The sequence below is a fragment of the Hyperoodon ampullatus genome, assembly GCF_949752795.1.
Source record: "Hyperoodon ampullatus genome assembly, chromosome: 18".
Classification (NCBI taxonomy): Eukaryota; Metazoa; Chordata; class Mammalia; order Artiodactyla; family Ziphiidae; genus Hyperoodon; species Hyperoodon ampullatus.
Window position 1 is genome coordinate 58,865,090 of NC_136931.1, and position 214,101 is coordinate 59,079,190.

At 50.3% G+C, this 214,101-nt stretch overlaps 13 protein-coding genes and 1 pseudogene across 20 annotated transcripts; 6 read left to right on the forward strand and 8 right to left on the reverse strand.

The window, feature by feature from the left end:
* Nucleotides 1-9,252: 9,252 nt before the first annotated feature.
* VSTM1 (V-set and transmembrane domain containing 1) lies at nucleotides 9,253-28,564 on the reverse strand (the record flags this gene model as incomplete). Its single annotated transcript, XM_079724140.1, has 8 exons — nucleotides 9,253-9,372; nucleotides 10,470-10,507; nucleotides 10,794-10,886; nucleotides 15,074-15,272; nucleotides 17,987-18,034; nucleotides 21,688-21,944; nucleotides 22,079-22,114; nucleotides 28,531-28,564. The coding sequence occupies 8 exons, from the start codon at nucleotides 28,562-28,564 to the stop codon at nucleotides 9,253-9,255; spliced, it is 825 nt and encodes a 274-aa protein (XP_079580266.1).
* Nucleotides 28,565-40,238: 11,674 nt separating this feature from the next.
* On the reverse strand, nucleotides 40,239-68,084 carry OSCAR (osteoclast associated Ig-like receptor; the record flags this gene model as incomplete). Its single annotated transcript, XM_079724141.1, is given in 7 exon segments — nucleotides 40,239-40,503; nucleotides 63,373-63,425; nucleotides 63,427-63,545; nucleotides 63,912-64,193; nucleotides 65,056-65,355; nucleotides 67,374-67,406; nucleotides 68,048-68,084. Coding segments are annotated over 7 exon segments (1,089 nt in total).
* A 774-nt stretch (nucleotides 68,085-68,858) lies between these two features.
* NDUFA3 (NADH:ubiquinone oxidoreductase subunit A3) lies at nucleotides 68,859-72,120 on the forward strand. 2 transcript variants are annotated; one of them, XM_079723296.1, is made up of 4 exons: nucleotides 68,859-69,051; nucleotides 69,271-69,345; nucleotides 71,359-71,436; nucleotides 71,965-72,120. In XM_079723296.1, exons 1-4 carry the CDS (start codon nucleotides 68,934-68,936, stop codon nucleotides 72,054-72,056), a joined length of 363 nt encoding a protein of 120 aa, XP_079579422.1. In that variant the 5' UTR covers nucleotides 68,859-68,933; the 3' UTR covers nucleotides 72,057-72,120. The 2 variants fall into 2 exon arrangements, with proteins under 2 accessions (XP_079579422.1, XP_079579423.1); XM_079723297.1 differs by lacking the exon at nucleotides 68,859-69,051 and adding an exon at nucleotides 69,068-69,111.
* Nucleotides 72,121-72,187: 67 nt separating this feature from the next.
* TFPT (TCF3 fusion partner) lies at nucleotides 72,188-78,566 on the reverse strand. Of its 2 annotated transcripts, none has more exons than XM_079723554.1 (6): nucleotides 78,484-78,566; nucleotides 77,725-77,983; nucleotides 74,587-74,657; nucleotides 73,005-73,074; nucleotides 72,702-72,920; nucleotides 72,188-72,331 (listed from the first exon to the last, which is right to left on the reverse strand). In XM_079723554.1, the coding sequence occupies exons 1-6, from the start codon at nucleotides 78,504-78,506 to the stop codon at nucleotides 72,212-72,214; spliced, it is 762 nt and encodes a 253-aa protein (XP_079579680.1). In that variant the 5' UTR covers nucleotides 78,507-78,566; the 3' UTR covers nucleotides 72,188-72,211. The 2 variants fall into 2 exon arrangements, with proteins under 2 accessions (XP_079579680.1, XP_079579681.1); XM_079723555.1 differs by lacking the exon at nucleotides 78,484-78,566 and adding an exon at nucleotides 78,277-78,353.
* A 3,431-nt stretch (nucleotides 78,567-81,997) lies between these two features.
* On the forward strand, nucleotides 81,998-95,764 carry PRPF31 (pre-mRNA processing factor 31; the record flags this gene model as incomplete). Of its 2 annotated transcripts, XM_079723699.1 has the most annotated exons (14): nucleotides 81,998-82,174; nucleotides 82,263-82,323; nucleotides 85,349-85,432; nucleotides 86,037-86,134; nucleotides 86,728-86,834; nucleotides 87,538-87,707; nucleotides 89,958-90,115; nucleotides 91,368-91,457; nucleotides 93,026-93,153; nucleotides 93,241-93,313; nucleotides 93,906-94,034; nucleotides 94,134-94,232; nucleotides 95,356-95,452; nucleotides 95,716-95,764. In XM_079723699.1, the coding sequence occupies 14 exons, from the start codon at nucleotides 81,998-82,000 to the stop codon at nucleotides 95,736-95,738; spliced, it is 1,494 nt and encodes a 497-aa protein (XP_079579825.1). In that variant the 3' UTR covers nucleotides 95,739-95,764. The 2 variants fall into 2 exon arrangements, with proteins under 2 accessions (XP_079579825.1, XP_079579824.1); XM_079723698.1 differs by having other exon boundaries at nucleotides 95,356-95,764.
* Nucleotides 95,765-104,835: 9,071 nt separating this feature from the next.
* CNOT3 (CCR4-NOT transcription complex subunit 3) lies at nucleotides 104,836-116,528 on the forward strand (the record flags this gene model as incomplete). Its single annotated transcript, XM_079724249.1, has 16 exons — nucleotides 104,836-104,860; nucleotides 104,977-105,044; nucleotides 105,295-105,369; nucleotides 105,484-105,573; nucleotides 105,788-105,916; nucleotides 106,013-106,108; nucleotides 107,301-107,520; nucleotides 107,612-107,745; nucleotides 108,309-108,365; nucleotides 109,743-110,275; nucleotides 111,177-111,375; nucleotides 113,258-113,357; nucleotides 113,448-113,646; nucleotides 113,848-113,980; nucleotides 114,649-114,774; nucleotides 116,152-116,528. The coding sequence occupies 16 exons, from the start codon at nucleotides 104,836-104,838 to the stop codon at nucleotides 116,248-116,250; spliced, it is 2,283 nt and encodes a 760-aa protein (XP_079580375.1). The 3' UTR covers nucleotides 116,251-116,528.
* LENG1 (leukocyte receptor cluster member 1) lies at nucleotides 116,525-119,784 on the reverse strand. Its single transcript, XM_079724250.1, has 4 exons — nucleotides 119,505-119,784; nucleotides 118,359-118,535; nucleotides 117,444-117,703; nucleotides 116,525-116,780 (listed from the first exon to the last, which is right to left on the reverse strand). The coding sequence occupies exons 1-4, from the start codon at nucleotides 119,634-119,636 to the stop codon at nucleotides 116,567-116,569; spliced, it is 783 nt and encodes a 260-aa protein (XP_079580376.1). The 5' UTR covers nucleotides 119,637-119,784; the 3' UTR covers nucleotides 116,525-116,566.
* Nucleotides 119,785-120,115: 331 nt separating this feature from the next.
* On the reverse strand, nucleotides 120,116-134,471 carry TMC4 (transmembrane channel like 4; the record flags this gene model as incomplete). The annotated part of the gene is made up of 15 exons (XM_079724143.1): nucleotides 120,116-120,302; nucleotides 120,409-120,487; nucleotides 120,726-120,881; nucleotides 120,985-121,115; nucleotides 121,487-121,670; nucleotides 121,998-122,095; nucleotides 122,370-122,496; nucleotides 122,759-122,922; nucleotides 123,154-123,321; nucleotides 123,850-123,997; nucleotides 130,591-130,712; nucleotides 130,851-131,083; nucleotides 131,291-131,436; nucleotides 133,375-133,588; nucleotides 134,120-134,471. 15 exons carry the CDS (start codon nucleotides 134,469-134,471, stop codon nucleotides 120,234-120,236), a joined length of 2,391 nt encoding a protein of 796 aa, XP_079580269.1. The 3' UTR covers nucleotides 120,116-120,233.
* On the forward strand, nucleotides 129,216-129,890 carry LOC307066206 (large ribosomal subunit protein uL22-like; annotated as a pseudogene). Its single transcript has 2 exons — nucleotides 129,216-129,384; nucleotides 129,498-129,890. The product of its transcript is annotated as a large ribosomal subunit protein uL22-like (transcript).
* Nucleotides 134,472-134,495: 24 nt separating the features above from the next.
* Nucleotides 134,496-145,546, reverse strand: MBOAT7 (membrane bound acylglycerophosphatidylinositol O-acyltransferase MBOAT7; the record flags this gene model as incomplete). 2 transcript variants are annotated; one of them, XM_079723939.1, is made up of 7 exons in its annotated part: nucleotides 134,496-135,487; nucleotides 138,779-138,955; nucleotides 140,736-141,096; nucleotides 142,421-142,580; nucleotides 144,485-144,611; nucleotides 145,239-145,368; nucleotides 145,471-145,546. In XM_079723939.1, 7 exons carry the CDS (start codon nucleotides 145,544-145,546, stop codon nucleotides 135,100-135,102), a joined length of 1,419 nt encoding a protein of 472 aa, XP_079580065.1. In that variant the 3' UTR covers nucleotides 134,496-135,099. The 2 variants fall into 2 exon arrangements, with proteins under 2 accessions (XP_079580065.1, XP_079580066.1); XM_079723940.1 differs by lacking the exons at nucleotides 144,485-144,611; nucleotides 145,471-145,546 and having other exon boundaries at nucleotides 145,239-145,352.
* Nucleotides 145,547-148,150: 2,604 nt separating this feature from the next.
* On the forward strand, nucleotides 148,151-153,343 carry TSEN34 (tRNA splicing endonuclease subunit 34; the record flags this gene model as incomplete). 3 transcript variants are annotated; one of them, XM_079723030.1, is made up of 4 exons in its annotated part: nucleotides 148,151-148,393; nucleotides 148,663-148,912; nucleotides 149,060-149,314; nucleotides 152,859-153,343. In XM_079723030.1, 4 exons carry the CDS (start codon nucleotides 148,151-148,153, stop codon nucleotides 153,044-153,046), a joined length of 936 nt encoding a protein of 311 aa, XP_079579156.1. In that variant the 3' UTR covers nucleotides 153,047-153,343. The 3 variants fall into 3 exon arrangements, with proteins under 3 accessions (XP_079579156.1, XP_079579157.1, XP_079579158.1); XM_079723031.1 differs by having other exon boundaries at nucleotides 148,663-148,906; XM_079723032.1 differs by lacking the exon at nucleotides 152,859-153,343 and adding an exon at nucleotides 152,731-152,818.
* Nucleotides 153,344-159,866: 6,523 nt separating this feature from the next.
* RPS9 (ribosomal protein S9) lies at nucleotides 159,867-167,087 on the forward strand. Its single transcript, XM_079723389.1, has 5 exons — nucleotides 159,867-159,891; nucleotides 160,148-160,263; nucleotides 160,480-160,602; nucleotides 165,587-165,773; nucleotides 166,840-167,087. The coding sequence occupies exons 2-5, from the start codon at nucleotides 160,167-160,169 to the stop codon at nucleotides 167,015-167,017; spliced, it is 585 nt and encodes a 194-aa protein (XP_079579515.1). The 5' UTR covers nucleotides 159,867-159,891; nucleotides 160,148-160,166; the 3' UTR covers nucleotides 167,018-167,087.
* An 879-nt stretch (nucleotides 167,088-167,966) lies between these two features.
* On the reverse strand, nucleotides 167,967-190,454 carry LOC307066928 (uncharacterized protein; the record flags this gene model as incomplete). Its single annotated transcript, XM_079724144.1, has 19 exons — nucleotides 190,363-190,454; nucleotides 190,168-190,203; nucleotides 189,697-189,984; nucleotides 189,247-189,549; nucleotides 188,724-189,020; nucleotides 188,160-188,462; nucleotides 187,846-187,871; nucleotides 187,505-187,704; nucleotides 186,728-186,920; nucleotides 175,870-176,024; nucleotides 174,218-174,631; nucleotides 174,037-174,159; nucleotides 172,301-172,371; nucleotides 171,908-172,089; nucleotides 171,492-171,495; nucleotides 171,197-171,340; nucleotides 169,651-169,767; nucleotides 168,641-168,744; nucleotides 167,967-168,110 (listed from the first exon to the last, which is right to left on the reverse strand). The coding sequence occupies exons 1-19, from the start codon at nucleotides 190,394-190,396 to the stop codon at nucleotides 167,967-167,969; spliced, it is 3,138 nt and encodes a 1,045-aa protein (XP_079580270.1). The 5' UTR covers nucleotides 190,397-190,454.
* A 9,954-nt stretch (nucleotides 190,455-200,408) lies between these two features.
* Nucleotides 200,409-206,187, reverse strand: LOC307066345 (leukocyte immunoglobulin-like receptor subfamily B member 3; the record flags this gene model as incomplete). Its single annotated transcript, XM_079723471.1, has 13 exons — nucleotides 206,096-206,187; nucleotides 205,901-205,936; nucleotides 205,430-205,717; nucleotides 204,980-205,282; nucleotides 204,442-204,753; nucleotides 203,894-204,196; nucleotides 203,181-203,231; nucleotides 202,356-202,472; nucleotides 201,967-202,129; nucleotides 201,845-201,882; nucleotides 201,573-201,625; nucleotides 200,625-200,789; nucleotides 200,409-200,552 (listed from the first exon to the last, which is right to left on the reverse strand). The coding sequence occupies exons 1-13, from the start codon at nucleotides 206,127-206,129 to the stop codon at nucleotides 200,409-200,411; spliced, it is 2,007 nt and encodes a 668-aa protein (XP_079579597.1). The 5' UTR covers nucleotides 206,130-206,187.
* Between the last annotated feature and the right edge of the window lie 7,914 nt (nucleotides 206,188-214,101).

The following is a 214,101-nucleotide window of genomic DNA, read 5'->3' on the forward strand; positions in this document are numbered from 1 at the left end:
AGAAACAGTTATCTACTGTGGCTTTGAAGGGATGATTTCATTGGGAATGTCCCTGTGTAGACTGTGTGCATCCAATATTTTGCTGCGAGGGCTGGCTTTGGTATGGGCACCAGCCACACCTTTCCTCAGGATGTGCTGGCCATTGTCCCCTTGATAGGGGATGTTGTTGGTGTTATAGTATCTAGAGCTTGTGCTGGATGTGAGGCGGGGCCTCCTCTTTGCTCTGTGCTTGTCACAGCCCTGTCGGGGGCCGGGTCTGCTCCCCAGTTGTTGGAGTAGCATCCCTGAGGGTCGGTTTCAATCAGGCTGTGTTGCCCTTGAGTGGGTGCCCTGCCCCAGGGGAGGTGATTGGTGAAGCAAGTGAGTCATGTGTGGTCACAGAGGACCTATGCACCACCTGTGTAGATGTTCATGGCTCTGCTCAGAGGCAGCCCAAGGTCGCACCCCTTTCTCTCTTGTGTTCATCCCAGATCTAGTGCAAAGCTATGGTGTAGGGACTTCCCTGGCGGTACAGTGGCTAAAGCTCTGCGCTTCCACTGCAGGGGCTGTGGGTTTGATCCCTGGTCGGGGAACAAAGATCGTGCATGCCACATGGTGAAGTCAAATAAATGAATACATAAATAAGGCTATGATGTAGAGTAGGCTGGGGCTGCTCCTCAGGGCACTGTGGCTGCAGGAATGGAAGTGGCTGCACTGCTGCCTGGGATCTGGGCTGCCTCTGGGGCAGACTTCTCCCAGGACCTGCCCACCCCTGGTCTAGTGCTAAGCTGCACTGTGGAGCAGATGGAGCCCACTTCTGCTGGGAGACAGATGGCTGTGTACTGCTGAGTACACCCGACAGACCATGGCCATCCCACCTGGATCACACCCCAGGGCCTCTGGGCTGTCTCTGTGCAGCTATATGAATCCTCTCTCAGGGCCTTTCTGCCTGAGATTCAGTGCTTAGCTGCTGTGTGCTCCTGTGGTGATAACCTGCACACACTGACAACGTCTGCTCAGCTACACCTGCCACCCGGTGTGCACGCTGACAGTGGCCTTCGCAGCTCTGTCTGGCTCACATCCCCGGTGCCCTTGTCTGTCTCTGCAGAGTTAGACCAAGTCTCTGCCCAGATCTCATGCATGGCTGTGGCGTGGAGTGAGCAGGGCAAGAGTGTTGGCCCCTTTGGATTGGGAAGTGCAGCTAGGCAACAGCTGCCAGTGCAGGGCTCTCTCTGCCCTGATTATCAGCAAGCCAGCACACATGCACACATCGTGAGTAGAGTCCAGGCTTCTCCAGTCCTTCTATCTGTTTCTGCAGATTTCCTGGTAGGCCAGGGGGCTTGTCTCCTCCCTGCAGGACCCCAGGACTGGTGTGCCCAGGTTGTGGTTCAACCTCTCACTTCCCAGGGTGAGGGTCCTCCTGTGTGGACCTTCTCCTCCTTATAGATCCCTCCCAGGGGCACAGATGCTAACCGAAGGCCGTTTTTTTTCCATCCTACCCAGTTACCTGGAGATCTTTCTAGCAGCTTTGGTTGTATAGGAGGTCTTCTGCCAGTTTCCAGTTAGTTTTCCATGAGAATTGTTCCACATGTAGATGTATTTTTTAGTTTTATTTTTTGGGCTTCATCCCGCATGGCTTGCAGGATCTTAGTTCCCTGACCAGGGACAGAACCTGGACCCCCTACAGTGGAAGCGCGGAGTCCTAACCACTGGACCGCCAGGGAAGTCCCCTTAAATGTCTATTTGAAGTGTTTGTGGCAGGGAGGTGAGCTTCACGTCCTCCTACTCTGCCATCTTCATCCACCTCCGGAGCCCTGGAGATTTTACAGAGATCTTCCCAAGTTCACGTAACCCCAAGCTTGTATCCAACCCTGTCTGAAAACAAAGGACTGTCCTGTTTCCACAGTTCTTAGTTGCTTCTCTGGCATATCCCACGTGGAAGACATAAGTTAAGAAAACAAAACTGGACTACACTTGCTACCGCATTTGTGATTTTAGAAAATAAAAGGTCAGGAATCACTCCATTAACATTAAAGACTTACTATAGTACTTTAAGGAGGAGAAATACCAGAGCGGATGTCCATAAAAGGTATCGATTAGGGTCATTGATTTTAATAATATTCGTCAAGATGCTTTGATCAGAACAAAATCCCTTCTTAGACTAGCTTAGACGCAAAGGAATTTCTGGGTTGTTTGGGGTTTTTTTGTTTTGGCTTTGGCTCAGAAGGTTCCCAGAATGATTGAACAAGAAAGCTGTAAGAAGGGAAGAAATGCTGAGTTTTGGAAGCAATCAGAAGCCAAAAATCAAAGCTGAAGGCACGATCCCTCCGTCTCCTTTTTCCGATGCTCTCTGAGTCATCTTCGTGTTTCTCAGTAAAGACGAGTTTCCTCCACATGGTGAGACAGATGGTCCCTGAGAGCTCCCAAGTTTTAAAGAGAATGACTTCTAGGGCAAGAGGAACAGAGAGACACTCCCCCGCTTCCCCATCCTGATCTCCCCAACCTGACAAGATGCTGTGACTTAAGCACCTTGTCAACCAGGCTGGGTGGCTCGGTGGGGAGGGGAGCAAAGCGAATTCTCCTTCAGATGCACCATCCCTAGAGAATATGATCTCGGATGGCCTTGGCCTGCAGAGGCTTGAAGCAGGATTTCAGTTCCCGGCCAGAGATTGAGGTCAGACCGCAGCAGTGAGGGCGCTGAATCCTGACCACTAGACCAGTGGCCAGTGACAAGGCTCCTGGCCCTTTGGCTTTGTAGAAATGAATTCCCACAAAGACAGAAAGTAGTGAAGCAAGTAAAGTGTTTATTAGGAGGAAAAAGAGTATGTGTGAATAGGCACACACGGGTGGGCTCAGAGAGAGAGTCGTGCCCTTGTGGTAGTTTGAATCACTTATATGGGGAATTTCTTCCGGGTTTCCTCTGGCCAATCATCTTGCTTTGCCTGGTTCTGAGTCCGTACTTGGTTTATCTCAGGGTCCTCCCCTGTGTGCATGTGCATCTCTCAGCCAAGGTGGATTCTTGCGAAGAGGCCTATGGGTAGGTTGACATCACTCCCTTTTTGACCTCCAAGGAGCCTTTCTGCACATGTGTAGTTGGGAAGGTCTCCTTGACCTTGAGAATGAGAAATATGTGGTGTCTTATCTGGGTAGTGCTCAGCTCCTTCTCTTCATCTTGGAGTATCTGTCCACAGGGGACAAACTCCAGCTGTTCCGCCTGGGGCCCATCTATCTCCTGCCTCAGCTTCTGGTTGAAGCTGGGATGAAGGCAGGGCCAGCTTCAAGGGCGTGCAACCGGGGCAAAGGGGACCTCACATTCAGAAGGAGACCCACGCTTGGGTTCTAATGCTCTGCGGTCACCATCGTGAAGTTCTTAATCGTGCATCTTTGTGTTTTGTTGGTGAATTCCAATGGGACAATGGAGCATATGCTGAGAGCTTGGAGGCGAGGCTCCTGCTTCTCCTGGCATTCCTGCTGCCTCCCTACTTTCCTGTATTAATCTGTTCAGGCTGCTTTAACAGAATACCACAGACTGGGTGGCTGAAACCACCAAAATCTGTTCTCTCACAGTTCTGGAGGACAGAAGTCCAAAGTCAAGTTGTGCTCAGGGTTGGTTCCTTGCGTTCCACACCGCTCTTCTGGTGTCTGGTGGGTCTCTGGGGAAGCTTTGGTGTTTCTTGGCTTGTAGACATATCATCCCGACCTCTGCCTTCATCTTCACGTGGTGCTCTCCCTGTGTCCAAATTTCCCCTTTTTACAAGGATACAATCATATTGGTTGAGGACTCACCCTATTCCAATATGACCTCATCCTTTTAATTAATCTGCAGTGACCCCTCTGCAAATAAGGCAACATTCTGAGGTACTGGGGGTTTAGGACTTAAAGATGTGGATTTCGGGGGTAGACAAAATTCAGCCCATAGGAGTGTGTGCTGGTGTGTGACTGTGTATGTGTAGAGGCTCTGTGTAGCTCGCTCTGTGGATGTCTGTATAGAACAGTGTGTGTGTGTGTGTGTGTGTGTGTGTGTGTGTGTGTGTGTGTGTCTTATGGACCAAATGTTTGTGCCCCCGCCCCGTGAAATTCATTGTGTTGAATCTCTAAACTCCAGTCCAGTTGTATTTGGAAATGGGGCCTCTAAGGAAGTAATTAAAGGTTAAATTAGGTCATAAGGGTGGGGCCTTCATCAATAGGATTAGTATCAAGGGGAGGAAAGGTCACATGAGGACACAGTGAGAAGGTGTCCCTCCGCAAGCCAGGAAGAGGGCTCTCAGCAGAAACTGAATTGATCAACACCTTGAACTTGGTCTTCCAGCCTCCAGAACTGAGAAAACAAATGTCTGTTGTTTAAATCATCCAATCTATGGTATTTTATTGTGGCAGGTGGAGGAGACTAGTATAGTCTGTGTGTGTGTGTGTGTGTGTGTGTGTGTGTGTGTGTGTGTGTGTGTGAGACAGACAGAGAGAGTCTGTATAGCAGAGCCCCCCACCCCTATTTATTGTTCGCCTTCCATGTAAATCCAGAGTGTGTCTTCTCTTTCCTTGCCTCCAAGCATCCTGACCCCTCACTCTCCTCCACCTTCTGTATTCTCCTTGAGCCTCCCCCAACACATACACACATACACGTGTGCATGCACACACATGCATGCACGCACATACATACATATATGGACACATAAACCCACACACGGCATGAGAGCAGAGAGACAGACACACCCTAGGGAGAAACAAAGGAGGTGGGGGAATCAGGGATAGGCCAGGGACCCGAGAGTCGAGAGTCGGGAGGCCTCTCTGCTCTTGGCCCTCTTTCCCCCCTGCTCCACCCACTTTTCTTCACTGTATTTTACAGTCAGCAATGGCAAAGGTGCAAACAACAAAGCTTCCTAGGAAACTGGCCCCATCCAAGTTGCAGAACAGCTGGGACTCTCTTCCAAAGAGATGCTGGCTGGGTCCCCTCCCTTGGACAAACCCACGGCCACTGTAGGATATATGGCCCCAGAGACTTAGCACATCAAAGATGGAAAGGACTTCAGAAACCATCCTATCCTGCTTGTCTCTCACTTTTAAAGATCTGAAAACTGAGAAAGGGGTTTAAAAAATGTCTTTCCTTGCACATTAGAATACGCCTTTCCTGGCTTAATTCAGTTCTTCTGATGATTCATTCAGATTTCAGAAAGCATGGGTCTAGGACAGGGGTTGGCAAACTATGGCCCACAACTTAGGTTTATAAATAAAGGTTTATTAGAACACAGCCGCCCCTGTTTGTGTATCATCTATGGCTGCCTTCATGCTGCAACAGCAGAGAAGCATAGTCTCAACAGAGGTCCTATGGCCCACAGATGCTGAAAATATTGCCCTCTGGTCCTTTTCAGAAAGTTTGCTGACCTCTGGCCTGGATTTTAGATGAGATCTGCCACTTCTTTCAGTACTTCTTTGAAAAAAATAAATCCCTTTGATTCTGACCATCTGAGGTCCCTTCTGCTTTGTCTCTGGATGTTCTGTCTATCATGTAGATACAGTTTCTGGAGGAAAAGACACTAACTAGACCCTCTGTTGTTATTCCTGATAACGTGGGCGTGCATTAACCAAAGATAAGACTTGGAGGTTTTCTTCTTTGCCTATTAGTTGTAGTACTTGTATGAGTAGAAACTTGGCTTATTCATTTATTTGGTTGTCCTGAGGTACAGGTTATAAATGAAAGGCAGGAGAAACACTTGATTTCTTTCCTCTGCGTTTTAAACTTTTGTGCGTTGTGTTTCTAGCATCTTCCGAAGGTAGCCAATAATATCTTTTTCTAAATTGATCCAGTAAGTAGGAGGCCCCCCCTTACCTCTTTGGATGAAAGTCTGTGAGGCTGTGAGCCTAGACTTGTCACTATCAGTTCCAGACTCATAGGGACAGCTGGTCTGAATAATAATGATAACACAGAAATAGAAATAGGCGAGAGACATAAAGAAAAAAGGCATTGGAGTATGTGGATGTATTGACTGTTATCTGAGGCTATCTCTAGCTGTCTTTTCCTTTGTCTGGTTACATGATTCAGTTTCTTCTTCCCTCCCACCCTCCCTTCCTTCCTTTCTTCCTTCTTTCCTTCTTTCCTTACTGTTTTTTTGTTTTGTTTTGTTTGGCTGCGTTTGTCTTCCTTGCTGTGCGCGGGCTTTCTGTAGTTGCAGCAAGCGGGGGCTACTCTTTGTTGCGGTGCGTGGGCTTCTCATTGCAGTGGCTTCCCTTGCTGTGGAGCACGGGCTCTAGGTGCGCGGGCTTCAGTAGCTGTGACACGCGGGCTCAGTAGTTGTGGTACACGGGCTAAGTTGTTCTGCAGCATGTGGGATCTTCCCGGACCAGGGATCGAACCCATGACCCCTGTGTTGGCAGGCAGATTCTTAACCACTGTGCCACCAGGGAAGTCCCTCTTTATTCTTTTAAAGTCTTTTCAAGTTAAGTTTTTCCTTTTGTCATTTCCATCCAAGTGTCTGAACTATGCTGGCAATGGAAGGTGGTGCAGGTGAAATAGAAATGATCATATTTCATCAAATTGAAGGCACGACTCAAATGAAAAAGAACAAGCTTTTCAATAAGGGGCACTGGGACAATCGATTATCCAAATGGAAAAATTAGATCTTTACCTCAGTCCTTGACAAAAGTTAATTTCAGATGGATTAAATATGAAAAACAAATTAAAAAAAATTTTTTTAAAAACAAAATTTAAAAAATTTTAAGTTTCAAAGAACATATAGGAGAGTCTATTTCTCATGGTAAGCTTCCAGACACAAAGAAATCTCTCAAAATAGAAATAGAAAGATGAATTACTTAGAGTAGCTAATATTAAAAGATACAAAGAAGAATGAAAATATGAGTCACAGGTTTACTGGAGATATTTGCAACATAGAGCTTACAAAGGAAAGGTGTGCCTACTATATAATTATGCCCTTTAAATCAGTACAGAAAATACCAACAATTCAACAGAAAAGTGAACAATGGCTAGAAACCATCAATTCTCAGAAAATAAACCCCGAATGGTCAATACTCCTCATTCATAATCAGGAAAATGCAAATTAAAGCAACAATGAGGTATCTTTATATAAGCAGCTTAAAACAGGTTATGAGTTCACATAGTTTGTCAGCAAAAATTACAAAGTTTAATACACTTATGAATTGGTAAGGATGCAGGGAATTGGAAACATACATCCTTGGTGGGAGAATAAATAAGGGAAACTACCTTAGTTATCAATTTGCCTCTTCTAGTGGGTTAAAAGGTGTGGACATCATAGAAGACGGATTTTACTTCTAAATATAAACCGTCAAGAGATCACACATGTGAGCGAGAAGGTAGCTCCAAGGATATTTATTGCAGCATTTTGCTGACAGCATAGCATTGGAAACAACCCAAACATCTAGCAGTCCAGGAAAGAACAAAGAGAAACCATGGTTTGTGCATACAACCAAGTCCTTTTAAAAATTTTCTTTTATTGAGATATAATTCACATGCCATAAAATCTGTGCTTCTGAAGTGTACAATTCAATGGTCTTTAGTTTATTCACAAGGTTGTGCAACCATCACCACTGTCTAATTCTACAACATTGTCATCACCCCAAAAAGACACCCCATGCCTGTTTGCAGTCACTCCAAATTCCTCCCCTCCCCTAGCCCCTGGCGACCAGTAATCTGCTTTCCATCTCTAAGGATTTGTCCATTCTGGATATTTCCTATACATGGAATCCTACAATATGAAGCTTTTTGTGCCAGGCTCCTTTCACCTAGCATAATGTTTCCAGGGCTCATCCAGGTTGTGGCATGTAGAAGTGCTTCATTCTTTTTTGTGGCTGAATAATATTCCATGGTATGGTTAACAACTGAATTCTGTACAGCAGGCAATGAGATAGAGACACAAAAGTCACCTAGGTGAATTTCAAAAGCATAATGTCGATGGCAATAAAAAAGGTGACGGAACTGTAGTAATGATTCCATATATATGTATAATGTTGTAATAACACACAAAATATTACCATATATTGACTATTGATAGATGCCTGAGGAGTAAAAGTATGAAAAACATGCATCGGTATAATATATACTACTTTGGGTAATGTTGACCTCTTAGGAAGAGAGGAAGGAAAATGGATTGGGAGTGCTAGAATGAAAACACAGCAAAGTGTTAATGTTTTGAAAATAAGGTCAGTGTGCATATTTCCACTTATATTATTGGGTGTTTTTCTCTATGATAGAATTGTTTCATAATTAAAAACTTTAATAAGGTTATCCAGGGAATTCCCTGGTGATCCAGTGGTTAGGACTCCCTGCTCTGACTGCCGAGGGTCTGGGTTCAATCCCTGGTTGGGGAACTGAGATCCTACAAGCTGCACGGCACGGCCAAAAAAAAAAAAAAGTTATCCAGCATATGCTACTGAGTTAAGAATATTTATATATACGTTCCAAATATTTACACTTCATTCATATATTGTAGAATGGCTTTGAAACCTGATTGAGTGACATAACTTTGGAAGCAAAGCTCATATATTTGTACTTGTATCAATATATAAGTGGTCAGTACCACTGTCACATACACAAAAAAGTCCACACTCAGAAAAATCCTTACAATGCTGTATTAACATGAGTTAAGTTATGGGCACCAAGTGACAAAATCCACATAGATTCTGTAAGTCTCACTTTATTGCAGCCTTTGACTTTAATAATAAGAAAGAAAGAATATGAACAGAAATATGATGGCAGTAAGAAAACTCTTTCGTTCATGTCAAAGAGGAAACTGGTCTTGACTTGAGGGCTGCCCAGCACGGCCTGAAAGAATCATGAACCAAATACTTTTAGCCTTTTAGCTGCTTACCTCGGTGCATGCTACTTAGGAATTTGTTAATTCACAGCTGAGTGTCTCCCTTCATGGCTTGTATTTTTTGTGCTCCTTTTTGAAATCTCTGCGTCTGTGGGATGACTCACCAGAGACCAATCACATAGTCTTCTCGAGGAACCATTTTCTATTTACATGGTAGCGTCCTGAACTCCCTAGGTAACTATTATGAGGACCACCAGCCCATAGATACAATACGTATTCTTAGCCCATGTTTTAAGTCGAACCATACAAAGGTTACGCTCCGGTTTTGTGAAAACCCACCCAGTAATTGTTGAGAGGAGAGGAAGCAAGAAGGGAACATATTGTATTATTATGGATCATGAACCAAAGACACAGAGTCACCTGGGCTTTCACAAGTTCCGTCATCTCAATCCGTTCTCTCCTTCCCGGGGAAGAAGCTCTTCCTTCAGTTCTATACCTTCAGTGTTGCGTAGTCACACGACCCTGGGGGCTCCTCGGTGGGGACAGAAGCTGCCTCAGACAGTGCGTTGATGTTTAGCTGTTCATAGGTCACTCCCTGGGATTCTTCAGGCTTTGAGGAAAAGAGACGTGCATGGGGAGCTAAGATACCAAATACAGTAGCCACGAGCCACGCACGGTTACTTAAATTCAAACGAATTTAAATTAAATTAAAAACTGAGGTCCTCAGGCTCACCAGATGCATTTCAGACGTGCAACTGCTCTGAGGTGTTATAATGCTCGTTAATGTTAAATCGCAAATAAGCAGTATTTTAAATAGAAAAAATGGATGGATGTACATTGGTTAATATTTGTTAAATGATGCTTTCCTGCCATCCATCGGACCCTTAAAATTCGCCAGAAGCTCCAATAAACCCTTTATGTTTATGACATCACTAGACTCTCACAAGCCTTTTAGATGGGGATTTTGATTCCCCTTAGATATGGAAGGAAAGGAAGGTTCCGAATCATGGGGGTTTTGTGATTTGTCTCAGACCACACTGGTGATAAATTGTAGACATTGGGAGCTGGAATCCAGCTACTCTGGAATTCAAAGCATGTGGGGTTTTTTGTTTGTTTGAGATATAATTGACATATAACATTGTGCAAGTTTAAGGTGTACACGTGTCGATGTGATACATTGATATATGGCACTATGGCTATCACATTGCTAACACCTCCACCCTGTCACATAATGATCATTTCTTTTTGTGGTGAGAACAATTATGATTTAGCCTCCTAGCAACTCTGAAGTGTATGATACAGTGTTGTTGACTATAATCCCCATGCTGTGCATTAGATTCCCACGACTTATTCCTGTACAAGTTGCAAGTTCGTTCCCTTAAATGTCATATCCCCCCCCACCCAGCCCCTGGTAACCACCATTCTAATCTCTTTTTACGAGTTCCATCAAAGTACATGTTTTTCAACTCCATATTAATTGGCCTCATCTATATAACCAGCGTATGAGCTAGACAGACCCGCCTGTGGTGGAAGTGAGCTCTTGGGTTATTCCAAAGGGGAGAACTCACTGATTCAGATATTCTTTCCAGTTTGGATACACCTGCATGTGAGTAAAAGAAAAAACAAAAATCAGTTCTCAGATTGCAGGAGTCCGGTCTTCGTCTTTCTGACCCAAGATTCCTTATGGTTTCTTCCCTGATCACTTACCTGCAGCTCCCTGCTTGGGACATTTGGAATGGCTGGTTCTGAGAGAGAGAAACATATGAAAGTATGGGATCTGAAGATGTGGGGGAGAAGATAGGGCTGCAAGTAGCGGGGCTGGGCATACGAGTCACTGATGTACAAATGGGGTCTCTGAAGAAAGGAGTGGGAGTTAGGGCATGAGATCTGTCAAGTATATCTACCTCTTGGTGGATTCTTCATGTGATGAATCTATTAAAAAAAAAATACAGGGAGGAATTTATCTCCTGAAAGAATCTTTCACTTTACTCCCTTCCTCAGAGTTTTAAACGTGTGCGTCTCTGAACTTACCGTGCTGAGTGCATCTGTAGATGAAGAAGATGGCAATGAAGAGGAGAAAGAGAGAGAGGCAGCTGAAGGTGGCGACAAAGATGACTTTGGTGTCTGGTGGGAGAAGGGTGGGTTAGAGAGTAAGACTGGCTCCTGAAACATGCTGTTCAGCTTTAGCTGAACAGTTTCAAGGAGTCAGACAGCCTGGCTTCAAAACTTGGAGTGGCCACTTCAGAGCTGTAACATCCAATTGTGCTTTAGGGAAATTCTTCATCTCCCTGAGCTTTTGTTTTCCCATTCAAAGTGAGGATAGCGGGACTTCCCTGGTGGTGCAGTGGTTAAGAATCCGCCTACCAATGCAGGGGACACGGGTTCGACCTCTGGTCCGGGAAGATCCCACATGCTGCGGAGCAACTAAGCCCGTGCGCCACAACTACTGAGCCTGCGCTCTAGAGCCCGCGAGCCACAACTACTGAGCCCGCGAGCCACAACTACTGTGCCCCCACGCCTAGACCTGGTGCTCCACAACGAGAGAAGCCACCGCAAGGAGAAGCCCGCGCACCGCAACAAAGAGTAGCCCCTTGTGGGGGCAGCCAAAAATAAATAAATAAATAAAGTTATACAAAGTGAGGATAGCAATTGTGGCTACTTTACTGGATGGTAGGGAGCTTGAGTGGTCAGTACATACAGAGAGGGCTAGCACAGTGCCTTGCAGATGGGAAATACCCAGTAAGTGGTTCATCCCAGGAATAATATTTATTTACTGTGAGCCACTTAGCACTCATGTGCATTCTTTCTCATCTTTTCTTTTTTTTTTTTTTTTTTTTGCCACTCGGCTTGCAGGATCTTGGTTCCCCAACCAGCATTTGAACCCGGGCCCTCGCCAGTGAAAACCCAGAGTCCTAACCACTGGACTGCCAGGGGATTCCCTGTTCTTTATCATCTTGACAGTAAGCACGCAAGATAGGTTTACAGGGCTTCCCTGGTGGCGCAGTGGTTGAGAGTCCGCCTGCCGATGCAGGGGACGCGGGTTCGTGCCCCGGTCTGGGAGGATCCCACATGCCGCGGAGCGGCTGGGCCCGTGAGCCGTGGCCGCTGAGCCTGTGCTCCGGAGCCTGTGCTCCGCAAGGGGAGAGGCCACAACAGTGAGAGGCCCGCCTACCGCAAAAAAAAAAAAAAAAAAAAAAAAAAAAAAAAGATAGGTTTACAGTCCCCATTTTGTTCATACGTAAATCAAGTACCAGAAAGTAAATCGAGTTCCCCAAAGTCACAAGGACAGGATGGGCTTTGGACTCTGGTATGTCTAACCATTTTAGGCCAGTCTGCCACAAGGTCAGGGTTGTTCTGTGCTGACCACTGGGTGTGGACATTCAAGAGAAGTGATATTCTGGGCTTCCCTGGTGGCGCAGTGGTTGAGAGTCCGCCTGCCGATGCAGGGGACGCAGGTTCGTGCCCCAGTCCGGGAAGATCCCACATGCCGTGGAGCGGCTGGGCCCGTGAGCCATGGCCGCTGAGCCTGCGCGTCTGGAGCCCGTGCTCCACAACGGGAGAGGCCACAACAGTGAGAGGCCCGCGTACCGCAAAAAAAAAAAAAAAAAAGAGAAGTGGTATTCTGAACCTGTTCCAGAGAATTCAAAATCTGGTGAGAAACACATTTTCCCAAACTAACTGTGTTCCTATAGAAATGATGACAAGTCTAACAACAGACGAATCAAAGTCCAAGAATCATTTTCTAAAGATATTGAAGCAACCTAAGTGTCCATCGATAGATGAATAGATAAAGAAGGGAATACTACTCACCGTAAAAAAGGATGCAAAATTGCCATTTGCAACAATGTGGATGGACCTAGAGGGTATTATGCTCAGTGAAATAAGTCAGACAGAGAAAAACAAATACCATATGATTTTACTTATATGTGGAATCTGAAAAACAAAACAAATGAACAAACAAACTGAAAACAGACTCATAGATACAGAGAGCAAACTGGTGGTTGCCAGAGGAGAGGGGTTGGGGGGAAGGATGAAGTAGGTGAAGGGGATTAAGAGGTGCAAACTCCCAGTCGCAAAATAAATAAGTCGGGCTTCCCTGGTGGCGCAGTGGTTGGGAGTCTGCCTGCCGATACAGGGGACACGGGTTCATGCCCCGGTCCAGGAAGATCCCACATGCTGCAGAGCAGCTGGGCCCGTGAGCCATGACCACTGATCCTGTGCGTGCGGAGCCTGTGCTCCGCAACGGGAGAGGCCACAACAGCGAGAGGCCCGCGTACCGCAAAAAAAAAAAAAAAAAAAAAAAGTCATGGGGAATGTAATATACACATAGGGAATATAATCAATAGTATTCTAGTAACTTTGTATGGTGACAGATGGTTACTAGACTTATTGTGGTGACCATTTTGTCATGTATAAAAAATATTGAGTCACTGTGTTGTACACCTGAAATTAATATTGTATGTCAACTCTATTTCAATAAAAAAATACCCCCCAAAAAAGGATGGTGAATAACCTTGGGGCATTCTAAACAAAAAAGAAAGAGAAGAAGAATTTTCCGTGTGGTGTATATATACAACGGAATGTTATTCAGCCAAGAGAAAGAAGGACATCCTGCCCTGTGCAATAATATGGATGAACCTTGAGGGTATTATGCAAGTGAGATAAGTCAGACAAAGACAGATACTGCATGGTATCACTTATATGTGGAATCTCAAAAATAAACTCATAGAAACAGAGAGTGGAACCGTGGTTGCTAGGGGCTTGGGGGTGGGGGAAGTGGGGAGAGGTTGGTCAAAGAGTACAAACTGTCAGTTTCAGAGGAATAAGGTCTGAGGATCTAACAGACCGCATGAACCGTAGTTGATGGCACTGTATCATATAATGGAAATTTACTAAGAGAGTAGATCTTAAGCATGCTGAACCAAAAAAAAAAAAAAAGTAAATCTATGAGATGAGTTGAGGGATGTGTTAATTAACTCTATGGGGAGAATCTTTCTACAATGTATATACATGTATCAAATCATCAGCGTGTTGTACACTTTAAATATCTTACCGCTTTATTGGTCAATTATACCTCCAGGAAGCGGCGGGAAAGGAGGTGGGGGAAAAGGAGGTAAGAATACCTCACTTGGGACTTCCCTGGAGGTCCAGTGGTTAAGACTCTGTGCTCCCACTGCAGGGGGCTCGGGTTTGACCCCTGGTTGGGGAAGATCCCACATGCCTTCTGGCATGCCCCCACCCTCCAAAAAAAAATGAATACCTCACTTGAAGAGAGAGGTGATGATGAAAAATACTGGCTCTAAAGCACTCAGTCTAGAATCTGACTCAATGTGGAAGATAATGAAATTGCAGTGATCATGATTATTTTCCCACCCACTATTCTACCCACACCTATCTCCCTCTGTAACAGATGCTGTCAACGTTCCTCCACCCGTGTTCCCCCAGATTCCTTTGCCATTTTTATGCGTGCTAGATCATGGCTTTTTCCCCTTTCCAATGTGAGCACTTTGATGTCTTTGTTGGGGGGTTGCCTGGGAGGATGCCTTGGGATTTATGTGGCCCAGAGCACCCCTTTACCAACTGCTGCCATTTGTGGGAGCAGTGCATCCCCATGGACATGTAAAAATGGGACAGGAACAGCTGTTCCTGGTTAAAAGCACAGAAACATCAGCCTTGCCTTATGCTTTCAACCCTCCCCTTGACTACCCTACAGTTTCTCTCACATAGCAGTTCACTAGAAATGAGAAGTAAATTATTGCAAAATTGGGGCTTCCCTGGTGGCGCAGTGGTTGAGAGTCCGCCTGCCGATGCAGGGGACATGGGTTCGTGCCCCGGTCCGGGAGGATCCCACATGCCGCGGAGCGGCTGGGCCCGTGAGCCATGGCCACTGAGCCTGCGCGTCCGGAGCCTGTGCTCTGCAACGGGAGGGGCCACGCAGTGAGAGGCCCAAGTATCGCAAAAAAAAAAAAAAAAAAAAAAATTATTGCAAAATTGTCCACCGCCCACTAAACTGGGTTTACCCTGAGATGTCCACATATCCTGGTTAGACTTCGCATCACTATTTACAAATTACAAAAATAAATTTGCAGAAGGTCTATGTTATTGGTCTAAGGCATCTGACAGAGCAAAGGGATACAGCTTGATACAGGGCATAAATGAAGTCACAGGCACCAGAAAGAAAGCCTGGATTTGTGGCAAAGTTAGGTGATGAAATTGATCATTGGTCTCTGCACAGAACTGGAGTAGAGGGTCCCTTTCTAGTACCTTGGAGGCATGTGTATACGGGCTGGGGACAGCGTATCTGTGCATACAGGCTGGGGACAGCATATCCGTGCATACGGGCTGGGGACGGCGTATCCGTGCATACGGGCTGGGGACGGCGTATCCGTGCATACGGGCTGGGGACGGCGTATCCGTGCATACGGGCTGGGGACGGCGTATCCGTGCATACGGGCTGGGGACGGCGTATCCGTGCATACGGGCTGGGGACGGCGTATCCGTGCATACGGGCTGGGGACGGCGTATCCGTGCATACGGGCTGGGGACGGCGTATCTGTGTATACGGGCTGTGCATACAGGCTGGGGATGGCGTATCTGTGCATACAGGCCGGGGACGGCATATCTGTGCATACAGGCCGGGGACAGCATATGTGTGCATACAGGCCGGGGACAGCATATGTGTGCATACAGGCCGGGGACAGCGTATGTGTGCATACAGGCCGGGGACAGCGTATGTGTGCATACAGGCCGGGGACAGCGTATGTGTGCATGCAGGCCGGGGACAGCGTATGTGTGCATGCAGGCCGGGGACAGCGTATCTGTGCATGCAGGCCGGGGACAGCGTATCTGTGCATGCAGGCCGGGGACAGCGTATCTGTGCATACAGGCTGGGGACAGCATATCTGTGCATACAGATATTTTACTCTGTTTAGAATTGTGGTGGTGTAAATGTGAACTCGGGGACTTCCCTTGTGGCATAGTGGTTAAGAATCCACCTGCCAATGCAGGGGACATGGGTTCGAGCCCTGGTCCGGGAAGATCCCCCATGTCGTGGAGCAGCTAAGCCCGTGAACCACAGCTACTGAGCCCCCGCGCCTAGAGCCTGTGCTCCACAACAAGAGAAGCCCGCGCACCACAGTGAAGAGTAGCCCCCGCTTGCCTCAACTAGAGAAAGCCTGCGTGCAGCAACAAAGACCCAATGCAGCCTAAAAATAAATAAATTTAAAAAAAAATGTGAACTCTGAAAGTACATTTTAAGAAGTGATATACATACCCACTAGGTTGGCTATAATAAAATTAAAAGAAAGAAAAACAAGTGTTGGAAAGGATGTGGAGATATTGAAACCCACATAAATTACAAGTGGGCAGGTAAGAGGGTACAGTCACATTGAAAAACAATTTGACAGTTGCTCAAAAAGTTAAACATAGTGTTACCATGTGTCCCAGCAGTTCTACTCCTAGGTAGATACATAATGGAAAGCAGGGACTCAGGTACACCTAAATTCACAACAGCATTACTTGCAATAGCCAAAAGGTACAAACAACTCAAATGTCCATCCACTGATGAGTGGATAAACAAAATGTGGTCTATCCATATGATGGAATATTATTCAGCCATGAAAAGGAATGAAGTACTGATACCTGCTACAACATGGCTGAACCTTGAAGACATTATGCCAAGTGAAAGGAGCCAGTCTCAAAAGGCCACATATTTTGTGAATGCATTTACATGAAATGTCCAGAAAAGGCAAAACCATAGAGTCAGAAAGCAGATTAATGGTTGACAGGGCCTGTCAGGAGAGGGGGGAATGAAGAGTGACTGCTTAATGGGACTTCATTTGGGGAATTATAGTGGTGATGATTGCACAACCTTGTGAATATACCAAAGGCCACTGCCTTGTCCACTTTAAAAGGGTGAATTTGGGCCTCCCTGGTGGCGCAGTGGTTGAGAGTCCGCCTGCTGATGCAGGGGATACGGGTTCGTGCCCCGGTCTGGGAGGATCCCATATGCCGCGGAGCGGCTGGGCCCGTGAGCCATGGACGCTGAGCCTGCGCATCCAGAGCCTGTGCTCCGCAACGGGAGAGGCCACAACAGTGAGAGGCCCGCGTACCGCAAAAAAAAAAAAAAAAAAAAAAAAAAAAATAAAAGGGTGAATTTATGGAATGGGAGTGATATATCAATAAAAAAAGAAAGAAAATAAATTATAGAAGAGCTAAAAATGTGAAAGCTTTGACTTTCCATCTCACTTCTGATACTTTCAAGTTCTTTGACTCCACCGGATAGAGTAGCAGTCATTTTGGATGGTGTAGCAGTCATTTTCCCAAGCCTGCTAATACTGAATAAGAACATTTTGAAAGAGGAATACAATGGAGGATATCTTTTTTTCTTGGCCATGCCAGGGATATGTGGGGTGGGGTGGCATGTGGGATCTTAATTCCCCTACCAGGGATCCAACCCATGCTCCCTGCAGTAGAAGCACAGAATCCTAACCACTGGACCACCAGGGAAGTCCCAAGGATATCTTTTAAAAAAAATTCTATTATACTAATGACAACCTTGAACAATTTTGGCTCATTGGAGTAGATTACAGGAAGGTTATGAGTTGCTGAAAGAAAAAACGATTAAGCATCTATGTAAATTACCCCGTGGTCCCCATGGTTAGGACTCCTTGCTCCCACTGCCAGGGGCCCAGGTTTGATCCCTGGTCAGGGAACTAAGATCCCACAAGCCGCAGGGCATGGCAAAAATAAATCCTTTTATGGATAAGCCCATTTCAGTCTAAATCTGAAGAAAGCCCTAGTTTTTATGAATCTCTGAGGGTAGAATCTTAGTTCTTCACGGAAAAGCAATATCAAAAAAAAAATTTTAATATTCACCATTTTTTGAGAACTTTAAAGTTTTAACAAGTCTTTGATCATATATATTCCCAAAGTACCTGGACTCCACAGATCCCAGTCCCATTCCCCAAACCAGTCACACTAACTCACCCTCATTCTTCACAAAACTCCACTGTAGTTTTTCATTATGTAAAATGGCAGATGATGCATCTTGTGCTGTTTTATTCACCAGTGTTTTCTGAACCTGGGAGTGCCTTAGAGAGCATCTTCCCAACTTGGAGAGAGGGGGCATTAAGATTCTCCTTGTGCCTTTTAATCAGAAGGGGATCCTCTGCCTCATGAGGTGGATACAACTGGGAAAAACAGGTCCTCTCTAATTATATTACCTGTTTTTGCAGGGTCAGGTCCACTTTCACCTTCACCTTCATCTTCACCTAGAAAACAGGATGCAAGAAAAGGAATCACGATGTTTATATGGGAACCTTGGGGACATAAATCCTCAAGTTCTGTCTATGGACTCTATGCCCTCTTTGGGGAGCAGGGAAGAGAATGTCTTTTTCCATTCTCCAGATGCTCACTAGGTTCCCAAACCAGGGCCAGAGCACTAGACTACTCTTCTTAATACTGCTGAAGTTTGCTATTATTTTAAGAAGAAAAATATTTATGAATGACACTACTTCCAATCCTAACCCCACCTTCCAATCCTATCCCAGGAAAGAGCACCAACAGTTTGCAAGTATTTTCTCCCATTTGGTGGGTTGCCTTTTCATTTCATTGATTGTTTCTTTTGCTGTGCAGCTTTTTAGTTTGATGTAGTCCCACTTATTTATTTTTGCTTTTGTTTCTTGTACTTTTGGTGTCATATCCCAAAAAGTTGTTGCCAAGAACAGTGTCAAGGATCTTCTTCCCTTTGTGTTCTTCTAGGAGATTTATTGTTTGTAGTCTTGTTTAAGTCTTTTATCCATTTCAAGTTAAATTTTTGTAAGTGGTTGAAGGTAGAGGTCCCATTTCATTCTTGTGCAAGTGGTTGTCTAGTTTTTCCAACACAATTTATTGAAGAGACTATCTTTTCCCCATTGAGCATTCTTGGCTTCCCTGTCAAATTTAGTTGATTGTATATACAAGGGTTTATTTCTGGGTTCCCAGTTCTGTTCCATTGATCTGTGTGTCTATTTTTATTCCAGTTTCATACTGTTTTGATTACTATAGCTTTGCAGTATAGTTTGAAATCAAGACGTGTGATGCCTATGGCTTTGTTCTTCTTTCTCGGGATTGTTTTGGCTATTTGGAGTCTTTTGTGGTTCCCTACAAATTTTAGGATTGTTTGTTCTATTTCTGTGAAAAATGCCATTGGAATTTTGATAGAGATTTGCATCAAATCTATGTAAGGTTTTGGGTAATATGGACATTTTAACAATATTAATTCTTCTGATCTGTGAACATGGGATAGTTTTCTGTTTCCATTGTCTTCTTCAATTTCTTTCATCAGAGTCCTGTACTTTTCAGCATACAGATCTTTCACTTCCTTGGTTATATTTATTCCTAAGTATTGATATTTTATTGGTTTTGATGCTATCATGAATAAGATTTTTCCTTTATTCTTTTCAAGATATTGTGCTGTTAGTATATAGAAACAGAACTGATTTTTGTGTGTTGATTTTATATCCTGCAACTTTACTGAATTTGTTGATTAGTTTAATGGTTTTGGGGTTGAGTCTTTAGGGTTTTCTATATATAAGATCATGTCATCTGCAGATGAAGACAATTTTTCTTCTTCCTTTCCAATTTGGGTGCTTTTTTTTTTTTTTTTTTTTTTTGTCTTGTCTGATTGCTCTAGCTAGGACTTCCAGTATTATGTTGAATTGAAGTGGTGAGAGTGGGTATTCTTATTCCTGATATTAGAGGAAAAGCTTTCAACCTTTCATCATTGAGTATGACCTTGGTTGTGGGCTTGTTGGCCTTTATTGTGTTGAAGTTCGTTCCTTCCACACCCAGTTTATTAAGAGTTTTTATCTTGATGTTGTACTTTGTCAAAGGTTTTTCCTGCATCTATTGAGATAATCGTGTGATTTTTATCCTTCTTTCTATTAATGTATGTATCACATTTATTGATTTGTCTATGTTAAACCATCCTTGCATTCAAGGGATAAATCTTGCTTGATCATGGTGTATGAGGTTTTAATGCACTTTTAAAATTGGTTTGCTAACATTTTTGCATCTATATTCATCAGAGATATTGGTCTGTAGTTTTCTCTTCTTTTAGTGTCCTTATCTGGTTTCGATATCAAGGTAATGCAGGCCTTGTAAAATGAGCATGGGAGTGTTCCTTCCTCTGAAATTTTTTGGAAGAGTTTGGGAATGATTGGTGTTATTTCCTCTTTAAATGTTTGGTAGAATTCACCAGTGAAACCATCTGGTCCTGGGCTTTTCTTCATTGGGAGGTTTTTGATTACTGATTCAATCTGTTTATCCATTATTGGTCTGTTCCAGTTTTCTATTTCTTCATTATTCAGTCTTGGTTTGTAAACTTCACAAAGGTTCTCTCATCTATAGGTAACTACCCATGTCCATGTTCTCCCAGACCATGATCAAGAGGGGCTGGAATCAGGTCACAGTCTCCTGCAGGTTCCACAGCTGGTACTGAGGTGTGTCTGCCTATTACCCAATGCATAGGTGGGTGAGATTCCTCCTGGTATATGGTGCTGGATCCCACAACTCCCATAGAGGCACTTTTGTTCATGGATGGATGCTATATTTTAGTTGTTGAAATGGAGATACAAAAACAAGGGATGCCTTATGCTGCCATGATGCTCAGTTTGGTCTTTTCCTACTTTCTCAACTTGTAATCATTCTGAGATCCCCAGTTTCAGCAGAGCAAGAATACTACATTCTATTCTGTTGTGAGGAATCAGACATAAGAGTGTCATACTGTGACCTGGAGTCATCTCAGGGCCTATGTTGGCTGAGAGGGAAGGTTGTAGGACGAATCCTGAAGAGGACAAGGCATTGGGGGTGAAGGGAAGGGCCAGGGTTTCCCATTTTCCACTGCACCTGGGGGCATTCTCACCCATCTCTCTGTATTAACCATGTCTTTTATTTTCTGCATTTGATGCTTTGACATCTTGGGACCTTGCTGACCCTAGAGGGATTCTCCTCCCATGGTTATCCAATTTCTAGGGATAGGAAAAAACTTTCTCTCAAGCACACCTCTCAAATGCAAACCAACCTATCCAGAGCCCACACTTCCAGCCACCTCGCTTATTGTTCTCTTATACTCAGGGACACTGTTTCTCTGCCCTAATCACCTCAGGCCCAGGTCCCAGACAACCAGGGACAGTGTCTATACCCCAGATCCAATCCTCAGCCTGTTATTTCCCACAGAAACCACAGTAAAGGCTCTTGCCAACATGCCTCCCCTTGTCTCCACGTCCTGACTGGGTGCTTCCCCATGTGGTCCTGCATGGCGTGGCCTGACATGTCCCCTTTTCTTAGGAACTGTAACAAGCTATCTTTTCAGTGACCATCGTATCCGTATCTTTGGCCTTACTGTACCTCAAATTTTCTATTAATACCTTGTTAAAAAGCAAACCACAGGCCCCAAATGGAATCATTTATGTAGACCATGCTGGGGCTTACTACCTAACCTAACTGAAGCTTCAAACCCTCATCCCTCCCACCCCGCCCCCAAAAATGTTGTCTTAGGTGGTCAGTCGGGAATTTTCTGGTCACACCAATGAGGTCATCACAGGGACCTCCTCCATCCCCCAGAGGACCATGAGGTAATCTGCCACATAGATCTCTTCTGTACTCCATAGGTAGGTTAACCTAAAGCTGAAATGATCTTTTTTATTTATGACTTCTATGTCTGTTTTTAAAAAACCTCTCCTTTTCTATAGCCCTGTGGAACTCCTCTCTACTTGCTAGAAGGGATGCTTCCTCCTTCATGAATTATTTGAGAAAGCCAATTAGATCTTTAACATGTACTCAGTTGAATTTTGTTTTTTTAACAAACTCTATTCTAAAACACTCACCCACGTTCACATCCTTGAGACCCACTCAGAATCCCTGATAAGAGCCTTATTCTCACACTGAGTTCCCATTTCTCTACAGCCACTGTCTTGTAGGTACAAAAGTACTGTCCAGCATCTTTAGGCTTCAGGTCAGTGACGAGGAATTTAGTGTCCTGTCCTGTTGAGTTGCATTCTTGCTTGTACCCAGAGTCCTGCAACTTCCCCAGCATGAATGTCACATTCTGGACATCAGACTGGCACTTGAGGGTCACATTGCTGCTGTGTTCAACCTCTGAGCTGGGCAAGGCATGGAGGAGGGATTTGGAAAATTTCTCTGGAAAGAATTTGGAGTTAGTTTGACTCTTCATCTTGGTGATCACCAAAACCCTCCTAGAATTCAGAGGATGAAAGAGAAAAGGTCATGAAACTTGGGGCGCAGGAACAGAGTCTAAGTGGGAGAAAACTTACCATTATTTTTCTCATCTTCATTGCCCAGACAAAGCCCTGGAAGAGAAACTCTCATGAGAGATGAATTATATGTTTGTCTTTTTTTTTTTTATTGAAGTAGAGTTTTGATTTACAATGTTGTGTTAGTTTCAGGTGTACAGCAAAGTGATTCAGTTATATAATATTCTTTTTCAGATTCTTTTCCCTTATAGGTCATTACAAAGTATTGAGTATAGTTCTCTGTGCTATATAATAGGTCCTTGTTGGTTATCTATTTTGTACATAGTAGTGTGTATATGTTAATCCCAAACTCCTAATTTATCCCTCCCCGCCCTTTCCCCTTTGGTAGCCATAAGTTTTTTTTCTATGTCTGTGATTCTATTTATGTTTTGTAAATAATTTCTTTCCTATCGTTTTTTAGATTCCACATATAAGTGATATCATATGATATTTGTCTTTCTCTGACTTACTTCACTGAGTATGATAATCTCTATATGCTTGTCTTTGAGTAAAAATCAGGCAGAGACTGTGTGACTCATCTGTTAAAGATCTGCCTTATTCCTTGCAGGTACTTCCCTGGGTTTATTTTTTCACCTTTTACTTTTGTCCCATTGTTTGTCATTCGGAAGTTATGTTTACAGCGGTGATCATTGTGTAATGTATAAAAATACCGAGTCACTATGTTGTACACCTGAAACTAATATAACATTGTAAGTCAATTATACTTCAATTAAAAATAAATAAGTACATAAAAGTTATTTCCCAGGCACCATCTCAAAAAACAAAGATATGTTTATGTACAAAATGCCAGCAACTTTTTCTGATATATCGCATTCCTTTCATCATTAGTCCTTCTTTTACCATCCGGAAATCACTGAACATTTACCTGTATTTTCTGTGACTGCAATTTTTATGCTTTCCATTTAAAGAATGCAATAGTTATTTACTGTGGAGTGTCCATGAGGGTTTCCACCCACATTTAAATGGGGAGAATTTGCTCTCCATGATGGGGTCATTCTTTTTTTTTTTTTTTTTTTGCTGTACGCGGGCCTCTCACTGTTGTGGCCTCTCCTGTTGCGGAGCACAGGCTCCGGACGCGCAGGCTCAGCGGCCATGGCTCATGGGCCCAGCCGCTCCGCGGCATGTGGGATCTTCCCAGACCGGGGCACGAATGGGGTCATTCTTTTCACAAAGAATTGAAGATGTTTTCTGGTCCCAAATGCTCCCCTTACTTGCAGCTTTGATCTTTACGTACTTTAGCCCCTATCTCTTCTGTGCTCTATTCTTTATATTTCATTCTGGGATGGGGACGTTAACCCATGGATGGAAATAAGGGACCCCAGTCCCATATTGTGGGGGAAATGGATGCCAGTCTTGGGCCTCTGTTAATGGGTGAAGCTAGAATTTCTGTAGACATGAGAGAGTGACTCAGGGCATCTGACCCTTGTTTCCACTCAGGGATGGACTCAAAACACAAGCCCCCAAGCTTCACCAGGAAGCAGGGAGGTGGGAGAGTGACAGTGGACCGAGGCTGCATTAGCAGTGAGAATGGCTACACTGATAGGTAGGAAATCGGCTTCTGGGTGGTCCAGGGGGTCCCAGGTCTCATGGTCTCTGTTTAGGCCCTCTGCATTGTTCTGCTTTTAGTCTCACGTCACCTCAGCTGTGTTATCAGCCAGTCTGCTGCTCAAATGGTGATTCCCATTCTTCCCTTTTTTTTTTGTTTTTTTAATAAGCACACAATTGCCTTAGGTTCACTTTACATCAAGAAACCCTACTAAGGAGTAGGTAAACATTGGGAGAGGGGTTCTCTGTTTTTGACAAATAAAACTGTAATGTATTCAAAGTGTACAACGTGATGATTTGATGTACGTATACATTGTAAAATGATCACATTCAAGCTAGTTAACACATCTCTCACCTCAGAAAGTTACCTTTTTTGTGTGTGTGAGAATGTTTATGACCCATTCTCTTAGCCAATTTCGATATTATTAACTATAGTCACTATGCTGTTCATTAGATCCTCAGAACTTATTTTTTTCTTTAATTTATTTTTGTCTGTGTTGGGTCTTTGTTGCTGGCTTTCTCTAGTTGCGGCGAGCGGGGGCTACTCTTTGTTGTGGTGCATGGGCTTCTCATTGCGGTGGCTTCTCTTGTTGTGGAGCACAGGCTCTAGGTGCATGGGCTCAGTAGTTGTGGCCCGTGGGCTCAGTAGTTGTGACCCGTGGGCTCTAGAGTGCGCGGGCTTCAGTAGTTGTGGCGCATGGGCTTAGTTGCTCCGCGGCATGTGGGATCTTCCCAGACCAGGGATCAAACCCGTGTCCCCTGCATTGGCAGGCGGATTCTTACCACTGCACCACCAGGGAAGTCCTTATTTCTTTCTTAATAAAGGACCACAGCTGACTTAGGCAGAGAACTGGCTGCAATGAAGACACTTGTTACTAAGGGGAAGAGACCCACTGGCATGTAGGGTAGCTTGAAAAAGCAAAGAATAAAGGGATAGCTCCGGGCTTCCCTGGTGGCGCAGTGGTTGAGAGTCCGCCTGCCGATGCAGGGGACACGGGTTCGTGCCCCGGTCTGGGAAGATCCCACATGCCGCGGAGCAGCTGGGCCCGTGAGCCATGGCCACTGAGCCTGCACGTCTGGAGCCTGTGTTCCGCAACGGGAGAGGCCACAGCAGTGAGAGGCCCACGTACCACCAAAAAAAAAAAAAAAAAAAAGGGATAGCTCCTTGGAGTTTAGTAGAATTCTGAGGTAGGGAGCAGTGGGCAACATAAATAAGCATATTTCACTGGAAATAATTACAATAAATAACTACCAATCAGCGAGTATTTATCATTTGGTAGACTCTTTACATACATCAACCATTTACATACTTACATTATTTAGCAGGTCCTTTACAGATAACTGTCTTTTACCATACAGCCACCCTCTCTGCCTGACTCAGCCACACATCACACATTTAACATTTAGTATGGTCTTTACATACACCACATGGAGAGCTGTACAATTTCCATGCTAGAAAGGGAGGAGAGGGTGACACTAGAAACCATAGCTCTCTAGAGAAGGGGAAAATTACTATGATGTTGTGACTTATAACAAGAAACATAGGGACTTCCCTGGTGGTCCAGTGATAAAGAATCTGCCTTCCAATGCAGGGGACACGGGTTCGATCCCTGGTCGGGGAACTAAGATCCCACGTGCCACGGGCAACATGCCGGCAACCTGGAGCCTGCGCGCCACAACTAGAGAGAGAAACCCCGCACGCCACAACTAGAGAGAAGCCCACGCGCCTCAATGAAAGATCCCACATGCCTCAACGAATATCCCGCCTGCCGCAACTAAGACCCGACACAGCCAAAAACAGAAACAAAACAAAAAGAAAGAAAGAAAAAGAAACACATATTGGGTCTTTGTCCCTGGTCCTGGCACAGAGCTCCTAAAACCCTTGGAATTCCCTAAGTGTTGAGAGACGTAAAGGTGTCTTTTCCTATGTTAATGTAACTTTTGGAAAGTCTCTCTGTAGCCTAAGGATGGGAGCTGGTTGCCACAGAAACAACCATGTGATTAAAGGGTTGGAACCCTCAGTCTCACCCTCCCCCACCCCCTGACCTCTGGGGAGGTCATCAATTGCCAAGGCTTTAATCAATCATGCCTATGTAGTGAAGCCTTCATAAAAACCCAAAAGGATGGGTGGGGTTCAGAGAGCTTCTTTGTTGGACATGTGGAGATCTTTTGAGTGTGGCGCGCTCAGAAGGTCTTTCCTCATACCTTGCCCTGTGCATCTCTTCCATGTGGCCGTTCCTGAGTTCAATTCTTCTATAGTAAATCAGTAATCTAGTGAGTCAAATGTTTCTCTGAGTTCTGTGTTCTAGCAAATTTGAGTTCTAGCAAATTAATGGAACCCAAGGAGGGGGTTTTTGGAACCTTCAATCTATACCCAGTTGGACAGAAACACAGGTGGCCACCAGGGCTTGTGAGTGGCATCTGAAGTGGGAGGGAGGTCATCTTTTAGGACAGAGCCCTTAATCTGTGGGATCGGACAGTATCTCCAGGCAGATAGTGTCACAATGGAGTTGAATTGTGGGACACCCAACTGGTGTCAGAGAGTTGCTCAGTGCTGGGGGAGACAATGCCCCCAACATGCACACACTGGAATTGGATGCAGAATCCTAACTGAAGTCTGAGAAATAAAATATTCCCTGCCATATCAGTAAACAAAGGATGTCACAGTCATTAGCGATTATAGCCACCAGTGAGCTGGTGAGCCCTGAGGGAACTCAGGAAGGAAACAAAGAATACCCGCCGGGCTTCCCTGGTGGCGCAGTGGTTGAGAGTCCGCCTGCCGATGCAGGGGACACGGGTTCGTGCCCCGGTCCGGGAAGATCCCACATGCCGCGGAGCGGCTGGGCCCGTGAGCCATGGCCGCTGAGCCTGCGCGTCCGGAGCCTGTGCTCCGCAATGGGAGAGGCCACAACAGTGAGAGGCCCGCGTACTGCAAAATCCCTCAGGATGAGAAAACACAGGATACTAACCCCAGATAGCCGAGGTGCCTGTCAAAGGAATGGTTTCAGTGAGCCCAGACTCTTGCATCTTCCCATATACAGAAAAGCGCTAAATGCCTTAACTTGAGATATCTGGTTTTCTTTCATTAACAATAATCTTTTGACATTCAAAGTACCTGCCCTTTGTTGCAAAACTTCTACATATCCTGCAGGGTTACTTGAGATGCTGTCTCCTGGGTTAGAAGTCCTAAGAATATCCACTGAATAAAACATAACTCTCTGCTTTTAAGTTGTGGGATTCATTTTTCAGTCAACAGTTCACATGAGGTCATACTGGAATAGGCGGAGACCCTAACCCAACAGGAGACAGAACACACGGAGGGAAGATGGCCATGTGACCACGTGAGGCTTTGGAGCAATGCGTCTACACACCAAGGGATGCCAAGGGTTGCCAGCCATCTCCCAACCAGAATCGAGGAGGGAGGCATGGAATAGACTCTCCCTCAGAGCACCCCCCTCCCCCCCGAGAAGGAATCAACACTGCTGACACCTTGATTTTGGACTTCTGGCCTCCAGAACGGTGAGAGAATAGATGTCTGTTGTTTTAAGCCACCCGATTGGCGGTAATTCGTTACGGCAGCCCCAGGAAATAAATGTGAGGAGGACGAGGTCGGTGACCGCCCCGTTTATTCTGCCCTGCAGCTGGAGGTTTGGGATATGGTGACTGGCCTCTCAAGCTCAAATGTGTGCGTGGCAGAAGCATGACCTCAAAGGGAAGGGCTGAACCCAGAAGAAGGAAGAAGGAACTAGAGCAGATAATGAGTCCTAATGTCCCCCACCCCACCCCACCCCCTGCCGCCCCACTCACGAAGGAGGAACCAGGCACTCAGTCTAGTGGAACTCCTGTTTCAAATTCTGGGGCTCCCGTGAGACCAAGCCAAGATTATATTCCAGGTCTTCCATCCTAGAAGCTGAGGTCTGTTTGATCACCTTATGTTCAAGTTGAGGATGGTTGAAATCAGGCTAAGGATAGGGCTGGTCAGAAAATGTTCTTCGTATCCACTGTTCCCTGCCTTAGGGTCATAGGGAAGAACAAATCTGACTCCATATTGGATCTGTTTCTTTTACTTTAACCTTTGTATTCTATTGCTTTTGCTACAAGTAAATCACTAAAGGGATGTTGCCTATAAACTTAAAGTAGACATAATGGCCTATTTCTAGGAACCTTGCCTCCCATGCCTGAGCCCTAAGCTAAAATACCTTTGTTCAGCTCACAGGAAACATCCTGACCAGGCCCACCCATGAATGGCTGCAGGAATGAAGAAGTTAATGTACCCCCTCCAATGTCTGGCGGGAACAAGGAAATATTTGTAACAACTTGTTGCCTTCTTTTTTACTTTACCTCCTCACCTCTCCCTCTTGGTTCTATAAAAGAAACTAGCATCCAGACCCCCGGCAAGATGTTTTTTTGGGGACACTAGTCCACCATCTTCTTGGTCTGCTGGCACTATTCCTTGCCCCAACAACTTGTCTCTCTTGAATTATTGGTCTGTCATGCAGCAAGCAGTACAAGTTTGGACTCGGTAACAGTAGGTCTTTTCTGTATTCCTCGTTCATAACCAAACTCACAGCTTTTCACACCCTGTAGACCCTGCCCTCCTATATGCCAGTGGAACGTTCAAGGCAAGACGGTGGTACGTAGATGATACACACATGGAGGTCCCATCGGAGCTGTGCATATCTCAGCCAATTAAACCAAGGGTATTACCACACGTCTCTGCATCTCTGCTCCCTCATCTCTTATGTGTGAGCCCCAAACGAGGGCATGTGGGTACCACAGCTGGTAGATTGTACCCAACACACAGAAGCCATAATTTCTGTACTTGTCACATCCCCCATGTTAGCCCCCACTCCACTGTGAATGCTCTCACCCATCCAAACCCATCTGTCCCCATCCTGGAGACTCACCAAGGTAAAGCAGGGACAGGAATTCTGTGATCATAGCGTCCCTTCTGCCCGGACCAAGATGCCGTGTTCAGTCTTACAGTTCAAAGGAAGAAACTGGACTGGGCAATTGCAACTCCCTCCTGCCCTCTTTGTCCAGAGGATGTGGGGCGAGAGGTTTTGCTCTGACACTTTGCCTCTCCATTACCTGGGGTACAGCTTCCTTCTCACAACTGACTCAGGAAACTAGAAGCCACCAATGACAACATCTTCCTCATAAATCTGGTGTATGCTGCTCCACCCACCCTGAGATCTCTCCTGTCTCATCTGAAGTCCTGCCCAAGACATTTTCTTTAAAAATAATTTGTCTTTTAAATAGTCTTATGTTTATTTTTAAAATTTATTTATTTATTTATGGCTGCATTCGGTCTTCGTTGCTGCATGTGGGTTTTCTCTAGTTGCGATGAGCAGGGGCTACTCTTCATTGTGGTGCGTGGACTTCTTATTGCGGTGGCTTCTCTTGTTGCGGAGCATGGGCTCTAGGCACGCAGGCTTCAGGAGTTGTGGCACGCTGGCTCAGTAGTTGTGGCTCAAGGGCTCTAGAGAGCAGGCTCAGTAGTTGTTTAAAGTGTGTTAATTTCTGCTGTACAACAAATAGAATCCGCCGTACGTATACATCTATCCCCATATCTCCTCCCTCTTGCATCTCCCTCCCACCCTCCCTATCCCATCCCTCTATGTCGTCACAACGCACCGAGCTGATCTCCCTGTGCTATGCAGCTGCTTCCCACTAGACATCCATTTTACATTGGTAGTGTATATAAGTCAATGCTACTCTCTCACTTCATCCCAGCTTCCCCTTCCCCCCTGTGTCCTCAAGTCCGTTCTCTACGTCTGCATCTTTATTCCTGCCCTGCCACTAGGTTCATCAGTACCGCTTTTTTAGATTCCACATACATGCGTTAGCATATGGTATTTGCTTTTCTCTTTCTTTTTTTTTTTTTTTTTGCGGTTCTCGGGCCTCTCACTGCTGTGGCCTCTCCCGTTGCGGAGCACAGGCTCCAGACACGCAGGCTCAGCGGCCATGGCTCACGGGCCCAGCCGCTCCGTGGCGTGTGGGATCTTCCCAGACCGGGGCACGAACCCGTGTCCCCTGCATCGGCAGGCGGACTCTCAACAACTGCGCCACCAGGGAAGCCCTGCTTTTCTCTTTCTGACTTACTTCACTCTGTATGACATACTCTAAGTCCATCCACATCACTACAAATAACTCAGTTTCATTCCTCTTTATGACTGAGTAATATTCCATTGTATAAATGTGCCACATCTTCCTTATACATTCATCTGTTGATGGACATTTAGGTTGCTTCCATGTCCTGGCTATTGTGGTACATGTATCTTTTTGAATTATGGTTTTCTCAGGGTATATGCCCAGTAGTGGGATTGCTGGGTCATATGCTAGTTCTATATATATAGTTGTTTAAGGAACCTCCCTACTGTTCTCCATAGTGGCTGTATCAATTTACACTCCCACCAACAGTGCAGGAGGGTTCCGTTTTCTCCACACCCTCTCCAGGATTTATTGTTTCTAGATTTTTTGATCATGGCCATTCTGACCAGTGTGAGTTGATACCTCATTGTGGTTTTGATTTGCATGTCTCTGATAATTAGTGATGTTGAGCATCTTCATGTTTTTGTTGGCAATCTGAATGTCTTCTTTGGAGAAATGTCTATTTACTGCTTCTGCCCATTTTTGGGTTGGGTTGTTTGGGGTTTTCTTGATATTGAGCTGCATGAACTGCTTGTACATTTTGGAGATTAATCCTTTGTCAGTTTCTTCGTTTGCAAATATTTTCTCCCATTCTGAGTGTTGTCTTTTTGTCTAAATTTTGGTTTCCTTTGCTATGCAAAAGCTTTTAAGTTTCATTAGGTCCCATTAGTTTATTTTTTTTTACTTCCATTTCTCTAGCAGGTGGGTCAAAAAGGATCTTGCTGTGATTCATGTCACAGAGTGTTCTGCCTATGTTTTCCTCTAAGAGTTTTATATTGTCTGGCCTTACATTTAGGTCTTTAATCCATTTTGAGTTTATTTTTGTGTGTGGTGTTAGGGAGTGTTCAAATTTCATTCTTTTACATGCAGTTGTCCAGTTTTCCCAGCACCACTTATTGAAGAGGCTGTCTTTTCTCCATTGTATATTCTTGCCTCATTTGTCAAAGATAAGGTGACCATATGTGCGTGGGTTTATCTCTGGGCTTTCTATCCTGTTCCATTGATCTATATTTCTGTTTTTGTGCCAGTACCATACTGCCTTGATTACTGTAGCTTTGTAATATAGTCTGAAGCCAGGGAGCCTGATTCCTCCAGCTCCGTTTTTCTTTCTCAAGATTGCTTTGGCTATTCGGGGTCTTTTGTGTTTCCATGCAGATTGTAAAATTTCTTGTTCTAGTTCTGTGGAAAATGCCATTGGTAATTTGATAGCGATTGCATTGAACCTGTAGATTGCTTTGGGTAGAATAGTCATTTTCACTATATTGATTCTTCCAATCCAGGAGCATGGTATATCTATCCATCTGTTTATGTCATCTTTGATTTCTTTCATCAGTGTTTTATAGTTTTCTGAGTACAGGTCTTTTGCTTCCTTAGGTAGGTTTATTCCTAGGTATTTTATTCTTTTTGTTGCAATGGTAAATGGGATTGTTTCCTTAATTTCTCTTTCTGATCTTTTGTTGTTAGTGTATAGGAATGCAAGAGATTTCTATGCATTAATTTTGTATCCTGAAAACTTACAAAATTCATTGATTAGTTCTAGTAGTTTTCTGGTGGCATCTCTAGGATTTTCTATGTATAGTATCATGTCATCAGCAAACAGTGACAGTTTTACTTCTTCTTTTCCAATTTGTATTCCTTTTATTTCTTTTTCTTCTCTGATTGCTGTGGCTAGGACTTCCAATACTATGTTGAATAATAGTGGCAAGAGTGGACATCCTTGTCTTGTTCCTGATCTTAGAAGAAATGCTTTCAGTTTTTCACCATTGAGAATGATGTTTGCTGTGAGTTTGTCATGTATGGCTTTTATTATGTTGAGGTAGTTTCCCTCTATGCCCACTTTCTGGAGAGTTTTTATCATAAATGGGTGTTGAATTTTGTCAAAAGCTTTTTCTGCAACTATTGAGATGATCATATGGTTTTTCTTCAATTTGTTAATATGGTGTACACATTGATTGTTTTATGTATATTGAAGAATCCTTGCATCCCTGGGATAAATCCCACTTGATCATGGTGTATGATCTTTTTAATGTGTTGTTGGATTCTGTTTGCTAGTATTTTGTTGACGATTTTTACGTCTATGTTCATCAGTGATATTGGTCTGTAATTTTCTTTTTTTGTGATATCTTTGTCTGGTTTTGGTATCAGGGTGATGGTGGCTCCATAGAATGGGTTTGGGAGTGTTCCTCCCTCTGCAATGTTTTGGAAGAGTTTGAGAAGGATAGGTGTTAACTCTTCTCTAAATATCTGATAGAATTCACCTGTGAAGCCATCTGGTCCTGGACTTTTGTTTGTTGGAAGATTTTTTTTTTAACATCTTTATTGGAGTATAATTGCTTTACAATGGTGTGTTAGTTTCTGCTTTATAACAAAGTGAATCAGCTATACATATACATATATCCCCATATCTCTTCCCTCTTGCATCTCCCTCCCTCCCACCCTCCCTATCCCACCCCTCTAGGTGGTCACAAAGCACCGAGCTGATCTCCCTGTGCTATGTGGCTGCTTCCCACTAGCTATCGATTTTACAGTTGGTAGTGTATATATGTCCATGCCACTCTCTCACTTTGTCCCAGCTTACCCTTCCCCCTCCCGTTAGAAGATTTTTGTTTGTTTGTTTTTTGTTTTTTTTTTTGCGGTATGTGGGCCTCTCACTGTTGTGGCCTCTCCCATTGCGGAGCACAGGCTCCGGACACGCAGGCTCAGCGGCCATGGCTCACAGGCCTAGCCGCTATGCAGCATGTGGGATCTTCCGGGACTGGGGCACGAACCCGTGTCCCCTGCATCGGCAGGCGGACTCTCAACCACTGCGCCACCAGGGAAGCCCCTGGCAGGTAGATTCTTAACCACTGGGCCACCAGGGAAGTCCTGCTTATCTTTTTTTTAAAAAATAAATGTATGTATGTATGTATTTATTTATTTTTGGCTGAGTTGGGTCTTTGTTGCTGCACGCAGGCTTTCTCTAGTTGTGGTGAGGAGGGCTACTACTCGTTGCGGTGAGTGGGCTTCTCACTGCGGTTGCTTCTCTTGTTGTGGAGCATGGGCTCTAGGCGTGCAGGCTTCAGTAGTTGCGGCACATGGGCTCAGTAGTTGTGGCTTACGGGCTCTAGAGCACAGGCTCAGTAGTTGTGGTGCATGGGCTTAGTTGCTCTGCGGCATGTGGGATCTTCCCAGAGCAGGGCTTGAACCTATGTCCCCTGCATTGGCAGGCGGATTCTTAACCACTGCACCACAAGGGAAGCCCTATCTATTTTATACACAGTAGTTTGTATCTGTTAATTCCCCACCCCGATGTTGCCCCTCCCCGCTTCCCTCTCCCCACTGGTAACCACTAGTTTGTTTTCTCTATCGGTGAGTCTGTTTTGCTATACACATTCGTTTGTATTATTTTTCAGACTCCACATATAAGTGATATCATACAGTATTAGTCTTTCTCTGTCTTAAATATTGATAGCTTTAGAGTCACAAAAAAATAGTACAGAGTTCTCAGTACCCCATCAGTCAGCTTCTCTGATGGTGATATAACTATAGTACATTATCAAAACCAGGAAATCGGCATTAACAAAATACACTGGCTGGGCAAGCACATACTAACACCTAAAATGTAGCGATCTCCGGTGATAGCTGGACACTCACTGGCCCTGAGAGCAGGCAGGTCAACAAGAAAACAGAAATGGATGTTTCTGCCTTTGAGACAGAGTAAACTTGTTCCCTAGTAAGCCTTGACAAATGGGTCATGCAACAGTCAGGTTTTTTTTTTTTTTTTTGCGGTACGTGGGCTTCTCACTGTTGTGGCCTCTCCTGTTGCAGAGCACAGGCTCCGGACGCGCAGGCTCAGCGGCCATGGCTCACGGGCCCAGCCGCTCCGCGGCACGTGGGATCTTCCCGGACCGGGGCACGAACCCGTGTCCCCTGCATCGGCAGGCGGACTCTCAACCACTGCACCACCAGGGAAGCCCTCAGGTTTTTAATTTATGTTTTTTATTGAAGTATAGTTGATTTTCAGTGTTGTGTTAGTTTCAGGTGTACAGCAAAGTGATTCAGATATATATGTATATTATATATATAATTTTTCATGTTGCTTTATTACAAGATACTGAATACAGTTCTCTGTGCTGTACAGTAGGACCTTATTGTTTATCTATTTTATATAGTCTGTCTCTGCTAACCCCAAACTCCTCATTTATCCCTCCCCCCTCCCCCCTTTGGTAACTATAAGTTTGTTTTCTATGTCTGTGAGTCTGTTCTGTTTGGTAAATAAGTTGATTTGTATTATTTTTTAGATTCCACATATAAGAGATATCATAATATTTGTCTTTGTCTGACTTACTTCACTTAGTGTGATCATCTCTAGGTCCATCCATGTTGCTGCAAATGGCATTATTTCATTCTTTTTTATGCCTGAGTAGTATTCCATTGTGTATATACATACCACACATATATGTATACCACATATTCTTTATCCATTCATCTGTCGATGGACATTTAGGTTGCTTCCATGTCTTGGTTATTGTAAATAGCGCAGGCTCAGCGGCCATGGCTCACGGGCCCAGCCGCTCCGCGGCAGGTGGGATCTTCCAGGACCGGGGCATGAACCCATGTCCCCTGCATCGGCAGGCAGACTCTCAACCACTGCGCCACCAGGGAAGCCCAACAGTTAGGTTTTTAATGTGCTTTCTTTTACAGAAGAGAAAGTAATCAAGGGAAATTGGAAAGTGTCCATTCAATTATTTTCCCAAATGGGAAGAGCATAATCCCATTTCCTACGAGCTAAGGAGGAAACATTAATGAATTAAAGGAGTTGATTCCTCTCTAAGACTATATCCATTTGTCTTTCCTCCCAGCTATTCACTGCTTCCACAAAAGTCATGAGTGGGCAATGTAGATTTTTGTCCACTATGTGACAGGGGAGATAGAGGAGTTTCATATCACACACCCACTGCTGATTTCCCTTCTCTTTTTCCCAGTGCGGTGCACATGTTTCTGGTTTCCTTGATGTCATTCATCTAGATTCTTTTTTTTTAAATCCCCACCCTAAATTTCTTAACTCAGTTTTATGCAGAACAATTCAGATTATCTAGCAATTGACTCCTTAACGTTTATACCCAAGCCCACCACTGTGCTCAGCAAAACAAAGGGTCTTCATTTTAAAAGACTCACCGTTAGGGGCCTCCCTGGTGGCGCAGTGGTTGAGAGTCCGCCTGCCGATGCAGGGGATACGGGTTCGTGCCCCGGTCTGGGAGGATCCCATATGCCGCGGAGCGGCTGGGCCCGTGAGCCATGGCTGCTGAGCCTGCGCATCCGGAGCCTGTGCTCCGCAACGGGAGAGGCCACAACAGTGAGAGGCCCGCATACCACAAAAAAAAAAAAAAAAAAAAAAAAAAAAAAAAAAAAAAAAAAAAAAGACTCACCGTTGGGCTTCCCTGGTGGCTCAGTGGTTAAGAATCCACCTGCCAGGGCTTCCCTGGTGGCGCAGTGGTTAAGAAGCCACATGCCAATGCAGGAGACATGGGTTTGAGGCCTGGTCCGGGAAGATCCCACATGCTGCAGAGCAACTAAGCCCGTGCACCACAACTACTGAGCCTGCGCTCTAGAGCCCGTGGGCCACAACTACTGAGGCCGTGGGCCACAATTACTGAAGCCCACATGCCTAAAAGCCCATGCCCTGCAACAAGAGAAGCCACCTCAGTGAGAAGCCCATGAAGAGTAGCCCCTGCTCACCATAACTAGAGAAAGCTCACACGTAGCAACGAAGACCAACACAGCCAAAAAAAAAGGGCTTACCTTCTTTAGAAATATTTGGGAGTGATAAGGAAAAAAATTCCCAAGAAATATCTATATCTATATCTCCTAAACTGTTATCTTATTTTGTCATAAACCTATAAAACTTAAAGTGTTTCATGCCAATGAATGCTTCCCCACGCATGGTTATAAGTTGCTTCCACAACATGATTTAATTTTTATTTTGGTTCTTTTATTAGTTTATACATTATCATATCTTCTTGGAACATTGAAATTTTATTTTTATGTTCCATAACATGATTTAAATTGCTGAATCGTCCTCCACTCTATAAAAGTAAAAACTTGTAACTAACCAACCTCCTACTCCTGTACATTTATATTACTTCCAACTCATTTGCTACTATAATCATAATAAAAATTAACAACTTGTAATTCTTTTGGACAGCCTTAATTATTCCTTAGGGTAAACCACTGGGATTTAAATTCTCAGGTGGAAGGCTATAAATGTTGGGGGACGGGGATGAGCTTCATAACCCAGTTGCCCTTAGTAACTAGTATTGCTTTATCATTCTAAAAACTGATGATGTGTCATTTTTCCAAATTCTATGTAACATTAGATTTTAGCATTAAAAACTGTCAAATTAATAATGCAAAATGACATTTTATTTACTTTTTCCGGGTTTGATTTCTTGGAATAGCAAATGTCTTTCTTTTCTTTCTTTATTTTTTTGGGGGGGGGACTTTTTCATGTGCAATGCAGTTAATGAGAGAGGCATGTCAAAATACAAAATATGATTATAGGCTTAGCTTCTTTAATACTGTCAACAATTCTTTTATAGATTTTGTATCTATATTATTGGATTTTGTATCTATGAGGTGCCTACAGAGTTGGGGTTATTACATAATTTTCTTGACCTATTTTATCATTAGGAAACGTTCCCCTTCATATCTAAATACTATTTCTTGCCTCAAAATCTACTTTATGTGATGTTAATATAGCCATACCACCTTTGTTTTGATGGTGTTTGCATAGTATATCTTTTTGTATCTTTTTGCTTTCAAGGCACCTCTGTATATATCAATACTTAAGTGTTTCTCTTGAAAAAAAAAAAACCCGGCATTTATTTAGGCCTTTTTATAAACATCCATTAGATCTTTTCATTGAATTTCAGGGCCAATTGATGTTCTATGTAATTACTTATTTATAGGATGAAAGTTTATAATCTTCTAATCTTTCTATTTGCCCATCTCTTTTATGTTTCCTCATTTCCAATTTCTTTGTTTTAAAAATTATTTTTTACTGTGCTATTTTAATTTTTTTCAGCTTCACCAATAATATGCCATTTTAAATCTTCAACTTTCTTTACCTCTACATTACTTTTTTTTTTTTCAGGGGGTTGCTTGTCTCTTTATTTTATTTTTAACGTTTCTATCTACGTTACTTTTTGTGCAATTCTTTTCGAGATTATTGATCACAACAACATACGCTTGACTTACTAATGGCTATGTCACATTTTCTCACTTAAAACTTGACACTAGTGTAACTTCAGACTGAATAGTTTTAAATTAATTAATTAATTCTTTTTTGGCTGCATCGGGTCTTTGTTGCTGCGTGCAGGCTTTCTCTAGTTGTGGTGAGCAGGGGCTACTCTTGGTTGCAGTGAGCAGGCTTCTCATTGCAGTGGCTTCTCTTGTTGTGGAGCATGGGCTCTAGGCGCACGGGCTTCAGTAGTTGTGGCCCGTGGGCTCTAGAGCACAGGCTCAGTCGTTGTGGCACACAGGCTCAGTTGCTCCGTGGCATGTGGGATCTTCCCGGACTGGGGCTTGAACACATGTCCCCTGCTTTGGCAGGTGGATTCCTAACCACTGCGCCACCAGGGAAGTCCTGAATTTGTTTTTAAATGCATGAACCATGGTCTTGCTCCTTCTCTGCACATGGACCTCAAATCACAGTCATTCAAAAATGTTCACTAACATTGACCCCTTCACTCGGTTCTAAGGTCCAGCATCTTTCCTATTGGCCAGGAAATTCTCTACTTCTCTGTATCAACTTTTTCCATCTCCCCAACAGCATCCCGGCTTTCAGCATTCCTGGCTTATCTAGATGTGTTAGAATTTGAGGTCTGAATTTGACTGTGTTCAGACATAGATTTTGCACCAAGAGTGGTTCAGGTAGAAAGAGAAAATAAGAGGATTGGTGGAATTTTTGTGGAAACGAGAAAGGCCCTGGAGCCTTGGGAGGTGACAGCAGCACATGTCCACCTTCGTGGGACATGGTGGAGGAGCTGAGAGCAGAGCAGGAGCCAGAGTCCAGCGTGGGGAAGTGAGAGCTCCCACACGTATGAGCCCTGAGACGGCCCCTCAGGGACCAGGAGGTGAGGACACGGGCTCCATGCAGGTGCCTGTGTCTCAGGGACGATTCTTTGCAGGGCTGTGTGTTGCCCAAGGAGACATAAGAAGAGATGGTGAGTGTTTCTTCATAAACCCTCCTTGACCCTTCACCCCCACAAAGGTCCCACTTTCCCCTCTCCCTTCTTTAAATGGGCTTCCTGAGAGCAGGTGAGTGGATCACATCCAGTCCTGAGATCTACTTCCTTCCAGGCACTTCTGAAACCCTCCCTCAGTGCCTGGCCCAGCTCAGTGGTACCTGCCCAGAGAAACGTGACCCTGCGATGCTGGACTCCCACCAAGGATGTAAAATTTGCTCTCAGAACGGGAGGAGAAATCTTGTAGTTCTTGCAATCACCTGACTCTACAGAGGGCCTGGCTGAACTTCATCTGACTCATCTAAAATCCAGTCATGCTGGAGAGTACACCGTGAATGCTACAGAAAAGGCCACCCCCCACATAGGTTCATAGCTCAGTGATGTCCTGCTTCTACTGGTGACAGGCGAGGAGGGGGTGCCTCAGAATGACAAACGGTCTCCCTAGGGACAGGGAATGAGGGAGGAACCAGAGGAAGGAGGGGAGGGGAGCTCCTCTCCAGTGTAGTTGGGGAGGGGGAGATGGAGAAAGACAGGGACAGAATTGATACCTTGGTTTTATCCAGGGCCTGTAGGAGGCAAAATCTCCTTCCTGGAATCAGAGAAGAAAGCGGGTGAGATCAGGTATCTGTCATTCCCACACCCCATGAGAACCCCCTGCCAGGAGAACAGGGGGAGTGGGGGACCCAAGGCTTCTCCCCGTGACCTCAAAGCCCTCCCTTCTCTTACAGATTTACCTAAACAGGAGCCATGAAGTCCGGAAACACACAAGTAAATCCCGTGATGGTGTTTTTATTTAAGCCTATAAGCGCCCGTAGTTATAAGTCTCCACTGCAGAGGAACTCAAAACGGAGGCCCTTTCTGAAAGCATCCACTTCCCCAACTGAGCCCTGCTCACCACTCTCCCCTTTAAGCCTTCCAGATAACCAGATCAAACTCTCCTTTATACCCCCTGCCACCTCCATCCTCTGGTTTTTGCAATTTCTGCCTAACCTAGATCGGTACAGGTTTCAAAGCCTGATTGAAACCCCACATCTTCCAGGAAGTTCTTTCTGACCCTGGCCCTTCCGGGACCGCCAACAGCACTATAATTCGTAATTTTTCGTCATTACATTGTACTTCGCAAGTTCACCTTTTTTTTTTTTTTTTTTTTTAAATTATTATTATTTTTTTTTATATTTATTTATTTATTGGCTGCTTTGGGTCTTCGTTGCTGTGCGCGGGCTTTCTCTAGTTGCGGCGAGCGGGGGCTACTCTTTTTTTTTTTTTTTTTTTTTTTTTTTTTGTGGTATGTGGGCCTCTCACTGTTGTGGCCTCTCCCGTTGCGGAGCACAGGCTCCGGACGCACAGGCCCAGCGGCCATGGCTCACGGGCCCAGCCGCTCCGCGGCATGTGGGATCTTCCCAGACCGGGGCACGAACCCGTTTCCCCTGCATCGGCAGGCGGACTCTCAACCACTGCGCCACCAGGGAAGCCCGCAAGTTCACCTTTCTGCTTAACCTAATGTGAGGACGAGAGCTGGGGCATGAACTCATCTACTGCCCACCAATCCTAGCAAGGTGTGCAGTACACCGTAGGCCCTCGTTAAATCATACGGACACGGATTTGATGCATATCAAGCACGGCTAATTCCCAAAGGAGTTGCACAGTGGGTGGGCCAGGCCCTGAGGACTACAAGTCCCAGCGACCCGTGCGGGTCTGGCCCTGGTTACCGGGAGCTGGGGGGGGGTGGGGGTGGGGGTGGGGGTGGGGGTGGGGAGGGACACGGAGCTGGGTTTTTCCATTGAGCAGAGCTCCCACCAGACAAATACTGGAGTATTTAACAGGGATGGTCGGCGGGTGGCGGGGTGGGGGGTACTCTAACGGGCAGTATGACGTTCATCTGGGTGGACAGTGCACTTTTGCTCTCTCTGGGCAGCGAATGCAGGACGCACCATCTGCCGCGGACTAGGAGAGGTCACCAACCCAGCCTCACCGCTCCCTACGCGCCCACCCAACACCCGCAGCCTCACGCCCTCAGCCTCGGCTTGCTCTTCAGGGCGCGCCAGGCAGGGCGGCCTTGGAGCATGCGCCGTGCACCCTTCCGCCGCCTGGTTCGAGCGCGCGCAACGCGTGCGCCTTCGGTAACCTGTGAGCACGTCTGCGCACCAGCTTCCCGCGTGTGCACGCCCGCGGCCGCAGCTGATCCGCTGTATGTTCTAGAAGAAGCCTAAGAGTGGGATTCCTGGGGAGTAGGAGCTTCACACCTCTCGCATCATGGTGAGGAAGAACAGTATCCCCAACGGGTGAGTATCCGCCGCGAGCTCCCTGGTGACAACCGGAGTCGCTAGATGAGCGGCCGTTCCCGGGGAGGGGGCGGGATGCTCTCGAGACCCGCCGTCGGAAGCGGCCGCGCGCGCCCTCGAGGTGCACCCCGTCGCCTCTGTCGGGCCTGGGCGCGGAGGGGCGAGCAGGTGGCATTGGCGGGGGGCCCAGCAGGTGGGGCTGGCGGCGCCCGTCACGGCGCTGGGGGTGGGGGAGGGCCAGGAGACATGCCTTCCCTCTTCCACTGCCTCCGGCTTGCCCGGAGGAGAGGGGGTTCTTTGATTTCAGGTGCTTTGGGTGTGGCATCCCAAAGAGCTCCCTAAATATGCAAGGGGTTCTTTTTCTCTCGAGAGGTCGCTGTTACTGTAGCCAATTTGATACTTTTAAAAGTCTTAAAATAGGACATGCTAGGCGTGCTCACTCCCATGTTAATTTTTTTAAATGAATAAATTTCGCATGTGATATTGTGTAAATTTAAGGTGTACAGCTGTTACTTTGATACATTTATATATGTTGTAACAATATTTATCACATGACATAATTATACGATAGTGTTACTATTTATGTTCGTTTTACTGTGCATTAGATCTCTATGGGTACAAATGTGTACCCTTAAACACCATCAATCTTAGCCCCCAGCCCCTGGTAACACAGTTTTACTCTCTATTTTCTACAGGTTTGACTTTTTTTAGATTCCACTCATAAGTGAGTGATTTCATAGAGTACTTACTTTCTCTGTCTGACTTATCTCACTTAGCTTAATGAGTTCACGGTCCACCCATGTTGTCGCAAATGGCAGTATGTCCTCCTTTCTCATGGCTGCATAGTATTCCATTGTGTATATATACCACATCTTTTTACCCATTCACCTGTTGTTGATCAATTTGGGTTGTTTCCATTATGTTGGCTATTGTGAATAATGCTGTGATAAACATGGGAGTGCAGATATCTCCTCAAAATCCTGTTTTTGTTTCCTTTGGGTATATACCCAGGAGTGGAATTGCTGGATCATATGGTAGGTCTATTTTTGCGTGTGTGTGTGTGTGTGGTACGCGGGCCTCTCACTGCTGTGGCCTCTCCCATTGCAGAGCACAGGCTCCGGACACGCAGGCTCAGCGGCCATGGCTCACGGGCCCAGCTGCTCTGCGGCATGTGGGATCTTCCCGGACCAGGGCACAAACCCGTGTCCCCTGCATCGGCAGGCGGACTCTCAACCACTGCACCACCAGGGAAGCCCTGGTAGGTCTATTTTTAATTTGGGAGGAAACCTCCATATTGTTTTCCATAGTGGTTGGACCAATTTAGATCCCCTACAACACTGTATAGGGTTCCCTTTTCACCACATCCTCACCAGCACCTGTTGTCTCCTGTCTTCGTGATGATAGCAGTTCTAACAGGTGTGAGGTGATAGCTCATTGTGGTTTGAATTTGCATTTCTCTAATAATGATGTTGAGCATCTTTTCATGTGCCCGTTGGCTATTTGGATGTCCTCTTTGGAAAAATGTATTTCTGTGGTATCCATTGTAATTTCTCTTCTTTAGTTTCTGATTTTATTTATGAGCCCTCTCTCTTTTTTTCTTAGTGCGTCTGGCTAAAGGTTTGTCAGTTTTGTGTATCTTTTTAAAGAACCAGCTCTTAGTTTCATTGGTCTTTTCTATTGTCTTTTTAGTTTCTATTTAATTTCTCTCTTTTCTTATCTTTATTATTTCCTTCCTTCTACTGACTTTGGGCTTTGTTCGTTCTTTTTTAAATTACTTTAAGTGTAAAGTTAGATTGTTTTTTGAGATTTTTCTTGTTTCTTGAGGTAATCCTGTATTGCTATAAATTTCACTTTTAGAAGTTTAGCTTTTGCTGCATCTCATAGATTTTTGTATGTTATATTTTCATTTTCATTTATCTTCAGGTATTTTAAATTTTCTCCTTTGGTTTCTTTACTGACCCAATAGTTGTTCAGTAGCATGTTGTTCAGTCTCCATATATTTGTGATTTTTCCAGCTTTCTTCTTTAGTTGATTCCTAGCTACATACCACTGTGGTCGGAAAAGATGCTTGATATGATTTCAATCTTCTTAAATTTATTGAGATTTGTCTTGTGTCCCAACCTATGGTCTATGCTTGAGAATGTTCCATGTTCACTTGAGAAGAATGTGTATTCTGCTGCATTTGAATGGAATGTTCTGTACAGATCTGTCAAATTCATTTGTTCTAATATTTTGTTTAAGGCTATAGTTTCCTTGTTGACTTTCTGTCTGGATGATCGATCCATTGACGTAAGTGGGGTGTTAACGTCCCCTACTATTAATGTGTTGCTGTCATGTACTCCCTTTAGGTCTGTTAATAATTGCTTTATTAAAAAAATAATTGGGACTTCCTCGGTGGCAGAGTAGTTAAGCATCCACCTGCCAAAGCAGGGGACGCGGGTTCGAGCCCTGGTCCGGGAAGATCCCACACGCCACGGAGCAACTAAGCCCCGTGCGCCACAACTACTGAGCTTGCACCCTAGAGTCCGCGAGCCACAACTACTGAGCTCATGTACCACAACTACTGAGCCTGTGCACCTAGAGCCTGTGCTCCGCAGCAAGAGAAGCCACCGCAATGAGAAGCCCACGCACCACAACGAAGAGTAGCCCCCACTCGCTGCAACTAGAGAAAGCCCATGTGCAGCAGCAAAGACCCAACACAGCCAAAAAATAAAAAAATAAATAAATTTATTTATTAAAAAAAAATAATTGCTTTATATATTTTGGTCCTCCTATGTTAGGTGCATTTGTATTGATAACTGTTATGTTTTCTTGATGAATTGTTCCCTTTGTGATTATATAATGTCCATTATTGTCTCTTGTTACCTTTTTTGGCTTGAAGTCTATTTTGTCTGATATGAGTATGGCTACACCCACTTTCTTCTGGCTGACGTTTGCTTGGAGTATCATCTTTCATCCCTTACTTTGAGCCAGCATTTGTTTTTAGAAACCCAGAGATGAGTCTCTTGGAGAAAGCATATAGTTGGGTCTTGGGTTTTTGTTTAATACATCCAGCCACTCTGTGTCTTTTGATAGGTGAATTCAATTCATTTACATTTAGGGTAATTATTGATAGAGGAGGACTTAGTCCTGCCACTTTATCTTTTGTTTCCTGGTTGCTCTGTATCTCTATTGTTTATTTTTGTGTGGGTTTCTAACTACCATTTTAGTTTAGTGCTTTTCTATGATATTTTTCTTAGTTTCCTCTTTTTTTTATATTTCATGTCTCTGCTCTAGATTTATGTGCTGTGGTTCCCATGAGGCTTGTATAAAACACCCCATAGATGAAATAGTCCTTTTTCTGCTGATACCATCTTATCTTCATTTGCCTATATGGGTTCTATCCTTTTCCTCTTTCCCTTTTCTGTTTTTGTTGTCTTCAAATTATCCCTTTTTATGTTATGAGCTTGTTGCCAAGTTGAAGTGGCTACAGTTATTTGTACTACTTTTTCCTTTTTAACCTTTATGCTGTAATTAAGTGTTTAAAAACCTATTGTGATATAGAGTTGCAATTTTCTGATATATCCATCTGTTTATCACCTTCCTCAACATTTTGTGTACTTTTGCCTTTTTGTTTCAAGTAGAAGAGCTCCTTTCAACATTTTTTGTAAGGAAGGTCTGGTGTTGAACTCTGTCAGCTTTTGTCTGTCTGGGAAAGGCTTCTTTCTTTTTTTTTTTTGACAGGAAGAATAGCTTTATTGCTTTGCCAAGCAAAGGGGGCCACAGTGGGCTAGTGCCCTCAAAACTCTGTGTCCCCCCTTTACTTCTGATTCATATTGGAAAGATAACTCTGCTGGATAGAGTATTCTTGGGCACATTTGACACATTTTTTAATCTTTCAGTATTTTGAGACTGTCATTCCACTGTCTCCTGGCCTGTAACTTCTGCTACAGATAGCCTAGTTCCTTTGTAGATTACCATCCTTATTCCCTGACTGCCTTTAAAATTCTTTGTCATTGACTTTTGACAGTTTTAATATAATGGAGGTCTTTTTTTTTCTTCTAATTTTTGGCTGCATTGGGTCTTCATTGCTGCATGCAGGCTTTTCTCTAGTTGTGGCAAGCCAGGGCTGCTCTTCGTTGAGGTGCTTGGGCTGCTCATTGTGGTGGCTTCTCTTGTTGTGGAGCATAGGCTCTAGGTGCACGGGCTTCAGTAGTTGTGGCACGTGGGCTCAGTAGTTGTGGCTCTTGGGCTCTAGAGCACAGGCTCAGTAGTTGTGGTGCACGGCCTTAGTTGCTCCGTGGCATGTGGGATCTTCCCAGACCAGGGCTCGAACCCCTGTCCCCTGCATTGGCAGGCAGATTCTTAACCACTGCGCCACCAGGGAAGCCCCCCTTGGGGAAGGTCTTTTTACGTTGAGTTAATAAGGTGTTCTCTTAGCTTCAAGGACATACAGTCCCTTCCCCAAATCTGGGAAGTTCTCAGCTATTATTTCTTTAAATAAACTCTTTGTTCCGTTCTCCCTCTCTTCTTCTGGGATACCCATTATCCTAATGTTGCCCTTCATAATGAAGTCAGATAGCTATTGTAGAATTTCCTCATTTTTTAAGATCTTAGTTCTTTCTCCTCTTCTACCTGTATCATTTCTAGATTTCTTTGATCTCGCTAATTCTGTCTTCCATATAGTCTGATCAATTTCTAGTGCTTTCTAATGCATTTTTCATCTCATTTATTGAGTGTTTCAGCTCCAGAATTTGTTTGGTTCTTTTTTAGTGTTTTAATCTCTTTGATAAAGTATTCCTTCTGGGGACTTCCCTGGTGGCGTAGTGGTTAATTCTCTGTGCTCCCAATGCAGGAGGCCCGGGTTCGATCCCTGGTCAGGGAACTAGATCCCACATGCATGCCGCAACTAAGAGTTTGCATGCCACAAGTAAGGAGCCGGCAAGCCTCAACTAAGACCCAGTGCAACCAAATAAAAATAAATATTAAAATAAAAGTATTCCTTCTGTTCATTATTTTAATTTTTATTTTTTTTGCCAGCACTTAGTACTCAGTCTTTTTTCTTTTATTATTATTGGAGTGTAGATGATTTACAATGTTGTGTTAGTTTCAGGTGTACAACAAAGCAGTTCAGTTATACATATATATGTATGTATTCTTCTTCAGATTTTTTTCCCATATAGGTCATTAAGAGTATTGAGTAGATTTCCCTATGCTGTAGAGTAGGTCCTTGTTGGTTATCTATTTTGTACATAGTGGTGTGTATATGTTCATCCCAAACTCCTAATTTATCCCTCACCCCCTTACCCCTTTGGTAACCATGAGTTTATTTTCTAAGTCTGTGAGTCTGTTTCTGTTTTGTAAATAAGTTCATTTGTTTTTATTCCTGAGCTCATTGAACTGCCTTTCTGAGTTTTCTTGTAGCTTGTTAAGTTTCTTCATGACAGCTATTTTGAATTCTCTATCAGTTAGATCACAATATTCCATGACTTTAAGTTTGTTTCTGGAGAATTGTCATTTTCTTTTTGTAATACTGTTTTACTGTGGTTTTTCATGTTGCTTGATGAGTTGGTCCTCTGCTGGTGCATTTGAAGTAGCAAACACCTTTCTTTTTTAGGTAAAGCTTTTTTTTTTTTTTTTTTTTACTTGATTCTAACGATTCAACAGGTTAGTAATTAGAGGACTTTCTTTTTTCGGTAGGTGGTGCTCTAGTGCAAGTTTTTTGTTTGTCTTACTTGAGCTGCCTCTGGCTATATTTGAGAATCGCCCCCCAGCAGCCTTTGCCAGAGGTGTTGCCTGGTGCCCTTGTTGTCACTGCTTGTGCCTACGTGGTCACTGGTGCCTTGATGCTGCAGATGTCACGGCTGTCACTGGCATCACGCCCTGGGATGTTGGGATAGCAGGGGCCTCTGCTGTGTCCAGGGTCACCTGGATTGTGGGCACCACCTCCACTGTTCACCTGGTTTCACCTCTTCTACATCTTCCATTCCCCCCACCTTTAGATAGACAGATGTGTGAAACTCTCCAGCATCCTGGTGTGTTAAGCAGAGGAACCCTTATTGAGTTACGGATGTTTTACTGGTTGAGGTTGAAGGGGAGAGACAAAGGGAGCATCTCACACCACCATGATGCTGACGTCACCTCCAAGACTTTGTTTACTTTGAGTCTAACAGTTCAAGAGATTGATATTTGGGAGCCTTTCTTTCATTTTCCAGAAGGTGGCGCTGTAGCACAAGTTTTTGGTTTCTCTTAGAGCTGACCTGCTGCTAAGGTTGGGAGCGTGTGCATAAAAAAAAGTTGGCAGGGGCTTCCCTGGTGGCGCAGTGGTTGAGAGTCCGCCTGCCGATGCAGGGGACACGGGTTCGTGCCCTGGTCCGAGAAGATCCCACATGCCGCGGAGCGGCTAGGCCCGTGAGCCATGGCCGCTGAGCCTGCGTGTCCGGAGCCTGTGCTCCGCAACGGGAGAGGCCACAACAGTGAGAGGCCCGCGTACCGCAAAAAAAAAAAAAAAAAAGTTGGCAGAGGGGAAAAAAAGGTGAGGGGATGGCAGCAGAGTGGGGTAGGAGTATGCTTAGCACTTAAGCCTTTGGGGGTTCCCACAGCCCAGTAAGGGGAATCCTCAAGTGGGGATCCACTTTAATTTTTTTTAAAAATCCAATGGAAAAGGGAAAACACACATTCCTCCCCTGTCCCATGTACAGCTGCATTTGTATGTGTCTTTGTCAGCTCAGGTTGCTCTAAAAGAATGCCGTAGACAGGGTGGCTTGACCAACAAATATTTATTTCTCACAGTTAAGAACTCCAGTGCACAGAATCGACAAATCCAGCCCCAAGGATTTCTTTTTGCAGAGTCTTTTTTTTTTTAATTTTATTTATTTATCTTTGGCTGCGTTGGGTCTTCATTGCTGCTTGCAGGCTTTTCTCTAGCTGCGGCAAGCGGGCTTCTCATCGCAGTGGCTTCTCTTGTTATGGAGCACGGGCTCTAGGCGCACAGACTTAAGTAGTTGCGGCTCATGGGCTCAGTAGTTGTGGCTTGTGAGCTCTAGAGGGCAGGCTCAGTAGTTGTGGCGCATGGGCTTAGTTGCTCTGTGGCATGTGGGATCTTCCTGGACCAGGGCTCAAACCCATGTCCCCTGCATTGGCAGGTGGATTCTTATCCACTGTGTCACTGGGGAAGTCCCTATTGAAGTCTAGTTGGTTTACAATGTTATGCCAATCTCTGCTGTGCAGGAAAGTGACTCAGTTATATACCTATATACATTGTTTTTTTTTTTTTTTTTTTTTTTTTTTTTTTGCGGTACGTGGGCCTCTCGCTGTTGTGGCCTCTCCCGTTGCGGAGCACAGGCTCCGGATGTGCAGGCTCAGCGGCCATGGCTCACAGTCCCAGCCACTCTGCGGCATGTGGGATCCTCCCGGACCGGGGCACGAACCCATGTCCCCTGCATCGGCAGGCAGACTCTCAACCACTGCGCCACCAGGGAAGCCCCACATTGTTTTTTTATATTCTTTTCCATTATGGTTTATCACAAGATGTGGAATATAGTTCCCTAGAAATGTTCTAATCTCATTATCTTACATGTAGCTGTCCAGTTTTCCCAGCACCACTTATTGAAGAAACTGTCTTTTTTCTGTTGTATATGGCCTCCTTTGTCATAAATTAATTGACCATAAATGTGCAGGTTTATTTCTGGGCTCTCTATTCTGTTACATTAATCTATGTGTCTGTTTTTGTGCAGGTACCATGCTCTTTTGATTACTGTTGCTTTGTCATATAGTCTGAAGTCTGCAAGGGTTTGTTCTTTTTTCTCCAGCTTAGTTCTTTTTTTTCAAGCTTGCTTTACAAATTCGGGGTCTTTTGTGGTTCCATATGAATTTTAGGGGTGTTTGTTCTAGATCCTGAGAAATGTCATGGGTATTTTGATAGGGATTGCATTAAATCTGTAGATTGCTTTGGGTAGTATGGCCATTTCGACTACTAATACTTCTAATCCAAGAGCATGTGATATCTTTCCATTCTTTCGAAGCATCTTCAGTTTCCTTCATCAGCGTTTTATAGTTTTCAGAGTATAGGTCTTTCACCTCTTTGGCTAATTCATTGATTATTTCACCTCTTTGGCTAATTCATTGATTCTTTCACCTCTTTGGTGAATTCATTTATTAGTTCTAATAGTTTTTGTGTGGAGTCTTTAGGGTTTTCTATATAGAGTATCATGTCATCTGCCTAACATCAACTTCTTGGATTTTTTATTGTTATGGGTTAATAATGGACCATTAAGTATCTGAACTATTTTTTCCAGCTTCCTGTGAATCTATAATGATTTCAAATACATGTTAAAAGGGGGATATAATTGAAGAGAAAAAAATGCAATCTAAAATAGACATGGGGGGACTTCCATGGTGGCTCAGTGGTTAAGAATCCGCCTGCCACTGCAGGGGACATGGGTTCAAGCCCTGCTCCAGGAAGATCCCACATGCTGTGGAGCAACTAAGCCTGTGCACCACAACTACTGAGCCTGCACTCTAGAGCCCACGAGCCACAACTGCTGAGCACGTGCGCCTACAGCCCGTGCTCTGCAACAAGAGAAGCCACCGCAGTGAGAAGCCTGTGCACTGCAACGAAGAGTAGCCCCTGCTCACTGCAACTAGGGAAAGCCCGCGCGCAGCAACGAAGACCCAATGCAGCCAAAAATAAATAAAATAAATAAATTTATATGTTAAAAAAAGGAGTAGAAAGTTAAGAAAGCAAAGATGTTAAAAGGAGGAGATAGTGCAAGTGATGTAGAAATGCGAGTCGGGATGACTAGTCAATCACATAAAAAAAAAAAAAAGTCCTCAAATCATGCAAAACCTTGCCCGCCACCCAAATCTCAAGGTGATCACTGGGTTGTGAGGCCAAGAAGGGGGCTCTTGTCTGGTAGTACACACAGTGCAATGCCCCTGGATGTTGAATGGTCCTGCCGTTTTGCCCCAGAACCCACCCATTTCTCCCCACCACCCATCTTTATCCATCTTATTCTTCTATACTATCCTGTGATGTCATCTCTAGATTTCATGGTCGGGGAGAGGACAAGAGACACTAGACTTCACTCCTGATCTTCTTTGTCACCCAAGTGTGTCACCCAGGGTGTGTCCTGAGTGTGTCAACACAGTAGAAAGTATAGTTCCCCTCCCCTCCCCTGGTGCCATGGCTTCTAGAGACATCAGTGATGACAAAAACCACTTGGTTGGGGAAAAAGCCCTTAGGGTTTGATGGCACCTATTATTCCTGATGCTCTTGAAATCATAAGATATCTGGAGCCACTCCTGGGCACACACCCAGGGAAAACCAGAATTCCAAAAGACGCATCACCCCAGTGTCCACTGCAGCACTGTTTACAAACCGGAATTCCAAAAGATGCATCACCCCAGTGTTCACTGCAGTATTATTTACAATAGCCAGGACATGGAAGCAACCTAAGTGTCCATCAACAGAGGAATGGATAAAGAAGATGTGGTACATATATGCAATGGAATATTACTCAGCCATAAGAAGGAATGAAATCATGCCATTTGCAGAGACATGGATGGACCTAGAGACTGTCATGCAGAGTGAAGTAAGTCAGAAAGAGAAAAACAAATATATTAACACATATAGGTGGTATCTAGAAAAATGGTACAGATGAACCTATTTGCAAAGTAAAAATAGAGACACAGACGTAGAGAACAAATGTATGGACACCAAGGGGAGAAGGAGGGTGGTGGGATGAATTGGGAGATTGGAATTCACCTGTATACACTACTATGTATAAAATAGAGAACTAATGAGAAACTACTGTATAGCACAGAGAACTCTACTCAATACTCTGTGGTGACCTAAATGGGAAGGAAATCCAAAAAGGAGGGGATATGTACACATACAGCTGATTCACTTTGCTGAACAGCAGAAACTAACAACATTATAAAGCAACTATTCTCCAATTAAAAAAAAGATATCTGGAGTCTGGAAATTAAGCCCCTTGAGGGCAGGGACTACATCCTCAGTGTTTAGAAAGTGCCTAGATTTTGGCAAATGTTCAGTAAATACGTGTTGACTGACTGAGTTGAAGCCGTATGTGAAGAGAGTCGTTTGCAAAGATTATTGAAGCTCCAGGAATCACAGTGATTCCCCCAATTCCTTGCCATGTGTTGCAGTCTCCTTCCAAGACCATAACTACCCACATCAACTGAAGAGTGGGGGAAAGAGGTGGGGAGACCCTCACCCTGTGAAAGGGCATCTAGCTGCTGTAAATGTAGTCTTCTGCCCTGAGATATTTCTTTCTGCTCTCATAGGATGGTCTAAATGTATCTCTGACATTACAACTGGCCAGGAGTAATCTCCTTGGTGCCCCAAAGTAAATCTCAAAAATCTAAAATTGAAATTACTATTTACAATAGCCAGGACATGGACGCAACCTAAACGTCCATCAACAGAGGAATGGATAAAGAAGGTGTGGTACATACATACAATGGAATATTACTCAGCCATAAAAGGAACAAAACCGGGTTATTTGTAGAGACGTGGATGGACCTAGAGAGTGTCATACAGAGAAAGAGAAAAACAAATATCATATATTAACACATGTATATGGAATCTAGAAAAATGGTATAGATGACTTTATTTGCAAAGCAGAAATAGATACACAGACATAGAGAACAAATGTATGGATACCAAGGGGGGAAGGTGTGGGGTGGGAGGAATTGGGAGACTGGGATTGACACATATACACTATTGAAGCCAGAAGTAGGGTTGACACATACAAGCCCAGAAGTAGGGTTGCTGGATCCTATGGTGGTTCTAGTTTTAATTTTCTGAGGAACCTCCATACTGTTTCTGATAACAGTTGCCCCAGTTTACATGCCCACCAGCGGTGCATGAGGGTTCCCTTTTCTGCACCTCCACCAACACTATATCTCTTATCTTTGTGTTTTTTTTTTTTTTTTTTTGCCACACTGCTTGGCTTGAGGGATCTTAGTTCCCCAACCAGGGATGGAACCCATGCCCACTGCCCCCTGCCCCCTGCCCCCTGCAGTGGAAGCTCGGAGCCCTAACCACTGTACCACCAGGGAATTCCCCTCTCATGTCTTTCTGATGCCCCTCCACCTCACCCGCCCTCCCAATTCTAACAGGCGTTGAGAAGTTGCAACAGAGACCCTGTGGCCCGCTGAGCCTCTCTGACTTTCTGGCCCTTTACGTAAAAAGATTGCCAACACCTACGAAGATCACTGGATTCACTGTTCACTTATCTTCTTGAGGTTTTCCCAACCCCTACACCCTTCATTCACACTCCACACTTTTCTACCCCAAACTAAGACCTTTTAAATTTCCTAGTATGGCTCAGTGGAAAATCAGGGTCTTGGGAAGCGCACAGACCAGAATTTGAATTCCGCTTCTCCACTGAGTAGCTGAGTGGGCTTGGCGCGTCATGTCAGCTGTCCATCTCAGGCTCCTCAAATGCAGAACGAGGACAAGAACTACTTCTGCAGGATTTTTCTAAGAGATGGAAAATGACTTTAGGTTCGTACAGTGACATGAGATTAGAAACCTTGAATCTGTATCCCTGACCAGTTATGGCATGCGGGTTCAGTAGTTGTGGCGCACAGGCTTAGTTGCTCCGTGGCATGTGGGATCTTCCTAGACCAGGGCTCGAACCCGTGTCCCCTGCATTGGCAGATGGATTCTCAACCACTGCACCACCAGGGAAGCCTCTGACCAGTGTTTTATTCCTTCCTTCTTTACCATAAATTGACAACCATAGATCTCCTGATAATGGAGAAAAGACAGGGGTGTAGACTTTGAATGATTGGGGACCTCAAACTAAAACCCCAAAAGTGTCTGGGAAAATGATCCCAGATCCAGTTTTGCAGCTTTATGTTCAGAAATGGACCAAGCTGTGGTTGCCTTCAAGGGTGGAGGGACGTGGACCAGGATTGTGCTTATGCCTGATATGCTATAATTATAATAGTAGTTATTAAAGTAATAGGTAAATTTTATTGAGTGATTTTTCTTGTGAACTCATCCTTTTTTCTTTTTCCTCCAGTGGAAGAGCTTTTTTTTTTTTTTAAACTCATCTTTTTAATCCCAAAATATTTTAGTACATAGATGTCTTTATTAGATGAGAATCTTTTTAGAAAATATATAACCACCACAGCAGTATCCCACTAGGAAAACCAACAGTACTTCCTTGATACTATCTGGTATTCAGATAGTATTCAAATTTCCCCAATGATCTCAGAAATGTCCAGTTTTTTAAAAAAATCAGGATCCAAGTCTTTAAACTACAAGTTTACAAACTACATTTGATAGATATGCTAATTTAAATAAAAAGAAATTCTCAATCTTTTGTTAAAATGAGAAACCAAGCAAATCACAGGTTTTTATTGTTTTTTCCATCCTTCTTTTGGAAGAAGAGCAAAAATAGTCCTGAGGCTCTGTTGTCTTGATAGGTCTTACTTGTCTTACCATTTAGGAACATAGAAAAATCAACAAGGCAACAAATTATCAAGGAGGAAAACCAATTATAATTACAGGTGTTTCTTGGAAAGTTATTTTCAAAAGATGTGGCAATGATTTTTTTAAGTCTTGAGATTCTTAAGAGACCCTTTTGTTCAAATACCACTTCTGTGTGTGAACTTATTTCAACAGAGAAGAGGACAATTTGGTAAGAGTTATGAATACTCATGTAATTCTCCATATTCCACCAGAAAACAAGATTAATGTTCTTGGGAATGCTTTCAACTTGGCATTTTATCTAACCAGATTCCTTAAATCAGTTTTATGACTCAGAAAGATCTTCATCCTTTGTTTAGGGGTTTTTATGAAGGTTCCATTACATAGACATGATTGATTAAACTATTGGCCATTGGTGATTAACTCAATCTCCAGCCCCTCTCCCCTCTCTGGAAGTTGGGGGTGGTGATGAAAGTTCCACACTTCTAATCAAGACTTGGTCTTTCTGATGACCAGCCCCTAGAGACCCACCAAGAGTGACCTCATGAGAACACAAGGCACTCCCACCACCCTCACTCAGGAAATTACAAGGGTTGTAGGAGCTCTGTGCCAGCAGCCAGGAACAAAGACCAAACAAAGACCTTTTTAGTATAGTATAAGAGTCAAATCTAGACTACAGCTAAGCACTTTTATATTCTGCAGCTCCAATCTGAGGGGGACTGGGCAGAAAGACACCTCATCAGAACCCAGGAAGCAATGAGAAACTGTCTCATGAAAGACTCCAGGGAAGATAAAAAGGTGAGTAGGAGGGAGTTCCCTGGTGGCCTAGTGGTTAGGATTCTGGGCTTTCACTGCTGTGGCCTGCGTCAATCCCTGGTTGGGGAACTGAGCCACGCGGTGCAGCCAAAAAAAAAAGTGAGTGGGAGATGGGAGATAGCAGCTGCTCACAAGCCTCTCATTTTCTCATGTTCCAGGAGGATCATAAGCTTTGTTGTTTTTTTTTTTTAAGCTTTCTGCCAAGACTCAGATTGGCTACAGTTCAAGCCTCTGACTAAATGAATATGTGAAAAGTTTCCAGGATGCCATAGCAGAACCACCCCCTTACCATGGCGTGAACTTTCCATACTTCTTTAGATATAAGCAATGGATACAAGATCTCCAGAAGCATGCTGTTATGAGGCTGTGTCTACCCCGAATTCTTAAGTTGAAGCCCTAACTCTGGATGTGCTGGTATTGTGGGGCCTTTAGGAGGTAATTAGGATGAGGTCATGAGGGTAGAGCCCCCATGATGGGATTAGTGCCCTTGTAATGAGAGTGGTGAGATCTCTCTCTCTCTCTCTCCCTCTTTCTCTCTCTCCCCCTCTCTGCAGCTGTCTGCAAGCCAGGGGAGGGCTGTCACCAAAACCATTCTTTGCACTCTGGTCTCAGACTTCACAGCCTCCAGACTGTGAGTAATAAGTTTCTGTTGTTCAAGCCACCCAGTCTAGGGTATTTTGTTATAAAAGTCCTAATTGACTGAAACAGGTGCACAAAAAGACGGTAACGTTGGGAATTCCCTAGCGGTCCAGTGCTTACGACTCGGGGATTTCACTGCCATGGCCCGGGTTCAATCCCTAGCCACGCAGCAAGGCAAAAAAAAAAAAAAAAAAAAAAAAAAAAAAAGATGGTAACGTTGATTGGCTCTTAGAAGTGCCTGGAGCCAGGCGGGGCAGGGAGCCAATAGTGGAGTCAGCCGGCAGGGGCCGCTGTTCATTCTCTCGCTCAGGTACCCAGACTGATGGATAGACCAGAATCTCTTCTCAAGCATTGCTGGTCACTGTGTCAGGTGGAACAGAGAGCTGGGAACAGAGTGACACTCGCCACTGCCATCCACGACTCATCGTCCAGGACAGACAATAAAGCCCGCGAGTGCCGTCGTATTGGGCCCCTAATGAGGTCAGGGATTTTGGCGCTGAGCAAGGAAAAAGATATGACCACAAGGTGGCAGTAGCACACAAGGAATTTTCTTTGGAGGCTGTTTTGACAGGTTTGCATGTGAGAAGGGTCCTCGTTGCTTGAAACCTGCGAAAGGCAAAGGGCTGGGGGCTGCTACCCAGAAGGGGAGGTGGGCTAGGGAAGAAGAGGGCTATTGAAGAGGAGGCTTCTGGGTCTAGGCGCTGTTGTTCCCCTGCACAGGCAGGGAGCCTCGGGTCAGAGAGCTCCAGCCCACAGCAGCAGTTTGGGGTCTTGTGGTGGTACAGGGTTTACCTATGGCTAGCAGATGCTGGCTGCAATTTCTTGGGGTATGCAAAGCAGGCAGGCTCTAACTAGTTAAAAATCTGCTTATTGGGTCTATATTTTAAAGAATTGCATGTGTAAAAATTTGAGTTTGGCGCCAATGGGCTTTTGAGCTAACGGATCTCAGCCTGCTGTGAGGAAGTACACGCATATACAGAGGCCTTCTTTGGCTCATTTATATACTAGTGCCCCAAATGGGGATCATTTGGAGATCCTTGGTGTTGGGTCAAAAGGCAGGCCACCCCAAAATGTGCTTCAATGGCATATTGATTGTTTTGAATTAAAGTTACTACCCAAGCCCAAACTTTACATTAAATTCCTTACTAATTAAGCATCCACATCTAAGTTTTTTGTCCTGTCAAATCCTCACAAATTTATTGTTTGTGTAAAACTATATAAAAGCTGCCTGCTTTTGTTCACTCTCTGAGCATCATTTTATTTTAATTTTTTAAATTTATTTATTTGGCTACCCGGGGTCTTAGTTGCAGCATGCGGGATCTTCATTGTGGCATGCATGTGGGATCTAGTTCCCTGACCAGGGATCGAACCCGGGCTCCCTGCATTGGGATCGAGGAGTCTTAACCACTGGACCACCAGGGAAGTCCTTGGGTTTTTTTGTTTTTGTTTTTAAGTATAGTTGATTTACAATGTTGTGTTAGTTTCAGGTATACAGCAAAGTGATTCAGTTATACATATACATATATCCATTCTTTTTCCGATTCTCTTCCCATATATGTTGTTACAGAATATTGAGTTCCCTGTGCTATACAGTAGGTCCTGGTTGGTTACCTGTCTTACTGTTAGTCTGTCTTGTGTCAATGTTATAATTAGTCCAGCCACAAGAACTCAAGGGGTAGAGGGGGAAGTTTCCCCCTCCCCAGCACTGGCAAACAACAGAAGTGACTACCACGTTGTCTTTCTAAGAAAGGAGCATGCTGATTTTTTTTTAATTGAAGTATAGTTGATTTATCATGTCGTGTTCATTTCTGCTGTACAGCAAAGTGACTCAGTTATACATATATATACATTCTTTGTCATATTCTTTTCCATTATGGTTTATCATAGGGTATTGAATATAGTTCCCTATGCTATACAGTAGGACCTTGTTGTTTATCCATTCTATATATAATAGTTTGCATCTGCTAATCCCAAACTCCCAGTCTATCCCTCCCCCACCCCCTTCCCCGTGGCAACTGCAAGTCTGTTCTCTATGTCTGTGAACCTGTTTCTGTTTTGTAAATAAGTTCATTTGTATCATATTTTAGATTCCATATAAGTGATATCATAAGGTATTTGTCTTTCTCTTTCTAACTTACTTCACTTAGTATGATAATCTCTAGGTCCATTCATGTTGCTGAAAATGGCATTATTTCATTCTTTTTAATGGCTGAGTAATATGCCATTGTATATATACACCACATCTTCTTTACCCATTCATCTGTTGATGGACATTTAGGTGGCTTCCATGTCCTGGCTACTGTAAATAGTGCTGCTGTGAACATAAGGGAGGGGCATGCTGATTTTAATGGGACTTATTTGGGAAGTGTTCACAATGTTTTATTCCCGTATTTCCCTTGGAGAGAAGGAAAATAAATAAATATTTAATGCATGATAAGGAAGATGCAGGCTTAGAAAGAGAAGTTCATCTAAGAACTTTTCTAGAAAATCCTTCCTAGATTCTAATCTCCCTGACAGCCAGGGCCATGTTTGTCAGATCTCCCTTTGAATAACAAACTTATTATTATAACTTACAAAGTCGAGCATAGGTCAGCTTGACACTCCAGCTTTACCTCTACTACATTTTCTCTCATCCTTATGCTATCTGTTTCAGCCACATTGACCATCTTTCTGGTGCAGCCCTATTATGTGCCTGTAGTGAGTTCAGGGATTTCAGTGCTGAGCAAGGAAAAAGATGTGACCACAAGGTGGCAGTAGGACAGGACTTTCAGTCCCTCACCACACTCACCTGGCTTCCTCCACAGGACCTTTGCACATGCTGTTCCCTCTGCTTAGAACACCCTTCCAGACCCCTAGTTAACATCTGCTCGTCTTTCAGATCTCACATCCCTTCTTCAGAGATCTCAATGATGGGATCAAATCTTCCTTTCGAAACTCCCTCTTCTTTTTGCTATAGTTGTAATGGTGGAGATGGCTAACGGTTTCCCAGCAGCCAAATTTCCCTTCCTCCTTTAAGTAACAGAAACCCCCTCCCATTTTTAGAAGGGCACTCTCTAGAGCCTGTATGCCCCCCCCTCCCCAGACACTTTTGCAGCTAGACCTGGCCTGTAAGTTCTGGTCAGAGACATGTTCAAAATCTGGGTGCTGCTCTTAAAAATAATTGTATGAGCCCTCTCTCTCTCTCTCTCTCTCTCTCTCTCTCTCTCTCTCTCTCTCTCTCTTTCCTTCCCTCCCTCCCTCTTCCTTTCCTGCTGGCTCTGAACCACATATGAAAGCTACATGTTGATAAAAGCAAAGCTGTTGATAAACAGCTCTAGACTGTTCAATTATATACTGTTAAGCGAGAGAGAAAAAAATTATAGGTAGTTTTTTCTTGGGGGTTTGTCACGGCAGCTTAAAGTGCCCCCTAATCAAGACGGTGAGTATAAATTTCTCTGTGAGCTTCAAGAGAGCAGAGTTCATGTCTGCTATTACTCCCCATGTAATTCCAGCACCTAGCACAGTGCCTTGCCCATGGTGGCCATTAGATAAATGTGCAATAAGCAGATGAATGAGATCTTGGGGGAAGCAAGCACGGGGACAAAAGTAGACAAAAGTAGCTAATAGCGTTCATTTTTCTATTGCTGTGGTAACAAACTCTCACAAACTAAGTGGCGTTAAGGCAACATAAATGTTTTATTTTTCCGCTCAGGAGGTCAGAAGTCCAAAACAGGTCGGCAGGCTGTGTTGCTTCTGGAGTCTCTAGCGGAGAATCCAATTCCCTGTCTTTTCCGGCTTCTAGAGGGCCCTGCATCCCCTGGCTTGTGGTCCTGCATCACGCTGACCTCTGCTTCCATCTTCACGTCGCCTTCTCAGACTCTGACCCCCTTGCCTTAAAATGATTGTTGAATCCACCCAAATTATCCAGGATAATCTCCCCATATCATGATTCCTAATTAAATCACACCTGTTAAGTCCCGTTTGCCATGTGTACCATATTCACAGGTTCCGGGAACCGGGATACCAGATGTTTGGGGGACCATTATTCTGCCCACCATAAAAGGGTACACATATGGAGCCTGCTTGTGTAGCCCTCAGCGTGGAGAGTCATCCAGTCAGAACGTGCATGTTTCCTGAGACCGCCTATGTGCCAGGCCCTGGAGATGTGGAGATAAAATGACCTGGTCCCTCTTGGCAGGAGCGTGTGGTCTAGTCTGGGAGAGAGAGTTAATACATAACATGATAAATAATCACGGTATATGGGCTTCCCTGGTGGCGCAGTGGTTGAGAGTCCACCTGCCGATGCAGGGGACACGGGTTCGTGCCCCGGTCCGGGAAGATCCCACATGCCGCGGAGCGGCTGGGCCCGTGAGCCATGGCCGCTGAGCCTGCGCGTCCGGAGCCTGTGCTCCGCAACGGGAGAGGCCACAGCAGTGAGGGGCCCGTGTACCGCAAAAAAAAAAAAAAAAAAGTGAAAGTGGGGAGGAGACTAAGGCCAATAAAATCTAGAAGTCTTTTTTTTTTTTAATTTTATCTATTTTTGGCTGTCTTGGGTCTTCGTTGCTGCGTGCAGATTTTCTCTAGGTGTGGCTACTCTTTGTTGTGGTGCATGGGCTTAGAAGTCTTGACTCAACAAACTGGAAGAGATTGTTGTTGGTTTTAGGAGACAGCCACAGGGGAGGGGGAGGGCAGTCTAACCACAGACTCTGAAGTTCCAGGTTAAACACCTGTATGTGTCTCGGAGGGCTGTTGGTGATGATGAGGAATAACATATGTGGATCATCTGGTAGAAAGAAGTTAATAGTAGAAACGGAAATTAGTGTTGTGACTATTATTCACTCAATAAGCATTTATTATTTTAACTGAAGTATAGTTAATTTACAATGTTGTGTTAGTTTCAGGTGTACAGCAAAGCGATTCAGATATATATATCTGAATACATATATATGTATTCTTTTTCAGATTCTTTTCCCTTATAGGTTATTATTGATATTGAGTATAGTTCCCTGTGCAATACAGTAGGTTCCTGTTGTTTACCTACTTTATATATAGCAGCGCGTATATGTTAATCCCAAACTCCTAATTTATCTCCCCTACTCACCACTGCTGTCCTCTTTGGCAACCATAAGTTTGTCTTCTATGTCTGTGAGTCTATTTCTGTTTTGTAAATAAGTTCATTTGTATCATATTTTAGATTCCACATATAAGTGGTATCATAAATATTTGTCTTTGTCTGACTTATTTCACTTAGTATAATAATCTCTAGGTCCATCTATGTTGCATCAAATGGCATTATTTCATTCTTTTTTATGGCTGAGTAATATTCCATTGTATATATACACCACATCTTCTTGATCCATTCATCTGTCGATGGGCATTTAGGTTGCTTCCATGGCTATTGTAAATAATGGCTATTGGCTGTTGTAAATAATGCTGCTATGAACATTGGGGTGCAAGGATCTTTTCAAATTAGAGTTTTCTCTGGATATATGCCCAGGAGTGGGATTGCAGGATTATATGGTAACTCTATTTTTTAGTTTTTTAAAGGAACCTCCATACCGTTCTCCATAGTGGCTGCACCAATTTACTTTCCCACCAACAGGGTAGGAGGGTTCCCTTTTCTCCACACCCTCTCCAGCATTTATTCTTTGTAGCTTTTTTTGACGATGGCCATTCTGACCAGTGTGAGGCGATACCTCACTGTGGCATTGATTTGCGTTTCTCTAATAATTAGTGATGTTGAACATCTTTTCATGTGCCTGTTGGCCATCTGTATGTCTTCTCTGGAGAAATGTCTATTTAGGTCTCTGCCCTCAATAACCTTTTATTGAATACTTGGTGTCTGTGAAGCCTTGTGCTAGTTGCTGGGTTATCTACTACTTTTGGGTATACTGGATAGATAAATGCATGAGTAGGTTGGTAGATGTGGAGTAAGTAAGTGGGTGAGTAGATTAATAAATTGATTAATGAAGGGAGGAATGAATGAATGGATGTAAGAATGAGTGATGCTAAGGGCAAGTGAAAGAACAGATATGTGCAAACGAGAACCAGTGAACAGAGGATGGAGGAAGAGATGGAAATAAGGATAAGAATCAATGAACGGGGCTTCCCTGGTGGTCCAGTGGCTAAGACTCCACACTCTCAAAGCAGGGGGCCCGGGTTCAATCCCTGGTCAGGGAACTAGATCCCACATGCCACAACTAAGAGTTTGCATGCCGCAACTAAAGATCCCCACATGCCACAACTAAGACCTGGCGCAGCCAAATAAATAAATATTTTTAAAAAAAATTGTATGTGCCATTAGAAAAAGAAAGAATCACTGAACGAATGGATGGATGACAGAGCGAATGCATGAGTAGGTAGATGAATGGTTGGATGAGTGAATTGACGGAGCCCAGTTGAAGAGCAAACTCACCATGAGCCTCCCTGGTGATCCACTGACTCTCCGTATGACTTAGGGGGACCTTCACGTTACCTATATCTATTCCACCTGTTTCCTCTCTGTAAAACGGGCAGATTGGATCTGATGACTCTGCAGCCCCATCGAGGTCTAGTTCTCTCCTTCAAACCTTGATCTCCCACAACCTCGATGCCCCATGTGCCAGGGGGATTGCCCTGGAAGTGTTCTGCTAGGGTTCCACATTGCTACTAAGAACAAACCCAGAAAGTTCCACTCAGAGTCTCTCCTCCTAGCTCTTCAGCAAGTCAATGCATGCAGGCAGCTAATTTGACTTCACAACTCAGTTCTGCTTCATCTCACAGTGAAGTACCCTAATACACCCCCTAAGAGAATTGGGTGTTGAAATAACGCCGTTTTATATTGTTTACCCACAACTTAAATTTCCCAGTCTTTCTACAGGATCTGGTTTAGGTCAGTTTCTGAAACAAAAGAACACATCAAGAAATACTGCTTATGGGCTTCCTTGGTGGCACAGTGGTTAAGAGTCCACCTGCCAATTCAGGGGACATGGGTTTGATCCCGGGTCCGGGAAGATCCCGGACATGCCACGGAGCAACAAAGCCTGTGCACCACAACTACTGAGACTGCGCTCTAGAGCCCGTGAGCCACAACTACTGAGCCCACGTGCCACAATTACTGAAGCCCTCGTGCACAGACCCCGTGCTCCGTAACAAGAGAAGCCACCACAATGAGAAGCCCGCGCACCGCAACGAAGAGTAGCCCCCACTTGCACCAACTAGAGAAAGCCCGCATGCAGCAACAAAGACCCAACGCAGCCAAAAATAAATAAGTAAAATAAATAAATAAATTTTTTAAAAAGATACTTATCTTTCCTCAAATCGTGTGTGTGTGTGTGTGTGTGTGTGTGTGTATGTGTTAGGCATGGGGATCCTTACATCAATGAAGGGAATCATGGCCAGCATTTTTAATAAACTGGGATATGTCAGTGCCTCCATGCAATAGAAGTAAATATTGCTTTGTGGAACTTGAATTTTAGTTTATAGATATAAAAATGGATAAGTGTACAGGGTTGAGATACAAACTGTGCTTCTTAATCTATGTCCTCTCCCCAAAAGGGGGGGATGAGGGGAGTTAAAGCAGCTGATCTGAGGTTTTGCCATCTTTCTCCATGTGTTGGGGACAAGTTATCTCTTTAATTCTCTTTAGAACTGAGATGGTGGATTTTAAAAAAATATTTATTTATTTATTAATTATTTTTGGCTGCATTGGGTCTTAGATGCGGCACGCAGGATCTTTCATTGCGGCGTGCAGGCTCTTCTTCAGCTGTGGTGTGGGCTTAGTGCCCTGGGGCACGTGGGATCTTAGTTCCCTGATCAGGGATCCAACCCGCGCACCCGCCATTGGAAGGAGGATTCTTAATCACTGGACCACCAGGGAAGTCCCAAGATGGTAGATATTTTTAGTTTCTCCTTTGAAAGGTGAAAACTCAGAAGACTCTGTAGGTTGCTCAAGGCTACCCACCTAATGAGTGGTGGGGCTGGGACTGTCCAAAAAAAAAACAAAAACGGAAGTCATCCTCTTCTCCATAAACTGGGAAGAGAGGAAGGAGAAGTTGGAGATTTTAATAAAAACAGAAGAGGATGTGTGCTCCACCAAAATTAGGCATAAATCAAGAACACATGAGTGAGTGGTAAGACTTGCTTAGAGACGGAAAATGTGTGTATGAGCATGAGAAAGGCATCAAGATTAGCCAGATAAAATTAGAAGTTAAACTAATAAATTCAAGAGAAAATTGTGCAAGTAGCCAGGGCTTCCAGAAGGAAGATTTTAGGGTCTAGGTCAAAGGTCTACTGCACACACTCCACTTGCTGTTGCCTTGGCAACAGACCCCCCTTAAAGATAATGGCGGTTCTGGGGCTTCCCTGGTGGCGCAGTGGTTGAGAGTCCGCCTGCCGATGCAGGGGACACGGGTTCGTGCCCCGGTCCGGGAACATCCCACATGCCGCGCGGAGCGGCTGGGCCCGTGAGCCATGGCCGCTGAGCCTGCGCGTCCGGAGTCTGTGCTCCGCAACGGGAGAGGCCACAACAGTGAGAGGCCCCGTGTATCGCAAAAAAAAAAAAAAAAAAAAGATAATGGCGGTTCAAGGAAAACAGCTGTGAGCAAATGAAGCTGTAATTGGAGAAGAAATTCTATGGTGGTCTTATCTTGGTCTGCCTCTGGGGAGGGTCTGAGTAGGAATTCGGAAGAGGTTTGTTTGGCAACCAAGAGTGATGTCATGAAGGGAATGACGGTGAGTTGCGTACAAGGTGAGCTGGAGCATGAACAACTGGAAAACTACAACTAGAATTTCACTTGGGTTCTGTGAGTCGGATAGAAATAGCTTTTATACAGTAGCTAACATTTAATGAACATTTTCTGTGAGCCAGTCATTGTTTTAAACCCTTCGTATGCATTGTCCACTTAACCCTAATGAAGTGGGTATTTCCAGTGCTCCCATCTTACAGCCAGGGCAACCGAGGCTGGGGAAGGGTCGCTTTCCTAATATCCCACAGGGATATTAGGATATTAGCAGCGGCACTGGGATTCCAACTCAGGTCTTGCTGGCGAGGAAGGCTTAACCACACTGATGGTGCCTCCCGCTGATCCGGGAGGTCCTGGAGAAATGACCCCAAAGGAAGATCCAGGGCGTGGTGCAAAGGTTATTGTTACTCGGGAAGCTGGGCTCAGCGAGGAGGGCTGTGGGTCTCCTGGAAGGGCGGTCCAACCCAAGGGATTCCAGCTTCTTCACCATCCTCTCTGGGAAGTCTTCTCTGTCCTCTGAGGCTCAGGCCCAGATGATACCAGGGGCGCGATTCTGGCTGCGCCGGTCGAGAATGACCAGCGTGCCCAGAGACATGAGGACCAGGCCCGCCAGCCCCAGGCGGACGAGGTTGCCCTGGGTGTAGCCCAAGGAGCCCGAGCCTGCGGGGCCAGCAAGGGAGAGAGGCGGTGAGCTTCCGAGCCACAGGTTCGGCCCACCCTCTGGCTCCCTAACCTCCAGAGTGGAGTTGGGACGCAAATCCCGGTCTCAAACTTGAGGGGGGTCGATGGGAGCAGGGGCCCCGGACCGCTGCGTCTGAGGGAGGAGCGGCTGGGGCCCCGGACCCCTGGGTCTGAGGGGGAGGGGCTGGGGGCCTGGATCCCTGGGTCTGAGGGGGGAGGGGTTGGGGGCCTGGACCCCTGGGTCTGAGGGGGGAGGGGCTGGGGGCCTGGAACCCTGGGCCTGAGGGAGGAGGGGCTGGGGGTCTGGACCCCTGCGTCTGGGGGCAGAGGGCTGGGGCCCCTCACCGGCCGCGCTGATGACCAGCGGCTCGCTGCGCTGGGACAGCACGTAGGGGGCGGAGGGCGTGTGGTAGTAGCAGCTGTATGTACCGGGCGCGCGGGCGCCGAGCAGCGGGAAGTCCGCCCAGGGCTGCGCCGAGTCGCGGTACTGCAGCGGGGCCGCCACGCCCTCGCGGTACAGCGCGAAGCTCATGCCCCCCAGGCGGCCGGCGCAGCGCAGGCTCACGTTGGCCCCAGGTGCCACCACCGGCCCGGGCAGCGCCACCAGCGACGGACGCGGCAGCTCGTCTGCGGGGGAGGAGGACCGGGACTGGGGGGCTAGGTTCTCTCACCCCTCCCCGCTCCCCCCAACTCTTCCCGCTTCATCCTCTCTCCCCTCCTCCCCACTCTTCCTACCCCCCGTTTTCTCTCCCCTCCTCCTCCCTCCTTCCTCTTTTCCGCTCTCCTTTCCTGCCTCCCTCTCCCCCGCTCCTAGTCTCTCAGCCTCTGTCTCCCCCTGCACTTCTCTCTCCTCTTGTCCTGGCCAGTGTCTCGACGTCTCTCCCTTCTCTGTGGGTCTCCCTCAGCTTCTCTGTGCCCTTGTGCCTCTGCGTCTCTGTCTCCCTCCCTGTATGTCGCTTTTTCCCACTGTGCCGGTGCCTCACTAAAATTCTCTGTTTTTAACGTCCCACTCGTTAGTGTTTCACTCCCCCGGGTCACAGAGGTTGCGCCTCTCCCAGGGTTTCTCAACCTTAGCACTAGTGACTTTTTATTTTAGATCTTAGTTCCCCGACCAAGGATTGAACCCGCGCCCTTGGCAGTGAAAGCGCGGAGTCCTAACCACTGGACGGCCAGGGAATTTCCACTAGTGACATTTTTGGATAGATCTGGATAATTCTTTGGGCGTGGGGTGTTAGGGGTTGTACTGTCCTGTACACTGTAGGATGGCTACCCATGGGATGGCAGTAGCAAACCCTTCCCCGGTCGTGACAAGCAAAAATGTCTCCAGATGTTGCCAAACTGGGGGTGGGGGTGGGGGAGGTAAAATCGCCCCTGGTTGAGAATCACCGCTGTTTCTCTGGTGTGTTTTTTTTCTCTCTCTCTGTCTCTCCTCCCCCTCCCTCATCCCACCTGTGTCCCTTCTCCACAGCCCCCTCCCCCAGGCTCTCACCTGTCACCAGGAGTTCCAGGGCATCACTGGGGTGGGACCAGACGCCTGGTCCCCAGTCTAGCCTCTGGTAGCAGCAGCGGTAATTGCCCCCCTGGTCTGGGGTCACCTCCTCCAGGAAGAACTCCGCCAGCTCCGCAGATACATCCCGGTACAGCACAGGAGCAACCTCTCCAGACTTGAAGAGTGCAAACCTCCAGGTGGGCTGGGGTGCCCGGCACCTCAAAGTGACGTTGACCCCGGGTGTCACAACTGCAGCTGGCTGAGCCCCCAGCCATGGCTTAGGGTATGAGGCTGGGGGGACTGAACAAACGGGGCTGCCTGGGTCCTCAGGCTTCCTAGGAGCCCAAGGAAATGAGGGGGCAGCTGGGGTAGGAGGAGAATCTCCTTGAGAATCACTGGCCCTTTCTCAGCCTCAGTTCCCTGCTTGTAAAATAGGGGAGACGTTGGACCCCAACCAAGGCTTGTCAAAATTAGCTGCAAATCAGAGGAGCAGGGCATCAACTCCTGACCTTTACTCCATGGTTTTAAACATCACTTCAGGGGATTGGGTCCCAGAACTCTGTGATTTCAAATTGCCCTCCAGAACATTTGTACCATATTTGATATATTTCAATAGTTGCCAAAACTTGCTATCTATTTGGGGGAAAAACTGTTGGATCCCTACCTCACACCATTCCCCAAAACTAATTGCAGATTAATGTAAAGAACTACATGTGTTTAAAAAAAACTATAAAAAGTATTAGCAGAAAATAGGGGAAAATATATTTGTCTTGGGGATAGAGAAGGCTGTCTTAAAATAGAAAATGAAAAACTCAGAATGGACAAGGGTAATTAAGTTGACAGCTTCAACATTTTAAAGCTGTGTATGAGAAAAGACATATAAATGAAGCTAGAAGACAAGTGACAGCACTGGCAGAAATGGCTTATTCATAAATCACATAGGTTATGAGTGTAGAAAGAAATCCTACAGCCAGTTCAACTGAAAGTTGGGCAAAACATATGAATAGGCAATTCACAGAAGAGGAAGTCCAACTGACCAAAACACATTTGGGGGCTATGTGAAAGTTGTCCAACCTTAGTGATATTATTTTTAAAAACTAAAACAATAGTAAGACATTTTTGCCTCTCAGGTTGACAAAAATTTAAATAATGGTTAACATTGTGTTTGGGTGAATATGTAGTAAAAGAGGCACGTAGGTGCACTCAGTTGCACCTTTTGAGAAGTCATTTTGTCAGTTTCTATCAAGACACACAAAGGGCATGACCAACCACCCAATAAGTCCACCCTAGACAAATGCACTTACATGGGCACAAAAAGCTTATACAGAAACGCTCACTGCAGCAATGATTGTGAGGGGAAAAGTTGGAAACAACCTAAATATGCATCAAGAGGACCAAGTAAACTAGAATCCAGCTGTACAATGGCAAATGCTAGAGAGCATTTTTAAAAAAGAGAGAAAAAGGTAGAGCTAGCTATAATGACATGGAAATGTCTCCAAGAGAGATTGCAAAGTGAAAAATGTACGATGCAGAACAATGTGAGTCACGAAATATCAATTTTGCTTTGGGAGAAAAAGAAGTACAAAAATACATGCGTGTGTTTGAAAGCATGGAAATTTTTTCTAAGGATTCAGAGATTATTTAAGGAAGATGAGCCAGGGGAAGAAGGAGGTTGTCATGTCCCTTGATAATAATTTTTAAAACCATGAATATATGTTAGCTTTAACATTTAAAAAATAATTAAAATAAATTGATAGCTAAGGTATTAATGGTTCTCCAGGTGATTCTTATTTGAAGTTGGAGTGTAATGGAGGGAAATTGAGAGGAGGAAGAGGTCTCACCCATCAGAAACCCTGGAAAGAAACCCAGGGCTGGAGGGTTTCTCTCAGGGTGGAGGACCCTACTTTCCAAAGGGGAATAATAGGCATTGCCAGAGATCCTATTTCTTGAGCCCTGCACTTTGCCAAGCTCTGAGCCGAGGGTTTTATGCATGTGATTTTATTAAATCCTCACAACAGCCCATTTTACAGAGAAATAAACTGAGTCTTAGCATTCAGTGGTTTGTTCAAGGTCATAAATGAATACGATGGCGAAACTGGGGTTCCAGCTTAGGTCTCTTTAACTCCAAAGTTCATGATCTTCACTACTTACCTATACTGGTCACTAAAATGAATGAGGAAGGAAGGAGGGAAAGAAATAAAGGAAGGGGGAGGGAAGTAAGGAAATCTGGGGGGAGGGGAGGCACCAAAATAAAATCTGAGTAGTTGGAAATGGGGTGTCAGCAACACACAGGAGAATGGGTGTGGAGTGTGACTCACCAGTTGGAGTGATGTCTGCGTGACACACCAGCCCTATAGAAGGTCGAAGGGGCTTGGTCTTCTCAAAGCCTTCGGCTACTCCCGGCCCCACCTCATTGGGCACCCAGGAATCTAAGTCCCCAGGCCCTCTATCCTCTGGGAAACAGAAATCTTGCCCATACTTCCTCCTCAGTAGCCATAAATTCAGGCTTCCAGTCCCCACTTATTTAAGAGCCCAAAAGTCTGGACCCAAGCCCCTCTTGCCTCTACACCCAAGAGTTCAGGCCCTTGGATTCCACCGTTTCCAGGAGACAATAATCTGAGCCTCCAGTTTCTCCTCTCTGGGCTGCAGGAGTCTGGGCCCCCAGTTTCCTTCTTTCCCAGGTGTCTTGGCTTCTCCATCTCCCTCCCACATCAAGATCTAGAACTATAGGTTCTCTGTCTCCAGGAATTCAGATCTCTAGCCCTCTCCTGCTTCAAGATGTAGAGAATCCTGCCCCCAACTTCCTCCTCTTCCAGGAATTCAGGACCCCTGGGTCCTCTTGCCTTAGGACCCAGGGGTCTGAGCCCCAGTCCTGTTATTCTGGCCTAGGATTCCAAACCCTCAGCTCGGGCCTCCTGATCACCCTGCACCTGCCCTCAGGGAGACCCCAGCCCAGCCAGGGGCCCAGGGAGAAGGGGGTGGGGTGTCTCACAGAGAGTCAGCAGCTGCAGATTCATCACCAGGGCCATGGTGGGCAGTTCTCGGCTGGAGCAGGAACAGGAGCCAGGGCTCGGCTGTGCCCTCTCCCCTACCAGGAAATGAGGCAACATCAGGAAGCCGGAGCCCTATTTAGGGAAGGAAGGAGCGAGGTGGGGGCCCCTGGGTGATTGTGTCACAGCCCCATGGTGCTGTGGAAAAAGTTGGGAGAGGGAGCAGTCATAACTGTTGTGTTCATTAAACTTAAAAAAAAAAAAATTAGCATCTATTATGTGCCAGACCCTGTGCTACACGGTTGGGGGAAAGGGGCACAGAAGGGAGTCAGACCCCATTACTGTGCTCAAGTAGCTCCCAGCGTGATGGAAAGGCAGATTCCGACCAGGTTAGTTAAAACAAAATGATGTACGCTATAATGGAGGTCACATAGAGCACTGTGAGAGTATACAGAAGGCCCCTAACCCTTCTGGGATGAGACTTAGGGCTTGCAGGACGATCTGATTTTAAGCTGAGACCTCAAATTGGTGATTCGTCCTCTCCCAGCCTCCGTTTGTCCATCTGTAAAATGGGCTCTCATGAGTAAACTATAAAGTGAGGACTGATGCATTCCGCCTTAGCTGGGCCGCAGTAGGAGGACTGAAAGTTACTCCTCTGGAACGACTTTCTAGGCGGAGAGAAAAAAAGAGAGCGGCGGCAGGTCCGCCAAGACAAGTTTGCGCTTAAATCTGCAGCACCGCCTCTTTTCCCCGCAGCCGTCGTCTAGGACCGCTGTCCTGCGCCAGTACGCACGCGCGGATTCAGCCCGTGGAGGCTAGCGGGCCAGGACCACAACTCCCAGAGTGCTCCGCACCCCCGCCACCGCCTGGGATTGCTGTTCTGCGCCAATGAGCACGCGCGGACTCCGACTGCGGAGGCCGTGCCCAGGGACCACAACTCCCAGAGTGCTCCGCGCCCTCGCTGCCGGAGCTGCCGCCGCCGTTGCCGAGACCAAGATGGCCGGGAGTAAGTGCGGTTTCCGTCAGCGCGCGGGGATGGTACCGGGAACCCCGGGTGGTGCCAGGGGTAGGACAAGACGGAGCCCCCGTAGAGGCGGTGGGGTCTGGGCCGGAGGGGGACGCAGAGGTCACGAGGTAGCTTCTCCAGGGCGGGGGTGGCGCGAGAGGGGTAGAGGTCACTGGGGGCATCACCTGCAGGGGTGACCCTCCTCGCCCACCCTTCCAGGAATCGCCGCCTTTCTCAGGAATGTCTGGGCCAAGGAGCCGGTGCTAGTGGCATCCTTCACCATCGGGGGTCTCGGTGCGTGAGTGCCCCAGGCGCGAAAGTGCATCACCCCCAATCGGCGTCCCGGCTTTATCTCCTCCACCCCCTAGAGGTCCCACTGCCCCCCACCAGTGCTCCATCGCCCCCCCACCATCGTTCCATCCTGTACCCCCGAGGCCTGACCGGCGCCCTCAACGTTCCGTGTCCCCACTTGTATGCCAACACCCACCCCTAGTATTATGACTCCTCCACCACCCCATCGCTCCCCACCCCGTACGCACCCACCCAAGAGGACCAGAATCCCTTAAAAGAAGAGGTTGTCAACCCTAGCTGTGCATAATAGATTAAAAAAATAATAATAAATGAAAAGTAATGTCCTTATCCTCCCCTTTCACCCTCATCCCCCACCCCCACCCCAGGTTCTGAATTGAATTGGGTGGGGTGGAGGTGGGGCTAGGGAATCTTGTGTCTTGTGAAAATCCCCCAGTGATTCTAATGTGCTTCTGCGATTGAGAACCTCAGCTGTAGAACTGGGCTACTCAGATTTCAAGGTGATGCTGTGGGTCTTGGTGAAATACAGGTTCTGATTCAGTAGGTCTGGGGATGCTGCATTTCTAACACGTTCCCAGGTCTTGTTAATATTGCTGGTTGGCAGGCCACACACTGAGTGAGGTTCTAGAACACAGTTGTCCCACACGGCAGCCACGGGTCACATGGGCCACTGAGCACTTGAAATGGGGCCAATATGAATTGAGATGGTACATGTTACCCTGATGTAAAGCATACACCGGATTTCAAAGACTTTGTATAACAAAGAGTATATAAAATATCAATGTCTTTTATGCCGAGGATATGTTGAAATGTCTTGGGTATACCAGGTTAAATTTATTTTTTAATTTGTATGTTTTAACTTTTCTTTTCTATAAATTTATTTATTTATTTACTTTTGGCTGCCTTGGGTCTTTGTTGCTGCATGCAGCTCTTCTCTAGTTGCGGCGAGCGGGGGCTACTCTTTGTTGTGGTGCATGGGCTTCTCACTGCGGTGGCTTCTCTTGTTGCAGAGCATGGGCTCTAGGCGCACGGGCTTCAGTAGTTACAGCACGAGGGCTCAGTAGTTGTGGCTCGCAGGCTCAGTAGTTGTGGCGCACGGGCTTAGTTGCTCCGCAGCATGTGGGATCTTCCCGGAACAGGGCTCGAACCCGTGTCCCCTGCATTGGCAGGGGGCTTCTTAACCACTGCGCCACCAGGGAAGCCCTGTATGTTTTAACTTTTATGTGGCTATTAGAAAATGTAAAATTACATACATGGCTCTTACATTTATGTCGGACAGCACTGACCCAGAATATTCCTTTACATGCCCTGCCCCACCCACCATGACTCCCTGCTCCTACCCCAGGTGGACTGTAATTTCTCAATGACTGTTCTTTGTACAAAACCTTCTCCTCAGTTTGTAACAGTTCATGATTTCTCTGGAACGTTCCCAAAACACCCCCGACCCACATCCCTTAATATGCTCCATGACTCAAATGCGCTCATTCTGTGACCAACCCTTCCTTCCTGTGTCTTCTAGGTCCCACAGGTCTGTGGATGCTTGGCTTCCACCCTCACTTCCAAAAAAAAAAAGTCTTGGGCTTCCCTGGTGGCGCAGTGGTTGAGAGTCCACCTGCCGATGCAGGGGACACGGGTTCGTGCCCCGGTCTGGGAAGATCCCACATGCCGTGGAGCGGCTGGGCCCGTGAGCCATGGCCGCTGAGCCTGCGAGCCATGGCCGCTGAGCCTGCGCGTCCGGAGCCTGTGCTCCGCAACGGGAAAGGCCACAACAGTGAGGGGCCCGCGTACTGCAAAAAACAAAAACAAACAAACAAACAAAAGTCTTATAAACCCTTCTGCTGATGTACGGGGCTCCCAGGGTGCCCAGGGGCCTCCTGGAGGTGCTGGATCCCCCTCCTCCCCTCCCCGCATGCACTTGACCCCCATCTTGAAAAGGCTCAGCTGCTGTCCCCGCCGCCACCTCCTTCCCCTGGGCCTCACCCCTGTGTCTCTCCGCAGCTATAATCCTGCCTGCACTCAGCCCCTACGCCAAGTACTCCATCATGATCAACGAGGCCACACCCTACAACTACCCAGGTGAGTGGGAGCCGGGGCAGCGGCTGTGGACCGTGCCGAGCGGGGGGTGGGATGACGATGGGCAGGTCTTGCCTCTGCAGGGATCCCAGATTCCGCAGTGCAGTCTGGACTCTCGTTTTTTCCTTCAGTAGATATAATCCACGTGCCGTACAATTCGCTCTGTCTGTTTTTGCACTTTGAGTTTCTGTCATGGTTCCAGATTTCTGTCCTTGTCCGGGTTCCCAATCTCTGTTGCTTTCTGGAGTTTTGTGTTCCTGGGTCTCCACCTGTCCAGGTCTCTGTTCTGCTTCCTTGTATCTGTTGGGTCTTTCTCTGGGTCTCCTTTCAGTATCCATCGTTCTGGTCTCCCATGTCTCTAGGTCTCTATTTCCCCACTTCCCTGCATCTCTGATTTTCTGACCCTTACTCTCTTTCTTATCTCTCCCCGGGGTCCCGTTTCCCTCTTTGAAAGTAAGCTGACAGGCCAGCCCTTCTCTGTGGGCCCCCAGCGATCTGCTCGTCTCAGTGGCCCACCCTCCTGTCCCACAGTGCCCCTCCGAGACGATGGGAACATGCCTGATGTGCCCAGCCACCCCCAGGACCCCCAGGGCCCAAGCTTGGAGTGGCTGAAGAAACTGTGAGCTTCTCCATTGACAGGGAGAGGCCCCCTCCCTGACGGCCCCCAATAAAAATGTGAAAACCACACCCGGTGTCTGAGTGTGTGCGGCTGCAGGTGGAAGCAGTGGACAGCGGCCGAGGCGAGTGTCGGGGTTGGTTTACTGCGGTGGGGGGGGTGTCACTCAAAGGCGGGGCTGGCTAGGGTGGGGTAGGGCAGCAGTTTGTCCGGCCCCCGAGAAACCCAGCTGGAGTCTAGGGCCTCGTCCGCTTCAAAGCCAAAGTCTTCCTCGACCTTGATCTGGGGGAGGTGAGAACAAGGCGTGAGAAGCACCCCGGTCTCCCGGCGGCGTCCTCTGTGCTCCTCACCAGAAGTCCCGGCATCCCCTCCAGCGTCACCGCCCTCCCCCCGCCTCCTCTCCCTCCTCTGCCGACCCTCCCCGGTTATCTTTTCTTCTACCCAGAGCCGCCTCCACATCTTCCTTCTCCACGAAAGCCCCTTGCCTGGCATCTTCCAACTCTTTCTCCTTCCCCGGCCAACGCCAGCCCCGTCCAACCCTTCCAGCCCTCCCCGCCTTGCAGGGCCCAGCCCCACCCCCCCGCAGCGCAGCAGGGAAGCCCAGGAGCCCCAGTCCCACCCGGCGGACCCCTGGACTCCAGGCCGCCCCCACCTGCACCGGGGCCAGTTCTGGAGTCAGCGCAGCTCCCACTCGGCGGCCGTCCCGGGGTGCTCGCCGCCTCTTCCGCCCGCTGGGCCCCTCGCCAGGGGCCGGGCTGCCAGGTTCTGGGGGTGCAGGCGTCCTTCTAGGCGGGGACAGCCCCTCTTTCTCTGGAGGCTCGTTCTCAGCGTTGCCTGGGGTGGGGGCGTCTGTGCCCTGGCTGCCCTCGTCCTGGCAGACAGGGAGGTGGGCACGTGAGGGCTGTGTCCTGGGCCCCCGGTTCCCCCAGCCCACCCGTGACCACGTCGCACTCACCTCCAGCACGATGGTGAACTGGCTGGCGCGGTAGTCATCACCGTAGGAGTCCAGCACCCTCATGAGGAACCTGCGGCCGGAGATAAGCCGCCGGGGGGGGGCAGCTTTACCTTCTGGTGGTTGGGAAGGGGGCCCACGACAGCCCAGCTCTGACTCTGAAGCCAAGGCTGTCCTGGACCCAGAAGGTCTGAGTCACCCGGGTAGCAAGCACTTGAGTAGCCAGTGGGGCTCTGGGCAGGACCAGGTGACCTGCACCTCCACTCCTGCTCTGTAATCTGGAGGTGACAACCCCAACTGGGTGGCCCGCTGACCACGACACTGCAGCTTGACGACAGCTCTGCAGTACTCGGCTTGTAAACAGTCAAACGTAAGTTATTATTTTCATTAATCCCTGGGAGGCGGACCCAGAGCGCTCTCACGGGTGATGCTGCCTTCTCTTCCCCACTCCTGCTTCCAAAAGCTTTCTGGTTTTTTGTTTGTTTTAAGCTCTGATTAGATGGTCCCCATAAGCCAGCGCCTGGGTGGAGCGTTTTACGTGCAGTCTCTTATTCTACAAGTAGGTATCAGGTGTCCTCTCTGTGCCATCCACCACAGAAGCCACCGATCACCTGTCACCATCCTTGAGCGCCTGCCACGTGGCGAGAGTGACTGAGGAATGGAAATTTTAAATTTCGCTTGATTTTAGTTAATTCAGATGAAAATCGGAACCACGTGGCTACCAAGCACATGAAATGAGGCTCGTGCAACTGAGGGAGTGAATTTCCAATTTCACTTCGTCTTAATAAACTGGGGCTGTGACCACTGAGGAACTGAATTTTCAGTTTCATTTGAATGAATTGAAATTTATTTAATGAATGTTAAAATTCAACTTCAGTGTAAAATAAAGTCACCACCTGCAGCTAGCATCCTGGACAGCACAGATGTGGACAAGAGGAGGACCCAGGAGCTGAGCCCTGGCTACTGCAGGTTCAGGGTTTGGGGAAGTGAGAATGAACCAGCAAAGAGGCAAGAATCAGCGGCTGGGAGGAGGGGAAACTGAGACAGGAGAGTGACCTGGCCAAGAAAGTGCTTCAAAGAAGAGGGTGTATCCACTGGGTCAGGTAAGTAGAGGGCTGAGGACTGACCGGGGGTCTCGGCATCATGGAGACTCTGTAATGAGGCCTGTTCTCCACATTTCATGGAGATGGGAACCCAGTGGAGTGGTGGGCTGGCCCCAGAGCTCACTCCCCGTCCTGGTCACGGTGACCCGAGGCGGGAGGCTCAGCTGAGCTCATCTCCTGTGGGCTCCCATTTAATCTTCAGCAGCCTCGTGATCTTAGTGTTAACCCTTAGTTGATGGGGAACTGGGGCTCAGAGAGGGGATGCGGCTTGCCCCGAGTCACACAGCAGAACGGCGCTTGAAGCTGAGTCTGTGACCCTGAGTCTGGTCTCCTGCATTGTGTTACACTCCATTCAAAGGGAGCACACCTCTCCCCCAAGGCCCAGGGCTCGGCTTTCTTCCAAGGCCCAAGGTGGTGGTGACAGGGGTTGGGGGGAACAGAGGCAAGCGATGCAGGCCCAGAGCACGTGTGCAAGGGGTTACCTCCGCTCCTGCTGGAGTCTCCGAGTTATCCTCTGTACCTGATGGAGCCTGTTCAGGACCCGCTCATTCACCTGCGGGGAGGTGGGAGAAAACACAGGTCAGCCGGACTCCGCGTGCTCAACACGTGGTGCACGGGGCCCCGCTGGAGGGCGACTGGCCCAGGGCCATCCCGGGGCCTCCAGGGCCCGCTGTGTCTGCTCCTTCCCCCGCCTCGCTGCCTCTCTTGCTCCTCTCCCTCATCCACGTGGCTCACGCTTGAGTCCCCTGACACTGTCCTGTCCTGAGTGCTTTCCACGTGCTCTTCCCCAGGTGCCTGCCTAGCTCCCTCAAAGGCTGCACTCAAAGGCTACCTGCTCAGACCTCCCATTAATTGCAGCAGCACCCCCCACTTCCCACGCCAGAACGTCCCCCCCTTTCTCAGCTCCACTTTTCCATCGCCTTATAGCCTCTCTCTCTATGCAGTGTCCTCACTCTCCATCTCCCCCACCAGAACAGAAGCCCCAAAGGACCAGGATTTGTGCCTCTGTCCCCAGTGCCTTGAGCAGACCCTGGCAGAGGGGGTGCTCCCTGAATACTGCTAAACAAATGACTTCACCTAGTGATAAAGTGCTTGAAGGACACCAAACTGGTAGATATGCTGGAGATTAGGGCAGGAGGTGGCCGCTTTAGTTAAGGTCATCAGAGGAGACATGTGCCCAAGCGTGAAAGAGTATGTTCTGCTCCTGCGTCAGAAAGACCTGGGTTTGAATCCCAGCCTGCCACTTCTCAGCTCTGTGACCTTGGGCAAGTTACTTAACTTCTCTGAGCCTCAGGTTTCTGCACTGGTAAAACGAGAATAATAACAACTTATTCCTGGCGGGGGACGGGGGAGCTAAGAGCAGAGGCTCAAATGCAACTCCATTTGAGCAAATGGTTGAGTCTCTTTGGACCCCAGCATCCATCTGTTAAACAGGGCTCAGGATACCTGCTGCTTGGGGGGCGCTGAGTTCCCAGATGTCCCTGCGTAAAGCCCCCAGAGCAGGCCTGGCACGCAGTGGGTACTCACAGGTGAGAGGGCTCGCTCTGACAGCACCACCCTTGCTGTCAGACCCTGTGAACACACAGTGACATGAGGAGTCGTGAAATCACGGTGGGGTGGGGGAAGAAGAGAGAGGAGTGGTCGTGGAGAGAAGAGAGGTTGGGGTGAGCTGAAGGATGAAGCGGAGGCAAAAGCTACCTGGTAAAAGATACACGGTATCTGGTTTATGTATATTACGTAAGTTTATATTAACACGTACATAAAACCATATTACAGAGTGCTGCAGGGACTTCCCTGGTGGTCCAGCCGTTAAGACTCTGCGCTTCCACTGCAGGGGACGCAAGTTTGATCCCTGGTTGGGGAACTAAGATCCCACAGGCCACACAAACAAACCAAAAAAAAAAAAAAAAAACAGTACTGCTAGGAACGTCATCAGGTTAACTGTCATCAGGTGTGTGTTTGTATGTATGTCTGCTGGGTACGTAGGGAGGACTGGGACAGCTGGCCACAGGGTATGCGTAGGTTCAGCCTTTGTGCAGCTTCAGGGGAATATACTTTAATACCTGGAGCTGATCCTGCTCCAAGTCCACCGCCCTCAGCCTGGCATTCAAATCCCCTCCCCAGCACCCCCATCAAACCAAACACCTCTCCAATCCTGAGTAAGCCCTATGCCACACAGAGTCCTCAGTGTACCTTTCCCTTGACGTGTTCCTACTTAATCTAAGACTTGATTCAAACCTCACCTCCTTATTAGTTCTCTAAGTCGTCTCTCTCTCTCCCTCTCCTTGACTCCTACCCCAGCTCAAGCCGCCTCCTCTCCTGCCTGGGCCACTACACCAGCCCCCTTCCAGAACTCCCCCAACACCGTCGTTACGGGTTGGATGGTGCCCCCCCCAAAAAGGTGTGCTGGAGTCCTAACTCCCGGTGCCTCAGAATGTGACCGTATTTGGACACAGGGTCTTCACAAAGGTAATCAAGTTAAATGAGGTGATTGACCTTAACCCAATATGACTGGTGGCATCCTTATTAAAAGAAATTGGGGGGCTTCCCTGGTGGCGCAGTGGTTGAGAGTCCGCCTGCCGATGCAGGGGACACGGGTTCGTGCCCCGGTCCGGGAAGATCCCACATGCTGCTGAGCAGCTGGGCCCATGAGCCATGGCCGCTGAGCCTGCGCGTCCGGAGCCTGTGCTCCGCAATGGGAGAGGCCACAACAGTGAGAGGCCCGCGTACCGCAAAAAAAAAAAGAAAAAAAAAAAAAAAGAAATTGGGATACACACACACACACAAGCACGGGAAGATGAAAGCAGAGACCTACAAGCAAGGAACACAAAAGATGTCCAGCAAACCACCAGAAGCTAGGGAGGATGCCTAGAACAGATAACAGATTCTCCCTCGCAGCCCTCAGGATGAACCAACCCTGCTGACACCTTGATCCCAGACTTCTAGTCTCCAGAACCGTGAGGCGGTACATTTCTATTACTTAGCCATCCGTTTGTGGTTCTTGATACAGCGGCCCTAGCAAAAGAGTCCAACCAAATTCAGAGTCTTTCAGACACTGACCCTGTCCCTCCCCTGTTTGAAACCTTTTGATCGCTCCCCATCACTCTCAAAAAAAAAAAAAAAAAAAATCCAAACCTCTGGCTCTGGTGGCCTTTCAAGATCTGGGCCCTGCTTACTGCTCCGTCCTCATTCTCACCAAGGAGGCTAATGCAGTGATTCAGCAGAAAGAACCTGAGGCTGGGCAGAGGCGTGGGGATGGGGGGAGGAGAAGGACCCCAGAGAGATCTGAGAGGCCGAACAGACAGGACATGAGGAGCGAATGATGTCAAGGGTATGGGAGATTTGAAAAGTTTGATCGGTGGGGAGCTAGAGAGGCACCTGTGAAACATCAGTGAGCTGGTCTGGGTTGTCAGGTGATGCTCCTAGAGGAGACATCTCTCCAAGGTGCCTTGCACACTGTCTGACACATAATAGGTGCTAAATAAATTAATAATGAATGAATAAGTGAATGGAAAATTCATTCAGCCGGGCAAGGGAGGCTGGGCATCTAGACAGAGACTGGGAAGGATTGGTAATGGAGGCCAGGGGACCCCAAAACAGGGGAATCCACACTCACCTACCTGCTCGATCTCCCGGCAGCGTCGACCTAGCGCCTGGTACTTCCTGCGGTTTAGTTCCCGCTGGCGCCGCCGCCGGCCCCGGGCTGCCTCTTCCTCTTCATCTCGCTCCCGGAGCCCGGAGCCACCCAGACCCCCAGACACAAACTCCACTTCTGTCTCAAGCTCGCTCTCCAGGATGTGACCACCGAACAAAGGAGGCAGCGCCAACTCTGAGCCTGGCGGCGCTGAGAACTCTTCAAAGCCCACGGATGCCATGGTCCTGTAGAGTCAGTGGGCTCAGGGACCCTGAATACCTAGCCCTTAGTCCCTCCTCCCACAGACCAGGAGCCCAACTCCCAGACTCCTCCTCTCTCTGATGCAGGAGTCCGAGGCCCCCAGCCCACCATTCCCAGGATCCAGAAGAGTTCGAGCCCCGACCCCTTCCTCCCAGGATCCAGGAGTCCAGGGCCCCAGCACCCGCTTCCCAGTATCGAGGAGTCCAGACCCCTTCTTCCCGAGTCCCACGGAGAGTTCGAGTCCCCCAAGCCCTCACTCAGACCCAGGAGTCCTGACCTCCAACCGCCTCGCCTGTCAGATCCAGGAGTCTAGACCCGTAGCCTTTTCCCCCAGGATGCTCGAGTACGGACCCCAGTCCCTACAAGAGTTATAAGCCAAAGGAGTTGTAGGAACTGCAATCCCCGTCAGTCCTCAGCGCAGAAGACCGCTCTTATGCAGCCGCAATGTCTTTTGGGATTCGTAGTTTTCCCCAAAGCCACTCACCCTTCTCTCTGCTCCAGTTCCATCTCTCTCCGACTCCGGGAGCCCCGGGCCTCAGAACTTCCAACCTCGCTAACCTCTAGGTTAAGTCGTTCGCAAAACTACCTTTCCCATCAGGCTTCACGACCCCCAGCATGCGGGACCTTGCCGCTACGCCTTCTGGGAGCTGTAGTTTCCTATTTCCGGCTCCGCTCCCTAACCCCTCCACCTCCACCTCGACTCCCGGCTGAAAGCCTTGCTTTCTCGTCGAACGCCTCCACCAGTGGTCTGAGTTGCCCTCGACTTTATTCTTGTCTTGACACCCTGTCGTCAGACTATGGCGATTCTCGGCTTATCAGGCTCAGTCCACAGCGGGCGTGAGCCGGATAAAGCCCCTCTTCTCTCCGGCTCATCCCTTCTCCGCCTAGCGGCAGGTGCTAATAAAGTTGTTGTTCCAAACGCAGCCAGGAAAGACGCGGTGCAGGGGCCAATCAGAGCGCAGCTTTGCTTCGACGACGGCTCAAGGTTGAAACGTCATCAGTGAGCGTCGACCGCTGTTGGGAAGCTGATTTCCTAGAAACCGTCGTGCGAGAAGAGAAGGGGTGAGTGTGATGGAGACGAGGGAAGGGCGGGAGGTTGGCTTCCTGGGTCTGGGGGAGGAAGTGTGTAAGGAGAAAGGCGGGCCTTCGTAGACCGACTACCCAAAGGTCTCAAATGCTCCTACATTGTTACGGCTCTGGGGATATAGCGGCAGCAAAAAATCGTTCCCGGCCCTGTTAGCGCTTTGCATGGTGCCTTGGGAGACAGGCTTAATCAAGTAATTACTTAAATAATCACAAATGTGTGAAGTGCCTTAGGGTACACACAGGGCGTGCGGGGTGTATATCACCAAGCAATCTATCTACACTAGAGTGGGGTGCGTGGGTCAGGGAGCTGGAATATGAGAACTGAAGGCTGAAGAGGTGTTGAGCTGGTAAAAAGGGAGGGAAGGAAGACCTAAAGTGAGGGGAAGAAGTTGGTAAGCGAAAAAAGTGTGAGAAGGATTCAGGGGCATGGGGGATAGTGGCGGGGGCTGAGGCTGGAGAGGTTGGCTGGCATCAGGCGAGGTCGTGGTACCTACTCCGTGCCACGTGCTGCGCTGGGCGATGGAAATATTGTGCAATGAACAAAATGGACACGGTCCCTCTTTCCTTACAAACTTAAGCTTAATGGGGAAGATGGACATTAAACAAAATGTTAGAAATTTAGAGAATCTCAAGTGTTGAAGTGAACTAAAGGGTTCATAGGATGTATAACAGCAGGATAGCATCTAGTCTCAGGGTCAGAGATAATCCACGCTGCAAGAAATAATGTTTGTGCCCTTACTTTTGGGATGAACAAATAATATATCCAGAGAGCCGGAGAAAGGAAACCATAATGTGGTTGGTATAAGGATTAAATAAAGTTCATTCATTCATTTGCCCAATATTTCTTGAATACCTACAACGTGCTAGAGATTCTGCTAGATGGTGGAGATATAACAGTGAACAGACAGATAACCACCCCTGGTTTTGCTTACAGTTTAGTGGGGAAACAGAGAAGAGAGGATAAGAAGAGATACTTGAGTCTTACGTATGGAGAGCAGATCATGTCCAATAAAGGACGAGTTCCTCTTATTCAGAGAAAGCGAGAGTTTTGGAGAAAGGTGTGTGTGAGGTAACGTGGGTGCGTTTACAAGGAAAAGCTGTGTCTTATAAAGAGAAGTGAGTATAAAGGGGACATTGCATCTTAGGGAGAAAGGAGGGTATGAGGGGAGACTGAGCTCAGAGACAACCGAACATCCAGGGGTCCTAAACCGGCAGCTCAAGGACCAAATCTTTTCTGTAATCGTTTTAGTTTGGCCTGTGCCATGGTGGTCTGTTTAAATTAGCCACTTAAAAAGAAACTTTTCAAACTGGGAGGTTACACATAAAAATTCTGACTCTCTTACTTTTCTTGAAAAAAATTAGAAAACCTGGCAACATGGAGCCTGTGTTCCCACTGGCAGGGCGTGTCTGAAGTGTCGTGTCAGCTGAGCTTTCACATCAGGCATGATTCCCTAGCTCTCCAGACTCCAGTTGCCCAACCCCCAGCCTGCTTCACTCACTTATGTCACCCACTTAGCCTCTGCGGACATGGAAGTTTGCAGCCTCCGTTTGTCTTTCTGTAAATTTTATTTTATTTCTTTATTCTTTTGGCTGCACCACGCAGCTTGCAGGATCTTAATTCCCCAGCAAGGGATTGAACCCAGAGCCACAGTAGTGAAAGCACCAAGTCCTAACCACTGGATCATCAGGGAATTCCCCTGTTTTTAAATTTCTTTTTTAATTTCATTTTTTTATTGAAGTATAGTTGATTTACAATGTTGTGTTAGTTTCAGGTGCACAGCAAAGTGATTCAGTTATACATATACATATATATCTATCTATTCTTTTTCAGACTCTTTTACCTTAGAGGTTATTACAAAATACTGAGTATAGTTTCCTGTGCTGTACAGTAGGTACTTGTTGGTTATGTGTTTTTTATATAGTAGTGTGTACATGTTGCATTTGTCTTTTTTAAAAAAATTTTTATTGGCGTATAGTTGGTCTTCAATGCTGTGTTACTTTCTGCCGTATGGCAAAGTGAATCAGTTATACATATACATATATTCGCTCTTTTTTAGATTGTTTTCCCATATAGGTCCTTACAGAGTATCAGGTAGAGGTCCCTGTGCTCTACAGCAGGTTCTTACTAGTTATCTGTTTTATACATAGTTGTGTGTACATGTCCATCCCAGTCTCACATTTATTCCTCCCCCCTTCCCCCTACATTTGTCTTATTGAACGAGGAGAAGAACAGGAAGAGGGAGCGTTTCTTATTAAAAAAAAGAAAAAGCACCGGGGAGGACAGGGTGGTGGGGATCGTACCTTGTAGAGTTGTGCTTCACAGCCTTCGCAGCCTTTTCCACTGCGTGGGATTCACCGAAAATACTAATATTTGTACAACACCTGGGGTTAGGAGCTGCTCATAGCCCGAGGTGATTGGCCTGGAGGCTCTAGACATTTTAGGCCCCGCCTGGTTGTCCTGATGGCTGAGGAGATCAGGATGTCTGTCACCCATTCGGGGCCCAACAGTTGGTGGGGAGGGGCCTCTGCTGGGGGGGGAAGGAAAGGATGTGAGGAGAGGTCTTTTCAAGGGAGGGGATGTATCTTTTAAGTCTTAGCGAAGTGGTGGTGTGAGGGGTGTGCAGTGTCTTGTCCAGTGAAGTGAAGGTGAGAAGGGTGGGTAGTGTGAGTTATGACTGGAGACCATCTGGTTCTGGGAAGCGGGTTCATGGATTCATTCAGCAGGTGTTTACTGAGCATCTGTTACGTGCCAGGCACAGTCACGAGCTAGAGAGAAAAGCAAAAGAGTGTACCTGTGCTCATGGCGCCTGCATGCTGGTGAGGTTGATGCAGAAGGACCAGCGCCACCGGGCAGGGGAGGCCTGTCCCAGTGGTGAGTGGGAACCCCGCCCGCCCTCCCCGCAGGCCTCGGGATGTCTCTGGCCGACGAGCTGCTAGCTGACCTCGAGGAGGCGGCAGAAGAGGAGGAAGGAGGAAGCTACGGGGAGGAGGAGGAGGAGCCGGCGATCGAGGATGTGCAGGAGGAGACCCAGCTGGATCTTTCCGGAGATTCGGTCAAGAGCATCGCCAAGCTGTGGGACAGCAAGATGGTGAGGGCAGCTCCTGGGGGAGGACACGGGCAGCAGCTCCTTTGCCTGGAGAGTCCCGGGTTCTGACTGTCCGCTCCTCCCCGAACAGTTTGCAGAAATCATGATGAAGATCGAGGAGTATATCAGCAAGCAGGCCAGCGCTTCGGAAGGTACCTTCTCCCCGCCCGGCGCCCTCACCACGCCCACCCCGGCTCGTCTCCGGCCAGGCCCCTTGGCTCTTTCGCTGCTGCTGACTTGGGAAGTTGGCTCTTCCTCTCACCCTTTGCCAGAGCCCTCCTCTTCCCTTCCATCCCAGCCCAGTCCCCTTCTCTCCTAAGAGCGTACTGCATTCTAAAGCTGATCACTTCTTTCGAAGTTTTCTTTTTTCTTTTTTGGCCGCGCTGCACAGCACGCGAGATCTTAATTCCCCGGCCAGGCATCAGACCCGGGCCCCCTGCAGTGGAAGCGCAGAGTCCTACCCACTGGACCGCCAGCGAAGTCCCTAAAGCTGACACTTTTTTTTTTTTTTTTTGCGGTACGCGGGCCTCTCACTGTTGTGGCCTCTCCCGTTGCGGAGCACAGGCTCCGGACGCGCAGGCTCAGCGGCCATGGCGCACGGGCCCGGCCGCTCTGCAGCATGTGGGATGTTCCCGGACCGGGGCACGAACCCGTGTCCCCTGCATCGGCAGGCGGACTCTCAACCACTGTGCCACCAGGGAAGCCCAAGCTGACACTTCTTTAGTCCCTGCTCTGTGCTGAGCGCTGCCTAATTGTGATAGGATTTATCTCAAGGCTTCCCAAACTTTATTGATAACCTGATCAGTTAGAGAGTTTTGCCACACCTGTAAAACACTTATTTCACTTTTTTTTTTTTTTTTTTTTGGCGGTACATGGGCCTCTCACTGTTGCGGTCTCTCCTGTTGCGGAGCACAGGCTCCGGACGCAGAGGCTCAGCAGCCATGGCTCACGGGCCCAGCCGCTCCGCAGCATGTGGGATCTTCCTGGACCGGGGCACGAACCCGGGTCCCCTGCATCGGTAGGCAGACTCTCAACCACTGCGCCACCAGGGAAGCCCTATTTCACGTTTTTAAATCCACATACTTTTTTCCTTCAGTTTTCCCAAGAAGGAAAGATATTGCCACTGTGGATGGAAAACTGGTATCATTTGGTAAATAGAAAGTAACCATGAAAATATAAAAAAGTATCCATAAAAATTATTAAAATCTCTCCTCACTTCTAATTCTGGGCAAAGCTGGGTTGTCTCTTGAGTGTTCAGACCAGCTCTAAGAGGACAATGCTGTCATCACCCCCGTTTTTCTTGGAAAGCTGTGGCTCTCGAGTGGAATTCCTAGGCAGCGGGAAGCCAAGGGAAGCTTTTTGGCACAGGAATGGTGTAGTCAGAGCAGAGTTTCAGGGAGACTCACTTGTTCCATCCTTTCTTTTTTAATTAATTAATTAATTAATTAATTAACTTGGCTGCGTTCGGTCTTCGTTGCTGCGCGCGGGCCTTCTCTCTAGTTGTGGTGGGAGGGCTTCTCATTGTGGTGGCTTCTGTTGTTGTGGAGCACGGGCTCTAGGCCTTCGGGCTTCAGTAGTTGTGGCTTCTGGGCTCAGTAGTTGTAGCTTGTGGGCTTAGCTGCTCCGCGGCATGAGGGATCTTCCCGGACCAGGGCTCGAACCCGTGTCCCCTGCATTGGCAGGCGGATTCTTAACCACTGTACCACCAGGGTTAAACTTTAAACCTTTAAAACTTTTTTTAAAGTTTTCCTGAGGTGCCCTGGGGGCCAGGGCTGTGTGGGCCTCTGCTCTCAGAACGCTCAGGGGCTGGCGGAGCAGTGGCTGGTGGGCGGCGCCTGCTGGGATGGAGGGAGTCCAGGGCACGCGGGAGCGACAGGAGGAGCCGGCTGACCCTGCTGCGGTCAGGGGAGCACTGATGTCTCAGCTGGACTTTGAAGCATGAATACACATGACAGGCCAAGAACGGGGTGGCGGGGGGTGCGCCCAGGGAAAGAGAGCTGCACCTGTGAAACCTTGGACATCCATAGTGGTGGGGAGGCTGGCAAGGCACCAGACCCTGCAGGGTTTCAAATGCCAGGCCAGGGAGTTGTGGGGAGTCATAAAAGTGACATTTCCTGGTGTGGGCCAGGCTCGGGGATTTTAAGTCAGACCCAATCACACCCCATGTCTGGTGGGGAAGGTGGACATGAAACACCTCAAACTGGGTGGTGATGGTGTCTAATGGATGTGGCAGGAGTGTGGCCGGAGCACAGAGGAGACAGCTCACCCCTCCTGAAAGGTGAGGGAGGGATTCTTAAGCGCCTTGTGAGTCTTAAGGACATAGAGGCATTTGAGCATCAGGATTCAGAGCGCAGACTCAGGAGTCAGATCTCAGCTCTGCCATCTGCTGGCTCTGTGACATCAGGCCGTGTCCTTCCGTTTCTTTCTCTGCAACATTGGCCTGATTTAACACCAACCTCCCTGGCTGGTTGTGGATAAAATAAGTTAATGCCCGTAAGGCACTTAGAACAGTGTCGTATGCCCAGTAAGTCCTGTGTGTGTCAGTTGCTGGTGATAATACTGTCATCATTGTCATTATCGTTGTTATTATTAGAGCTTGAAGGGTTTTCCAGAAACAGACACGAGGAAGGGATGTGCCAGGGAGAGGGAACAGCATACTCAAAGGCCACAAGAAGAGTGACGCAGGCCAAGTGTACAGGGCACTGTAATCAGTCCTTTAATGGCTGGAATGAAACAAAGCGGGGGTGTGATGAGAGGATGGGGCCAGGACGGTGCAGAGAGCAGACTGGAGCCACTGAGTCAGCAAGTGTCCCCGGAGCGACTGCAACGGGCCAGGCGCACCGGGGTGCAGCCACAGGAAACAGGCCCCGTGCTTGTCCTCGCAGAGCTCCCAGCCTTTTGGGAGGCCTCAAACATCACTCTGGGTAGCTGCGCTGTTAGTCTAAGGGTGCGGTGAGCCCAGGAGGGTTTAGGTCCAGGGCGAGATGGGGTCAAGTCTAGACCGGCCTGGAGGGAGAGATGGGAGGTTTGCAGATACGCAGACCTGCCCCCCAGTTTCCTCTTCAGCCCCTCCCTGCTCCCCTCCAGCTGCATCCCCAGTCTCCCTGAGCTGTGGGATCTGGGACGGGGTGGGTGCATAGACACACACCCAAACCAGGGTCTTTCTCATCCTCACAGTGATGGGACCGGTGGAGGCGGCCCCCGAGTACCGGGTCATTGTGGATGCCAACAACCTGACGGTGGAGATCGAGAACGAGCTGAGTGAGTGCCAAAAGGGCAAGCAGAGACAGCCCTGCCCGGTGTCCCCCACAGCCTCCTCCCATCCCCAAGGGAGGGGCAGGCAGGTGCGCAGGCCGTCTTCCCTGCTGGCCTTTCCCGGGGTCCTGCCCCCAAGCCCCTGTATTAGCTGGAATCCAGGTTCAGCTGCTGTAACAGGTGGTTACGTGAGAAGGAAGCATATTTTCCTCTCATGTGAAAGTCTGGATGAGGAGTCCAGGCTCTTTCTGTCTCATGGATCTGCCACCTGCTTCATGGTACAAGGTGACTGCCCACCTCCAGCCATCACCTCCACATCCTCGTCAGCAAAAAAAAGGGAGAGAAGAGGAAGGCACATTTTTTTCCTTTGAGGGAGTGGCCTGGAAGTTGCACATGTGACTTCAGCTCACATCTTGTAGATCAGAACTAACTCCCATGGCTGCGTCCAGCCATAAGGGCAGCCGGGAAATGTAGCTTTGTGCTGCGTGTCCGTGAGCCCAGCTATAATTAGGGGTTTTGCTACTGAAGGAGGAAGGGGAAACAGGTACTGGGAGAGCCAGCAGAGTCTGCCTGCCCCTCATCGGGCTCCTCACCACCCTGTCACCCTTAGACATCATCCATAAGTTCATCCGGGATAAGTACTCGAAGCGATTCCCCGAACTGGAGTCTCTGGTCCCCAATGCACTGGATTACATCCGCACCGTCAAGGTAAATGGGAAGAAGGGGGCTCCCCGACTGCCACTAATGGGAAGGGGCGGCGGGCCCTGCTCTCAGACCCCCCAGGTCTAAGGGGAAGGCTCCCCTCGCTCAGCCTTTGGCTGGAGACGGGATGAGGATCGGGGAAGCAGTCCTAAGTGCCAAGAGCCCGAGAGGGCAACAGGCCCTGGAGCATTCAGGGAACGAGAGGCGGCGAGGAGGCGAGCTGCAGAGGCTCTGGGTCTCAAGGGAAAGTGAAGGCGGGCTCACCAGTGCGCAGGGCCCCCCATGAGTCCAGGGGCGGATGGGGCCGGTGGCAGGGGATGCCCACCCAGGGAAGTGATGCGGTCAGACCCGCGCTCTGAGCGGCCATGGGCTGCAGGCCTGTGGCGGCAGCGGGTCTTCCCTGGGTGGCCCGTGTGCTCAGCTCTGCTTCCGGGTCAGCCCACACGGGGCAGACGGTGCGGATCCTTTGAGCAGCGGAGTTGCCGGGAGTGGGGGGAGGCAGGGGAGCGCCCCGGGGACAGGTCGGGTGGGTGCAGGAGCACGAGAGGGTCTAGAGCTTCCTGAGCCCCAGGCCCCTGTCCCGCCCTCTCGCCCCCTAGGAGCTGGGCAACAGCCTGGACAAGTGCAAGAACAACGAGAACCTGCAGCAGATCCTGACCAACGCCACCATCATGGTCGTCAGCGTCACTGCCTCCACCACCCAGGGGTGCGCGCAGGGGCCCCTCTGACGGCGCGCGGCGGTCTGGGCCAGCGGCATGGCTGTCAGTCTCAGGAGGATAGGGCACTTCAGCTCGCAAGCCAGGCACCGTGCTGGGCTCGGGGCTACCCGGGCATGAGAAGCCAGCCTCGCCCGGGGTTTCGAGGGTGAGGCAAGGGGCAGGCCCGTAACTAGAAGTGCCCGTCTCTGGCGTGTCGTCCCCTCGCTAGGGTGCACGCTGGCTCTCCACCTGCCGCTCTGGCGTCCATGCTGCACCTAGGAGAAGGGGACACCTGTCACCCCAGAGCAGAGCTCTGGAACGGTTGATCGCAGCGGTGACCGTGCTCCGAGGGAAGCGGCAGGGTGGTGGGCCGGGGTGGCCCGCGGAGTGTGGGGGGCCTCGGCGGGAGAGCGTTTCAGGAAGAGGGAGCGCCTGCAGAGGCCCGGCTCTGGCATGGCCTGGGCAGGGGCGCCTCCCCCAGGTGGAGACAGGACTGGGCAGGGAGGTGCCACCGAGGACTGGTTCCCGGCAGCCCTGGCTTCCAGGCCTCAGGGCTGGCAGGAGCGGTACCTGTGGTGAGGCTGCACACACGTGTGCGCACACACACACAGCTGGGAGGACGCGGGCTCCTGGGCCGCTCAGATGGGACATGCTGAAGCTCGAAGGTCGGGTCCGTCCCGGCCTCACCCCCACCCCGCCCCCACCCCGCAGGCAGCAGCTGTCAGAGGAGGAGCTGGAACGGCTGGAGGAGGCCTGCGACATGGCGCTGGAGCTCAACGCCTCCAAGCACCGAATCTACGAGTACGTGGAGTCACGCATGTCCTTCATCGCGCCCAACCTTTCCATCATCATCGGGGCGTCCACCGCTGCCAAGATCATGGGTGAGGCCCATCCCCACGCAGTGATGGCCCCGCGGGCCATGTGACCTTGGGGAAGTCTGTTCCTCTTCTGTAAACTGGGGATTTGGCCCTGGGGCCCCAGGACCGTGTGCCCTCGTCCCCACCCTCTCATCTCTCCTGGAGACCACAGAGGTCGGCCAGCTTGCTCTTCACACAGACACGGAGAAAGGATGGGGGCCCTGAGCCTGGTCAGTACCCGCATCCCCGGCAGAGCTGGGGCCAGACAAGCCGCAAAGGGGAGAGGCGGCTTGGCTGGTGGAAATGCTGGGCATCCCAGCAGCTCCCAGCTCTGCCGCGGGCCCACGGGGCCACCTGGTAGTAGTAAAGTCAGCTCTCTGAGCCTCAGTATTCTCCACAAGACGGGGGCACTGGTCCTGGCAGTGGGTCCCTTCGTCCTCGGGGGCTCTCTGCGGCCTCAGAGTGCCCCCTCAGGCTCCTGGCCCCTTCAACCGAGAAACACTTCCCGGGGGAGTTTGATAAAGCAGCCGTATTAGTCAGTTCAGGCTGCTGTAACAAAGTACCATAGACTCGGGGGGTGGGGGGGCTTCGACAACTGAGGTTTATCCTCTCACAGTCTGGAGGCTGGGAGACTGAGATCAGGTGTCAGCAGGGCTGGTTCCTTCTGGGGCCTCTCTCCTTGGTGTGTAGACGGCCACCTTTTCACTGCGTCCTCATGTGGTCTTCCTTCCACGTGTGACTGTGTCCTAGTCTCCTCCTCTCATAAGGGCACCAGTCCTATTGGATTAGGGCCCATCCTGTGACATCATTTCACCTTGATCACCTGTTTGTTTTTTTAATTTGGTCACACTGGGTCTTAGCTGTGGCAGGCGGGCTCCTTAATTGCTGTTTGCCAGCTCCTTAGTTGCGGCTCACCAGCTCCTTATTTGCAGCTCACATGTGGGATCTAGTTCCCTGACCAGGGATCAAACCTGGGTCCCCTGCATTGGGAGCGCTGAGTCTTAACCACTGTGCCACCAGGGAGGTCCCTGATCACCTCTTTAAAGACCCTGTCTCCAAATACAGTCACGTTCTGAGGTGTGGGGATGGGAGGGCTAGGACTTCAGTGTGTGAATTTGGTGGGGGGACACAGTTCAGCGCGTAACACAGTCTTGGGGGCAGGTGTGTGCAGAGTCGCAGGTAGAAGCAGTGGTGTCGGGGAAGGATAAGCTCGGGTGTGGATCCTGCTTCCCCCCTCGCTGGCCTCACGTCTTTGGGCAAATGGTGTCACGTGCCTCAGTTTCCCCAGTGGCGATTGGGGGTTGTGCTAGTTTCCTGTGACTGCTGTAACAAATGACCACGAACCAAGAGGCTTGAATGACGCAGTTTATCATCTGACAGTTGTGGAGGTCAGAAGTCCACCGTGGGCCTCACGGGGCTAAGATGAAAGTGTCGGCAGGGCTGCGGTCCTCTACGGTGGGTCAGGGGAGGAAGCCGTTTCCCTGCCTTTTCCAGTTTCCAGGGGCACCTGCATCCCTTGGCTCGTGGCCCCTTCCTCTGTCTTGAAAGTCTCCTCTCGTGCCACTCTGGCTCTGCTTTTCTCTCCCACTTTTAAGGATCCTCGTGATTACACTGAGCCCACCAGGACCCTTCAGGATAATCTCCCCTCCTCGGGGTCCTTAACTTGCTCGTATCTGCACAGTCCCTTTGACTGCATGTGGCACTGCAGTCGCAGGTTCCGGGGATGGTGCTGTCAAGTGACCATGGGGGCTGTTCTGCTCCCGCACAGGTGTTGGAGGCTTGTTTCAAGGACTCGTGTGTGTGATGAGACCATTTACCTAATCCTTAAAAGCGCCCAGCACAGGGCCCTGCACACAGCAATCCCACCTCAGAGGTAGAACTACTTACAGTGTTTACCTGCAGCTCCTCTTCCCTCCCCCATGCCCGCAGACACGCTCAAGGGAACCCAGAGGTGATTCACACCCGGGCCCTGTTGTCACGAGCCCACAGCGTGGTGAACACCACTCTAAGGCACAGAGCAGGGCCTGTGTGGCTTCGCGGACTTGGGTCAGGTTCCCGTTGGGCCAGTCTGCTTGCTGTGCGCCTTTAGCAAAGTTGCTTCACCTTTCTGAGCCTCCTCCAAACCCCTCTCGGAGGTGGGACACGTCGGCCCTCCTTGGCGGGGCCGCCTCGGGGCTCCAACCAGAAACTCCCGTGAAGGTGCAGCACACAGCGAGCCCCCAGACAAACCTCCTCGCTCCTTCTGAGCCCCTCCCTCCCTCCATCCTGCTGCAGGGGTGGCCGGCGGCCTGACCAACCTCTCCAAGATGCCAGCTTGCAACATCATGCTGCTCGGGGCCCAGCGCAAGACGCTGTCCGGCTTCTCATCCACCTCAGTGCTGCCCCACACCGGCTACATCTACCACAGTGACATCGTGCAGTCCCTGCCCCCGGTGAGTCCCACCCACCCTGGAACCTTATGCTGTGCCCCAAAGGGCACCCCCCGCCCCCTGCTGCGCCTCGGGTCCCAAGGGTCTCTGCTGACGACAAGGGTCAGGACCCTGGAGGATGGGCCACACAGGGTGTACGAACAAGGACACTGGAGCTGATAGGCCAGGTTGGAGTTCGGGCCCCCCCCTCAGGCTCCCCGTCTTTAAGTGGGGTGAACTGAACCTGCTTCATGGGGTCGAGACGAGGACTCACCCGTACGAAACACCTTGACATCAGGCCTCGCACGTAAAAAGCAACGGAAGCGTTAAGCTTATGAGTTCGGGGTTCCCAAGACCACGGTCAGGTTCAGTGGCCGCTAGAAGGACTCACAGAGCTCACCTCGAGCTGATCCACCCAGGGTTACGGTTTATCACAGTGAGGGCACCCAGAGTAACGCTAGCCGAGGGGAAGGCACGAGGGCAGGGTCCAGAAGTCCCGAACGCGGCGCCGCCGGGAAGCCCAGTGGGGCCTCGGGGCTCAGTCTCTGCCGAGGCTCAGGGGCACAGACACGGCTGGGACCCCGTGACTCAGAGACCCCACCCTAGGTCACAGCGCTGTTCTCTGGTTTACCCAGGCCCCTGCCAGTGCAGATCACCACCCAGGAGCCAGGGCCAAGGCCAGACTTCTTAGGACAGGGTTAAATTCTTCTCTACGCCTAGCTGCTGCTGGCTTTCTATGTTATAATTATTACTGTTATTCTTCTCTTTGTTATTATTATGGCCGCCACTACCATTACTACTAGTCACCGAGACCTGGGGCTGTGGGTGTTACAGGTACCGTCTTGGTGTTTCTCAGAACTCGGCCCCTACCTTTCGTGGCACATGACACCATTTTTGGTGATACACGGATGTTGTAAATTTTAATCATAATGTAGGCATTTTCTCCGTATTTGATAATCCTCCATGTGTAGTAATGCAGTTCAGTCTGTAACTGTAATGCGTTATTACAGTAAAGGCGGTGGCGGTGGTAACTTGTTACTGTAACGCGTTATTACAGTAAAGGCGGTGGCGGTGGTAACTTGTTACTGTAACGCGTTATTACAGTAAAGGCGGTGGCGGTGGTAACTTGTTACTGTAACGTGTTATTACAGTAAAGGCAATAGCGGTACAGGTGGAATGCTGACACGCAGAAATGGTGATGGTGGCTAGAGCTGTGGAAACGCTGGGATCTGATTGCATCCTCACACTGACTCTGCCTTCCTGTCCATTGCTCCAGGATCTCCGGCGGAAGGCGGCCCGGCTGGTGGCTGCCAAGTGCACGCTGGCAGCCCGAGTGGACAGTTTCCATGAGAGCACGGAGGGGAAGGTGAGGCGCGGGCGGCGTCTATCCGGGTGGTATGTGGTCTGTCTCAGGGAGAGCTGTCAGTAGAGGACCCTGCACAGCGAGCGCTGTCCTAACGGGGCAGAGGCGGGGGTGTTTGTCGTGGCCCCTACCGAGGTCAGCATCCCCTCCCGCTGCTGTATGAGTTTCCCGTTGCTGCTGCTGTGACAGATTACCGCAAGTTTAGTGGCCTAAAGCAACACGGGGTTACTGTCTTCGAGTTCTGTAGGTCAGAAGACCACGGTGGGTTCCCTGGCCTGAAATCAAGGTGTTGGCAGGGTTCATTCCTTCCGGAGGCTCAAGGGGAGGATGGCTCCGCTGCCTCTTGCAGCTTCCACAGGCCACCCGCGTCCCTTGGCTTGTGGCCCCTTCCTCCATCTTCGAAGCCAGCGTAGCATCTTCCCAGCTCTCTCTGACTCTGCTTCTGTCTTCACATCTCCTCTGACTCTTTTAAGGACCCAGTGATTACACTGGGTCCACACTGATCATCTAAGGCACCTTCTCCCCGTTTCCACATCCTTAACCCAGTCACGTCTGCAAAGTCCCTTTTGTCAGGTAAAGTGACACATTCACAGGGACCAGAGAGCTGGTTGTGGACACCTTTGGGGGAGGGGGAGGTATTTACCTGCCTACTACACCGGGATCTGACCCCTCTGCCAGAGCTGTCGTCGTGCACGTAATTATTCCATCAACCCGTGTGCCTTGGTGGACTTGTTCTGGCAGGGTAGATGTCTTCTGTCTTGTGCGTTATTGTTTTCCAAGCACCCACCCGGGCACCATGGGTTCAGGGGTTCAGCCTCTCTCTGACCCCTGGCCTGGATGCTGGGGGTACAGCAGTGAACCGCACAGACAAAAGCCCTGCCTCCGTGCCATCTCCATTCTGACTGGGGGCGGGCCGAGAAGACACAAGTGGTAGATCTGCGGTGTGTCCAGGGGTGCTGAGTAAAGGCTGGGAAGACAGATGCGGGGCATTGGGGGTGGCGAGGGAGGTGAGACGGATTAACCTGGAACTCAGGGAGGGCTTCTCCGAGGCGGTGAGGGTTTAACATAGACCTGAGTGCAGTTAGCATGCGAGTCCCATGGATGCTGGGGGGAAGGGTGTCTCAAGCAGAGGGAACAGTTGGTGCGCAGGCCCTGAGGCTGGCGGGATGGGGGCAGATCACGTGCAGCCTCTCACACCCTGGGGAGAGCTTGGCCTCAGTGGGAGTGCTGAAAGGGGGCCGATTTGGGGTCCTTCCTGAACGAAGAGCCTGGCGGGATTCTCGGGGTGTGACCGACTCCACGGCATCGCCACTTACTGACCTGAGGAGAGCTGGGGCAGAGGGTGGGGAGCGGGCGCGGAGCTCTGTCTGGGCCGTTGCCTGTGGGGCACAGCGTTGAGAGGAGAGGGCTGAGCCTGCGATACAGTGTGGGAGCATCGCGTGGTAGGTGCAACTTAAACCTGCAGAGCCCAGAGGGTCGAGGTCCTCCAGGGCCGCGTGGGAACTAGGGGGCCGGGCGGACAGGCCAGGCCCGAGGGAGCAGCTGCAGGACCCCCACCCCGTCCTCCCCAGGTGGGCTACGAGCTGAAGGATGAGATCGAGCGCAAGTTCGACAAGTGGCAGGAGCCGCCGCCCGTGAAGCAGGTGAAGCCGCTGCCCGCGCCCCTCGACGGGCAGCGTAAGAAGCGAGGCGGCCGCAGGTGGGGCCCGGGGACCAGTCGGGCCGGGCCGGAACGGGAAGGGAAGAGGCTTGCACCCTCACAGCTGACCCCCTGCCCTGTCCCCAGGTACCGCAAGATGAAGGAGCGGCTGGGGCTGACTGAGATCCGGAAGCAGGCCAACCGCATGAGCTTCGGGGAGGTCAGACCCCACCCCGCTGTGCCCCCGCCCCCTGCTGCATTCCTGCCTCTCCACCTGTGGCCATGTCCCGCCCCCCTCAGATCCGGGACAGCGCCTTAGCCTCCTCCCTGGTCCCCCCGACCCCAGCATCCAGTCTCTCCCTGCCCCATCCACCCAGGCACTGGAGGCTGCTCAGGATCAGAGCCCTGCAGGCCTCCCAGTCTCGTCCCCCACCTCCCCCTCCCCGCCCCGCCCCGCTGCACATGCCCTTCCCCAGGCTCCACCCCTGCCAGGCTCTTGTTACCCGAGCATCACCCTACTGATCCTGCAAGAACTAGCTCAGATGCCCTTTCATCAGTGAAACCCATTTCAGTTCTTACACCACACACATGCACACGCACATGCACACACACGCACACGCACACGCACGGCCCCTCTCGGCTGTGAGCTCAGGGAGCAGTAACGGGACCTGACTTCCTTGCTGGGTCCCCAGCAAGGCTCACTGCACTCGGGGCCCAGTAGGCGCCTGAATAGGGCCGGCCGATGGGGTGGGTGCCTGGGCCTCTGGCTGACTGAGGAGGCTGCTGGCACCGACGCCTTCCCCCCCGACCAGATCGAGGAGGACGCCTACCAGGAGGACCTGGGCTTCAGCCTGGGCCACCTGGGCAAGTCGGGCAGCGGGCGTGTGCGGCAGACACAGGTGAATGAGGCCACCAAGGCCAGGATCTCCAAGACGCTGCAGGTACGGCCGCGGGCGGGGGCGGGGGCTGAGGGTGAGGGGCTGTGGGCTTGGGCGCGTGGGCCCCAGCCACAGTCTGCGCCTCCCCGGCCCTCCCCACAGCGGACCCTGCAGAAGCAGAGCGTGGTGTACGGCGGGAAGTCCACCATCCGCGACCGCTCCTCGGGGACTGCTTCCAGCGTGGCCTTCACCCCGCTCCAGGTACCGGCCCCCCTGGGCTCAGGAGGCCCAGGGAAAACCCCTTCCCCTCCTGGGCTTCAGCTGCCTTGCCTGCGGAATGAGCACATGACAGGGCCCCTCTCAGGGCTGCCGTGGGGGGAGTGGGCACCGATGAAGCCCCTGAAGGGCGTATCTGGGTTCCCTGCACTCGGTGAAGTTACCAGGGACCAGTTGGTCTCTATGACCTTGAGCAGGCTCAGTCCCTCCCCGAGGCTCTGGGTCCCCACCTTCCAAGAGCCGGGTGGCTGGGGCCACCTCAGGGCCCCGCACAGGAAAGGTCCTAGGTAGGTGGGCTGGGCAGTCGGGACCCCAGCCAACCACCAGAGCACAGGATGGAGCCAGGGCAGGTCACTCACCTGTCGGGTCTGTGCCTCGGTTTATTCACCCCCCAAACAGCGCTGGTGTGGCCCTTGGGATCTGAGGAGTACCAGCTCATTCCCTCCATCAGCAGGTGTCTGCTAAATTCCGAGCGCTGTTGCAGGTGCCGGGACAAAGCCACAAAATAGAGACAGGAAGTTTTGCCCTCCCAGAGCTTAGGGGGTGGCAGGGGGACAGATAACTAAGATACATAGTGTGTTGGAAGGTGGAAAGTGCTGGAGACCGAAAGGACTAAGGGAGATGGGGAGCCTCCAGGGGAGGCCTCAGCGAGGAGATGAGAATCGCCGTGTGTAAAACATTCACAACAACGCCTGCCACGCGTCGGGTCCCCAGAGCTGGTCGTTAAATCCTCGGTGGGGTTGGTGCAATTTGTGCTGGGACTGCAGGCAAGCCACTTACTTCTGGGACTCAGTTTCCTTATTCAGGAACCGAACAGGATCAGCTGTTCTCCAACAGTGGTGTTTTTAAAATCTCCTGGGGAACCTGCTAAAAATTCAGATGCCCAGATCCTCCCCTCCTCCCCCACCCCCGGCCCACAGAGTCAGAATCTCCCAAGGTGGGGGAGATTTGGGGGCTGTTTGCCCAGAGCCCAAGGACCACTGGGAAGAGCCCGTGGGCCCCTGACATTTCATGATTCCTTCGCTGGGAGCTGGGGGAGCTGGGCGGGGGGCATTGTTAAGGCCCAGGCCCATCTCCCCACCCCATCCCATCTCCCTCACCTGCCCAGGGCCTGGAGATTGTGAACCCACAAGCAGCGGAGAAGAAGGTGGCTGAGGCCAACCAAAAGTATTTCTCCAGCATGGCCGAGTTCCTCAAGGTCAAGGGTGAGAAGAGCGGCATCATGTCCACCTGAGGGGTGGCGCCCCGGGCCTTCTCCCACTGAAGGGACACAGAGGCCCCACCTCTCTGAAGGGATGGGGGTCAGGATGGGGCTGGGAGGTTCCGGCAAGGAGAGCCGCCCCGGGCCGGCCGGTGCTGGGACTGTCCGGTGAGGCGCGGGAGAAGGCCCGGCCCCGGAGCACAGAGATCGCCGCCCCACTCAAACACACAGCCAGCCTTCATCACGCGTCTTTTTTATTTTAACCAGGAAAGGAAATACCTTTGGAATAAGTGCGATTAAAAGCACGTTATCAGGATCTGTCCTTGGCGAGTGATCGTTTGTCGAACACCTGGGCGATTTGAGGAGTCAGAGCTACAGGGTTTTGGGGGACAGAGCTTGGGCTCCCTGGAATCTGGATCCAACCCCGGGCCTGGCACCTCCTCATCGTGCAGCCCCGTGAAGAGAAGAGCCCTCTCCACCTCCAGGCCCCTTAAGAGAACCCCGGTCGTTCTGACGCCCCAGCTTTCAATACAGGCCGCCCTGGGTGGTCGTGGCATCTCATGCAGTTGGCCTCTGCCGCCTTCCAAGCCTCCACATTTCAACCACCAGGCGCACCCGTGAGGACGTAAGAGATGCCCAGGAAGCACTTAGCACTGGGCTCACCGTCAGGCCCCCACGACGGGGCACTTTTGTTATTCTGTCCAGTGTTTGCTGAGGACTCCCCCTCCCACCCTGGTGTGCCAAGCCCCGGCGGGGTGGAGCAGACAGGTGCCCAGCCCTGGCAGGGACTCAGTGCTATGAAAGTTCCTGCCAGGTAAAGAGAGCGCCGTGCCGCCAGGGGTAGCCGACCCCATGCTGGGAGATGGGCTTCACAGCTGCTCACTTACCTGCACGGTCAGCACTTCTCTTAATTACCCAGGAGGACCAGCCCCCGGGGGAGCGATGCCTCTCTAGCTCGAGCTTTCTCCCTGGGTCTCTTTCTGGCTCACTGGGTCCTATCTGAGATCTCTCTTTCTGTTCCTCTCTCTGGGACTCCCCCATCACCACTAGGGGCTCTGTGTGTGTCTCCGGTCCCCAGTCCCTCCCTCAGTCCAGGGCTCTGTCTCTGGACCTCAGAGGCCCTCTCTGAATCTCTCCCCTCCCTCACATGAAAGAGTCTGCACACCGGGGAGGTTCTTTCCAAAGGCCAGATTACCCCAGGTCACATAACTGTTTCCCCAGATTTATCCCTGAACTTCAGATCATACTTGCTTAAAAGTGATGACCTTTGCTGATCTCTGTCTCTGGGGGTGCCAGGGAAGGGCCGTCTGTCCACCACTCTTCAGAGTCCCCATCTCCCCTGGCCAGACTGAATCGAATGGTGGAGGGGGCAAGGAGGTGTGAATCTCAAGAAGGAATCTGAGTCACCTGGCCCTGCAGTCCCGAGTACTCTTAGAGTTTCTCCAAGTTTCATATGCCTCAGAATTGCCTGGAAGGACTGTTAAAACGGGTTACAGGGCCCAGGTTTCCAATTCAGTTGGTCTACGGTGGGGCTCAAAAACGTGACTTTCTAACAACTTCCCAGGTGGTGTTTATGCTGCTGATGCAGGGACCACACTTTGAAAACCACTGCTCTAGAAAATCCTCTTACCAGATTAGTGGCATGTTGGAATCATCTCAGGAATTTTCATTTCTAATGTCTGGTTCCCATCCTGAGAAACCCTTATTTAATCCGTCTAGGGCAAGGCCTGGGTATCTGGATTTTTTTTAAGCCCCCAGGTGATACTCACGTGCAGTCAAATTTGAGAACCACTGCTCTGGACCCTTGCTACTCAAAGTGTGGACTGTGGACTGTCAGCACCACCTGGTAATCTGTTAGAAAAGCAGGACCTGGGACCTCCTGAACCAGAATCTGCATTTGACAAATCCCCAGGTGATTCCTGAGAAACCTAAAAGGCCTGCTCCATCCAGGGACCACACTTTGTTGTTTTTGTTTGTTTGTTTTAGGTGAAGTATAGTTGATTTACAACAGGGACCACACTTTAAATAACAAGGGTCTTCTGGATCAATATTTCTTAAACTCTAACGAGGGACTTCCCTGGTGGTCCAGTGGATAAGACTCCGTGCTCCCAATGCAGGGGGCCTGAGTCCGATCCCTTGTCAGGGAACTAGATTCCACGTGCCTGCTGCAACTAAGAGTTCACATGCCACAACTAAGCAGCTGGCGAGCCGCAACTAAGGAGACCGCCTGCCGCAACTAAGACCTGGCACAACCAAATAAATAAATATTTTTTTAAAAGACCTCTAATGATCACCCAGGAAGTTTGTAAAAATACAGATCCCTAGGCTTCACTCCCCAGATCTGTGTGGGCCTAAGAGCACTGCGTTTTTATAAGCATTGCCTGACTTGCCACGGGCGACTCTGATGCAGTTCTCACTTGCATTTCCCTTGGATTTATCTTACTTTCCTCCGCCTAGAGGAGATGGGCAGAAACGACTTCCCATCTTGACTGTGTGACCCAGGGCAAATGCCTCCTGGTTTGCCAGAGCACCAGTGCCTAGCAAGTTTTAACCACAAGTCATTCCCCGTATTCACCCAGGTATTCATTCAGCAAACGGTTACTGAGTGCTTCTTGCTGCTAAGCGCTGGGGATGCAAAAATCCGGAGGGGGAGATTCAAATAATTAAGAAAATGACAGTATACGTGCAAAAGTAAATCCGAACGAACAGGGCTCACGTGAGCACTCAGCACAGGAGGTCAGGGAAGTTTTCCCGCTAGAAAAGACCACTGAGCTGAGATCTGAAGGACCAGTAGGCGTTAGGAGGCAGCCGCGGAAAGGGAACAGAGACTCTCATCTGTACCTTCTGCGGCGTCCTCACAACACCAGGGAAATGGAGGCGCAGAGGAGAATTACTGTCCCACGGTCACGTAACCACACAGAAGCAGGACAAATACTCCATGCCTCCATGGCGCTTCCCAACCAATTCAGCTATGCGTGATGCCAGTGACTTGGGGCATCGTCTCCTGCTTCCTTCCTTTTCTCACTTCCTCTGTGTCTCAAAGATATGCCAAATACAGGCACCTGAAGACTGTGTAGCTCACAGACAGGGACCGGCCTGCCCGGCCAGGACCCAAGGGAGGTGGAAGGATGCACCCAGGTTCCAAGCCTGCCTGCTACGCCCCGTTTCACACGCCTTAGGAGCGGTTACCGCCCACTCGCCAAACTATTGGACACTCTGGGAGGAACGATAACAGGGCCAACGAAGAAGAGGGGTGGACCCTCTTTCCCGGCTCCTCCCTACCAGCCCAGGGGCTGTCTTCATTGGCAGGTGACTTCAGCCCGGCCCCCGCTTTGAAGGCACCTGTCTCTCTCCCATTAGGTACGCGGCCTCTATCGCCCACTCTCCATGCCTTCCTCCGCTTTCCCCACCCACTTCCTGGACCAGCCAATGACTTCAGGGCAGAATGTACCCCCACGACCAATTGAAAACGGCTCCAAACTTGACGGACGACTTCCCGCCCCTGATCAGCCTAGCTCCTCCCCCCGACCAATTGGCTTACGAGAAGGGGGCGGGTGTATCCAATCAACACGACACAGGTCTCTGGATTGACGCACGAGTCCTCGCGCTGGCGTGTTGTGCCCCGAGGCGGGAGGAGGTGGAGGAGCGGGGAAGAAAACCTGAGCCAATCCTAGCAGCCCGCGCAGGAGGCCAATCGAACGCCGCGCCTTGGAGACATTGCCCAATCGACGAGAGGGGGCCGGCCGCATCCCCGGCAAGAACCAATAGGGCGCGTACGAGGGGCAAGAGCGACGTGCGGCCGGAGCAATGACAGGCCTATATTCGGGGCTCGGGGGCGGGTCGGCGCCAGAGACGAGAAGAGAGGAGGGGAGGCCTCCTCCGCCGCCGCCATCTTGGACCGGGCCCGGTCAGCTTCCGCGGAGCCATCGGCAGACGCCGCGGCCTCCCTTGAGCCCCGACCCCCGTCGTCAGAACAACCCCGGGCCCACTTCCCCCCACCCCACTTCCGCTTCGCGCCGCTATCGCGATAGCGCCCGGGCCCGGGGCGCGAGAAAAAGGCGGCGGGCGCTCGCCTCCCCCGCCTGTCGCGATACGCTCCTCAGCGGCGGCGCCAGCTCCTGTGGTGAGAGCGTCAGGCTCGACTGGGCCGGACCCCTTCCCTTCCTCCCCCGGCGCCGTCGGCCGCCTTCCCCGCCGCCTCCCGCCCCTGCGACCCCGCCGCCTGTCGCGATATGGCCGCCCCCGGCGCGGCGCCCCCGCCACCGCGCGGCCCCGGTGCTCGCCGTCGGCCCGGCGGTGCGCGGCTCCCCCGCCCCCGCTCCCTCCTCCACGCCCCTCGGCGGCACCCGGGGGTCCTCCCGCGACCCCGGCCCCGCGCGGCGTCCGCGTCGGGCCCCCGTGGGGTGTGAGGGTGCGAGGTGCCCGCCCCTCTCCGCGTCGGTATTGGCTCCTCGCTGGAAGGATGGAGGCGTCTTGGCCGCAGGTGCCCGCCCTCTCGGGGCTCAGGTGCCTGCCCCCCTCGGCAGCAGTCCCTGTGCTGGGGGGCGGTCTCCGGGCGAGGCTGCCCCCTCCGCGTGGGTGTGGGGCTGCGAGTCCCCTGGTTGAGGACCCCCGTGGCGAGAGGGGGTCAGCCTTCCCGGGGCCAGCGCTCCTCTCTCCGCTCCCCTCCAACCGTGGGCGCCACTCTCCTCTTTGGGGATGGGGTGGGGGATGAACTCCCCTGGAGTGAAGATGCCACCTCCAGGAGTTGGAGCCTCAGCCCAAGTTTCCGCCTCTGTGGTGAAAAGTTCCCCAGGTCTAAGGCTTCCACATCCCACAGCCCAGGCCTTACCCCTCGGAGAGTCAGGATTGTCCTCGGCGTTACCCGCTCAGGCCTCAGCTCTTACTCCTTGGGTCTGGGTATCGGCCTCTGGCTTGTTGGATGCGAGCTCTGCCTGGATCCAGACTCTGCCCAACCCCCTCCCGGTGTGGGCTTCCTCTCGATGTCACTCCCGCCTCGGGGTCCTTTTGGTGGGGCTGTTGAGCTCCCCTGGGTCTCAGGTACCTGGTTCTCTCTTGGTGGCACCTCCCAGGTTCCCGCTTTCTCCACGTTGTTAATGATCTCTTGTTGTGGGCAGCGCCAGCACCCTTGTGTCTAAGCAGGACCTGCCTGTTAGCTCAGGGGCTGTCACCTCCCCCGAGGTTGATGCTCGTGTCCTTTCGGTACTGTTTCTTTTTGACACCTTCCGCCACTGCCCTCACCATGTAGGCTGTCGCTTCCCTCAGTCTGAGGCTTCTATCTGCATTCACATCAGTTGCTCCACTGGGGTATCGTCTTTCCAGGGGTCAAGGATCCCACCCCCTCGGTGCTCCTCTAGAGCTCCTCATTGCGGGTGTGTGAGCTTCCCGGCACTGGAGAACCCTCTTGGTGTAACAGTCGTAGAACCAGGGCTCATCCCTACCCATGCCTACCCTGCTAGAACCCCCTAGGAGTGTAAGGCTTCTTAGAGCTGAGGTTCTTGTACTGTGAGGTGTGGGGTTTTGGGGCTGGAGTGGTGCCTTTTTCCAGGACGAGGAGCCTCTCAGTGTTGCCTCCTCCAGGGGTAAGGTTCCTGCCTGTATTGGCCACTCTTGGATTTGAGGTGTCTCTGCCTTTCTGTGTGTCCCCTCCTGTGGGACTAAGGACCCTCTCAGGTGTTGGTGCCCAGGGCTAATGCTTCAGCCCCTGCTTGTGATGTCCCACTGGGTGGGACTAGGCTTCTGCCGTCTCCTGAGGCACAGGTTCCTTGACGTGGGGGTGTGAGGTCCCCGAGACTTGAGGGGGCGACCCCACTGTTGTCACCTTCCCCAGAACTAAAGATTCCTCTGGCGTAACCTTTCCCAGGTGGGATTTCCAGTCCCCCACCCTTGGTACTGGGCCTCGCAGTGGGGAGATAACTCCCTCTGCCCCGGGACCTAATACATCCACCTTCCGGCCTCTCAGATCTCTGTGTGACAGCGTCAGCAGCCTCCCAAGTTCAGGATGGCCTTCCAGCATCACTTCCCAGCAGGCCCGATCTCTCCCCCATGGTACAAGGCTGCTGTGTCTCGGCACGTGACGGCCCCAGGATCGGGGACCGCTTGGCTTGGTTCCCCAGGACTAAGCTTTCTGCTGCTCCTGCCCTACTTCTCATGAGGCCTCTCTGTGTGGCCGTGTCGTCTCCCCTGAGGTGATGTTGGGGGCTCTTGGTTACTTTCAGCCCCTCACTTCATGCTGTTGGCTCTTGCGGCTCTGGCACACTGCTCACCCTGCCCACCCCCTCAGTGTAGGCTCCTGACAGGTGGGGATGTGCCTTCTTCTCGGACAGAGTCTTTTGGTTAAGTCTCCGGGGCCAAGGTTCCCAGATTCCTCGGTGCCGTTTGAGACTCCACGCGGTGAGGACACCAGGTCCGCTCTCCCTGAGCTGCCTGCCTGTCTCAGAGTGGGCCTGCCATGGTCACCTTCCCTGGAGCATCTTGGTGGACCCTCCCAGAGCGGTGGGGCTCCCAGCCCTCCAAGCATGGGACTCTTCTGTGAGGGCATCTCTACTTCAGGACTCAGGCTCCAGCATCCTTTCTGGTCCTTTGCTGGGGATCTAAGGTACAGGCACCCTCTTGCGGTGGGGTTTTTCTGTGGAGGGAGGTTGTTGTCTCTGCCGCTAAGGCCCTTGCGCGCTGCAGTGCCCGGTCTGTCGAGGGGTGCGAGTACCTGGGCCCGGCGTACTTGTCCTCCTCTGGAGGAGCTGCCTTCCTCGGGGCAGGCCTCCCGGTCTCAGCTGTTGCCCACTTTGAGCTTCTGTCTGAAACACCACTCCCCCGGCTGGGGCTCTTGTTCCCTTGGCACCTTGCTTCCGACTCCTTCAGGACTTCCTGCTGCCACCGTCTGTTGCCCCCTCTGGAAGGTATCAACTCCTCAACTGGGCTGGGTGTCCCAGCCCACTCAGTGTGGGGACTTGGAGAAAGCCTCCCCTCCCTAAAGCGTGCAGTGCCTTGTTTGGGGTGTAAACTGGGCGTCCTGTCCCTCTGGGCTGGAGCACCCGGCCATGCCCCCCAGCATTGGGCTCCTGGGACGGAGGCCGGGAGTATAAGCGCCTGTCTTAGCTTCCTGTACCCCCCCACACACCCCTGGGCAGTAAGAGGCTTTTCAGCGTTGGGGTGTTGGAGTGAAGACTCTCCCCTGCACACCTCAGTGTTGGGGTCCAGGCCCCTGTGTGAGCTCCCAGATCAAAGGCGCTTGCCCCACCTCAGTTTGAGTCCCTTCTGTGCAACTGTCTCCTGAATCCTTTTTCTGGCTGCTTCGCCTTCCTGGAGCTGGAATTTCCCGTGTTGGGATTGGACCCCACCTTGGCATGTCAGCCAGCCCTGGGCCAGGGGTGCTGCCATTCCTCTTGCTTGCTCCTTTACGGGGGAGATCCACGCTCCCCCGAGTCAAAGGTCTGCCGTCATGCCAAGTGGGTCCCTGTGGAGGACGCTGCTCTGAGGTTGAGGGCCAGCCCCGTCACATGGGCTTCTGGTTCTAAGGCGTGCTCTCTGATACCCTATCTGTGCCACTGGTAGCTGCTCGCCACGTGTGATTTAAATTTTAACTAGTTAGCAGAAAAATTTTTCATTCCATTCTGTGTTGCACTAGCCACATTTGGAGCTGTCGAGCGTTCAGTGGCACAGATAGAGAATGTTTCTGTCACTGTGGAAGGTTCTGTTGGGCCGGACTCTTCTTTGCGTTCCCTTCCCAGTGGGTGGGGGCCCTCTTGCTGTGACTTCCCTCTGGGTTAAGGCTCTGAGTCCTCCGTGTAGGGCTCTTTCTGCCTGGGCAGTTGGGGCTGCTCTGGGGCACCCTGCCCTAGGCCTGTAGAGTGGGCACTCCCCAGATCTCAGGAAGCCATGCTTTTCAGTAGAGGCCCCCTCGCTGGGAGCGGGGACCTCCTGCAGCACGGCATAGCCTTCCCTCCCCAAGGCTCCCCATCTCTCCTGGTCTTGGTGTCAGGCCCTAAGGTGCCGCTTCCCCCTGGGCGCAAGCTTCTGGTGACTCCCCTTTGACCTCAGTCCCCTCTGGGTTGCATGTAACTTCCTTTAGGATGGAGGTGCCCATGTCTCTAAGTATTGGGTGCTTGTCTGAGGGTTTATGTTTCCCTGAGTCTACATTACCGGTAGTGCACTTGACATGTAATTCCTTCGTGTGTGCCGATAGCTCCCTCACAGTTCAGGTTCCCTTTCATCCTCTCATCTTTGTAAGAGTTCTCTTTTCTCCTCTTCTTTCGAGTGATGCTTTCTGCCCCCAAACCTCTAACCCTTTTTGGTGTCACCCTCTTTGGGTTAGGAGTATTATCTCCTTTGGTTTAAGAATCCTTCTCTGGAATAAACTTGTCAGAGGTCTAAAGCCCTCTTCTACTTGGGAGCCAGCCATGTCTGTGTGGGTGGGTTTAGCTTTCACCGTTGTAGGCATCTTCCATGTCCCCCCACTGCACTTCCCCTTTGTTCCTTACAACTGATACACGTATAAATGGTATCGGGCCCTTCTCCATGGGATGCAAAATTCTTTGTCTCCTGACTTGTCTGAGGAGTAACCTCTCCCTGTGTTAGGATTCTGGTCACCTGTGTGCTTGACTTCTCTATGGGAATTGTGGTCTCCAGGTCTAAGGCCTTTGTCCCTAGCAGGCAGCTGTGTGCTGCATGACATTTTCCTGCTCTAAAAAATCCTTTTGAGTATCATCTAGGGAGAAAGTGCTCCATGCTATAGGAGTTTTCCACTTCCTGGGTCAGAGGCACACAAAAATATATCTTATTTATTTACGTATTTATTTATTTTTGGCCGCGTTGGGTCTTTGTTGCTGTGCGCGGGCTTTTTCTCTAGTTGTGGCAAGCAGGGGCTACTCTTCCTTGTGGTGCGCGGGCTTCTCACTGCGGTGGCTTCTCTTGTTGCAGAGCATGGGCTCTAGGCGCGTGGGCTTCGGTAGTTGTGGCTCGCGGGCTCTAGAGCTCAGGCTCAGTAGTTGTGCGCGGGCTTAGTTGCTCTGCGGCATGTGGGATCTTCCTGGACCAGGGCTCGAACCTGTGTCCCCTGCATTGGCAGGCGGGTTCTCAACCACTGCGTCACCAGGGAAGCCCCAAAAAGTATATCTATTTCCTTCTTTCAGCAAACTTCCAGAGTCCTTTTCTGGACCAGACCCTGTGCTGGGCAGTCAAGGCAGCAAAAGGAGAACTGGGCCCAGTCTCTGTCATCAGATAGTAAATGCATCTTCCCCTTTCTATCCCATGCACCCTATTCCCAACCTCGTTCACGTCTCTGGATTTGGACCAGCCAGGGAGTAAATGTGTATTCCTTCCCAATCTCTCCCAGCAGCGTCCTTCTCCAAGAGAGTATGAAGAGAGTGCGTCTGTAGGGCAGGGAAGATGGCGGACAAGCGCAAACTCCAAGGTACTAGGTCCACTGCCTGCTGCCTGTGTGGCCACGTGCTCATGCTCCTCGGAACTCCTCTTTGGATCCCTGCTGCCTTGGCAGGATGCTAACGGCCTGCCTTCCTCCCTGGCCAGGTGAGATTGATCGCTGCCTCAAGAAGGTGTCCGAGGGCGTGGAGCAGTTTGAAGATATTTGGCAGAAGGTACGGGGGCTGGGCCTGAAGCTCCGGGTGGGCCTCTGGGGAGGAGAGAGCGGGACACAGCTGAGGAGTCCTGAGTGCCAGCCAGGGAGAGGGCCGCATGTCCAGGTGCCAGGGACCTCAGGGAAGCAGCTCTGAGGTGGATGGGTCCTGGGGGGCTTGTCCCCAGAGTCCCCGGCCCGCAGAGAGAGACTGGAGTGGGCAGTAGGGCAGCCAGAACCACACAAACTCCTGGATTCTCTCCATCCCTCAGCTCCACAATGCAGCCAACGCGAACCAGAAAGAAAAGTATGAGGCTGATCTAAAGAAGGAGATTAAGAAGCTTCAAGTGAGGGGGCTGGGGGCCCGCACTCCTGTGTCCTGAGGGCGGGGGGAACAGGGAGAGGAGGGGGCGGGGGCCTCGGCGCCTGGGTCCTGAGTGTCTTGCTGTTCCCACCTCCAGCGGCTGAGGGACCAGATCAAGACTTGGGTAGCATCCAATGAGATCAAAGACAAGAGGCAGCTTATAGACAACCGCAAGCTCATTGAGACGGTAGGAGCCCAGAGTCTGCTACCTGAGAGGTGTGGCGGGGGTCGGATGCCTGGGTCCCCAGAGGTCCCGAGAAGAGTGAGGTCTCTGCACCTGGGGAAGGTGGGAGGCGAAGGGCTGGGAACCTGAGAGTGGGGCTCCGGTTTGAGTGTCCACTGGCCCTGAGTCAGCTGCTCTCCCACCTCCGGGATCGCCCTTCCGACTGTGCTCTCCACAGCAAATGGAGCGGTTCAAAGTTGTGGAGCGAGAGACCAAGACCAAAGCCTACAGCAAGGAGGGCCTGGGCCTGGCACAGAAGGTGGACCCTGCCCAGAAGGAGAAGGAGGAGGTCGGCCAGTGGCTCACGGTGAGTCGGGGGAGAGGAGGAGGTGACCTGGGGCCCGGACCCTGGTGGTAGGAGAGGAGTCTGGCTGACCGCTTGCCTTTCCCCTCCCACCCCCAGAATACCATCGACACCCTAAACATGCAGGTGGACCAGTTTGAGAGTGAAGTGGAGTCGCTGTCGGTGCAAACACGCAAGAAGAAGGGCGACAAGGATGTGAGTGGGGGGCCCCTGTGCCCAGAGAACAGAGATGGGCTGGCGATCAGGAGAGGCCGGCTCTCTGGGCTGCGGGAGTCAGGGCCTGGGCTCCTGAGGCAGACAGGGCCGGCAGCTGGGATTAGGGGGTCAGGGGGTGGGATGGGGAGGGCTTAGCAGCTGACTGGAGGGTGTGGCGTGCAGGGAACAGGTGAGGCAGACTCCAGGGTCCCACCTGGGTGTCTGGGTAAACACTGGGGCAGACAAGAAGAGGAGCCCTTTGGGGGAAGATGCTGAGCTCTGCTTGGGTCACAGAGTAAGTGTGAGACCCGAGGGCCGCCCAGGGTGGGGAGGTCGAGGAGCTGCGGCTGCGGCCTCACAGCACCTAGAGGGCCCGGGTGCTAAGGAGAGGACAGCGGGTGTGGACAAGGCGGGGCATGGAGGAGCGTCTCATTGCGCCTGAGGAGAAGAGTGGTCTGAGCCAAAGCCAGGGCTCAGGACCCAGATTCCAGAAAGCCAGGGTTGTCGGGTCCGAGTGCCTGGGGCTGCAGACTGTCTCTGCGTATTGACCCAGGAAGTACGGGGCACAGAGAGCTGGCTCCTCGGGAAGCCGGGGGCGGCGACGTGCCAGAGTTGGGGGTCTGAGACTGAGGAGTCTGGAAGCGTGGGCTTGGAGGGAGGTCCTTGTAGACAGGAGGGACTTGGAACTGGGGCTAGGATGTCAAATCCTAAAGGGAGGGGGGCCTCGGGAGGGAGCCTAGGAGACAGGCCTCTGAATCTGGGCTTCCTCTTAGGGACAGGTGGATGGGGATGGGGGTCATGGTGGTGACAGATGCTCAGAGTTGTAAACAACAAGCTTCCCCCAAACGGGGATTGCCATTATTACTGTTAGAGCAAGACAGGGGCGGCTGTGCTCCTGTATCCCAGAAGGTGGTCGGAGCTGGTGGGTGGGCTGGATGGTCAGGCGGGGTGCAGATTGGGCCACGTTGTAGGGGAGACACCGGGATCCCTGGCTCCTTCAGCAGTTTTCAGGGATGTTGGGGTGGGAGGAGCTGCGGGATCCCTGAGGGGTCAAGGCGGGCAGACCCCGGAGGGGCTGGAGTGGGGCCTCTGGGTCTCCACCAGGGTCAGGGACTGAGGACGGGTTCTGTGGGGGCAGGAGGGGCAGGGCAGGCCCTGCAGCCCCTGAGCCTGGCCCTGGGCTCGCCAGCAGAAGCAGGACCGGATCGAGGGCCTGAAGCGGCATATCGAGAAGCACCGCTACCACGTGCGCATGCTGGAGACCATCCTGCGCATGCTGGACAACGACTCCATCCTCGTGGATGCCATCCGCAAGATCAAGGACGACGTTGAGTACTACGTGGACTCGTCCCAGGACCCCGACTTCGAGGAGAACGAGTTCCTCTACGACGACCTGGACCTCGAGGACATTCGTGAGGCCCGGGGTTGGCCTGCGGGTGAAGGGTGGTGGAGGCCTGGGGGAAGGCGTCCCCCCCAGCTCACACAGCCTCCACGCCCCCACAGCACAGGCGCTGGTCGCCACCTCCCCGCCCAGCCACAGTCACATGGAGGATGAGATCTTCAACCAGTCAAGCAGCACGCCCACCTCGACCACCTCCAGCTCGCCCATCCCACCCAGCCCAGCCAACTGCACCACGGTGAGGCCTGTGGGTCTGAGTCTCCAAGGAGGACACGGGGGCTGGGGGCTGAGGAAATGTCCTGTAGGAGGGGAACCTCGGTATCCAGGGTCTGGGCCCCAAGGGCTGTAGATTGCCGATAGGGTGGTTAGGGCCACACGTGGGTCCTGGGTGTGGAGGAAGGAGGCTGGTGCCTGGGGTGCCGAGGAGCCTGGGCACTGGACACCTGGGAAGGGTTGTTAGGGCCACACGTGGGTCCTGGGTGTGGAGGAAGGAGGCTGGTGCCTGGGGTGCCGAGGAGCCTGGGCACTGGACACCTGGGAAGGGATGGAGGGTTGGATTCTCAAAGGAGAGCAGGTTCCTGGACCCTTAAGAGCCTGGCACGTGGTGCTGGCCCCCAGAAGACAAGCACCCTAAGGGGCAGGGTTTAGGTAGGTTCCCTAGTGAGATGAAGGTCATAGGGGCTTGAACAGCTCTGGGGCTGGAAGGTAGGTCAGCTGGGTTCAGGTCCAGGGGTTCGGAGATTGGAGTCTCTGTCAGGTTCCTAGAGACACAGGTTTCTGACTGCACCTTTCAAACCTCAGGAAAACTCTGAAGATGACAAGAAAAGGGGACGCTCGACGGATAGTGAAATCAGCCAGGTGGGTCCGATGGGCGTCGGACGTTGATGGGCCCAGCACTCGCTCATTCGCTGGTTTCCAGAGGCTTACTGAGGTCTGAGTATGGCCCCCGTGCTGGGCTTTGGGGACGCGGTGGGTCACGCTGCCCTGAGGGAGGCCTGCAGTACTGATGGGAAGGCAGACAGGTGCGTGGCTGGTGCTGTGGTCGGGAGGAGCTTCTTGGGAAGGGCGTCTGCCCTGGGCATTAGAGGAAGATACACTCCCGTGTGGGGCCGCAGCAGGAGACAGAGGCCAGTCGTGGTGGACGTGGAAGTGTGCAGAGGTGAGCCCAGCCAGGTCCGCTGGGCTGACCGCGAGCGCAGGACCTTAGATTGTCGGGCTGGGGGGCCCACACCAGGTGGCCCAGCTCTGAAAGGGCCCAGCAAGCCCCAGAAGTGATAGGTCAGAAACCACACAGGTTTCTTTTCTTGGGCGTGCTCTGGGCCTTGGCTGTGCAGATGGTGCACATCACAAGTTTCCAAGAGGGGAAGTGCCTCTGAGAGTTTTTTCTCCTTAGTGAGCCTTGTGGATTCTGCTCACGTCTCCCAGGGCAGCAGCACACTTTAGGAAATGCTGCTGCACCAGAATGCTGTCTTTAGGCAGGAGGAAAGTGAGCCTGAAACCCCTCTGTGGGCTCATCGGAGGGCTGGTCCTGAGGGAGACCCTGAGGGCAGAATTGATGAGGCTGGTGTGGGACCCGGGTGACCATGCGTGGTGTTGGGAAGGAGTTGGTTGCAAGTCCTGCTTGGTGCGGAGTGAGCGTGAGGTGCCCGTGGGGCCTCAGGATGGGTCCAGGAAGCGGTGAGGACGGCAGCTGGGTAGGCTTGAGAGAGATGGTCAGCAGCTCAGCCGCGGGCTGTCGTGGGCACGTTACCCCACGTGCTTTGTGGGGTATTGGTCATTAACGGCCCCTTGAGTTGCTTTTGGGACCCTTTAAGTGACATTCAGAATTACTATCCTATTTTTAGCTGTTCTCTCTTCTCCCCTTGGACTTCTGGCTGGGTCCAGCTAACCTCTTAGTGAGGCCATTGATGTGTTTCCCACTACTCCCCTGTCATCAGGCGGATGGGTTTCTCTTACACCCAAGTGGTGTCTCGGATCCCTGTGGGACATCGTGGGGATGTCCAGGCAGGACATGGCAAGCTGGATGCAGGCTAGAAGTGCACGAGTGTTGTGCGCATGAAGGTGGAGGTTGAAGCCATGAGGGCGAATGGGGTGGGGGGGGGTCATCTGGGTCCCCAGGGAGGGGCAGCAAGGCCAGCACCGAGGGTGGAGCCTTGTTCCGGGGAGGGGTGTGCGGGGGGCTGGTGAGACCTGCGGCCCACTGGGTCCTGACCCTCTCCTCCCTCCCACCTGCAGTCTCCAGCCAAAAACGGCTCCAAGCCTGTCCACAGCAGCCAGCACCCTCAGTCCCCAGCTGTGCCGCCAAGCTACCCCTCCGGCCCCCCGCCCGCCGCCTCTGCCCTGAGCACCGCCCCTGGCAACAACGGGGCCCCTGCCCCGGCAGCACCCCCAAGCGCCCTGGGCGCCAAGGCCAGCCCAGCTCCCAGCCACAACTCGGGCACGCCCGCCCCCTACGCCCAGGCTGTGGCCCCGCCAGCTCCCAGTGGGCCCAGCCCCGCGCAGCCCCGGCCCCCCAGCGTGCAGCCCGGCGGAGGCGGAGGCGGAGGCAAGCAGAACGGCGCCACCAGTAAGTGGGAGGCGGCCGGGCGGGGGGGTCCTGGGGTGGCTGCCGCAGGCCCCTCTCAGCCCCTCTTCCTTCCCCCAGGTTACAGCTCAGTAGTGGCAGACAGCCCGGCAGAGGTGGCTCTCAGCAGCGGCGGGGGCAGCAGTGCCAACAGCCAGGCCCTGGGCCCCCCGTCTGGCCCCCACAACCCACCTCCCAGCACCTCGTGAGTGTCCGGCCTCGGGCAGGGCTGGGGACAGGCAGCCTTTGGTGCAAGGAGGCACGGGGCCGCCCTCACAGTCGCCACACGGTGCAGACACGCGCCCTGCCCTTGCCAGTGGGGACCCGCCCAGAGCTCTCTCCCACCCGCTTAGGTGCTGGGTCCCGACTTCTTCCCAGCTGGGGTATCGTATATGTGTGTCCCCCAGCTCTGCCCTAGAACATTCCTCGCCTGAGTGGGATTGTTCTCAGAGCCCCCCGGTGACCCGTTGGAACGCGCTGGCTCTCCCTTTCCTGCAGGAGTCTTGTACCCTTCCGCCTCCTCCCTTTTCTGTGTCCTGCCCCAGGGCCTTCCTCACTCCGTCAGGGGCTCAGTGTCCACTTCTCACAGTGAAGGATCCCAGTCGTCCGTCCTCTCCCCAGCCACCCCTCCAGATTGTAGGTCAGACCATTTCCCAGAAGAGTGGCCCAAGAGAGAGCTCAGCGTCCTGTGTGGGACACGGGGAAGACCTCCCCGGACCCTCCCTTCCTCCTCCTCCCTGGGTGCCTCACCCCTGGGCTCTAGGTGGGCTGCTCTGTTGTGTGGTTGTTTCCCACCCCCTCCTACACGGGCCACTCCGCGTAAGAAGTGGTCCCACCTGCTTCCTAGAGAACGTTTAGCCGTGTGGTCTCTGGGAGCGTCCTGAGAATGCTTGTTCCCACCTCCACAGCCCTTTACTGGGAAGTGATGGCGAGGGGCGGCTCTCCCTTCGCCCAGAGAGCTTCTCTCCTGTCTGCGCCCCTCAGCTGGCCCCATGTTCTGTGCATTCTCCCTTTTTGACTCCTTCCCCCGATCACGCAAGTTTTCCTGTCCGTCCTGCTGTTGGGGACCCTCCTCTGAGCCTCCAACCCTTTGTACCCCTCCCCAGGAAGGAACCCAATGCGACAGCCCCAACGGGGGCTGGGGGCGTGGCCCCAGGCTCAGGGAACAACTCGGGGGGACCCAGTCTCCTGGTGCCACTACCTGTGAACCCTCCCAGCTCCCCGACACCCAGCTTCAGCGAGGCCAAGGCGGCCGGCGCCCTGCTCAATGGACCTCCACAGTTCAGCGCTGCCCCGGAGATCAAGGTGGGCCCCGCACATCCCCGGCGGGCCCCGAGCCTCTCTGTCCTGGCCCTGTGTCTCCACTGCAGATGGTCGCTGTCCCCTGGCTGCAGGTCTCTACCTGCCATCTCCACCTCCAGCCCTCGCTGTGTCGCTCTGGCTTCTCTCCCCTGGCACACCTGCGTGCTCACATCATCTCCGGGCTTCTCTGCCACCCCCCACCTGGGTCTCTGTCCCTCTGGGCACTTTCCTTGCTCCTGGCTTGCTCGGTCCCCGGGTGTCCACTGTCATTGCCCTCCTTCCAGCCCTCGGTCATTTCTCCCCATAAGACATATTACTTCACATGACCCACCATCCAGAGCTCACCGCCCTCTTGCCTTCTACAAAAACATTTAAGTCCAGAAAATACTTGATGTCTGCTCTGAGCCACTTTGTGCTGGGTAAACGTAGCCACTTCCCACCTTCCGTACAGGGAGCAGAGTGGGACTGTATGGCGGGCGTGTCTGGGTGGGGTGGGGGCCGGGGTGCTGTGGACCCACGTGCGTGCATCTGACTTAACCTGGGGAGGCAGTCCAGCAAGGTTTCTGAGGTGGAACCGGGGCCAGGTCGTGTGGGGTCACAGTGGCAGGCGGGGCTGACAGGGAGAAGTGGCTCTCCCGGGCTGGAGTTCTACGAGGGGCTGATGCCAGAGCTGTAGTTAGAAGGCTAGGAAGCAGGGTTCAGCGGAGGCGAGAGGAACGGGGTGCAGGCTGGCTGCAGGGCCAGAGTCTGAAAGGGCAGCAGCAGGATGTGGGGTGACCATCTGGGGCAGTGTGTTTTGGGGTTTATTTGGGGTTTTTTGTTTTTTTGGCCACACCACGTGGCTTGCAGGGTCTTAGTTCCCTGACCAGGGATTGAACCCGGGCCCTCGGCAGTGAAAGTGCGGAGTCCTAACCACTGGACCGCCAGGGAAGTCCCTGGGCCAGTGTGTTTTAACTTCACTTCCACAGGAGGCAGGATGACGAGGGCCCCACTGTCAGGGTCCAAGCCCTGCGTTGCCTCCTGTACCTGCCTTCATCTGGAAAATGGAAGTAATCACAGTCACTCCTCAACTACAATAGGATGCTTGGGAATAGTCCTCATAAGGCTCTCAGGAGAGCTTCTGCCTCAGAGTGAGCACCGAAAGTTTAGAAATACGACAGACAGGAAATTCAGTGTGTGCATTTTTCTGGGGGGAAAAAATGAGCCTTGAGATTCTCAAAACAGGTCCACGACATTTTTTTTTTTTTTTTTTTTTTTTAATTAGTGGGTGAGTGGTGGAAAGGTTTTGAGTAGGAAAATGACAGAGAAGGACATGGCTGGAAAGGTCCCTCGGGGGCCTGTGAGACCAGGACAGTGTGGGGTGTGAAGGTCTGGGCGGCAGAGGATAGGCCCACAGTGCAGGTGCCTCCGAGGGAAGAAAGGCCTCGGTGACTGAAGGGCGTGGGGACTGGGGTGGCGAGAGGAGTGGAAGGCGACTGCCAGTGGCCAGCGGTGGCTGGCGGCCGCGGAGAGGGGCAGGAGGTCTTAGTGACGCACGTGGGGCAGCCGGCAGTGGGCGGGCTCCTCCCAGCGTGTAGGCGTGCAGACAAGTGGGAGCTGCTGCGGGTTCTGTGACGGCGGTGGTGCTCGGGCTCTCCGCTGGTGTGTTACTGTCGCGGGGCTGCACAGCAGGGTCCACACGTGCCAGGCGCCCCTCTGTCGGTGGACACTTGGTCGTGTCCAGGTTTTCTCCCCGCTGTTAGGTGCTGCAGTGGATGTACTCTTACACTAACGGCCTTGGCTTAGGTGAAGCCCCACCAGAGCAGGCGAGGGTGCCGGGGCCCACGAGGACCCAGTGCCAGCCCTCGGCCCTGGACCTCAGGCCAGGCACCTCTTCCCTCCCCAGGCCCCTGAGCCTCTGAGCTCTTTGAAGTCCATGGCAGAGCGGGCAGCCATCAGCTCCGGTATCGAGGACCCCGTCCCCACGCTGCACCTGACTGAGCGAGGTGAGCGTCCGGGGGTGTGGCGGGCCGTCCAGGAGGGGCCGGATGCACCAGCCTCACCGCTTGCCGGCCCCACCTCTGCCCTCCCCGCAGACATCATCCTGAGCAGCACGTCAGCTCCCCCAGCCTCGGCCCAGCCGGCCCTGCAGCTGTCGGAGGTGAACATACCGCTGTCGCTGGGTGTGTGTCCCCTGGGGCCTGTGCCCCTCACCAAGGAGCAGCTCTACCAGCAGGCCATGGAAGAGGCCGCCTGGCACCACATGCCCCACCCCTCAGACTCTGAGCGTATCCGGTGAGGGGCCACGCGGGGTGGGTACGGGCCCCTGTGTCTGAGGGAGCCTTGACCTGGGCTCCCCACAGGACACAGGGACTGAGGCGGTAATGCTGGGTGATGTGGTGCCTGAGATGCTCCCTTTGATCGACGAGAGGAGAGAAGAAGGCAGGGAGGCCGGGGGCTGCCACGCACCAGCACTGACCGTCCGTCCCCCCACAGGCAGTACCTCCCCCGGAACCCCTGCCCGACGCCCCCCTACCACCACCAGATGCCGCCCCCGCACTCGGATACTGTGGAGTTCTACCAGCGGCTGTCGACTGAGACGCTCTTCTTCATCTTCTACTATCTGGAGGTACAGCAGGGCCCCCGGGGCAGCCTCGGGCCCCCCGGCTTCGCCGCCACCGCCGCCGTCCCCCCTCGGGCTGGAGGGGTGAGGTGGGTGCCCCACTGCGGCCACCAGGACCGCACCCCTCCCCTCCCCCAGTCCTGGCCCCCCCCAAACCAGACCCCTCCCTGTCCCCACTCCAGTGCTGAGGTGCCAGGTCAGTTGAGGCTGAGGGCTGGGTTGGTCTAGCGCAGCACCCAGGGAGCCCAGCCCCACGGTGCCTGTCCCAGTGACTCTCACTGTGCCAGCACGCTGCTCGCTGGCACGTACTCGGGCCTCCCTGGGGACCGCTAGGGAACTGTCCAACTTCTGCGTGACCCAGTGAGTCACCGGTGACCCCCTCCCTCATCCAGCCCTGAGAAAGTTTCTAAACTGCCTCCTCTCAGCTCTCATCACGATTAGTTTCTCTTCCTTCTCAAAGCTTCTCTGAAAGCAATTTCCACCTCCTGTCTCATTTTCCTTCTCCTGACCAGCATTGGTACGTTTTGTGCCCCAGCCCATCCGTACTTGGATTGTCCGGCCCAACCTCGGTCTGTGGCGGGGCCTAAGGTCAGCCCTGTCGCCCTGCCCCGTCCACCTGGCCCCCACCCAGTTGCAAGGCCCCCTGATCCCCTGTTCCATCCTTCCTTCCCCAGGGCACTAAGGCACAGTACCTGGCAGCCAAGGCCCTAAAGAAGCAGTCGTGGCGATTCCACACCAAGTATATGATGTGGTTCCAGAGGCACGAGGAGCCCAAGACCATCACTGACGAGTTCGAGCAGGTGAGGGCCCCTCCCTGTGCCCCGTCCACTCTGGTCCCGCTGGCTGAGTCCGGGTAGAGTCCCCACTCCACACGCAGAGTGGCAGCCCTGCTGCCCGCTCCCTTCGCCACCACCTCCAGCCAGCTCGGTCCCTCAGGCCGTCTGCCCTGCCTGGGACGCCATCCTCTTCCTTTCTCACTGGCCAGCTTGCGGTCACCCCAGAGGCCCCAGCCTCCATGTCCTTCCTCAGAGGAGCCTTCCCCAGGCGCACACACAGCCTGTGCCTCTGCCCCTCCTCTGGCACGGTGGGGGGATGTGGTGTCTCCCACCCAAGACCATGGGCTGCACTGCACGGGGACCTTGACAGTCCCCAGCACCCAGCAGAGAGGGACTCGGCAAACACGGATGGGGAAGCTCTTTTGTTGTTCTCATAATTGATTGATTGGGACCTCCCACTTCTTGCAAAACACTGGAGCCAGACTACCTGGTTTGGAACCCAGCTCTAGCTGGTGACCGTGGACAATTCAGTTGAACATCTGTCTCTATTTCCTTATCTGTAAAAACGGGGTAACAGCACCTACCTTTATGCAGTTGTTATGAGGATTAAATGAGTTGATAACGTGTAAGTGCTAAACGGTGCCTGCTACGTAGTGTCACGGGCGTGCTGTACTTTATTTCAACTCTTAGTTGGTATGTTCCACAGAGGTTTTTTTCCACCAAATCTTTACCTGATGCCAAGCACTGAACAAGGGCCTTGTCCTCAGGGAACCCAGTCTCCTCTCCTCCATTCCTTCAGGTTCTTTGAAGCATTTCCACCCTTCATTCAGAACCCGGCCCCATTCCCACCCTGTCTTCTTGGACACTAACTAACTACAGATCCTGTCCCCTCCCGGTTTGGTCCAAAGTAATCCTCTAAGTTAGTGTATTTCCAGGCATCAATCCTTCAGAAGTTCCCACACCACCGCTGTTGCCAGTAAAACGTCTGTCCTGGCAGCGTGCCTGGATGTATGTAGACTCCAAGCCTGTTCCATGGCCTCAGGGGTTTTGTGAAGACTAAACCCACCCTAGGACATACATCACGTACTCAGCACGTGATCAGTGCTCGGAAAGCCACAGCCATCAAGAGAAGCAATACGATGTTTGGCACACGTACCCGGCCGGGGTCGAGGCCGCCTCTGGCACGTGACCTCCCTGCGCCTCCCTCTGCTTCCTCTGAAGCGGGAGGGATAACACTTCCCACCTGAGAAGAGCCTTGTGAGGGTGGAGTGAGACGTGTGCATGCAGGGCAGTTGGCCTGGTGCCTGGCTCCTCCGTGGCCCTGAGACCTGTCCCTCTGTCGGTCTGACCCAGATCCCCGACCACCTCGTCCACTCACTGACCGCCTTCTCCCCCGGCCAGGGCACCTACATCTACTTTGACTACGAGAAGTGGGGCCAGCGGAAGAAGGAAGGCTTCACCTTTGAGTACCGCTACCTGGAGGACCGGGACCTCCAGTGACACCGGCCCCTCCCTCCACCCTTCCCTCCCCCCGCATGCTGATCCCCCTGCCCAGGTGAGGGCCCTGCCCTGGAAGACTGGGGGGAGGCCCCAGGCCATAGGGCAGCCCCCTCCCCCAGGAAGCAGGGAGGGGGCCGGGAGGCTCTCTCTTCCTCTCAGCCCCACCCTGGGGGCCCGGGGGCGAGGGCTGCCCCCTCCTCCCCTCCCCAGTGAGGGACATTTTTTGGTAAACCTATTTTCATTTTGGAAAATATTTATGAATAAATAGTTTTATATGACGGCTGGCAGCAGCAGCCTCTCCTGTACCCCCTCAGAGTCAGTGAGCCAGGGGGTGTTCCTGCTGGCGGGGGCGCCGGGCCAGCTGGGGGTTGAACTGGGAGTTGTACCGCCTCCGCCGATCGTCCACCTCTTCTGGCTGATCCTCCTGGGCTGCCGTGCCTCCAATCCGGGCCAGCAGGGCCTCTGCCCGAGCCCTCTCAGCCGCCTCCCGCTGGAGACGTTCAGCTCGAAGCCGGTCCAGGGATGGGGGTCTGGGAGGAGACGAGAGTTGGTTCAGGAAGCTGGTAGCCCCAGGAGGCCCCGCCCTCCCCCACTGTCCTCTGGGAGGGAGCTGCCACCTGGGAGGGAAGCAGACTGGTGCTGGGACCCTGAAGCTGGCCTCACCACCTCTACAGGTGGGTGCCCCTCCACCACTAAGCGGCTGTATGGCACTGAGCACAGCCTGGCCCTCCGCATTCCCTCATCTGTGGGAGAAAGGAGACGGGTCGGTATACCCGATCTACACTCGGGTCTGCATCCTAGGGACACAAACCTGCTTTTACTCTAGCCCCGTGGTTCTCACACTCTGGTCTCAAAAACTGAACCTCAGAGAGCTTTGTTTCAGTGGATTTTATCTTCTTGCATATAAAAACTGAGAAATCTTAACACAGGCAATGTTCCACCAGCCACATCAGTGGTGTCGTCTCATATCATGTAGCCTCTGGGAACCCCGAGAACGAGTGAAAAATTTAAATGATGTTATGAAAATAGGCTTGACTTCGCAGACCCCGTGAAGGGGTGTCAGGACCCCCGGGGTCCCTGGACCACGTGTTGAGAACGCGTATCTAGACCCCAGAGCCCTCCCGTCCCAACCAGAGAGAGCTTCCATGGTGCCCACGTGGCCATGGCCAACCCCCAAGGCCCAGGCTCCTTACTCTTTGGGTCGTTTCTCAGGTCCCTCCTTTTCCTTTCTGCTGTGACTGCCATCGTCACCACTGTGCTTTCTCTTCTTCCCCAAATGTTTCTGCATCTCCCACAGAGGGTCCAGGCGGTTCTTGACCTTCTCATCTGGTCCTGGACCAGACGGGGGGCCGCCCCGCCTTGGGGGGAGCTGGTACCAAGGGAGCTGAGTCTGGGCTTCCGCTGCACTCTGGCCCAGGTACGTCAGGATGCCCAGAGCCTTCTCTTGCCTCTCCTGAGGAAGACAGAAAATGTGGAAGTGAGACTGTCAAGTGTGTCTCCTCTTGGGGAACCCAGGGACACCCAAGGTTCCTGAGGCAGAACCAGACATTGAGCCAACAGGCCTGTCATGAGCCAACTCTGCCAGGTGCTGGGGACACAACAGACCAGTACGTGTGGGGCTCCTGCTCCGGGGGCACAATGGCAGCTTCAGAAACAAAAAGCACAGGAAGGAGGGGACAGGGTGGAGCTGCTTTAGGTTAGGGTTCAAAGGCAGGCATCTTTGGGGAGACGACTGAAGAAAAACCTGAGAGAAGCAAGGAAGAGGAGTGACCGAGGTGGGGGGAGGAGGCAAGTTCAGAGTTTGATGGGAAATCCCTGAGAGCAGGTGAGTGACAGGATCTGATTTACATTTAAAAGCCCCTTAACACTTCCCAAATATCTATAGGCTCTGGACAGCAAGTTAGAGACCTGAGAGGTCTGTACCTAGCTGCCGGCAATAACCAACACCTCTTAAGTGCTATGTTTTGGTACTGTTCTGAGTTCCCTACATTAGCTTGTTTAGTCCCCACCATATCCCTAAACACTCCTTAGTCACACCCGACGGGCAAGGTGCTCCCCTTCCCCCAGGTCCATCCATGACTCTGACGAAGAGGGCAAGACCGACTTACTTTCTCTCGTCGCTTCTCGTCCTCGTACTCTTTATTGCCTCTGCTCACCCCCTTCCCTTCTTCCAGCAGCTCTCGAAACAGATCCACAGGGCCAGAACTGCTTGGGGCTCCTGCTGTTTCAGCCGCAGGTAGTGAGTTCTGATGCCTGGCTTTCTTCCGTAGGAACTCTGTGCGGGCCTGGGGGAAAAGGAAGGTATAGGCAGACCGTTCAGAACCTAGATGTGACTCCAGGAACTGTGAGCCTGGTGCCGACCCCAGAAAACCGCAGGCCGTGGTGCTGGGGGCTGTAAAGGAAGGGAGCAGGGGCGCTGGGAGCCCGGAAGAGGCACCTATCCCAGCCTGCGGAGAGGGTGGGGGAATGAGGCGACGCCTGGGTTTGTAAGCTACCTTTCGAACAGTAAACCACGGGGGTTCCCAATCTCGAGTGACACAGTAAAAACAGCTACGAAGGCAGCCAATTGGTGTTTCAGGACAGGTGATCTGAATTCCAGGCAGGGCTCCATGTCGCTATCCCCAGTTGATTTGCAATTTCTACTGATAAATGTGAATTTTAAAAACCCTGACTACCTCCCAGCCAGTGTTGACAATCAGATAAGCCAAAGGACAGGAAGCTAGGTGTAAACCAAACAGGTTAGTAGTTATAAAGAGAGCCTCTAGTGTTTGCGTGTGGGCAGCGGTGCAGGCAAAAGGCTCGCCCGACAGAGCGGAACTGGCTTGTTCCACTGTCATTTCGCTGTGTCTTCCTCTCTGAAGCCATCTCACCTGTCTGCACAATGGAAATGACAGCCTCTCTAAGAACGAATAGTGCATAAGAGATTTGGCAAGTCAAGCGCTCTGCACGGGGCGAGCATACAGTAGGCGCTTACTAAATAGGGAGTTTGTGCAGGTAAGCTAAAAAGTGGTCCGAGTTTCCTTGAATTGTCCAGGGCTTCTTTTATTCATGAGCTCCTACTCTAGGAGTGGGGAGAACCAAGACCTGGGAGACCTCGAGGTGGGCCCCGCAAAAGACCGCACACGCTTCCAGGGAGCCCGGCCCCTAATTCCGCACGGTGTGCATTGCGCCTGCGCGCCGCCCCACTTCCGGTCCCTCCTGAGGCGCCTGGGCGCTCCGCCCCAGAGCCTCGCCCGGCCGGACTGGGAGCTTACCTCTTGCTGAGCGAGCAGCACCCTCCGCTCACGCTCTTTCTCCTCCTTCCGGGCTTGGGCCTCGTCACGCCGCACGCGGGCGACATTGTCCTTGTTCCGGACGTGCCAGCTCTTCTTGGGTAAGATATTCATGGCGCCGTAGCTGTCCACGGACTGGCAGGCCCGCCTTCTAGCACTTCAGATTGGCGAGAGGATGGCCCCTCCCTGTCTCGGCCATGGATTGGTCCTGGGCTATTTGGCACGCCCCTCTGGGTCTGTAGCGAAAGTTGATTGGCTGAGACGCCCACCTCCCATCGCCCGGAATTGCGCGTGGGGTCGCCTAGCGACCGCCTCTTATCAAGATTCTGAGTCAATCACAAGTGTCCCCGCCCGGACGCTACTGAACGCGGCCTCTGATTGGCTGGCACTCCCGCCAGGTCCTCTCGCGGATGAGCCCGCCGGGCCGACCCACAGGTACACACATTTGATTGGCTTATGTCCCGCTGATGCCTTGCCCCGCCTTCTGGACGCGAGTTTCAAAAAGTGCTTAGCAGCCTCCGCTGTGTTTATTGGTACTAGAAAGAGGTTCACTGGAGAGTCAGGGACTTAAAAGTGAATCCCAGGGCTGGAAAAACATGGGGTCTTCTCCAGTTCGCTTATTTTCCAAATGATGTGGCCGAGGCTTACAAAGGATCTGAGGGCAGGTCTGGGTCTGAAAGTGGGACGTCACACTGAGCCAGGCTGGACAGGTCAAAGAGCTCTGTTGGCCGAGCTCAGCGCCACAGCGCGCTGTGCCAGGAAGACTTTATTCTGCGCCTCCTGAGGTAAAGGGTAAAGAGAGGTGGAGATGAGACAGATCTTCTCTCCACCCGTGGTCCTTTCCATATTCCCCAGGACCCCTTCCCAGGGACCGGGCCTGGCTCACCGTCTCTCTCTGGCGTTTGAGTTCAGAGATGAGGCGTCCATATGAGTTAGCCAGGGCCACGGTATACGTCATCAGGATGCTAGAAGAGACGGAATGGAAGCTACTCCTCAAACGCCCTTAGAATATCTTCAACGTAGGGCTCTTTAGTAATCAGGAGTCTGGACCTCCTCCTTCAGACTCAAGAAGTCTAGTATCCCAGCCCCCTCCTTTCCTCAGACCCAAGAGTCTGGGCCCCCAGCCCCCTTCTCTCTTGGAAGCAGGCAGCGGGACCCCAGGTCAGACATTCAAACTCAGACCCAGGAGTCTAGGGCTCTCACCTGGAGATCAGCAGAAGGGGCACAGCAAAAGCCTGGGTCCCCAGGAAGAACAGAAATTTCTGGGCAGTCTGAGGGAGCTTGGAAATAGACTTGGGGATCTCGGCCCAGATGGACGACTGCCCCCGGAATGGACCACACAGCTTAGAAGGTGGGATCCTGAAGTCAGAGACAGGCAGAGCTCAAGGATGGCCAAAAGTCAGAACCCTGGAGAAAGGAGGAAGGAGGGAGGGAGAGAGAGGCAGGTGCCTCTCACACTTACAGGAAGATGCTGTAAAGCACAGGAACGGTGGAGATGGCCAGACTCAGGAGAAGGACCAGGGGGAAGAAGAAGTTCACAGTGGAGGCCCGAAAGGTGCGGGAGGCCGGAGAGCAGGTGGAGAAGAGGGTGATCTGGTGGGGGGGATGAGGGAATCTGAGCCCCAGACTCTCCTTCTCCACCATCCAGGAGCCCTGGTCCCTGGCCTCCGCTCCTCAGTCAGGATCCAGGAGCCCCAGTTCTTTTCCACTATCAGACACAGGAGTCCGGGTCCCCCTTCCCTCAGACCTAAAAGTTGGGATGCTCTGGACCCCTCCTTCTCCCACATCCAGGAGTCTGTCCTCCAGAACCATCCTCCGTCAGGATCTAGTAGTCCACGACCCTGGCATCCTTCCCCGCCAGGACCCAGTAGTCACATCCCTCAGTCCCCTTCTCCCCCCAGGACCCAGAAGCCCAAGCCCCAATACCTCCCGCTTCAGACCCAAGGGTGCTCCCCACCCCTCACCTTCTTCAAATAGAAAAGCAGCAGGAACTTGGCCGTGTTGAGCAAAGGCAGTAAAGGGCAGAAAAAACTCCCCACCCAGACCACTGTCTGTGCGTAGATGAGCCGCAGCACTTCGTCAGGCACCCGGAACTCCAGGGTCCCCGCAAAACGACCCAGCGCCCCGGGACAGAGGCCACAGAGCAGCCTGAGGGGCGGGGTGAGGCCGGGCCGAATCAGAGGCAGGCCGGCCACGGGTTTCCCCGCCTTCACCGTCCCGCCCACCAATCGGAAGTGAGCATATCTGGGGGTGGGGCGGAGCCTTCAAGGTTCTGGAGGGGGTGTGTCTAGAGAGCGGGGCTTGAGGCGTAGAGGTAATCATGGCAGTAGGGACAGGGCCACAGGGAAGTGACTACCAAACTCGTGGAGGGGCGGGGTCTGCAGACAGGGCAGCCAGAGGCAGGGCTAGAAAGGGGAGGGGGGAACGAGAAAACTGGGTGCGGGACGGGGCCACAGCAAGGGGCGGGACTCTCACTTCCGAGGAAACTGGATGAGCAGCGTGACTGCCAGGCCGGTCAGGAGATCAAACAGCAGGAGTTTGTACATCTCCTGTCCCAGGCGAGTCTCCCAGCACTGAGGAAGGAAGAACAGGTCATAAAGACCTCAGGACCCAGACACCTGTAGACCCGAACGTCTGAGTCTCCAAACTGCAAGCATATGAGATTCTATCAATACTTTCTCTGGGGGTCTTTAGGTTTTTTTTTTAATCCATAGCCCTGTCCTCAAGGGGGAGGTATTCTAGCACCCCAAGCTCCCCTTTCCTCCCAAGCCAGGGGTCCGGACCCACCAGGCTCCTCCTTTCCTTCAAGGACCCAGGAGTCCGTCCCCCCCCACCCCTCATCCTCACCGGAAGTTCTTTGTAATTGTAGCCACAGGTTTTGCACTCCTCAGCGTCCGCATCTCCCCCGCAAGTGATCTGATTCCAGAGAGAGATGAGCAGGAGCGGCAGGGAGGCCAGGCGGAGAATCATTGTCCTGGCAAGGGGGAGAGAGAGAAAGGGAATCAGCACTGACCGAGTGCCCGACACGTGCCTGGACCGTCCTGTGTGGAGCGTGCTCACAATTCTCCCCATTTCCCAGATGAAGAAAACTGAGGCTCAGTGACAGGAAGAGTCGGGATTTGAATCCAGATCCCACTGGATCCCATATCCTGACGATTTCAGTCTCTTATTTGCTACAACCAATGTCCCCCGACCAGCCCCACCATCATCCCCGGCCCACCCCAGGAGTCCAGAACCTGAACAGGATAAGAACGATCTGGTGGCTCCTGGTGTAGCCCTCCAGTGGGGCAATGAGCTTGAACACCAGTGGCAGCACGAAGTTGACCCCGGAGATGAAGATGGACGGCAGGTAATCCACCAGGAGCTTCAGCAGTGGCATTCTCTGGACATTAGGCTCCTCCTAGGAGGGAGGGTGGACCAAGAGAAGAGGCTCTGGGGTCCTGCAGGAGCCCTGCTTAACATCCTCCCCCAGCCTCTTCCTCCTTCATCACCGTGAAGTCCAAAGTCCAAACATAATCCCCCCCACACACCAACCCCTCCTCTCTGAGATTCCAGGAATCATAGGCCTCAGCCTCCTCCACCCCTGGAAATGTAGGTTCCAGGCCCTTTCCTCCCCCGGGGTCCTCCACACCTGCAGCTTCACAGTGGCCCCTGTAGCCCAGTAGACGCCGTAGCAGGCTGCCCCCAGGAGTGCCAACACCACCACGTGGAACAGCACCCGCACCGACCACACCCTGGCTTGTTGGCCCAGCGTCCGCACCGCAGCCTGGCGCCGCACCGCTGCTTCCTCCAGCTCCACCTAAGGCCGGAAGAGACGTCCACTTGGGTTCCATTACCCTAGGTGCAGCCTGTGGTCCAGAGCCCAGGCTCAACGTGAACCGATGCAGCACCGCCCCTCCAAGAACATCTATAATCCTTATCTCAGCCCATCCAGGGCCCTCCAGGTGACAATTGAGATCTGGCTCCGCCCCCAAGGCCCCGCCCAACACGTCCAGCTCCTCCCAGGACCCGCCCAGCACTCATGCCTGGTGTTTTGGAGTTACAGTTCTACTTTATCAAGCCCTTTCTGGCCACACCCTTCTCTTAACTTTGAACCGAGGAGCTTTAGGTACCGCCCCTTTCCTGCTGCTAGCTTTTTCCTGTACCCTTTGACTTCAGGCATCCCTGTAGTGGCCTTGGCCCCTATCCCCAAGGCCCGCCTCCTTAGAAGAAAGCTCCGCCCAGCATCTCTCTGGAGGCCCGGTCCCTGGTCTAGGCCCCGCCCATTCTCTCAACCCCGCCCCCTCGGGTGACATCTGGTTGTAGGCCCCCCCACCCCTAAGCGCACCTGCAACTCAAATAGGATGTTGCGCTGGCGCAGCCGCACGTGGACCTCCCCGCTGAGGCCAAAGTCCCAGGCAGCGAACACCCGGTGGCTGTAGCTGGTCATGGCCCCTGACTCAGCCAGCAGCGTCTGCTTCAGCCCAGACACCGAGCTAAGAGAGGGGAGATCCGAGAGGCGGGGCGTAGCAGGACAGCCACAAGCAGGGGGGATACCCCTCTCCCCTTCTGGGGCCAACAGGGAAAATGAACTCTAAGACCTTGGGCATTTGGAGAGCTGCTACCTGGTGGAGACACATACAGTCATTGTTGCCAAAGCCCAAGAAAGAGATTCAGAGAGGCCCAGAGGAGGCCAGACACCCAAAAAGAAAAGACAGAAACCTAAGATAAGGACAGCTCTCCAGAGAGAAGAGAACAGAGACCCTGGGGAGAGAGAGATTTAGAGGGAAGACTGAGACCCCCAAAGGGGGGCAGAGATTCCAAGAAAAGGGGTCAAAGACTCAGAGAAAAAGAGATGGAGAAAGGCGGGGGGTGGTGGTCAGAGACTCAGAAAAGGAGGGGGCAGGTACAGAGACTGCAGAGAGGGGGCCAAAGGCCCAGGGAGGGATAGAAAACCGGAGGAAAGGAAAGACACGGACAACTGAGCAGGAAGACTCCACTCCCACCTCCGCCGCCCCGGCGCTGGCCCCCTCACCTCTCACGTGGGCCCAGAGGCCTCCCACCCGCTCTCCCTGCTAACACCTGGGCCCGGTCTCCGCTCCCGAGCTAGTAGAGCCTTCCTTTTATGCGGATCCGATGGCATTCCCACTTAAAACCTATTCCGCAGCTTCTTTTTGTTTTTTGGTTGTTTTTTTTAAGTCTTTCGGCTGTGCCCTGCAGCATGTGGGATCTTAGTTCCCCGGCCAGGGATGGAACCCGCGGCCCCTGCGGTGGAAGCGCAGAGTCTTAACCACTGGACCACTAGGGAAGTCACAGCTTCTCTTTGTTCTTGAGTCCTAGGCTCCTTCATAGCATAGCCCCCCTGATCTGGCCCCCACCTACTTCTCCAAGCTCAAATCCTGTCCCCCCCGCCTGCCTCCTCCTCGCCTTTCATTTCCCAACCTCTTTCCACCACAGGGCCTTTGCACTCACAGTCCCCTCTGTCTGCAATGCTGGTGTCTTGGCTGTTCACCTGGCTGGCTCCCTCCCACCATTCCTGTCTTCCTCTACAGGTCACTTCCTCAGAGAGTTCTTTACTGACCACTCCATCTAATGAGGGTCCCCACCCATTATTCTCTATCACACAGCAAACTATGGCCCTGGGACCAAATCCTGTTTTTGTAAATAAACTTTGATTGGCACACAGCCACACCCACTCATTTTCTTACTGTCCACAGCTGCTTTTGCCCAGCAGACTCTAGTTGAGACAGAGACCACATGGCCTGCAAAGATGAAAATATTTCCTACCTGGCCTTCATTTTTTTTTTTTTTTTTTTTTTGAGGGCCTCTCACTGTTGTGGCCTCTCCCGTTACGGAGCACAGGCTCCGGACGCACAGGCTCAGTGGCCATGGCTCACGGGCCCAGCTGCTCCGCAGCATGTGGGATCTTCCCGGACCGGGGCACGAACCCGTGTCCCCTGCATCGGCAGGCGGACTCTCAACCACTGCGCCACCAGGGAAGCCCTGGCCTTCATTTTTTTTTAACAGAAAAAAAAAATTGTGCTGATCCCTGCTCTACGCTCTATCCCATTTGTTTTCTATATAGTACAGCTCCCAAACTCAAATTGCTGACTTGCTTGTTTATTTAAGTCTTATCTCGAAATTTATCTCCCCTACTCGACTGTAAGCTGTACAAAGGTAGGGGGACCCCCATCTGGTGTTCCTGGGCCCTGTCAAGGTGCCTGGCATTTAGGAAACACTCCTTTTTTTTTTTTTTTTTTTAAGTTCGTGGTTTCTTTCTTGATCCTAGTCCCTTCCCTTGGGGATCTCCCAGGCTTGCCTGAATGCCAGTGAGTCTCAGGTTTGTAACTTCAGTCCAGACTCCTCTGCAGAACCCACGTATGAACTGCCTACTCAATATTCCCTCACCAGTTCAAAAGGCATCCCAGAATCAACTGGTCCAGAACTGCACCCCGGATATTCCCTGACAAAACCTGTTCTTTCTACAGCCCTCCCCATCTCCACCAACAGCAAACACCTGGAGTCATTCTCCATCATTCACCACACCCCACGTGCAATTATTAGAGAATCCTGTGGGCTTTCCTCTCAACATATATACAGTCTCCCTTTATATAAAGAACAAACGGGCCAAAAGCAAGCTATAGTGTCAATAGAAACAATGGTGGTTGGGCAAGGGGGTATGTAGTCAGCTGAAGAGATATTGAGGAACTTCTGGAAGCTAGTCATGTTCTGTTTCTTGATGTGGATGGGAAATGTACCAAGATCTATACTTTGGTTTGTCCATTTTTCTGTGTGTGTGTGTGTGTGTGTGTGTGTGTGTTTTGTCATGCCACGCAGCTTTCAGGATCTTAGTTCCCCAACCAGGGATTGAACCCAGGCCCCAGCAGTGAAAGCACAGCGTCCTAACCACTGGACCACCAAGGAATTCCCTGTGACTTTTTATTTTTAATGAGAAATATATATGGTCAACTAATATTTGACAAGGAAGCCCACATACTCAGTGGGGAAAGGATAGTCTCTTCAGTAAATGGTGTTGGGAAAACTGGATATCCACATGCAGAAGACTGACATTAGACCCCAACCTTAAACCATTCACAAAAATTAACTCTAAACGGATTTAATACTTAAGCATAAGACCTGAAACTGAAAAACTCCTAGAAGAAAACAGAAGAAAGTCTCCTTGACGTTGGTCTGAGCAACGTTCTTTTGGATGTGACACCAAAAGCACAAGTAACCAAAGGAAAAATTAATAAATGGGGCTACTAAAAAGCTTATACACAGCAAAAGAAACAATCCAAAAAAGGGAGAGGCAACCTACAGAATGAGAGAAAATACTTGCATATCATCTATCTGATAAAGGGTTAATATCTAAAATATAGAAAGAATTCATAGAGCTTAATAGCAAAAAAACAAAACAAAACACCAACCAACCAAACAACCCAAAAAACCCAATTAAAAAATGGGCAGAGCAATTGAATAGACATTTTTTCAAAGACAAGCAGATGGCCGACAGGTATATAAAAAGGTGCTCAATGTCACTAATCATCTGGGAAATGCAAATCAAAATCATGAGCTATCACCTCACACCCGACAGAAAGACTGTTGCCGGACTTCCCTGGTGGCACAGTGCTTAAGAATCCGCCTACCAATGCAGGGGACATGGGTTCGAGCCCTGGTCCAGGAAGATCCCATGGAGCAACTAAGCCTGCGCACCACAACTGCTGAGCCCGTGCGCCACAACTACTGAAGCTTGCGTGCCTAGAGCCCGTGCTCCGCAACAAGAGAAACCACCGCAATGAGAAGCCTGCGCACTGCAACGAAAAACAGCCCCCGCTCACCGCAACTAGAGAAAGCCCGCATGCAGCAACGAAGACCCAACGCAACCAAAAATAAAACATTAATTAATTAATTAATTTTTTTTAAAAAAGAAAGAAAGGCTGTCACCAAGAAGGTAAGAGATAGCAGATGTTGGAGAGGATGTGGAAAAACAGGAACCCTTGTGCCCTGTGCACTGATTACGGGAATGTAAATTGATTCAGACACTAAGGAAAACAGTATGGAGTTTCCTCAAAAAAATTAAAAACAACCACCATGTGATTCAGAAATCCCACTTCTGGGTATTTATCCAAAGAGAATGAAAACAGGATCTCAAAGTGATATCTGCCCCTGCACGTTCACTGCAGCATCATTCACAGTAGTCAAGATATGGAACAACCTAAGTGTCTGTCAACAGATGATATATTTTATATATATACATAATGGAATATTACTCAGCCATGAAAAAAGAAGGAAATCTTGCCATTTGAGACAACAGGGATGGACCTGGAGGGCATTATGCTAAGTGAGATAAGTCAGACAGAGAAAGACAAATACTGTATGAGATATCACTTATATGTGGAACCTAAAAAAGCCAAACACATAGAAACAGATTAGAACAGTAGTTACCAGGGCTGGGGCGGGGGGTGCAGGAACTGGGGAGATGTGGGTCAAAGGGTACCAACATCCAGTTATAAAATGAGTAAGTTCTGGGGATCTAATGTACAATATTCTGCCTGTTGTTAACAGTGCTGCATTATATACTTGAAAGTTGCTAAGAAAGTAGATCTTAAGTGTTCTCGCCAAAAAAAGAAATGGTAACTGACTTGATGGAGGTGTTAGCTAACCTATGGTGGTAATCATATTGCAATATATAAAGGCATCAAATCAACACAGTGTATGCCATCAACCTACACAATGTTATGTGTCAATTATATCTCAATAAAGCCGGGGGAAAAAAGAAATTCAATGGAAAAAAAAAAAAAAACTAAACCCCAAACTGACCACTTGTCACCACCCTGGTCCAAGCCACCTCTCTTGGTGATTTTTGCAATTGATTGCAATAATCTCGTAACTATTCTACTTGCTGCTGCCTTGCCCTGAAGCTCTCTCCCTCCCTTTCCCTCTCCCCAGCTCCCCTGTCTTCCATAGCGCCCCAGATTCTTTTCTTTTAAAACCTAAATCAGATCAGGGTGATCCGCTCAGGCACCTGCAATGAGTCCCATCTCAGAAGCAATCCCAAATCTTTGCGGAATGTGGGCCCAGCCCCTACTGCTCCCCGCTCTCTGCTCGCCGCCCCGCCTCTCTCTGATCCAGCCCCACAGGCCTCCTTGTGCACCTTGAAACACGCCAGCCCTGCTGCCTCGCTCCAGCGGTGCCCTCTGCCTGGAATACCTTTCCCCAGGTATCTGAGTGACCAAATCCCTCACTTTCTCAATGTCTTTGCTTAAACACCATGTCCTCAATGAAGCTTCCCAGATGCCCCATTAAAACAGCAGCCTGGGGGCTTCCCTAGTGGTGCAGTGGTTAAGAATCCGCCTGCCAATGCAGGGGACACGGGTTCGAGCCCTGGTCCGGGAAGACCCCACATGCTGCGGAGCAACTAAGCCCGTGCGCCACAACTACTGAGCTCACAAGCCACAACTACTCAGCCCATGAGCCACAACTACTGAAGCCCGCGTGCCTAGAGCCCGTGCTCTGCAACAAGAGAAGCACCGCAATGAGAAGCCTGCGCACAACAACAAAGAGTAGCCCCCGCTCGCCGCAGCTAGAGGGAGCCGGCGCGCAGCAGCGAAGACCCAACGCAGCCAAAAATAAATAAAAACAACAACAAAACACACACAAAAAAAACAGCAGCCTGGCCTTTTTCCGGTAAGTGGCCTGAGGTGACCTCTAAAAATGGTTCGCTATTCACTTGACCCAGAAAACGCCACAAAATCATGCAAGTCAAGAGGTTCAAATCTTTGTGTTCACTTTAAGAACACTCGTGAAACTGCCCAGGCCATTAAGGGTATGCATATCCGAAAAGCCGCCAAGTATCTGAAGGATGTCACTTTAAAGAAGCTATGTGGATTTTTTGATGATGCTGATTCACTTTGTTATACAACAGAAACTAACACAACATTGTAAAGCAATTATACTCCAATAAAGATGTTTAAAGAAAAACACAAAAAAAGCAATGTGTGCCAATCCGTCGTTACAATGGTGGAGTTGGTAGGTGTGCCCAGTCCAAACAGTGGGGCTGGACTCAGGGTCGGTGACCCAAAAAGAGTGCTGAATTTTCACTGCACACGCTCAAAAATGCAGAGAGTAATGCTGAACTTAAGGGCTTAGATGTAGATTCTCTGGTCACTGAGCACATCCAGGTGAACAAAGCCCCCAAGATGCGGCGCAGAACTTACAGAGCTCAGGGTCGGATCAACCCATATATGAGTTCTCCCTGCCACATTGAGATGATCCTTACTGAAAATTGTTCCTAAACCAGAAGAGGAGGTTGCCCAGAAGAAAAAGCTGTCCCAGAAGACACTGAAGAAACAAAAACTTATGGTCTGGAATAAATGCTGCAAAAAATAAACACACAAAAAAGTAAAAACAAAACACCCCCAGCAGCCTGGGGAGTTCCCTGGCGGTCCAGTGGTTAGGACTCAATACTTTCACTGCTGGGGCCCGGGTTCAATCCCTGGTCAGGGAACTAAGATCCCACAAGCTGTGTGGTGCGGGGAAAACAAAACAAAACAAAACAGCAGCAACCTGGCCCGGTATCACTGTCAGTCCCCCTCACCTGCTCTGCTTGTACCAGATTACCCTCTAACAAGCCATGCAATCCACTTATTAGGGCTTATTGCTTATCACTCGTCTCTCCTGTTAACAATGTCAGCTCCCCCAGGACCAGACTCGGTTGGGTTTTTGTTTGTTCGTTCTTTTTTGCCAGCTGCCTAGAACAATGCCCGGCCCATAGTATCTGCTCAATAAATATCTGTTGCATGAGTGAATGAATCACCTCCATTTGTTTAGCATTCTCCCCTCCAGAAAAGATGTAATTAATTTGCTTGCTTAATACCTTACCTTCCCCACTAGACTGTAAGTCACAGGAGGGAGAAACTTCTCATCTTTATCCCTGGCCTGCAGCAATCATGAAGCATTTTAAAATTCGATTGCAACTCAAATGGAGAGAAAGGGACCACAGAGCAAGACTCGGGATTCTGGAGGAGGGGGGTCTATCACTGCTACTCCCCTATGGTGTGGGGGGCCTGGGTGTAGGGGTGTCACTGACCGGTGCAGGATGAGAAGCAGGTAGAGGAGGTAAATGGCAAAGGTGGAGCACAGGTAGGTGATGGCCAGGTGCGGGCGGGGCGGGTAGAACCCATAGAAGAGAGGAGACCATTCTAGAAAACCCTGGGGAAGGAAAGACAGGGCAGGGGTCACCACGGGGCTGGGTAGAGGCAGGGTTCAGGGAGCTGGGCCATCAGGGTCGGGGGTCACCGAGGGCACTAGGGCTCAGAGCAGGGGCTTCCCAGGGACCCAGGCACGCACCTGTCCGGAGAGCAAATTGAAGAGATCGGTGGAGAAGGAGACCAGGCCCTGAGAGATGGGCCTGTAGGAGCCGCAGGGTGAGGAGGCGTTAGGAGCAGGGGGACCAGGGGGAGTCCCTTCCAACCAGGTGGGCAGCAGAATCATGCAGGCTGTAAGCACGGAGGCCAGCACGCTGAGAAGCAGCAGGAAGCGCAGCAGGGAGAAGAAGGACTCGGTGCCAGCGCCAAACTGGCCTGCAGGGGGCAGCAGAGAGGCCGCGGGCTCCCTTCTGGTCCCAGACCCCTCCTCCCTCAGGCCCAGGGGTCCAGCCCGCAGACCCCTCCTCCCTCAGACCCAGAGGTCCAGGCCCTCAGACCCAGGGGTCCAGGCCCCCAGCCCCTCACCTCTCAGACCCAGGAGTCCAGTCCCATCCCAAGATGCCAGACCAAAGCCCACCGTACCCCCAATCCTCTTCAGCGTCCACTCCCAGGGCTGCACGGAGCGCAGGCCTTCCCGCACCTTCTCCTTGGACCTCCGAAGCAGAAGAGTCCAGTGGGCGGCCCTGGACCCCGAGCCCTGAGCCACTTGGTTCCTGGCAAGGCTCTGTCTGGGAGCGAAACAGAGTCAGACACAGAAAAGGAGGGGCCTAGTGGCCCCAAATGGAAACCACCCACATGTAGAAACAACCCAATCCTTGAACCAGGAAGTTAGTTGAAATATATTCCTAACACGGGATACTCCATAGCAATGAAAAGCAACACACCTAATGCTCAGCATAGGAAGACAGACAGAAAATACAGACCGCAGGGTTCGATTTACACAGAGGCACAGAGCAAACACAGTCAAACTCTTCTCTTCAGGGCCACACACACAGGTGGCAAAGCTATGAAGAAAAGCAAGGAATGATCCTCAGTGAAAGTCTGGGAAGAAGAAAGGGGGGTGCCCTAGGTGGCGTTTACCTGGACCCTCACTTTGGGAAAACTCTTTAAGTTTCTACATGATGTTTCATGCACTTTTCTGTCAGCAAATACCATCATAAAGTAAAAAATGAAAAAAAAAAAAAGAAAAAAGGAAGGTAGGTGTGATATTGTGATTTATAATAAGAAATATATATTTGGTAGTGTATGATGATCTCACATGTGGAATCTAAAAAAACCGAACTCAAAAAAATAAATAAAAATTTAAAAAAAAGAAAAAACCAAACTCAAAAGAGCCTAGGATGGTGTTTACCAGGGGCTGGGGGTAGGGAAATGGAGATGTTGGTCAAACTTCCAATTATAAGATGAGTGAATGCCGGGGATTTAAGGTATAGCATGGTGATTGTAGCTCATAATACTGTGTTGTATACTTGAAGCTTGCTAGGAGAGTAGATATTCAATGTTCTGACCACTGCAAAGAAATAGTAATTATGTGACACGATGGAGATGTTAGCTAGCACTACTGGGGTAATCGTTTTGCAATACATCAATGTAAGTATAGGGCTTCCCTGGTGGCGCAGTGGTTGGGCGTCCGCCTGCCAATGCAGGGGACGCGGGTTCGTGCCCTGGTCCAGGAAGATCCCACGTGCCGCGGAGCGGCTGGGCCCGTGAGCCATGGCCGCTGAGCCTGCGCGTCCGGAGCCTGTGCTCCGCAACGGGAGAGGCCACAGCAGTGAGAGGCCCGCGTGCCGCAAAAAAAAAAAAAGTATATCAAATCAACACATTGTACACCTTAAACTTGCACGATGCTGTATGTCAACTGTATCTAAAACTGGAAAAAACTTAAAAAAAAAGAAGTATATATTCGGTCTTTGTCCTGTTTCTGGCACACAGTTCCTAAACCCTCGAATTTCCCAAGTGGTGACAGTGATAAGGGTGCCTTTTTTTATGTTAATGAGGTTATATCTCCAGGTAGATAGCGTCAGAATTGAGTTGAATTGTTGGACACCAAGCTAGTGTCAGAGTGTTGCTTGGTGTGGGGAAAATTCCCCACATATCGGAATCGGTGTCAGGATTATGTAAGGAAAAGGGTCAGTTTTCAAGGGCTCCCTGAAGAGTCACACAGGACCCCGTTCTCGGAAGGGCGTCCCACTTGCTGTGCCGTTTGAATGCTGTGCTGTTGCCGTCTTAAAAGGAGTAATAATTGTTGAACAGCAGACCCAGCATTTCCAGCTTTCACTGGGTACTGTAAATTATGTAGCGGGAGAAAGGCAAGAAAGAAATGAAAGAGTGATAGGCTTTGAAGAGGGGGGGGGCAGAGACAGACAGAAAGCAGAGAGGAAAGAAAACGGACAGATCTCAGACACCCAGAGAAATAGAGGCAGACAGCCTTGGAGGGACAGCAGACACGAGAGACGAGAACTTGGGAGAGAGAGAGAGGAGAAAGAATCCCGGAGACAGGACTCCTCGGAATCAGAGAAGCACAAACACAGACAGGAGAGAAAGGAACCCAGAGGCAGCTCTGAGAGAGGCAGGGACCGACAGGAGGACAGAGTGAGATGCAGACAGAGCCTCCAGCAAGTAGGAGGATGGTCCACACCTGGCTGGGAGTGGGAGGTGGGCCTCACCTGTGTGCGCGTCTGGCCTGCATGGGCCACGGCAGTTCCCGGGAAGGGCCAGGCTCCTGCAGTTCCTTTTGTGTGGCTTCTGCAAGGGACTGGATACTCCTCTGTCCGTCCTCCTCCTCCTCCTCCAGGGCCCCCCAGGGCAGCACCCCAGGGCCTCGGTACCGAAGCGTAGCAGCACTGGGGAGCTCATTAAGCACAGAGGACAGCGATGGACCTGGGGCAGGAGGACAGGCGGCTGGGAGAGTCCAGGCGTCCAGGCCCCCAGCCCACCTTCCTCAGACCCAGGGGTCCGGGCCCCCAGCCCCTCCGCCCTCAGACCCAGGGGTCCAGGCCCCCAGCCCCTCCCCCATCAGATCCGGAAGTTTGGAATCCCCGGTCCCAGACACCAGCCCCATAGCCCTGCCAAGCACCCAAGTGTGGCCCCTCCAGGCCCCTCCTACCCCAGGGCTGAGGAGTCCGCTCCTCAACCTCCTTTTCTGTCTAATTCAGGTTGTGATCCTGGCCCCTCCCATTCCTCAGATATTCCAGCCCCTAGCCCTCTCCTCCTCCAAGACTCCGGGTCTCCAGACTCCTCCCCAGAACCCAGAAGTCCCAGCCTCTGGGTCCCCTCCCCCCCAGAGACCCGGGAGCTGAAGCCCCTCCCCCTTCGGCCCTGGGGTCCCAGGAGGCGGACCTCCGTTCTCCGCCTCCCTCAGGACTTTGCCAACCAGGGGAGTGGGACCTGACCTTCCTCGGGCTCCCCCACCTGTTCTGGCCTCCCGGGGTGCCGGCCATCCCCCAGAGGAGGCCCAGGCCTCCGGTTCCGACATCGGGCTCTCTTCAATGGCCCCAGCCGCGGATCTGTTTCCGTCTCTAGGGCCAGCAGAGCAGGGACTGCCCCAGGTGAGGGAGGAGCCTGAGACAGGGGCATACCTGGCCGCCAGGTGGCCCGGAGGAAATAGCCGGCACTTCCCGTAAACTATCAGAGCCTCTGCTGGGAGCTGAAGTCCACAGATGCCTGCGTGGCTCCCGGGGGGTGGGGTGGGGGGGCTGCGTGGTAGCACATCACAGAGGGATGCAGTGGTACAAGTACCCCCACATTGATCACCCACAGACATTCCCACATAGAGTCTTGGTGTGACACTTTATTAGGAGAGATTTACACATTCTGAGCCTCTTAGGTCAAAGGATGACAAGAGGGTGACAGGAGTGCTGGGACCCTTAGGTGGCTCAGATGGAACCTACGAGAACCATAGTCCAAAGGCCTGCACATCTGCGCCTCAGCTTCTCAGTTCCAGGAGGGTTATACTCCGTACTGGTCTAATGAGACAAGAGTGGAAGCGACCAGAAAGAGGTCCCCCACTCCCAGAGCCTGCCCTGAAGCTCCTAACCCCACACTGTGGAGCCAAAGAAGGGAAATTTGCCCAAGAAGCCATGTCGCCCACTGGCCCCTGCTGTTGGGGGTAAAACGCAGCTCTCTCTGAATACCTGGCGCTGGGCAGGGACAAAGGGAGATTCTTGTCTGGACCATATCTTGATTTTTACAGGAGGGAAAACTGATCATCTGGGGCCCTCAGGGCGGAGGCTTTTCCAGGCACGGTGCTGAGCTGGGGAAGCGGGAATCCTCTCCAGGGCCCTTGCCATATTCAGGACTCTTTCTGGGAAGGGAGACAGCAGCATGCTTCACAGAATTCCCAGGCAAAAGCTTGGTAGCTGGACCGACGGCAGAGGGAGTGTCATGACAGCTTACTCCTCCCGAAGTTTTCCTGAGGCAAGGCTGGTGGCGGGGGACGCTGTCTTCCGCTGGCTGGGGCTGCCCCCACCTAGAGCCAGCCCCAGCCCGAGGGCCACCAGGGCCAGGATGTGGATGCAGAAGTAGATGGAGGCCCAGTAGCGCAGGGTTTCGCCCAGCGAAAGCAGCACAAAGCCCATGCACATGTAGTCATAGGCCCGCATCTTCAGGAACCAGTGCACCCAGTCCCAGGCCTTCTGGCCCCTGGGGCTGAGCCGCCCCCGAAAGGCCGACTCCAACCGGCCCTCAGCTGCCAGGCACAGCGGGATGGTCAGGAAGCTCAGGTAGTAGCCAGGGTGCAGGCCGTGCCAGTAGGCGCTCAGTAACATGGTCCAGGCGCTCCTGGGGGAGGGGCTAGGAATCAGGACCCGGAGTGCAGGCCCCCTGCCCTCTTCCCTGAGACCCGGGGGTCCAGGCCCCCAGCCCCTCTTCCCTCAGACCCGGTACTCTCTACTCTCTTCTCAGAAACCCCCTCCCAACACTATTTTCCCTCAGGACCCAGGAGTCAAGTCCCCAGCCACTTCCTCTTTGAGGATCCAGGAATATAAATCATGATCCACGAAGACTCAGAAATCTCCAGCCATGGTCTCTTCTCCTTAAGGACTCCAAATGCTATCCCTTGAAGACCCACAAATTGAGGCTCTGATCCCCACTTCCACAGAGAACCCACAAATCAGAGCAGGCTTTGCCAAGGACTGTGGCCTGAGTTCCTGCCCATGGGCATCAAGTTTTCCCTCTGGCACATCAGGGTGTTAAAAGTGCAAAGATAACCTAATGACAGAATGACACTGACCACCCTTTCCTGGGGGGGCGGGGGGGAGGGCGGAGGGTGTACGGGTCCATAAAAAGGTGGAATTTTCCCTGTTGCCAACAGGGAAGATCTTTTCCTCCTTCTCTTTTCTTAGGCCATTTCCTTGAAAAACCTGTTTGAGCATCTTTCCGTTATCCTTTGGATACAGATGGAAATCTTTGAAATGGTAAAACAGGCCTCTAGAAAGTGTTACAGTCCAGGAATGTTCTTCTCGAGGGCCTGGGAGCCATCTCTCTGAAGCCTAGGTGTGGAGGGAGATAGAGCCTGTCTCCCTGCAGCTCTGAGGGTTTACCCTAGGTGCCAGCTCCCAGCTGTAAACACCTGCTGGTCATAGAGATAGGAGTTTTATTCTTCCTTTACATAGACACTTAACTAGCACAGGTGGCTACCCCAATCACCAGGTGAACTTGGGATGAACATGAGAGCACGCACAGTGCTTGTGGAGTCCTCCGACGTGAGGACCAGTTATGGTGTCTCTTGAGAACACGCTACGTAAAGGGCTCTAAGTGGCGATGGAGAAGACAAAAAGGGTGAGATTTCCAGACGACTAATAAGGACCTACTGTATAGCATGGGGGAGTCTACTCAGTACTCTGTAATGGCCTATTTGGGAAAAGAAGCTAAAAAAAGAGTGGATATATGTATATGTATAACAGATTCACTTTGCGGTACACCTGAAACTAACACAACATTGTAGATCAATTATACCCCAATTAAAAAAAATAAAAATAAAATGGATGGATGGATGAACTGTTATAAAAAAAAAAAAAGGCTGAGCTTTCTTTCCATCTTGGTAATCTCAGCAGTGGGTTACTGGCGCCACGCCTCGAAATCTGGTTTAATGCTTATTCAATAACTGGGTTTTTTTTTCCTATTTTTTGGCCACGCCGCGAGGCATGCAGGATAATAGTTCCCAGAGCAGGGATCGAACCCACGCCCCCGGCAATGGAAACGCGGAGTCTTCACCACTGGAGCGCTGGGGAAGTCCACAAAACTGTTTTCTTCCTTTTCTACCTCTGGTGGAGAGAGAATGCTCTGGGTCGGCAGAACTGAAAGCAGTTGACGGTAGGACACACATCAGCGCAAGCCCGGCATCTGTAACCTCCACGTGTGCACACCTGAGCTCTTGGCCGTTCCGCCACCTACTCTTCCCTCCCTGCTTCGCTGCCCCCCTGCCCCCCACAGTGAACACTCTCCAAAGAATCGTCTAGGCTCCCCCTTCCGTCCTCTCCTGAAGCCGCTCCAAGCCAGCTCTCACCTCAGCCCTCCACTCTGCTCACTGAAGCTCCTGGCCCCGGAAGACACACAATCCCTTCCTCGCTCCTCCTTGGAACACGTACTTCTCTTGGCTTCCTTCCGGGAATGAATACTTTGCTGATTGTCCTCCTACGTCACTGGCTGCATCTGTGCTGGCTCTTCCTCCTGGTCCCTAGGCTACACCAGGGTTTCTCAATCTTGGCACTACAGACACCTGGGGCAGGATCATTTTTCGGGGTGGGGGGGTGGGGGGAGGTGGAGTGCTGTCCTATGCAGCGCAGATTGTTTAGGAGCATCTCTGGCCTCCACCCACTAGATGCCAGTAGCACATCCCCATTATGACAAAAGCGTCTCCAGACATTGCCAATGCCCCCCGGGGGTGCCGCACAATTGCTCCCCCCCATTGAGAATCCCTGGTCTAAACGTTGGCGCGCTCTGTGCTCTGACCTGATGCTCAGCCCCAGAGCTTTAAGTATCATCCACACCTGCTGACGCTCACGTGTCCACTTCTTACACCAACCCTTGCATTACGCACCAGAATCACACAACTAACTGCCTAGCCAACAACCCCAGCTGGAAATCTAACAGTCACCTCAAGGTCAGGGAGACTAAACCCAAGTCTAGCTTCCTCATCCTTCCCACTCCTGAAACTTCCTTCTGCCCAGTTTCCCCTCCTCAGGAAACAGCCCTTCTGCGCCCGGCCATCACGCACAACCCATCACCTGGGCATCGAGCTGTTTCCCCCCTCCACCTCTCAAATGCATCCACTTCTAGGCCACTGGTCCCCACTCTAGGATACCATCAGCGCCCACCGGGCCAGGCCCTGCTTTATGGCCTGCACCCCTCCCCCACCTTAGCCCATTCCCACACAAGCTCGGGGCAGATCTTTAAATCATGAATCAGATCACACACCCAGGGAAGTCTAGCTCCAGAGGCACCATGATTGACTTCTTCACTATAAGAACGTGTCATGATGTATCCTGACCTCATCTGGTGACACTCGGCAGGTTTTCTAAGATCAGACCTCGGATGCTGGGTCTCTTCATCTTTAAAATGGGGCTGATGAGAGCTCCTACTGCCCAAGGTCGTAAAGGTAAGTTTATCTTATCTTTACAGAAGGCCTCCACTCAAGAAATATCAGATGAGTGAAGGATAATACAAGCCAATCAGGCCTCACACTAAGTGCATTTCACACTTTATCTCATTGATTCCTCACATCAACCTATGAAACAGGTAACAGCATTACCCTCATTTAAGAGTTGAGGAAACAGGGGTCAACTAACTCCTTAAGGTTTCTTAGTAACTGGCAGTGTTAAGATTCCGGAAGGTCTAGGACTCAGTACACTGCGTTTGTGGAGCGGGGCTGACTTTAAGGAGGTAGAAACGGAGGCCCAGTGAGGAGGAAGAATTGACCCCAGAATAACGCAAAACAGCCAGCGCAAGGCTCAAGAAACTACAACTCCCATGACCCTCAGGGGTGGAGGCCCAGCGGGGGAAGCCGAAGGCGGCCCCAGGGGCAGCTGGGAGATGTACTTCCGTGCCGTCCTCCGAGACGGTTGGGCTTACCTGAAGACGTAGGAGCGCGCGGGCGCGCTCTTGTAGATGTACTGCGCCAGCCACCACTGCACCGTCATGTTCCAGTACCGCATGCCATCCCGCACGCGCACGCAGAAGTCTGTGCCATAGCAATCGATGTTGCGGATGGTCTCATAGTCGTACTCCGTGGAAGCCGCTTTCTCCGGACTGGTGGGGGGGGGGGGGTGGAGGATGAGGGTGGGGGACAGACATGCAGCTCAGCCAGGCCCCCTCCTGACTCTGGCTACTGTCCCAGCCCCGGATGCTAAGGAGGGGATCCTGGCCAGGCAACAGTTCTCTGGCTGTCACGTTTGCTAGGGCAACAGGGGAGGGTAGCCCAGACTGAGCATTTTTGGGAAGTGCACAGTTCATCAGCAATAGGGTTCTCCTCTTTGGTAAGGGGCCCTGTAACAGCCAGGAAAAGTCTGGAAGGGCCACGGTTGCTAAGCTATGAGTCCTTAGCAACCTGACCTGCCAATGGTCTCAGATGCTAGGGAAAGGCCATTCCTTAGCAACCAAGCTCAGCATCTTCAGAGAAGCCTCCAAGTAGTCCATTCTAAATTGCTGGACACTTCGGTTGTTACGGAAGCAGCATCCCTAACAATGAGGTGGTCCGTGGTTGCTAGGGAGATGTTTTAGGCCCGCCTGACACCTTGATGGTCTCTGTTGCTATGGAAAGGGCATTCCTTAGCAACAAGGCCTAGGGTGTTTAGAAAAGCTTCCTGAAAGGGCCTTTCCTGGCTCTTGGTCCCCAGGATTGTTCTAAAGGGTCATCTCCAGTAATACAGTGGTTCCTGGGTCACTGGTGCCAACACCACCCCCCAGCAGTGGGGGATATCCTTGGCCCACCTGAACCGTTGGCAGCTTCTGATAATGGAAGGGGGGCATCCATTAGGGGCGGGGTCCAGAGGTTTAGAAAAGCCTTCAATTCCTGCTTGACATCTTCTGGGGGATACCCTCTACTATGGCAGTGGCAAGAAATTTGCAGGGGGGTGCCACTTCCCCCGCAATGGAATGGCAGTTTGTGACTATTAGGGGATTGCCCAACCCTTGTAAGGAGGAGGAGTTCAGAATTTACATCAAAGGGCTGCTTTCCCAGCCCCAGCCTGAAAGCTGACCATGACCGCTGGGGACAGAGGGACAGGCCATTCCTGGTTGCTAGGGGTGCCATTTCCCTAGCAACACAGGAGCAACATATCCTTAGCAACAAGAGAGTCTGTAGTTACTAGCTGTGTGATTTATCTAGTGATGAAGGAGCTAGGGGGCTAGTTTCGCCAGCAACAAGGTTAATTGACAGTTACCAGGGGATTTCCTGGGCAACAGTAGGAAGGCGACATGCGTTGCTAGGAATGGTGTCCCCTCTGCTAGAGGACAGCATGGTCAAGGATGCCATTTCCGTAGAAAAAGAGGGCAACAGCAGGCTGTTATGTGACGACATCCCATGGGGAGGGGCGTGCTCGCTCCCAGCCAACAAAGGGGCAGTTTAGGGGATGCCGTTTCCATAGCAACAAAGAGCAGCTTTCTGGCCGGAAGCAGCAGTGCTGTTGCTAGGGAATGTTCTCCTTAGCAACAAAGGGCTACTCCTCACTGCCCAACGATGGCACCCTGAGCAACCAGGGACAACTGGGTTACTGGGGTGTCGGTTCCACGGCAACAGAGGGACAGCGTGTGATTGCTGTAACACCTTCCTTTTCCTAGCAACAGAGAGCAATTCACCATCCCAAGGGGGGACAAGCGCTAGCAACAGGGGGCAATCCGTACGTATCAGGACTACTGTTTCCTTAGGACAGGGGAAGGCGGGCTGTGGTGGCTGAGGGTGACACTCCGCTGACAACAGGTGGGAGACCTGCCCGCCCCTGCTCCCCGCTATCCTCCCTGCTAGGGGCAGGGCCAGCCCGCGGTGATTGGGCCTGCCGGGTCTTGGGACACCTCCCTCCCGCCGCCTGACCTGCTGGGGGGTGGGCATTGGAGGGTGGGGCCGCCCCCGGCCCGGGCTTTGGCGGCCACGGGGTAGGCCCCGAAGCCGGCGGCAATGCAGCCGCACTCGGCGGCAATCCAGGCCACGTAGAAGCGCATGCGGAAGGCGAAGAAGACGGGGATCATGTAGAAGAGGCGGGCGGGCAGCGGGCGGGCGTAGAAGGCGTCCTCACGCACGGCCTCCAGCGGGAACAGGTGGGAGGAGAGCAGGAAGAGCAGGCCGAAGAGCGGGGCCGGCCAGGCGCGCCGCAGCAGGGGCCGCAGGCTGGGCACGGCCCCGGGGAAGGGCTGCTCCAGCCAGTCCAGGTACGTGCGGTAGCGGAAGAACGGGCCTGCGGCGGGAGGGAGGGTAGCTGGTCAGACTCGGTACACCTGGTGGGGGGGCGAGCTCCAGTCTCGGGGCGGGGTTGGGGGAGGGGGAGATGGACCAGAGATTCGGGAGCTGAGGTGGACCAGGAAGAGAGGAAGGAGAGAGAGAAGAGAGAGGGAAGCAGAGAGGGGAGTGGGGGTATGAAACCCAGAGAGAAAGGGACAAGGAAGCGGAGAAAGGGGAGGACAAGGGACTCGGCAGGAAATAAAGAGGGACAGACACTTACGGAAAGGGACACAGAGCCTGAGAATGAGGGGGATGGAGACACGGAGACAGATGGAGACAGACAGACCGGACCTGGAGGGATGGGGTTGGGGGTGAGCTGGGTATAAAGGAGTGACAGGAAGTGCAGCAGTGCATGTGCAGAGGAAGAGTGGAGTGAGAAGAAATGAGAGGGTGGCAGGGGCGGGACCCCTGGGGGACCTGATGAGGACTTTGAGTTTTGTTCTAAGCGCTAGGAAAGCAGTATAGGCTCGCCCGCCAGGGAAGTGCTGGATTATCGTTTTGCCTTTTCACGAGACCCCTCTGGCCACTGAGCAGGGAGGGGCTGCAGAGGGACAGTGATGGAAAAGAGGAGAATGTTCTTGGCCTAGGGAGGGAGCAGACTGGGGTTAACAGAAGTGTGAAACGTCTTACACGTCACAGAAGGCCACACACTGTATGATTCCACTTATCAATGTTCAGGATAGGCAGATATAGAGAGATAGAAAGTCAATTAGTGGTTTCCAGGGAATGGGGGCAGACGGAGGTTTGGGAGACGACGGCTAAAGGGTGCAGGGTTTCTTTTCGAGGTGACGAAATTACATGGCAGTGACGGTTGCACAACTCTGTGAACAGACTAAAACCCAGCAAGCTGGATGTGGTTACCAGTGGGTGAATATGGTAATCATAGCTCAATACAGCTGCTATGAAAATGAACACCTTCTAAGAGGTCAACATGAGTGAAAAATATTTTCTGAAACTAAAAATGGGATCATAAGCTGTGAATGCTTGTTGCCCGGGCAGCAGAAACGTTAGGGTGATGTAGATCTTTCTCCTTTATCTCCTGTTTGCTCCCCAAAAGTTACAAGGAGTCACTGAGGCTGAGAACAGTCTGTCTCTACTCTGGAGGGGCCCTGGGACCAGGGGGAGAGTCAGACGTGGACTCGGGCATAGATGTTCACCCTCAGAGCAGCAGATGCTGGAATGGAATGTGGGAACATGGAACAGGCACCCAACTCCAGGCAGAGAACGGAGACAGAGGTTGAGGAGCTGCGGAGGCAGGCCTGCGGGGCAGGCATGCTCACCTGTCATGATTCCCACGTAGCAGTAGCTGTAGCTGAGCGTCTCCATCAGAGAGGGAACGTCAGGCAGCAGCCCCAGGCTGGGCCCCTTGCTGAAGCCTGAGGCCATTTCCTTCCTCTGGGCCACGTGCAGGTCCTGTACTTCACTGGCTAGACTCACCAGCTGGGAGGAAGGGGTGCAGGGAAGGACAGGTCAGACACGGGCTTCCTCTCACCCACCTCCCTTTCACTACCTCTCTGGGCAGCCAACAGCTGCTGCAGCCCCGTGCAGCTGGGCGCCGAGTCTCTACTCCACGGGCAGCTCTGGGCATCTAGTCGTGAATAAGAGCTCCTTGGTGACTCTCGCAGGGCTCACTCCTGGGCCCCTCTGTCCTTTTTCTCTGCGTTCCATCTTTCTGGGTTCTCCTGCAGTTCGTGACTTTAGATACCACCCGCAGTGTAACCCGGTGGGACTTCTCCTCCAAGCCCCAAGCCTGTTCATCAAGCTGCCTCTAGGGAATTCCCTGGCGGTCCAGTGGTTAGGACTTGGCGCTTTCACTGCTGGGGCCCAGGTTTGATGATCCCTGGTCGGGGAACTAAGATCCCACAAGCCGTGTGGCGAGATCAAAAAAAAAAAAAAAAAAAGCTACCTTTTGTCATTAATACTTGATATCTTCCAGGCACCTCGAATTGAACACATCCAAGGTGGAACACGGTATTAGCCTCTCCCCAAACTGGGTCGTCTTCTAGTCTCTGCCGTCAGCAAATACCACCACCATCCAATTCATTGCTTAGGCTGGAAACCTTCCTCCCTCCCCGAATCGAATCCCTAAGTCTCTGGAATCTGTCCCTCTCGCTTTGCCTCCACCACTGGGCTGAGTATGTTCGGGCTCCTTCTTCAGATCTGCTCTCTACCCTTCTCCGCACAGACCCCAGGCCGGCTCAACATCCACAGGCCTGTGTCTTCCAGCTTCCCCCTGGGTTTAGTTGGCACAGAGCCCCAGGCAGAGATGGAGGAAGGCAGGAGTGAGGCTTGGGTTTTTATTCCCTTGTATTGATAAGACCACCTTGGGCTGGCCATGACCCTTGATGGTCTTCTTGAACTGGGGGGCTCTACCCAAGTCTTGTTCCTTCCCGGCTGCACTACCCGCCCCTCCTCTCGTGCCCTGGGGCCCAGGACCTCTCCCCATCCCGCCCTCAATTGCTCATAAATGCCGGGCTTCCTGGTGGGGCCCTGACTGACCTCCCCACAGGCCTGCATCAAGCCGCCACTGTTTGTCAGCTGGACTTTGATAAAAGAGTCCCACGTCACCCCATCTTGCCCTTTCTGCTTCAACTCGCTCAGCATCAGGAGGAAGCATGTTTAAACCTGTAAATCTGGTCACACTGCCTCTTCTGGCAACAAATCAAAACACCTCTTGCAGTGGGTCTTGGGCCCCCACAGGAAGAAGTCGGGACCCCCTCACCTTAGCCAACAAGACCCTGCATGGTTTGGCCTGGGCTGCCTGCGCTCTTTTCCTCTCCTGATGGACGGTCCATGTGGCTGGTCCACTGCTGATGGGACTCAGCCGGCTCCCTTCCACACACGCTGGCCCCTATGTCCTGAAAGCCTCTTTCTCCAGCTCCCGCTGGGAACACAGGATGCTGAGGAGACCTCGTTCACCACCTCACATGACCGTTCTGTTCACTGATACATAGCACATAGTAGGAACGCACGACTTTACGTTCCCGGGGGTGGGGCCTGGGAATCTGTTTTCACCCATCTTCCCAGGTCATGGAGAGGCGGACGTGGTGTCCTGGTTTTGTGTCCTTAACTAAGTGCTACCTCCCCAGAGCTGGCTGTCCTCCTTTGCAAAATGGCTTGCTACAAAGATGCACTTTAGCTCAGCCACCACATGGCACCCACAGTTACATAACTTTGGATACTTCTTTACCCCAGGGAAGAGCTGAGAGGTGAAGCCCCGCCCCCGGCGGGGTGTGTGGGAGAGACCAGCCCCCTTCCTCTGCCTCCCACGGGAGTGGCTGGGAGGAGAAGGTAAAGTCTCGGTGGTTAACTGGCACACAGCGAGGGCTGGAGGGGAGTCTGACCTTCAGTGTCAGCAGCAGCTGGACGGCATTGGTGAAGGGTGTGGGAGTGGGCAGGCCCAGCAGGCTGAGCGCTCGGAAGAAGAGCAGGTATGAGAAGGTCCAGGCTAGGGCCAGGGCGTGGCAGGAGCTGGGCAAAGGCAAGAGGCGTGCTGTGCTGGGTGCAGGGGTGCAGGACAGCTTGCCTCAGCCACCCCTAGGTTCCAGCTACAAATCCTTCCCCACCTCCCCACCTTCAGAGACAGAAAATGAGGGGCGGGGGGTATGGAATGAGCACGACTGAAACAGCCACACAGAAATGCACAGCAACAGAGAAGAAAATGAGAAGGGGGTTAAGAGAGGCTTCAGGGTGAAGACCCTTCAATCCTCCATTTTTTCTGGGAGGGAGGGAGGGAGCAGGAAGGGAGAGGGAGAGAGGGGAGGTGGAGGGAGAAAGAGGGAGGGAGAAACAGAGAGAGAGAGAGAGAGAGAGAGAGAGAACCAATACCAACGGTGGCAGGGCCAGCAGACTAGTAATGCCCTCCTCTCTCCTGAATCCACGACATGGATGTAAAGGCCCAGGACAAACACACAGGGACAAAGACCCAGAAAAAGGCAGGAGAGGAAGAAAAACAGACCAGACAAATGACACAGAGAATCTAGAGATAAACAAGAGACATCCGGAGATGGAGACAGAAACAGAAAAAGACCCCAAGAGGAAACAGGTCGCTTCCTCCACCCCCTCCATCTCCCCCTCCTCCCCCCACCAAATCCTCACCAGGGCTGGGCCTGAATGAGCGCCCAGGTCCCAAGGATGGTGATCAGAGAATGCAAAGTGTGGGGGCCGCAGGTGAACAAGGTGAGCCCTAGGCCCACAGCTGCTGCCCCCCATCTCTTCAGCCCAGGTCCTGCAGGGAGAAGGCACAGCATAAGCGTGGAACCTTCCAGGGGTCCCCAGCCCGGGCACACCCCCCCCCTTTATTTTCCACTGGGGAGGGAACCTGACTCACCAGCTTTCTTAAAGAGGAAGCCGATGGGGACAGAGATAAGAAGAACCACTAGATATGTCCATTCTTCGGGTGACATGTTCTGGGGGAGGGGCAGAGGTTCCCAGTGAGAACACAGGAGTCCGGGCCCCCGGCGCCTCCCCCTTAGAGGACTCAAGGATCCACCCCCCCGACCCAGTCCCCAGTTGTCGAGGATCCAGGAGTCCTACCCTCAGCTCCTCTCCTCTGACAACACAGGAATCCCGACCTCCAGGCCCTTCCTCCTTCGAGGACAGAGGAAGCCACCCACAGAACCCCTCTTTTGAGAACGCAGGCCCCCAGCTCTCTTCTCCTTTGAGAACCCAGGAATCCAAACCTCCCGGCCCCCTCCTCCTTCGAGTATCCAGCAATCCAGCTCCTCTCTTCTTATCCCCCAGCCTCTCCCTCTTTGAGAACCCTGCTCTCCAGACCCCCTGCCTTTCTCCGAGAGGGCCTCAGAGGGGCCCAGGCCTCCAGCCTCCACCTCTTTCGGAGCTCCGGTTCCTTCTCCCGTCTGAAACCCAGAGAGCGGGCCCCACTCCTGTTGGGCGCACCAAGAGCGGGTCAGATCCGCTCCGGGCAAAGCCACAGGCGGTTACGCCACCCGGGAGCTCGGCCGCGCTCCCGGCACCGCCCCCGCACCTCATCAGCCCGCCGATCCGCAGCGACCCCACACTGTCCAAACCCCTCCCGATCTCCGGGGCGCCTCCGCACTCCGCGCCCACCACACCCCTGCCCAGGCGTGGCGGACCCACCTGGGCCCGCGGCTACGCGCCGCCCGCAGGGCAGGAAGCAGCCGAGCAGTCCCGGCCCGCGGGCCACCGCGGGTCCGCCACGCCTACCCCGCCCAGCACGCCCCCGCGTCCCCAGCCTCTTCCGGGGGCGCCGGCTGGGCTGCGCGGTCCGGGGCCGGGTTGCAGCGCCCGGCAGGCTCCGGGCTGAGCAGGGAAGGAGCCCAGACTGGGCGCAGGGAGCACGAGTCCACAGCTGGACACGGACTCTGTTCTACCGAGCTGCGAGCACGCAAAAGGGCGGGGCTTCGGGCTCGGAAAGGGGTGGGGCCAGAAGCTTCGGGCACGGAGGGAAGCGACCGAACCTGGGAAAGAGGCGGGGCCTGGAGCTCAGCGTTCGGAATGAGGTGGAGCCTCCGCTTCAGGTTCCTTGGGACAGAGTCGGGAGGTGGTTTGGAGGCGGGGCCACAAGCTTCGGTTTTCTTCGGAGGTAGTCGAGTACTGAAGGTCTCTGTTCGGATGTAGGCGGAGCCAAGAGCTTCGGCCGGATGTGGAGGGGCCACAGCGTCGGTTCCCTTCGGAGGTAGTCGGGTACAAGTGACTCTGGGTGGCTGATAGGCGGAGTCTCATGTTTAGGAGGGAGGCGGAGCCACGGGTTTAGGTAACACGAAAGAGGCGGGGCTCAGGAGTATTCCAAAGGGGCGGGGCAAACAGAGTCCCGGCCTAAAGGGGGCGGGGCCCCGGGCCGTGGTGCCAAGGGGTCGGATCCAGCGTAAGGAGCCTCCCATTTCCAAGTCACGGAACCGAGGAGGGAGGTGCGCTTCGAGGGGCGGGCTCAAGGGGGTTTCACTTCAGGGGGAAGGCAGAGATACGGCCCTGAGGGGCGGGTCCCAGACTTCCCGCTCCGCTGAGGTGGCGGCGTGACGAAATCGACGCAGGGGGTCGGCATGGGGGGGGGGTGGAGGAAGCAGCGCGTGGCGCGCTACGTAAGGGGGTGGCTCCGCCGGGACTGCGAGCTGGTGTTTACGAGGTGACTAGCTGGTTCTATCAGAGGACGGTGCCACATTCTGAAGGGAGAGCTCACGAGTGGGGTGAGCCCGCCCGAGCGGAGAACAGACGGCGGGTGCTCAGGGGACCGGGCTTCCGGCTGTGGGGTTCGAACGTAGGGCAGGAGCTCCAACTCGGGGAGCTCAGGCGGCCAGAGGGGGCGGGGCCTCAGGCTATGTGATTGACGGGAGCCGAGGACGCCCGAACGCTGAACCCCTTATGTTCGGGAGAGGGCGGTGCTGCGGTTCGGCTGAGCCGAGGACTCCCGAACTTACGGACCGGTCACGCTCGGGAGGGGGCGGGGCTTCGTATTCTAGGAGCCCGACTCAGAGCAAGGGGACCTGAGGCCGAACCTCGGGAGTTCGGAAAGGGGAGGAGCCAAGTCCCGAGCAACCCGAAGGGGGCGTGGCCTCAGCGGGGCTTTGGCCTCTGGAGGTCCCGACACCTGACGGGGACACCCGAAGGGCGACGCCGAAATGGATCTTTCGAAGGGGGCGTGGCCCGTGCTGGGGCAGGCTTTGCTCCGAGGCGCGTGGGCCGGCATGGCAGTGTTGGCTCAGACCAGAATGTTGACCGCGGGGTCCGAGACACCCCAGCGGGGCCCCGCGGCTCGGTTCGGGGCGGGGCCTCGTCTCTGTCAGCCCCGGGGCCTGGCGGGATCGCCCGAGGGCGGAGTCTGGCGCCCAGGCGGCGGAGCCTGGCCCTCCCGCTCAGCAGGTGGCGAACGCGGCACTGAGCGAGGCTCCGACCCCCGAGACTCAGGGGCGGGGCTTCGCCGAGACCACCCCCCCCCCAGGCGGTGGGAGGCCTCCCCGCGGCGCGAATCGGGTGGCGAGAGGCGTGCAGGTCTGTGGGTGACTCCTGTGCCCCTGGCCTCCCGCAGGAGGATGCTGGTGGTGGAGGTGGCGAACGGCCGCTCCCTGGTGTGGGGGGCCGAGGCGGTGCAGGCGCTGCGGGAGCGCCTGGGAGTAGGGGGCCGCACGGTGGGCGCCCTGCCCCGCGGACCCCGCCAGAACTCGCGCCTGGGCCTCCCGCTGCTGCTGATGCCCGAAGAGGCGCGGCTGCTGGCAGAGATCGGCGCGGTGACCCTAGTCAGCGCCCCGCGCCCGGATCCCCGCCAACACAGCCTGGTAAGGGGGCAGGTTGGGGGCGCCTGCGGGAGAAGAGGCTGGGGACAACAGGTCCCTGAGGTGGGAGGGTCTGGGAGTCCTGGATTCTGGAATACTGTGAGAGTAGGATACTGGGATCCCCCCCTGGATTCTGGAATACTGTGAGAGTAGGATACTGGGATCCCCGGTTTCGCGCCCCGAGGTTGTGAGGCGCCAGGGAGTCAGGATTCCTAGCTTTCTAAGGCAGGGCATGCCTGAATCCTGAGATTACAGCTATGTTTACTTCTCAGGCATTGGCATCCTTCGAGCGCCAGCAAGAACAGGGCTTCCAGGAGCAAAGTGCTCTGGCAGCTGAGGCCCGTGAGACCCGTCGTCAGGAGCTCCTAGAGAAGATTGCAGAGGGCCAGGCTGCGAAGAAGCAGAAGCTGGAACAGAAATCAGGGACCAGCGGGAGCCAGGATGCCGGTGGGAACCAAGCTGCAGAAGAGAATGAGGCCAGTGCTGGCCAGGCTGCTGGAGAGCATGAGGAAGCAGGTGAAGGTGGGATTTTGGAGTCCAGGGACCAGGGGAAGGAGGGAAGAGATTTTGGGGAATTTTGGCAGGGAATCTAGGGCTGGTTCTCCCTGGGGCTGGGGAAACCTTGCCCCTTGGATTCACCAAACTCTCTTGGATTCACACCCCCACCAGGCTCCTCTCCCCAGCCAGGGCCTTCAAATGGGGTGGCTCCTTTGCCCAGGTCTGCTCTGCTCATCCAGCTGGCCACTGCTAGGCCTCGGCCCATCAAGGCTAGGCCCCTGGACTGGCGTGTCCAGTCCAAAGACTGGCCCCACGCTGGCCGTCCTGCCCACGAGCTTCGCTACAGCATCTACAGAGACCTGTGGGAGCGAGGCTTCTTCCTCAGTGCGGCCGGCAAGTTCGGGGGCGACTTCCTGGTCTATCCCGGTGAGTCTGTGTTGGGACCTCTGATTGCCACTCATTTCTTCACAATCCCACTACATTCTGCATTTTTCTTTTCTTTTTTTGGTCTCATTTTCTCAGCCTCTGAAACCATGGAAGGACAGGAAACACTTGAGAGCCCGTGCTCATTTGAAGGGCAGTTTAGTAAATGAGAAAAGGGGGCAAAAAAAAAAAGAACAGCTCATAAAAAACATGTATAGTAAAAAGTAAATCCTATTTTATACTGTTATGCAGTTATAGACAAATTATTTAAGTAGTCTTAAAAATTGTGGCTCTAGTGAAAGAATATGAAAAGAACTTAAAGTGGAGTACTAAGTAGCCAGAGAATCCTATCAAGCAAGTGGGAAAAAAGCTTGAAAGGATTTGCTCCAGCCCAACGACAAATAGTTAATAGTTCTGGGAGGGAATTTGCATCAGGAATAGGTAAAGGGGACTTTTGATGAATCAGTTAATTTTTGAATTTATTGTGTAACTTAAAGGTTAAAAAAAAAGTGCAGAAAATCACTCTGTTTGTTCTCCTTAAGAACATAGATAGAACTGCCTGAGAAGTAGTCAGATCTTAGCCATTCATTGGAGACTGTCCACTAAGTTCCCTGCAGATGAGTTGACAGGCTTATTCTCTTCTCAGACTAAAATTTAACTGACTGATTTAGGAGCTGAGAACAGTTTCCCTGCCCCATTCTCTATAAGTAACCATGGTTTAATTACTTTGCTACTGTTTTTTTTGGGTGATTTTTCTATGTTAAAAAAAAAAAAAGAAAGATTATTTTGGTTTTGCAAATGAATATTCAACTTACTAAACATACAAATGTTAATTTCTAGGTTTTTTCTAAGCTTTCTTCAATTTATAAAACTTAATTTTTTCAATCTACCAGATTTTAAGGGGACCATTAATTCATGTTTGATCCCATTTACAAAAGGAATTAAGTAGTTTCAAACATTATAAACTGCATTTTAAAATTTAATATTTTTCTTTTCTTTTTTAAGTTCTGCACGTTTCTGGTTATGAACCTTGCCAATAACTTAACTCTAATAAGTTATAAATGGGGTGATTTTTAAGTTTATATTCTTACACTGTTAATAGACTTACTAAAACTTCAGATTAAAATAAGTTTAAATCAATCACTCAATCACACATTTGAAACTAAACCACAAGGCTGACCTGTTACTTGTAATAGGTCAATATTTCTAAAACAATACTCAATGTATCAAATATACATAAAATCTTTGTCCCCTGAATATTATTATTCAAGGTCTGACTCTCTTAAATACATATTTCTAAGTCTAACTCTAAATCTTCCTGAGGTTAAAAGATGCTAAGTTTCTTGGAAAACAATTTTGGGGTAACTTCTCAAGCATTTTTTTTTTTTTTTTTTTTTTTTTTTGCGGTATGTGGGCCTCTCACTGTTGTGGCCTCTCCCGTTGTGGAGCACAGGCTCCGGACGCGCAGGCTCAACAGCCATGGCTCACGGGCCTAGCCGCTCGGCGGCATGTGGGATCTTCCCGGACCGGGGCACGAACCCGTGTCCCCTGCATTAGCAGGCGGACTCTCAACAACTATGCCACCAGGGAAGCCCTTTTCAAGCATTTTGATGCTCCTTTCTCAGCTGACTGAGGTATCTTAACAACCAGAGAGGTGCCTGGCTCCTGGAGAGGTTCTTGCTAGAAACCCAGCTGCCAGGGAGGGCCTTGATTTATAGTTGCTACGACATCCCCTCAGATGGAAGGTCTTATAGCCTTGCTCTTTTATTTATTTATTTTTCCCCTCCGTTTTATTGAGACATAATTGACATACAGCACTCTATAAGTTTAAGGGGTACAGCATAATGATTTGACTTATACACATCATGAAATGATGACCGCAATAAGTTTAGTGAACATCCATCATTTCATACAGACACAAAATTAAAGAAATCTAAAAAAAATGTTTTTCCTTCTGATGAGAAGTCTTAGGATTTATTTGCTCTCTTAACAATGTTTATATATAATGAACAGCAGTGTTAATTATATTTATCCTGTTGTACATTACGTCCCTAGTACTTATTTGTCTTATAACTGCAAGTTTGTACCTTTTGACTACCTTCATCCAATTCCCCCTCCCTCCATCCTCTGCTGCTGGTAACCACAAATCTGATCTCTTTTTCCATGTCTTTGTTTACTTTTGAAGTATAATTGACCTATAGTACTGTGTAAGTTCCTGGTATGCAGTATAGTGATTTTATATTTCTATATATTTCAAAATGAGCACCATAAGTCTAGTTACCATTTGTCACCATACAAAGACATTACATAATTATTAACTATATTTCCCACACTGTACATTCTTACCTGTGAGTCATTTATTCTGTAACTGAAAGTTTGAACTCCTTAATCTTCCTACCTATTTCCTCCCCCAGCCCTCCTCCCCTCTGACAACCACCTGTTTCTTCTCTGTATCTATGACTCTGTTTTTGTTTAGTTATGTTTGTTCATTTGTTTTGTTTTTTAGATTCCACATATAAATAAAATCATACAGTATTTGTCTTTTTCTAGTTTATTTCACTTAGCATAATACCTTCTATTATGCTAATAGAGGTCCATCCATGTTGTCAAAAATCCCAAGATTTCATTCTTTTTTATGGCTGAGTAGTATTCCGTTGTATGTATGTATGTATGTATGTATGTGTGTGTGTGTGTGTGTGTGTGTGTATATATATGTATATATGTATATAATACCACATCTTCTTTATTCATTCATCTATTGATGGGCATTTAGGTTGCTTCCATATCTTGGCTATTGTAAATAATGCTGCAGTAAACATAGAGGTGTGTGTATCTTTTCAAATTAGTGTTTTCATTTTTTTCAGATAAATACCCAGGAATAGAATTGCTGGAAGCCTTTCTCTTTTAGATTTACATTACCTGTTACTTAGTTTTCTGGAAAGTGACCTACTCAGGGTCCTACTTTACTTGAAAGCATTCATCTAATCCGGGGGCAAACTATAGCCCCAGGTCGAATCCGGCCCACTGACTGGTTTTTTTTAAACAAAGTTTTATTGGAACACAGCCTTGTCCATTTGTTTACATATGGTCTGTGGCTGCTATTGTGCTAGAGTGGCAGATTTGAATGTTGGCAGCATGGCCCACAAAAACTGAAAATGGCCCACAAAAACTCTCTGACCCTTTTCAGAAAAAGTTTGTTGACTCCTTTCTTCTATCTATTTTATTATGCCATCCTATTGTAAATTGTTTTCTTACTTCTTTTAGTCTGTTAGAGTCACTTCTCATTGGATATTTACATGATACCCTTTTGAGTTCCTCATGGCTTTGACTGACAACGATATATTCAATTATTTGTTTTCATTTTTGTTTTTTAAATAAGATTATGCTATACATGTGTGTCAACTTGCCCCACCTCCCAGGTCCAAGGGTGTCTTTAAAATACTGGTAGTGATAGCTGGAACCATCCCCATGTCCTCCGTGTGGACGTCCCAGTGTCTTCCAGCTCCCTGCCACTGGAAACTGCTACCTGCCTCTCTCCTTCACCCAGGCGACCCGCTCCGTTTCCATGCTCACTACATCGCTCAGTGCTGGGCTCCCGGGGACCCCATCCCACTCCAGGACCTGGTTTCTGCTGGCCGCCTCGGCACCAGTGTCAGAAAGACACTGCTGCTTTGCTCTCCGCAGCCTGATGGTAAGGTGGTCTACACATCCCTGCAGTGGGCCAGCCTGCAGTGAACTCCAGAGACCTGTGGGCACGTGGCTGTGTCCTTGGCAAGAGCCTTTCTAGATGGTCCCAAGCTCATCTCCGAGTGGGAGGCTCGACCACCCTCCTGCCTCTCTCGGCAGTTAGTTTTTGATTCCAGATTTATAAACACTACATCCTTCTCATGTCCCTCCCTGATTCAAAGCACTTAGTGGCTGTGTTGTTTTTATAGTTACCTATTTCCAACTGTGAGTTTCTTGAGTGTGAAAGCTGATTCATCTCTGTTTCCTACAAGGCTTAGGTCCCAAGAGGTCTCAATAAACTTGTTGAATAAATGTGGAGTTTGTGATTTGAATCCTTATGACAGTCCTGGGAAATGTGGCCATTTGTATCTGCTTGTACAGATGAGGAAAAGGCCTGGAGGAGGGGAAATGACTTGTCTGAGGTCACACATCTATTAGGGAGCACGGCTGGGATTTAAAACCTGGTCTTTTTTTTTTTTTTAATTGATTGATTAATTTATTTATCTGGCTGCACTGCGCATCTTGTGGGATCCTAGTTCCCTGACCAGGGATTGAACCCTGGGCCCTCAGCAGTGAAAGCGCAGAGTCCTAACTACTGGGCCGCCAGGGAATTCCCAGACCTGGTCTCTGTGACACCGAATTTTGAGCTCTTCCACTGCACTAAACTTCCTATTGAAAACATTTTTACAAGACATTTCAGATGCATACAAAGGCATAAATAAAAATAACACATGAAGAAAAGAAGGAAGCGAGTGTTGCAGTTTTAGGATAGCCATTTGGGGTAGGGAAGGGAATGTCAAGGGTGGTCTTTTTTTTGCCTTGGGTGGTGTTTATTCAGGTGTTTGGAGAATTACTTTTTTTTTTTTTGCGATACGCGGCCCTCTCACTGTTGTGGCCTCTCCCGTTGCGGAGCACAGGCTCCGGACGCGTAGGCCCAGCGGCCATGGCTCACGGGCCCAGCCGCTCCGCGGCATGTGGGATCCTCCCAGACCGGGGCAAGAACCCGTGTCCCCTGCATCGGCAGGCGGACTCTCAACCACTGCGCCACCAGGGAAGCCCTATTCCACAATTTTCTACAAAAGCTAAAACACATACGTATGAAATATGCATTTGTAAAACGATCTATATAGCGCCATTCTGCTTAAGAAATCACTAGAACGTTACCAGTACCAGCTTCCAATATTTATACACTGTTTTTTTTTAGACTTTCTAGACGTGGACCATTTTTATTTATTTAAAACAATTTTTTAAAACATTATCTTTAATATTTATTTTTTTTTGGTTGCGTTGGGTCTTCGTTGCGGCATGCGGGATCCTTTTGTTGTGGCATGTGGGCTCCAGAGCGCAGGGGCTCTGTAGTTGCGGCGCTCTGGCCCTCTAGTGGTGGCCCATGGACTCAGTAGTTGCGGCACACGGGTTTAGTTAGCCCCACAGCATGTGGGATCTTAGTTCCTGGACCAGGGGAACCATTTTTAAAGTCTTTATTAAATTTGCTATAATACTGCTTCTGTTTTATGTGTTGGTTTTTTGGCCGTGAGTCATGTGGGATCTTAGCTCCCCAACCAGGGATCAAACCCGTGCCCCCTGCATTGGAAGGCAAAGTCTTTTTTTTTTTAAAATAAATTTATTTATTTATGTTTGGCTGCATTGGGTCTTTGTTGCTGTGCGTGGGCTTTTCTCTAGTTGCGGAGAGCGGGGGCTACTCTTCGTTGCGGTGCGTGGGCTTCTCATTGCAGTGGCTTCTCTTATTGTGGAGTGCGGGCTCTAGGAGCGCGGGCTTCAGTAGTTGTGACGCACGGGTTTAGTTGCTCCGCGGCATGTGGGATCTTCCCAGACCAGGGCTCGAATCCGTGTCCCCTGCATTGGCAGGCGGATTCTTAACCACTGCGCCACCAGGGAAGTTCCTATATCTTGATTTTTTAAATGTGTAGCTTTGTTTGGTCACATAGATTTCGTTACTGTAATACAGTCACATGGTGAAAATTCTGGGGCTGAAAGTCTCCACCTCTGGTTCTCAATTTCTACCCCCCCCCCAATTTCTTCTTTCTTTCTTGCCCTATTTGGTGAATAAACTTGATAGACTCTTGATGTCCTGCAACCTTAGATTATTTATTTATTTTTTTGGCTGCACCATGTGGCATGTGGGATCTTAGTTCCCCAAACAGGGATAGAACCCGCACCCCCTGCAGTGGAAGCACGGAGTTTTAACCACTGGACCTCCAGGGAATTCCCTAAGCTTAGATTAATTTAAACTAGTATACTAACTCCTGCCTGGCTAACATTCTATACTTTTGCCTGTTTTGTAATTTCTCCAATACCTCTCTTCTCTCTACAACAAGGTACTTTGATGACTCAGTACCTGCGTCCTGAGTCTTCCCTCTCAGAAGTTCCTCATTAAAAACTATTCTGAGGGCCTCCACATGCAAAAAAGAAAAAATCCAGATACAGTCTTTACACCCTTTACAAAAATTAACTCAGAATGGATCATTGACCTAAATGTAAAAATGCAAAACTATAGAACTCCTGGTAGATAACATAGGAGAAAACCTAGATGACCTTGGGTATGGCGATGACATTTTACTTTATTTATTTATTACTTTTTTTATACATTTATTTTTATTTTTGGCTGCGTTGGGTCTTCGTTGCTGCGTATGGGCTTTCTCTAGTTGCGGCGAGCGGGCTTCTCATTGTGGTGGCTTCTCGTTGCAGAGACGAGCTCTAGGCGGGGGGGCTTCAGTAGTTGTGGCATGCAGGCTCAGTAGTTGTGGCTCACAGGCTCTAGAGCACAGGCTCGGTAGTTGTGGCACAAGGGCTTAGTTGCTCCACAGCATGTGGGATCTTCCCAGACCAGGGCTGGAACCGGTGTCCCCTGCATTGGCAGGCGGATTCTTTACCACTGTGCCACCAGGGAAGTACCATCGATGACATTTTAGATATGGCACTAAAAGGCATGATCTGTGAAAGAAAAAATAGATATGCTGGACTTTGTTAAAATTAAAAACTTCTGTGAGAAAATATTGCAAAAGACACATCTGATACAGGATTGTTATCCAAAATATACAAAGAACTCTTGAAAGTCAACAATAAGAAAACAACCTGATTAAAAAAATGGACCAGAGACCTTAACAGATACCTCACCAAAGAATATAAAAAGATGCCAATATGCATGTGAAAAGATGTTCCACATCATCTGTCATCAAGGAAATGCAAATTAAAGCAATGATGAGTGGGGAAGGTCATCACCCTTTCCCTATACATTGCCCTGTGCATCTCTTCCTTCTGGATGTTCCTGGGTTATATCCTTTCATAATAAACCTCTAATTTTAGTAAGTAAGGTGTTTCTCAGTTCTGTAAGCTGCTCTAGCAAATGAATTGAACCTGAGGAGGGGGTCGCTGGAAACTCTGAAACACCAATGATGAAAGTATAGTTAAGTTATTCATACATTTAACAATGTTTTGACTGTCAGCTTATATGTTAAGCCTGTGCTAAGACACTGATAAACAGGAAAGATGAGGTCTCTGCCCTCCTATAGACTTTAAAAAAATTATTTAAAAAAATTTTTTTTAATATTTATTTGGTTGCATTGGGTGGGCTCCTTAGTTGTGGCATGCGAACTCTTAGTTGCGTCATGCATGTGGGATCTAGTTCCCTGACCAGGTATCAAGCCCAGGCCCCCTGCATTGGGAGTGTGGAGTCTTAACCACTGCACTACCAGGGAAGTGCCTGCCCTCCTATAACTTTTTTGTCTGGAGCTAACTTGTAAACAAGAAAACAAAAAAGAACAAGGTAGTTTGACAGATACAGAAATACAATGAGAGAATAATAATGATAATGGTAGCTAACGCTGAGTGCTTTCTCGGTGCCAAGCACTACCCTAAGCAATTTGCATAGATTGCATCATTTCATCCTTACGATAACCCTATGAGGTGGGTGTGGTCGTCACCCCCATTTTATAGATGAGGAAGCTGAGGCACAGAATGATTGAGAAACTTGTCTGAGGTATTAGAGCTAGTAATTGAGGATTGCTGAATTTGAACCCAAGCATGTGGATAGAGCAGGGTGATGTCATAAAGGAAAGGACTGAGTGGGACTGTTGCTCTGAGGAGGGAATACTGACTTCCGAGTCCGCTGGACAGCAGCTGTATAAAACAGCAGTGAAGAGCATGGGCTATGGAGCCAGACTGTCCCAGCTGCAATGCGGGCCTGACTTCTAGTTGCTGTGAGACTGAATATACAAACAGACAACGGCCAGATCATATATGAAAACAGAACTCTGATCCACAGCCTGCAGCAGCCTGCCCAGAAAACCAGACCCCTTATCTATAATAAACAGCTCAGCACTGGTCAGAATGGCCATCATCAAAAAGTCTACAAATAATACATGCTGGAGAGGGTGTGAAGAAAAGGGAACCCTCCTACACTCTTGGTGGGAATGTGAATTGGTGCAGCCACTATGAAGAACAGTATGGAGGTTCCTTCAAAAACTAAAAATAGAATTATCAAATGATCCAGCAATCCCACTCCTGGGCATATATCCAGGGAAAACCATACTTCGAAAAGATGCACGCACCCCAATATTCATTGCAGCACTATTTACAATAGCCAGGACATGGAAGCAACCTAAATGTCCATCAACAGATGAATGGATAAAGATGTGGTGTATATATACAATGGTATGTTACTCAGCCATAAAAAAATGAAATATTGCCATTTGCAGCAACATAGACATAGAGATTTTCATACTAAGTGAAGTAAGTCAGACAGAGAAAGACAAGTATTCTATGATATCACTTATATGTGGAATCTAAAAAAATGATAGAAATGAACTTATTTGCAAAACAGAAACAGATTCACAGACACAGAAAACAAACTTACGGTCACCAAAGGGGACAATGTGGGGGAGGAATGATAAATTAGGAGTTTGGGATTAACATATACACACTACTATATGTAAAATAGATAAAAAACAAGGATTTACTGTATAGCACAGGGAAATATATTCAATATCTTGTAATAACCTATAATGGAAAAGAATCTGAAAAATATATATATTTATAACTCAATCACTTTGCTGTACAAGTGAAACTAACACAATATTGTAAATCAACTATACTTCAATAAACAAACAAAAACAGCTCAGTAAGCCAGCCTGCTATAAGGCAGGCTTGTAGGAAGTAACAATCCAAGGAACCAAATAATAACCCCTACAACAATAGGTCCAAAAGGGCCAGGACTTGATTAGTAATTCACAACTCTACTAATTTTTGTCCCCACTTCCAATTTAGGACCAAGAAAAGAAAGCCAAATATGTACCCCAACCAATCGCATAGGGTACGTAACTTCTAGTCTGCCTACGTCTAGCTTCTCCATGACGACAGCCTCCAGTCTGGGACACCTGAAGCCTTTCCTTTTTTCTGTTATATAGCTTTCCCACACCTCTGCCTGCCTTTGAGTCTCTGCCAAAACATGAGTGATGGTGACTGACTCCCTTAGCTGAATAGATAGCCTTTGCTTGTTCTCATCCGGTCAGTCTTAATTTATTTCCACTTTGTGCAGTCTTGGATAAGTTCTGTAACCACTTTTTGGTGCCTCAGTATCTGCCTCTATAAAATAGGATAATAGTATTAGTACCCCTTAAGCAAGCATCTATAAAACTATTACTATGAGGGAGGGCAACTTCTCTGAGAGTCCTCCTTAAATATGTATTAAGTAAATTAACATATGTAAAGTTCTGAGAACAGGGCCTGATACATAGTAAATATTCCAGAATGTCACCTGTTACTATTTTTAGTGATGGAAATCATGGGTCACACGAATTAAAAACAAAACAAAAACAAACAAAAACAAAAAACCAAAAAAACCCCTTAAGGTGTTTAGCCCAAAGCCTAGCACATTTAGAGTGCTTATTAAATATTATCTAACAGCGATAAAGAAAGTCATTGGTGTGAATGGGATTATCCCAGAGAGAAAAGGACTAGAGGAAATAATCCTGAGAGGAAGATGTTGGCCGAGGAGATCAAAAAACAATGTATAAATTGCTCCAGGTTTATAACAAGAGGTGTCAGAACATTCTCCCTGTTCTGGAAACCCAAAGGAAAACCTCAGGATGTAAACTGCTGTCTTTGATAAAGAGGCACAAAGCCTTTTAATCATTGGGTCTCAAGTTAAAAAAAAAGTCAGTCACCTTCTTAAAGAGGCTTCCCTGACCATCCTATCTGGAGTACCATTTTCCCTCCATCATTATTAGTAATTTATTTTCTTCAGAGCACCACTCTGAAATGATCTACTTTATTATTTTTTTTTCCCTGTTCCCCTAAGGCTCAAAGCTTCACGAGTAGAGGATTTGTTTTAGGGTTCAAAAGGGCAGACTGGCTTCTGGCTGTGCTTCGGGTTGACATTCTGATATGAAAAATGATTTTTTTCATTATTCATGGATATAACATTATCTTCTGGAAGGAGCTTTGATTTCGCACAGCTCCAACCGTCTGGGGATCTTTTCTCAGAGACGGAGCCGGCTGAAGTCTGGTGGTGGTGGCGGTGAATACTCCAACTTTATACCGCGACTCAGAGGCCAGCTGACGGCACTTAAGTAACCACCGAGGGCGGAGAGGAGGCCTCACTTCTCACCGGACGATGCTCCGACACCTTGTCAGCTAGAGACGGGGTCCTCCCAACTGAGCACGCCGCTCTGGCCCAACCTCTCGTCTCCATTGCTTTTCCGCCCGCCAATGTCTTTTCTGATTGGTGCAGGCGGGCGCTGCGCGTGCTAACGTCACAAGTCGGCGGCGCTGGTATAAGAGCGCGGCCGTGGGACGCGTGCGCCTTTTTCTCGGTTACCGGAGGGGGTGAGTAGGTAAGGCGTACCGCTGTGCTCTTTATTCCGGGTGTGGGTTGTAGGGTCTTGCGGACCATCCGAGCTTTAATGAGTTCGCTAAAGAAGGTGCAGGTGAGATGAAGGTGGTTGAAGAGTAGTGGGAATGGTATCAGTTATAAAAGCTTGAGGGACGTTCTCGCGATATTTTCCCGGGGCGCCGCGAGGTTCCAGCTGAGTTGTGGGACTGCGCAAGCGCTGCTCCGAGTCCTCACTGTCCACTCTTCTTTCCGCACAGACGGGCAAGTAGAGCCAGCATGCCGGTGGCCCGGAGCTGGGTTTGTCGCAAAACGTATGTGACCCCGCGGAGACCTTTCGAGAAGTCCCGCCTCGACCAAGAGCTGAAGCTGATCGGTGAGTGACTAATGCAAGGTTTCTGCTTCCCGGGCCGGGGAAGCTAACACGTGGGTGAGGCCGCCCACGTGCTCATTCTGCTGGAATCCCTCCGGTGTGTCCCCCTCCCTCTTCCCCGAATTCGGGATCGTTCGTTGTTTAGATTTTCTGTACCCCGAAACCACCAATCCTTGTCACTAGTCCGTGGGACTGAACTTGTTCGTCCATTCTTTGCAGGCGAGTATGGGCTCCGGAACAAACGTGAGGTCTGGAGGGTCAAATTTACCCTGGCCAAGATCCGCAAGGCTGCCCGGGAGCTGCTGACGCTGGATGAGAAAGACCCGCGGCGTCTGTTTGAAGGTGTGTATAGAAAACATTGGGCTTCAGTTTCCGCTTGATTAGAACTAACAGTGCTCAGCAAGCTTGGCCACCTGGCTCTAGCTGTACACAGTGTAGCAAAACAGTACTGCTGCTTATGTGTCTTGTTCACTGGGGGTGGGAATAGACTGAAATTTCTGAAATGTTGGTTGGTTCTAGCAGGGAGGGAGCTTTACTGTGTACATTTGCCTGCTTTAACATGGTGGTCAAGGACATTTACTCAAGGTCTGAACAGGAGAGGACCTGTGGATATCACAGGGAAGAACATTCCAGGTGATTTTGGAGAGGGTACAGATCATATAGTAATTACAGTGACTAAAAAAATTGTGGTAAGGTACACGTGACAGAATTTATCATCTTTTAGACTCCTAAAGTTCTAAATTTCTACTTTGAGATGGGGAGTTAATGGAGGGCTTTTGGAAGGAATGATTGACATCAGATTTTAGTAAGACCTCTTAGATTGTCAAGTGGCAAAAATATTAAAATAGCTGGTATTTTATAAGGCTCACTGAATGCCGTTTTCTAAGCTCTTTGTGTACATTATTTAATCTGCACAAGCAACCTCATAGCAGGTACTGATAATACTCTTCTTCAAATGAGCAAATGAGTTCAGGTGAGTTCGGCAATGGGGATGGAATGAGGATTCCAGGGGAAGCTTAGAGAACATCACCAAAAGTGGAAACAGTGTCTAAGTGTAAGAAGTAATCAGTAGACTTGGTTAGTGTGTTTTACGTTGTATCCTGGTGTGGAAGATACATGTACACACATACATATACATACATACATACATACAGTTTGTGATTCTAACAGATGTGAGTTTGGCTGTAGGTGGTTCTGTATCTTGGGTTTTTTTTTTCTTGTTTTTTTTTGTAACAGTTTTTATTGGTATAAAACTTACACAACATGACGTTTACTCAAAGTGTCCACAACTTGTTTTTAGTTGCCTCTAAAATTGGCCACTGCCTAGGTGTCATCTTGATAACTTGCTTTTGGCCTGTCCCTGGGAAATCTTGATTTCTGGTGAAAAGCAGGAGGGGCTGGGAAACCCGCCAGGCTTCCTTGGGCACCTCGCTTTTTATTCTCAATCAGGGTTGCTAGTCTGATTTTTCTCCCAAACTGTGGCTAAGGAAGGAAGTGCTGTTACACTCCTCGCTGTTAAGCATGAGTGGTCATCCATATTAGAGGTTGAGAAAGGCTTGGAGCGTGTTTAACTAACTACCGCACATTTATCACTTTTATCTGTCCTAGACCCAAGGATGTGAGAGGTTTTCATTCTTGAACTTTTGTTAGTTCATAAACTCCTTTGACAGTCTCATGATAATTGAGGAATCTCCCCCATGGACACTGGTATCGGGTGGGACTTTATCCCTGAGTCTGGGGGACAGACTGCAGCTGGTTCTGAGGAACTTGCTGAAGATAGAGATAATCACAGAGAAACTTAGGTTATAAGCAGTCATGTGACAAAGAGATGGCATAGGGCAGGGTGAGAGGCCAGTGTCCAGGGATTATTTGGTTTTCCGGGGTGGAAGTGGAAGTTGCAAGAGGGAGGCATCAGGTAGTACACTTTCTAGTGAATGAAGCTCTTTAGATTCCTGGGATGGGGAGGAGGAGCCTGCAAGCTCTGAGGTATTTTGTTCCGCTGTTACGGCCTTGCCTTGCTTCAGATGCAGCCTTTCCCACTGAGGTGTGAGAGTCTCATCTGATAAAAAGACTTACTGGTTCATTCAGTCACTTACAGGTATGAACTCCTTCCTTACACCAGCTTAAGGAGGACAGGTATTACATCCATTTTTCACATTAGAAACTAAGGCACTTACAGGCTTGCCGCATGCCATAGTGACAAGGGCCCCTTTGCCACTGAGGTGCCCACTGGCTTACATTTTTAAAAAATTTATTGGTTTGGCTTTTACATTTTAAAAACTGATTCTGGGGGGCTTCCAGTGGTTGAGACTCCACGCTCCCAATGCAGGGCCCTGGGTTCAACCCCTGGTCAGGGAACTAGATCCCACATTCATGCCGCGACTGAGTTCACATGCCACAACTAAGGAGCCCTCGAGCTGCAGCTAAGGAGCTGGCCTGCCCCAACTAAGACCTGGCACAACCAAATAAAAGTAAATAGATAGATAAACAGATAGATAAAACTAGTCTAAAAAAAAGGAAAACTGATTGATTGTTAATGCTTTGGCCAAATGGAGCCCATGTAACAATTTTTAGTAGTTGGGCATGATCCTGTTGAAGATGCACAGTTTATCGGTGTTATTTTTGTCTTCATACCAAATAAGGTTTTTCCTGTATTGATGACCCTCCCCATTGTTTAAGGATGTAGGTGTTTTAATAGTAAATATGGAATATATTTTTGAAGTAATACAGGTTGAATTATTGTCAAGTTTCTATTTTCTAATGTAAGGACAAAAAGGCATGAAGTGTCCAAACTGGTAGATAATCCCAAACTCACTTTTGTTTACCTTTGAATATGTTTTTATATTACTATTTGAATATCATGTCTGTGTTTTAAATTGTATAATTTATAATTCATTATTATATTAGTTTCAGGTGCACATAGTTTTATAGTTATAAAACTTTTTCTTGTGATGAGAAGTTTTAAGGTCTCATTGTGGGTTTGAGTTGCATTTTCCTGATGGATTAATGATGTTGAGCACCTTTTCTTGTGCTTTTTGGCCACCTGTATGTCTTTGGGAAAATGTCTCTTCAGATCATCTTCCCATTTTTTAATTGAGGTGTTTGTTTTTTGGTTTTTTTAAAATAATTTTTTATGGATTTATTTATTTTTATTTATTTTTGGCTGCGTCGGGTCTTCATTGCTGCTCGTGGGCTTTCTCTAGTTGCAGCGAGTGGGGGCTACTCTTCATTGCGGGGCGCAAACTTCTCATCGCGGTGGTCTCTCTTGTTGCGGAGCATGGGCTCTAGGCACTTGGGCTTCAGTAGTTGTGGCACACAGGCTTAGTTGCTCCGTGGCATGTGGGATCTTCCTGGACCAGGGCTCGAACCTGTGTTCCCTGCATTGGCAGGTGGATTCTTAACCACTGCGCCACCAGGGAAGTCCATTTCTGCTCTTAAGTTGGATGAGTTCGTTACATATTTTGGGTATTAACCCCTTATTAGATACATGATTTGCAAATATTTTCTCCCATTCTGTATGTTGCCTTTCCATTTCGTTAATTTCTTTTGCTGTGCAGAAGCTTTTTTGGTGTGGTCCCACTTGTTGATTTTTGCTTTTGTAGCCTTTGCTTTAGGGTCAAATCCAAAAAAATCATCTCCAAGATATGTCAAGGACCTTACTGCCTATGTTTTCTTCTAGGAGTTTCATGGTTTCAGGTCTTACATTCAAGTCTTTAATCCATTTTGAGTTTCTTTTTCCACCCCCTGCCACACAGCTTTCGGGATCTTAGTTCCCCGACCAGGGATTGAGGAACCTGGGCCACGCCAGTGAAAGCACCCAGTCCTAACCAGTGGACTGCCTGGGAATTCCCGATTTTGAGTTAATTTTTGTGTACAGGATAAGGTAGGGGTCCAGTTTCATTCTTGCATGTGACTGTCCTGTTTTCCCGACACCATTTATTGACGAGACTTTTCTTTCCCTGTTATATATTCCTGGCTCCCTTGTTGTAAATTGACCATTAATTTGTGTGGGTTTATTTCTGGGATGTTTATTCTGTTCCCTTGATGTGTTTTTTATGCCAATATCATACTGTTTTGATTACTATAGCTTTGTAATGTATACAGCTTTGTTCTTAAGATTGGCTTTAGCTATTCAGGGTCTTGTGGTACCATAAAAATTTAGATTCTTCTTTTTCTGTGAAAAATGGCATTGGAATTTTGATAGGGATTGCATTGAATCTGTATATTGCTTTTAGGTAGTATGGGCATTTTAACTATCTTTCCATTTGTTTGTGTCTAATTTTTTTCATCAGTGTCTTATATTTTTCATTGTGTAGGCTTTTCATCTTTTATGCGGTTATAAATGGGAGAATATCCTTGTTTTGTATTCAGCATTTATTCAGTGCATATTATGACCTGGGGTGTTGGGAAAGGTATATAGTACGTATAGTATGTTTCTCCATTTAGATTCTGGTCTGCTAGGTTTCTGGTCTGCTAGGAAGACTTTGTCATCACAGTGAGCCATCTTTCCTTCAAGCTTTGCCTGGGGGCAAGGGAGGGGATGGGTGGTAATGGTGCTTTTACCCCAATGTCAGTGTGTTAGTGATAATCCTGTGTGGTGATAAGGAGCTCAGTGAGTGTGAGCCTGGGGGAAGGGTTTTGCCCACAGCATCCCAAGAGCTGTCCTGAGTGGAGCTTTGGATGCCCATGGACAAGAAGTAGCGAAGCCTCCTGAAAGTAGAGTTGTGTAAAAGGTAGAAGCTGACCTCTGCTGGATTACTTTGTGCCAGGCATTGTTAGGTCCACACCATCTTTTTAGTAGACAATCTCAATGATAAAATGGATGACATGTACTCAGCTTAAATGTATGCCCAGTCTTTTTCAGGCCTATAAGATTGGTTCTGATACTGTTCCAATATTATAGATACGGAAGGTGGTTTAACCTCATTTGATTAGTAGGGCTTTCTTGACTCTAGAATATTAGCCCTTAGCTGCTCTGCTGTGTTATGGGAGGAATAGTTTAGGAACAGCAGCACTTAGACTTTTGCAGATGAATGCTAAGCCTTTCAAGGGGGTTGTCTCATTTACTCTTCCCAACAACTCTGGAAGGTTCTTCCTTTTTCAGGTGAGCAGAGTTGTATGTAGCCACCTGCCTTAGGGTAGTGTGAGGATTCCGTTAGTCACAGTGGCTCACATAGTAGCATGTTGAGTCCTGTATCAGAATTAGCTCTTACTTCCTACTTTGTCCCACCACCATGATTTGGAGGTGGAGGATTTGAACCCAGAAGTCTGATGTCGGCCAGAATGCTGAGGCAGGCCTTCCTTCCCCTCCTTCCCCTCTTACCAGGCAATGCCCTGCTGCGGCGACTCGTCCGTATCGGGGTGCTGGACGAGGGCAAGATGAAACTGGATTACATCTTGGGCCTGAAGATTGAGGATTTCTTGGAGAGACGCCTGCAGACCCAGGTCTTCAAGCTGGGCCTGGCCAAGTCCATCCACCACGCCCGTGTGCTGATCCGCCAGCGCCATATCAGGTACCACCTCTGGGCTCCCTGAGCCTTCCCCACCCCATCCCCTCTGATGGTTGCCCTCACTAAGCCGCTGTCGCTATCTCCTGTGCAGCCCTTGGAGGTGATGAAGGTGTGAGCTCCCCTTGAGGGTACAGATTGACCCCCTACAAACAGCTCATGGGGGAGCTGGGGGCAGCCTCATCCCCCCCGTAGCCCAGCGCAAGGGTCACTGCGGCTGGAGCCGTACACCTTGCGAAGGCTTCTACGAGGCGTGCGGGTAGCTGGACAGGTAACAGCCCTCGGTGTCCAGTTGAGAGGAGTCACTGGGGCTAACTGACTTGGGTGGCTTTGGCTGTGTAGTGGGCCCTTGTGAAGCCACTCCAGGCCCTGATCACAGTGCACTCTCCTGTCGGCCTTAATTTGGTGAGTTCACCACAGGCCAAGGTCTGATGCTCATGGTGGCAGCTGCCACAGTGAAGACCAGAGGCCAGAAGGGTCTTTATCTGAGTACTCACTTTACCCTATGTAAATTGGGCCCCGTTCATGAGGCCCAGTTGAGCTGTGTAGTAAGTGGGTGGGATACATGCATACTGGATTTCTGCCGCAGCCTTTCGTTAGCCCTGTGACCCATGGGCAGGAGCCTCTCACGTCGCTTGTCTGAAATGAAACAACCCCTATCCTTTCGGGTTGCTGCTTCGAAGACAATGAAACTACACCTGCTAATAGAGCTCTGTGTGTGACACACACAGTTGAGAATATTTGAAGTGTCTGGCACAGTTGTGTATTTGAAAAGCAGGTCTTGGGTTTATATGTTGCCACCTCACCTCATTCACTCTGGTCTCGTGGGTTACTTCTGAATTGCTCTCTCCCTTCTGTGAGGTGTGAATGTAAAGGTGGATGCATTTGTGTGAATTAGGTGATGCCTGAAAGCTCTCCGGAACACACAGCAATTCCTTAAGATCAGGAGCCCTTCCTGTTTATTGCTTCAGAGTCGGTGCAGCTCTGTAGCACCGGCCCTGTCAGCTGCAGAGCACAGGCAGAGGGGAGCAGCGTCCTGTTCCCCGTCCTCTTCACCTGCCGCCCCCTCCAGGGTCCGCAAGCAGGTGGTGAACATCCCATCCTTCATTGTCCGCCTGGACTCCCAGAAGCACATCGACTTCTCCCTCCGTTCTCCGTATGGGGGCGGCCGCCCCGGCCGCGTGAAGAGGAAGAACGCCAAGAAGGGCCAGGGCGGGGCTGGCACTGGCGACGACGAGGAGGAGGATTAAGCCCACCCATCCCGCCTGGGCTGATGGAGCGTCTAGTTTTCCAGTCAGATAATAAAACAACGTTTCAGAACTGGTGTTTATTGGTGTGCCTCTTTCCTCCGCGCTCTGAACACGAGCCTTCTGCAGTGGGAAGTGCAGGCTGCGTCCTTCAGCGGGTTTCCACACATGCACAGAGGGGCCTGGTCGGCTTTGTTCAGGTGCTTGGGACCCTTAGGGCTGGGCTGCGGTGTCCTGACAAACATCTCTGCACATAACTTATCACAGCAGGGAGACCAGTAGTATTATGAGGAAGGTTCTTTGAGACAAAACCAGAAGGAAATTCTCAGCCCCCCATTTGCATGTGGGGCGAGGAGTCATTTCCAGGCAGAGGATGCAGGGGAACCCTGCCCTTCCCCCTGCATTTGGAGTTTCTGATGATATTCTTGGTCCCAAGGGAGGCAGGCTTTCCTTTTCTCTGTTTGAGAAGCTGCCTGAGGCAGGGAAGGAAGGGGCTTGGTCTCAGGAAATGAGGAACACTTGGAATTGAGCAGCCTCTGAGCAGCTGCAGCCACAGGGCACACTAGTCCTGGTCTGGGGGATTTGGGGCTGTGATGTAAGTGGCCAGCTTCACAGTGAGGGCTCAGGGTTCTTTGCGAAGTCGCTGTGAAGCCTGCAGAAGAATCGAAGTCCTTGCAGCCTACTTGGGCTGGGTGGTAGGCCTCCCTCACCCCAAGGTGTTGATGGCGGTTCTGTAGGGTCCTTGAGGTCAGGACCCTTGGTAGGGACCATAAAATCAGCTGTGATGACCATGGAGTTGTGGAAGCAGTTGGCTTCCAGGAGGTCTCAAGCTCCTGGTGGTTCGTGTCAGGACTCCAGGCTGGCTGGAGTTCAGTATAAGCATTTATGGGGGCAGCTCCTGGGGGTCCCTGAAATCCAGTCCCTGGAGCATGGGGTCTGGGTCCTTCCTGGGCTAGCGGATGGTGACAGCAGCATACACGCTGGGCTCTTCTGGGGGCTCCCCTGACTGGGGGGCAGGGGGTGCAGTCTCCCGTCTGAGGGTCGAGTGGTTCAGCTGGGCATAGGTCACATCCTGGGGGGCTTCAGATGCAGCGGCCTGGCGTGGGGGAGAGGGAGGGAGGTTGGTTGTGGGGGGAGCCTGGGGCTCCGGGAGGAAAGGAGGCACTCCTTGGTGGTCTTAGTCATCAAGGCTCTGCTGGAGACACTGAGGGCTGGTCTCTGAATCTTTATCCTTCTTTCAGTCCCTGTAGCTTTGAGCCTCAGGGAGGAGGGAAGTGAAGGAAGTGGAAATTCCTGTGACTGGTGGCTGGTTGTGTAAGTTTGGTGCAGGGGAGAGGGACTGGAGGTAGGAATTGGGTGTGGCGCCGTCACCATGGAGGGACGGTCAGACCCCGCCGCAGCCTGGGAGGAGCTGGGGTTTGCCAGAGTGTGAGCAGGAGCTGACCCTCACCCCAGTTAACCAACGCTCGAGGTACGTTGCTGGGGTTCACCCAACCCGGAACAGCCGAGGGCTGAGCGAGTATTTTAGAACCCTCTGGAGTTTAGAAGGCATCCCCTCTGGGCCTCTCTGCAGCCCCAGGATTGGATTTAGCCCCTTTGTGGGGGGCACAGACTCTTAGCCCTAACCTTCAGCCCTGCCAGCTCCACCTGAGCATTCAACACCTTGAAGGTCAGAGACCAGGTGTGGGGTTGCAGCAGCCCACAGGGCAGGTGCTTCCAGAAGGGAGAGGCTGCCAGGAGTTGAGTGGCGTCAGGGTTCAGTGTCTGCTGGATTTGACGTCTGAACAAGGAGGTGTGGGTGCCCTGGTCAGGATTGGGGGAGCTGACCTGACCAGCTGCCTGCCGTCCTCCGGCTGTGTGTCTTCCACGACAGCATCCGGTGGGGACAGAAGAAGGGGGTGCCATCTCTTGCCGAGATTCCCTGACATCTCACAGCAGATGTCCAGAGAGGGTCAGCGACGTGGCCAAGGCCACACAGGATCAGATTCGAGCTCTCACATCCCCAAGCCCAGAACCCTTTCCAACCACTGCCTGGTGTCCACTGCCCACCCACATTGTCTGGCCCTGTCTCCTGCCCCCAGGATGGCCCCTCTTCCCTTTACACAAGCTCTCCTCGACGTCCGCAGATGGGCTGGAGCTGGGGGAGGAGAGGAGTGTGAGGGGCGGTGCAGGAGCTGCACGCAGGCTGGGCGGGGTGGGAGTCCCTGGGAGAGGTCTTGCCTCTTTTGCCGGCCTCTGTCCTCGGGCACTGATGCTGCGGCCGCTGCAGGAAGTTGGGAATTGGCCTCCAACCCACCCCAGAACCCTTCTCTAGGGTTACAGTAAGATCTGCGAGGGCCTACGAACTGATAAGATTATAATCCCCTCCCACCTCCATAAAGAAGTCAAGAGAAAAATCTAAACCATAAAATACAAAACTTGCATGTGTTTTCAAACATTTCGTAAGTTTAAAAAAATCAAAAGAATACTTTAAAATACGTGTACGCTCATATTTAATCTCTTCTTTTTAGATTTTCTCATTCGGAGATGCTGGAGGGGTTTTCTAACCTGACTTCACCCGTCTCTTAGGTTTCCCTTTGGCTGGTGCCCGAAGCCCAGCACCTGCAGGGGCCTGGGTCACCCCGTTCCCTGCTCACCCGACTTCCTGCGTCTGCTCTGACTCTGGTGTCGGACGAGGAGGACGAGGAGGACGAGGGGCAGCAGGACAAAGGCCACCGAGACCCCGATCAGAACGTTCAGGTACCGTTTGAGACCTGGGGCACCAGTGACGTCATGAGTGAGCCCAAGATGCCATTCAGTTGAGCGCCTACTGTGTGCAGGCTCGTGCTGGGGTCTGTGCATTCATCTCCTCTAACCCACCCCACCCATTTTACAGACGAGGAAACAGAGACACAGAGAGGGAATTCACAAACCCCAGGTGACCCAGCCTGGACATGGCAGAGCTGGGGTTGGAACCCAGGACTGTGGGCTCCCTCGTATTTTTTTAAAATTATTTTTTAATGCTGTCGCCTCCAGGCAGAACACCAGTGCAGAGACGTGTCCCTCAAACCCAACCCCTACTCCTCTGCCAGCCCAGCCCAGATCTGTCCCCACTCTGCAGAGGCCTGGCATCCCCCCACGGGGCCTGTGTGGACAAGGGAGTGTGTGTCTGGGAGGGGCAGGCGGGAGGCTCTGGCCTTCCTGAGCTCTAAACAGGGCCTGTGCTGAGGGCTCCCCGTCGAGGGAGGAAGCCGGAGGGCTCCTCCACGCAGGGTGAGCCTCGGACTCTGCGAGGAACATGACTCAGCCAAGATCCCGAGCTTGGGAAGTAGCAGAGCGGTGTGACTTCCAAGCCCTGTTCTTTCCCTGACCCCACGGCTGCTCCTTGGAGGGCTGAAGCCCCTGGCTTTAAGGAGGAGGGCTCAGACACCATCCCCACGCACAGTGTCGGAGCAGACTTCTTGCCCTTTGCAGTCGGGGAAGTGGATCCCAGTGAGAAGAAGGAACTTTCCTCAGGTCATTAACTCAGGAAGTGGGCTGAGCCAAGACCAGACTGAGCTCCTCCCACCACCACCTCCTCACAGAGACCCTCACTCACCCGTCTACACGCCTGACTCTGTGTGGGGGAGAAGCTGATCCTCAGAGCCTCCTGGGGGTCCGGACAGGAGGGGAGGGCCGGGGGCTGCTTCTCCCCACACAGCCCACTGCTCCTGCCCCAGGATGGGCCCTGACATCTCCCTCTCCATGATCCCCCACCCTTCATCCACCAGCCTCAGCCCCGGGAGCCCTTTGGTCTCCCCACATCTCTGCTCGACTCCCAGCCCTGCTGGGACACAAGCTGTGCCAGGGCCTGTGATCTTGGTCCCGTGAGGATTGAGGCCTCTGCTAGCCACCCGCTCTTGTGTTGTTCTCTCAGGGTGAGGGGCTACGAGGATTGGGGACCAGAGGAGGATGGAGATGGGGGGCTCTGGTCTTTTCCCCTTCTGGTCAGCCCCGAGTCTGCTCTACCACCTGCAACATGTCTGGACCCCAGGGATGAGGATGAGGATGGTGCAGGGAAGGGAGTTGCTCTGGCTTGGTCCATCCCTTTACTGTTGATTCCCCTCCTTCTGTGACCCCCTCACCCCCAGCCCAGCCCAGAGCTGGGGACAGGACCCTGAACTGACCAGGAAGACACACAGGGCCAGGGCTGGGGTCCCCCACCTGAGAGCAAGAGCTCCAGGCGTCGCTGGGCTGTGACCTCAGGGAGGGGGAGGTGCTCAGTGAGCTGTAGCACGTGTAGATCCCACTGTGGGCTGAGGTCACAGGACTCAAGGTGAACTTGTTCTGAAAGGGTGGAGCCGTGTCCTGCAGACGAAGGTGCTGGGGAGGAGTGAGTGACCCCTCCTTGGACAGATGGAGGGGATCGGACCAGACCTCAGAGCCACACTGCAGGGTCGTGTTCTCTCCCCAGGGCACTGAAGGTCCCGGCTGGGCTGAAAGGGAGGGTTTCCCGTACCTTCCTGGGGGCGAGGAAGGTCGTGATGTGTACAGAGCCACCCCCTACACACCCCTGACCCTGAGCTGAGGGACCACCATCCTCTCTCCAGGGACCCTGTCTGTGACCCCCTCTCAGCTGCTCTCAGCCCCTCTGTGTGGGTCTCTCTTATCTCCCGGCACCCGCTCCATTTTTCTCACTCACTCTCCGTGGACCACTGCCCTATCTCAATGTCTGCTGTAGGACTCCTCCCAGGACCCCATCACCACCAGGGGTGACTCTGGGCCCAGCACCCTGAGAACACAGTCAGGACATGGGGCAGGACAGGGGCTCCTCACCACGACTAGGCTGTGCAGGGGGGCGCTGGCGGCCGACCACACTTAGAAGAGGCTGTGTCCACCGTAGCATCTGTACCGGCCCCCATGGGTGCGGCTCACATGGCCCAGGGGGAAGTCAGGGCTGTGCTGGGCCTCAAGACAGAGGGGAGGTGTGACCTCCTTGTCCTTGGTCAGAGCAAATCTGCCAGAGCCGGCCTTTGAGTGACACCGGAGGGTCAGGCTGTCTCCACAGAGCACGAGTGAGTCCGGCTGGGCTGAGAGGGAGGGCTCCCTGTACACGCCTGCAGAGAAGGGACAGTGGCACCAAGGGGGACGCACACCCCACATTGCTCACTGGGGCTGCAGTGAGAGTTCTCCCTGGTCCCTCCCAGGCCTCCCGCCAGTGGTTCCGCCCCAGGAGGCCACTGCCCCTGACCCTCCATCACCCCAGGGCTCACTGGGCACAAGGCTCAGGTCAGGGGTCCAGGAAACGATGGGGCTGGGGGCCCTCACCTGTGACCTGGCGATGCAGAGGGTCACTGGGGTGTGACCACACGTGGAGGGAGCTGGGAGAATCATAGCGTCTGCAGGTCCCCCCACGGGAGGAGTTGAGGGGGCCCACAGGGCACACGGCCTGTCCCCTCCCATGGGTCCTCGATGTCCGGTGTCGGGCGGGTCAGCACCTCCCTCCTTCAGCAGGTGCAAAGTGCCTGCTGCAAACTGTGAGCTGCATGCCAGGGACACGCTCCCTCCTGAGGCCACCACAGGGCGTGGCTGGGCTGAGAAGGAGGGGCTCTGCGCACCCCGAGGGAGGGGAAGGGGCTGGGTTAAACGGGGACCTTCACCCCGCTCACCGCAGGTGTGGGCTGTGAGAGGAGACGTCCGTCCCCCTGAGCCCACACTCTGCTCCCTCTGCCTGTAAGGACGACGCTGCAGTGGGAGGGGACCCGGGTCCTCCCTCCTACCTGTCCCCACCAGGAGCGGGGGGTCACTCCACTCTGCCCTGTCTTTCCTGCTGCAATAGACACACTGATACTGCCCTGCAGTGCTTGAGCTTGAGGATTGAAAGGGGAAACTGGCCTTGCTACTGGAGTCCTGTGGGGCCTTAGCCTCCCAGAGTCCAGAGGGCCTCTCTCTATACAGACGGTAGACATCAGCCGTCAGAGACCCCGGACACCAGATGGTCGCAGGGCTTCCCTTGGTGACCATGGGGCGTAGGTCAGCCCAGATGGAGGGTTTCAGGTGGATTCCTGGAAAGCAATCAGACCTGAAGTGTCAGGGGTGCCTTTCTCCCCTCAGTTTCCCCAGCTGTCACCGCCAGACCCCTTCCAGACAGGTCACCATCATCCCAGACCTGCTGTGCTCGCCCCAGATGACCAGGGGCTTGTGGGATTGAAGCAGGTCTTGGGGGCGCTCACCTGCCTGGACCTGGTCCCATGGGTCTGGGCACAGCCCTAGAAGAGAGTTCCCTGTGAGCGCCCGTCCTCCAGAACACATAGATGCTCCAGGCCTGGCCTGGGCCCTGAGTGCTGGGGTCCAATCTGGGGCTGAGCGCTTCCGCCCTCCCCCACCGGGTTCTGCCGCCCCTGAGCCTTCTTAGACCTGGGGTCTCTCAGCTTCAGACCTGGGAGGAGAGGGGCCCCTTCCCCACTCCCTTCCCCAAAGCCCACCGAGGCAGAGAAGGGCAGTGAGGGTTGGGGTCGTGGCTGGGCCTCCCATGGTCCCCAGCTGTGCTGGTGTCTTACAAAATCCACCGAGCCAGCAGGACAGACAGACACGCGGCGGGTGACAAGGTGCAGGCTCTGTGTTACACGTTACCGGTTCCTTCATAGCAGCCTCTCAGGAAGAGGAACAGCCCCCCCCCAGGGCCTCACGCTGCTCTACCTGCAGGGTGGGGCCCAGGAGACAGCAGGCTCTGGGACCTTCCAGACCACATCCGGGTCTCACCAGACCCCACGCACTCTGCCTCTCGGGCCAAACCCAAAGACGGAGAGTGACGCTCGTCCCAGGACAGGAAGTGGAGGGTGCAGGGCAGGGCCTAGGAGCAGCCCAGTTTGGGCTCCGATTCTTTTTTTTTTTTTTTTTTTGCTGCAGAAAGCTTTATTGTTTCCCTTTGGCCCAGGGCTCGGAGAGGGCTCCAGGGCGGTTAACAAGCTGCCCAGTGGCTGCAGGGAGAGGCTGCAGGCAGAAGCCCTGACCCCAGAGGGGCTCCTCACAGGCCGCTGGGCTCCAGGGGCTCCTAGTGGTGCCTGGGGCTGAGCCTTTGGAAGAGACACTCGCGCAGCCCAGCCTGGGGGCCGAGCAGCCTGCGGAGGTTGGTCAGGTGGTCGCCCATCTTCTTGATGAGCTTCACCTGCTCATCCAGGAAGTGGCTCCAGGAAGTCCAGAGGTGGAGTCTGCGCGGGGAGAACCGAGGGTCTGCGGACCCACAGGGCCTGGCGCAGGTTCTTCTCCGTCAGCCAGGCGGCTTCCACGGCGTCCTGGGCTTTACCCACGGCTCCTGGGACAGCTTCGGCACGTCCTGGAAGAGGGCGCGGCCACAGCGCTGCTTTTGCCTTTTCCAGTAAGCTCGGGCCCTCCGGCTTCTCCTCGGTCAGTTCGCGAAACGATGTCTCACGCCCTCGCGAGCTGCTGCGTCGGGTCCAAAGAGAAGCGCAGAGACAGGTAGGTGTGGGAGAGCGGCTGATGCACGTTACCAGGCAGGTGACGGCGGCCTCCACCGGGCGGAGTAATTGTGACGAATCTGGGAGCTCATGCTTGGTCAACAAGGAGCTAAGCTCAGAAAATGGTGTTGGCTGGTCCCGGAGGCTGAGGAGAGCTGAGTGGGTGATTCCAAGGTTGTGACTGGAAAAAAGTTTGGAGGGTGGTCAGAGTCTGGAGGAAGGGGCGCCCTTGGGTCTGTTCAGTCCAAACACTGGGGAAGCAAGAGACACCTGCTTGGCACCGCCCAGTGCACTGCTTGGTTCCAGTTCTGATTTTGGTTTTCATAGAACCTGTGTGACCTTGGAGAAGCCCCTTCCCTTTCCCGAGACGCTGAAAATGCAAAATTTGTTCCTTCCTTCCAACGTTTATTGAGCAGTTACTATATCCAGACATGAGATTCATTGGTGAAGGTGACTGATTCTTTCCCTGGACTCATGGAGCTCTGATGATGACAGCAGACAATACATATTTAGACAATAAATAATTTGGGTCTAGTTTTGTTCAGCTGTACAGAAGGAGAAAAACAGTGAGGCACAGTGACAGGTGGAAGCCCAGCAACCTTGTGATGGGAGTGCGGGGACCTTCTGGAGAAGGAGAGACCCTGGCTGATAGAGGTTAGCACAGGAGTGGTGAGGGGCCGGCACCCTGGGCCGGGAAGAGGCGGAGCTGTTCTGAGCACTGGAGTTCAGGGGATGCTGGGCCCTGGTCACACAGGGTCTAGTGCACCCTGCAAGTGTGCCTGGATTTTATCCTTAAGACAAGAGGGTAATTTTCAGGAAAGGGAGATATGAACACACAGCTGTGCTGAGATGGTCGCCACTCCATAGGGATTGGACTGTAGGAGGACTGTATTGGTAATAAACAGTGATACAGCTCCAGCACCAATTTGACCACTAGGTGATGAGTGGATCAGTATCTAAGTGGTTTATGAGGTTTTCTTATGTAACCCTCCCACAAATCCTACCACAAAATACATTCGCAGTTGAGTGGGATGAATCAGGAAGACTTCTAGGTGGTTTGGAAAGGGGTCTATGGTTTTCATAATCGGCTCAAAGATGACCCCTTGAGAAGACACAAGTGTGGTGAGAACTCAGGTGTGCGTCTGGGGAGGGGAGGTGGTTAACTGGGATGAGCTTGCTTTGAGGTAGGAGTTAGCTTTGCTGTTCCTGAGAGGTCAGCCCCTTCTGATCATCAGCCTCAGGGAGTGTCAGCTGGAGATACTTGGAATTTACTTGAAGGCAGGTGGAGACCCTGGAAGAATTATTTTTAGGGGAGGGTCCTGCAGTAGATCAGGTTGGGGCCATGAGAATCAAATTCCTCAGCTGGGAGTGAGGCCCTGGGGTGGAAGAGCCAGGAAGGAGGTGCTGGGTTGCACCAACCAGTCCTCCTGAGTCTGCTGCCGAGCTTGACTGTGGTGCTGGACCAGGGTCATGGATTCACGGGGCTCCGGGCCAGGGCTGTTGGATGGGCTCATTGTGTGTGAGGTGGAAGCGGGTGAAGCACTGAGGGCTCCTCCACTGTCTGCCTTGCTTGTCTAGCAGAGCCGGTGGGGCTGTCACAGAACAGATGACCCCAGGGGAGAAGGAGGCTCGGGGAGATATTTCTAATCCTGTCAACTGACACACAGAGGAACCACTACCTGCCTCCTGCACTGGGAACGCGGTTTTGTTTCTCCCAAACCCTTCCTCTCTCTGACTTCCTTGTTTCTATCCACAGCAGCACCTTCTGGTCATTCCTCTCCATCCAGACCTCTGAGTCGTTTCTGCTCCTCCCCACCTCTTGTCCCCCAAGACAGTAACTTTTTTTAAAAATAAATTTATTTATTTATTTATTTATTTATGGCTGCGTTGGGTCTTCGTTGCTCCCTGCGGACTTTAATTGAGGCGAGTGGGGCTACTCTTCATTGCGGTGCGTGGGCTTCTCATTGCGGTGGCTTCTCTTGTTGCGCAGCTCGGGCTCTAGGCGTGTGGGCTTCAGTAGTTGTGGCTCGCGGGCTCTAGAGTGCAGGCTCAGTAGTTGTGGCACATGGGCTTAGTTGCTTCACGGCCTGTGGGATCTTCCTGGACCAGGGATCGAACCCGTGTCCCCTGCATTGGCAGGCAGATTCTTAACCACTGTGCCACCAGGGAAGCCCTATTTTTAGTTTTTAAAAGAAGCGTCCACACTGTTCTCCATAGTGCCTGCACCAGTTTATATTCCCACCAACAGTGTAGGAGGGCTCCCTTTTCGCCACACCCTCTCCAGCATTTATTTTTGTAGACTTTTTGATGATGGCCATTCTGACCGGTAGGGGTGATAACCTCACTGTGGTTTTGGTTTGCATTTCTCTAATAATTAGTGATGTAGACCGTCTTTTCATGTGCCTGTTGGCCATCTGTATGTCTTCTTGGAGAAATGTCTATTTAGGTCTTCTCTCCATTTTAACTTGGTAGTTTGTTTTTTTGATATTTAGCTCCATGAGCTGTTTGTATATTTTGGAAATTAATCCCTTGTTGGTCCCATCATTTGCAGATACTTCTCTCAGTGAGTAGGCTGTCTTTTCATTTTGTTTACAGTCTCCTTTGCTGGGCAAAAGCTTTTAAGTTTAATTAGGCCCCATTTGTTTATATATATATATTTTATTTCCATTACTCTAAAGAGATGGATCCAAAAAAAATGTTGCTGTGATTTACGTCAAAGAGTATTCTGCCTATGTTTTTCCCTAGGAGTTTTATAGTATCTGATCTTACATTTAGGTCTTTAATTGATTTTGAATTTATTTTTGTATATGGTGTTAGAGAATGTTCTAATTTCATTCTTTTGCATGGAGCTGTCTGGTTTTCCTAGCACCACTTATTGAAGAGACCGTCTTTTCTCCATTGTATATCCTTGCCTCCTTTGTCGAATACTAAAATTGACCATGGGTGTGTGGGTTTATTTCTGGGCTCTCACGTCTGTTCCATTGATTCTTGGGTCTGTTTTTGTGCCAATATCATTCTCTTTTGATTACTGTAGCTTTGTAGTATTGTCTGAAGTCTGGGAGGGTTATGCCCCCAGCTTTGTTCTTTTTCCTCAGGATTGTTCTTGCAATTCTGGGTCTTTTGTGGTTCCATATAAATTTTAGGATTATTTGTTCTAGTTCTGTGAAAAATGTCATGGGTAATTTGATAGGTATTGTGTTAAATCTGTAGATTGCTTTGGGTAGTGTGGCCATTTTACCTATATCAATTATTCCAATCTAAGAGCATGGGATATCTTTCCATTTCTTTGAATTATTTTCAGTTTCCTTTATCAATGTTTTATAGTTCTCAAAGTATATGTCTTTCACCTCCTTCATCAGGTTTACTCCTAGGTATTTTATTTTTGATGCAATTTTAAGAGATTGAGTTTTTACATTTTTTCTGATATTTCACTGTTAGTGTAATGAAAAGCAACAGATGTCTCTGTGTTAATCTTGTATTCTGCTACCTTGCTGAATTCACTTATCATTTCTAATAGTTGTTGTGTGGAGTCTTTAGGGTTTTCTATATGGAGTATCATGCCATCTGCATGCAAAGACAATTTTACCTCTTTCCTTCCAATTTGAATACCTTTTTCTTTTTCTTTGTCTGATTGCTGTGGCTAGGACTTGCAATACTATGTTGAACAGGAGTGGTGAGAGTGGGCATCCTTGTCTTGTTCCACAATTCAGCTGGAAGGCTTTCAGCTTTTCACCATTGAGTATTATGTTGCCTGTGGGTTTATCATAAATAGCTTTTATTATGTTGAGATATGTCCCCTTTGTACTCACTTTGGTGAGTGTTTATCATGAATGGGTGTTGAATTTTATCAAATGCTTTTTCTGTATCTATTGAGATGATCATGTGGTTTTATGTGGTTTTTTAAAAACATCTTTACTGGAGTATAATTACTTTAAATTGTTGTGTTAGTTGCTGCTGTATAACAAAGTGAATAAGCTATGTGTATACATATATCCCCATATCCCCTCCCTCTTGCGTCTCCCTCCCACCCTCCCTATCCCAGCCCTCTATGTGGTCACAAAGCATGAGCTGATCTCCCTGTGCTATGCTGCTGCTTCCCACTAGCCATCTATTTTACATTTGATAGTGTATATATGTCAATGCCATCCTCTGGCTTCATCTCAGCTTACCCTACCCCCTCCCCGTGTCCTCAAGTCCATTCTCTACGTCTGCATCTTTATTCCTGTCCTGCCCCTAGGTTCTTCAGAACCTTCTTTTTTTTTTTTTTTAGATTCCATATATATGTGTTAGCATATGGTATTTGTTTTTCTCTTTCTGACTTACTTCACTCTGTATGGCAGACTCTAGGTCCATCCACCTCGCTACAAATAACTCAATTTCGTTTCTTTCTATGGCTGAGTAATATTTCATTGTATATATGTGCCACATCTTCTTTACCAATTCATTTGTCGATGGACACTTAGGTTGCTTCCATGTCCTAGCTATTGTAAATAGTGCTGCAGTGAACATTGTGGTACATGAGTCTTTTTGAATTATGGTTTTCTCAGGGTATATGCCCAGTAGTGGGATTGCTGGGTCATATGGTAGTTCTACTTTTAGTTTTTTAAGGAACCTCCATACTGTTCTCCATAGTGGCCGTATCAATTTACATTTCCACCAACAGTGCGAGAGGGTTCCCTTTTCTCCACACCCTCTCCAGCATTTATTGTTTGTAGATTTTTTGATGATAGCCATTCTGACTGGTGTGAGGTGATACCTCATTGTAGTTTTGATTTACATTTCTCTAATGATTACTGATGTTGAGCATCCTTTCCTGTGTTTGTTGGCAATGTGTATATCTTCTTTGGAGAAATGTCTGTTTAGGTCTTCTGCCCTTTTTTGGATTGGGTTGTTTGTTTTTTTGATATTGAGCTGCATGAGCTGCTTATATATTTTGGAGATTAATCCTTTGTCAGTTGCTTCAATTGCAAATATTTTCTCCCATTCTGAGGGTTGTCTTTTCATCTTGTTTATGGTTTCCTTTGCTGTGCAAAAGCTTTTAAGTTTCACTAAGTCCCATTTGTTAATTTTTGTTTTTATTTCCATTTCTCTAGGAGGTGGATCAAAAAGGATCTTGCTGTGATTTATGTCATAGAGTGTTCTGCCTATGTTTTCCTCTAAGAGTTTTATAGTGTCTGGCCTTACATTTAGGACTTGAATCCATTCTGAGTTTATTTTTGTGTATGGTGTTAGGAAGTGTTCTAATTTCATTCTTTTACATGTAGCTGTCCAGTTTTCCCAGCACCACTTATTGAAGAGGCTGTCTTTTCTCCATTGTATACTCTTGCCTCCTTTATCAAAGATAAGGTGACCATATGTGTGTGAGTTTATCTCTGGGCTTTCTATCCTGTTCCATTGATCTATATTTCTGGTTTTGAGCCAGTACCATACTGTCTTGATTACTGTAGCTTTGTAGTATAGTCTGAAGTCAAGGAGTCTGATTCCTCCAGCTCCATTTTTCTTTCTCAAGACTGCTTTGGCTATTCGGTATCTTTTGTTTTTCATACAAATTGTTGAATTTTTTCTTCTAGTTCTGTGAAAAATGCCATTGGTAGTTTGATAGGGATTGCATTGAATCTGTAGATTGCTTTGGGTAGTATCGTCATTTTCACAGTGTTGATTCTTCCAATCCAAGAATATGGTATATCTCTCCATCTGTTTGTATCATCTTTAATCTCTTTCATCAGTGTCTTATAGTTGTCTGCATACAGGTCTTTTGTCTCTTTAGGTAGGTTCACTCTCAGGTATTTTATTCTTTTTGTTGTAATGGTAAATGGGAATGTTTCCTTAATTTCTCTTTCAGATGTTTCATCATTATTGTATAGGAATGCAAGAGATTTCTGTGCATTAATTTTGTATCCTGCTACTTTACCAAATTCATTGATTAGCTCTAATAGTTTTCTGGTAGCATCTTTAGGATTCTCTATGTATAGTATCATGTCATCTGAAAACAGTGACAGATTTACTTCTTCTTTTCCAATTTGGATTTGTTTTATTTCTTTTTTGTCCCTGATTGCTGTGGCTAAAACTTCCAAAACTATGTTGAATAAATGTGGTGAGAGTGGGCAGCCTTGTCTTCTTCCTGATCTTAGTGGAAATGGTTTCAGTTTTTCATCATTGAGAATGTGGGTTTGTCATATATGGCCTTTCTTATGTTGAGGTAAGTTCCCTCTATGCCTACTTTCTGGAGAGTTTTTATCATAAATTGGTGTTGAATTTTGTCAAAAACTTTTTCTGAATTTATTGAGATGATCATATGGTTTTTCTCCTTCAATTTGTTAATATTGTGTATCACATTGATTGATTTGCGTATATTGAAGAATCCTTGCATTCCTGGGATAAACCCCACTTGATCATGGTGAATGATCCTTTAAATGTGCTGTTGGATTCTGTTTGCTAGTACTTTGTTGAGATTTTTGCATCTATGTTCATCAATGATATTGGTCTGTAGTTTTCTTTTTTTGTAACATCTTTGTCTGGTTTTGGTATCAGGGTGATGGTGGCCTCATAGAATGAGTTTGGGATTGTTCCTCCTTCTGCTATATTTTGGAAGAGTTTGAGAAGGATAGGTGTTGGGTCTTCTCTAAATGTTTGATAGAATTCGCCTGTGAAGCCATCTGGTCCTGGGCTTTTGTTTATTGGAAGATTTTAAATCACAGTTTCAGTTTCAGTGCTTGTGATTGGTCTGTTTATATTTTCTGTTTCTTCCTGGTTCAGTCTCGGAAGGCTGTGCATTTCTAAGAATTTGTCCATTTCTTCCAGGTTGTCCATTTTATTGGCATAGAGTTGCTTGTAGTAATCTCTCATGATCCTTTGTATTTCTTCAGTGTCAGTTGTTACTTCTCCTTTTTCATTTCTAATTCTATTGATTTGAGTCTTCTCCCTTTTTTTCTTGATGAGTCTGGCTAATGGTTTATCAATTTTGTTTATCTTCCCAAAGAACCAGCTTTTAGTTTTGTTGATCTTTGCTATTATTTCCTTCATTCCTTTTTCATTTATTTCTGATTTGATCTTTATGATTTCTTTCCTTCTGCTAACTTTGGGGGTTTTTTGTTCTTTCTCTAATTGCTTTAGGTGTAAGGTTAGGTTGTTTATTTGAGATTTTTCTTGTTTCTTGAGGTAGGATTGTATTGCTATAAATTTCCCTCTTAAAACTGCTTTTGCCGCATCCCATAGGTTATGGGCCATCTTGTTTTCATTGTCATTTGTTTCTAGGTGTTTTTTGATTTCCTCTTTGATTTCCTCAGTGATCTCTTGGTTATTTAGTAGTGTATTGTTTAGCCTCCATGTGTTTGTATATTTTTACAGTTTTTTTCCTGTAATTCATATCTAGTCTCATAGCATTGTGGTCAGAAAAGATACTTGATACGATTTCAATTTTCTTAAATTTACCAGGGCTTGATTTGTGACCCAAGATATGATCTATCCTGGAGAATGTTCCATGAGCACTTGAGAAGAAAGTGTATTCTGTTGTTTTTGGATGGAATGTCCTATAAATATCAATTAAGTCCATCTTGTTTAATGTATCATTTAAAGCTTGTGTTTCCTTATTTATTTTCATTTTGGTTGATGTGTCCGTTGGTGAAAGTGGGGTGTTAAAGTCCCCTGCTATTATTGTGTTATTGTCGCTTTCCCCTTTTATGGCTGTTAACATTTGCCTTATGTATTGAGGTGCTCCTATGTTGGGTGCATAAATATTTATAATTGCTATATCTTCTTCTTGGATTCATCCCTTGATCATTATGTAGTGTCCTTCTTTGTCTCTCATAATAGTCTTTGTTTTAAAGTCTATTTTGTCTGATATGAGAATTGCTACTCCAGCTTTTTTTTTTTTTTTTTTTTTTTTTTTGTTGCGGTATGCAGGCCTCTCACTGTTGTGGCCTCTCCCTCTGCGGAGCACGGGCTCCGGACGCGCAGGCTCAGCGGCCGTGGCTCACGGGCCCAGCCGCTCCGCGGCATGTGGGATCCTCCTGGATCGGGGCACGAACCCGTGACCCCTGCATCGGCAGGCGGACTCTCAACCACTGCGCCACCAGGGAAGCCCCAGCTTTTTTTTTTTTTTTTTTGCGGTACGTGGGCCTCTCACTGTTGTGGCCTCTCCCGTTGCGGAGCACAGGCTCTGGATGCGCAGGCTCAGCAGCCAAGGCTCACGGGCCCAGCCGCTCCGCGGCATATGGGATCCTCCCGGACTGGGGTACGAACCCGTATCCCCTGCATCGGCAGGCAGACTCTCAACCACTGCGCCACCAGGGAGGCCCTCCAGCTTTCTTTTGATTTCCATTTACATGGAATACCTTTTTCCATCCCCTCACTTTCATCTGTATGTGTCCCTAGGTCTGAAGTGGGTCTCTTGTTGAGAGCATATATGGGTCTTGTTTTTGTATCCATTCAGCCAGTCTATGTCTTTTGGTTGGAGCATTTAATCCATTTACATTTAAGGTAATTTTCGATATGTATGTTCCTATTACCATTTTCTTAATTGTTTTGGGTTTGTTATTATAGCTCTTTTCCTTCTCTTGTGTTTCCTGCCTAGAGAAGTTCCTTTAGCATTTGTTGTGAAGCTGGTTTGGTGGTGCTGAATTCTCTCAGCTTTTGCTTGTCTGTAAAGGTTTTGATTTCTCTGTGAAATCTGAATGAGATCCTTGCTGGGTAGAGTAATCTTGGTTGTAAGTTTTTCCCTTTCATCACTTTAAATATGTCCCGCCACTCCCTTCTGGCCTGCAGAAAGATCAGCTGTTAACCTTATGGGGATTCCCTTGTATGTTATTTGTTGCTCTTCCGTTGCTGCTTTTAGTATTTTTTCTTTGTATTTAATTTTTTGATAGTTTGAATAATACGTGTCTTGGCATGATTCTCCTTTGATTTATCCTGTATGGGACTCTCTGTGCTTCCTGGACTTGATTGACTATTTCCTTTCCCATATTAGGGAAGTTTTCAACTATAATCTCTTCACATATTTTCTCAGTCCCTTTCTTTTGCGCTTCTTCTTCTGGGATTCCTATAATTTGAATGTTGGTACATTTAATGTTGTCCCAGAGGTCTCTGAGACTGTCCTCAATTCTTTTCATTCTTTTTTCTTTATTCTGCTCTGCAGTAGTTATTTCCACTATTTTATTTTCCAGGTCACTTATCCATTCTTCTGCCTCAGTTTTTCTGCTATTGATTCCTTCTGGAGAATTTTTAATTTCATTTATTGTGTTGTTTATCATTGTTTGTTTGCTTTTTAGTTCTTCTACATCCTTGTTAAACGTTTCTTTTATTTTCTCCATTGTATTTCCAAGATTTTGGATCATCTTTACTGTCATTACTCTGAATTATTTTTCAGGTAGACTGCCTATTTCCTCTTCATTTGTTTGGTCTGGTGGGTTTTTACCTTGCTCTTTCATCTGCTGTGTATTTCTCTGTGTTCTCATTTTGCTTAACTTACTGTGTTTGGGGTCTCCTTTTTGCAGGCTGAAGGTTCATAGTTCCCATTGTTTTTGGTGTCTGCCCCCAGTGGGTAAGGTTGGTAAGTGAGTTGCATAGGCTTCCTGGTAGAGGGGACTGGTGCCTGTGTTCTGGTGCATGAGGCTGGATCTTGTCTTCCTGGTGGGCAGGACCGTGTCTGGTGGTGTGTTTTGGGGTGTCTGTGAGCTTAGTATGATTTTAGGCAGCCTCTCTGCTAATAGGTGAGATTGTGTTCCTGTCTTGCTAGTTGTTCGGCATGGGGTGTCCAGCACTGTAGCTTGCTGGTCGTTGAGTGGGGCTGGGTCTTAGCGTTGAGATGGAGATCTCTTGGAGAGCTCTCACCGATTGATATTTCACGGGGCCAGGAGGTCTCTGGTGGTCTCTGAACTCAGCTCTCCCACCTCAGAGGCTCAGGCCTGACACTCAGCTGGAGCACCAAGACCCTGTCAGCCACACAGCTGGAGTGCCTTCAGAGTTGGGGAGGCTGGCCTGCAGTGGCTCTCCTTCTGTGCTGCACATGAGAATCACCAGCTTCTTCCTTGTTTTGCCCCAAAGGCAGTGTGTTTCACAGAGAAAAACAGTAGCCTTGAAAATAGTCACAGCTCTGAGATGGCTTTTTTTTTTTTCCTTTGTGTTTAGTCTGGTTTCACTTGCTCACAGGGGGCCACGTGAAGAGGCCTCGCACCTGGCTCTTCCAACTGGAGTTCCTAGTGTGGAATCGGTTTTGTCTTTTCTTTTGTTGATACGTTGTATCACACTGATTTATTTGTGTATGTTGAACCATCCTTGTGACCATGGCATGAATCCAAGTTGATCATGGTGTATGATTCTTTTTATGTGTTGTTGGATTTGGTTTGCTAATATTTTGTTAAGCATTTTTGCATCTATATTCATCAGAACTATTGGTCTGTAATTTTCTTTTTTGGCAGTGTCTTTGTCTGGTTTTGGGTATCGGGGTGATTGTGGCTTCATACAATGCCTTTGGGACTGTTTCCTCCTCTTCAATATTTTGGAAGTGTTTGAGAAGGATCAGTATAAGATCTTCTTTTTATGTTTGGCAGAATTCTCTCATGAAGTCATCCAGTCCTGGATGTTTGTTTGCAGGGAGGTTTTTTTTTTTTTTAACATCTTTATTGGAGTATAATTGCTTTACAATGGTGTGTTAGTTTCTGCTGTATAACAAAGTGAATCAGCCATACATATACATATATCCCCACATCTCCTCCCTCTTGAGTTTCCCTCCCACCCTCCCTATCCCACCCCTCTAGGTGGTCACAAAGTTGAGCTCCCTGTGCTATGTGGCTGCTTCCTACTAGCTATCTGTTTTACATTTGGTAGTGTATATATGTCAGTGCCAGATTCTATTTCAGTCGCAGTGATCAGTCTATTCAAAGTTAACTATTTCTTCTCGATTCAGTTTTGGTGGGCTGTATGTTCCTAAAACGTGTCCATTTCTTCTAGGTGGTCCAGTTTGTTAGCAAAGAATTGTTTATAGTATTCTTTTATGATTTTTTGTATTTCTCTGGTATCAATTGTTATTTTTCCTCTTTAAATTCTTATTTTGTTTAGTTGGGTCCCACATTGTCTGCTTTTGAATTTGATGTAATGAAGTATACTCTTATAGTTTTTCTTTACTTATTGACTATCATGCTTGAAAATTGATCTGTATTATTGTAGCAGTTTAACTTTGTGTATTTTTCTGTCATATAAAATTCGGTTGCATATGTATAACAATCCATTCATTTTTGGTGAGATTTGTTTCTATGATTTTGTCTAATATGAACGACCCCTCTGTCAAAGTTCTCCTGAATGTATACTCATGGTTATGTACACATTTTCCTCTAAGTTATATAACTCTGGGTCAGAGCTGTGTGTCTCTTCCTTTTAACCGATAATTCTTATTTACTCCCCAAATTGACTGAGGCAATTAGTACACCTACCAATAATGTATTGGGATTTAAAGTGCTCAGTGTTTTCTCCCACAGCTGATATTTCCATTGTTTTCTCTTTTGCCTCTCATGGGGATGGACTAGGATGCAAAGGACTGGGACTAGGATTTGGGCATGATAATTTCATGGAAACCAGGGCATAAAGCTGAAGTGGAAATGATCTAATCATGATGCTTTATATAGAGGACACATCTGTGTGTATCGGGGTCATCACTGAGCTGTGCTCCAGCTGGATCAGACTCAGTTCTTTGGGAAAGACAATTCTACTCATTACTTCCCCACTCTGCCTTCAGTGCATTCATACAGGTACCATGAGATTGGCCATGAAGAGAGTATTTACACTAAAGAAAGAGACAAATGCCACACATCTGGGCTTTTTACAAAATGATAAATTCCTAAGCCCGTTTACCAGCACAGCAGCTGGCTGTCACTTCAAACGCCAGGGTGTTCCTTCACACTAATGGTGTTTCTGGAGAAACTATACCAGGTGTCATCTGGTCCAGAGAGAGTTTTAGGGAAGAGTTTTGGATTTATCTGTTCGAAACAGGACCCCAAGTTCACCCATTTATTCAGTTACTTTAACGACATTCTGTTTCTGAGTGAAGGGATGGAGGTCAATAGCACACAGCAGCCAGTGTGGAAATTAAAAATAAACAAATGTATTACATGAAAGTGGGCCAGAGCATGAAGGTGTGTAAGGTGTGGAAACAGACCTGCCGTGTGGGGTGTGCCTCACATCACAGGGCTGAGAGGGGACGGGGCAGTCAGGGAGAGTCATCACTAGTGGGGAGGGAAGGCAGCATGGTTAACCGAGGCCCAGTCCTCCACAGGGGTTCCCAGACCTTCTCCTGCACCCACACCATGTCTCTCCCTCCCTGGTCAGACAGTTCACACAACACATGCTGCAGATTCTCTTCCAGAACCTCCTGGGCATGTAAGGTCATGTCCAGGGCTCCACCACTCGGGACGGTGCATGGTTTCCTCTTGTGTTCAGCTCCTGGCTGCATCTTGGGTTCCTCCGTGGCCGTGTCGAGCCTGAAAGAGCAGAATCCCGAGGCCCAGCAGGATCAAGCCAGCCATGCCCATCCGGATGAGATTCTCCACTGTGTAGTGTTGGGGGTGTGAGGGTAGGAATTCTGGACAAAGAGGTCACAAGGTCAGAGCAGATCCCAATCACTCCTGAACCCTGGATGTCCACCCAGGGAACTGGTTCCTTCTGTTCTGTCCTCGACAGGACAGACCCTCGGAACCCATCCCCATAACTGAGGATTTCTTTTACTAATCACTGCTGGCGTCTGACTTGTTTTGTGGTGGGTGGATGGTGTCACCTGCTCATGAGAATCATAAGGTGAGGGTGTGAGTGAGGAGTTGGGGAGACACGAGCCCTTCTCCCGGGTCCTGGGTCCTCCTCTGTGGAGCCCCCATGCCCCCTCTTATCTTACTGCCTCAGACATTCCTGAGGACAGGACCCTGAGCTGACTGAGCTCACACAGTACAGAGTGTGGGCCCTTCACCTGAACAGGCGCTTCAGTTGGTAACTGAGGTGTGACCCAGCCCTGCCCGCCCTGGACCCACCACCACGTCCCAAGGACCCTCCCTCACCCCACTGCGGGCCTGACTGCAATGGTGGGGAGCTGATCCTTCGAACCTCCTGGGGGTCAGGATGGGGGCTGAGGGGCGGGGGCTGCTTCTCCCCAGAGCTCGCCCCCAGCATCTTCCTCTTCCTCAACATCTTCCTCTTCCCCCCACCCTTCATCCAACCAGCCTCAGAGCCCCCGGATCCCTGGGGTCCCCCTGCATCTTTGCTGGATTCTAGTCCCTTTGGGAGACAAACCTGTCCCCGAGGAGCTGAGGGACATTAGATCCTCTGAGAGAGTCTCCAACTGCCCTGGGGTGGCCAGTGTTCCCCCTGAGCAAAGAGGCCTCAGTGACTCCCCAGTTGTTGAATTGGAGCCTGTACCAGGGGGCTGGGGCCCCCTGCGGGTCCTGGGGATGAGGACCGGAAGGGGGTGAGGATGAGGCGGACCCCGGAGTCCCCACCTCACTAAACTCTCCCCCTCACCTGCCCTGCGTCCTCCCCAAGACCCTCCCACTGCCCACCTGTCACCTCCAGGATCCCAGGTGAGGTGAGAAGGTGTGGGAGGGGATGGGAGGCCCTCTGAGGGGCACAGCCCCCTCTGGGTGACCCTCCCTCGTTCAACCTCAGCCCAGAGTGCTCAGGGGACACAGCCCTGAGCTGTCTGAGTCAGAAAGGACAGGGTCAGGGCCCCTCACCTGAGACCGCGAGCTCCAGGGGGGCACTGGCGTGTGACAGCAGGTAGGGGTTACTGCTGAGTGAGCTGTAGCACCTGTAGGTCCCACTGTGGGCTGAGGTCACAGGACTCAGGGAGAATTCGGCCTGGAAAGGCCGACCTCGGTACTTTGATCTAAGACGCAGTGGGGGCCGGGCTGCCCCCTCCTTGGACAGAAGGAAAGTTTCCCTTGTGCTCCCTGACTGACACAGCAGGGTCACGTTCTCTCCTGAGGCCACCACGGGGCCCGGCTGCACCGAGAGGGAGGGCGTGTCAGGGAACCGTCCTAGAGAGAGGAAGCGGGGTGAGGGCTGCCCGCCCCCTGGTTCTGAACTGCGACTCAGCAGGGCCTCCCTGAGGCCCCTCATCTCTGTCTGTCTCTGTTTCCTGTGTGTCTCTCCCTCTCCCTGCCCACCCTCGTCTCTCTCTGTCTCTCTCCCTCCCTCCCTGCGGACCCCTCATGCCTGGTCCCAGCATTACCACCTGGGGCTCCCCCGGCAGGGCCTGTGCAGAGTCTGGGTCCCTGACTGACCCGCTGGCTCCTCACCTGCCACCAGGATGTCCAGGGGGTCACTGGGGGCCGACCACTCGGAGGAGAGGTTGTGTCCACCGTAGCATCTGTACCGGCCCCCATGGGTGCTGGTCACCGGGCCCAGGGGGAAGTCGGCCTGAGAGAGCCCAGCGTGGGGCTGCCGGCCAGGGCGCTGGGGGAGGGCCTGTGCCCCCTCCTGGGACAGAGCGAATCTGTCATAGCCGACGTCAGAGCGACACTGGAGGGCCAGGCTCTGTCCAGAGGCCACGACAGGGCCCTGCGGGGTCAGGAGGGAGGGCTTCCCAGACACACCTGGGGGACGAGCAGCCTGGGCTGTAGGGGCTGCTTCCTCCCATGAAGCCCCTTCTCCCGTCCTGGTCCCCAGGCCTCACTGTCGCTCACGCTCTGCGTCTCTGTCCTGTGCGCCCCACTCCCCCCCCACCCCACCCTCTCATCTGGGACAATCCTGGGAGAAAAGCACCTAATAATCTGTCTCGTGCCTCAAAAAGTGCGTGAGGCCAGGGTGGGACCTCCTCACCTGGGACCAGGAGCTCCAGGGGGTCACTGGGGGCCGACCACACCTGGGGGGTGTCCCTGTTAAAGCCGTGGCATCTGAACGTCCACCTGTGGCTGGGGGTCACGGGACCCACGGGGAACAGGGCCTGGGTCTGCCCATCGGGGCGTCGCTGTGCATCCAGGATCCAGAAGGACTTGGGTTCTCCTTCCTTAGTCAGAATGAACCCTTCCCATCCCTGCCATGAGCCACACTGGAGGGTCACATTCCCTCCCGAGGTCACCACAGGGCTCGGCAGGGCTGAGAGGGTGGGTTTGCTGTGGGCCTCTAGGAGAGAAGGAGGGAGCTCGTGAAATGGGGCTCACACACCCCTCCCCTCCCCCAGGGCTGGGCTGTGAGAGGGACACACCCCTGAGAGCAGACCCCCTTCCTGAGGGCAGAGCCTGAGGCCGGGACCCCCGAGTGTCCTCTCACCTGTCACCACCAGCTCCAGGGGGTCACTGTGCTCTGACCAGCCAGTGGGGCTGAAGTAGTAGTAACAGTGATACCTCCCTGCGTAGGACTGTGTCATGTGTGGGATGGACAACTTGCCCTTGTCCCCGGGCTCCAGTGAGGGCTGTCTGTCCCAGGAAGCTGAGCTTCCCTCTTTATTCAGATGGAACTCCCGGGCCCCCGGGATCCCCTCACACCAGATGGTCACGGGGCTCCCCCTGGGGATCACAGAGCCTGGCTCAGCCCAGATGGTGGGTTTGGGGAGGGTGCCTGGAAGGACATCAGAGGCTGCGTCACAAGACCTCCTCACCCCCAGGTCCCCAGCTCTCAGCCCCCAACCTCCCAGACTCCCCCCCTTCAGCCCAGAACTGCTGCTCCCCATCCCCATTGCCTGGGGGTGGCCCCTTGTCCCCATGAGCAGGAGGGAGCTGGGACACCTGGGGACAGACTCACCTGCCTGCACCGGGGTCCTCAGGCCCACACTCAGCCCTGGAAGAGAGGCCCCTGTGAGAGGTTTGCCCTGAACCCTGAGCAGCGCCTCTCCTGCCCGGGAGCCTCCTGAGTCCTGGGGTCTCCTGACAGAGCAGCCTGGCTGTGGGGAGGGGTCCCTCCCCGGCTAGGGCTTCCCCTCCCCCTCCTCCATCTCACCGAGGCAGAGCAGGGCCGTGAGGCCGGGGGTCATGGCGTCTCGTCCCTGTGGTCCAGGCGGTGCAGATGGAGGAGACCACGGTGCTCACAGGATGGACAGACACACAGGGTGTGTCCACTGGGAGGCTGGTCCTCCCCGTCACGGGGCGTCACGTCAGCAGCCCCACAGGAAGGGGAACTGCCCCTCCCCAGGAGCCTGGCTCTCATTCCCATGACAGAACCGGTGTCTTCCTGAGACGCCCCTTCCAGGTGAGGGTGACCCGGGCACGTCCTTCCCTCTCAGAGCCTCCCCGTTGGGTGTCCTTCGTCCTCAACCCGTCCATCAGCGGGTCCCTGTGGGGTCCTCACCATGGACAGGGATGACCCAGGCCCTGGCGATGTTTCAGGGAGGATGCAGGTTCCTGCTGCACCGCAGAGCTCAGATCAGCAGAGACACACGTGTAACATCTGCCTACAGCTGCGTGGAGGTCAGCGTGGCAGTGAGCACAGAGGAGAAGTTCAGGGAAATAAGGAAGGAAACACGCCTGCTCCCCTGGCCCCAGAGTGTGGGTTTGCTTTCTGTCTCAGCCCCCTTCAGGGACTTCTCCCTTTTTCTTGAAACAGCGTCCACCCCACCTTCCTGGGAACAAGCCCCTGAGTCGTCCCTGCTTGCTCGGTGCCCTTGGTCCTTGGACAGGGCTCTCCTCCCCATCCTGTCATCCTGCCTGGAAGCTTAGGGGACGTTGATTTGAGTTAGAGGCGTCACTTTGAAGGAAAACATCTCTATTGAAATCTGTCCCCACTGCTCTTGTAACCGTGAGGGCAGTGCCCTTTCTGACCCTGAGTTTCCTCCTCTGCATGTCGTCACGAGCCCCACTCCTCAGAGTGTCTGTGAGCTCAATGGTGTCAGGTTCATTGCAGGATCACCATTGTTAATTTCCAGAGCAGGTGACAACAGCAGTGGGTGGGACATGAAAGGATCCTGGGCTCAGACTCCACGGCAAAGTGGGTGATTGTGGTGCCCACCCAAGAGCCCTTCTCTGCTCCTAACACTGAGAAATGCTATTTTGAATATTTCTGAAACACGTACCCACAGACACATGCAGAAAAAGAGAAGGAAAGTTCCCCAAATGGAGAGGGTACCAGAGCAAAGAAGAGGGAACTAGGCTGAGTGACCCCCGCTGACCGGGATCATCAAGGGGGGTCATAGGGAGGAGGTTCCCACCTGTGTGGACAGAGAGAGGGACCCAGGTCCTCACAGGCAGGGAGGGGTCAGGGCTCCAGGTGAAGGTTGAAGCTGCGGCCCCACTTCCCCGCATTTCTGGACGGGCACTGGGATAGCTCTGCTCACTGCCCCAAGCCCGTGGTCAGCATTCAGCCACCTCCCCTGTGTGGCATGAAACAGACTCAGTCCACGATTGTCAGCCATGGGCATCCACCCTCGTGAGAGTGTGAAGGTCCCATTGGACCATCCCTGAGGCCACAGCTGTGAGCAAATGCTAAGTCTGAGACGGTGGGCAGCACGGGGCAGGAGCAGCTGCAGCAATCTCCCCTGGTCAGCCTGACTCCCAAGACAGCCCTGGGAGAAGCCTTCTAGGAAAGATCGGGGTTGTGAGGGCAGAGCCTTTAACAGGAATGGATATCACATTGACCCTAGTAATGATGACAGTGCTACAGACAGCCGTCTGCTGATGAATGGGGGTGTCCTAGGCAAGGAAATAGAATCAGTGGGAAAATACGACAGTCGATTTAAATTAAGCATGTTTAAATACCTGAAAAATAAAGGGAGGCAACCATATGGATTATTTTATAGAAGAACTGGCAGTTATTGAAAAGAGTTAGAAAAGGTAGAGATGACAAATCCAGTAGAATGAACACATTAAAAAATGTCATCCCCTCAAGGACAGGACAGCTGAGGGACCAATTATGAAATTGAATACAGTATGAGGAAATGTTCCAGAATGAAGGTTAGAGAGACCACAAATGGAAATTCAAGATACTTGGGGGATAGAATGAGGAGGGCCAATGTTGTATCTATTGTAGGTGTCAGAAGGAAAGGTCATGACATATAGCAAAGCCAAAGAAATAAAGAATTGAACATTTTTCAGAGATGAGGAGAGGCCAATTAAGGGCTAGGATGCATGTATTTAAAAATGACATCTGGGGTTCAAGATGGCGGAGTAGAAGGATGTGCTCTCACTCTCTCTTGCAAGAGCACCGGAATCACAACTAACTGCTGAAAAATCATCGACAGGAAGACACTGGAGCTCACCAAAAAAGATACCCCACATCCAAAGACAAAGGAGAAGCCACAATGAGACGGTAGGAGGGGCGCTATCACAATAAAATGAAATCCCATAACTGCTAGGTGGGTGACTCACAGACTGGAGAACATTTATACCACACAAGTCCACCCACTGGAGTGAAGGTTCTGAACCCCACGTCAGGCTTCCCAACCTGGGGGTCCAGCAACGAGAGGAGGAATTTCTAGAGAATCAGACTTTGAAGGCTAGTGGGATTTGATTGCAGGACTTCAGCAGGACTGGGGGAAAGAGACTCCACTCTTGGAGGGTACACACAAAGTAGTGTGTGCATCAGGACCCAGGGGAAGGAGCAGTGACCGCATAGGAGACTGAACTAGACCTACCTGCTAGTGTTGGAGGGTCTCCTGCAGAGGAGGGGGGTGGCTGTGGCTCACTGTGAGGACAAGGACACTGGCAGCAGAAGTTCTGGGAAGTACTCCTTGGCGTGAGCCCTCCCAGAGTCCGCCATTAGCCCCACCAAAGAGCCCAGGGAAGGCTCCAGTGTTGGGTCGCCTCAGGCCAAACAACCAACAAGGAGGGAACTCAGCCCCACCCATCAGCAGACAAGCAGATGAAAGTTTTACTGAGCTCTACCCACCACCAGTCCCTCCCATCAGGAAACTTGCACAAGCCTCTTAGATAGCCTCATCCACCACCAGAGGGCAGACAGCAGAAGCAAGAAGAAGTACAGTCCTGCAGCCTGTGGAACAAAAACCACATTCACAGAAAGATAGACAAGATGAAAAGGCAGAGGGCTACGTAGCAGGTGAAGGAGCAAGATAAAACCCCAGAAAAACAACTAAATGATGTGCAGATAGGCAACCTGCCAGAAAAAGAATTCAGAATAATGATAGTGAAGATGATCCAGGACCTCAGAAAAAGAATGGAGGCAAAGATCGAGAAGATGAAAGAAATGTTTAACAAAGACCTAGAAGAATTAAAGAACAAACAAAGAGAGATGAACAATACAATAACTGAAATGAAAATTACACTAGAATGAATCAGTAGCAGAATAACTGAGTCAGAAGAACGGATAAGTGACCTGGAAGACAGAATGGTGGAATTCACTGCTGTGGAAGAGAATAAAGAATAAAGAATGAAAAGAAATGAAGACAGCCTAAGAGACCTCTGGGACAGCATTAAACGCAATAACATTTGCATTATAAGGGTCCCAAAAAAAGAAGAGAGAGAGAAAGGACCCGAGAAAATATTTGAAGAGATTGTAGTTGAAAACTTCCCTGACATGGGAAAGGAAATAGCCACCCACGTCCAGGAAGTGCAGAGAGTCCCAGGCAGGATAAACTCAAGGAGAAAAACGCCAAGACACATAGTAATCAAATTGACAAAAATTAAAGACGAAGAAAAAATATTGAAAGCAACAAGGGAAAAACAACAAATAACATACAAGGGAATTCCCATAAGGTTAACAGCTGATTTCTCAGCAGAAACTCTACAAGCCAGGAGGGAGTGGCATGACATATTTAAAATGATGAAAGGGAAGAACGTACAACCAAGATTACTCTACCCAGCAAGGATCCCATTCAGATTCGACGGAGAAATCAAAACTTTTACAGACAAGCAAAAGCTAAGAGAATTCAGCACCACCAAACCAGCTCTACAGCAAATGCTACAGGAACTTCTGTAAGTGAGAAACACAAGAGAAGAACAAGACCTACAAAAACATACCCAAAACAATTAAGAAAATGGTAATAGGAACATACATATCGATAATTACCTTAAACATGAATGGATTAAATGCTCCAACCAAAAGACACAGGCTTGCTGAATGGATACAAAAACAAGACCTATATATATGCTGTCTACAAGAGACCCACTTCAGACCTAGGGACACATACAGACTGAAAGTGAGGGGATGGAAAAACATATTCCATGCAAATGGAAATCAAAAGAAAGCTGGAGTAGCAATACTCATATCAGATAAAATAGAGTTTAAAATAATGTTAGGAGACAAGGAAGGACATAATGATCAAGGGATCAATCCAAGAAGAAGATATAACAATTATAAATATATATGCACCCAACGTAGGAGCACCTCAATACATAAGGCAACTGCTATCAGCTATAAAAGAGGAAATTGACAGTAACACAATAATAGTGGGGGACTTTAACACCTCACTTACACCAATGGACAGATCATCCAAACAGAAAATTAATAAGGAAACACAGCTTTAAATGAACAATAGACCAGAGAGATTTAATTGATATTTATAGGACATTCCACCCCAGCACAGCAGATTACACTTTCTTCTCAAGTGCGCACGGAACATTATCCGGGATAGATCACATCTTAGGTCACAAATCAAGCCTCAGTAAATTTAAGAAAATTGAAATAATATCCAGCATGTTTTCTGACCACAATGCTATGAGATGAGAAATCAATTACAGGGAAAAAAATGTAAAAACCACAAACACATGGAGGCTAAACAGTATGTTACTAAATAACCAAGAAATCACCAAAGAAATGAAAGAGGAAATCAAAAAAATACCTAGAGACAAATGACAACAAAAACACGACGACCCAAAACCTATGGGATGCAGCAAAAGCAGTTCTAAGAAGGAAGTTTATAGCAATACAAGCCTACCTCAAGAAACAGGAAACATCTCAAGTAAACAATCTAACCTTACACCTAAAGGAACTAGAGAAAGAAGAACAAACAAAGCCCAAAATTAGCAGAAGGAAAGAAATCATAAAGATCAGAGAAGAAATAAAGGAAATAGAAACAAAGAAAATAATAGCAAAGATCAATAAAACTAAAATCTGGTTCTTTGAGAAGATAAACAAAATTGATAAACCAGTAGCCAGACTCATCAAGAAAAAGAGGAAGAGGACTCAAATCAATAAAATTAGAATTGAAAAAGGAGAAGTTACAACAGACACTGCAGAAATACAAAGCGTCCTAAGAGACTACTACACGCAACTCTATGCGAATAAAATGAACAACCTGGAAGAAATGGACAAATTCTTAGAAAGGTATAACCTTCCAAGAGTGAACCAGGAAGAAACAGAAAATATGAACAGACCAATGACAAGTAATGAAATTGAAACTCAGATGAAAATTTTCCAACGAACAAAAGTCCAGGACCAGATGGCTTCACAGGTGAATTCTATCAAACATTTAGAGAAGAGCTAACACCCATCCTTCTCAAACTCTTCCAAAAAATTGCAGAGGAAGGAACACTCCCAAACTCATTCTATGAGGCCACCATCACCCCAATACCAAAACCAGACAAAGATATTACAAAAAAAGAAAATTACAGGCCAATTTCACTGATGAATACAGATGCAAAAATCCTCAACAAAATACTAGCAAACAGAATACAACAACACATTAAAAGGATCATACACGATGATCAAGTGGGATTTATCCCAGGGATGCAAGGGTTCTTCAATATATGCAAATCAATCAATGTGATACACCATATTAACAAATTAAAGAATAAAAACCATATGATCATCTCAATAGATGCAGAAAAAGCTTTTGACAAAATTCATCACCCATTTATGATAAAAACTCTCCAGAAAGTGGGTATAGAGGGAACCTACCTCAACATAATAAAGGCCATATACAACAAATGCACCGCAAACATCATTCTCAATGGTGAAGAACTGAAAGCATTTCCTCTAAGATCAGGAATGAGACAAGGATGTCCACTCTTGCCACTTTTATTCAACATAGTTTTGGAAGTCCTAGCCACGGCAATCAGAGAAGAAAAAGAAAGAAAGGGAATACAAATTGGAAAAGAAGAAGTAAAACTGTCACTGTTTGCAGATGACATGATACTATACATAGAGAATCCTAAAGATGCCACCAGAAAACCACTTAGAGCTAATCAATGAATTTGGTAAAGTTGCAGGATACAAAATTAATGCACAGAAATCTATTGGCATTCCTATAAACTAATGATGAAAAATATGAAAGAGAAATTAAGGAAACACTCCCATTTACCTTTGCAACAAGAAGAATAAAATACCTAGGAATAAACCTACCTAGGGAGACAAAAGACCTGTATGCAGAAAACTATAAGGCACTGATGAAAGAAATTAAAGAGGATACCAACAGATGGAGAGATATACCATGTTCTTGGATTGGAAGAATCAATATTGTGAAAATGACTATACTACCCAAAGCAATCTACAGATTCAGTGCAATCTCTATCAAATTACCAATGGCTATTTTTACAGAACTAGAACAAAACTTAAAATTTTTATGGAGACACAAAAGACCCCAGATAGCCAAAGCAGTCTTGAGGGGAAAAAATGGAGCTGGAGGAATCAGGCTCCCTGACTTCAGACTATACTGCAAAGCTACAGTAATCAAGACAGTATGGCACTGGCACAATAACAGAAATATAGACCAATGGAACGGGATAGAAAGTCCAGAGATAAACCCACACACCTATGGTCAACTAATCTATGACAAAGGAGGCAAGGATATACAATGGAGAAAAGACAGTCTCTTCAATAAGTGGTGCTGGGAAAACTGGACAGGTACATATAAAAGTATGAGATTAGATCACTCCCTAACACCATACACAAAAATAAGCTCAAAATGGATTAAAGACCTAAATGTAAGGCCAGAAACTATCAAACTCTTAGAGGAAAACATAGGCAGAACACTCTATGACATAAATCACAGCAAGATCCTTTTTGACTCACCTCCTAGAGAAATGGAATATAAAAACAAAAATAAACAAATGGGACCTAATGAAACTTCAAAGCTTTTGCACAGCAAAGGAAACCATAAACAAGACTAAAAGACAACCCTCAGAATGGGAGAAAATATTTGCAAATGAAGCAACTGACAAAGGATTAATCTCCAAAATTTATAAGCAGCTCAATATCGAAAAAAACAAACAACCCAATCCAAAAATGGGCAGAAGACCTAAATAGACATTTCTTCAAAGAAGATATACAGATTGCCAACAAACACATGAAAGAATGCTCAACATCATTAATCATTAGAGAAATGCAAATCAAAACTACAATGAGATATCATCTGACACCAGTCAGAATGGCCATCATCAAAAAATCTAGAAACAATAAATGCTGGAGAGGGTGTGGAGAAAAGGGAACACTTGCACTGCTGGTGGGAATGTGAATTGGTACAGCCACTATGGAGAAGAGTATGGAGGTTCCTTAAAAAACTACAAATAGAACTACCATATGACCCAGCAATCCCACTACTGGGCATATACCCTGAGAAAACCATAATTCAAAAAGAGTCATGTACCAGAATGTTCATTGCAGCTCTATTTACAATAGCCCGGAGATGGAAATAACCTAAATGCCCATTGACAGACGAATGGATAAAGAAGATGTGGTACATATATACAGTGGAATATTACTCAGGCATAAAAAGAAATGAAATTGGGTCATTTGTAGAGATGTGGATGGATCCAGAGACTGTCATACAGAGTGAAGTAAGTCAGAAAGAGAAAAACAAATATCGTATATTAACACATCTATGTGGAGTTTAGAAAAATGGTACAGATGAACCGGTTTGCAGGGCAGAAATTAAGACACAGATGTAGAGAACAAACGTATGGACACCAAGGGGGGAAAGTGGCGGGGGTGGTGGTGTGATGAATTGGGAGATTGGGATTGACATATATACACTAATATGTATTAAATGGATAACTAATAAGAACCTACTGTATAAAAAATAAATAAAATTCAAAAAAAGAAAAACAGCCCAAATTATCTTACTGCTCTTGGAAGTCAGCAGTATACAATCAGTTCACTGGTATTAAGTCATGGAACAGGGAGACATTCATTTACTTAATCTCAATCAAGAACCGGAAGTCTTGAATGCATTTGAATTCTATATATTGACCATGTATGCAGCGATGCTGGAAAACTTTTTAATTAGAGTAGAACATCTTTACATTATTTTGGATTTTCTACGAACACAACTGTGCAGCCTCTTAATAGTACAATATTATTCTTATCCACTTCAGAGCTTCTCGCTTTGTTTTGTTTTACTTACTTGGTTGGTGCCTCCAGTGCCCTGGTGAATACAAGTGGTCATAGGGAACATACTTGGATCATTGCCCATCGTAGAAGAAAGGACCTCAGGTTCTCACCTTTACAAAAGATGTCTGGTGTTGATTGTTAAACATGCCTTCATCAATGAAAGGAAATTCCCTTTTATTTCTGATGCGATTTTATTTTCACCAGGAACTGTTAGTATATTTTATCAAAGGCTTTGTCTGCATCTATTGAGATGATTATTTTTTATTTGTTCTATTAAAGTATTGCATTATGTGATAGATTTTTAAAATTTTAAGTTACTCTATCCTTCAAAAAAAAAGACCCCAAAGTATGGTCATGAAGTAACGTCCTTTTAATATATCACTAAATCTTATTTGTGTACACTTTGTTTAGGGATTTCCATCTAAGCTCATGTGAGAGATCTTCCTGGGACTTTCCCATTTATAATTCCCTTTATAATTCAGGTTTTGGTGTAAATATTTTCCTGATCTGATGTGTTGAGGTATGTTTCTTCTTTTTCTGTTCTCAGGAAATGTTTTTGCAATTTTGGTGTGTGTGTGTGTGTGCTTGTGTGTGTGTCTTTCATGAGTACATGAGTGCTTGGAAGAAATCACCAGTGAAGCTTCCTGAACTGTACACTTACACATCGGAAAGTGATGACCACCATAGTATTTGTCTGCATCCCATCACACAGTTGCAATTTCTTTTTCTGGTGAGAACATTTAAGATCTACTCTCTTCAAATCACTCAAGAATGGGATACAGTGTGATTAGCTATAACCACCATGCTGTATATTAGATCCCCAGAATTTATTCATAACAGGAAGCTTGTGCCCTTTGACCAATATCTTCCCATTTCCCCCTCGCTCCAACCCCGGTAAGCACCATTCTACTATTTCTTTCAGTTTGAATTTTTTAGATTCTATATAGTTCAGTCGTGGGTAAGTTTTGATTACAGAATCAATGTATAAGGTGATAGATTTTCCATTTATTCTTATATCCATTTAGTAAATTGTACACTTGAAGATTTCCATTCCATCTACATTTTCTGTATGTTGGTATCAAATTTTTCATAATATTCTGTTACTATTTTTATAAAGTTTGTAGGATTCGTGGTGCTGTCTGCAATTTCTTTCATGATTTTAGAAATGTGTGCCTTCTCTCTTTTTCCCTCGGCCGTGGTGGCTAGGATTCATGAATGTTTTCAAGAATGAGTTTATTTTTTGCCTTAATTGATTTTCTCTACTTTTTGGTTCTCTTCATTATTAGCTACCCTTGTCATTATTATTCCCACCTTCTACCTTCATTTGAAATAATTTGCTATTTTATCCTAAACTCTTGGTATTATATGTTAGGTCATCGATTTTTTTAAAGGCTTTTCTAATATATTCATTCATGATTCTTAATTTTCTCAATTCATATCTTTGATGTGTATTATTTACAATATCATTCATTGAAAACATTTTCCCACTTCTGTTTTGTTTGTTTTTTTGTTTTGATTTTGGTTTTCAATTCACACATTGATTTTTGAGAAGTCTGTTGCATTATTTCCCAAGTGTAAGGATATTAGTTATCTTTGAGGGTGGAATCAGGTGACTGCGAAGGGTCCCAGGGGCTCCTGGTGGTCCGTGTTGGGAGTCCAGGCTGTCTGATGGCCGTTAGGTGGTGTCCACTGCAGGCAGGGAGCTCCTGTGCCTTCCGGGGTCCGTGCAGTCTTCCTCCCTGGAGCGTGGGGTCTGGGTCCTTCCTGGGCTAGCGGACGGCGAGAGAAGCATACACGCTGGGCTCTTCTGGGGGCTCCCCTGACTGGGGGGCAGGGGGTGCAGTCTCCCGTCTGAAGGTCGAGTGGTTCAGCTGGGCATAGGTCACATCCTGGGGCGCTTCAGATGCGGCGGCCTGCGGTGAGGGAGAGGGAGGGAGGATGGTTGGGTGGGGGAAGCCTGGGGGCCCAGACAGGATGGGACCCACCTGACTGTCCCTCTGCCCGTCCTCTTCCACTTGTCTGTCCTTCGTGTCCAGCAATCTCCCCGACAGGGAGGAAGGAGAGGTGGCCACCCCCCTCCTTAGTCTTGATCTTGAGTGGTTCACCTGGGCATACATCCCCTCCTGGGGGTCTGCATCCTGCCTGTTCTGCTGGAGGGAGAGAGTAAGACAGAAAGGGGACTTCCTGGATCCACTGTGATCTCCTCCCGTCAGCTTTCCACTGTGTTGCCAGAGTGATACTTTAAAACCTAAGATCAGGTCACTTTCCTGATGGAAACTCCAGGGACCTCCTAACACCTTGGAGCCTCTGGATTCTTTCTACGGTTCTGATTTCTGTATTAACACATTATCTCCCTTGCTCATTTGGCTCCAGCCGCACAGCCATCTTCCTGCAAAAGCAGGTCCCTGCCTCAGGACCTTTGCACTTGCTGCCCCCCCCACCATGCACTCTGTCACCTTCTCTTGCTTTACTTTCCTTATCGGGACCTTGCATTCTAGGACGCTACCTGCTTCTTTACGTATAGTCTCTGTCACCCACCAGGTGAGCTCCCTGCTGCACCTGCAGCACCTACAGGGAGCCGGGGGGATGCGCTCTCCTTGTGCACCACTTTTGGGTGAATGAAGGAAGGGGGGCCTGGGGACTTTCAGGTGATTCACTTATTCACAAATCCTCTTGAGAGGTGGGGCTTCTCTGCAATGCCGGAAGGTCAGACAGAGGACGAGGAGCCAGGAAAGGGGACCCCGAAGGAGGGGCCATGAGGTCACAAGGAAACAGGAGGGGTGGAGTCACAGCAGGAGGACCCAGGAAGCCCGGAAGGAGAGGTCAGTGTGGGACGCTGCTGGAGCTGGGATGTTAGGACAGAGACGTGTCCATTGGACTGAGTTTGGCAACAAGAAGGTGTTTGGTGGCCTGGACAGGAGCAGGGGTCTCACCGGATGGTCCAGCTGCACCCCCTCCTCAGGCTGTGTGTCCTTCACGGCAGCATCTGCTGGGGCGGAACAGGGTGTGTACCGCTGGGCGGGCTTCCCCGAGATCCCTCAGGGCTGGAGCCCCCGCAGTGCACCCAGAAGGGGCCGCTGAGACCCAGGGATGAGGGGAAGTGGGGGGTTTCAGTCCGCACCCCCCGAGCCCACCCCTTCCCAGCCTTGCCCTCCCCGACTGCCTCCAGAACCCTGTGTCCCCCACCCCGTCCGCTTCTGCTCACAGAGGGCCTGGTCCTGGGCGGCGGCGGCTGGGCAGGAGCTGGGGAGGAGGCGGGCGTGTTAGGGGAGAATGAGGGGGAGCTGCGGGCGGGGTGGGCCTGGGGGTCTTCGGGGCGGGAGTTACCTGCTCTGCAGGCCTCTGTCCTTGGGCTCTGGGTCTGCAGCCCCTGCGGGAGGGTGCAAATCAGCCTCACCCCGGGCTGGGGCAGGTGACAGAGGCTCGGCCCTGGGACTCTTGGGACCCCCGCCCCTCACACGGGATTCAGGAGGAAAGAAGGAGACCTGAACTCACACTCGCGTACACGTTTCAACACTTCATGAGGTTGAAAAGGAGGAAAATACCTTAAATTATACATGGCAGCTGACAGTACGTGTTTTCTTTCTAGGTTTTTGAGTTTCAGACTCTGGACCATCTTTTTCTAAGCTGACCTTGCCCATCTCTTAGGTTTCCCTTTGGCTGGTGCCCGAAGCCCAGCACCTGCAGGGGCCTGGGTCACCCCGTTCCCTACTCACCCGACTTCCTGCGTCTGCTCTGACCCCGGTGTCGGACGAGGAGGACGAGGAGGACGAGGGGCAGCAGGACGAAGGCCACCGAGACCCCGATCAGAACGTTCAGGTACCGTTTGAGACCTGGGGCACCAGTGACGTCATGAGTGAGCCCAAGATGCCATTCAATTGAGCGCCTACTGTGTGCAGGCTCATGCTGGGGTCTGTGCATTCATCTCCTCTAACCCGCCCCACCCATTTTACAGACGAGGAAACTGAGGCACAGAGAGGGAATTCACAAACCCCAGGTGACCCAGCCTGGGCATGGCAGAGCTGGGATTAGAACCCAGGGCTGTGGGCTCCCTGAGCTGTCTTCCTGCTGCGCCTCGCCCAAGGTGGACACCAGCTTTGTGCTCTGGGGGCTTCTCATCTGCAGGGGGGCCTGTCCGAGGGTCTCATCTGGAGCCGAGGGTCCTTCCTTGTTACCCTACCCTCCCCCACCACAGCAGGGACTGAGGGAGGGGCCCGTTGTGTGCGGTGGACTCTTCATCTTTCCCTCCCCCTCCCCGTACAATGCCACCATCACTGCGGCACTGGGGACAGGCCCCCATACAGTCACGTCCTCAGGGGCCTCCCTGTAAGGCCTCCTCTCCTGGGGGCTCACAGCCAGAAATCAGAACTGAAGGAAATTTAAGCTCTGGGCCACGATTCTCTGCTTTTACACTTGGAGAAACTGAGGCCCAGGCAGGGGAAAGGGGTCCAAGTGAGCATCTCCAGAGGTGCCTGAACCAAGGGCATAACTGAGCCCTGCCCCCCTGGACCCAACACCATTTCCCACAGACTCTCACTCACCCGTCTGCGGGCCTGGCTCCGTGGGGGGAAGGATCCCAACTTCAGAGCCTCCTGGGGGTCAGGACAGGAGGTGAGGGTCGGGGGCTGCTTCTCCCCATGTCAGCCCACCGCTCCTCCCCCAGGATGGGCCCCGAGGGGTCATTCCCTCTCCATGACCCCCCACCCTTCATCCACCAGCCTCAGAGCTCCTGGAGCCTGTGGTCACTCCAGCATCTCTACCTAACTCCCAGCCCCCCTGGGACACAAGCTGTGCTGAGATTGGGTCAGGATTTAGAGCAGGTGAGGACCTCAAGGGACAGGCCTGGGGCCAGGTGTCCACGTACTGGACAGAGGCCCCAGTGGCTCACCAGCTCTTGAATTGGGCCCTGTGTGTGGGTGGTGGTGTCCCCAGAGGATCCTGGGAAAATTCCTGTAGTTGGGTGAGGGGCTGCGGCTTCCCTGGGACCCTCCCTCTGCTCACACTCTTGTGCTGTATCTGCTCTGGGGCTGCCCTTGGCTTTCCCCCTCCTCCCATCTGAGAAGTCTGGTGACCGGACTGAGAAGTAGCAGGGACGGGAGGGCCTTGTTTCCCTCCGTCCCTCTGCAGGCTGGATCCCCCTCCGGATGACCCTCCCTTAACTCTCCTTTGGAGCCCCTCACTCCTATCCTAGAAAGGGGGTCACCTTCAGAGCTGACAACAGGGACACAGAGGCGACAGGGCTGGAGCCCCTCACCTGAGACCGCGAGCTCCAGGGGGGCACTGGCGTGTGACAGCAGGTAGGGGTTACTGCTGAGTGAGCTGTAGCACCTGTAGGTCCCACTGTGGGCTGAGGTCACAGGACTCAGGGAGAATTCGGCCTGGAAAGGCCGACCTCGGTACTTTGATCTAAGACGCAGTGGGGGCCGGGCTGCCCCCTCCTTGGACAGAAGGAAAGTTTCCCTTGTGCTCCCTGACTGACACAGCAGGGTCACGTTCTCTCCTGAGGCCACCACGGGGCCCGGCTGCACCGAGAGGGAGGGCGTGTCAGGGAACCGTCCTAGAGAGAGGAAGCGGGGTGAGGGCTGCCCGCCCCCTGGTTCTGAACTGCGACTCAGCAGGGCCTCCCTGAGGCCCCTCATCTCTGTCTGTCTCTGTTTCCTGTGTGTCTCTCCCTCTCCCTGCCCACCCTCGTCTCTCTCTGTCTCTCTCCCTCCCTCCCTGCGGACCCCTCATGCCTGGTCCCAGCATTACCACCTGGGGCTCCCCGGCAGGGCCTGTGCAGAGTCTGGGTCCCTGACTGACCCGCTGGCTCCTCACCTGCCACCAGGATGTCCAGGGGGTCACTGGGGGCCGACCACTCGGAGGAGAGGTTGTGTCCACCGTAGCATCTGTACCGGCCCCCGTGGGTGCTGGTCACCGGGCCCAGGGGGAAGTCGGCCTGAGAGAGCCCAGCGTGGGGCTGCCGGCCAGGGCGCTGGGGGAGGGCCTGTGCCCCCTCCTGGGACAGAGCGAATCTGTCATAGCCGACGTCAGAGCGACACTGGAGGGCCAGGCTCTGTCCAGAGGCCACGACAGGGCCCTGCGGGGTCAGGAGGGAGGGCTTCCCAGACACACCTGGGGGACGAGCAGCCTGGGCTGTAGGGGCTGCTTCCTCCCATGAAGCCCCTTCTCCCGTCCTGGTCCCCAGGCCTCACTGTCGCTCACGCTCTGTGTCTCTGTCCTGTGCGCCCCACTCCCCCCCCACCCCACCCTCTCATCTGGGACAATCCTGGGAGAAAAGCACCTAATAATCTGTCTCGTGCCTCAAAAAGTGCGTGAGGCCAGGGTGGGACCTCCTCACCTGGGACCAGGAGCTCCAGGGGGTCACTGGGGGCCGACCACACCTGGGGGGTGTCCCTGTTAAAGCCGTGGCATCTGAACGTCCACCTGTGGCTGGGGGTCACGGGACCCACGGGGAACAGGGCCTGGGTCTGCCCATCGGGGCGTCGCTGTGCATCCAGGATCCAGAAGGACTTGGGTTCTCCTTCCTTAGTCAGAATGAACCCTTCCCATCCCTGCCATGAGCCACACTGCAGGGTCACATTCCCTCCCGAGGTCACCACAGGGCTCGGCAGGGCTGAGAGGGTGGGTTTGCTGTGGGCCTCTAGGAGAGAAGGAGGGAGCTCGTGAAATGGGGCTCACACACCCCTCCCCTCCCCCAGGGCTGGGCTGTGAGAGGGACACACCCCTGAGAGCAGACCCCCTTTCTGAGGGCAGAGCCTGAGGCCGGGACCCCCGAGTGTCCTCTCACCTGTCACCACCAGCTCCAGGGGGTCACTGTGCTCTGACCAGCCAGTGGGGCTGAAGTAGTAGTAACAGTGATACCTCCCTGCGTAGGACTGTGTCATGTGTGGGATGGACAACTTGCCCTTGTCCCCGGGCTCCAGTGAGGGCTGTCTGTCCCAGGAAGCTGAGCTTCCCTCTTTATTCAGATGGAACTCCCGGGCCCCCGGGATCCCCTCACACCAGATGGTCACGGGGCTCCCCCTGGGGATCACAGAGCCTGGCTCAGCCCAGATGGTGGGTTTGGGGAGGGTGCCTGGAAGGACATCAGAGGCTGCGTCACAAGACCTCCTCACCCCCAGGTCCCCAGCTCTCAGCCCCCAACCTCCCAGACTCCCCCCCTTCAGCCCAGAACTGCTGCTCCCCATCCCCATTGCCTGGGGGTGGCCCCTTGTCCCCATGAGCAGGAGGGAGCTGGGACACCTGGGGACAGACTCACCTGCCTGCACCGGGGTCCTCAGGCCCACACTCAGCCCTGGAAGAGAGGCCCCTGTGAGAGGTTTGCCCTGAACCCTGAGCAGCGCCTCTCCTGCCCGGGAGCCTCCTGAGTCCTGGGGTCTCCTGACAGAGCAGCCTGGCTGTGGGGAGGGGTCCCTCCCCGGCTAGGGCTTCCCCTCCCCCTCCTCCATCTCACCGAGGCAGAGCAGGGCCGTGAGGCCGGGGGTCATGGCGTCTCGTCCCTGTGGTCCAGGCGGTGCAGATGGAGGAGACCACGGTGCTCACAGGACGGACAGACACACAGGGTGTGTCCACTGGGAGGCTGGTCCTCCCCGTCACGGGGCGTCACGTCAGCAGCCCCACAGGAAGGGGAACTGCCCCTCCCCAGGAGCCTGGCCCTCGTTTCCACAGGGCTCAGGCTGGAGTGGGCAGCGGGCTTCTGCAGACATACCTGAGCACGTCTGAGGCCTCACTTGACCCATAAGCTGCTGCCTTCGTGGCCTGAAGTCCTTTTTGACCCAAGCATCAATGTATTTATTGGGTATTTGCAATGTGCCTGGCTTAGAAGTACATCCTAGGACATGACAGATTCAAACCCTGAGCTTGCAGAGCTCAGATTGGCAAACAAACAAACAACTGAACAACGACCACCAAAAAACCCCAGAGATATTCAGTGTGTATGTTTCCTGTTCCTGCTGTGGCAACCACAAGTCCATGGGTTAAGGCAACACAGATTTATTACCTTTACGTTCTGGAGGTCAGAAGTCCAAATGGAAACCCTTGTGTTAAAATCAAGTTGTTGTCAGGCTGTGTTGCTCCTGAGGCCCTGGGGTGGAATTCATTCCCCCACGTTCTCAAGCCTCTGCAGGCTGCCGTGTCCCTTGCCTCATCCCCTCCCAAGCCCGCAGGCGCCGCCTCTCCTGCTCCTGCTTCCGAGTCCCATCGGCCTGGGCTCTGGCCCCTCTGCCTCGCTCCTTCTCTCATCAGGACCTTGGTGGTAACAGGGGCCCCCGCCCCCCGGGTAATCCAGAACCGTCTCCCCATCTCCACCACGTAGAAGGTGCCTTGGGGGGATCTTAAAGGGAAATTCAGGGCTCATCCTGAGATTACAAAATGATGATAATACAAATAGAACTCAGTGTCCTTCTGCGCGGAGTAAGGTAGAGCAGGTGGTGAGTTTGGAAATCACGGTGACTTTCCTGCTCACCCCGGCTGAGCAGAGGGACAAGAGGACAGAGCCTGGGAGGCCACGCGGACTAAGAGGATACCTGGGGCAGGGGCCCCTCACCCCCAGCGAGGGTTTCGACACTAAAGATTTCACAGGAAGCACAGCAGCTACTTCCCCACACAGCAGTCTCTGTTACCATCCCAAATAAGATGGATGACGTCTCCTTTTTCAGAAAACAGTTTCTGCACGTCATAAACCCCAGATGTGCGCCCCGGACACGGTCCAAATATGCCATCAAGTGCCGAGAGCCCGGGGCTGGGTTCGAGCTGGACGGTCAGAAGGTCAGTGGTTCCTGCCCAAGGTACTTCCTCCGCCCACACTTCAGTGGTTTGTGTTCATCTGCAAATGCTCCCAGATCATGGAATCCTGTTTGGATCAGTGAGATTCAAACAAGCTCACGAGTGGAGATGCTGGGTTCTTTCCTTCACAGCCTTGCTCATACTGGGGTTGATGAGACACGTGACTGAGGGCTCCTGAGGAAGGGGAGGCCCTGCAGAGAAAGGAAGCGTGGTGCACACAGAATAGGAGGTTTGCCCAGACCACTTCCTGGTTAGATGCCAGCTGTGCATTTGGGGGTGGAATAGCACTCAAGCCATGTTGTCCTTGTTTCTCCTTTTTGGTGATTTGGTCTTTCCTAACTTAGGAAATTCGGCATGCCCCAGGTTTCTCCAGAGTAAAGCTGTTATTTGCCCTTTGTAATTAATCACCGGTCTGTGGGGAGGTACTTTGAGAGTTTGTACATGTCATGCTGCTTATTAAATTTTCACTTTATAAGTTTAGCAGCTACTGACTCTATGCCATAGCAAAAGCTTCTCTTCTCCCAAATGCACCCATTCACATGGAAATCACATTGTTTATAATACCCCACTACTTTTAAATGCCTTTAAAATACGGCCAGTCCTTCTTGTGTTTCTTCTGTCATAATAAGCAGACGCATCTAGGCTTTCTTATTTCCTCACGACTCAGAGGCTGTGTGGTGTGTTTTAATTTCTGGTTCAGCTCGTCCCCGCTACCCGCATAGCTCTTCTCTTTCTGTGTTTTCCTAAGTATTCTTACGTTTTTATTTTTCCATATGGAGCTTAGTATCAACTTGTCTAGTTCAAGAAGAAAAGCTTGTTAAACTCAAAAGCTTTTGCACAGCAAAGGAAACCATAAAACAAAAGGACAGCCCACGGATTGGGAGAAAATATTTGCAGATGATACGACTGACAAGGGATTAGTGTCCAAAATTTACAAACAGCACATGAGGCTTAGTATCATCAAAACAAACAACCCAATCAAAAAATGGGCAGAAGCCTAAATAGACATTTCTCCAAAGAAGATATACAGATGGCCAAGAGGCACATGAAAAGATTTTCAACATCGCTAATTATTAGATAAATGCAAATCAAAATTACAATGAGGTATCACCTCACACCAGTCAAAATGGCCATCATCAAAAAATCTACAAACAATAAATGCTGGAGAGGGTGTGGAGAGAAGGGAACCCTCCTGCACTGTTGGTGGGTATGTAAGTTGGCGCAGCCACTCTGGAGAACAGTATAGAGGTTCCTTAAAAAGCTAAAAATAGAGCTACCATCTGATCCTGCAGCCCCACTTCTGGGCATATATCTGGAGAAAAACATGGTCCAAAAGGATACTTGCACTCCAGTGTTCATTGCAGCACTGTTTACAATAGCCAAGACCTGGAAGTAACCTAAATGTCCATCGACAGGACTGGGTAAAGGTGACGTAGTACATATATACAGTGGAATATTGCTAAGCCATTAAAAAGAATGAAATAATGCCATTTGCAGCAACATGGATGGACCTACAGATTGGCGTACAGAGTGAAGTAAGTCAGACAGAGAAAGTGAAATATCGTATGATATCCCTTATATGCGGAATCTAAAAAGAAATGACACAAATGAACTTATTAACAAAACAGAAACAGACTCACAGACTTGCAGAATGAACTTATGGTTACCGGGGGGAAGGATGGAGGGAAGGGATAGTCAGGAAGTTTGGGATTGACATGTACACACTGCTATATTTAAAATGGATAACCAACAAGGACCTACTGTATAGCACAGGGAACTCTGCTCAATGTCATATGGCAGCCTGGATGGGAGGGGAGTTTGGGGGAGAATGGATACATGTATATGTATGGCTGAGCCCCTTTGCCTTGCACCTGAAACTATCACAACGTTGTTAATCGACTATACTCCAATATAAAATAAAAAGAAGAAAAGCTTGTTGGTGTATTTGGAGGACTGAGGTACATTTATAAATTAGCCTACGAAGAACTGACATGTTTGTGATGCTGAGTCACTCTGTCTAAGGATAAGGTGATTTTCTTAATTTGTTCAAATCTAATTTTTCCGCCATTCAGAAATGTTTGAAAGATATACATTTGCATGGGTTACGTTTTGCACATTTCTTATTACATTTATTCCATAGAATTTTCCTTTGTTGTTGTTGACATTCAGGGTGAAGTTGGGATTTATTTGTGTATATGAAAATGCTTAGTTCCTAGAAATTAATTTTATAGGGACTACTAATTTGATTTTTTTTAATGGTTGAGTGACTTTTATCATTGAGTCTCTAGGGCTTTCCAGTCTGCTTCCTTTCTACACCCTCCACTCTCACTGCATGGTACAGCCCTCCTCACCACATCCTCTGTTTGCCCAGTTCCCCAAGTTCTACACATGCGTATTCTCCTTGGTGTTCATAGTCTTCCAAGAACTGGCTCATCCTGCCTCTCCAACTCTGTTTTCTAGTCAATATCCCTGTCAGAGCAGAACAACTACAATCCATGTGAGGGCAGGGTCTTGCATTGCCAGAAATTCAGTGAAAAAAAAAGTTGGCGATGGTGCATTCTGAGTCCTCTAATGTTCCACCCTCTTTTTGGGGGGCAACTGGCCTAGTTTCCTAGCACCTAGAGAACAATGAAAAGTTTGTGTAGATGCAAGAATTATAAAGATATGTCTGATTTGGAAAGCCTATAATACTACAAAATAAGAATCTAAAAGTGTAAAACCCTCATAAAAACAATAGGAATAGGACGTCCCTGGTGGCACAGTGGTTAAGAATCCGCCTGCCAATGCAGGGGACATGGGTTCGAGCCCTGGTCTGGGAAGATTCCCACATGCCGTGGAGCAACTAAGCCCGTGCACCACAACTACTGAGCCCACATGCCACAACTACTGAGCCGTGTGCCACAACTACTGAAGCCTGCGTGCCTGGAGCCCGCGCACCGCAGCCAAGAGCAGCCCCTACTCACGCAACTAGAGAAAGCCTGCACACAGCAATGAAAACCTAACGCAGCCAAAAATAAATACATAAATAAGATTTTTTAAAAATAGGAATAAATTCTTTTTCCCAGGCCAGGATTTCCAGAACTTTCCTTAAGAGCTGATGGAACCAGATGACAACTAGGACAGGACACCCTTTGGTTATTGCCTTTCTTTCTGTTGGCCTTCCAGAACATTCTTGCATGTTTCTCCCTTTATCCTAGTCAGCCATCTCCACTCCAGGCCACTCTCATCTGGCCTCTGCTACCCCTGAGTCAGTGTAGAAAGGTGCAGGCTTGTAACCAGCGCACATTTCTTTCTCCCCCTCCCTCGGGCAGCAACCTTCAGTGGCCGGGCTGTGGTTTCCTTTGTTAGAGAGCTGCCGTGTTAGGTACTGCTGGGGTCCAAGGCTAGATGTGCAGCACTTCCAACGGGTGTGGCCTGAAATGACCTAGAGTTGTGGTCTGATCTAGGAGGTGACTAACCATTGTTCAGCTCTGTTCTCCTTAAAAGGGTGAGAGGACCTTCTAACTTCAGAACTGACACATTGGGTGGGAGGGAAAAGAGGAAGCAGGGATTGAAAGAAAAATTGTCATATGATCCAGAAGGCAAAGACACAGAGGCTTCCAGAAGGGCTGGAGTCAAGTGAACAGACACTGCATTAAATCCATTGACTTTAGGTTTTCAAGCACACGTTTTTAGCCTCTGTTTCATATCCCTCTGGGTGACCTGCTGATTTCATGTTCGATCTGGTTGACAGCTCTGTAGGTCTCAGCATCCCATGGACAGTATCCTTTCTCAAGGATGCCTACGTGGCTCTCCACATTTGGGGGAAGGACCTTATCTGAAACAATTTCAGCCCCAAACCATGAAGAATGAAACCATCCCTGGGGAAAATTCCAAGCAGTGGGGAATAGGAGTACATTCCTATGAATGAATACATTCCCAAGTGTCTCTTCCTTTGGAAGGAAGATTCTGCAGGGTATTCTGTACACTCTCAGAGATCCTGGTGGAGTCTTGTTCACATCACCTCATGCAGGGACCTCAGTAATGCATCCCTATTTCAGGAATTCCTTTCCTTCAAGCTTTCCCTATCCCACTCCCTCATCCTTGCTTCTCAAATAAACTACCCACACTTACATCCCTGTCTTAGGTCCTGCTTTCAGAGTAACTCACAGTAATTCAAGGATGGGAAAATGCCATGAGGTGTTTTGTTTTTGTTTTTTTCCAATGACATGATCTTTTGTCTAACTGCTCGAGATCACTCACCTTAACCATTCCATGACTTCTTGGACTTTACCCATGTATTCATCCATTCACCTTTCACAAATCTTATCCCTGTTCACTAAAAAAATATTAAAGCATGTCAACCCATGGCCATCCCAGGAAATGAGGAGATGAAGTTGAGCAAAACAGATGTATTCTCTGCCCTCATGGAAGGTCTGGTGTCGTAGGAAAAACTAAATTAACAAAACAGTTACACAAATCTAAAATGGGAAGAAGGATTAGTCCTATGGGAGAACAATTTAAAGCAATAAGAAAAATAAAGAAATAACCGGGCTTCCCTGGTGGCGCAGTGGTTGGGAGTCCGCCTGCTGATGCAGGGGACACGGGTTCGTGCCCCAGTACGGGAGGATCCCGCATGCCGCGGAGCGGCTGGGCCCGTGAGCCATGGCCGCCGGGCCTGCGCGTCCGGAGCCCGTGCTCCGCGACGGGAGAGGCCACAACAGTGAGAGGCCTGCGTACCGCAAAAAAAAAAAAGAAAAAGAAAAAAAGAAATAACCAATTTTATTAATTTGGATTTGAAGGTGGTAAGGGAAAGCTAAATTATTTTAGCTTTTAGCTAAAATTAATTATTTTAGCTAAATTATAGCTAAATGCCCAGAATCAATCAGCATTTTCTAAATTAAGTGAATTATAAGGAAAGAGAAGGAAACATTACAAACTATCATGGGCAAGTCTTCAAATGGGTGAATCTTAACACATTAGAAGAAATATCACAGGCGTATTCAACCCTAATTGATTCCTGAATGTGTTTCACTCTACAATCAAGCCTTTACGAGATACACAAAACACTAACTGGGATGCATGGTTAACCTCCAATTTACTTTGGGAGCGTGGGTGTTCTGGGATCCATAGGAACCCATGTTTTATTGTCAATTACATGTCCTGTGACACTGGGATGGATGGTCCCAACTCTAACCCCAAGTTGCATCTCCAGGGTGAGGTTCACGTTCTGATTGGATTTAGTTAAGGGTGATCAGTTGCAGAGTTTATTGGTACATGAGGGGAACCCCAGAATTCCAACATGTGGATTCTTCTCTATGGTAGGTCAACTCTCCCATCAGTTGGGTCATTCTGAGCATGTTCCAGACTCTGGCTTTCTCCACTCTCTACATAGCATCCTCATTTCCTTTCTTCAGACTGTCAATTGAGTGGAGCTGAGAAGAGATTTGTCTCAGAGTAAATCCTGTGCCTGATTCCCATTGTTTAACTGGACCCAGTGGACAATGGGACCCTAAAGTCTAGATTGATTATCTTACTCCCATTTTGAAAGCATAAGAGTACATTTAGTCTTGGATTTGCTGTTATACAGACTATTTTATTTGTTTTTATTGAAGTATGGTTGATTTACAATGTTGTGTTAGTTTCAGGTGTACAGCAAAGTGGTTCAGTTATATATATATATATATATATATATGTGTGTGTATATATATATATATATATATATATATATACTCTTTCAGATTCTTTTCCATTACAGGTTATTACAAGATATTGGGTAATAGTTCCCTGTGCTATACAGTAGATCCTTGTTGTTTATGTATATTATATATATATATATATATATTACTGTGTATCTGTTAATCCCAAACTCCTGATTTATCCTTCCCCACTTTCCCCTTTGGTAACCAGAAGTTTGTTTTCTAGGTCTGTGAGTCTATTTCTGTTTTGTAAGTAAGTTCATTTGTATCATTTTTTTTAGATTCCACATGTAAGTGATAGCATATGATATTTGTCTTTCTCTGACTTACTTCACTTAATATGATAATCTTTAGGTCCATCCATGTTGCTGCAAATGGCATTATTTCATTCTTTTTTATGGCTAAGTAATATTCCATTGTATACATGTGCCACATCTTCTTTATCCATTCCTCTGTCTGTGGACATTTAAGTTGCTTCCATATCTTGGATATTGTAAATCGTGCTGCTGTGAAAATTGGGGTGTATGTATCTTTTCAAATTAGAGTTTCCTCTGGATATATGCCCAGGAGTAGGATTGCTGGGTCATATGGTAGCTCTGTTTTTAGTTTTTTAAGAAGCCTCCATACTGTTTTCCATAGTGGCTGCACAAATTTACATTCCCACCAACAGTGTAGGAGGCATCCCTTTTCTCCACACCCTCTCCAGCATTTATTGTGTGTAGACTTTTTAATAATGGAGCACAGAGTGCTTAAAATTCCTTCAGTTGAAAGCTATTGGCACTTGGACAGGGAAATTCTCTGACTTAAACCTATTTTTCTTCATTTGCAAGGTGCTCATTGCATGCCCAGAGACAGGTTAGGTTGACCAGATGTTCAAGCAGACATTGCAGTAGGATTGCCTAAAAGACAATATGAGGAAGAATTGGCTCTAGAACTTTCTCATGCTTTCCAAAAACAAGATACCCCAAGTTTTTAGACTATCTCTTGAGTGTAGGAG

Coding starts and splice junctions, on each gene's coding strand:
- NDUFA3 (XM_079723296.1), top strand. CDS start 68,934: ATGAGCACGCGCGGACTCCGACTGCGGAGGCCGTGCCCAGGGACCACA. Junction 69,052..69,270: donor CGAGACCAAGATGGCCGGGA/GTAAGTGCGGTT, acceptor CCACCCTTCCAG/GAATCGCCGCCTTTCTCAGG. Junction 69,346..71,358: donor CTTCACCATCGGGGGTCTCG/GTGCGTGAGTGC, acceptor GTCTCTCCGCAG/CTATAATCCTGCCTGCACTC.
- RPS9 (XM_079723389.1), top strand. CDS start 160,167: ATGCCGGTGGCCCGGAGCTGGGTTTGTCGCAAAACGTATGTGACCCCG. Junction 160,264..160,479: donor CCAAGAGCTGAAGCTGATCG/GTGAGTGACTAA, acceptor CATTCTTTGCAG/GCGAGTATGGGCTCCGGAAC. Junction 165,774..166,839: donor ATCCGCCAGCGCCATATCAG/GTACCACCTCTG, acceptor CGCCCCCTCCAG/GGTCCGCAAGCAGGTGGTGA.
- LENG1 (XM_079724250.1), bottom strand. CDS start 119,636: ATGAATATCTTACCCAAGAAGAGCTGGCACGTCCGGAACAAGGACAAT. Junction 117,704..118,358: donor ACGAGAAGCGACGAGAGAAA/GTAAGTCGGTCT, acceptor TGTCTTCCTCAG/GAGAGGCAAGAGAAGGCTCT. Junction 116,781..117,443: donor CCTGAGAAACGACCCAAAGA/GTAAGGAGCCTG, acceptor GTCTCCTCCCAG/ACCCCCATCCCTGGACCGGC.
- TFPT (XM_079723554.1), bottom strand. CDS start 78,506: ATGGAACTGGAGCAGAGAGAAGG. Junction 74,658..77,724: donor GCTGCCGGGAGATCGAGCAG/GTAGGTGAGTGT, acceptor ACCTCCCCGCAG/GTGAATGAGCGGGTCCTGAA. Junction 72,332..72,701: donor CAGAACTGGCCCCGGTGCAG/GTGGGGGCGGCC, acceptor CACCTCCCCCAG/ATCAAGGTCGAGGAAGACTT.